At 32.8% G+C, this 243793-nt stretch overlaps 5 protein-coding genes and 1 long non-coding RNA gene across 7 annotated transcripts; 3 read left to right on the top strand and 3 right to left on the bottom strand.

Moving 5' to 3' along the window:
• Positions 1 to 3114: 3114 nt before the first annotated feature.
• LOC140442805 (uncharacterized) lies at positions 3115 to 3757 on the top strand. The gene is made up of 2 exons (XR_011951148.1): positions 3115 to 3211; positions 3487 to 3757. It is a non-coding gene; the product is annotated as an uncharacterized lncRNA (long non-coding RNA).
• Positions 3758 to 4765: 1008 nt separating this feature from the next.
• LOC140443803 (uncharacterized) lies at positions 4766 to 129655 on the top strand. The gene is given in 9 exon segments (XM_072535259.1): positions 4766 to 4952; positions 51739 to 51877; positions 95571 to 95800; positions 95802 to 95896; positions 96478 to 96939; positions 104109 to 105731; positions 110500 to 111409; positions 119906 to 120032; positions 121658 to 129655. Coding segments are annotated over 8 exon segments (3609 nt in total). The 5' UTR covers positions 4766 to 4952; positions 51739 to 51766; the 3' UTR covers positions 121709 to 129655.
• Positions 129656 to 139941: 10286 nt separating this feature from the next.
• On the bottom strand, positions 139942 to 145892 carry LOC140443802 (THAP domain-containing protein 1 A-like). The gene is made up of 5 exons (XM_072535258.1): positions 145657 to 145892; positions 145154 to 145334; positions 144620 to 144881; positions 141051 to 141221; positions 139942 to 140164 (listed from the first exon to the last, which is right to left on the bottom strand). Exons 1-4 carry the CDS (start codon positions 145731 to 145733, stop codon positions 141217 to 141219), a joined length of 525 nt encoding a protein of 174 aa, XP_072391359.1. The 5' UTR covers positions 145734 to 145892; the 3' UTR covers positions 139942 to 140164; positions 141051 to 141216.
• A 3814-nt stretch (positions 145893 to 149706) lies between these two features.
• Positions 149707 to 163111, bottom strand: LOC140443801 (putative lipid scramblase CLPTM1). The gene is made up of 3 exons (XM_072535257.1): positions 162836 to 163111; positions 156701 to 157185; positions 149707 to 151046 (listed from the first exon to the last, which is right to left on the bottom strand). The coding sequence occupies exons 1-3, from the start codon at positions 162911 to 162913 to the stop codon at positions 149822 to 149824; spliced, it is 1788 nt and encodes a 595-aa protein (XP_072391358.1). The 5' UTR covers positions 162914 to 163111; the 3' UTR covers positions 149707 to 149821.
• Positions 163112 to 164015: 904 nt separating this feature from the next.
• On the top strand, positions 164016 to 199341 carry dos (daughter of sevenless). 2 transcript variants are annotated; one of them, XM_072535255.1, is made up of 8 exons: positions 164016 to 164372; positions 170704 to 171007; positions 173961 to 174133; positions 177617 to 177905; positions 178852 to 179041; positions 182765 to 182987; positions 191473 to 191736; positions 192011 to 199341. In XM_072535255.1, exons 1-8 carry the CDS (start codon positions 164295 to 164297, stop codon positions 192359 to 192361), a joined length of 1872 nt encoding a protein of 623 aa, XP_072391356.1. In that variant the 5' UTR covers positions 164016 to 164294; the 3' UTR covers positions 192362 to 199341. The 2 variants fall into 2 exon arrangements, with proteins under 2 accessions (XP_072391356.1, XP_072391357.1); XM_072535256.1 differs by lacking the exon at positions 164016 to 164372 and adding an exon at positions 164422 to 164546.
• A 5764-nt stretch (positions 199342 to 205105) lies between these two features.
• Positions 205106 to 222354, bottom strand: LOC140442804 (uncharacterized). Its single transcript, XM_072533779.1, has 7 exons — positions 222166 to 222354; positions 216235 to 216384; positions 215349 to 215479; positions 213384 to 213636; positions 211976 to 212134; positions 207027 to 207212; positions 205106 to 205280 (listed from the first exon to the last, which is right to left on the bottom strand). Exons 1-7 carry the CDS (start codon positions 222323 to 222325, stop codon positions 205156 to 205158), a joined length of 1164 nt encoding a protein of 387 aa, XP_072389880.1. The 5' UTR covers positions 222326 to 222354; the 3' UTR covers positions 205106 to 205155.
• Positions 222355 to 243793: the final 21439 nt, after the last annotated feature.

The raw sequence follows: 243793 nt of genomic DNA, 5'->3' as shown, positions 1-243793 counted from the left end.
AATTTGATTGAGCTGAAATAGGTTATGAAATGCAAAAGTATCAACTAAAGTATCAGTAGCAGTGTTACTATTATTACTAAAGACACCTCTTTCATCATGGTACCATTCGCTGTTTGGCAGATTGTAGTCTCCTGTTAGAATGAACTTGTGTTCAGGAAAATTGTTACAGACAGATTCTACACTAATACAATGATTCTCATAGCATATTAAGGCTGAATTAGGCGGAAGATAAACTGTACCAAGTATATAGCATTGATTCAGAGTGCAAACTTCGACAAACAGTTCCTCCAAGTGAGCATGTGGTAATAGAATAGACCTCGATGAGTAACATTTTTTAACTGCAATAAGGACACCCCCTCCAATTACTTTAACACTAGTTAATGGAGAGCGGTCCTTTCGATATATATTAAAATCTAAAAGTCCCAATTCGTCACTACTGATACCATCACACAACCACGACTCAGTAAATATAAGCACATCATAGTCAGTTGTAGCAGCACTTTCTTCAAGAGCACCAAGCTTAGTTCTAATTCCTCTAACATTCTGATAATATACTGTTAGTTCATTAGACACAATGTGGGAGGTACCCCTGGAATTCAGTTTTTTTTCTGGATTACTATTTTTGGTACGCCACGAATGTACCTAATGGTAAGATTTTCTTCACCTTTTGAAACCCTATCTGCCAAATTAGTACGAAGTTCACTAAGGTATTTTCTCTGTAGATAGGTGGAATCGGAGCTAATCTTAATATTGGATGCAGCAAGTTTATTTTTATTTTTTAAAATTGATAGTGCTACATTCTTATTTTCAAGGACTACTTTAAGTGGACGTGACATATTATTCTTGATATTACCAAGTCTAATGACTTTTTTAACTTGAATATTGGGATTGATCACGCTTAAAGTTTGTTTAACTTTCTTCATATCTTCTTCAATTCTTGCTGGTGCTGTGCTAGAGTTGGTTTCATGGAGGTTATAAATAATAATATTATTTTCACGGAATTTACGTTCCGAATGCACGTTTACGTGTTTAAATAATATATTTAATATATATGTATATATTATTGTATTTGTATATTTATCGTACTGTGAAAGTCCATACGCTAAATAAAAAAAAAATAAAAAAAAATAAAAATACGTCTCGTCTCGTTAGTCCAAAGAACCTTGACTCTAGCATGTTTAAATGATCAACCGTCTTTCTATTTCTATGGGAAAAGTAGGTTTAAACCTGCCCAGTCGTTTTTCGCCTGTTTTTAAATTTTTATTTTTTTTTGCGAGGCATGCCTTCTTAGGGTCGCTTGAGGTATATTGAATATATTTGATGCCTTGAGCCACCCCATTTCACACTTATTAACAGCTTCTATTGCCTTTACCATAGAATCTGTATCCCATGATTGCCTATTGGTCGTTCTTGCGTAATTTTGCGGCGTAATCTGTAAAAAAGAGAAATGTTATCCATTTGTAAGGCACATTATTTTTATCTATGTACGATCGGGTAAAATGACATACTATGCCATTGTGCCCTCTACACCCCTATGTCATTTTACTCCACATGAACTTAATTTAAAGAAATACAATTTTTGACAAAACACTAACTTATTTACTAAATTTGAAATAGGAAAACAATAAAACAATAATCCTCATAATTTATGATAAATATTTAAACTTACCGGTTTATCGTACGTAAAACATATAGAAGATTTTAATATTTTGCGCCAAAAACTTTTCGATGCCAAAAATAAAATAGTCGAACGTGCTCCCACTCTGACCGATGAAGCGGAACTGACTGGTACCCACGCCACAATTAGATATTCGTTTCTGAGCACTCCTGAACAACGAATTCGGTATATACAAGCACTATGTCATTATACCCTACTATGTCATTTTGTACACCCTTCCCCTAGTAGATCAAGTCAGAGGAAAGATGATAATATTGGGATACTTTAACGCTTGAATAGGCAATCAAGTAATACCCAGAATTAAGCAAAGACATAACGAGAATGTTAAAAACGGAAATGGAGAACTGATGATAAACTTCTTCACGAATAACGAACTTAGAATAAAGAACACATTTTTTGATCACAAAGACCAACACAAGTACATAGATGATGTAGGTATCGACCATGGCCTAGTATTATGTAAAATAAGAACCATCATAAAATACTTCACTTCCCAAGAGAACGGCGTCAACACAAACAAAAATTAGAGTTGAAGGACTAAATAAGGAATCCACGGAATACTTACAAAGAAAAATATTATCAGAGAAGATTCCTGGGAATGAAATATTAGAAAACGATAACATCTAGGAAAGCTGTGAAAAACTCCAAAATACCATAATTAACGCAGCAAACAGAATCACTTGGAAAGTAAACGAACGAACGAACAAGAACTTATCAAATAAGAAAACCCCATGGTTTAGAGAGGAAATGACGACAAAATCTGAAAAAAAGAGGAAAGCCTTTTTACAATACAGAACACAACAGGCATTCAACCACTATAAATGAGTCAGAAATTAAACAAATACTTTTAGTCAGATAAATAAAAAGGGAACACTGGTAGAGCTTCTCTACACAGATGGAACACGACTTCTACGGAAAACAAAATAAAATATGGAAAATGGTGAGAGGACAAATAAAAGAGATAAATGAACTAATAAAATGGACAGATTCGAATGTAGATATGAGGATCGAATCATTTGTAATGCCCCTCTGTCCACTTCTTCTCGATCGACGATAGTAAATACAATAAAACGTTGAAGTTTGAAGTTGAACTCGTGAATTAAAATGGCGATTAACAATCTCGAACATTAACGCACTCGCTTCTCTCGGGCGTTAATATATCTCAATTGTTAATCGCCCTTATTAATACACTTGTTGGTTAAATAACTATTACATAATTATTTTATTTTAATTTGTTTAATAATTTATCAATTCCTTAACCTTCAGTTTTTTTTTACTATTTTTTCTTCAAAAAATAGTTGGCGTCCTCTCTCTTCCTGTCCGGTAGTCTAAATATTCTGTTCTACTTTGAAAGAAGAACTAATTCCATCATAGACATATGCTCTATGGAATCTGTGCTATACTTCATTGTAGTCTCTTTTGTCTCAAGTCCCCACTATATCAGTCGATCAACTTTTCTAATGTGGTGGGATAATTTTTGTGTGCAGTTGAAATTTATAAAAGAAGAAAATATGAAATAAGGGTCATTTTATGGTCTGTAGAAATCTCTTTGGGATGAGTACTTTCATTGTAACCGATATTTTATAATTCTGACAGTATTTTCAATATTCATAACCTCACTTCTTCAAATGCCACGTTTTCGATTTTATACATATAGAAATCTTAAAAAACTTAACTAATTTTAATAATAATTCTATTTCACTTTGTCCTTGCCATTTGCCATTTGTTTAATTGTGATTTTGTAAAATACTTGGTAAGGAAGTTAGCCCCCTTTGATGTCTCTCAATACACCCTGTGTTATATTTCAGTTTATGGGATAGTTTATTGAATAAAACTAATTTCTGCTTCTCCTTTCGTGAGAAAAAACATCGTAGACAATGGATTAACCACGTATAAAACCAACTAACTAAGACTGTAGCTGTCTTCAAGACCACTCAAATGGCAAACAACTAAGACCTACCCACATAATCTGGAGGCAACAAGTATCATTTCATTTTATTGTAAAGCTATAGGCATGGTTTGCTTGTGCAAACTATATATCATTATTTTGTTTAATGCTAAATAAATATGATTAGTTAATTCACTGTTTTATTTGTTACCAACTGAATTTTCATTGTTTAATTCATAGTTTAAGACAAGACGGATTCACACTTGAGCGACTGAGGTAGGCGAAGCATAGACGATTAGCTCCATAGTTGATTGAAGTATTATTTTATAATAGTATTTCAATTCTCTTTGGTAGTCTTATCGTTACATATTGGCACCCAACGCCTGTTTACAGGTTGAAGGATGCCATATCGTTACAAAACAATAGGGAGAAATAAAATTATTAGGAAAGAAATGACTGGCAGAATTTACAAAACAGTCATCAGATCGATAATTAAATAGCAGCAGAAACACGACCTGACACCGAGAGGATAGAAAGAATGGTACAAATAGGAGAGATGAAAACTCTTAAAATAATTATTGGTAGGACACTACGGGACAGAGGTACAAGTACAGATATACGACGTAGATGCAAGGTGGAGAACATCAAGGACTGGTTAAGAAATAGAAAAGTAGAATGGAATCATATAAGACGAATGACAACAAATAGAGTAGTAAAGACGGCAAGAGACGGTTCCCCAATAGTAAGACGATCAGTAGTAAGACCACGAAAACGATGGAACAACTTACTATAGGTACATTGAAAAACAGAAGAAGTCATGACTACAAAAAGAAGAAGAAGATTCGCATTTATAGTGCTCTAGGCTTTATCTAGTTTAATTTTTTTTATAAAATAATTTAGGGTAAATTTTCAAAAAAAATAATTTTTAGTCAAGAAAAATAATCTCTGAATACCCCGTAAATAGCTAGCCAAATTTTTACTCCCCATATTGTAATGTAATGGAAAATATGGGTATTTGATAGAAACAAATTCTAACCGCACGCACATTAACTCACCTTTAAAATGACAGCATTTATCAGACCGCTTTTAAAAATATTTTCCGTTTTTCCACGTCTCTGTACGCGGATCCGCCCTTACTCCCCACTCCTCGCGCTTTTCAGGGGTCAGAAAATCGACACATTTTCTGTCTCCGGCGCGGGAGTACTACGAACTACGCTACACCACTACGGCAGCTTTCTCGCTCGTAGTTATGTAGAAAAACCTTTTTTAGTTTATTTTCATGCCTTTTACTGCAACAGAATCTGTAAATAATTATGTAATTTTAAAGAAAATGTGATATAAGTTTTTCACCCACTTATTATCTACTTAGGATTTCAGGATTTCCAGGTAAATTTTTTTAGAGTTTTTGTTTTTTGGTGTTGGATGTTTCGGGATATTTGAAGCTGACAAGTATTTAGTACAATTGGCTATGTTTTAGAGGTTTTATTTAACAATATCGATTTTATGAGAAATGCACCCTTTCAGTAAAAGTCGCTGACCTAAATGGAAATTGAATAAACTAAGGGTGTAGTAAAGGTGTGTTTACCTGCAACCTTATTTAGATATTAATTTTTAAAATTAAACTAAATTTACTTATATCGTGATAAAAACTACTAACTTCGGATTTATATTTGGAAATAACGTTCCTATATAATACTGGCACATTGTTAAGTTTGTTTATTCAATATTTCCCTTCAAAAATAGGAGTTTATATATTAATAAGGTCGATGATTTTCTATTAATAGTACGGATGATTTGGAGTAAATTGTATATATCGCTATGTTTATTTCACCAGTTTACAACCAAATTGTAACAAATTTTTATAGTTTATTATCCTATAATAGAGGTCAATAAACAGCAATGTGGTAGCTCATCCGTAATTATATAGAGTTGACATGTCTTAGTTTATTTTTCGTTTATTAGTACAGGCATTTTTTTGTACAGAAATCGTTTAGGAAAACTGATTTTTATTATTGAATGCGCAACCTCAAATATATATACCTATAGTAATTTTATGACGTCATATTTAACGGTTAAGTGACGTCATTGATTTTTTAATGAAAAGCGTGGAATAAATTCGCGCTAAATAATTGGGTGTATTAACCAAATCAATTAACACATATATATATATAAACATAGATATATAATCGTTCCTCTTCTACCGTTAGGTGTCGAGGGAGGTGATTCTAGCTTTTGATGAATTTTCTCCATTCTTTTATTCTTTTTGCCAATTGTGTTACTTCTTGCCAAGATCTGCCCTCATTTTGCAATATCTCTGCTAAGTCTCTGTTCCACTTTGTTATTGGTATATCTCTTCTGTTTTTCACTATTGGTTTAGCTTCCCACACTCTTTTTACTTATCTGTTATTGTTGATTCGTGTTATAGGTCCGAGCTATACTATTTTTTTCTCATTTATTGTGTCAAGTAACGATTTAATTTTTATTCTGTTTCTTACTTCTTCACTTTTGAGTCTATCTGTCCTTCTTGCTCCTGTCGTTATTGTGTCGTATTTCATTTCTGCTGCTTGTATCCTCTGGTGTCTTCGGTTTAAGATATGTTTTCTGCTCCATATGTCAGCGTTGGACTATACAGTGTGTCAATTTTAAAACTTACAATGGGCTATATCTCACGAACAAAAGCTGATGTTTGAAACCGTTTCTAGGATAGTAAGGGGGAACTAAAATGACATGAAAGAGAACTCACCCCCATCAACCCCCTAGACCCCACCCACCACAATCAAAAAAGTTTAAATTGCAAACCGCTACTTGTAATACATGATCGAAAAGATTAAAAATGCTACCCAATGGTATAAATAATAATTATACAGGGTAAAGCAATAATTGTGACACTTTAGCTTAAATGGAAAATTTAATGAAGTTTTTGTTGCTTCTGTTGATGACCCTGTATAATTATTGTTTAATAATTATACAGGGTGTTAATATCAGCCGGCCTACTATGACTTTTGTTTTTGTAATGCTATCTCCCAGACTATTATTTTTAATGATAAGTGCCAGTCGGAATTTTTTTTTTGTTAAATAAAAACTTAATTTGCCGTTTTTGCAAAACAAGTTGAAAACATCTGTTTTTTGGGTTCTGTCAGATTCAATAATTTTTGATTTATTTGAGAATTTTAAATGTCATTAGTTTTCGTCATTGGTACGATGAGTACTGTCATTCAGCTGTAGTTATCACGATGGTTTACAGTATACCTGAATGCGTGGAGATCATTTTCATATTTGCCTCCCAGAACCAGTGTTACAGCTCAAATATTTCATGAAAGGCATCCAGACAAAAATGTAAGTCACGTGTATATGTCCGCGATTTAGTTGAAAAGTTTAGAGAAACGGGATCAGTGCAAAATAAAAAAAGGGATGCCTCAAGGTTACTGAATGAAGCATCCTAAATTAAGGTCCTTGGAAATTTTGCAATAGAGTCTACTGCATCAACACGTCAAGTATCTGCAATGACAGGACTTTCACATGAGTCGGTTAGAAAGGTGTCGAAATCTACCATAGCTATCCAGAGTGTTATATTGTATTCGTTTGATTTTTCAATTAGTGTTTTTATTACTTATATATGATCTATGGTGCTATAACCTCTTCCAAATCCTGTCTGCTCCCGAGGCTGATAACTATCCAGTTGGTTTGTTAGTTGCAATTTAATTATTTTTACAAACAGCTTATACAAGACTGACAACATACTAATGGGTCTATAGTTTTCTAATTTATATTTATTTCCCATTTTAAATCTCAGTATTATAAGAGCATTTAACCAAGCTGTAGGTACTTCACTTATTTCTATACATTTATTTATTAAAAACGATTTTTAACATTTTTATGATATTTTGTCAGCCATACTTATTATTCTATTATTTCTGTCATTTCTCCTTCTTTGTCCATTTCCGTCTGTAACTCCTCCTTATATCTGATGTTTATTGTTCCTTTCCATGGTTTATTTATTTTAATTATTTCCTCGTATTTCTGTTTGTCTTTTGTGTTTTTTATTTCTATTTCTTTGCTGGTACATGTAGTTTACAGTAGGTAGTGATTACTACCTATTTCATAGCTTCTTCGCATCCGTACGTCTCTTATCCAGCTCCTCTTTGTTTTTTGAAATTTAGTATACTACATAATTGATTGATAATTCCTTGATATAACTTTCCTTGTAATCTTATGTTTTTTTTTGTATTAGAAATGTGTATTCAAGATCATTATGATTGGCTATCTCCTGTACATCAGTATTATCGACTTATATTGGCAACCTTTTCATCCTTTGACATGTTTTACATCCTCTTTTTTGAATATTAATCGCAATAATTCTTCTTTTTACCCCTTTTTAACGTTAAAATTTTATTTTAATTTTGCTTGATATCGCTTACGATGAGTTAGATTTCGCAGCTCACATGTTTGGAATGAATTATTTATTATTGTTAAACTCACCTGTTTTGTGTGTTGAGTTCCTGGACTATAGAGCTTTATTTGCAATCGAATACAAATTGATATTTATTTTATATATATTATTTACGTTAATTACCTGATTGTTTTAATTTAATATCTTGTTCGGTTATAGTTTTTTATGCAAGGAATGGCGAGAAGGTACAGTCTACTTCAAGAGTTTAAAGACTTTCTCTTGCCATTCCTTTTCGCAACAAGAAAATGCACTAACCACGCTATATTTTAAATAGAATTTATTTTCTTTTTGTATAAACTATTAATAATGTAATTAGTTAATCAGTCATGAAGATCCTTATTCGGATATATCTTTTCTCTTCCAGTTCGTTCTTTAGTGAGCAGCTTAAATCCTTCTTGACTGGGCATATTGATTTAATTTTCTCAGTTTTTAATGTATCCAGCTCTTTCTATCATGAGAATCTGCACCTTGAAAGTTTCTTATTTCTATTGCATCGTTTAGTTAATCTCTAAACGATCTTTGACGTCTTAAGCTGGGTACAGACATGCTCCGAATACCGACTCGAAAATCATCGCGGACGGCGATGCGATCAACAGGCTGTTCGAGACGTTGGTACACGAACTGATCGCCGCTTCGTATGTTGTATCTACATTTTGTCATTTCATCAGTAATTGCGTTAAATCCGTATCTGCAAAATAAACGTTGCTACAGCAGACTATATTGTTATGCATTATTGATCAGATCAGATCAGATAATAAAATAAAAAATACTCGTGAAAGGAGATGGTGGCAAACAATGCCAGTAATTTTTTTATTTTTCCTTTTTCTCACCGTAATCCAGATAAAAGATTGGTCATTTTTTTTCATTCATCCGCTGTTATTCCCATTTTCGCGACAATCTCCTTCCATGCCTCGTTTCTTTTTATTTTATTATAATATCTGGGATTTTTTATAGCCCATAACATCTCTTTTTCTCGATAATTTTTTGACTAGAATTAAACTATTCTACTTGGCTCATTCCATCGAATTCGAAAAAATTCGCAAACTAGTCCAGAGCTGAGTTCAAGGCATACGGCGTGGCGTTCGCATTTCCTTTTATGCAAAGGCTGTTACCATAAACCAGTGGGACGCTAGAATGTCACTTCTTTGACGTGTCGAAGTACAGTACGCGGCTACATGACACCGTTTACACTTAAGAACGCGACGTGGTTCGACACGGTATTAGGAGCATGTTTTTACCCGGCTTATACTGACCGAATATATCATAAACTGGACATAGACGTTAATGATACACAATTTAGTTTTCGCAAAGGCCTAGGAACGCGTGAAGCTCTTTTTTCACTTAATATACTGATAAAAAGATGCTTGGACGTCAATCAAGATATATACGTATGTTTTATTGACTATAATAAAGCATTCGATAAAGTACGACATAAACAATTAATGAATGTCATGAAATCAAAGAAGATTGACTACAACGACCTCAGGATCATATCAAATTTATACTATAAACAACGAGCAAAAGTACGTGTTAACGAAAAGCTGTCAGAAGAAATTGAAATAAGATGTGGAGTGAGACAGGGATGCGTATTGTCGCCAATTCTTTTAATGCCTACTCCGAAGAGATCCTGAAAAACGCTCTTTAGGTTGAAACAGCTGGAATAAAGGTAAATGGAGTTCCCATTAACAACATTAGATATGCGGACGACACTGTGATTGAGCCGAAAATATTGAAGATCTTCAGAGACTGGTGACCAGATTAGCGGAGTATGGAAAAGAGTGTGGTCTAACAATGAATTTCAAGAAGACGAAATTTATGAGAATATCGAAAACTCAAAGAAATAACGAGAATCTTCTAATAAACGGAACCAACGTCGAATAAGTAGACAAATATGCATATCTGGGAACAATGATTAACTCCACAAATGATTACATTCAGGAGATCAAAATCAAAATCAGAATAGAAAAGACTAGAGCAAATTTCAACAAAATAAGAAGAGTGCTATGAAAAAGAAATTTAAAATTGGAACTAAGAGTTAGGTTGGCGAGGTGCTATGTTTTTTCGACTTTATTTTATGGAATAGAATCTTGAACTTTGTATGCGACATCAATGAAAAAATTGGAATCATTCGAGCTGTGGGTGTATAGAAGAATTCTGAAAATATCGTGGACAGAACACGTCACAAACAAAGAGGTTCTGAGAAGGATGAATAAAGAAATAGAAATTTTAAATATAATTAAAACAAGAAAATTGGAATATCTCGAACATATTACACGTGGAGAGAAATACACCTTGCTCCAACTGATTATGCAGGGAGAGATCCAAGGAAAGAGAAGCATAGGGAGGCGTAGAATGTCATGGCTGTGCAACCTGAGGAGTGGTGCGGATGTACATCAAATGAACTTTTCAGAGCAGCCGTCTCAAAAGTCCGAATAGCCATGATGGTTGCCGACCTCCGCCGCGGAGATGGCACTTGAAGAAGAAGATACTGACTCCCCTCTTCCAACGTATCCTGATCGAGCTAGACTTTTTCTTTCAGCATTAATTTAGTAATTATCATATGTTTCTTAGTCTCTACTTATTTGTTCTGTTTCGTCTAGTGATACCACAAAATTTCCTTGAAAGTTCTATCTGTATTGAAATTTTTCTCTGTGTTCCTGTGTGTTCTCATTTTTGTATTTATAGTATTGTTTTGTTTTATAACACTTAGTTCAGTTTTCTTGTACAATTTTGTATTTTTCTTAGTATATTATTTATATATTCCTCAGTTGTTCCTATGTTTGTTATTATAAATAGTTTATACTTAAATTTAACTGTTTTTTAAATTCCTCTTCTTTCGTCTATCACCATATTGTTGCTTTCAGTTGTTACGAATTCATTTTTTTTGTTTATCTCCATTCTATTTTCTGTGTAATTCTGTTCTAATTTTCTTATAATCTTGTCATAATAATGGTCAGTGAATGTCGAATATCGAATATCTTTCTGTTCGTATGGTAGTTTCAGTTAGAAATTCTGCGAATATTTTGAACAAAGTTAGAAATGTACACACATGTCCAAAAGTTTGGAATACGTACAATGGTGGTTTTAAAATTGTTATTAATATTCATTCTAGAGCGTTTTTAAATGAAAATGATAAAAAATTTGAATCGTTTTTGTATGATTTTGATCACATTCTGATAAACATACGCTGATTAGCGTATTTACACATTTTTTCAGTTTTTGTTTAAATTTGAATTGAGCCGTTTAAAAATGCTTAGAAACGTGATATCTCATTTTGACATATATAGAGTAATTTCTTTGTTACAAAAGGGCTTTAGTCAAAGTTATAACGCGAATATTGTTGATGCTACTCAGAGTGCTGTATCGAAAATTAAAAAAAAAAATCCAAGTTACAAATGACGTCAAGGATCATCCCAGAATTGGTAAAAGTCGATGTACAACAGCAGCACAAGACCGGCAAATACCATTGATAGCTCGTACAAATCGTCTGGAATCTACAAGTGGTATATCCAGAGAAATTTCTAGGCTTCAAAGACTGAATATTTCACGGCAAACAATAACAAGCAGACTAAATGCAATAAATTTATATCGTAGAAGACCGCTACGTGTTTCTAAACTAACCTACCAACACAAAATAGTATGGTTGCAATGGGCTAGAGATATGGTGCATCATGGTCCTAACTGGAATAACGTGATGTTCTCTGATGAGTCAAAAATTGGCTTGGTATCGGATTTGCGAACATCACTGGTTTGGAGGGCCCCAGGACGACAAACCCGACTAGAAACAGCCCAACCGCATGTCCCATTTGAAGGTGGCAGTATTATGGTTTGGGGTGGTATTATGAGTGGTAAATGGACGCCACTGCTAGTTCTATAGAGAAGAGTCACTGGTGCTGTGTACATCGAGGAAGTTTTAAATCCTATCATATGTTTATTGCAAGGGGCAGTAGGTGATGAATTTGTGTTTATGCATGACAACGCACCTCCTCATCGAACAGCAGCAGTACAAAATTTTCTGGAAGAAAAAGAAATATCTACATTACAGTGGCCTTCGAATTCCCCCGACATGAACGTTATTGAACATGCTTAGGACATTCTCAAAACACGTATCAAGAAGCGAAACAATCCCCCTATTACACTTCGAGAACTAAAAGATGCTGCCCGTGAAGAAGGGGAGAGAATTCCGCAAGACCAGCTCGACCAGTTAATCGGCAGCATGCCAAATGCCCCATGCCCCATGCCTACAGGCTAGGGATGGGAAAAACCTACCGGTTTTAACAGAAAACTGGTTTTTTTACTTCGCAATAACCGGTTTTATCGGTTGTTTTTTTGTCCCGATTATAACCGGTTTTTTATTTTTAAAGTAAAAACCGGTTATTAGGTTTTTACGGTGATTAGGATTAGGTTAGGTATTATTTTGGATCAAAATCATAATTATTATTCTCAAGTAATTATTCCAAACACAACCATAATTTAAATTTTATTTTATTTTATAAATACAGAAGCAAACTGAAAGTGCAAACTTCTAACCTATTGGATTAAAAAAACCGAAAACCGGTTTTTGGAAAAACCGGTTTTTTTGGCCGGTTATAACCGCCAGGTTAAACTGTAAGCAAAAAAAAACGGTATAACCGAAAACCGGTGTTTTGTCAAAAACCGCCATCCCTACTACAGGCATGCATACAGGCCAATTGAGGAATTACTAATTATTAGTTTTATTAAAAATTATTTTTTTCTATACTAATTTACTTTTAAATGTAAGTTGTACATTGTAAGTTTTTCACTCCAAGAGAATAAATAATTTTTTTGCATATCGTTTATCTGGTTTTGAGATTTATTTAGTATTGTTGAGAATTAAAACAAAATGATGTTTAATTATTCAGAAGAGTTTATATATAAACATCAATAAAAAGATGAAATATTCCAATGTTCCAAACTTTTGGACATATGTGTATAAGACCATTGCAGGAATCTCTTTTTTTAATAATGCAAAGTCGCCGCATTCACCAACAGGTTATTAGCAGTGTTACTCAGTAAACAAAGCTTAACAATAAGTTTTAGTTGAAAATAAATATTGATTGACGTAATTTAATAGGTTTTTTCTGGACAGTTTTCTCCTAATAGAGCTGGTAGAGTGTTTGGTTGATTGTTTATTAAACTTTCCCTTTGATAATGTAGACACTCAATTAACAAACGGATGATGGTAAGAGGCGTAGCACATAGGTCGAACAAGGGGCGTTCACTGCCCGAAGGTAGGTATTAGTATGTGATCTTAGTGTTTCCTACATGTAGGCGCGTTAAAACTGTTTGAATAACCTGTTTTCCACTGTCGTGTATCTGGTTTTAGTAATCTTAGCTTAGATTGCGACATAAACCATCTGCGCTGCTACCGACTAATCACTTTTTGTTTAAAAAAACGTTTAGAGATCTTTAGGTACACTCTCGCGCACTAATTCAGTTTCCCCACTTGCTGCAGTATCACGAGCATTTTTGTCTGCCTCTTTATTGCCGATAATTCCTTCATACGATGGGATTCATCTAAATTTATGAGTTATGTTGTTTTTTTGGGTAATTTTTTGTTCAGATTTTATTATTTTCTCTAAAGGATGTTTGAGATACATATGCTGCATTGCCAGAAAAGAGCTGAGTCGGTCGGTGAGAAACAGAGTTTTTGATATTTATTTATTTATTTATTTCACAACAAACACATTTTACAGAAAAAAATGTAATTACAAGTATGCATTTCACACGCACACATATAAAAATATATATAAAGACGCACACATATACACGGAGTATCTATGCCAGATATACCCACCAAAATATAGTGGTTGAAGTAGGCAGAAAGCTAAATTTAATGGCGTTGGTGTTGAAGATATCTATGTTGCTATGTTTTAGAATTATATTGCACTGCCTCATCATGATGTTTATGGGCGAGAAATCTGTCTCATAAATACAAAACAGCCCTCTACGACTTAACCTTAAGTTAATCTTAGGTACAAAGAACTTTATGTAGTTAATGAAGAATAAATCTTTATATTTTAAGTTATTCAGGTCAACATATACAAACAACATTGCTTGCATTCTCCGTGTCTGTTCCAGTGTGACAAATTTAAAAGTTTTACAACATACTTCTGTAAGACACCAAGTAAGGATAAGAGTTATATTTCCTAACATAAAGATATCTTAAAAATCTTTTTTGTTCCTTTTCAAGTAACTCTATATTTGCTTCTGTATGAAATGCCCAAACTGCATAAGCATACTCGAGGTGTGGTTTAACCAAGGAGTTATGCTATTTGTCATCTTAAAATGTTTTGTGTTTCTAATTAAAAATCATAATTTCCTAAAAGCCTTATTAGTAGTGATGTGATAATGTTCATCGAAGTGCAAGTTTTGTTGAAAATTCACACCAAGATCATTACACACTGATTTTCTTGGCAATTCTCTATTATTTATATCGTAATTCATTTTTATAAGGTTCCTGTTACTTGTGAATGCCATCACTGAACACTTGTCAACATTTAGATCCATTACATTTATCTGAAACCAATTAGATACTGCATTTAAGTCTAGTTGTAATACTTGGCAATCACATTGATTTTCTTCAACTCTAAACATCTTAAAATCATCTGCATACCTTAAGCAAGACGGAAACTTGAGACATCTACAAAGATCATTTATAAAGCAAGCAAATAAGAGTGGTCCTAGGTTGCTATCCTGAGAAACTCCTGACATTACCGAATATGCCTCTGAGAAAGAATTACTAACTTTAACTTTTTGGCTTCTATCTGTTAGATATGTATGCAGAAACATTACTGCATTAATTGAAAGGCCGAATAAGCCCAGTTTTTCAAACCCTATCAAATGCTTTTGCACAATCAGTGAAGATTACATCCATTTGCCTTTTAGTGTTTATGGTATCTGCAGCAGATTTTGTGAATATACATAAGTTTGTAATTGTTGATCTTAGAAATCTAATTATGACATATTTAAGAGGTCTGCATGTTTGAGGGAGATGCAATGATAATCTGTAGTAGTATAGCCAAGCGATGGAAAAATCTTTCAATATTCCATGGTACTAGAGTGCAATGTAAAAAATAAAGCTACTAACAAGTGCTGGTTTGTGATTAGTGTGATACATTACTTAGTAATTCACAAATCCACCTCTCCAAGATAAGCAAATATTTTTTTATTCAAGTTATTTTATTTTAAATAGGGACGGATTTGTTTTAACATGTGAGTGAGACGTAGCAAATCAGAAGTGAAGTCCTGGGTCGAGATTATAGAATTAGATAAGTTGGCAGTGTTGTCTAGTAGGAGAGTTAATTGATCATTCTTCAGTGCAAAAGATGGTTCGCGATTATTGATGAAGGTTTTCCGAATGCGTGTCTTCAAGATTAGTTCTCTTTGGCTTTAGAGTTCTTGCGGATTATGGTGTTACAAATGGGCTTTTTTGAAGTAAAGTGTCAGTATTGGAAGAGATGACTTAATTTATAGAGCGTTGTAAATGCGTTTCCTTATTTTCGGTTACTTTATAGCTTTTAAAGCCTTTAGCCTTTATACTTCACACCTCAGAAATGGGGAATGCAGTAGCCGTAGTACAAATCTGCCCGTATGCTGAATCAGTTGTAGAGCGGCTGTCTGGTGATTTTCTGATTGAGCACCATTTAGATTGAGGATGGTGTGCATAGATGTTTATGATGAGTGTGTGTCATATTCAATCAACAAAGTTAATCACAGATCTGAAGCACTTAATTATGTCATGTTCTTAATTGATCCACGCATGTTTATTTGGTTATAACTTATTCATAACTAACTTATGGGTATGAAGCCTTACTTTGAAGCCGTATATATTTCTAAAGCCCCGACAATTGCAAGTCTTCCACTCTAACTTGAAGTTGGAAATAATTAGAAAAAATAATTACTATGCAATAGCAACGTCAACTAAAAGTACATAAGAAAATACATTTTTGCATAAGAGATTAAAATTTACATAATAATAACAAAACTCAATGTGGAAATTTTTTTTAATCTAAAATGCTCTTTTGTTATTGTAAATAAAACACTATATACACTATACACTATATTTATTAGATTTTTAAAATTTATTCAGCATCTTTCACTACATTACACTTTAGAATTGACTATATTTGATTATTTTTAACACTTAAAGTTTAAGATCTATTATCTTTATTTAATTCTTCTACGTCACTTTTATATCTTTATTTACGACTATCACTTTCGTCCAAGTTAATTTTATACTATTGGTTTATTCAGAACAGTCTGTCTCAAACTATTGTGTTTAAATTCATGTTTTTTTCTGAGAACGTTTTCTTTTATTTCATCTCAAACCAACTCAAATATACTCATGTATAAATAATATCAAATCAATCGCAATACATTTTTTATTTAAAAATTTGTCTATTTAGTTCTTTTGCGTATTAGTTTGTATGTTTATTGCTTCGTTTTTGGTAGTAACCACAACACGTTTTAGTTGTAAATTGCAAAATCAGTTTTTCCAAAATTCATTTTTTGTAGTTCTTATAATTGATATCTACTAATAGTTGTTTATCTACATTGTTTGAGTTCCAGTTAATATAAGCAGTAGGAACAAACTGATTTTCTTCTCTTGAATCAACTAGGATAAGACGTGAGTAAGGTAAGTAATTTTATTACGTTTACTATAAAATAATAGTGATAAAAAAAAGCTGCAATAAATGGCGAAGGCGCAAGGAAATTAAAGTTAAGGACAATAGATATCTAGAAAATATAAAGTGAAAAATCAAGATTTTATATTTTCCTATGTTGGATTTTATTGTAGTTTATATTAATCTTTTAATATCACAGTAATACATATGTGGTGCAGAAGTCTGTGTGGAAGAAAGCCCCATTTGATGATGGCAATAACCCTGAATCCTCAAGAAATCAAATAGACTATAATATACTTGTAAATGAGCGTTTCCGAAATGCCGTCAAAAAAGTCACTACATTTCCTGGAGCTGATATTGGATCTGATCATCAACCACTTGTAGTAGATATTAAACTAAGGCTAAAACGAATTCAGCGACAAAAACCAAAAACCAATGTACTTAACTTTGACGATATAAACATAAAACATAACATTAAAAAAGAATTTAACAATAGAATAAAAAACATCGGAGAACAACTAGAAGATCCAGAAGAACTATGGAGTGAATTTAAAAACCAAGTTAACGAAATCTCCACAAACAATGATTATAGAAAAAACTTAATCAAGAAAAATAAGTGGATGACAGACTACATCTTGAAATTAATGGAACAACTTCGACTGATAAAATCTAATGAAACAGAATATAGATACCCGCAGAGAAGACTAAAAAAAGGGATCAAATTAGCCAAAGAAAAATGGATGAGAGAAAGGTGCGACTAAATGGAGGATGTAATAACTAAACACGACTTATTTAATATGCACAAAAAACTAAAAGAAATGAGTAACATATTTAAAAAACGAGTTCCCTCTGTACTCGTTGACAGTAATAACAAAATTATTGTAAATGAGCACGAAATAAGAAAATAATGGCAGCTGTATATATCAGAGTTGTTTGAAGATGACAGGAATAATATTGCTGAATTCTACCAAAACTGTACTGACGGCTCAGAAATTATGAAATGCGAGGTAGAACACGCTATAAATAATGCTAAAATTAGAAAAGCTTGTGGTCCAGATGATATACCAACTGAGTTGGTGAAACTAATAGAGGATGATAACATAAAAGTAGTAGTAAGACTTTTTAATTCAATATATAACACCGGAGTGATTCCCACAGATTGGCTCAAATCCATCTTTGTCGAAATCCCTAAAAAACATAATGCAAGAAAATGCTCAGAATATCGTAGCTCAGAGTATGGCTCATTAGGATTAATTAGCCTAATGAGCCATACTCTTAAAATTTTCCTAAGAATACTGCACAACAGAATTAAACGCAAATGCGAAGAAGATCTCGAAGATACCCAATTTGGTTTTAGAAATGCTATGGGAACCAGGGAGGCACTTTTTGCTCTTAACATCTTATTGCAAAAATGCCGTGACCAAAGGAAAGATGTATTTGCATGTTTCGTGGACTTCAAAAAGGCGTTCGATAAAGTACAGCATATAAAATTAATGCAAATACTGAAAAATATCGGAATAGATGACAAGGATATTCGTGTCATTAAAAATTTGTATTGGAATCAAACTGCTATCGTAAAAATTGGAGATAAATACACCGATGAAATCTCCATACAACGAGGAGCCAGACAAGGTTGCATTTTATCGCCAACATTGTTCAATATTTACTCGGACCAGTTATTTAAAAAGGCACTTGAGGGACAACCATATGGAATAAAAATCAACGGGGAACTACTTAATGTGATTAGATATGCAGACGATACAGTAATTCTGTCAGATAATATTGAAGGTCTCCAAATTCTGCTTGATCGTATTCACCAGGTTGGAGAGGAAATATAAACTCAAACAAACCAAATTTTTAGTGTTTAGTCGTGACCCACATCCCGATGCAAAGCTTCAATTAAAAGGAGTCCAAGTTGAGAAAGTTTACAAAATGAGCTATTTGGGAACTGTGATAACGGACCAACTAGATACAGACATAGAAATAAAACGTAGAATAGCAATGACTAAAACTACTTTTATGAAAATGAAGTCATTTCTTTGCAATAATCATCTCAGTTTAGAACTAAGACAAAGAATGGTTAAATGCTATGTTTGGTCCGTACTTTTGTATAGTGCAGAAGCATGGACGCTAAAAGTATCGATCATAAACAAAATTGAAGCATTGGAAATGTAGGTTCATAGACGAATGCTGAAGATACCTTGGACAGCAAGGAAAACTAATGAAGAAGTACTAAGGAGCGTCAACAATGAGATAGAACTGCTAAAGACTGTTAAACATCGAAAAATGTCTTATCTGGGACATATAGTAAGGGGAAGTCGATATAAAATATTATAACTGATCCTTAAAGGTAAAATAGAGGGCCGTAGAGGTGTAGGAAGAAAACAAGTTTCTTGGTTAAAAAACATTCATGAATGGGCACAGATAACAAATGCAGGACAATTATTCCATATTGCAGAACATCGAGAAGCCTTCGCAATGGTGATCGCTAACGTCGGATAATTCTGATACGGCACGAGAAAAAGAAGAAGGTGCAGAAGTAAAAGTGTTAACTTAATGAGCCTTAAAACGCAATTGTAAGTTCAAATCCGGTCGGACATGAAAATTGTTTATTAAAAAGTTGTCTTTGAAACAACTTTTCGCCCAACCGATAAATTAAAAAAAAATCCTTAATTTGAAATATAATATTTGGTGGAAAGTTGTTTCAAAGAGAAAATTATGAACGTTATAGAACGGAACTACCTTTAGAAGACATTGATATCTTCTGCAGTGCATTTTCATTGCTTAAAAAATAACATAAGAAAATAAAAATGTAATGGGTTGCTTATATTAAACTTTAAATTTAATAGTTTAATATGCTTATAATTTAACATGTTGTGAAACAAGTATAGTTTTAAATATTTTAATAATGATGACAATGACAAGTGCAGAAATTGAAAGATATTTCTCTACTTAAAAATGTCAGAAGAAAGACTGACGGCGATCTACTACTATGAACTACTATATCTGCGTGACCGCAGTATCACTGGTAAGTACCGGTCGCACAAAGACAACTTTTTTGTAAATAATTTTCATCTCCGACCGGATTTGAACTCACAATTGAGTTTTTAGGCTCAGTAAGTTAGCACTCTTACTTCTGCACCACCCAGGCATTATTATAATAATAAAAGATTAATATAAACTACAATAAAAACCCACATAGGAAAATATAAAATCTTCATTTTTCACTTTATATTTTTTAGATCTCCATCGTTCCTAACTTTCATGTCTTGCGCCTTCGCCATTTATTGTAGTTTTTTATCCTTAACGTAACGTAATAAAATCACTTCTTTACTCACGTCTTGTCCCGGTAGATTCAGGAGACAAAAGTCAGTTTTTTCCTACTGCTTATATTAAATGAAACTCAAACAATATAGCTAGGTAAACAACTATTAGTAGATATAAATAATTATAAGAACTACAAAAAATTAATTTTGGAAAAACTAGAGTTTCAAAATATTAATTAATTTAACAGCAAATAAAAATTTACAATATTTTTTAATTCCTTATAAATATGGATATTAATATCGAGGATTTTCTCTTCGAGCTAGAATAACAGCAGTCATCCTATCTGACAAACGGAATCACAACAGCAATCTCGTTTTGCAGTATTTGTTCCCACTCGTTTTCCAGTGCCCGTTCTATCGCTACTACAATTTTAAACTCGCAACAATTTTGCATAAACTACTCTTCTTAGGTTGTCCCACAAATGCTCTATGGTCTTAAGGTCTGGACTTCTAGAAGGCTAGGTTAGGACGCGAATACCAACATCTTTAAAATATTGCATTGTTGTCATGGCTGTGTCGGCTATAATGCGGCCAAGCATTATCCTGCATTAGGATAACACTTTCATATACAAAATATGTATAAGGTATCATGTCCGGTTTGTTCTTCCAGACATTCCCTAATGTAACTATTAGCATTAAGGTCACCTCCCCCTACAATAACAATATCTGTATGCGATGTCTTCCCATACCAATATATGTCCACTACCAAACTGTACTCTTTTACCACACTTTTTGGCGACTATTAGATAAATGTCTCGTAAAACAAGACTTGTCTGTAATCAGCTTTCCAATCTTCCATATCCCAATCTGCATGAGAACGAGAGAATTCCAAGCGTTATCTTCGATGAGCTTCATCCAATTAAGGGCCTATAGAAGGTACACAAGATAATAAATTTTGTTGGATTAATCTTCTGCTGACGGTATTAGCTGAAACTTTGGTACCACGAACATCTGCCAGTGTCCTATTCTAGTCAAAGTTGCTTAGAATAAAATAAAACACAGTCCAAATAGAAAATATCGTCTTTGCTTTATTATATCTTACCGAGTAGTTAAATACTTGCAGCATAATTTTCTACATAATTTGTAAGAACACATATATTATACTGGAGAATACCAGAAAAAGTTAGTAGAGAATGTAGGAAAGGCAGGAATACCCAGTTAAATAGGCCTAAAAAGAAGGTATCTCCAAAAAACGAAAGGGAGATGAAGTTGTATGCAGTGAAGCGTCAAAAAATCAAAGTAAATACTGCTCAAACTGTATCTGAAGTTTTTTAATACAGACCACAGAATTATATTGATTTTGTGCTAGTTTTTCATCATCATCATCATCACTGGCTCGACAACCCTTTTTGGGTCCTGGCCTGTTCCAGGATTCTTCTCCATTCTGATCTGTTTCGTGCTTTTTTCTCCAGTTTTTTATTTTTAAGGTTGTTATATCATTTTCTATTTGTTCTAAGTATCTCAGCTTAGGTCTTCCTCTTGTTCTTTTTCCTACTGGCATCTATTTGAATATTTTGTTTGGTATTTCGCGGTATCCTGGTATATTTTGTATAGTTCAGCGTTGTATCTTCTTCGCCATATTCCGTTTTCCTTTGTGCCCTTATATATGTGTGGCAAGATTTTTCTTTCGAAGGTGGCTAACAACGTTTCCTCCCTTTTAGTGAGTGTCCAGGTTTCTGAGCCGTATGTGAGTACCGGTCTTATTAGGGTTTTATACATTTGGCATTTTGTTTTTCTTGCGACGTTATCTGATCTTAGTTGCGTAATTAAGCCATGGTAACACTTATTTGCAATAAATATTCGCCTCTTCACTTCCACCGTAACGTTATTATCAGACGTGACCAGGGATCCCAAGTATATAAAGCTTTTTACCCCCTCAATGCTTTTTTTTTCATAATTTGTAAAATTAATTTTCAGTCGTGTAAAAAAGAAGGTCTTGGTTTTAATATCAAAGTTTACTGTGAAAATTGTGCGGCTGGTTATTTCTATCTTATATCTTATAGTGAGAGAGTCCTTACCTACGGACGTCGGTAGGTCATCTCACACCCCAGGAATGGAACTCAACCTATCCTCACCTAAATAAAAATAATTTTAATGTAAAATATATTAATCGGTGTATATTATTAAGATTAAAATATACGAGATCCCTTCCTGGTGTGTGAGATGACCTACCGACGTCCACCACATAAAATAGAGTCCTGACTGGTACTCTCAATTCTTCAAAAAATGTACCTGTACATACGGAATACATTTTTTTGCATTTGCTGCACCAAAAACTATGGTTTAATTTATATCCATTTTTCTGTCTTACTACACATAGACGTCGACATTGTCTAACTTTACATTTAAATTGTTCTCTAAGTAATTCAATATTTTGTAAATATTGAATTAGTTCAGTATCGCTTTTGTGTTATATTATTTATATCAATAATAGAATTCACTTCCATTTTTCAGGAATAAAAGCAAAACATAAATTAAAATTGTTTTGACAATTTATAAATTTCATCTAGAGATATTTTGATTTGTTTAAATACTTATCATTGAAAATATTTAAAAACTGGAACAAACCTATCACAAAAATTGGCAACCTCGCACAGTCGCTGTCAAACTTCAATGCAAAAAATCATAACAAATCAAACAGGTTATATGAGCAAAATTTATTATTTTGTTGATATCAACCACTATTTCATTATAATCCAATGTTCTAATAAAAATTACTAAATATTATACACTAATATGATGTAATTAAAAGGTTAGTAGTGATATATAAGTTTGTTTTATAAAAATATTTCGCAAATTAGCTTGGCTAATAAGTGCACTGGCACCAGAAATGAAATTACATATGCAATTTTCTTTATCATAAAAATAAAATTTAATTATAAAAAGCTGCTTTTTATATAAAAATATACATCATTTCAGCGATCCAATAATAAAAGACATCCATCCATTGTAGTGCTTAAAATCTTCTAAATAAGAATACTGACCTAACTTCTACCTGTAGGTAGTCAATTGTTCCGCTATCTATATTGATTTTTAATTAAAGCTAAGCCTGGATTGCTCTAAAATTGGATAAGATTAAACTTGTTGACACTGATTATCGGGTGTCAAATTTTAATTAAATGCTACAAAAACATCAGTAAATTGTATTGTAAGAGAACAAACAGTATATGATTTTTATATATATTTTTTTTAGAATTAATTTTCAATTCTTAGTCAAATAATTGCATTAAATTTTATTTGTGACAATGATTAGATAATATTTAAAAAAAGACAACATTTAAACGTTTTTTAATTTAATAGCAATTTTACCAATCTTGTCACTCTTCTTTTGTGAATTTCTTTAGCCATAAAATGTGTGGCTTTCATAAGCATACACGCCGGTCAATATAAACATTTAAAATAAAAAAATTCCCGGAAAGCCAAATATTGGTAGAGAGCTGGGATTTACCCATCGAGCAAAAAGACAAAAGAGGGAATCTAATCGTTATGAAAAGGCGACCAAAAAAGTGGCCTCTGATGGCAGACATATCCGGAAATGCGAATGCGCCAAATTTAAATTTTCCGACACTTATTAACAGTAGCTATAAAATAGTTTTCAGAATGTGTCTTAGACGAGAAAATTTTATTTAAATATTAACGATAACAGTCTAAAATGTGAGACAATTGTTAAAAAACTTCAATATAAATAAGATTTTATGTGACAGTTGGGACACATAATAACATAACCCAACTAAATTTGATTTCTTAAACAAGGAAAGACTTTGTTTCCTTGTTTAATTTGGCCTCTCAAGATGGCACTTCCTGTCTAACAATATTTTTGCCCCCACTACGTTTACATTCCCTCTTTTGTCTTTTTGCTCGATGGATTTACCATTACAAATAAAGTTTTTAAAATCCCCACCGATCGTATGTGTGCTACAAAAGTTATTCGAGGTTAAAGGTCAAAATTTCAGGTTTTTTGGATGTTTCTTGAAAACAGTAAGTTTTATCAAAAAAAACCTTACATCTTAAAATTCTCTACAAAAATAGTCTTAATGATTTTTTTCCTAAGACATACCATTCCTAACATATCGCGATTCTAAAGGCGCGTACACATCTGGCGAACGCATGTAACCGAAGACTTGTGACCAAACGTTTTCGGTAAATGTGTACGCCCCAACAAACGATAGCAAACGAATGTGTTTGCATTCGCTAGAGTTCGCTCACTGGGCGGTACATCAAAAGAAAATTGAAGAACGAATTCTTTTGGCTCTGTTCAGCGTGTACGCTTCCGAGTGAAAGTGTCGAACGTCGTCGCGATTTTGTTTTGATTTTTTAATTTGGAATAATGGAGTGGGCTAATTCTTCTTGTTTAAAATTTATTGGTTTATATCGAAAGCGGGAAGTTTTATGGAAACTTGTGCATTACAATAACCTTTCTGTTGGGGGTATCGCTTCTCTAAGCTTTGTGTCTTCGTTCGAGATTTTTACTAATAAATAGATTATTTGTTTTAAAAATGTTATTGAAATTTAATACTTTCGATTAGTAAACAACTCTAGTTGTTATTAGGTGATATAATGACATTTTCTGCAGCTTAGTCATGTCTTCATTTGTATTTGATTTCTCTGTACATAATCTTATAAAAACAGACCAGTGACATACCGATGTAATGTCAATACCTTTACATATACTTTTAATGTAAATAAGGAGCAAGTTAGAAAAGTTTTGTCCAATTCTTCGTTATGGTTTTGAAACTATATTTTTTTAGCATTTTGTCTTTAAAAATTATATTCTGGAAATTAAATACAATTATAAAATAAACTATGTATTTAGCGTTTCCGCTGAGAAGAAATGAAAGCGAATTCTATTACCGTTAAAATTAAAAATACAAAAATACAAATAAAAATCATCAAAATAAGGCTAAAAATAAAAAAAATTGAAATACTTTGAATTTGACCAAAATTTTCTCCGTTGCGTTTTTTTGCGTCCAAGTGTATTAGTTATTTAAGATTCCTTTAATATATTTTACTAATATAACTGCTAACAGCTTATTATATTACGAGCAAATTTCAGTCTATTCATAAATCTAACAAAATTTCACGAGACGAAATAATAATCCTTGGATCGTTACTTATTTATATACGTACGTTTGCTTTTAACCGAATATAGACTATCTTCTGATCTATTTAGGACATGAAAATGATTCAGTGCTAGCGATATCTAGGTTAAATACATTAGGGCATATACTTCGCTTTTTGAAGTGACTTTAATAAAAGTATAGAGTCAATAATTTCGTTTGCATTTAATTTTTCAATAGAGAAAGATGATTGTACACTACGAAATAACCATAAACAATATTATATATTATTTGTAATTAAAATATATATATATATATATATATATATATATATATACATATATATAGTGTGTCCGTAAAGTATGGAATAAATTCGATACTTCCTAAATGAAAAGCCTTTTTAAAAAAATCTAAACCACGTCGATTTTTAAATTTTACAATAAAATAAAATTTCATTATACAAGGTGATACATATTACAGTGATGACGTCATCGGCTCTTTTTTTTAAATACAACACCCTGTATGTTAGGATATTTTTAGATCAATAAAAATGAGCTGATTTCAAAAAAGTATAATACTCGGGTAAAAGTATAATAATGAATATAATTTGAAAGATATGCGCTAAGAAAATAAATTATTTATTATCAATTGCAAAAAGTAGCCTACTTCTAGTTTTTGGTAAACTGTAATTATTTTTAGTAACGTTCAATAACAATTAAGTAGTACAATAATTGTATTAATTCGTGAATGTTCTGTATTTTTGCTTAGAATTAATTTTAAGCAGAAATGAATTTGAGTGTAAAGCAAAAAATTTAAATACTCATGATAATTGGGTATGTAGACAAATCGCGAACTCAGATGGAAGTGTGTAATTTATTTAATGATAAATATCCAGAAACACCCATCACGCAGTCAACAGTAAGTAAGATTGAAAATAAATTTCGAGAAACTGGTACGGTTGAAAATGCACGCAAATCAGGTCGTCCCTCTGTAAATTTTTAACCCCTCTTTTTAAATGTAACACCCTGTATTTAAGGACATTTTAAGATCGATAAAAATGAGCTGATTCCAAAAAAGTATAATACTGGGGGTCTAACGGATTTAATTTGAAAGATATGCGCTTAGAAAATTAATTTTTATTCATTTATAATATTAATAAATTATAAATAAATTATAATAAATAACTTGAAAGTAATCCAGTAATTAATACATGACTTAATCTTAAATGTTCGAATTGGTAGCCCTTGTTGTATTTGACAGTAACCCAAACGTTGTACAAATTCTTGTAGAATCTTGTTTATGCTTTCTTAAGAAATATTGTTTATTTCTTTACGAAATCTTGTTTTTAACTCTCCAATATTTGCAGGTTTCGTTTTATAAACAACATTCTCTAAATGACCCCACATAAAATAATCCAAAACGATTGAGGTCTGGCGACCTCGCTGGCCATTCAATATGTCCACGTCTTCCAATCCATCTGTTCGGAAAAATTTCGTTTAGGTACCTTCGAACATCTAAAGCATAATGCGGAGACGCACCATCCTGTTGAAACCATAAACTTTTATCAAAACCTCCAAGATTAATTGTACTGGGTAATAAATTAACTAAAATAGGTACGAGATACCCACTTTAAACCCGTACCCGTTTAAATTACCTTCGAAATAGTAGGGTCCAATGATTTTATTTCTTACAATGCCAGCCCATACGTTTACAAGTTTTTTTGCCCAGTATCTACAATTCTGACGGTTGACCTCGTCATTGAATTTGAATGTAGCCTCATCAGAAAAAATAATATTTTGAACCAAGAGAGGGTTTCGGTGGCTGTTATCCATCATTATTTCGCAAAATTGTATTCTTTTATCTGGATCATCCTCGTTTAATTCCTGTACAACTGTGCATTTTACTTACTTTTACGTACTTTGTGTACCGTTGTTTTGCAAACGTCGAGATCACTAAAGTGTACGCATCTTCTTCAAAAGCAAGTAGAACATCTAATGTTGTAACATAATTTACAGAGGGACGACCTGATTTGCGTGCATTTTCAACCGTACCAGTTTCTCGAAATTTATTTTCAATCTTACTTACTGTTGACTGCGTGATGGGTATTTCTGGACATTTATTATTAAATAAATTACATACTTTCAACTGAGTTCGCGATTTGTCTCCATACCCAATCATCATGGGTATTTAAATTTTTTGCTTTACACTCAAATTCATTTCTACTTAAAATTAATTCTAAGCAATAATATAAAACATTCACGAATTAATACAATTATTTTACTACTTAATTGTTATTGAACGTTACTAAAAATAAATACAGTTTACCAAAAACTAGAAGTAGGCTACTTTTTTGCAATTGATAATAAATAATTTATTTTCTAAGCGCTTATCTTTCAAATTATATCCATTAGACCCGAGTATTATACTTTTTTAAAATCAGCTCATTTTTATCGATCTAAAAATATTCTTAAATACAGGGTGTTCCATTTAAAAAAAGAGCCGATGACGTCATCACTGTAATGTGTATCACCTTGTATAATGAAATTTTATTGTAAAATGTAGAACATTAAATTTAAAAATCGACGTGTTTTGGATTTTTTTAAAAATTTTCATTTAGGAAATATCGAAGTATCGAATGATTATATATATATATTATATATATATTATTGTGATATTTAAAGTCTTGGTGCGCCAAGCAATAATTAGCTAATTAATTTTTTTGATTAATTAAAATTATTTAAATGATATGATTATGACTCTATCACAATTTTTAATTCTTTTATCTCAGGGTTAAATTCGTGCTTCAATATCTATGCTATTACATGTGAAAGGTAAGGTCCAGAGAATACCGGAATAATAAAAAACACATATGATCTAACACTATATATTGAAATAAAAATAATGAAATAATTCACACTCAAAAGTTTTCAATAAACAAATCTCATATAAGGATTCTCAAAATTTTGTTCTCCGTACGTGAACAATCAAAATTAATGGTACAAACAATATTAATTGAAAACTCAAAATCCCAAACTATTCTAACTCTCCTAATCAAAATATTTATATCCTTTCTAAATTACGTGTAAAAATTGTGTTATCAATAAAAGAAAAAAACTGCAGAAAACAAAAATATCTCTCTCTGATGATGAGTGGTCCAAATCCTTGTTCCTTGTAGACTGTATTATCTCCTCTCAACCGCTCCCTATGTAATCAGCAATCTTACAACAGATTGTTGCAAGTATATCGTCCTTAATGATCTCCTTCAAAAGCAACAATCATTCAAATTATGATAGCCTTTCTCCTCTCGATAAACTGAATCTGGAATGACTCTTGGAATATCTTCTCTTTACGATAAACTGAATCTCTCGTTGGCCTGAACAGTGACTCTTGGAATATAAGTAGGAAAATATGACTTACAATATTTTGCTGCTTCAGCTTCTGTCAGATACACTAACTCCACAAAAACTCACTAACATTCAACACTACTGCTTGCTACTCTTGGGAACCACCAGAGAACAATCACTGTTCGTCTTACAGACTTGGAAAACCAACTGATTATCTTTTCTCTCTCCTCAATCTCGCTAAACTTTTTCCTACATACTTATCCCACCTTTTTCAATCTCCGCCAATCAAAACTCGTCACAATTCCCCCATTTTTTCATTTCGATAACAAACAAATTTTTACCTATAATTATAAAATTTCCTAAAACTTATTTACAAATAATATTTTCTATAATTCTTAAAAACTAACAAAAACCTCTTTCTAAAATCTCTTCTATTTGTCTCTAATCACTGCATTAATGTATTTTGGAAAACCCCGTTCAATTGTCTTTGGATTTCACTTAAAATTATGCGGGTCACTCAAGTATAACAAAGAAATAATTTATGCAAAGCTTACATTTTGTTTAGTACAGGTAATCCAAGAATTTAATAACTTTCCTTCTTCGAAATGTTTGTTGGATATTATCCTACTTATCTGAATTATTTTAATGTTTTTGAACTTTGAAATATTTTTAAACAAACCAATATTTTTCTCGATTTTACATATCATAACAATATATATATATATATATATATATATATATATATATATATATATATATATATATATATATATATATAAAAGAAAAGAGAAATACGTGTTGACTCGTTTGGAAAAAATATAAATATGTTTGGATGGATTGAAGTCAATAAAAAGGGGCTATTAGATAACTATTCTTTACTCCCAAACTTTCAATTTTGTGTTCACTGTTCGTTGCAAGATATTTCGGATTAAATCTTCTATTGTTGATAGGTATAGTTGTATACAGGGTCGTACTTATATACTGATACATTTTAGTGAAACAATACAACAAAAAATTATTTTAAACTTAACTATCGTCTACATTTAAATCAGTATCACTAGCATCGCTATCGTTTATATCTATAACTACTCTATTTATAATGTTTTGTAACTGTAAGTATTTTTCTTCTAGTTTTTTGACATGCTCTATACATTTTTCCAATTATCTGCTGTAATATTATTATATTCGGTTTTAATTAAATCTACAACAGTTGAAAATGATTTAGGTGAAATATTATTTTTCCTCACATTACTTTTTAATTGAGACCCCAACAATTCTATTGGATTCAGTACACAATAGTAAGAAGATAATCTTAATACTTTATGGCCATCACTTACACTCTTAGCAGAGAGTAACAAAGCATCTTCTACCCATCCTGATTCTTCCCCACAATGTAAAATACAAATTCTCTTCTCTCTAGAAGGAGGAACATTGGTGACGCAATTTTTACTACCATCGGTCCAACATTTTTTAACTATATCGTGGGTGTCGAACCAAGTTTCATCCAAATAATACAAGTTCTTCCCTTCACTCCTAAAGGACTAGACTATCCAAATAATCGAACCTCCACTTTATTTAACGGCTGGATTCCATAATTGCCTGCCATTTATTCACTGTTTTAAACATAAAACCATTAGATTTTAAAAACCTCCAAAAAGTAGTTTTATGACACTCGGGGATTATTTCTTTGTTTCTTAATTCACTCAAAAGTTTATTTAAAGTTGGTAAGTTATTCACTGAATACATATGATATATTGTTTCCCGTATAGCTGATAAATGAAAATTCGGTAATACTCGATGGGCACCAGAATCCGTTCTTTTTTTTTGCAACACTGAACCGTCTTTTATAAGTTCGTACACAGTGAATCGTGGCACTTGTGTCAAAAAAACCGTGTTTTTGATCGCTTCTTATTTAACCATATTCGAAAGAAGAGCTAAGAAAAATATGTAATTTTACTTTTTAAGAAATTCTGCTCGGAATTCTGTGATATTTATGAATTAATTAATCGGTAAATATGATTAACCTTCCTAATACTGGGTGGGGAGAATTATCGCCCCAGGTCTAATGTTTTTATTAATATCTGTAATTAAGTTTAATCAATCGCTTTAACGGTTTAGGACATTGGTAGTTGATGTATTCATAGCACAAATAAGTAGTAAAAGCCAAAATACCGTGAACAGAAAAATAAATATTTTCGTCGGATTTCGCGGAAATGTGTGTAGGGCGAGAATTCGCCCCACGTAGTATTGAGTGTTTTCATGTTCTATAAATCTGATTTTATCAGTTTAGACGAAAGTTTTGGAAAATGGTTACTAATGACGGTACTAATTACTTGCCATGGTGTGCAGTCACATTCTTTACATATTAGCAGTTGATTGTAATGTGTTTCCTTTATCTTTGAAAATCGATTATTACTATTACACAGTGGCAACTTTTATAATTCCCCTATTAACATATTTTTATGTTATTTTTTTATGCTATAACAATATTAAGTACCTTTAAACTTTGGATAGAATTTAAAATTGAACCTAATGTAACGAAAAACTAAGGGTGACTATTTATTACAGCATTAAGGGAGTACAGTCATTTAGTGCTTAATACTGGCCTAGTCTCTTAATGTGGGGAATTCCATCCGAATTATCTTGCAACGGATAGTACAATTATTTTCAAGAACTAAAATAAATATACAAAATATCTGATAAAGTGAAACAATTATTGCAAAAAAGTAGTAACTTATCAAATAAAATTAGGTTTGTTAACAAAATTTTGCTACTACACATACTTAAAAAACATTATTAAAAAAATCCTTGGTCTAATAAATGTTTCTCTTTCTTTTTTGAATTCTTTTAGAAAGGTTATCTTGGAAAAACTATTTAAAATAAAAAAAATGAATTTTAATAAATTATAAATAAATTAGAATAGCAAGCAATAGAAAATTACAAATAACCCTCAATGTCATAAATCCCAACTTCTAGTTTGTATTTGAATTTATTTTTGTTATTTGTATATTCCCGTATTTTAACCCTTAGTTGCCGGATAATAAAAATAATACAAAATTTTTTAATTTTTTGATGAAATATGTTCAAAAATACATTCAAAAAGAAGTATAATTTTTTTCAAAATTTTTCAAAACCTTTTAGGCAAAAAAACAGATGCGGTACTTTAATTTAATTTATTTTATTATATTGCTAAAATTATAATTTTGTTAAATATTCTTTTTTATTTAATAATAAAAAAGAAGGTTAATTTATTATTCACAGACACCTGAAAAAATGTAAGAAGTATATGAAAAATTAAATTAAAAATGTGATATTTTGTTGATTTTATAAATGAATTATAATTTAAAAAGTATCTCATTTTCAAGGATTTTTTATGATTTTTCAATAAAATTGTGTTAGTTTTCCATATAATTTACCGGTCTTCATCTTTAGTATTTAAAATCAAATCATCATCATCAGCCCATAGTCGTCCACTGTTGAACATAGGCCTCCTCGAAAAACCTCCATTCAGATCTATCTTGCGCTGCTGCAATTAAGTTGGTACAAATCCTCTTTATGTCGTCAGTCCATCTTGTGGGTGGTCTTCCCGGGTTTCGTCTATCCGCTCTCGGTCTCCACTCCAAGATTTTTTTGTTCCACCTATTATCCTTCATTCTAGCGACGTGTCCTGCCCACTTCCATTTAATTTTGGCCATGTGTTTTATAATGTCTTCTAAAGCACTTTTTCTACGGATTTCTTCGTTTCTTACCCTATTTCGCAACGTTATGCCTAACAAAGATCTTTCCATTCTACGTTGCGTCATTTGTAGTTTTCGTGTAGATGTCCTTGTTAGGGTAAGTGTCTCTGCGCCATATGTAAGGACACGCATGACACACTGATTAAAGGCTCTTCTTTTTAAGCTGATAGTTATATCACATTTAAAAATATCACGCAGTCTTCCATATACTGCCCATCCCAGTGTTATTCTTCTTAGCAGCTCAGCAGTTTGATTATCTCTGCTAATTTTTACCGTATATCCAAGGTATATGTAGCTGTCAAAAATTTCAATTTTGACGTCTTCTACCCTTAAAGGATGTCTCAGAACTAAATTAGTCATCATTTTTGTCTTTTGGTAGTTAATACTTAGACCTACTTTACGTGCTGCATCGCTAAGTTCATTCAACATATCACTGGCAGCCTTTAGATCATCTGAAATCAGAACAATATCATCTGCGAATCGTAGATGACTAAGCATCTCACCATCAATATTTGTTCCTTTACTTTCCCATTCCAGTGACTTCAAAGCATGTTCAAGTACAGTAACGAACAACTTAGGCGACATAGTATCTCCCTGTCAATTACCTCTCCTGATACGTATCTTATTGGTAAGACCGTGCAGATTTATAGTTGTTGTAGCATTTCTGTATATATTTTCTATAATATTAGTGTACCTATGATCAATTCGACACTCTTCCAATGCCTTTAGAAGTGCGAGTAGTTCGATAGTATCAAACGCTTTATGGAAGTCTATAAATGTTAGAACTAGAGGTCTATTGTATTCAACTGATTTTTCAATCAAGACTTTTATGCACTGTAGGTGCTTTTTATGCAGAAGAATTGTAATGGAGTTATTCCAAGCTATAGGAATTTTTTGACTATACAAGCAGAGATTAAAGAGGTCTCATATTTTTTTCAGAAGAGAAGTTCCGCCAAGTTTTATAGCTTCTGTAACTATTCCATCATCTCCTGGCGCCTTGTTGTTTTTCATTTTTTTGAGTGCATATTGTATCTCATTTTGAGTAATTTCTGGAATGTCCTCAGATCCCTGGTTTTGAACCTTTTGTCTACTGTCTTCATTTACGTTATTGTTAATTTGGTTTGTGTATAATATAGTGTAGAATTCTTCGACTATTTCAAGTATTTTCTGTCTGTCTGTTGTTACTTCACCCTCTTTGTTCCTAAGCTGGAAAATTTCTTTTCTATTTGTCGCCATTTTTCGTCTCATTACCTTCATGTTCCTGTTTTGCTCTATAGTGTGTACGATTTTTTCATGTTTAAATTTCCTAATATTTCTTCCCACAGCTTTTGATATGTTTTTATTGAGTGCCCGAATGGTTTGTGGGTCAATGTCCCTTTCACTTTGTGAAATCAAATAGCGATCTTTTATTGTTTATATATTGTTCATAAGTAAAAACTGACGTTTAATCATTTGCATATTTTGTTTGGTACGTATTGTTAGTACCAAATTTATCAAAAGCAGTTGTTTGATACCTGTATCAAAGAATGTCAGGAAAAAAGCTTTTAATTTGCTAATTTCATTGGTCTATATGTATGTAGAGATAATTTATAATTTAATTTTTTTTAATATTTATTAAGTAACGTCAATGTTAACATTACAAAGCAAATCAGAATAATAACAACAGCTACAACCAATCGTTATTTTGATAGTGGTTTAATATTCACGAGTATGTTAAATATATAAACCAAGCCAGTAAAACCACTCATGTCTGACCTACTTCCTAGTTATTATCACTTGCAGTCAATCCCAACTATCACCAAGTTGAGACCCTATTCTAAGTTACATTAAATTTTACTGGCATTTCTCTTTAATACTATTACTAAATAATGTGTTCAAAGCCTGCTCAAACTAGAATAGCTTATATTTTGGATCTTAATTATCGTGTTAACCAGGATATTATTTGTGTTTACAATAATCTACTATGCAAAATAATTGTTCTTGTAAAAATGATAAACCTTATTGTACTTGATTATCAGTGATATCGGTGAATATTAACGCTACAAACATATTTTTGTTTCATTTGCATTTTTGTTTTGTTTTTGTAATAAAAAAAATTTGTCTGATTTATCTACACAAATGGAAAGTTTGTATTTCTTTATTCTCAGATCATATTTACTTAACATTCAATCCACCCGTTTTATAATTTGCTATGTTTTTTCAGATTTTACGTAATTCATATTTTCTATTTTAATTAATATATTTTATACCGAATACTTGTTCTTTCTATCGTTAGGATACAAAGTCAATTAAACACACTGAGTACTTTAGTGCAAATACCTATAATGGAGCAAGAAATATATAAATACTAACGGAAATAACTACAGTGGAAATCGTTTATTACATCCTTGAAGTCACTTTATCGCTTTTATAACCGATAGCCTATGTATCCGCTTTTCAAAAATTAAAACACACCAGGAAATGTATGACACACTACCACATGTAATGAAAACATATTACATATTATCTGTGGGCATATATTTGTAATGAAGACAAATAATTATTACACAAAAAAAAAATATTTAAACTAATTTCCGTTTTATTTTTGGACATTCTTATTTTAAAAATAATCCTTAATAGATTTTTGTGTCCTTACTATGTACTTAATTAACAGTAATGCTTTTTCCAAAGAAAAAATATTTCTCTTAGTTTTATCTCCTACATCCACTGCCGTATCTGACAAAGAAAGAAATGTAGAAACTACTTTCAATGCTAATTATAAATGTTCTTTTGAAAAACACTTTTTTAAAAAGCACAAACACTCAAAATAAACTTTGGTTGCCGGAGTGGATGTTTGAACTGAGATTGGAACTGGTTCTGTGGGTAGAATTGCCTAGCCTGTTGCTGTCATTGCGGAGGTGCAAAATTTGGCTGTAGATAGAATAGTTTTTGGATGGGTACTTGATGAGTTGGTCTTTGTGGTCGACGTTCTTGGTAATTTTCGTTCATTCCTGATGTTGTGGATTGAGTTATCTAATTTTTTTGAAGATATCGTACATTGTTTTCTTCTTGTACACTTCCCGTCATATAAAACTGGTACACTTTTTTTTCCCAATGTAAGCCTGGGTTCAGACTGGATACAGTGGTTCGTGAATTAGTTCACTGTTGCCATCACAGATAACGGAATTGCACTAAATCTAATTAAAAAAAATAAAGTTATTATTAGATAAGTATTATTTTTATCATTAACAACAAAAAACCGTATTTAATAAATTTAATAACCAGAGATAGGGTTCAGCTAATATCCAAAATATTTGAAGGATCCTTAAACCTAGATTATTGCCTACCGAACACGAACTGTATTTTATATAAATAAGTTTAGTCACAGGCCAACTACCAAGATTTATTTATTATTTATTATATGAACGATAACATTAACAAAAACTAACATTATACTTTATCCTACGTAGATTATAAAGTGACAGTTACAATCCAATACCTCACTGTAATGTTTTATTATAATAATTTAAAGTTATGTGTAGATTGATTTTATCTATCACTATATTTGAATTGAAATATTTTCATAAATTATAATAAAACACAAATCAAGGTATGAGTACTTAATTGAGATAATGAAAAATTACAAAATTAATATGAGAATTTTTTAGGATGCATGTTTAAACAAATTTAATGTGACTGACTGATCGAGAATGCTCGATGTTTTAGTTTTTAGAATACTCAAAACGCGGTCTATCACACATAATTTTTAGCTGATTTCATATAATATTTTCGTTGAACTGGCAACAGAGCCCTAGAAATTAGAATGACACATGTGACAAGATCAACTTACACAACTTGAAAAACATGATTTTCGGTAATAAGAGTTGTACCAGTTTTTTATGACGCGAACGGTACATATTGTATTGCTGTTGCAATGGTCCGAAATATTCGCTGCTGATAGGCGGTACCTTCTTATTGAATTCGCGTGATCAAATATACTGGATTCTAGCAGTCATTGTACTATAACTCGCTGCACAAGCCTCGCTTAAGGTAGGCACAAGTACTACTTCTTTCTCATCATTCACGTGTTCTTCTTTTGCGTCAGATTTAACCATTACATTTGCTGTAAATAAAAACATCAGTCATTCGTAGTTTGGTTAAGAAAAAATTATTAATAGACGTACCTGCTGCCATCATTGGATTGCTGTTAATATCTTGACCTGATTTTATGCTTGCCGTGTACAAGTCCTTGTTGACGCCTTGAAATTTATCCAATGTTTTCGAAGAAATCCTCAAATCGAGAGTGTCTGCCCATTCAATAAAAAAATCAACATTTTCTTGCTTGTTCAATTGTAAATTTTCTCTCCTTCACTCTATATGTGTACAGCAATTGGCAATTGCAGCAGCAGCATCCAAGATGTTTACCTTTGATTGTGGAATGCCAAGTTCATGGCCTTGAATTGATTTTAAAACAATGTATTGTCAATAATTTGTCTTCAATAATTGTATTACTTTTTTGTCCATTAGCTGGAGAATAGCTGTAGTGTTCGTAGGCATAAAAACTAACCTAATGGCATTTAATTTCATGGCATCATGAACTGTGTAATTGTCCACAAAGAGTAAAATCTTCTTTTCTTCAGTTTCAATTGTTTATCACAATTTTTTAACTTTTCCTGTAAACAAACAACTCTTTCGTCATCCATGCTTTAGTGTTGCTTTTGTAGTCAAATGGTAAACGTTTACATTCTTGAGGTACCAAGGCTTTGAATACTTGACAATTACAAAAAGTTTTCTTTTTTCTGTCCCAGTCATGTTTACTGCAACTATTACTGTGATTCTCTTCTTTGATAATATTCTGCCGCTGCACTTTCCTCCTTTGAATTTCATCGTCCTGTCTGGTGTGACTTTAAAAAATAGGCCGTCTCATCGGCGTTAAAGATTTCATCGTCTGTGTACCCTTTTATTATCATCCCAGGAAATTCTGTTTGTATCCAAGAATAGGGCACGTCTTTTGAAATGGATTGTCTATATATTTTTCGAAGAACGATGCTGTGTCTTTTTCTAAACCGTTGAATTCAAGACGAAGAGGTTTGATTTTCTTTTCCCATCAAGCAGCAAATGCATTTGGTTTTCTATGCAGAATAAGCCCGTTTATTGGAATATTGAGGGTTCTCTGCTATTGAAACCACTCTAAAAGTGCATTTTTAGTTGCAAAATGTATGTTTATTCTATCCCTTTTGCTAGCTGAACAACCTTTATTAAACGATTTTTCTAATTTTCCTCGATTTTTTAAAGTGACTTACGACAAGGTCTTTACAAATCTCTCAAACCACTTGCACTGTTGTACACTAAAAAGAGTAACATCCAGTTCTACCAACGCGATTTAAGTGAAAATTTGATCTTAAGAAATAATTTTCACTTAAGTCCGTTGAGTTTCGTTCCACCAACTAAAAATATTTACTTAAGTATAAATATTTTTGCTTAAGTTTATTTAAGTCACCTACTATGACGACTTAAGCAAAAATTTTAACTTGCATTGAAATTCATCTTCTGTCATGTATTGACACATAAGTGAGGTTAAATTTTTTCTGTTGATTCTCCTTCTTCTTCTTCTTTTTTTTGGCTTTTATTCTACTGAATAATCAGCCAGTACATTTGTTTTGTTAATGTTTGGGCCACTGTCGTGAGTCTCAGAATATAGCTCATGCTCTATTATTAATTATCAGTGAATATAGACATTTTATCTACATATCTACATTTTATTTATGTTTTCTATTTTCTTATAGTTGGTTTAAATGTTAATATTGGATAGGTTATTATTAAGGTTATAATTTTATATGGTTGATCTGTAGGAATCTGAGAAGAATTTTGATAATTTTAGGGTTAATCTTGCATAGAAGCATTGGTATGTTAATTGGAGTTTTAATATTAAAATGATATTAATTTTGATCAGCTCCTGATCGACATCATAATCTTTTATTTTGTTTATTGGGCATTCCCAAAATATGTGTTCTAGTGTATCCATTTGTCCCATCGAGTTAGAATCTATGGAGAGGGCATCACGTGATTAAAAACGACCTCACTTCGGCCATATTGTTTTGCCACTTTTGACAGATCGTATATGTTTATTTACGTTTGTTATTTTTCGAATATTTTTAGTTTTATAATACTTTTATAGAAACTGTAATAACATATTGTGATAGTGCATAATAATGGTTTCTTGTTCTCAAAGTAGTTGCAGTGGCAGAAGCAATGTTAATAAAAAATCTTCAGGAATAACGTTCTACAGGTTAGAATACAAATATGTAAACAAAGTAATGGCCCGTACTTCAGAGAATAAATTAATAGTATTTGACTGTATTAATTTATCTTTATGTATAATATATCGTGTTTTTAGTGTTTACCGCGGGATAAATAAATCATAGTTTATTAAAAATGTATTGCACTTTTTTAGATTATGATTAAATCTTCTGAATAATTAGTCATATTTTTATAGTAGTTTTAATATTATTGAGTCCGGCCATGATCCCACCGCCATATTGATATCACAGTTAGCCACGCCTACCTACGCCGTTTTTAGTACATACGTTAATATGCTCATAGCTTCTCTATAGATTCTAACTCGATGATTTGCCCACATTCACAGTATGGGTTATCGCGTACTCCGCGTATGTACTCCTGTCAGGCAATGACCAGTCCTCATTCTAATAATGGTAGTAATATGCCGCCTATCTATATATGGGATTATGTCAAACCATGGTTTATTAGGAAAAAAATTTTGTATGTTGTTATACCACTTGCCTTTATATTGAAAAGAATTTAACCAATTATTTTGATGCATAGAACATATTTTATTTTTTAATAATGGCATGATATCCAAGTTACTTAATCGAGTTTAAGCAGGAATATTTAATTCAGCCCCAATCTTTGCCAGTTTTTCTGTTGATCGTCGATGTTAGGTTAACTCGCATTTTTTCGGTCTAATTTGATTTTTTATTTTTATATTCTTATTTAATCTATAGTATAGTATATCGTAATATAGTAACCTATTGTATAAAAGTAGTATATAGTATATAATAGTTTATATTGTATATATAGCGTACGTAGATGTTTTTGTGTTGATAGGATTTTTATTTTTATATATTTTTTTTGTTGTAAATTCCACCGAAGTGTATAGTTTATCGTGTATATATAGAATATAGTGTGTACTATAGTTTAAACTATTATATTTATTTTACACTAGCCACAAAATAAAATATCAAAATACACAAGAACACAGGTCACCATTTACATTTACAATAAATATTGAAATGACATTGAATTGAATTAAACACAGCATCAAAAATGACACAAATGTTCTTCTTTTTCTTCTTTTTTTGTTGTTTCTGCATTAATAACGAGTCAACAATTTAAGAATTTCTGATAATTTTGTAGAGTTGGTATTTCTGTCAACTTAAGTTTTTTCTTGGTTAAGTTTAGTAAAAACTTGTATGGTGAAACGCAAATTACAACTAGAATTTTTTTTGACTAACTAACGTTCATAAGCAGAAATTTTTCAAGACTGCGAATAGATTTCGTAAAAAGAGAATCTGCTCAAATTGTAAGCAAGGAGGAAGCGATTGGTGACTAATGTTTTTGAAAAACGGCACGTGGCTGCCGTTGCTACCGATAAGTTTGCTTCTGTGGCGTATTTTAGACATGCGATGCAGTTTACGAAGGATAGGGCCATGCAAACTAAATGATAGTTTTTTGACAACGTAAAAAACTGTAATAACTTTGACAGTTGCCCCGGGAATTGATGATATTTCTTACTCAATGATAAAACATCTCCCTCTAAAAGCCAAAAAAATCCTCCTAAATATATACAATGAATGTCTTAAAGGAGAACCCTTACCTAGCGATTGGAAAAAATTTAATATTCTTAACATCTTAAAACCCTTAAAGGACCCACTTCTTCCAACTAGTTTTAGACCAATTGTTTTATCCTCTTGCATACTAAAAACTTTAGAAATCATTTTAAAAAATAGATTAGATTGGTTTTTAGAACATAATCTCGTTTTCAAAAATACTCAAGCAGGTTTCAGAAGAGGTAGAGGAACTGCCAACAATTTAGCCCTCCTTCATACCTTCATTTCAGAAGCCTTTGAATCTTCCCATTCAGTCCTTGCCGTCTTCATTGATATTAAATCAGCATATGATAATGTGAATATATATAAACTTTACAATAAATTGCAAAATTTAAATGTCCCTTGTCCTATAATTAATATTATTTTTAAAATTTTGCAAAACAGGCTTTTATATACTAGATCCAATAACGGTGACTTTTTGGGCCCGTCTGTAGTAACTAAAGGTTTACTTCAGGGTTCACCTTTAAGCACAATTTTATTTAATATATACATATTGGATCTATTTTCCATTCTTCCTGAAGATATAAATATTAATGGGTATGCTGATGATTTGGTTTTATATGTTAAAGGATCAGTTATCCAACAAATGGTTAATAAAGTCAATATGGCATTGTACAATGTACAAGAATGGTTGTTAGAACATGATCTATCTCTTTCTATAGACAAATGTGAAGCTGTATGGTTTTCGAAGGGAAAACGCAAAAATTTTACCCCAGAAATCAAACTTAGTAACACAATTATACCATTAAAAGATCGAGTTAAATTTTTAAGCATAATTTTTTAAAATCATCTCAAGTGGGACAAACATGTTGATAATATATTAGTTAAAACAAAGAAAAATATTAATATTTTACGTGCAATTTGTAGAGTGTGGTGGGGGGCAGACCCTAGGACTCTTTTAATAGTCTTTAATGCTTTAATAAGATCTCACTTAGACTATGGTTCATTCTTATTCAGACCTATATCTCAGAAATGTATTAATAAACTTAAAACAATATTTTTTGAAGTGCTAAGAATTTCTTTAGGTTGTATGAAATCTACCCCTCACTTGGCTTTGCTAGCAGAATCGGCGCAATATGATTTAAAACATAGAAGTTTAATATTAGCTACTAAATTTTTAAGTAAGATCGTTAATATCAAAAACCATCCTTTGATTTTGTCCCTTGTTAACTTACGGAATAAACTTATAATCAAACCTAATTTTTATAATGAAGATAACTGTCCTTACTTAGTTTTAACACTAGAATACTTTTTTCCATATTTTAACAAAATATATAAAGGTAATAATTTTCCATGATATGAGATGGATTTTGATACATTAGTCAGTCCAGTAAAAACACTAAATTGCGAAATAACAAAGAATGAATATATGATTAGAGAAAAATTTGCAATATTTACTGAAAAATATATCAATGATTTCACGTTCATTTACACGGATGCCTCAAAAAATTGTAATAAAGTAGGTTTTGGCATTTATATTCCTAGTATCAATTATAAATTTTCATCCAGATTACCTGATGAACTGTGCATATGCAAAGCAGAAAACATGGCTATATACCAAGCAGTTAATTTATCCATTAATAGACAGATCAATAAAGTTATTATATTTTCTGAATCTCTTAGTGCAATTTCTAAAATTATTAATAGCAATATTTCTGCTTCGGTAGATTATTGGTGCCTTAAAACAAAAAATCTTATTACATCTGCAAATAGAAACGGATTTGAAATACTTATCTCATGGATACCGGGTCATTGCGATATACCGGGCAACCTACAAGCTGACACACTGGCCAAAATAGGGAGAGATCTTAATGTTCCTTTAAATATGAAATTAGATTCTCAAGACGTGTTACCCATAATTAAGAATAAAATTAAAAACAAATTGAAAAACACTTGGAAAACTTTAATTAGCAAAAAATCGTATCAGTATTACAGAGTACAAAATATTTTTCCTAATAAGACATGGTTTCAAAACTTTTCATATAAAGATAGGAGACACATTACAACTATTATAAGAATGCGGACCGGTCATTGTTTAACAAGTCAACATCTTTTCAAACTGAATTTGGTGGACAACCCTTACTGTGAGTGTGGCCTAATAGAGAACCTAAATCATATATTTTTTGAATGCCCGATAAGGATCATTCCGAGTTTTGACCTATACACAAAATTCATTTATATGAATTATAATTCACCAATTACTATATATTCTATATTAAATAAACTTACTGAAGAATCAGTCAGCATTTTGATAAAATTCCTTTCAATTAATAAATTAAATTTGTAATCGACAATGCTTAATACTTTTTGTAGTGTTTACTAACATAACCTATTAATTAACTATTAATGAATTTTTTTTTCCTACAAAATTATTTGGCACAGGCACAAGTAAGTGGCCTCGAGTTGGTTTAGAGCCAGACTTTATCGGGGTCACCAGCAAATTGAGCTGGCGTATCACCATGACGTGAAAGCCATAGAAACAAAAGAAGAAGAAGAAGAACTTTGACAGTAATTTTGACAATCCATAATCGGTTTTTTTACTAAAAATTATTCCAAGAGATTTGTTGTTTTTTAATGAACGTAGAAAAAGATTATTTAAAAGAGTTTTTAAGACATTTATTTGATAAATAGTAAAAATAATTTTATTTATGTTATATAAAGCGATCATGTTACGACTATTTGTACTAACGATTACAGCTTCAAAATCCCGAAAACATTTCGATATATCTGAACCTCACAGTAATATCCCCTACATAATCTCGGCAAACAAATAAACCGATCAAATATGTTTTTAATATATCCAATAAATCCAATTATTAGATAGGTACTATGTCACAATAAATTAAAATTTACAACTATGTAAAGCTTATGATTTTATGTTTGTATATATTAAATCATTAAGTCATTAAAAATAAACGGTATGTAAATAAAAGAGATTAATTGAATAACACTTTAAAATATACAGGGTGGGGCAGATAAATGGCCAATTAGAAATATCTCGAAAACTAAACGTAGGGACTTATTAAACTCATACAGATTTATCGTTTACAGTTTAAAATTGGCTTTTTCATTATACAGGGTACTGTCAAAATTGGCATTAAACCGGCATTCTAAATTTTCGCCTAATTCCTTTTTTTTCAAATGGGAAACCCTGTATGTGATTCAGTATTTTAGAAAAATACGTTTCTCATTATCGATCTGTATTAGTGTTCTCTATACCCATCTCTTGCAGTTTTCAAATAATTTAACTGTATACATTTTTGTCACAAAAATGTTATTTATCAAGTAGCCTATGGAATATTCTGACAAATTTTCTGACAAATTCTTGACAGTTTTAATAATAATTTGTCTGATTTTCTTGACAAAACAATAATGGCTCATTTAGGATATATAAATGATGGTTTTTTAAATTTAATTATAATTTAATTATACTTATAGAACAATTCACAGAATTTAAAAAAAAAACATCATTAGACCCCTTATTCGTATAGACTAGCTAAACATTTACATCCTGGATTTTGTAAGAAGTGTATAATTTTGTGAATGGGTTTTAATAAAATGCCAAGAAGATCAAGGTTAAATATATCAAAAAAAAATCGGTTGCCTGTAAAGTCGGTTTTACGGGCGAAGATTTTACGTGACAACGTCTTTTTCTCGGTAGAATATTTATTGATATGAATATTATTAAATTGCACAATAGGAACAAGGAATTGAATGAAAATAAGAATTGCACAAATTTTAACTATAGAAATATATTTTGTTTACTAAAACATTGTACGTGTAAACTTAAACTTAACTAATTTCTATTTGAGTGATTTTGTTGAGGATAGGACGATGATAGGAGAAATATGAAATGAAAGGAAGTGTTTCTGCTGTAATGTGTCTTGAACGCCAAGAACGCTCGAGAAAGACAGAGACCAGTGATGTTCCGTGGAGCTTATCCAATATCGGGAGATGCCTTCGGAGATTTCGGTAGATCATATGCAATGACGTAAATATATATATATATATATATATATATATATATATATATATATATATATATATATATATATATATATATATATATATATATTATAATACAGTGCGTCCAATTAAGTGAACACCATAATGGATTTTTTTTGGAGCACCGGCTTACAATATTTGAGAAGTCGGCACATTGCTTGATGAAATATTTAGCGATAGATGGATAGCTAATAAAGGTCCGTTACTCTGGCCACCAAGATATCCACAATTGTCACCGTTAGATTACTATATTTGGGAATATGTTAAAAACGGTGTTCTCTGAACCTGTCACTACTAACGAAGATATAATAAATAAAGTTCTTCACGAACGAAATAGATGGAGAATCAATATCAAGAACTACTAATGAAAATCTGAATAAAAGAGTTCATAAATGTTTGGTAGTTGATGGCCAACATTTTGAACATTAATTACGTTAATAAGCTAATGCCTATTTTCTTTGATAGCATCTTTTTAATTGTTTAATGTTTAACTTACAATATGAAAGTTGTAAATTAACACAACATAGTATATTGTTGTAAAAACAACCTATTTTTAATATTGTAATCGTAATATAGTTATTTTATCAACTTGTGCGCTCAGCTCGTCAGCTCTCGTGTTAATATGTTTGCGACCCTCTCCCTCATAATCTCTCTTCACCCCGCGTTACATAACTTAGGACAGTGCGAATTTGCCTCTCGGCAAATAAAGACGGGGTGTGTTGTCGAAAAGTGCGTGAGTCATAGATGCGCTAACGGGAACCGGTGTTTCGTGTTAAACATACCTATACCAAGTTTGTTTCTCTCAATACTCTGTATCTCTGTTACTGCCTCCTAGCACTGTAAAGCTAACGATATGTGTATAACTCTTTTATTCTCAGAATTACGATAATTATCAATGTAGAATCAGCCCTTAAGTTCACTATAAATTAATCGAAAGAAAAATACGTCCTAAGTGGTTTATTGCTTCAGTGATCCTTAATAAATATTTTGAAGCAATTAGGTGTTCAACTACGCCTCTCTAAAATGTGGAAAGTTTGGTAATAAATTTATCCTCTCCGCCATATATAAAAAAACAAATTTTTTGTGATAAAAGTGTATAAATTTAATTTATTTGAAAACTGCAAGAGATAGGTATAAAGAATACTAATACAGATCGATAGTGAGAAACGTGTGCTTCTAAAATAATAAATTACATACAGGGTGTCCCAATTGAGAAAACGGAATTAGGCAAAAATTTAGGATGCCGGATTTATGCTAATATTGACAACACCCTGTATAATTAAAAAAACAATTTTATACTTTAAACGATAAAGCGGTATGTGGTTAATACGTTCCTAAGAAATTTAATTATTTATTTATTATATATCAGAGGATATTGAACTTTATATACATGGTAAAAAATTGTAATATTTATATAAAAGCCATTACAACTCAAAAACGGTTCACAATAGGTATAGGGAAGTATAAAAATGTTTAGAATAACAAGAATGTTTCTAAAATTAAAAAATATACAGGGTGTCCTATTAAAAAAATGAAGTTATAAGCAACTAATTGGCTGTTTATCTGCCGCATCCTGTATATTGCGTAACAAAATAATATACACCTAATGATTTATAATTTGATTTGCATTACAATACCCAATTTTATAATTAGTTTAATTAACATAAAATTTTTAAACATGTAGGCAATAACAGTGTTGCTGTTTTTTTGTTCTCTGTTTGTTTGTTTTTGTTTTCTTTGCCAATCAATGTTGCGTAGGCCGGTTCTTTAATTTATTTTTTTATTATTTAAGCATACATGAACCTAAAGTTTGATGATTGATAAGAAACCAGACAATAATATTCTTCTTCAATTATGCACTGGCTCTAAATCATATGCTTATTATATTATATATTATGTTTGTGCTTTTTGCTTTCTCCAATACCTCTTCTGATTGCGCCGTCTTTGATAGCTTTGGAAACTGTTGCACGGAAGATTTCTGCGGATGAAGGGTCAATCCATTTTCTCAGGTCTTTCAGCCTTGAGTTGGGGCATCTTAATACTGATCTTTTGCCCTGTTTCATTTTGATTCGGAATATTTCATATCATTCACCTCTTAACACATCACTATCTAAAGGTGAGTGTTTTGTGAAAATTTCAATTTTTCAGTCTTCTTGGTTTAGGGGTTAGTTGATTTAAGACACAAATATTCAATGGGGGCAAGCTGATACAAGGGTCCGGGGCACATTGATACAGTCTAATATCTTGTTCTTTTTATGAAATATGGTGCGAATTCATACTAGGAGAAGCGATCAAGGAAGAATCCCAATTGAGAACTACGAGAATGTCTATGAAGCCGTCAAAGTCCAAACAATGTCTCTGCGGGAAGCAGCTATGACCTTCGAGATCGACAAAATGACTTTGCTTAAATTTATAAGAAAAAACGACGAATCCGACGGCCAAAAGATTACAATGGGATCTGCTAATCCAAGATAGGTTTTCCTAGATCAATTAGTCTGAACTTGAAGAGTACATAATACATTCATCGAAAATTTATTATGGACTCACTCCACAAAAAATTTAAATATTAGCTTATGAACTTGCTATGGCTAATAAGAATGGCATTGGTGTACCTGATATATCGGTTAACCATAAAATGGCTACAAAGGACTGGTTATTTGTGAAAAGACACGATCGACTATCAATTAAGGAGCCTGAAACTTCGAGCCTTAACCGTGTAACCAGCTTTAATAAAATCAATGTTGCTCTATTTTTTGATAATTTGAAATGCGTTTTGGAAAAGTACAAATTTAAAAACAAGGGTATATGAAATGTCGATAACACTGGTGTATAAACAGTACAGAGGCCAAGAAAGTTGTAATAGAAAAAGGAATACGTCAAGTAGAGAAAGCTATCTCAGCGGAGAGAGGGCAAATGGTTACTATATTCTTGGCTGTCAGCGCCATAGGAAATTCGGTTCCTCCGATGTTCGTTTCGAGTGTTTGTTTTTCGAGTATTTTTTAAAGACTTTTTTATCAACAACGGACCACCAGGCTGCATCGAAACTTTCTACTCATCGATATGGATTACTTCCGAATCATTTTTAAGGTGTACTAAACATTTTGACAACAAGACCATGTGAGATCTGCAAAAGACCATCCTTGTTTATTAGCTTTGGACAACGATGAATTCCATATTTCTATTAAAGTGCTCTAAACTTTTGTATAGAAAATGGTGTCGTCATGTTGTCCTTATTCCTGGATATTACTGGTATAGTGAAATTGGCATTGCCCAAAGCAATAAATCCTACGAATATTATTTCTGGATTTCAAACCACAGGAATCGCGCCCTACACAGAGACGTGTTTACTAATGCTGACTTCTTCTCAAGCTCAGTTACAGATAGAGAGATAACTTTTCAAGACAGCGCTGTCGAAACTAAACAGGTGTCCACCTGTCCACGGTGAGTCCTTAACAAATTTGTCCCTATAAAAAAGCTAGAGAGAGAAAAAATAATAGAAAAAAGAAAACCTTGAAATCTGCGGTTCTTACAAGCACTCCAGTAAAAGAAAGACTAGAAAAAGAAGCCAAAAATTGCTGCAATAAAAAAATGAAAAAAAAAGATTAAATAAAATGATCAAGAGCGGCACAAAGGTGAAGATGATAAAAACAATAATTTCAAAGAAACATATCAATATTGATTCTGAGCCTGAAGAAAAAGATGATACATTGTGTCTCATATGTTTGGAGCCTTACTTAAAATCCAAACCTAGTAAAGACTAGATACAGTGTATGTCGTGTAAAAAATGGGCCCACATTGAATGTGGCAAAGACAGTAAAATGTATACTTCTATTAATTGTACCTCTGAATTAGCGATTCAGACTAAGTTTTGAACAGAAACCTCATAATTTGTGTAAATAACATCAATAATATATTTTACTTTTCGCTTTTGTACTTATTTTTGTTAAGAGTTTTTACTCCATGAATAACTTTTTCTTTGGTTATTCATGGACCTTTCTCATTTATTCGATTACCTGTGCATGCTGGAGCGTAAGGTCTATTGTTTTCATTGTGTCTAACTTTACTAAGTGACATAGAAATCCGAACACCCCGTTTAAAAGATTTTATTTTAATAAAATTTTGTATAAGTACTTAATGAAGTATAATAAGTAAATTATTAAAATTTCAAAATGATTGCATTGCTTTAAAGCCCTTTTACTTTTAATAATGTGTGGATGCACCCCGATGTGTTACGCATTCTCCAACGCGCCTAGGCATGCTTCTGATCAGGTGGTCAATGTCCTCTTGTGGTATCTCATTCCAGGCAACCACCAACTCCTGTCGAAGTGCTTGTAGAGTCTGAGGAGGACGTTGCAAATTGAGCAATTGAGGGATAAGTCGGGAGATCTTGGTGGCCATGCTAATAATGTGACATCATTATGTTGAAAGAAGTCTATTGTGACTCTTGCAACATGTGGTCGGGCATTATCTTGTTGGAAAGTTGGATTTGCCAGGGTGTCAAGATAGAGTAAAAGGTGGGATTCTAGAACTTCTTGGATATAACGCTGCGCGTTCATGTTACCTCTGATGAAGATTAAAGGTGACTTGGAACCATAAGCTATAGCACCCCAAACCATAACTCCAACAGTGTGATGAACATGTCTTTCAACAAAAAACTGTGGATTCCTTCTTTCACCACGTCGCCTTCTAACCCTCGCTCGACCATCGTGCATACCTAAACAAAATCGAGACTCGTCACTAAAGACAATGCTGTTCCATTCCTGATTCCAGAGTGACCGTTCTCTGCACCACTGAAGGTGATTATGGCGGTGTTCTGGAGTTAAAGGGAGGACCCAGTGTGGTCGGTATAAAATCAGGCCAAAACTTCTTATTCGTCGGTAAACACTTCGCATGCCAATAGGTCTTCCGTGTTCTGCAAACCATTCATTTGCAATGGAGCTGGTAGTGGAGAACATCGAGCAAAAAGACAAAAGAGGGAATCTAATCGTTATGAAAAGGCGACCAAAAAAGTGGCCTCTGATGGCGGACATATCCGGAAATGCGAATGCGCCAAATTTAAATTTTCCGACACTTATTAACAGTAGCTATAAAATAGTTTTCAGAATGTGTCTTAGACGAGAAAATTTTAATTAAATATTAACAATAACAGTCTAAAATGTGAAACAATTGTTAAAAAACTTCAATATAAATAAGATTTTATGTAACAGTTGGGACACATAATAACATAACCCAACTAAATTTGATTTCTTAAACAAGGAAAGACTCTCTTTCCTTTTTTAATTTGGCCTCTCAAGATGGCACTTCCTGTCTAACAATATTTTTGCCCCCACTACCTTTACATTCCCTCTTTTGTCTTTTTGCTCGATGGTGGAGAAACGGTTTCTTAAGGCCAATAATCTTAGGCGGCGATCTTCACTGTCTGTTGTTCTACGACGGCGTCCAGTGCCCCTTGCTCTTTGCGTACGGCCTTCTTGAACTTCCCGAAAAGAAAGTCCAGCTTCCCGAAGTCCCATTATACGGCCCCTATCAAACTCACTAAGTTGACGAAATCGTACAGGTCTCCGTACTCTAGGCATCGTAACCAATCGTAAAGAATGTCAAGAACCACAATCCGCCAAATTTGGATCTTTACTGCGACTGAAATATTCATTTTGAGATTGTTAGTGAATTTAAAAACAAAAAGTATAAAAACCGGAATCTCCAACTGATAAGGCTAAAAACTTTATCACTTGTTTGTTTCAGTAAGATAAATAAATTACACCAAATTTTATTGAAATAAAATCATTTGAACTGGGTGTTCGGATTTCTATGTCACTCAGTATAGATATAATCTTTAACAAAAATTTGTAAACAAATTTATTAAGGTATTTGTGAAAGATTTAGGAGAACATTTATTTTGACAAGTTAAAAATTGTATTCTTTTTTCCAAACCCATTAGTCCAGTCGTCAGATAGTTAACCCCTAAAAATCATACGAACAATCTGAATTTTGCAGAGAATATTAATTTTGGGACTCCAAAAAAGATGCAAAAAAGCTTAACACTTTTACCCCCGGCCGTCCCCCTAAAATCCCCCTCAGAGGGAAGTAAAAACATGAAAAAATCGATTTACCAAGAATCTGTACACCGTAGAAAAAAAATGTTTCAAATAAATAATGTAGCTGAGATAATTCTAAACAAAAATGGTTATAAGCATTTTTTGTATACAATGAACGGTTCTCTTAGAAACAGCGCTTGAAGCGATCGTTGATTTTGCATGTCAGTTATGCTCGCGAAATCAATATTCAATCAAATTTGTATTAGCTGGACGGTAAAAATTCGATATCTTTTGATCCAAATGTCCTATCGACAAGAATCAAGATGCATTTTAAATGCAAAGAGTGCAGCTTTCGTATGCAGTTTTTGTATTTTGCCGAGAATAAACTCAGTTTTTATAAAGGTGTTAAATAAATTAACGTGGCGCGAATTTTGCCATTTTTTACGATTCTCGTGAGATCAATACAATTGATCACTTTCATTGACCAGTTGTAGTAAACTTTTCACATGAAACTTCAATTTTGAGTTGTGGTAACAAATATGAAGCATTTGAAATATGAATAAAAAACGCAGAATCTAATGTTTTACATTACAAACGATCACACGTCACGGAAAATGCATTCAAGAAGACTGTTTTCGGTGTATATTATTGTAGTAGTTTTGTTCTTTTAAAAAACGTACTAGTGTAATTGAAAAAAAAAGTTTTAAATATTTTAGATTGTTTGTTGTGTGAAAGTTTAAATCCAACGTTTTTTAAGCATATTTCAAATGCCTCACATTTGTTGTTAAAAAGCAAAACTAAAATTTCATGCTATAGCTTTTAAAGGTTAGGCTCTAGTATCTAATCAAAACTTCATAGTGGCCAGTCACTGAAAGGGATAGATTGTATTGTGAGAATCATAAAAAATGGCAAAAATCGCGCCACGTTTATTTATTTAACACCTGCATAAAATCTGAGTATTTGCGGCAAAATACAAAATCTGCTTACAAAAGCTAAATTCTTTACCTTTAAAACGCATCTTGACTTTTGGCAATAGGTCACTTGAATCAAAGGATATCGAATTTTTACCGTCGAGCTGATACAAATTTTATTGAACATTGATTTCGCGCGCGTAACTAACATGCAAAATCGACGGTCGCTATAAGCGTTGTTTCTAAGAGAACTGTTCATTCTACATAAAAAATGCTTATAAACATTTTTGTTTAAAATTATCTCAGCTACATTTTTTATTCGAAACGGTTTTTTCTACGGTGTACAGATTCTGTGTAAATCGATTTTTTGCGTTTTTACCCCCCTGCGAGGCGGGTTTTAGGGGAAAGCCCGGGGGTAAAAGTGGTAAACTTTTTTGCGTCTTTTTTGGGGTCCCAAAATTAATATTCTAGGCAAAATTCAGCTTATTCGTATGATTTTTAGAGGTTCAGTGGCATTTTCGTCTCTGACGACTGGAGTATATAAGTTATACAGGATATGCAAATTTGAATATAAAGGTAATCATTAATGTCAAGATTATGTTTATGGAGTTATTGCTTTGCTTTAAATCATCTAAAAATAGTAATATTTACTTTTTCTTACTAAAATTGAACTTGTCTGTGGTTTATAAATGAATTATTTGTTGATATTGTATTTAGTTGATATTAAAGTAGCTAGTATTTATGTTCACCCCTTTTTCTTGCTTGCCGTGCAGTACGTAAACACCCAGTAGTATTCGAGGTATGTCGATGCCGACGTCTGCAAGTGGGACGTCGTCGTCCCGACGTCAGAAGCGCATGGGACCTGCCCCTTTCGCCTCCTTCGAGGATCTCTCAGACGAGGTGAGATCTCGTGTACGTATCACACCTTCTTTAGTCTTTCTATTCTTTCACTTTATATCTATTATGCATATGTCTATATAAATTATAACTGCAACTTTGTAAAATATTCTTATCAAAACTAAAAAACTAAGCGTCTATTTATGTTCACAAAAAAATATTAGAAAAGTCCCGGTAGATATACGTATATGTATCAATATAAAACTAAAAGCAAAAAATATTAACATTCATAGTATTGTCTTTATATATATATATATATATATATATATATATATATATATATATATATATATATATATATATATATATATATATATATATATATCAGTTTTAGAACGTCTTTCGACGTTGTCCGATGCCCAAGTCCCACGTTCTTCTATCGTCCCATTGGCTATCTCTAAGATCCCTTGTACTCGTCGCCTTGGTTACCCCTTCTTTCCATGTCTTTTTAGGTCTTTCTCGTTTTTTACGGTTTGGTGGTACCCACTGCATAATCTTTTTGGGCAATCTTGTTTCTTCCATTTTTTGAACATGACCACACCAAATTAACTGTTTCCTCTCAATATCTGTTGTTAAGTAACCGTCTACTCCAATTCGTCGTCTTATTTCCTCATTTCGAACTCTTTCCCTGCGGGATATACCTAACAATCTTCTAAACACATCCATTTCTACAGCTTCTAATTTTTTTCTGCTCGGCTGCTTTTAATTAGTGTTTCATATATATTGTATTTTCGCTTTATTCCTATTTCGGAGACCCAAAGTATTCCATTTAGGCAGCCAATTGTTCTTCCAGCTTGTGTTACTCTTTTCTTTATTTTCTTATCGTCTTTTCCCGTTCTATCAAAGATTACTCCCAGGTACGTGTATTCACTACAGGATGCAATTTCTTCATTATTCTCCAGTTCAATATTGGATAACTCAACTCCTATGGGTAGGTATTTAGTTTTTTCCACATTAATTTCCAAGCCCCACTGTTCATACTCCTCCTTTAGTTTCCTTGCCATATACTCTAGATCGTCTTTATCATTAGCTATGATGACTTGGTCATCAGCAAATTGTAAGGTATATAAACAAACTTCTCCGAGGTCTATACCCATACCGTGACATTTACGTTTCCACATTTAGTGCTTTTGCATCATATATCTTGAACAACGTTGGTGAAATACAGCATCCTTGGCGCAGACCCTTGGTAACGATGAACTTTTTAGATAGTCTTTTGCCAATTTTTACTTGTGATGTAGAATTTTCATATAGATTTTTTAAAGCTTTGATCAGAGTGTAGCTAATGTTAGTTTCTTGCAGTGATTTCCACAATTTAATCACAGGAACGCTGTCGTATGCTTTACGGAGGTCAACAAACATGAGATGGGTCTCTTGATTGGTTGCTAATTAGTATTGTCTCTAATAATAAGTATTGTCTTTATATTTAGTTAATTCAGTATAGATTTATTTGTCCTTTGGGAAACTCATAGTATCATTAGCATTTTTCTTCTTTACGTGCCATCTCCGCGACGGAGGTTGGCAATCATCAATTTCATAATTTCTTCAGAGTATGGATTAAATAGTAGTGGTGTCAATACACACCTATGTCGCACTTCTCTTTTAATTTCGAACTCTTCTGATGTGTATTCATTAATGCGTATGTGTGCCTGCTGTTTATAATATAGATTTGTTCTAATTTGAAGGTCATTGTATTGTAATTGTTTTGCTTTGAGGATGCCCATTAGCTCATTGTGGCAGACTTTATCGAAAGCCTTGTTGTAATCTATAAAACAGATGTAAATATCTTGGTTCACATCCAAGCATCTCTGGATTAGTACGTTGAATGGGCAAGGGCACCTACGCCTCTACGGAATCCAAATTGGGTTTCTTCAATATCCATATCAAGTATTTGGCAAATTATTATTATTAGCATTCTTCAAATCTCCAAATCCAAATATTGGAGGCATTAGCCTCCAATATTTCATCTCAAATGCATGTATAATTTTTTATCTTTCTCCATAACATAAGAGTCCAGCATTCGGATACAGAAGTGAAAACTGGAAAAACTGGCCAGTCTCATTTTTGTGTCGATCGTTATTTTATGCCTTTTTTATTATTTTTTTTTTATTTTGTGATAGAGTTTTTTGCAATTGCTGACAATCCCCTTGTTAGTTATTAAAAAGCCCAGATATAGAAATTTATCTATAACAGCGATATTGTTTACTTACGTTTAGATGATTTTTAATGTTGTTAGCTCTGTTACTTATCACGATCCTTGTTTTGTCTCTCTTTATTTTAAGACCCATCGTTAAACATATTTCTACAATCCGTTGTAGCATGTGAATCAGTTCAACTTCTGAGCTAGCGAAGATGGTTGTATCATCGATATGTCTCAGATTGCACATCCCCTTCTCGCTGTCGTCACCGTTCCAGCCTTCAGTAGCTTTCCGCATTATCCATGCACCATGTGTTGATTAAAATTGGGCTTAGTATACAGCTTTGTCTCACATCCTTAGTGACCTTGAAACTTTCAGTTAGTTCCGCAGCTGCTCTCACTCTGACATAATTGTTATTGTATAAACTTTTAATCAAGCCATTTACCTGTCTGCCACACTCTTTGGAAATTTTGATGTATTATCATCGCTCCAATATCATCTAGGGCCCAAATTATTTTGGTAGGCAGTCGCTTTATGACTTTTTTATCATATGATTGCTGCTTTACCTCAGTTTTGAGTACGTCAGGTTCTGTCTCAAAACTGGTATCCTCTTGTTGTGGTAGGGTGTCAGGGTGGGAAAAAAAGCAATAAATACTCGCTTGTGAATATTGTTTGATACAGCTTTTTGTTTATCGATAATTTTTGTTATTATTTAAAACATTGCAGTATTATCTATCGATAAAATTTACTATAAAATTTTTTCGATGTTGCCTTGATACATATTAGTTTTATATCAATATATAACATTCAAACAATGTTAATATTAAATAATGTTATAATAATTTTTTATAAACATAATAGCCCAGTCTGGTTATACAAAAATCATCGATTTCACGGCAAAATGTTTCGCAGATATCTGAAGCTTTTAAGACATAGGTGGGGGTTACTAGATGACGAATAGATAAAAAGATACTCCTATTTTTACCTTGCGTTTTTTTTAAACAATAATTTATGGTCAGAATTTGATTTTTTATCTATAAGTTTTTTCCCTTATAATTTAAATAAACAATATTTATACCATTTTTTTATGTCAAGAATATCTTTGTTTTCCCGTTTTTTCAATTAAAATTGATAAATAATTTACGGAGATATTTGCAAAAAAGCAGTTTTTTTGCACTAATTTATAAATTTAATTAATTTTTTTATTAACAAAATAAAATGTTATTAATACATTTCAACATTGAGGAATTACTGTCCTTTAAATTTGTGCGAAATTTCCCCCCGATCGGTCAAATAGTTTAAAAGTTATTTAATTTGTTTATCCCTGAGGCTAATTTTTTAAACTATTGAGCTTGCCCTATGCATGATGCTAGACACATTCAGCAAATTTCATGGGATTCTTTAAGACTTACACCATCTCAGAAGTTAAATGCATATTGAGGTTTCATCGAAATTATTTACAAAAAAATAAACGTTTGAAAAAGGGGTATGTTTTTTACTTATAAACAATTGTAATTACTTCTATATTTTTTAAGCTACAGACTTGTACGTACAACCATTAGATAGCTGGTAAAAAAACTCACATTTAACAAAAAAAATTAATCTTCTATAAACAATAGGAACAAAGTTAGCGACAATTTTTTTGTTAATTATATCTCTATTGTTTATAAACATTAAGAAGTAAAATTTGCACAAATTTTGAATGAAAATCTAAACTTTATATTGAATTTTATAGCTATAAAATTCATCCAATTTTTCGAAACTTAAAACCTTTCGAAACGAAGTTACTTTCGAAAGATCGACATAGGAAAGTGGAGGGGAAACTGTTTTAGCTCCTCGCTGCAAAATTTAATATTATGGTTACGGATTTATCATTCAAAAGCTTCAACAGTTCTGTAGGAATTTCATCAGGTCCATTTGCTTTTCCATTTTTAGCGTTTCTTATTGCGTATTCTACTTCTTCTTACAATATGTCTGGCAGAGTTGCATTGATTATCTGAGTTAAGTTGTTTCTATCGTCTTCAAATAATTCATTCAGGTATTCTGTCCATCTTTTTATTTTATTCTCTACTTTGTCTTTAAGTTTACCTATTTGGCATTTCTTTATGCTTCCTGTTATCTCTTTTACTTTTTTGTGCATATTGAACGCATCGTACTTTTTCTCATAGGTTGCCATTTCTGAACATTGTTCTTTAATCCACTCCTCTTTGGCTTCTTTTATTCTCTTTTTATGTGTTTATTTATTTCTTTGTATTTGTCTGGGTAATTCTTCATCTTTGTTTTTTGTTCCATCAAGTCTAGTATATCTTGTGTCATCCACCCCTTATTCTTTGTTGTTGTATTTGTAAGATGTTTCTTTCCTGCTGTTTGTATAGCTGTATTTATGTACTTTAATTTTTGGTTAACCTTGTTTGTATCGTTAATTTGTTGCTGCACTGAACGGAGGTTTTCATTTATTTCTTCTCCTGTTTCTTGTCGTATACTTATTTTTGTTTCTAAGTTTATTTAAATCTAGTGCCTTTCTGTGTGGTCTTCTAATCTTTTTTGGTCTCGCCTCTATCACAGTAACTACCGGGTTATGATCTGAGCCTATATCAGCTCCTGGGTACGTCTTAGTACATTTAACAGCATTATGATACCTCCTTGCTATCATAATGTAGTCTATTTGATTTCTCACTATTTTTTCTTTGGTATGTTGTGGAGATGTCCATGTATATAACCGTCGAGGAGGTAATTTGAAAAAGGTATTTGTTATTACGAAATCTTCACTTTGGCAAAATTAAATCAATCGATCTCCTCTGTCATTTCTGTTTCCAAGCCCATATTTTCCTACTTGTTCTCCTACCTTACCTTGACCCACCTTGGCATTAAGATCGCCCATTAATATGTTAATGTATGGAAAGACTGACTTAATAAGTGTAGACAAACAACCTGCACCAAAAAGGTTCAGACCTGACAGTGAAGTCGAATAAATGAACCAAATTTTAACTTTTACACCAATGTATGTAAAGAAAATAAAAAAAGTAAAGTTCAATAAACATTGCAAAATTTAATAAGGCAAGTGATGAAAAAATCGACTTATTTTATCAAAGCAATAAGGCAGATTAGATTAATATTGTATATCATATTTGTAAGAAAAATAGAATAAAAATCAATATGGTTAATTATAAAAATACAAATAATTATAATTAATACAAGGAATATAATAATATAATGTGTAAAAAATTACCTGAAATTTAATTTATAAAATATATAAGTATTATTACATCATTGATATAAAATGAAAAAACATATGTTGATTTTCCGGGATTTTCCGAGATTTATGGGGGGTGAAAATTATGTCATCATTATTAATACTGCGACAGACTATTCGAGCAAATTAAAAAAAAGTAAGTATTTAGGGTGAATTTCAAACGGACTCAATTTTCCGAGTTTTCCCATATTTTCCGGCCAGTGAAAACCATGTTGTTATTCATATTTCGACGAGCTACCCCAGAATAAAAAAAGAGGCTTGCAGCTGCAAAGGAAGCCGATATAATATAAATTTTTCCTACATGTTGCAATTTGAAGTTTCGATGCCAAAAAAAAACGGAGCTGAAACAGATATCCTCTCCACTTTCCTATGTCGATCTTTCGGAAGTACCGTCGTTTCGAAAAATTAGATAAATTTTATAGCTATAAGTTAAGATTTTCATTCAAAATTTGTGCAAATTTTACTTATTAATGTTTATAAACAATGGAGATATGGTTTTTTTAAAAATAGTCACTAACTTCGTTCCTATTGGTCATAGAAGGTTTTTTATTTTTTAATGTCAGCTTTTTTACCAGCTATCCAATGGTTGTACGTACAAGTCTGTAGCTTGAAAAATATAGAAGTTATTACAATTGTTTATAAGTAAAAAACATACCCCTTTTTCAAACGTTTATTTTGTAAATAATTTCGATGAAAACTCAATATGCATTTAACATCTAAGATAGTCTAAGTCTTAAAGAATCCTATGAAATTTACTGAATGTGTCTAGCATCATGCATAGGGCAAGCTCAATAGTTTAAATAATTAGCCTCAGGGATAAACAAATTAAATAACTTATAAAATATTTGACTGATCGGGGGGAAATTTCGCACAAATCTAAAAGATGGTAATTCCTTGATGGTTAAATGTATTAATACCATTTTATTTTGTTAATAAAAAAATTAATAAAATTTATAAATTAGTGCAAAAAAACTGCTTTTTTGCAAATATCTCTGTAAATTATTTATCAATTTTAATTAAAAAAACGGGAAAATAAAGATATTCTTGACATAAAAAAATGACATAAATATTGTTTATTTAAAATATAAGAGAAAAAATTTATAGACAAAAAATCAAATTGTGACCATAAATTATTGCTTAAAAAAAACTCAAGGTAAAACTAGGAGTATCTTTTCATCTATTCATCATCTAGTATCCCCCACCTATGTCTTAAAAGCTTCAGATATCTGCGAAACATTTTTCCACCTTTTTTTTAACCAGACTGGGCTATAACAATTTTAATAATTACAAACATTTGTTTTAAAACAAGTTGCAGTTAGTTAATTAGTATTATGTTACGAGTAGTAAACACAGAATATAATTCAATGTTTTGTATAACTTTTAATTAGAACTAATAAGCTGGCGGCACTCACCCCTAAAATAACACATGCTTCTAATGTTTGAATTTATTTTTCTTATGTTTTCAGGTCGCTGAAAAAAATTCTGGAATTATTGTTGCTTTAAAATTGGGTAAACATTGTCAAAAAATATCTTATAAGAAAATATTTAAAAATAAGTTTTTATTATTTTTTAGAAATTGTCTTAGGAAATCGTTTATATTTCTTTTTAAAATTCGACAGAATATTATATAGAGTACTTTAAATTAAAGACAGTTTCTTGTTAAGGGACGAATTTTCAAAGATTTTTTGGCATTGATACCTTTTCAAGACTTCTGCGCGTCTTTATTTATCATTGAAAAAAGGATTAGTCGCTTTAGGGATCTGTCGAAAAGCAGACCATAATGGAAAATTTCTATAGGAGTCTATTTTTTGCTGGAATCACTTCAGGGTATATCTTGTATCAATAATCATAATATGCACCGGTCGCAAATCTTATGCTTATTTTTTTATTTAACAAAATCTGAAAAAAATCAATAAGTTTTGCTGTTTGCGTCCTTATTTTCGCCAATAACTCGAGATTAACTTTGCAAGCCCCAAAAAACATGATATTGGGAGCAACAAGATTTTGCCATCAAATTATACACAAAGGATCATGGAAATCACCTGACGACGAAACCGTTAACCAGATAGATAATATCCTAATAGATACAAGGCATTTTTCCGACCTCATGGATGTCAGAAGCTACAGAGGTCCAAACATAGATAGTGACCACTTTCTTGTAATGGTAAAAATTAGAGGAAGAATTTCAAACCTTATAAAGGATAAACATATGAAACAAGACAGAATTAATGTTGATAATTTGCGCATGGACAACAGTGCATAGCGTACGCCGATGATGTGGTGATACTAGCGAGAACAAAAAAACATTTAGAAAAAGTCTTCCAGAAATTTGAAGAATAAGCGAAAAGATACGGATTAATAATAGACCAAACAAAAACGTAATATATGGAAATGAGAGGAGATATAACAAATAATAACAAATATATCAAAATGAAAGGAGCAGAGACTGTCTATAATTTTAAAAAAGTGTCAGAATTTGAATACATAGTAACCATAACGAACACGAGAAAAGAAGAAAAACAGATAGACAAAAGATTAATAAAAGGAAGCAGAGCAATAGGGTCACTAAATTCATTACTGAAAGCAAAAAATGTGTCAAGAACCGCTAAACTGCGAGTCTACGAGACAGTATCAGAACCCAGAGTGATGTATGCCTGTGAAACGTGGATTATGAACCAGCAGGAAGAAAAGAAAGTAGAGATCTGGGAAAGAAAGGTGCTCAGAAAAATCTTCGGAGGAATGAAGGCGGCAGAGGATATTTGGAGACGACGAACGAATAAAGAAATAATGAGGATGTATGAAAAACCAGTAATTACGGCAAGAATACGAGCCCAAAGAGCTAGAAGGCTTGGTCACATTATACAAATGCCAGAGAATCAAAATGTTAAAATAATACTGAACTTGTGAAAAATGCCATTTCGAGGAAGAGTCACTCAAATGGATAATTTAATAAATAAGAAATCAGATGTTGAGCATCTGAGTGAGATTTATGCTTATTTATTACACATTGAAAAGCAAACATTATAAACAGACACACATAACTAATAAATAATTAATATAACACAAAATGTAATTTCAAAATTTTTCAACTAAAACAAACCTTTACAGTAAATCTCAATAAAAAAAAAACTACTACATCAACGACATGGAACTAATTATCTTCTGGCATAAGTCAATCAGTAACATTTGATATTTGGTATTTCTGGTACTTAACCTTAATGACAGTCACTCAACTAATTGTTTTTGTGTTTGTTTTGTTTTTACTTTGCATTGTGTTTGTACTTACATTTTAATTGTTAAAGTAAATTATACAACTAAATGTTACATGTAGAATATAGCTGCAACCCACATTGTATCCACAAACCATTAGTTGATGTTATTAAAAAATCGGACTGTCGTTAACCTCAATCAAGTAAGATATAAATAACAAACAACTACTAAATTGTATTTTACCATATTTTAAATAATTGTAGCTCTCATCTGATGATATATATATATATATATATATATATATATATATATATATATATATATATATATATATATATATATATATATATTGTTATGATGTATTTGTTTGTTTGAATGATGAGCAATGAGTATTTTTAATAATATAATATATAGGGTTTTTATCGCGGTTCTCAAAGAATTAGCTTGTAAGTACTTTTTTAAATTATCTTTATTATAACTATTATGAAACACACATATATATCTAACCTAGCCAATGTAAATTTAAAATAAACTATCTTTAAATTGATATTCTTATAAAACTAATTAAATTCTATAGACAATGTAAAATTTAAACAAACTATCTTCAAAATTGAAATTGTTATGACACTAACTAAATTATATTAACAAAATTTTTTACCTTTCTTTCACTGAATGCCTAAATGAACTGTTTTCCACTATATAGATTCTAATCATCACTGAATGTCTTCGTACTTCGGTTATCCTTGTTTTTGTGAAATTACTTTTTCCAATTATCAGCTTCTACCAATTTAAGATATAGTTTTCTTCACCAGCATTTATACACCACCAAGCAAACCAGCAAACACCATTTATATTTATTCTTCTTTTCAATATACCAATATCCAATTATTATAAGTTGATTTATACTAATCTCCAATCATAATATAATTTTAATTCCTTCCAATGTCCATCCAATATTCTTCTAATATACTTTTATAATCTTCAATAATTATTTGTGTATAATTATAAATGTGCATTAAATATATGCATAATTTTTAATCTTCATTTAACTCACTATATTAAACAATTTGACTATTTGTAACTGATTCACTGACTCCAACTAACTTTCATATTTCTTACTAAAGTTTTCTGACTGACTTCTTGAAAATTCTGAACAATTTACTTCACTAACTAAATGTGTCTACTAACTTTCATAATAAACTGGCCTGACTTCTGACTAAAAACTCCATCTTGAATCCAAATCACGGGTATTTATATCTTTTTGGATATTCTAGAATCATCTGGTAAGAGATCATGTTCCAATTTGTTCTATTAAATACATGTCTGAATTTTCTGGAACAAACCATTTCGCAAACATGGCCATCTCCGGTGATCCAGAGAATTCCATTCTTTTCTATTAATAATTTTGTTGACATTTAGGCTTTTCAGATCAGAATAAACATTTAAATCATTAAATATATATATAAATTAAACATTTTAAACTAACATTATTATTATAACCCCACTTATATTCGTATTATGATTAATTTCTATCTGTCAATTTACTGTATAGTTGGTTGCCTATGCACATGGCTCACTTAAATATATCTACAAAATCATAACTACTAAAATACAACTTTTTACAATTATTATATGCTAATTTCTTAAAATGCCCTCACATAAATATATTTTTATTAAATTCTCTAGTATTTAACTTCTTAAAATAACCAAATACTTGTTATATCTAAAATTATCTAGTATATAACTTATAAATTAATTTTTTAAACAATATCATTTCAATATATATATATATATATATATATATATATATATATATATATATATATATATATATATATATATATATATATATATATAATGTGCGCATTGAAACCGTTGCAAGGAAGTATAGGAGACAACTGGATGAGGAAATAGAGATCCTGAAAGCGGGAGAAAATGTAGAGGAATTGTGGACAAAATGTAGAAATATAATAACTGAGAGGCATCAAAAATATTGGGAAAAACCAAACCAGTTAGACAAAATGAATGGTTTGACAAGAAGTGCCAACTAAGAAATCAAAACGAAACTCGAAAGTTCTACAGAAATGTAAACAAAATGAGTAAAGAGTTAAAGCCAAGAATAGGAAGCTGTATATAATGTATATATATATATATATATATATATATATATATATATATATATATATATATATATATATATATATGCCAAAAAGTATAGGAGACAACTGGATGAGGAAATAGAGATCCTGAAAGCGGGAGAAAATGTAGAGGAATTGTGGACAAAATATAGAAATATAATAACTGAGAAGGCATCGGAAATATTGGAAAAAACCAAACCAGTTAGACAAAATGAATGGTTTGACAAGAAGTGCCAACTAAGAAATCAAAACGAAACTCGAAAGTTCTACAGAAATGTAAACAAAATTAGTAAAGAGTTTAAGCCAAGAATAGGAAGCTGAAAGGAAATATCCTAAGTCATACTGCATCGATCTAGAAACGAAAGGTTGAATTTTTTGACGCAAAATTTAACGGCCATTATATCTAAGAAGCAGATAACACCGTAGCAGATTGAAATGATTGGAATCTATTGAACCCAAACGAAAGACTACCTACCACTAAAGAGGCTTTCCAAGCCATTTAAAAGCTTAAAAATAATAAATCATCCGGAACTGATCAAATTTGTAGTGAGCTCTACAAGAATGATGGCGATGCCCTGCTACAAGGTCTGCATAAACTTTTACTTTTTGTCTGGCAAAATGAGACCATGCCCTGTGAATGGTCTCAAGGCATGATATGTCCGTTATATAAAAAAGGCGATCAACTCCAGTGTGACAACTACAGAGGTATAACCCTGTTAACAACTTCTTACAAAATACTAGCAAATATTCTCTACGAAAGGCTACAATTTTACACAGTTGGCATAGTAGGAAAATACCAGGCAGAATTTACTCCAGAAAAATCAGCAATTGGCCAGATTCATTTAATAAGACAGATCCTCAAGAAAACATTAGAATTTAATATTGAAACCCATCATCTATTCGTCGACTTCAATGCCGAATACGACAGTGTCAAGAAAACAATAATATACCAATGACTGCTTGAGTTTGCTATACCAAAAACACTTATCCGATTAACCAGAATGACAATATCTAACTTAAAAGCCAGCATTAGGATACAGGTAGAAAATTCTCGATCCTTTGAGATAAAGGATGGGCTGGATGAGACACAGAGAAGGTGATGTCCTGGATTGCCTCCTGTTTAACACTTTTACCTACAACCTTATTTTTGTTATTGCTTTAGAAAACTCTACTTGTATTTTAATTTTTTTAAAGAAATGTGATGAAAATTTAACTTAAATATAAACATCAAAGAGATTAACATGAAAAACCATTAAAAAAACTCTTAAATTTTTTTTCTTTTATTGCTAATTTTGACAGTGGCCCCCAATTTTAGACTAAATATAATTCCAGTTTCGTGTTCAGCAACATAAAAAAACAGTAAAAATCACACGCCATGGTCTCACTTTGTTATTTCTAAGCTACTTTTTGGGGAGATTCTCGCCTCGCATCTACATTCGTTGTCTTTCGCATAAAAATATACTCTTACAATATTCTGTGTTTAATACTTACATGAAATATAAGCATAAAAAGAGACGGTCTAGTTTTTTGATACAAATTACATTAAAAACAGACTATCGAAACAAAACATACAATTTATAAATAAATAGTGGAAATATTTCAACATATGAACAACTTTTTATGCTGATGCAGAAGAAAATTATTTGTTCCAAGTTGTTTATTGAATTAGGTCGCCCAATTTTCATATTTTTTTATCTACAAAATTACGGAATATTAAAACAATCAAATCAATTCTTTCTTTCTTTCTCCCCTTCCTTTTACCCTAACAGGGTGTCGGATTTGGGCTAGCTATTTTAATTTCCATTTACCCACCTCTTCCATTCTTTTCTGTTTCCTGCCATTATTTTCAATTCCTCGAGTGATTTTTGTTTAAGTTTCCCCGCCTCTACTACTTGCTGTATCCATTTTTTTCTTGGTCTGCCTCTTTTTCTTTTTCCGATGTTTTTTGCTTCATAAATTTTTCTTGTTATTCTATTGGATTGCATCCTCATCAGATGCCCATACCAGTTCATTTGTCTCTTTGCTATTTTGTTCATTATCGGTTCCTGGTTGGCCATTCTCCTAATAGTCTCGTTGCTTAATCTATCCCATTTTGTCTTTCCAACTATCCTTCTTAGATGTCTCATCTCCATTGCGTTTATCCTGCTCTTATGTTTTTCCAGAATTGTCCAGTTTTCACTTGCATAGAGCACAGTCGGTATCACTATTGTGTTATATATTTTTATTCTTGTTTCTCGTGCAAGTTCTCTTTTTCCCATTATTGGGACTAACGCATAATATAACTTGTTTGATTTCTTCGCTCTATTTGTTATTTCCCAGTCTATTTTTCCATCATTAGTTATTATACTTCCCAGGTATTCGTAAGTTGTTACTATTTCCAATTCTGAGTTTTTACATTTTATCTTTATTTGATTATCTTCCTTATCTCCTTTGCCGCTGATTATCATTATCTTACTTTTTTCCTCGTTTACCTCTAAATGTTCTTCTTCTTCTTCTAGAAAAGTTCTTCTATTTGTTCTTCTATTTGTTCTACCCATATATCCATTAGTTTCTGCATTTTATTCTCGGAATCTGCTATTAGTACTATGTCGTCTGCATACATTAAGGACTCTATTGTTACCGGTTGTATTCTGCGGTAACCTATTATTGTCTGTAGTTGATTAGTTCTGACTCTAGTGTTTCTTATCAATTCGTTCATTACTATTATGAATAGCAAAGGGCTGAGACTATCTCCTTGTTTAATACCTCTCTTCCAATTAAATGCTTCCGATCTTTCCCCTGTTATTTGTACCCTTCCTTTTACCTCTTTGTAAGTACTTTCTATAATTTGTATCAATGCATTAGGTACGTTAATTTTCCTCAAGCATTTCCCTATAATATGTCTTTCTATCGTGTCAAATGCTGCTCTTAGGTCTATGAATGCTAATACTAGTTTTTTCCCCGTATCTATGCTTCTTTCTATTAGGTTTCTAATGATATATATGTTGTCATTTGTCTGTCTTCCCGGTCTAAATGCCATTTGTTCTTCTCCCAATACCATTTCTACTTCTTGTCTCAGTCTCTTCTCTATTATTTTCGTATATATTTTAAAGCACACCGATGACAGACATATTGCCCTATAGTTGTCGCAGTTTACATGTTCTCCTTTTTTGTATATTGGCACGATGATATTGCTCTGCCAGTCTTTAGGGATTGTTTGTTTTTCCCACGCCTCTTTATATATTTTCCAAAGCCAGTTTATTCCTTCTTCTCCCATGTATTTTACCATTTCCGGTTCAATTTCATCATCTTCACCTGCCTTGCCTATTTTTATATTTGATAATCCTTCTATTACTTCTTCTCTACTTATTTGCTCTGGCTCTGTGTTTTCTTCGCCTTCATTGATTATATTGTCTTTCTTTATCACTTCGGTATCAAATTTTTTCTCATAATATTCTTTCCATACCCTAGCTATTTGTTCTGGGCTTATTTGTATTTGGTTTGAAGTATCTCTTACTGCGTTTATTTCCTTTCGTTTTCCCTGCCTTATGTGTCGTATTGTCGTCCAAAAGTTTCTATTATTTGTTATATATTCTTCCTGAAGTTCTTCTCCAAATTCTTTCCATGTTTTTGTTTTTGCTTGTGTGACTGTCTTTTTTGCCAATCGTCTCTGCCTATAGTATTTTTCTTTATCTTCTTCTAATCCCGTTTCGAGGTATTTTTTCCATGCTATTTTCTTCTTTTTTATATCTGTCTTCACTTCTTTATTCCACCACCTTGTCCTTTTTAACTGTTTATTATATTTTTTGATTCCACACACTTCAGTTGCTGTTGTCTTTAATACTTCACTGTATGTATTCCATCTTTCTTCCATTGTCCATGTTTCTTTTTGGCGCTCTATTTATCTCAGTCTTTTGTTAGTTTCCTCCGTGTAAAATTCTCGCACACTTTTTATCTTTAGTTTGTTTACATTTACTTTCTTGTACTCTTTTCTTTCCACTTCCTCCATTTTTTCATCCTCCAGTTTTGCAGTGACCATCCTGTGTTGTGTAGACAGTTCGGGTTCCTTTTCCGTTAAGATGTTTTTTATATTTTGTTCTAGGTTTCTCTTATAGACTATATAGCCGATTAAGCTTTTCGCATTTCTCTCTTCAGCCACAAATGTATATTTGTCGTTAATGGTTTGTTCACTGAATGTGTTTCCTATTATCAGGTCATTGGTTTGGCAGAATTCTAGCATTTTAATTCCATTTCTATTTAATGTTTCTTCCCCATATTTTCCAATGCATCCTAATCCCCTGTTAATATCCTTACCTACTCTTGAATTCCAATCGCCTAAGATTACTATTTTTTCTCTTGTCTCTCTTAATTTGTCTAATGCGTTTTGGAGTTCGTTGTAGAATTCTATCATTATCTCTTCTTCATTACCTTCTGTTGGTCCGTATATTTGTATTATTCCTATCTTGTCTTTTAGTTCTATTTGGGCTGTGATTATTCTAGATGATACTGCTTCGTAGTTTGTTATTCTTGATTCTATTCTTTTATTAACTATTATACCGACTCCTTCTTTTGCTCTGTGACTCTGTGGTACTCCGGAATAATATAGACTATATTTCTCATTGATATTGATGTGTCCTTTCCCTATCTTTTTTGTCTCGCTTATTCCCATTATTTGTACGTTCATTTTTTCCATTTCTTCCGTAGCTTCTATTTCCTTGCCGGTCAGAGATGTCACATTCCATGTCGCTATTCCTATATGATTTGTCTTGTTAAGATGTATTTCCTTATTTCTGTATTCTTCTTCTCCATTATTGGTGTTAACGTTGATTTCATGCTTCCTGGTTTTTGTATTAACATTATATCCGTTATTTATTGTATTACCGTTTTTATTTTTAATGCTAATATTTAATGTTTCCCTACCTTCATTACTAATGCTATGCCCATTTTTGATATTCCCCCTAACTATAATATTATCACGCCTAATACCCATATTCCTATCACAAGTCATATTTCTAATGGTATACTTATCATTTACATTTCTAATCCTATTCCTATTACTACTTAAAACTAAACATATCATCATTGTCAAATCAAATCAATTTATTTTTGATTAGTAAAAATTCATATAGGAAGTCTTGTTTTTGTTAAAACTATCTCTTGTAAATATATCAGTATGCGTTTAAACCATTGATTATCTTGTCCCTATTTGTCCTATGTAAAATTTTGCCCAATCTCCAAAAGTAAATGTATAAAGACAACTGAGCCCGACTTACAAACTGTAAGTCGAAGAAACATAACTTCCTGAATAACTAGAGGATGAAATCGAAAAATCTTCGTTCCTCCTCAAGAACGGCGGTTGGAAACCATCCTGAAACTCCAGGCAATATGGAGGATGATGCATTCGTACGACATGCTGTGCTTAAATACCTTGCAGCACTTCTTGTGATTCTAATGTAATTTCTACGTTAGTGTAAAATTGATTTCCATGCAGTTAAGAATCTTTGGGCATCACCTGTTGTATTTAAATGTTTTTCAATTTCTATTACTTTTCTGATTACATTCTTGGTCCTATTTTCAATGTTACCTAGTATCATTGTTTTATTTAAGTTGTTTATGTCATTTGTTTATGACATGTTGTGCAAGGATAACGTCTTTCTTTTTCTTTTGATGACCTTTTAATGTTCTTTTGGTCTAACCTGTATTCTTCGATCGATCTGTCCGATGTACGATTTATCGCAGTCCTCACAAGGGTCCTTGTATACTCCTTGATTTTTTAATGCAATTTTTGATTTTGCGGATGGTAATATGGTTTAGATTTTCCTGTCGGTTTTAAATATAGTCTCCATTTAGTTTTTCCTTAAAACTCTGCTGATTTTATCTGTAGTGCCCTTTATATAGAGCAGGATAGTTAAATAAAACGTATCAAACAGATTCTGTTCTCTTTTTATGTTTATAAAACTAATCTCTATTTATCTGTATTGTTTGTTGGAGATTTTTTTAACAGAAAATTTAAAAAATTCTAGATAAAGGAAACAGAAAAGGGAAAGTATCAGTAAAAATTAATAATTTCTAAAATACAAATACTGATTACAAAAATAATAAATGAACACATTTTAATTTATATTTTATGCAGTTGGTTAAACGATGCATTTAAAAGATTAATAGTTTACAGGTTGAAAGCGCTCTCTATAATAAGATTAGGATTTATGTTCTCATACATTATAATATTTATAATACAATTTCTCTAAAATGTTTGGTTAAAGTGTCGTCACTAATATGGGACTATGATACAAACATTTTAGTGCTGAAGAAGTAAGAACTGATTTTAAATAGTTTTGACTTTCTGATTTTTCAAAAATATCTTTCTTTTTTCTTGCTAATATTGTGATAGGAAAAAAATATTGTTTTAACTTCTATAAATTTTGCTTTATTACTTGCCAAAATAAAAACAAACAAAACTATTATAAAGCTATTTATTTATGTACAAAAATAAGAAGAAAACACATAGTAACACACAAAAAATGCAAAATTTGTTGTTTATAACCAAAGAATTTTCCTTTTAATGACTTTTTAGCTTGTTAATGTCCAGAACAATATCTCCGAAGGCTACAACAATACTCGGCGATCATATGGTAATTCCATCTTCTTTAATAACGTTTCCATGCGTTTAATCTTTCTCTGTGGAGGTAGTAAGTGTAGGTAGTAAACTTTAATGGTCCTGTTACAACCAAGAATATTAGACTTAGAAATCATATTTTCTACTAATCTAGTTTAATTTTTTACTATTTTCAAAAAAAATTTATATTATTTCAACAAAAGAACATAAGGGAACTAACAAGGGTAAAAGGAGCATCGTGGAGAAGCCATTGCAATGAGATAAATTAGGCTGCAAAAATGTTAAGGCTCCATAATTTTCTTTAAAAGAGCACTCAGATAAATATAGACTTACTCCAGACTATAGTCAAGTTAGTACACTCTGAATGGTATCTTCTTCTCTTCTTATAGTGCCATATCCCTACGGAACGTCGGCGACTACCATGCTTACAATATTTTTATACTGATCTCGGTCTTGCGCTACGTGTAGCAATTGGTCCGCTGTCAAACCTGTCCACTGCCGCAAATTCATCAACCAAGAGAGTTTCTTCCGTCCTATCCATTTCTTTCCTTCGATTTTACCGTTGAGAATTAGCCGAAGGAACTCATATCTTGGTCCTGTGATTATATGTCCAAGATATTCTAGTTTTCGCCTCTTAATAATATTTAATAGAGTTCGTTGATGTCCCATTCTTCGAAGAACTTCTTCGTTTCTAGTTCTGCTAGTCCATGGAATTTTTAGTATCCTTCGATACAGCCACATCTCAAACGCCTCGATTTTATTCATGATATCGGCGTTTAAAGTCCAAGTTTCACATCCATACAAAAGTACAGACCACACGTAACATCTTGTGAACTTTTCACGGATTTCCAAATTTAATGAGTTATTGGATAATAGAGGCTTGAATTTTTGAAATGAGTTTCTTGCCTGTTCAATTCTACATCGAATTTCGAAGCATGGATCTAGATTTTGGGTAATCCAACATCCAAGGTATTTGAATCTCTGAACTCTCTGCAGCGGTTGTTGGTTTAATATCAGTTGGGGTGCTCCGATATCCACTTTACTGGTTACCATGTATTTAGTTTTATCGATATTTATCGACAGTCCCCAATTTGTGCATTCCATGTCAACTCTATTGATTAGCTCCTACAGATCGTCGATGTTTTCAGCTAGAATCACAGTATCGTCGGCGTACCGTATATTGTTAATTATTTCTCCTCTTATGATAATTCCTTTTTGATCTTTTAAAGCTTCCCTAAATAGATTCTCAGAATACACGTTAAAGAGGGTGGGAGATAGTATACAGCCTTGTCTTACGCCTTGTTCAATACTGATTGGCTTTGATTCTCTGTTGTTGGTATTAATAATGGCTGTTTGGTTCCAGTAAAGTTTGGCAATAAGTTTGATGTCTTTCTCATCTAATTGGATGCTCTGCAAGGCGGTAATTAGTCTGGTATGCTGAACGCGATCAAATGTCTTTTCAAAATCAGTGAAGCACATATATACGGGTTTTCTTACCTTCCAACATCGTTGAAGGAGTGTTTGCATAGAAAATAGTGCTTCTCTAGTTCCTAGGCATCTCCGGAACCCGAACTGCTCTTGACTAATTATTTCTTCGCACTTGTTGTTAATTCGGTTTAGAAGAATATGCAACAGTATTTTAACGGCATGGCTCATTAAACTAATGAGTCTACAATCGCTACATTTCTTAACGTTTGGTTTCTTAGGTAGAGGAATAAAGATCGATTTTAGCCAGTCCGATGGAATTTCACTGGTATCATATATTTGATTGAAAAGTACAGTGAGTTCTTTTTTGTTTCTTTTCTGAATGGTATAGAGACCCTGAAATAATATTTTAGGGTGCACTTTCCTGAGCCTAAAACAAAAACGATCACTAGACATATATCAGCAGACTGGACTGGATACTATGACTTGTAGTTCTAGGAAAAACTGTCGTGAAGCAAAAGAAGTGGTAAATAAGGACAAACTCAAACGGGCATTGATATACTCATTTTAATCATACTAATTGCCGAATCCGGACAGGATTTATTTAATACTTTTACATAAGAGAAATGACCTCCTGTACAAAAAATTATGTGTGACACTATGGGCTCACTCAGGAGTGGGGAACATACCAAAAACATTAAGGGTCAGAGGGTGCTTTTATACACAAACCCGGCCCGAATACACCAGTACATCTGGAAAAAAATCATTGATTTCATGTAAAAATCTTATACAGATCTTTGAAGGTTCTAAAAGGTATATAAGAGGTGCTGATGAAAAATCAGTGAAGACGTACAGGTGAGTTTGCTTTGCTTTTACACTATGGGCCAAAATTAACCGACCACCTTAAAAATGGGAAATTTTTGATATCTTATATCTCCTAAATCTGTTGTCTGATTTAAGTAATTTTTTTAATATGTTAGCCTTATTCCTTGACAATATCGTTATAATAATATGGTTGCTAAACAGGTAAATTTTCATTGTATACCGGGTGTACGAATTAAACTGCGTTTTTTTCTTAAAGTTTGCATCACCCTGTGGGCTATTCTAGCATTTATTAAATATTGAAATTAAAGCCTAACTATAGCCTTATGTTTTATCAACATTTTGTTTTTTGATCATTTGCTTATATTGGATAATACAAAATTTAGGTAGTTTAACAACTTGCCATGTTTTCATTAATACAGACGATTTAACACACCAGCAAAATTAACCCTACCACCTTTATTATTGTTTTGTTTACATTACCTGTGACAGTTTGTTTCCTAAATTTGTGTCATCGAAGGATTTTTGACATATAGTCGTTGTACGACATTGCTGCAAATGTTTCCGTGTTAATAACAATTCTTGAACAATTTGTAATTAAAATTAAATTTGTAATTAAAATTAACAAATAAAATTGTATTTTTATATCATTATGAGCGAATATTGTTTAAGTTGAAATTTTAGTGCTTATTTATTGTTTGTGATTTTAAAAATGCCACTCGTTCCAACTGATGCTGCTAAGGCAGTGGCTTTAGTTGATGCTGGTTACAGTCAACGTCATATCGCTGGTATACTCGATGTACCCAGAACTACGGTACAAGATGACATCAGACGAATTCGGGAGACAGGATCGTACAACAGCAGGCCAGGTCAAGTCCGAAAACGATGCACTTCAGTTCGAGATGCCCGCTTCATTGTTACTAAAGTATTGAGAAATCGCTTTTGCACCACTGCTGAAGCTTGTAGGTCTCTTTTTTGAGGTGAGAAACGTTAGTGTGAGTAGACAAACGATTAGAAGAAGACTGTCAGAAATAAACATGATGGCTTTTCGTCCAGCTTGCGCACCACAACTGCTCCCACAACACCATAGGGCTAGACTTCATTTTGCGCGAGAATGTGCTAACTGGACTATGGCAGAATGGAAGAATATACCTACTGTTCTCAGATGAGAGCAGAATAGCCCTAAAAGGTGCAGATGGATGCCAACATGTCTATAGGCGTCAAAATGAAAGGTTTGCTGCATGCGCTATAACCGAAACAGTGGTTTACCGAGGAGGGTTAATAATGATTTGGGGAGGTATTTATTATCATTTTGGGATACTGATCTTGTTGTGTTCGATAGAGGCAGTGTGAATGTCCAAGTATACGAGCAAGAAGTTCTCAAAGACCATGTCATGCCTTTTGCACCATTCATTGGTGATAACTTCAGACTAATGCATGACAAGGCACGTTGCCATAAAGCAAGATCTAATCGTGAGTACCTTAATGAGGTCGGGATTCAAGTTCTACCATGGCCAACACACAGTCCCGACCTTAACCCAATTGAGCATATCTGGGACAACCTCAAAAGACGGGTAAGAGCAAGAGTACCAGCCCCTGCATCATTTGAAGAGCTAAAGACAGCTGCAGTAGAAAAGTGGCACAATATCCCCCAATCTGATATCCAGGATATCATGAATGGATTGCCAAACCCGCTCCAAGAAGTCCCAAGGGCTACAGGCGGGAACACTCATTATTGATACCCAATTTTTTTCAATTAGACTTTGATTTTCAAAATATTGTTAATTTTAATTTTCTTCGAAGTTTTTATTCATTGGATTTTTACTGTAACAAATGACTTTGTGTTCAAAAAGATTATTTTTTCTCTTCCGCGGAGATAAAAATTGATGAAAAACATGGCCAGTTGTTAAACTACCTAACTTTTGTATTATCCAACATAAGCGAATGAATCAAAAAACAAACTATTGAGAAAGAATGAGGCTATAGTCACGATTTAATTTCAGTATTCTACAAATGCTGGAATATTCCACAGGGTGATGCAAACTTTAAGAAAAAAACACAGTTTGATTCGTACACCCGGTATACAATAAAAATTTACCTGTATAGCAACAAAATTAATATAAAGATATTGTCAAGGAATAAGACTATATCATATTAAAAAAATCACTTAAATCGGACAACAGGTTTAGGAGATATAAGAAATCAAAATTTACCCATTTTTAAGGTTGCCGGTTAATTTTGGCCCAGAGTGTATTTTAAACAGTATTAAAAAGTGAAAAAGTCATGTTTTTGCCTATAAAACGTTTTTATGGAGTTTAGAAAAAAACGGTTTAAATAAAAATTTTAGATCTTAAAATGTTCTTCAATTTGCGAGATTCTAAATTACAATACATAAAGAATTCAGCAAGACAGTTGCAAAAAACCCTAAATTTTGTAGTAATTTATAAATGTTAATAACTTTGTTTTTCGCATAATGTCATGTAATATAACTATTTAAAATTATGGTAGTTAATGAGTTATTAAAGTGTACTAAATTTCAAATAGATCGACCGAATAGTTTATAAGTTATTCAATTTGCTTCTATAGTGTATTTTTATGTATGAGAGAGTAATAAAACAATAAATTATGTATGCAAATCCCTACACTGTTGATACGGGTGACTCAATGAAAAACAGATATTTGTCAACAAGTTTACAGAAGTATATAGGAAAACAATTTTAAATTGAGTATGACCACCAGGTATAAAGGTTGGAGCAGAATAGAATACAATAGTTGTGAGGTTTACTAATCCCTAAATAAGGTTGCCAGTGTCGGAGTGATGGAGGTTAACAGGTACTAATGAATTTGCAAGAAATGGAAGATGTTTATTTTATTGGTTATATATAACCAATAAAAGTTTAATAAGTACCTACCTATTTGCAAAATAAAGTTTAATTCTTTAGATAAAATAAACCGTTTTATTTTATCTATTTGCAAAATAAAATTTAATTCTTTGCCTATTTGCAAAATAAAGTTTAATTCTTTAGATAAAATAAAACGTTTTATTTTATCTGAAATGAGTGCATTCCACGAAGTAAGGGTTTCAACAATCAAACATTTAATTCTTTAATTCCAGGAATCTACGACAGTAATTGACTAGATAATTACCTTCTAAACTTATTTCACAGAAAATGTGATAGTGGGTTTTTCCATTTTGTATATAGGAAGGTCCAAGTGGCGTATTCAAAATTCTTAACAGTTCACTAAAAGTAGGTACTTCAGTTGCAAGGTGCAGTTTATTGTGTATACTAGTGTTATGGAAAATTTGGAAGTGCCGTGTAAACGCCGAAAAATTGGTCCTCTAACAGTTAATGAAAAAACATTAATATTTAATTGTTTTAAATCATTTACAGACAAACGTTTATGTGAAAGTGTTGATGAGACCGTTGAGTTAGTTAGCAGTACACTTGGTGTTGGGAAATCTACGATTTACAGAGTTATTAAAGAAGAGAAATGTGGTAGTTTTCAAATGCCACGTAATGCTCCAGGGAAACCAAAATTTCAAATAGAATCATTTTAAAGAAGGACTTCGACGGAAAGTGCATGAATTCTTCTTTAGACAAGAATTTCCAACATTGGATAAAGTTCTTGTCTCAGTTCGAGATGATAAGGATTACCCAGAAATGAGTCGAAGTACGTTATGGAAACTTTTAAAAGAAATAGGCTTCCGCTGGAAAAAGAATCCCAGAAAGTCTATTTTATTAGAAAGAAGCGATATTGTCATATGGAGAAGACATTTTCTAAGAACCATAAAGGAAATGAGAAACCAAAAAAGAAAAATATTTTATCTTGATGAAACATGGATCAACGAGAGTCATACACCAAATAAATTTTGGCAGGATGAAACTGTTACAAGTCAAAGGCACGCTTTTGTAAATAACTTATCTACTGGTTTAAACCCACCATCAGGAAAGGGACGCAGGCTGATAATAGTACACATTGGCAGTTCAGACGGTTTTGTTGAAGGTGGTTTATTAACTTTTGAATCAACTCGTACCGGTGACTACCATGAAGACATGAACGCTGATGTCTTTCAAGAATGGTTCGAACAAATGATAGATCTTCTTCCTAAGAACTGTGTAATAGTAATGGATAATGCAAGTTATCACTCCAGACTTATAGAAGGACTGCCCACAACCAAGTGGTTAAAAAAAGACTTGCAGAATTGGCTGAGTTCAAAAAATATTACGTACCATCCCGGATCTATAAGAAAGGAACTTTATTCGTTGTGTGCCCTTCATAAAGAAAAATTTAAAAAATACGAAATTGATGAAATTGCCAAAAATCGTGGAATGACAGTACTTAGATCCCCACCATATCATTGTGAATTAAACCCGATTGAACTGGTATGGGCACAGATAAAGAGTGAAGTTTCAAGAAAAAATACCACTTTTAAAATTCATGATGTAAAACCTGAAAACTGGGAAAAGGCAGTAAATCACACTATTAAAGAAGAGGAAAAAATGTGGAAGCTGGACAATATTACTGATAAAATGATCGAGCCAGTTATTATAAATCTTGGTTCTGAAAGTTCATCTTCTGAATCTGATTTGGATTTGTAACAAGTAGCTGTAAGTTTTATATTAATATTTTTATTCATCTATTTAACATACCTTAGACGGTTTTAAAAACTCTTTTTCTCTTTTTCTTTTGTTTACATACACATAACACTTTATAACACTGAAATAATTCATTTATTTTTTACAATTATTCAAAGTAATTTTTCAATTAATCTTGAGCACGCCCATGGAGTGGTCGGAGCTACCAGTTAAAATTATGCTAATTACTCTCTCGTTCATAAAAATAAACTATAACAGAGAGCGATAATTTAAACAACTGTTCTTGCCCAATTACTCACTCTAGAGTGTCTAGAGGCATTTTGTAAGACAAACATTGCAACATTTTATTAAATTTGTTATTAGAAAACAGTTTGAAAAAGGATTAAATTTTTTGCTTATAAACAATTATAATAACTTTGACATTTTTTATGGCATACGCTTGTTATAGGCTCAATAAAAATCTGGTAAAAAAGTACACTTTCCAAAAGAAAACAAAACCTTCTATGACCAATAGGAAATAAGATAGCATTTTATTTTAAATCGTGCTTCCATTATTTTTGTGACATTAAGAGCGTAGAATTGCACAAATTATAAACGAAAATCTAAATTTTATTATCCATTTTATAGATGGTCTCTACCGAGAAAAATTAAAAAGTTATAACACGTTAAAATGATGGTACTCGTAAAATATCGTCCCTCAAAAGTAAAGAGGTGAACTAAAAAAATATTATTTATTCTTATTAGCTACTTATCTTCATTAAATGTACTTATAATAAAATAAATTATTTTGTTATAAAAACTATAAAATTAAATAAAAGAAATAAACATTAACATTAATAAATTCAGTTTTATCCCAGTTAAACTGGCAATCTATTTTTCTTAATCACTCTGATCTATCGTCAATATGGGACTCTTTTCTTCATACTGCTATTACATCAATTTCTGATCATACAACCGAACGGCAGCTATACAGAAATTGACTAAAACCTTGGATTAACCTCTCAGCTACCCATTTAATTCGACATAAGCGAAAGCTTTGGCAAAGATATAAACTAACTGATTTCCTTGATGATTTTCTCGCCCACCGTAATTTTTCTAACCGAGTCAAACAATCTTTTCTAAAGCTAACAACAGAATTTGAAGAATCTATCATTGCAAGTGGTAATAGTAAAAAAGTTTATCGGTGCATTCGTACATCTTTATCTTCTAAAGTCTCCATACCAATACTTCAAAAAGCTGATGGGTATTTATGTTCTTCGAATAACGAATCTTCGGAAAGTTTATCGTTATTCTTTTCTCAGTTTTTACAGATGAACCTAACGATACCATTCCTCAAATAATGTGCCCACGTTTGTCTAAAACTCTTGACAATATATCTTTCACACAGGATGAAATTAAACATCATTTAAGGAAACTACGAAATAACTTATCACCTGGATTAGACGGACTCACCTCCTTTTTCCTCAAACAATGAGCAGAATCTGTAGCCCTATATCTCTCATAATGTATACTTCTCTAATCCAGGTTCTCTACCCTCGTCCTGGAAATTGGCTTCGGTTGCTCCTATATTCAAGAAAGAAAATAAACTTTTTCCTGGTTCCTATTGTCGGCAAGGTCATGGAATCCATTATTTCGGAAGCTATGTCTGAGTTTCTTGTTCAAGAAAATGTCATTCCTCACCAACAGCATGGCTTTATGAAAGGTCGTTCAACGATCACAAACTTACTTCATTGTGTAAATTATTGGTCATTATCTTAAAACAATCGCAATCCTGTCGATGTAGTCTACTTAGACTTCTCCAAAGCTTTCAACCGTGTTCCAAAACGTCGACTACTAGCTAAATTGGATCACTATGGTATCCGCGGAAAGTTAAACATTTGGATCAGGATCAGTACTTGGACCGCTATTTTTTTTGTGTCTACACTAGTGATCTTCCGCTCGTTGTATCCAGTAAGGTTTCCATTTACGCTGATGACACGAAATTATATGTGAATCCAACTATTAACCAACATGTTCTTCAACAAGAACTTGACGCAATATAACATATCCCTTAAACTCGGTAACCTCCCACAACAATCTCGGAGTGAATATTAATAGTGACTTAAATTGTTCTGATCACATAGTTTCGGTGTGTAAACGTGCAAACTCGAAACTGTTTTTTTGATCCGTAAATGTTTTTTACGTATATCTCTAACCTCTGTTAGTAAACTTTACTCAATATACGTTAGACCTATTCTTAAGTTTGCCAGACCAGTGTGGAATCCAGATCTCAGTCGCGATAAAATCATATTTGAAAGTGTTCAGCGTAAAGCCACAAGACTGATATATGGCCGAATAAGACCTAACTATGAAGATAGACTATCCATGGCTCATCTTTCGACATTCGAGCAGCGACTTCTTCGAGGTTACCTAATTATGTCCTTCCGTATTTTTTGGGACATTTCCGTATTAAACATAATTTGGGGAACCTAAACACCATATTCACTTTAAATCAAGACGAAAGATTAATAGGCCATCGATACAAATTAAAAACGGAACAAAATACTGCAAGGTCCAGGGTGAACTTCTTGCCAAGTAGAATCTTTAATATCTGCAACAATTTGGATCAAGACACCATATCGGCAACTAGTGTTAACATATTTAAAAATAAACTCGATAGCGCTTTATTTCAGTTATAGGATTGTGTTATTTTCGGACAGCATTATTTATTTATTTATTGTTTCACAATTCAATTTTTGTATGATATATTTAATTGTTTAACTTTACTTAACTTTATAATTGGTATTAGTTTTATAAGGATATTTTTTATTTTTTTTTTTTTTTTCGAGAGAGAGAGCTCGCTCCTCTGCCCCTATTTGTTATATAATAATAATAATAATAACATTATATATTTATATAAATAATATACACTTATCAATAAAATTTAAATATTTCTTACTAAATAATAATAAAATTCAATAACTTTTTTATGAAAAAAATTGAAATAATATATTTTTCCGAGTTTTTTCGAGAGGTAAAAATAGCACAATTCTTATTATTTTGTCGAGTTACCCCAGTTTAAAAAAAAAATGAAGGTACTACGTGCGATAGAAGCCAAGATATTGCAAATTTTGCCAGCGCGTTACAATTTAAAGTCCCAATCTAAAAAAACTAATACAACACACGCCAGGTACGGTTGAATGGGTTAACCTGGTACAGTTTTTAAAAATTTCTACCCTCAGAGAAAAAAAAAATCTAAAAAAACGGAGCTCGACAGTTCTTCCACCCCCCACTTTTCCGTGGCGATATTTTAACGGTTTATAATTTTTTACTCCTTCACTGCATATGTCATCTATAAGTTTATATATCTATAACCAACTTTTGTATTTTTATTTTTAAACTCACATTACTCGATCGTGTTCCAACGACCGACCGTCAAAACGTCAGGAGGCTGTATCAACATAACCACATTTTTGTAATATTATTTTACCGGGCTTTTTGTAGAAAATTAAATTATGAATAGAATTAGCAGCGATAATTCTACTGATAAATTGTTTATCACTTATTTATGTGAAGACGTCTTTGTAGGCGTAGGACAGTTTGGGTGCGTGACATTTTTTTAAAAAGACACCAACAAGGAGAATTATTTGTGTTATATCCCATTCTATTAAATTTCAAAATTATTATCGCATAAGCAAGCCCAAATAATATAGGTTAATTACAAATTTTGAAATGTCAATGGTTAATGTCATTGCTTAGAGCAGTATAAATGAATGCGAAATGTTCCATATTCATCGGCCAACGATCAAAAATTCCAACAAGTCCGAATTTCAAACGGATAGTTTACCAGTCTGACTCTGCGCATACATTTTCATAGACTCGTAATGTTGGTCGATCGTGGACGATCGGTCTGGTCGAGCAGTCTGATTCATCCCTTAATGCTTATAAGCTAAAAGGTCAGCCCTTTTTAAACTGTTTTTTAATAAAAAAAATTAATAAAATGTTGAAATTTTTTTATTATACCCTAAATTGAAGCTTTAAAGAATCGATTACAATTTACAAAATACCTGTAGAGTCACTGTTTGGGCAAGTAAAATTGGTTAAATAATGGCTTTTCGGGATAAAATAAATTGAATAACTTGTAATTTTGCTATTTGCTTAATCTGGATGATATTTAGCACACTTTAATAAGTCATTAATTGTCATAATTTTAAGTAGCTATATTACATGTCGTTATGCAAGAAACAAAGTTATTAACATTTATAAATTACTGCAAAAATAATGGTTTTTTGACTTATCTCGGTCAATTGTTTATGTATTTTAATTTGGAGGCTCTAAAAATTACATAACTTTTTATGATCTACAACTTTTATTGAACCATTTTAATCCAAAATGTATAAGAAACGTTTGCTATGCAAAAAATATTTTTCTTATTTTTTAAGTTTAAAAAAAAAACAAAGCAGAACCAGTTGTACGTCTTCACGGATTTCTGATCAGCTACCCTTCAAATATCTGTATAAGATTTTTACGTGATACATGAGGGGTAGCTGATGACAATTATGTGAAGACGTATTACTAATTCTGTTTTGTTTTTTATTAAACAATCGTAAAAAGTGAAAAAAAAACTAGTTTTTGTGTAAAAAACGTTTCTTATACGTTTTAAAGAAAAATGGTTTAAATAAAAGTTATAGATCATAAAAAGATCTTTTGAATTGGCCGAGATAATTTCAATAAACCCTTATTTTGCAGTAATTTGTAAATGTTAATAACTTTGTTTTTTACATAATGACATGTAATATAGCTATTAAAAATTGTGGCATTTAATGAATTATTAAAGTGTGCTAAATTTAAAACGGATCGACCAAATAGCTTATAAGTTATTCAATTTGTTTATCCTGGAGAGCGATTATTTAAACAACTATCCTTGCCCAAACAGTCACTCTAGAGGTATTTTGTAAATCGCAATTGATTCTTTGATGCTTTGCTTTTCTTCTTTACATTTTATCTCCGCGACGGAGCTTAGCAATCATCATGGCTATTCTGATCTTAGATCTTGCCGCTGTGAATAGTTCGATTGATGTGCCTCCGTATCATTCCCTCAAGTTATGCAACCATGAAATTCTTCTCCTTCCTACACTTCTCTTGCCCTGGATTTTCCCTTGCATAATTAATTGAAGTATGTTGTATCTTTCATTACGCAGCTATTACGTTATCTTACATGCCCCAGGTATTGCAGCTTTCGTGTCTTGATGGTTTCCAATATTTCCATTCTTTTGTGGACTCTTCTCATGACTGCGTTGTTTCTTACATGCTCGGTCCATGATATCTTCAGGATTCTTCTATACACCCTAAGTTCAAATGCTTTCAACTGTTTAGTAGTCGGCGCGTTAAGTGTCCATTCTTCTAACCCGTAAAACAGAGTCAAGAAAATATAACATCTTGCCAGCCTAACTCCCAAGTCTAATTTCACTTCTCTTGCACAAAGTACCTTTCTCATTTTATTGAAGTTTGTTCGTGCTTTCTCTATTCGAACTTTGATTTCTTTGAAGTAGTCGTTTGTGTGATTAGTTATTGTGACAAGATAATTGTAGTTTTAAACTTGTTCTAAAGTTTTACCGTTAATTGTCAGGCTTTCATCATTATTTGGGTTTTTGATATACTCATAAATTTAGTTTTCTTGATGTTTATTGATAATCCATATTCTTCTCCATGCTCAACTATCTTGTTCATTGGCTTTTGGAGGTTTTGGGGGTTGTCTGCTATTATGATAGTATCGTCCGCATATCTAATGTGGTTAACTGACCTTTATTACTGCTGTTTCTCCCTCACGAGCTCTTTTCATAATTTCTTCAGAGTATGGATTGAATAGTAGTGGTATCAATACACACCCCTGTCGCACTCCTCTTTTAATTTCGAACTCTTCTGGTGTATATTCATTAATGCGTATGTGTGCCTGCTGTTTATAATATAGATTTGTTCTAATTCGAAGGTCATTGTATTGTAATTGTTTTGCTTTGAGGACGTCCATTAGCTCTTTGTGGCGGACTTTATCGAAAGCCGTGATGTAATTTATGAAACAGACGTACATATCTTGGTTCAGATCCAAGCATCTCTGGATTAGTACGTTAAATGCACAGAGAGCTTCACGGGTACCTACGCCTCTACGGAATCCGAATTGGGTTTCTTCAATATCCATATCAAGTATTTGGTAAATGCGTTTATGGATGATATTTAAAAACATTTTAAGTGTGAGACATCAGGCTTATGGTGCGGTGGTCGGTGCATTCCCTAGCATTTTTTTAAGAGACAAAAAAATGTTGAGGTTAACCATTCATTTGGTATGTCACCCGACTGATAAATTTCATTAAAAAGCTTTTAAGAGGCAGTTAATGTGACCCCGGGCTTTTTTCGTTTCTGGTGTTCTTTAGTGCATACAATATTTCTTCCTTTGTAATTTCTATACTTGTTTCTCTGTCCTCGAAAGATATGTCTTGTAGGTTTCCTCTTTCGTCGTCGAAGAGCTCTTCCATATATTCTTTCCATCGTTTTAGCTTTTTGTCAGTCGTTATCATAGTATATCCATTTTTATCTAAAAGAGTTGTGTTGTGGTTTCTTTTTTGCAGCCCTGCCAATTCTTTAACCTTTTTATGTAGAATGAATAGGTCGTATTTATTCTGAAGATCTTCTATTTTTTTACATTTTTCCTCATAGTAAGTTTGTTTTGCCTCTCGTATCATTTTTCTGATTTCATTCTTATTGGTTTTGTAATTATTGTGACTGTCTTTGTTCTTGGCTTGTCTTCTTTGGTCCATCCTGCCAAGTATCTCGTCGGCCATCCAGTTGTCTTTCTTTCTTATCGGTTATTTTAATATCTCTTTGCATGGAACGAGGAGGTAGTTTTTTAATGTTTCATATTGTTGGTTTATCTCGTAGGTGTTAGTATCTAATTTATCAAAGCTTTCGTATATTTTCTGTTGGAGTTTGTTTTTTATATCAGCTTCTTTCAGTTTTCTAACATCTAACTTTGAAGTTATTTGGGATTTTCTAATACGTTTAAGCTTAAGCGTGACATTAGCGATTAGTGGGTTATAGTCTGATGTGACATCTGCTCCTGGATATGTTTTAACTGATTTGATGATGTTACGATATCTCTCTTTAATCATTATATAATCGATTTGGTTTCTTACCACCTTTTCCGGTTTGCTTTTGCGCTTTGCTTTTAAGACATGTTAAAAAAATCTTTCGATTTTATTAAATTGGTAAAAAAAACAGTTTGAAAAAGGGATGTTTTAGCTTATAAATATTTATAAGAACTAGATTTTTTTAATAAAATACACTTGTATGTAGCTTCAATTAAAAGTTGGTAAAAAAATAACTTTAATACTTTTATAATTCATTAACTGCCACACTTTTAAATAGTTATATTACATTTGTTATTAACATTTATAAATTACTACAAAAATAAGTGTTTTTTATAATTATCTCGGTTAATTGTTTATATATTTTATTTTAAATTTGTCAAAATTAAGAACTTTTTATGATCTACTTCTTTTATTAGAAACACTTTTCTCTAGAATGAATAATAAACTTTTTATAGGCAAAAAACTATGTTTTTCGCTTTTTAAGATTTAAAAAAAAAATCAGCTGTAGGTCTTCACGGATTTTTCATTAGTTATCACTTATATACCTTTTGGAACCTTCAGATATCTGTATAAGATTTTTTCAGCTTTGTTTTTCATTGACTGCGGTATAAGACCGATAAGTCTGCTCGATAGATACATTAGAGATGGTGTTTTGGTTGAAAGTTCGATACACCAGAAAGAGTATGCGTATCAAATACGGCTCTCTATAACAACGGCATTGCACCATCCCGTACAGATGGAGTACGTTCTGGAAAACCAAGAGATAATGTTTGGTACATATTTCGCTATAAAGGAAGCATTCGACAACATCTATAAGGCAATCAGAGGGACGATGTCTAAAAGAAATAGACGAAACAAGCTGCAGATGGATAGACTGCGTGCTGATGAGCTGTGTGATATATGCAATATTATTAAGGAATACAGTGTCAGTACAGTAGCCAAAGGATATTTGTTGTTTTTGCTCATGCTAATTTTTAGAAAACAGCCTCATTTTTGAGCGAGCATTCTTCCTAAATGTTACTTAAACTTCAACGTTTTGATGATAAGGTCGGATACTGTTGGAGTAGACCTCGTATATTCAATTTTGAATATTTTGTATGGCATACGTTATAACTATTCTATACAATAGAATATTTTTCCGGTATAAACAAAAGCAGCAAATAAGAGTATAATATTCTGTACTCTCTTATTTTTATTTTTATAATGGCAAATGACCAGCAGTGCTAAATCTTGTTCTGAAACCAACTTGTCCTATTGATTTATACTCATAATATTTTATCGTTAGTCTGGTGGTTATTATTTTAGTAAGTGATTGATAGACAACATTGACAAATATCATTGAGCGATAGTTATTTATGAATTCTCTATGTCAACAGTAGTTTCTTAAAATATATATTCAAGAAGTTCTCAGAAAAGTTACTTTAAAACTCTATAGAATGGTAAAAGAAGTAGAATATAATATATACCTTCACAAACTTTGGTTTACAGATAAATAAGTTCTCTTGTAGTAATGAATGATACATAACTTTTAAGTAACAAAATATTTAAAAAATATGCAAGAGGAAGTGCTAAAATGTATATTAGTATAACAAACTTAAATATCTACGTCTAAAGAACACTTTGAAAGATATGTTTCTTGAAAATATTAGATTATATTTAAAAATATTTAAAACTGCGTAATAATTAATATACTTACTGAATGCAAATTAAACGAAAAATTGTTTATGAGCATTAGACATAGACAAACATAATGAACGGTCAGAAAAGAAGTTTGTATAGATATTGTCAAAAAGGAAAAGTTTACTCGCCTTAACTATCGTATAGATGTGCCACAAGGAGACTCTCTACAACACTTTTTAATACAGTACTAAAGTTCATTCGTTTACCAAATTCCCATCAGTAAACATGAGCACGTGTTGATATTCGCCGTCTCATTCGTCAAGAGGCTATTAAATATAATTTATTACCTTAAGCGAGACAGATTCTCATGTTACAGATCCCAACTTGCCATAATTTTAAATTCAAATTGTATCGTGTTGATTTTTAAGTTAATATATTGTGTTATATTTATGTTATAGTTGTTGTTAAGTTATTTACTGGTCGTGTTATTTTTTAGAGTTTAGTTTAATTGTGATATAATGATTAAATTTCAAGAAATTCTTACACTAACAGTTTCAAAAGTAAATATTTTTAAAAATCATATGATACATAGGTCGTACATCAGTACGACCCTGTTTGGGTTACACATAATGTGGCTTAAAAATAATTAAAAATTAAATATTTAAGTACACACTAATTACTTTTCCAAACACACATTATTAAAAAAACATAAAGTACATTATTGTAGAATAATAAACTGTAGAGTAGCAATGTTCAAAGAAAAATTCAAAATAAAATCACGACAAACAAATACAGATAAATTATTTTCATTTTCTTATTCTTTTAAATATATTGTTTACATTATGTTCTTTTGTACAAATATTCTTGATTTCTATATCTGTATATTTACATACATATTTGTTGTACATACACCGCATTTTAAAGGTAATTTCACCAATCCTTCTTATTTGTTTTATATTTTTATATAAAAAGACACTATTACAAAAATTTGTGTCAATAAATATCGCATAAAAACTATTAAAACTCATGCTTATTTTGTGATTTAATGGCTATTACCAGTAAATATTATTAATATTTGAATTATATATCAATTTCAATTTAAACAATATTAAATATAAATGTGTATTCATATCTACCAGTAATAAAAAACAGAATACGCGAAAGGATAATGAAGTATTTAAGTGCAAGAAAAAAGGCTTGAAGTGCTGAAACATTCTAACCAGCTCTGTGCAGAAATGAGAAAAAACGCGTATCACAATTTAAATTTATAAAAAGAGCCTTCAAAATAGGTAAAAACTCTAAAAATCTCATCTAAAGAGAAGACTACAGTCTTATACTCCAAATATAGACCAGGCAGTATCTTTTCTTCCTAAAACACCTTCATTTGAGTAAATCGTATAATATATGATCCTATTTTCTTGCTTTAATTGCTTCGAAATAGTATTACATAGAAATGATAATTTCACTACGCGGACACTTCAAAATGTGGGCTAAATTTTTTATTACACTTCTTTATTATTTTCTCCCTTTTCTCATTTTCTTTGCTAGATCCCGGCAGCTAGGCATTTTAGAAGAAAATTTTAAAGCCAAAAAAGTTTTGCCAATAAATTTTCAAAAGAGATAATTGATTGCAAATTGAAAAAATAATAATTATTGCAAAATTAGCAAATCCATAAAAAAAATTCAAAAATCAATGTTTTTTCAATAATCTTTTTCAGCTATTTAAAAGTCACATAGAAACTTCAAAATTTGTCCAAAAGATCTTTTTAATATAAAAAAACACTACACAATTTCATCACAATCGATTAAGTGGGTAGTTTTTGCAAAATAATTTCAATTTCTACAATTCAAAATTATGCAGAGCCAACAAAAAAAGGGCAAACAAAAAACACTTCATTGTTTACATATAAAAGGGTATTCAAAGCTTTCAAAACATAATTCGAGTCATTAAAATCTGTTGAATAGGAGAGCTTAGAGAATTTTTTACAAAACTATACAATTTTTTAGTTAATAAACAAATTTAATAACTTTTCGATTTTCAATTACAATCTTCTTCTTTGCGTGCCATCTCCGACGAAGATTAGCAATTATCACTGATATTCTAACTTTTGACACTACAGCCCTAAAGAGTTCAGTTGAGCTGCATCCAAACCATTCTCTGCGGTTTCTCAGCCAGGGCATTCTTCTTCTACCTATGCTGCGCTTTCCTTGAATCTTTCCCTTTAGCAAATTAGGTTTTAGGAATTCATATCTGTCACCACGTGTTATCATCATCATCATCATCAATCAGCCCTGAGTTGTCCATTGTTGAACATAGGCCTCCTCTAGACTTTTCCATCTGCTTCTGTTCTGCGCCTCTGCTATACAATTGGTCACGATTCTTTTGAGGTCGTCGGTCCATCGCGTTGGGGGTCTTCCTCGGCTTCGCTTGTCAGCCCGTGGTCTCCACTCAAGTAATTTTTTTGTCCAACTGTCGTCTTTCATTCTTGCAACATGTCCTGCCCATCTCCATTTTTGCCTTGTAATATGTTCGATAATGTCTTCCACTCCGGTTCGTCTACGAACTTCCTCGTTTCTTATTCTATTTCTTAAGCTTATTCCAAGCATTGATCTCTCCATCTTTCGTTGTGTCCTTCTCAATTTTTCGGCTGATGTTTTTGTGAGAGTTAAGGTTTCTGCTCCGTATGTGAGGACTGGTAGAACGCACTGGTTAAAAGCTTTTCTTTTTAAATGGATCGGTATATGTTACCGTGTTATATGACCCAGATATTGTAGTTTTCTTATTTTGATGGAATCCAATATCTCCCTGCTGTTTTCCATTCTTCTTAGTACTTCTTCATTGGTTATTCTGTCTGTCCAGGGGATTCTCAGCATGCTTCGATATGTCCACATTTCAAATGCTAACAAATTTATTGAGGCATTGTTTATTTAAAGTCCATGTCTTCACACCATACAAAAGAACAGAAAATACATAACACTTTCGCTCGCTTTCTAAGATTTAGGGCTGAGGTCTCTACAACATAGTATTTGTTTCATATCATTGAATGCACTTCTGGCCTTTTCTATTTAACTCTAATTTCTTTGGTATAATCGTTTGTTTCGTTAATGTTTGCCCCTAAATAGTTATAATTCTGAACTGTTTTATCGTCTTATTATTTACGTGTAGGTTGATGTATCTAATATTGTTCTTTGATATAACCATGAATTTTTTTGACCATGAACCTTATCTAAAATTCTTTGTAGATCTGTAATATTTTCTGCTATTAGTATTGTATCAACAGCATATCTAATTTCACTTATGGGTAAACCATTTATTTTTATGCCTGCTACTTCATCTTTTAATGCTTTTTTGAATATTTCCTCTGAGTATGCATTTAACAGTGATAGCGACAAGACACAGCCCTGTCTAACACATTTTTTGATTTTTATTTTATTAGTTTTAAAATTATTTATTCTTATGACAGCTTCTTGTTCATAATACAGATTATTTATTATTTTTATATCCCGTGTGTCGATGTTCTTTGTTCTCAGTAGTTTTATTAACGGATTATGTTTCACTGTATCGAATGCCTAGTTATAATCTAGGAAGCAGACATAGATGTCCTGGTTTACATTTAAACATCTCTCTATTAGCACATTTACTGCATATAATGCTTCTCTGATTCCTTGCGCATTTCTAAATCCGAACTGAGTTTGTCCAATGTCTTGCTCTAACTTTTTATATATTCTACGATGAATAATCTTTAGGAATACTTTTAGTATGTGGCACATTAGACTGATGGTAAGGTGATCGCAACATTGTCTGGCGTTTTTCTTTTTCGGTATAGTCACGAATGTTGATAAAAGCCATTCTTTAGGTAATATACCTGTTTTGTATATGATATTAAATAATTCGACAATAACATGTATATTGCAGTCGGCGATAAGTTGCAATATTTCTGTCTGTATGTCGTCTGGTCCTACTGCTTTCCCAGTTTTCATTTCTCTAATTGTGTTTTACATCACTTTCTGTTATTTCTGCTCCAGTTTCTTCAACGAAATATTCGTTATCAATTACAATACAATCTATCTATATGAAAGGCTTGGAAGACACGTCACGCAGTTTTTCCGGGATAATTCCTAGCGCTACCTAGTATAAAAACCTGAACTGTCAACTTCCATTTCAATAATATTTTATAAATATATATAATTAAAGCTTTATAGTTAGAACAGTTCGTCGGATCGTGACATATGATACATCATTGGAAAGGAGAGGGGGTAGCTAATATGTTGAGACAGAAAAAACACACATAACGGCATTGCTAAAAGGCATTACATCATATATCCGCTGTTTTTGATCCAATTGGAGCACGTGATACGTTAATTCTAACATGAGACATAGCAAATGAAAGGGAAGGATAGAAAGAATATATTATGATAAAAAAAAACAAACATGTCGACTACCAAAACGATACTATACAGTATATTGATTATTAATGAACTTATAGCGACATACGAGATCTCTTAGGGCACTATGGATAAAAATAGATTTACTATAATACAAATTTTGATTTATTGACTTAAAGAAGGCCTCTGATTGAGTATAAAATAAACAACTAACCGAATCCTAGCATATGACACATCAAATCAAACGACGTGAGACGTATATTATATAATGTATATACCATGCCATCAAAATATATATATACTGAAGAGCATAAAATTAATTTCACCGCGTAATTTGAATTTATTTTAGAAATTATTATTCATTTTTAACTATATTCGGTTGTAACATGGTTTACTAGTAGATTGCTTAAAAAAATGTTGTTGCTATTTCATATTCGTGTGAGATAAAAAGGATCCCTTACGCTAATTCCTAAAAACCATTATCAGCATAGTTTTTATTTCTGCGGTTTTAACGTCAATTGTAAATTGTTTGTGTAGTGTTGTCACTGTCTGTGTATTGAAATCGGCACAAGTTCTGTTGTGGCGGCAAGAATTGCGGTAGCGTTAGAAGATGGCCAGGGTCAGCGTAAAACGGCTAGAAACGTTGGCGTAAGTCTCTTAAGTGCGTAACGAGTATGGCGACGGTACGAAGAGACCGGTCTGCTTACTCGAAGACCTAGTTCAGGGCGAGGCAGAATTACAACAGCTAGAGATGACGGCTTTGTTGTTTTTAGTTGAAACTAACAAAATTCAGTTGGCGCCGATAGAAGACATCATGAGTCGTACTGTTAGGACTCGGCAGGTTTTTTTGAAAGTCCATGGTCACAGATTCCATCATGATTGTATTCATGGAACGTTTTCGTTAATTTTTTTTATATATAAAAAAGCTCACCTCTCTTAAGATGCATCTCTCTTTCTATCTGTTTTGTTTGCTCATTATGACTTGTTTCTCCTTTCTCAGTGGTAATTTTAAGCTTCTCCTCAAGCGCTAAAATTTGTGATTTAAAGGAATCACATGCAACACAAGAGTTCTTACGTGGATAACCAAAGGAAAGGTTGAAGTTGTTCTCAAAAATCCCACGAAATGATTCATACGAAATTTTATGTTCTGGATAGTTAGTTAAGTACGTGGTATGTATGTAGCTTTGAAATATTTAACTCAGCAGGAAGGTAAATTTTGTTGGTGTCTTTTAAAGAATAGTGTGATTTTCTCCCTTTAAGAGATTTTAAATTAGTAAATACGTTTTGTTTGGTTTCTTGTGAAAGGTTGTGGGGTCTTGTTGAATGTTTTCCACGACAGTCAGTGGGAGATTTACCAGCACTAAGCAGAGCACCCCTTATGTACCTAACCTTATCCTCACTAATACCATGAAGCGACATGAACGCTTTTAAGCAGACCTGAAAACACTACATACAACATTTTCTTTTAACAAATGAACTCTATATGGAAATGAAGCTGCGTTATATCTAGGATCTGCATTTCGAGGTCATCTTTGAACTATAGGCAACACAATAATAATATGCCCACTCAAATAAGAGTTCTGCTTTTCTCTATCTCCCAGCAGATTATACTCTCGAATGATTCGTTTTCATCCCTCTTCTGGTATATTCTTAAAGTATTTAAGTCTTTTGCACAAACAATGCGGCCCAAGCTCGTGAGACACTGCTCGCAAATCTCTCATAACATTCCTAACTCGACTTGTTGTTTTTCGTTTCTTACTCATTGGTTTTCTGAAAGAGTCATCAGTTTCACTGCAACTGTCTGAGTAGTCACTTTCCATTATTCTTAAACACAGGTACACAAAAAAACTGTCAAATAACACGCTCTCGACAATACAAAGAAACAGCTTTGTTGCTGAACAACAACTAACAGACTGACAAGTATACAACACAAATCCCGGTAACGAATTATTGCAATATTATTTGACTCACGGGGTTCTTCCATACACGCGCATTTACTGACGGGGTTTACTGACCCAGTGCCGCATATTTTCTAACGTGGATTTTAGTAGATCGACGGTGTTTTGTACAAAAGCTAATAAATGTTTAAAAACTATTCGTTTGAAGCCACTGGATAGCGTCATCAGCCCATTTCTTGAAAAAATTGACTAACGGGGTTTTTCCCCTGTGCCCTTTAAATCTTTTTAAAACTTAAATAACTTTTTTCCAAAATTTAAATTGCAAAATTATTTTGCGAAAACTACTTATAGGATTGTGCTGAAATTTTGTGTAGTGTTTTTTCATATTAAAAAGATTTTTTGGGTAAATTTTGAAGGATCTATGTGGCTTTTAAATATATGAAAAATATTATTAAAAAAACATAATTATTGATTATTGATTCTTGAACCCTTTTTTAATGGTTTTATTATTTGGAAATGATATGGAAATAAATAATGGAAATAATAATAATTATTTTTTCAACTTTCAATCAATTCTATCTTATAGGAAATTTGATTGCAAAACTTTTTTATGCCTACAATTTTTTTCTGAAATGCATAGTTGTCGAGATATAGCAACGAGAAAAAGAAAAAAAAATTGAATTTTTTAAAAAAATTTCACAAATTGTTTAATGCTTTTGAAGTGTCTGCATAGTAAAATTATCATTTCTACTAATATGTCGAAGCGATTAAAGCAAAAATAGAATCATATACAATTTACCCAACCTAAAACAGATACCGAGTGGTCTGATACAAAAACGGGACGAGCAGTAAAATACCGAAATAAAATAAATCCAATATGATAAGATAAACATACAATATATCCAATACCAAATAGTACATAAAGAAAAGAATTTTAGATTCGAGACAAGCTTTGAGGAGTAAGATTAAGTAGGCCACAATAATTAATAGGTATGTATAATATCCACGTATATGTAATATACGTCCATATGTACTATGTAATATATATACGTATATGTATTATGTATAGTGTCCAAGAGCAAACAAAATAAATAGAGGCAGACCTTAAACCAGATGGACTGATTACATTAAGCGAATGGCTGGTCACGAATGGATGCAAAAAACAACAAACAGAAATGATTGGACACACCTAAGGAAGCCTTTTATCCAACGATGGATGAAATAGCTGCTGACGATGATGATGATAATATCCACAGCTATCTGGGCCAAAATTAACCGGCCACCTTAAAATGGGCAATTTTTGATGTTCTATATCTTCTAAACCTGTTGTCCGATTTAAGTGATTTTCTTAATATGTTATAGCCTTATTCCTTGACAATATCGTTGTAATAATATGGTTGCTAAACAGGTGAATTTTTATTGTATACCAAGTGTACGAATTAAACTGTGTTTTTTTCTTTTAAAGTTTGCATCACCCTGTGGAATATTCTAGCATTTATAAAATATTGAAATTAAAACCTAACTATAGCCTTATGTTTTCTCAATATTTTGTTTTTTGATTCATTCGCTTATGTTGGATAATACAAAATTTAGGTAGTTTAACAACTAGCCATGTTTTTCATCAATACAGACGATTTAACTCACCAGCAAAATTTACCCCAGCACATTTATGTGTCATCGAAGGATTTTTGATATATAGTCATTGTACGACATTGTTGCAAATCTGTTTTCGTGTTAATAACAATTCTTGAACAACTTGTAATTAAAATTAAATTTGTAATTAAAATTAACAATTAAAATTGTAATTTTATATCATTGTGAGCGAATATTGTTTAAGTTGAAATTTAGTGCTTATTTATTGTTTGTGATTTTAAAAATGCCACTCGTTCCAACTGATGCTGCTAGGGCAGTGGCTTTAGTTAATACTGGTTACAGTCAAACGTCATATCGCTGGTATACTCGATGTACCCAGAACTACGGTACAGATGCCATCAGACGAATTCTCGAGACAGGATCGTATAACCGCAGGCCAGGTCAAGGCAGAAAACGATGCACTTCAATTCGAGATGATCGCTTCATTGTCACTAAAGTGTTGAGGAATCGTTTTTGCACCGCTTCTGAAGCTCGTAGGTATCTTCTTGAGGTGAGAAACGTTAGTGTGCGTAGACAAACGATTAGAAGAAGACTTTGCAAAGCGTTTGTGCTCTCCAATTTAAGAAACTGGCAGGACCCTGGTCTACCTGACCTTTCGGCTACACGACCGATTAGAAGAAGACTGTCAGAAATAAATTTGAGGGCTTTTCATCCAGCTCGCGCACCACAACTGCTCCCACAACACCGTAGGGCTAGACTTCATTTTGCGCGAGAATATGCTAACTGGACTAGGGCGGAATGGAAGAATATACTGTTCTCAGATGAGAGCAGAATAGCCCTAAAAGGTCCAGATGGACGCCAACGTGTCTATAGACGTCAAATGAAAGGTTTGCTGCATGCGCTATAACCGCAACAGTGGCTTATCGAGGAGGGTCAATAATGTTTTGGGAAGGTATTTATTACGAAGCGCGTACTGATCTTGTTGTATTCGGTAGAGGCAGTGTGAATGCCCAAGTATACGTGCAAGAAGTTCTCCAAGACAATGTCATACCTTTTGCACCATTCATTGGTGGTAACTTTAGACTAATGCATGACAATGCACGTTGCCATACAGCAAGATCTACCCGTGAGTACTTTAATGAGGTCGAAATTCAAGTTCTACCATGGCCAGCACACAGTCCCGATCTTAACCCAATTGAGCATATCTGGGACAATCTCAAAAAACGGGTAAGAGCAAGAGTACCAGCCCCTGCATCCTTTGAAGAGCTAAAGACAGCTGCGGTAGAGGAGTGGCACAATATCCCCCAATCTGATATCCAGGATATCATGAATGGATTGCCAAACCGGCTCCAAGAAGTCCTAAGGGCTAGAGGCGGCAACACCCATTATTGGTACACCAATTTTTTTCAATTAGACTTTGATTTCCAAAATATTGTTAATTTGAATTTTCTTCGAAGATTTTATTCATTGGATTTTTGCTATAACAAATGACTTTTTTTCAAAAAGATTATTTTTTCTCTTCCGCGGAGATAAAAATTGATAAAAAACATGTCTAGTTGTTAAAACACCTAACTTTTATACAACATAAGCGAATCGATTAAAAAACAAAATGTTGAAAAAGCATGAGGCCATAGTTACGATTTAATTTCAGTATTCTACAAATGCTAGAATATTCCACAGGGTGATGCAAACTTTAAGAGAAAAACACAGTTTTATTCGTACACCCGTATACAATGAAAATTTATCTTTTTAGCAACAATATTATTATAAAGATATTGTCAAGGAATAAGGCTATAACATATTAAAAAAATCACTTAAATCGGACAACAGGTTTAGGAGATATTAGAAATCAAAATTTACCCATTTTTAAGGTTGCCGGTTAATTTTGGCTCAGAATGTATTAATAATAATCAAATCGAAAGTTAATTTATTTATTAGATATTACACAGTTATAAGTAAGATTTATTTAAAAATTCCTTTATAAAAAGTATAATATTAATATTATACCTAAAATTTATAAAGGAATTTTTTGTGATACATGGTACACAGCCAACTGCAGGAATTTAGTATCCTTGTGGACAGTTATATGTATTTTAAACAACCACGTGCGATCTGTATTTAACCTGAATAATTAACTAAATAATAATATCTGAATTAATAGAAGAAGAGTAAAATGGACCGATCATGTTAAATGACAAAAAATAGAGTAGTAAAGACGGCGAGAGACGGTTCCTCAATCGGAAGACGATCAGTGGGAAATACCACGAAAAGAATAGAACGAGAACTTACTGAAGGCACACTGAAAAACAGACAAATACATGTCTATATAAAAAGAAGAAGAAGAAGAAATAAAGACTTTTAATTTAAAGAGTGGAAATATTGAATTAAAAAAGTAATGATATATTTCTTGGAACGTTAGAAAATATCTCAGCCTTAATACTACAGTTTTAGTAATTTAGCTATTTATATTCGGCTACTATTTTGTACCACTCTTCAGGTAACTGTGATGCCAAAGTTAACACTAGCCACTTGCTTTAGAACATGATGCTATATTTGTCACCTCTTCAAAGGTCAGTCAAAAAAATTTTTCAACCAGTAAAATAAAACTTTGCGGAACCTATGAGATATAAACAAAACATATGATTTAACGAAAGAAAATGTAGAAGTTCGTAACTTGCCCTTTTAAACATGTATTCAAAGACTAACGTCATTTCACAGGAACACCCATCTTTTCATACAAGTCACACATGCGCTGGTGATTTACATCAAACAAATTGCCCCAAATAGGTATAGTTTTTAACTTAGTGCTCCCGCTAATTGCAGATCCAGCTAGTTAAAAACAACCAGCTCCCCCAAAACTTGCACAATAATATCTCCAATCAATATTATGGCAATCAATTTTGTATCGTAGCTTGAAAGTCCCGAAGACAAGAACGTGGCCGGTTCCGTGGTCCGATTACCGGGTATAAGAGAGGATCTGACACCCACTACTCCAGCCATGACTGATAGATCGCCGTCGCCAGCAATTCCACATAAGGGGATAAGCCTCATAGGGTCCAGCGCCACACCGATTCCAAGCCATCCTACGGTAAAGAAGAATAACATTAAGCCACCGACCACACCTCGAATTGACATTTCGAGGGGCCAGCAGCTCTTCACATCATGATAGTAAGGATAGCAGTCCTGAAAGGGAAATTTATGATACCCATGATCCTAATAGTGCCAAATTGGGATTAGGTAATACAATTTTATTTTTATATTAATAATTCAAGTATATTAATGTCTGAAACAATCATGTTTCTCCTAAGTATTCGTATGTATTAATAAATTACACTGGAAAACACGTTTTGTCCCATGTATTATTTTTACTATTTCTTGTGAATTTTGATGAGCAGAATTCATGTTCATGTTTATGTTTATTAAACACGATTTTTAACTATTACATTATTGGTGATCCGTCATATTCTATGAGCTCGTTCGATGTTTCCGCGGATCCTTTCTGTTTTTTAATTTCATTAGAACTTCTTCCTCTGATCTTTCTGTTAGTTGCGTTAATTCGTTTAATGTTATTTGCGGTGTTTCAGAAGTTCTTTTTATGTCTTTTATAAATTTTCTTTATTATAAAACTTATTAAAACTATTTAGACTTGAGAATCTACAGAACCTTTTTTAAACTAAATTTTGAAAAAAATCAAACCTCAAAAGTACTTTAAATATTCTAATTTTCCGTTTAAACAGTTTTCTAGTTAATGTTTAAAAAAATTTTAAATTACCTTTACTAACGTGTTTATTTTATCGATCTATTTTTTATAAATTTAGGTTTTAAAGAAGATGGTGCACTAGATTTGCGATCGTCTACGGAAGAATTGGACTTTCAAGATATGTCAGTGGAAAGGAGAAGAAGCAGCAAAGGAAGACCTCAATCTCCATCCATTCTAGAAGAGCCGGTAACAGCCAGAAAAGATTCTCAATGTTCGGATATTGTTCTTTTGTCGATATCAGGTCGAACATCGAGATTATCGAGCATAGGCAGCCAAGGTTCTAATCAAAGTCGTTTATCTAATGCCAGTCATATTTCAATGTTATCTGGACAGTCGGGCTTATCCAGATGTTCTTCTCCGCATAAGATGCTTTTAGAAACGTCTTTTTGTGGTACAAAAAACGCAAACGAGGTTACTAAAGTAGATGAGGATCACACAGGGACCAAAGTTGAAACCGAAGTTATGGAAAAAATTTTACTTTCTAGAAAACATGATCCAACAGCTGCAATTTTAGCTGAAGGTCAGTTATATCTTTATTATTTTATACATTTGTTGGTTTTGTAGATTTATTAATCGCTAGGCTTTTGTTAACAAAAAACGACCATTTTTTTACAATGTTTCATAGCTTATAGTCCGTCAAATTTTGACAGATGGATTTATCTGTTATCCTAGGTTCGATTGGACACCGGTCTGTTATAAGAAAAGCGGTCAACGAGATAGCGTATTTATTGAGGTGCGTAGACACTACTGGACGTTCATCCGTCTTCTATAAATCGATTATCGTTTACTGCGTACTCGAAGCCGACTTTAATGCGGTAGAAAATCTTATACATGTTAACGTGAATTTTTAAGCATATACTTGTACATCCTTGCAACCTTACTAACAGATATCTTTGTATACTGTATGTATACGAAGCTGCCTATTTACTGGGGGTTCATTATTTCAGGCGTTGCGGATAGTAAGGGCAAACTCAACGAAAGCAAGTTTCGAGAATTTTGGGTTTAAAAAAATTACAAAAGGCGACTTCAACAGAAGGTGGACAACATTATGATTTTGTACTTATTTAATATTTACTTACGTATGATAGTGTACTCTGTAACTTTTTGGTAGTTCTTATGGCGGGCTACAGACGGAGCTGTGGATCGCACAGAGTTGTGAAAAAATTATTGTAACGACAGTAGCGACCACCCATTACATGGAGCTAAATGCAGTCCCATGCGTGTTTATTAATAAAATAAACTAAAATAAAATTAAAATAAAATACAATCGAATGAAATTCGAAAAAATTATTAAATTGGATCGATTATCGAGTTGAATCGATTAAATTAAGTATCAATCAATTATCGAATCGAATCGATTATCGAATCAAATCGAATCGAATTAAATATCGAATCAATTATCGAATAGAATCGAATCAAATCAATTATTAATCGAATTATTGAATCAAATTAAGTCAAATCAAATATCGAATCGAATCAAATATATGTTTGATATATCTTTCTTTAGGTTTGATATGTTTGGACCTCGGTAGCTTCTGACATCCATGAGGTCGGAAGAATCACTTGTATCTATTAGGATGTAATCTATTTGGTTAACGGTTTCGTTATCAGATGATTTCCATGTTCCTTTGTGTATCATTTTATGCGGAAATCTTGTTCCTCCTACTATCATGTTTTTGGTGCTTGCAAAGTTTATTAGTCCTCAATCCGTTATCATTTGACTCTTCATGTAAGCTCTCACATCCTATAGTTGGCTGGAAAAATTGCTCTTTGTCAATTTTTGCAAAGGTCCCAGCAATTATTTTCACGCCGTGACGTGGACATCGATCATATTCTTTGTCCTCATCTTCATTTTCTTCCATGGGTACGTGTACACTAAGTAAGCTATAGTTAAGAGCATAGGTGCAAAATTTCGGGCTAATGCTTTTTAAATGCATTCATTTTTTTCGAATCCTGAGAAAATTAACAAATATTTTTGAAAAATTTAAACGCAGAATGAAAGAATACATTATTACTGAGGGCTAAAAGTCCCTGAAAACTTCTATAATATTTATTTTAATAAGTTAGAGGGGTCAAAAAAAGAGAAAATTTAGTGTGATTTTTAATTTCAAATATTTCATTCAAAAAACTTTTTGTTTATTCTTAGGGACTTTCGGCCCTCGGTAATAATATAATGTCTTATTATGCGTTTAAATTTTTCAAAAATATTTGTTAGTTTTCTCAGGATTCGAAAAAAATAAATGCATTTAAAAAGCATTGGCCCGAAATTTTGCGCCTACGCTCTTAAAGAAAAACAGCCTATAGACGTTATAAAACAAATCATAATCTTCACAATCTAATTGAATACAAAAAAATTGATGCTTAGCAAAGAAAATTTTTAAAATTAAAAAAAATAAAGTTGGATAAATTACTGCGAAAGCCTTAACTCCCCCACTCCAATCAGCGAGGTGTGGAAGAAAGTACATAGCTAGAAAAACCGAAAGCAGTCCAATAAACTTCAGACAGTCGTAAACAGACGGTCGCGGAAACTGAAGAAAATAAGGAGAACGATTTGCCCAATGCAATATTTTCGACAGAATAACCTATCGAGGAGGCTCAGTATGGTTTCGGCCCGTATAAGTTACTATGCCCGTAATGACTTAGTTCTTATGGATGGGGGTTCTATGAAAGGAGCATGGTTTATAACAACCATTTTCGATGAGCTTGTAGTACCTTTTGCGCCATTCGTAGGACCTAATTTTATTTTTATTGACGATAACGTACGTCTCGACCTTGCAAGAATCGTCAATGAATACTTAAAAGTAGTTCTCAGATCCTCAAACCTCAATCCAATTGAACATCTATGAGAGTTTGGCTACAATCTGCCTAACTTCCCCCCCCCCCCCCCCACAATAATTTTCTTTATCAACAAAGCTACATTTATTTTTATAAATAAAATAACTTTTTCTCATAAACTGTGTTTCTTACATTTGATGTTCTTATTTAAATACAGGGTGTTTCAAAAAGGTATGTCATAAATTAAATCACGCATTCCGGGGACAAAAATAAATTGATTGAATCTAACTTACCTTAGTACAAAAGGGTACACAAAAAAAGTTACAGCCCTTTGAAGTTACAAAATAAAAATTGTTTTTTTTTCATTATCTCCTAAACTACTTGACATTTTGTAATAAAAATGGACACGTTACTTTCTTGTTCTAAAAGCATTTTTCATAAAAAAAAGACAATAAAATCTAAACGCACAGAAAAGTTTTAAGGGGGGTGTGCAGCCCTAAATTCCCCCAATCTTTTGAGTACGTTTAAATTAAATGAATTTTGTGGCATCATTAGTTTAACACATTATTTTAAAAAAAAATTTCACAAAACAGTTTTTATTAAGTTACGGCTATTTTCATTAACCTTTAAAAAATTACGTGCTACTAAATAAATGGCTTAAATGAATTACAAAGTACAAAAAATGTCTATAACCTCTATAAATATGATATTACAATAAATGTTGAAAATGACCCCCATTTTCTTCAATACACATTCGGCATCGTTTTAATAAGGAAAACCGAATGCGCTGAAAAATCATATTTTTCTGACGAAATAGATTAGCAGCTTCAATTATTCTAACCCTCAATTGTTGTTCGTCCTCTATTGTTGCAGAATACACTTTCTCTTTCATAAACCCCCAAAAGCAAAAGTCCATGGGGTTAAGACCTGGACTTCTGGGTGGCCAAGAAATAGGTGCATCACGACCTCTTCCAATCCACCATCCATGATACTGCCTGCAAAGGTATTCCAGGACTTCATTACTGTAATGCGGTGGAGCGCCATCTTGTAGAAACCACATGTAACACTCACATTCCAAACACTCTTGTAAATCGTTTACCAAGAACTGCAAATAATTATCACCATTTAAATTGTTGGAAAGAAATACTGGACCTATTAGATTGTTATCCACAATTCCTGCCAAAACATTAACTTTGAAAGTCCTTTGGCGATGAGTCGTTTTTTTGGCGTGAGGATTTTCGTCGGCCCAAATGTGCTCGTTATGATGGTTTGTTATTTCATTTCTACTGAAGGTAGCCTCGTCGGTAAACAAAATATTTCTAATAAAATTAACATTTCGAGTGTTTTCCATTAACAACCAATCGCAAAATCCAATCCTTTTAGTATAATCTTCAACCAATAACTCTTGAACCTTTGTTAAGTGATAGGGTTTAAGCAGCTGATCCTTCAAACGCCTCCAAACCCTTACGTGCGGAACGTAGTTTAGTTGAGCAGCTATTACCCTTGTACTTGTTCCAGGGACTTCTTCAATGATTTCTAAAATGTCTTCATCAGTTGCATCGATTATTGGACGACCACTATTGCCAGCAACTTGCAGTTGGAATGTACCCGTTTCCCGTAAACGACGATCAATGGTCAGAAATAATCGTCTATCGGGTGTATTTCGATTGGGGTATTTTACTGCATAACGCCTTGCGGCTGCTGCACTATTTCCTTGACATTCACCTACGATATTCCCGATAGTTTATTGAAATCATAATTTAATCTGATCCAACTTACCCAAAGTTGAATGCATATCTGCCATTTCCTGGTTAATCTTATTCACATAATAATTGATAGCTTCAAATTATTGACTATTATTGATAGAACTGTTTGTAATTATTGTATCCGTAGAAACTAATTGTAATTTTATGTCCAACTAGGAAAAAACTAGTTTTTCGAGAAAGTCATAAGAGGCAAAAAAGTTTTAAAAATAATATGTTAAACTAATGATGCCACAAAATTCATTTGATTTGAACGTACTCAAAAGTTTGGGGGGATTTAGGGCTGCATACCCCCTTAAAGTTTTTCTGTGCGCTTAGATTTTGTTGTTTCTTTTGTATGAAAAATGCTTTCAGAACAAAAAAGTAACGTGTTCACTTTTATTACAAAATGTCACGTACTTTAGTAGATAATGCAAAAAACAATTTTTATTTTGTAACTTCAAAGGGCTGTAACTTTTTTTGTGTACCATTTTGTACTAAGCTAAGTTGGATTCAATCTAAGTGTGTATGTATAAAATAATAAAAATTAAAAATTGTATGAAAATTCCATAAAAAAATCACAATAAAATAAATAATAAAAAACAAAAAGGTATATCGAAGGTATAATAAAATTGTGACGAATGTTTTGCCTACCACATAGGGTATTATTATGAGGGATTGAAAAGTGGGAACAGAAATTATTGAGGTAGAGATAGGGCAAGCAAAACAAATCGAAACTTATGCGAACGGTCACTCAGGGTTTATTTGAGAGCTGGGTCGTGGATAAGTGAATGGCAAGGGGGTTAGATTGGGGCAACTACAAAAATGAAACAAAGGGGTACTTACATGGGTCTCCTGGAAAAAACAAAACACAAGAAGGTCCTCTAGCTATTTAAAATGGGACGCCGCTTTGAGAAAACTTCCTGCTAGATGAAAGAAAAAGGCTCTTCCTTCCTAAAAAACACAAGAAAAAGTGTTAGAATCTTTTTTAAAATAAATAGACAAAATGGTTTTGGGAAAAAAATTAAACATTTATTGTTGTCTCACCACAAACAGTTACAAATATAGATGGTAATACAAAAAAATACTATATAATTAGTTACAAAGATAAATATCAAAAATAACAAAGAAAAAACACTATGTCCTATCCATTTACAAACTCTAGAAGTTGGAGATATTACAATAAATTATTACAAATAAAAAAAATATCTTTAAGTGCATAAATAGAGCATCATAAAATGTCTTTATGCATAAAGTTCAACCTTTTTTTTTTAATAAAAACAAAGTCTCAAATATGATTAGATGTTTACCAGATGTCAAAAATAGTGCTAGCTGTCGGATGTCAATATTAAATTTTAAAACAGAACAAATAATATGACAGCTATGGCCACACCCTACGTTTATAATTTTGATTATTACAATTTCTTAAATTTTACTGAAAGCAATTATTATTAGAAAAAAATTTCTATTTTTACTGTAAAAGTTCAAACAAAAAAGTTACCTGGATTGCACTAAAACTGCTGGGGGTGAAAACTAGACTTACACTCTCTGCCACACGAAAAAAATTCATCTCCATACTGTGAAAAAGTATTCTGAAACGACTTCTTAGGACAAAGCAAATTGAGGTTGAAATTGGGACACTGGACGCAAATTTTAGACTCAGCTTCTTAAAAAACTGGAACAGGTACAACTGGATACAATGGCAACATGTGGGTACTTTTCAAAATTGTTGTACACGCCGTTTTACAAATATCTCAGATGAGAGACGGCTTACAAATAAAAAACAGTGATTACTCGTTCAAAATTGACAGATTACATTGAGTAAAAATCACTTTTTTTCAACAAATTTGCCGGTTTTTTCCGACTCAACTAAACACGTCTGCTTTCAATGGCCAAAATCTCAAACCTCAATAACTGCACATAAAACTTCACCACTGCTATAATACTATAATATACATTTTCTCATGAAAAAAGGCGAAAAACACAAAACATTACAAATTTGAAAGAAAATTCGGACTTTAATAAAACTAAACACGCCTTTAAAGGCGGCCGGCCTTACCGAGAGTGCTGTAATTATCTTTGAAATTCATTTGCACAACTTGGTATAAACGAAACATATAAACGTGAATATTTATTTGAAACGCAGAATATTAAGCGGTTTCGATCAAAAGAAAATACCAAAGAAATACGTGTCCGTGATATATTAACCCTTTGTTCAACGGAATAAGATTTCTTAGAAATTTTGGAAAAAAGAGTACAAATATGATTTAAGGGATGTGTAAATAGTATAAAATAATTTTTTCAAATTTTTTGAACAACCCCTTATAAGGAGTGGGGAGCCGGGACCTATAAGACCCGTCAGGGACGAGAGTGATGGTAACTTATACAACTACACAATGTTACATACTTGTTCAGTGATATTATGGTATTTGGTAAAATAATTTTTTTTATGATTAACACATAGATATACCGAATAGTTTGAACATTTTGAATATGGTCGTGACTCTATTGCAACAGACGAACATTGTTCGCATCTACCTCTTTTTGGGGTAAAAATTGGCCAGTGCACTCCACGGTTGCCCAGTTGTTTTGGATCTTACCCAGTCGTTCCTCTTTTTATCTGACAGTTGTATACCTAACATTGCTCTTTCCATTGTTCTTTCTGTTGTGGCTAGTTTATTCATGTTTGCCTTGGTTAGGGTCCAGGTTTGACATCCATATGTCATGATAGGAAGGATGCATTGGTTGAACACTTTGCTCCTCAAGTACTGGGGTATTTTGCTGTTCTTAAGTATCCAACTAAGTTTTCCAAATCCTGCCCATGCTAGTCTTGCTCTTCTAGTAATTTCCGCACTTTGGTTCTCTTTGCCAAGTCTCAGGATTTGGCCTAGGTAGATATATTCCTGGATTTGTTCTATCTCACTGCCATTTATAGTTATACGTCTGGGGTCATCTGTGTTTGTCATTATTTTTTTGGTTTTTTACACACACTTAATTCTTAGAATATAATGTGTCAGTAAATTTGTTGCATGCAACAAAATATAAACTAACTTATCACAAATAGCCAAAGCCATTATAAAATCAATATGAAATACGGTGTAAACAGGTATATTACAATCTTGTAAAATTGAACTGAATGAAGTAACAAATAAAGCTTAACCTTTTTTTTTAGGAATTTCAGTAGAAATGGCACAACCTCTAGTTCCAAAAACTCAACCTGAGAAGCCAGCCAGGAAGCGAGAAATCAAAGAAGACAGTAAAAGTGAGATAACCATAACAGTTGACAAACCAAGTTCCGAAAGCAATAATACAAATTCTGAAATAAAAAGCCGGTTTGTCTCTCAAAGTGGTGTCGAATATTTTTACATTCCCCTTAAAGGACCATTGCCTCCAGATCTTCCTACACCTCAAACTGGTCCTATACTAAAGGGAAAACCTAAACTGAGAGAAGTTAAATCTGCTAATTACCAGTCAAAAACCGCAACCACCAGTAAATCCAAAGTACCTGAAGCAAAGCCGAGATGTAAATCGGCAACTCCTACCCCTTCCCCATCTATTACAAAGAGAGAAGAAGAACCAAAGTATATCCGAATAAAACTAAAACCAGAGAAATGTTATTCTGAGGAATCACCAACAGGAGATATTCACAAACCAGATTTTTTAGATCTAGACAAAATTGAAAGTGTCTCGACTTTTAGTGAACCTCCAAAAGTTGATAAAACTATAAAATACGTTAAAGAAAGTGATAAATTGTTTTCTGCAGCTACCAACGGCAGTCCAAAAATTTCCACTGGAGTTATTGATGCTCCAGTAGAAAGTGTTACTCCTTCTCCTTCCGTTTCGAGAAGATCATCTTTTGCCTCTTTATTTAAAAGTAAAGAAGCGGTTATAAGTCCCGAATCTCCTTCTGTACCTGGCAGTAGTCGAAGAAAAAATCATATATCCGGTATATTAAAAGAAGCTGGTGACAATTTACGCACCAGAAGCAGAAGTAGATCCAAAAGTCGAGATAGAGAAAGTCATAAATCGTCCCTTTCCACAGCACCATCTTCCACTGAGAGTATTGATAGTAAATCGAAGCATAAGTCTGTTCTATCACTATTTAAATCAGGTAAAAAAGATAAAGTTAAGTCTGAATCTGAAACTAGCTCACAAGAAACAGTCCGTAGTAGTGAAGGCATAGGTAAACTAGAATTCAAATTTAACGAGTCAAAACCAACTCATTATGAAAATCCATTAGAGTGTGCTACTGTACGTATACCACTTCATTCTCCTACGTATTATGATAATAGATCTATTAATGACTGGAAAACTTCAAGCCAAGATTCCCAAGAAACTGTCATCGAGAATCCTAACAGAAGTGTTGACGTTGTTCCAGAAAAAATTTCTCAACCAGAAGAAGCTGTAGAAAAAAAGCAACCACTTGCTAAGGCCACCAGTAAACCTAGTCGTCAAAGTAGTACCAGTAGTGAAAATGTGGTTTTTTCAACGAACTTAGGAGGTGAAAACGAGATATTTACAACAAAACTACCCAAGAATTTACCCAAAGACAAACAACCCTCAGAAAACGTTAAGGTAGAAATTAACGGAATCCTAGAGATGAAATCAGAAACTACAGAGGTTGCAGATTCACATCATATTAGTAGGGAATCGTCTAAAGAAATAATATCTACAAGACTGCAAGATGTAAATAAATCACAAAAACTCAAAAGTATCAGTAGCTTAAAAGAAGTAGAACAAAAACACACAGAAATTGAGACTGCTGTAGATAAAAGAATATCACAAGTATCCATAGGTATGTATAAATATTTATAATTAATATATTTGTTATAATCTAATTCAGAGACATATTTTAACGATATAGATATCTGTCATTTATCAACCTAATTCCTTTCAGTAACAAAGCTTTAATTTTAAATAGGGAATATACCATGGGAATGATTTTTTTTTTTTCATATTAACTCGATTGCTGAAAAGAAGTATCAGTTTATTGAAAGTGTTATTCTTCTTCTTAGAAACTACTTAACGCCTATGTTTTGCTAATGTCAATTTCAATTTTTTCCCGTCGCATTAAAAGCTACAATAAAACGAAATTTGCAACATTATTAAGAAATCCACAAGGAAAATGAAATTCCTGTAGTTTGCTATATACCATGAATCACAAAAGTTTTTTTTTAAATCCTTTATAAAAGGTATACACTGTGTCCGTAAAGTATGGAACAAATTCTTTTTTAGCTAAACAGACCATTTATAAGAGGCTACATCTGCGCGTCATCAAGACGGAAAACGCGTTTCAAGATTGCAGCTTTAATTTTGAATATTTTGTAGCGATATTTGGTACACATATACATAATATAATAGAGAATGGCGGTACAGAGCCCAATTTGAGAAATATGTTAGTATGTGGAAATTACTCTATAAATAAATAAAATATTACAAAAACGAGTCCGCCATTAAGAAAAACAAAAAAATACACTTTCTTTAAATAAACTTTTTTATCCCATGCCTAGATTTTGTGTCACATTGGAATTACTAAAATCGGTTATCTGTAACTAGAAATCGAACGTCGATTTTTTATTTTAATTTACCATATTTTAAAATAATATTCTAATATACAGGGTGAATTGCTTTCGAGTAATGACGTCACCGTCATTTTTTTTAAATAGAACACCCCCATTTTGTCTCAATTTTCGGATTATTCTAGCTGAGCTGATTCCAAAAATGTATCACATGTTGATTCAAATTGGTACAGGGTGGACAAAAATACAATAGTTTTGTGTGTGTTGATAAAGTAACGCGTTAGTTAAATTAACAATATTATCAAAAATACTTATTGTCTAGCGGACAGAATATGATGAAATACATAACTTTATAAATGTTCTAACTGCAGCCCTTACTGTATTTGACAGTTACCCAAACGTTGTACAAATTCTTGTTGAACCTTGTTTATTGTGTCTTGAGAAATATTCTTTATTGCTGTCCGAATTCTCTGTTGTAATTCTTGAATATTTGCTGGTTTCGTTTGATACACAACATTCTTCAGATGGCCCCACATAAAATAATCCAAAGGATTGAAATCTGGTGACCTCGCTGGCCATTCAATAGGTCCACGTCTACAAATCCACCTGTTCGGAAAAATTTCATCTAGGTTCCTTCTAACATCTACAGCATAATGTGGAGGTGCACCATCCTGTTGAAACCATAAACTTTCATCAAAACCTCCAGGATTACGTCTGCTGGGATACAAATTACGTAAAGTAGGTACGAGATACCCCCTTAAAAACTCAAGGTACATTGCCCCGTTTAAATTACCTTCGAAAAAGTAGGGTCCGATGATTCGATTTCTTACAATTGCAGCCCATACATTTACCTTTTGCGAGTATTGTGTATGATGCTCACGCATCCAGTGGGGGTTTTCTTTTGCCCAGTATCTACAATTCTGATGGATAACCTCGCCATTTAACGTGAAAGTGGCCTCATCAGAAAAAATAATGTTTTGTACCAAGAGAGCAAAATTGCATTCTTCTATCGGGATCATCTTCGTTTAATTCCTGCACAAGTTTGATTTTATAAGGATGCCATTTTTCAAGCTTTAATAGTTTGTGTACCGTTGTTTTGCTAACACCGATATCGGGACTAACTTTACGCACAGAAGTGTGCGCATCTTCTTTACAACCAAGTAAAACATCTAATGCTGTATCAGAATATGCAGAGGGACGACCTGATTTCCCTGCATTTTCAACCGAAGTTTCTCGAAACTTCTTTTCAATCTTACTGACTGTTGAACGCGTTATAGGTCTTTCTGGATATTTATCATTAAACAAATTGCACACTTCCATCTGAGTTCGCGATCTGTCTCCATACTCAATCATCATAAGTATTTCAATTCTTTGCTTTACACGTAACTCCATTTCTACTTCAAATTAAATCTAAGCAATAATTAAAATATTCACAAATACCAAAAATATTGTAGTACTAAACTGTCACTGAACATCAATAAATTACTAAACAAATAATGACATTTAACAAAAACATAGCATACTATGTTTCATTTAAATTGATAAGAAATAATTTCTTTCATATTCTGTCCGCTAGACAATAAGTATTTTTGATATTGTTAATTTAACTAACGCGTTACTTTATGAGCACACACAAAACTATTATATTTTTGTCCACCCTGTACTAATTTGAATCAACATGTGATACATTTTTGGAATCAGCTCAGCTAGAGTAATCCGAAAATTGAGACAAAATGGGGGTGTTCTATTTAAAAAAAATGACGGTGACGTCATTACTCGAAAGTACTTCACCCTGTATATTAGAATATTATTTTCTTCTTCTTAGAGTGCCATATCCCTACGGAACGTCGGCGACTACCATGCTTATAATATTTTTATATTGATCTCGGTCTTGCGCTACGTGTAGCAATTGGTCCGCTGTCAAACCTGTCCACTGCCGCAAATTCCTCAACCAAGAGAGTTTCTTCCGTCCTATCCATTTCTTTCCTTCGATTTTACCGTTGAGAATTAACCGAAGGAACTCATATCTTGGTCCTCTGATTATATGTCCAAGATATTCTAGTTTACGCCTCTTAATAATATTTAATAGAGTTCGTTGATGTCCCATTCTTCGAAGAACTTCTTCGTTTCTGGTTCTGCTAGTCCATGGAATTTTAAGTATCCTTAGATACAACCACATCTCAAACGCCTCGATTTTATTCATGATATCGGCGTTTAAAGTCCAAGTTTCACATCCATACAAAAGTACAGACCACACGTAACATCTTGTAAACTTTTCACGGATTTCCAAATTTAATGAGTTATTGGATAATAGAGGCTTGAATTTTTGAAATGAGTTTCTTGCCTGTTCAATTCTACATCGAATTTCGAAGGATGGATCTAGATTTTGGGTAATCCAACATCCAAGGTATTTGAATCTCTGAACTCTCTGCAGCGGTTGTTGGTTTAATATCAGTTGGGTAGAGCGATTGGCTTTGATTCTCTGTTGTTGGTATTAATAATGGCTGTTTGGTTTCAGTAAAGTTTGGCAATAAGTTTGATGTCTTTCTCATCTAGTTGGATGCTCTGCAAGGCGGTAATTAGTCTGGTATGCTGAACGCGATCAAATGCCTTTTCAAAATCAATGAAGCCCATATATACGGGTTTTCTTACCTCCCAACATCGTTGAAGGAGTGTTTGCATAGAAAATAGTGCTTCTCTAGTTCCAATATTATTTTAAAATACGGTAAATTAAAATCAAAAATCGACGTGTTTTAGGATTATTGCTTAGAATGGTCTATTTAGCTAAAAAAGAATTTGTTCCATACTTTACGGACACAGTGTACCTATAATTAAAAAGACCGTTTCAGGTTACATCATAGAGTGTTTTCGGACTAACAAGTCTATCGTCAGTCTATTATTACCAGGTGTATATGAGTCAAACCACTAAATATCTGTAAGCCTAAAGTCTAAGAGCCTAAATCTGTGTGTCTAAAGACCATATTGTTTTGTATTTTTTCCAAATAATTTGAATATTCTCAGTTATCATGAATGTGTTGCTTGTGTGAGTCCATTTCAAAAGGTAAAAGAAATAATAAATTAGACTTACTCACAATCAATTTAATTTAACTATCAGACGACCGGTTTCGTTTTCTACAATATGCAAAGCATCTTCAGGTTACGATACAAAGGTTAATTAAATGCTGAAAATAATAAACCCATATTAGGGTGTTGTCTAATAAAGGTAAAACAAAGATAGGTGATATAAATTACAGTAATTATGCCAATATTACATGTCTGTGGTTTTTAAAAATGAATAAAATGTTTAAGCAGACAAGGTAAGACCTACAAATTGGTGAAATAGTCTATTAAACTGTAATGAATTCATTACAGTTTAATAGACTATTTCACCAATTTGTGGGTCTTACCTTGTCTGCTTAAACATTTTATTCATTTTTAAAAACCACAGACATGTAATATTGGCATGATTACTGTAATTTATATCACCTATCTTTGTTTTACCTTTATTAGACAACACCCTAATATGGGTTTATTATTTTCAGCATTTAATTAACCTTTGTATCGTGACCTGAAGATGCTTTGCATATTGTAGAAAGCGAAACCGGTCGTCTGATAGTTAAATTAAATTGATTGTGAGTAAGTCTAATTTATTATTTCTTTTACATTCTCAGTTATTTTCTCTTTGTCCTTACTACTAGTATTACATCATCGTTAAACGCCAGTACCTAGTTTCTGTTACGACATATCATTTCTTTCGTACGTATTTCGCTTCTCCTCATTATTGTCTCGATACGTATCATTTTTACTAACCTATAATAAGAAAATGTTTCTTGTACATATTCTTTTTTATTTTATACACTTCTTATGATTTTGTACCTACTTAGGAAGCAGTAGAAATCTGTTAGGAAAGTATCGAGGAACTTGACTGCAGTCAACAAAAAGTACCTATGACAGTTTACAAGATAGTTAATAATAGATTATGTCAAATAACTTTATTTATGTCAGTTTATATTATATTTTTAATTTGTGACCTTGATTTTGTAGGTGCAATGAGCTCTGTCAGCTCGGTAGTAAGCTCAACAGCGGATGATCACAATTCATCCGAATCTGAACATGAGACAGAAGATTCTTCTGTCAAGAGTAAACGAGATGTCGACTTAAAACTTGATCTTGATGTCTCAGAGCCCGAACGAAAAGCCATAGTTCTGCAGCAAGACTCGTTTGAAGATGAACTACCTTACATTCCAACTACACTGCCACAGGAAAGATCTGCTGCAATACCAATAGTTCCAATAAAGCAACGATCGACTTTTGAGATTAAGACTTGCCCCATAGAAAGGCCAAGGTCTACCACACCTATTAATCCTAGTTGTTTAGATGAATACTGTGAAGAAGTAATGGGTTCCTTTAATATCGAAAGTGTAACAAAAACTATAGAAAAGCTTAAAATATCACTACCAAGAAATGAATCTTTTGACAAAACGAGTAAGGTTAAATCTCCAAGAAAAAAGGATTCAAATACAAATTGGTTTGAATTTGCTGAAAAGGGTATAACAAGATCAACTCCAAGCGAGACTCCACCTCCTCTGCCACCTAAAGGAATTCAAAAGAGCTGGATTAACTTCGAAGATATTCCGGAAAAAAGAAAAACTCCAAAAAGGATACAAACTCTTCCTTCGAGGAGTTATATTGAAGTACCAGAAAGCGTGTTACAAGAAAGTGTCGTGTACAATTACGTTAATCCTGATGAATGTAAATGCGAATGTCACGAGATGAACGCTAAAGACAAAGAAAGACGAACAAAGGAATCCCAAGAAGCAGTTCAGGAACAAGTTCAAGAAGATGAACTTCCACTACTGGAAGATGAAAATCCAGAAGAAGATAAAACTGCTCCGGATTGTTCAGATAGGATTAAGCTTGATGTCGCTGTTTCAGATTGTAGAAGTATTATTAGGTAAGTGCCAATTATCTCAATACAGTTTATTATTACTATTAATATTCGGCATCTTAAACTTGAAATTTATTTCGTGAAAATCGGTACTTTAAAAGTAAAAAATTAATTTGTATCTAACGTTACTTTTCAGATACAAACTCTTAAAATATTTCCATATTTTTATATCTCCTACCTTAGTGAATTTGAATTCTTTTTTTCTTTTGTTTTTTTGTTCATTGGGTTTTAGTTATTTTATATCCTTTTATAGGTCGTAGATGCTTCACTTAAATAAGTAAGTCTTCATATTTCTGAACGCATTGTTATTAGTCAATAGTATCTCGTTTGATTTAAAACTTTAATTTATCTCAGCACTATCATTATTATTTAAATTTTTCTCCATTTAATGATACATACATCATATCACTAATTTTTTATTAGTAGTATTGTTTCTTTATTAACTGAAAGGAATGTGCATTTACATTTTTTAGAGGTTTATTATTAGGATTGCTTCCAAAAGTGCTTTCCCAAAATATCTTATCGAATTTATTATCGCATTATGTAGACTAATTTATAAGCACTCCCAAGAAATTAATGCACCAACTTTTAACGAATTTTTTTTATTTTTGAAAACTTTATCACTAGAATAAACTTCATAAAAGATTTAATAATTTAGAAAATAGTGTGCGATTTAAGAGTTTAAGAATAGTGTACGAACACCTCAAAATTGTAACACCGCGTTTGTACCGCTTACAAACCTACAACTAAACTACGGTAAGAGGTTTGTCTTACATTTGAAACTGTATAGGTAATTTTAATCTGTAAATAAAACATTAATACAATAAATGTTCAATAGAAAAATATGGAAAGCGGAAACAACTTGAATCTTTCTGGCGCAAAAGGAAACAAGAAAAGCAGGAAAGGCAAATTAAAATTTTGAAAGGTATACCCAACAAAATGACAGCATTTTTTACAACGGATGGAAATCAAGAACACGACACTACAATTATTTCCCAACCCGGTCCTAGTTCTAGTGCTACTAGTGATAAATAGATTAATATTCGACCACATAAACCTTAACGGTACCTTTACAAATGGTAACTAAAACAGGACAATGACAAATAATTTTTTTTAATTCTTTTTAGATCCAAAACAGGATTTACTTAATTTTTAAGATCCAGCACTTTGGCAAGATTGCCATAATTATGCAGATATTATTCTAGAAAAATGGGTCGAACAGAATCTTATAGATATGGACTTTTCAATGTCAAAAGAAAATTTCGGCGAACAAAACAGGTATGTCAGTAAGCAAATATTTTATAAAAAACTGGTTAATGGAGAAGTGGTTCGCTGCGATTGGGCAATTTACTCCGAGAGCACTGGCAATATATTTTGTCTTTATTGTGTCTTATTTGAAAAAAAACCAATTTAAAACAGGATTTTCATTATGGAATAAAAGTAAGGAAAGATTTGACGAATATGAAAGATCCAATGATCATATAGATAATCTGAAAATGTATACGACTCGCTTATTAAAGCAAGGAAAAGTTGATGTAGAACTCGAAAAGGAAATTAGCACTGCGATAGAATATTGGGTTAAAGTACTAGAAAGAATCATAAGTGTAATAAAGTTTCTGGCTACCAGGGAATTGGGATATTAATAAACGAGCAAATTTAGGTAAGTGCAAAACGTCGTATTTATCAAAAGATATGTATATGAAACGAATTACTGAATATTTTGTCCAATCGAGTCATTGATGAAATTGTTAGGCAAATAAAGGCAAACAAATACAATTCTACAAGTGTAGATTCAACACCTGATATGACACACCATGACCAACTTACAGTGATTTTGAGATATTGTAACAATAAAGAGAATCCCGTGGAAAGATTCGTGGTATTTTATAAAAACAATGGGCATAGCTCACAAGAACTTAAGGATTGGGATGTTAAAGTCTTTGAAATTAGATATTAAGAACTGTAGAGGCCAGTCTTACAACAATGCCAGTAATATGAGTGTCAAGTTTACTGGTTTGGAAGCACATGTTAAAGTTTACAATGATTTAGCTCTCTTTGTGTCGTGTGCTGCTCACTCTTTAAATTTGGTTGTCCAAAATGCAGCAAATTGTTGTTTGGAAGCAACATCTTTTTTATGTTGGGACAAGCTATCTACAATTTTTTCTCCGTGTCTACATACAGGTGGGAGTTATTGTCTCGTGCAATAAAGGAGTCGCCTGAGTCGGGGCAGACACTGTTACCTAAGAGTGAATACAACCCGTTGGTATTCTGGTTTTAATGCCGCAAAAGCATTAAAAATAAATTGCGGTTTGATTAAAACATGTTTGATTAAAATGTCAACGGATATAAATGAGAAAAATGTAGTAAGTGTTAAGCAGCTTCTTTATCGGGAAAACTTGATTTGTTGAAAAACGGAATAAATTTATCATTCTGGCTTTACATTTTACAAAGGGTCAATGAGGTGAATAAAGCAGTACAAAAGAAAAATATAGATTAAGCAAAACCGCTCATCTGTTATCATCTTTAGCAGATTACTTTGATTTCCTACGTGATCGATTTGATCACTACGAGTCGTTAGGAATGTTGTTAACAGGGAACGAAAATTATGTTGTGAAGAGAATTATCAAAAATTGTTTCAGGAGAAAAGGATTTGGAGGCAAGTTTAATCCAAAATGAAAAAACGAGAAAACAATATTGTTTTTATAATAGACAATCTTAAGTCGGAGATTATTCGCCGATCTGATAGTTATAAATATTGTTCAAGAGCATTTGAATTTTTATTTAAACTAAAAACTACAGAAGATGAAGATATTTTCAGATCAGCAACCGAAGAATGTGTTCATTTAAAGCATTTGTTAACATCTTTTCCCCAATTAAAAATAGACACTCCTTTAGAATTGGTACAGGTTTTATACTAAAATAAATTAATATCTTCATTTCCAAACGTTAATATTTGCCTTTGTATTTTTTTCTCCATAATGGTCGCAAATGCAAGTGGCGAACGCTCTCTTTCGACACTAAAAAGGATAAAGACCTACTTAAGAAATGCAATTCTCCAAGAAAGTTTAAACTCCTTAAAGTCCATTTCCATCATATTGATAGCACATTATGTATGCAAATCCCTAAACTGTTGATACGGGTGACTCAATGAAAAATAGATATTTGTCAACAAGTTTACAGAAGTATATAGGAAAACAATTTTAAATTGAGTATGACCACCAGGTATAAAGGTTGAAGCAGAATAGAATACAACAGTTTTGAGGGTTACTAATCCCTACATAAAGTTGCCAGTATCGGAGTGATGGAGATTAACAGGTACTAATGAATTTGCAAGAAATGTAAGATGTTTATTTTATTGGTTATATATATAAAATAATTTGTGGCCGTAACAGTGGCCGATTTGTAAAAAAAATGAATATTATTTTAATCAAATTCCATTTCAGATTCACTGCTTTCTTCAGAATCTAAGGAATCTTCAACTCCAATGTTAATTATTACCGGTTCCAGCATTGCATCAGTCATATTATCCAAATTCCACATTTTATTTTCTTCCTTTTGAGCATGACTAACAGCATTTTTCCAATTTTCTGGAGTTACTTTTGATAAGGAATGTTCTAATAATTGTTGTAAGTCTTCTAATTTAAAAGTTTTGTTGTTGCGTCCGACTTCACCCTTTACTTGAGACCATATATTTTCTATCGGATTCAGATCACAGTGGTATGGTAAACGTAAAATAATTACATCACGGTTTAATGCCATTTCATCAATTATATATTTTTTATAAGCTGCTTTATGTTGCCTTACAATAGGTAATAATTCCTTTTTTGTCGAATTCTCCTTGTACTCAATTGCGTGTTTATCCAACCGTTCGATCTCTCCTTTTTTCCATGCCGTTGTTGGCAATTTTTCTGCTGGTCTTGAATGGCAACTAGCATTATGCATGACTATGACAGAATTTTTTGGAATTAAATCAAACATTTGCTCAAAATATTCTTCAAAAACGTCAGCAGTCATTTCCTCGTGGTAATCTTTGGTTGCTTTTGAGGCAAAACTTAATAATCCACCATTGACAAAACCGTATTCGTTTCCAATATGGGTTATTATGAGTCTGCGTCCTTTTCCAACGGGAATATTGTTTATTCCAGTAGATACACCTTCGATGAATGCCTGACGGGAACTTTTCACATTTGTATCAACCCATAGATATGGTACAGTATGACCTTCATTTAGCCAAGTCTCGTCCAAATAAAAAATTGTCGACACCAAAAACGTAGGTAGGTAAGACATGAACAATGTACATCTACAAACTAAATGGAAGATGCAAACAATGTCTAATTTATATTATTGGCATAAGCTGTAATGTGGCATAAAAACTACTTAAACTATCATTAGTGAAGCCTTATCAATAATTCCAGGTAATCGTTCAAAGAAGGTATTCTTTTTGTGTCAGGCGATAACTTGTGTAGAAAACAATAATCACCTTTAAATTACTGTTTACATTAATTTATTTCGTGAAACATTGAATTCTCTCGTTAATCACCCGTGTATAATTAACAATAATCGTGTGGCATATATACTGACGTTTTTTACGCACAAAAAAGGTATAGTGAGATTAGTGGACACTTATTTTACAGAAGATTTTTTAAAAGATAATGAATTGTTGACGGCATCTTAAAATATTAATTTTTTGTATTTATTTCAAAACAAGTATAGGGTGACGCCTATGGTTTTTTGACCTGTTGAGGATTTGCATACATAATGTGCTATCAATATGATGGAAAAGAACTATAGCAATTTTATCCATTAACGAGGACCTGCTAAATGAATTAAATATAAATTATATTGAAAACTTCGCTTCAGTAAAAGCAAGAAAACAAGCTTTTCAATAGTAAAGGTATTTGATTACCTACCTCATGTTACCTGTTTGAATGTTATTAGGTACATTTTTATTTTGCATTTTGAAGTTCACCATTAATTTTTTCTTGTATTTTGTTTATTATTCATTTAAGTTTGAAACCAAAAAAAGAAATATTGTTGAGCCTGGGCGCGGCATCCGTATCAGCACCGGGTGGTAGACTGTGTTAAACCGGCACTGACTCCACATCTTATGCGTCACTGATATCGGTGTGGAACAAAAACGCACGCATAAGGTACCAAGAAAAAGAGACAGAACCCCAAGAAACCTCACCAACGCAGTTATTAGGTCATACAAGTTAGCAGATAAGAAAATAGCACAGAAATACAAAAGTTATGTAAATAATAGTCTACAAAAGCACTTAAACCAGAACTATGGCTTAGAAGAAACTTGGCAAAAACTTAAAGAATCCCTCCTAGATGGGGGCAAGCAAATCTGCGGAATAGCTAAAATCAATAAAAACAGACAATGTACGAATTGGTGGAGTAATGAAATAAAAGAAGAGGTCAAATCCAAGAAGTTAGCGTGGAAGAAATATCTAGGGAACCAGAATGCAGAAAGCTATCAAAAATATAAGCAACAGAGGGCAAAAGTAAAAGACATGGTGATTAAAGCAAAAAAGAAAAGCTGGAAGGATTTTGGGAATAAGCTGGAGAAGGACTACCACACTAACCAAAAACTATTTTACAAAACTCTGAGAAGCCTAAGAACAGAGAACAGACAACAAACTCCAAAACAAATTAAAAACAAAGATGGCCACATCCTCTGCGAGAACGAAAATATTATGAACAGGTGGAGAGAATATTTCGAAGACCTTCTGACTCAAAAAGACTATAATAATCAAATAGACAACACTAAAGAAAACTCATATGAGAACCCAAACCAAAACGAAATAACAATAGAAGAAATAAGAGAAATAATACTCAGGCTCAAAAGAGGAAAGGCAGCTGGCTATGATAAGATAACTGGGGAAATGCTAAAAAATATGGGAGAAAATGGAAATGAAATGCTTAGAAAAGTTTGTAATAAAGCATGGAATGAGAACAAGATCCCAAAAGACTGGGAAGTGGGCGTTATTCTACCCATTTTCAAAAAAGGTGACAGACGAGAATGCAGCAACTACAGAGGTATAACTCTCCTGAGTATCCCTTCCAAAGTTTACGAACGAGTACTGGAGAAAAGACTACTACAAGAAGTAGACCATAAGCTGGAGCAGTCACAGAGCGGTTTCAGGAAGGGAAGAAGCATCCTAGACCATGTTTTTACACTCAAGCATCTAATACAAAATGCACGAAATACAAGCACGGAACTATACCAAGCCTTCATAGACCTCGAAAAAGCATTTGATAGAACCCCGCGAACCGAAATAGACAAAAGCCAAAGAAACAGAGAAGTAGACAGCAAACTCAGAAAAGCTATTATGAGCCTATACAAGAACACAAGAAACAGAGTAAGAACAGATAATATGGAATCAGAAGAGTTTAGAGTCAATGATGGCTTACGACAAGGAGGTGTACTAGGCCCCATCCTGTTCAATATTGTACTAGATGATGTAATGAAGGAAACTAGAGAAGAAACATCGAGAATATTTGTTGGACATAGAAACCTGGAAATGATACAGATAGCGGAGTGCGCATTTGCAGATGACCTCGTCGTATTTGGAAGAAACGAGGACGCACTTAAAAGAAACCTCCAGATATGGAGAGATAAACTCGAAAAACGTAACCTGAGAATTAATGAAAGTAAAACCAAGGTCATGGTATGTGGGAAAACAGACCAACATACAAACATTAAAATCAATAACTATACTTTAGAACAAGTCGAAACGTTTAAATACCTGGGAGTGCAACTAGAGAGTAGGGGTACACAAGAAGCAGAGATAAACAATCGAATAGCAAACGCTTCCCGGATATACCACGCAATTAAGAGCACATTCCTATCGAAAAAGAAGTATCCCAAAAAGCAAAGATAGCTATCTACAACACAGTTTTTGTACCTATCTTAACATTTGGATGTGAAAGCTGGACGCTCTCCACCAGACTAAAAAATAAACTGCAAAGTATTTCAATGAAGTATCTAAGAAGAGTACTAGGGGTGACTAGAATGGACAGGATACGGAACGTTGAAATAAGAGAACGCCTTAAAGTCCAATCAATAGAGAAGAAAATCGAAAAAGCCCAACTTAGATGGTACGGCCACATGGTAAGGATGGATAAAAAAGCCAAGTGAAACAAGTGTGGGAAGCGAGAAGAACCTTGAAAAGACCGAGGGGCAGACCCATGAAGACCTGGGACGATGAAATTGCCACCATCCTAGACAGGAGAGGAGTCACCATGGAGCAAGCTAAGAAATTGGCAAGCAACAAGAAGAATTGGAGGAAGTTTGTATATGAAACCTAAAAAGAGACTTTACACCGAACACCTTAGGGTAGAAGGGTTTTTGATTATATATATATATATATATATATATATATATATATATATATATATATATATATATATATATATATATATATGTTCGGAAAGATTTCCGCGGTTAGTACAATTAAACTTAGAGCTAAGATTAATATTATTATAAAAATTAATATTAAACTCACCAGTCTTCCGGGTTGAACCGCGTCGATATCCATTTTGCCGAGCTTTTGACATCCTCTCTGATGTCTTCTTCAGGGCTTCCGAGGTCTCAGTCTCCCGAGCCCCCAGACACTACTACACTCACTAGTCACTTCTAGTTCACTCACTAGTTCACTACTGAACTAGTGAACTAGTGAGTGAACTAGAAGTGACTAGTGAGTGTAGTAGTGTCTGGGGGCTCGGGGGACTGAGACCTCGGAAGCCCTGAAGAAGACATCAGAGAGGATGTCGAAAGCTCGGCAAAATGGATATCGACGCGGTTCAACCCGGAAGACTGGTGAGTTTAATATTAATTTTTATAATAATATTAATCTTAGCTCTAAGTTTAATATATATATATATATATATATATATATATATATATATATATATATATATATATATATATATATATGTATATATATATACATATATATAAATATATATATTCATTTAAGTTTGAAACCAAAAAAAGAAATATTGTTGAGCCTGGGCGCGGCATCCGTATCAGCACCGGGTGGTAGACTGTGTTAAACCGGCACTGACTCCACATCTTATGCGTGACTGATCTAATCGCCAGCGTGGTTCGTCTAATTAAGTCATCTACATAATTAGAGAAGTTTAGTTTACAATATATACAAAATTTTTGACATATCCTCATAAGAAGAAGTCTAATGGAGTCAAATCAGGAGATCGTGCTGGCCATTCCATCAATCCTTGCCTCCCTGTCCGCCGATTTGGAAATATTCGGTGTTTTTTAACGCGCTCCCATTTATTTTTTATCGAATTTATTACATTCGGCTTTTCCACTCTATAGATTATATTATTATTATATAGTTATAAATTATTTATATACCTTGGGTGCGTTAATATTTTGGAGCAGTGAGCTTTAGATAGTGTACTAGCATTTTTACAAAAAAAAAATAGAAAAGCATTAAACGTAGTATTTGTAGACTAAACAATTGCATCTTTCAGTGATTCTTCAGTGGACCTCAGCACAAGTATTGATCCACACGAAGCTAGTGGAACCGAACCTACCCTGCGTACGCCATTCACAAGTGATTTAGGATTATCCAGTAATAGATCTAGCGTTGTGTCCCAGGTAAAAACGATTTAAAATAATTTAATAATATAGAAATAAACTATAAAATATAATTTTTTATTTAGAATAATATTACTGTATGTATTCGTCTTTAGATGCAAATGAAAGTTTATTAAGAACTTATGGAAATTATGACCCAGACTCATCATAATTATTATTATCAACTACTCGTCTTCCAGTTTGGTCCGTGCATTGAGTGGATGACCTATGTTTGGATAGATCTTAATAATTTTTAAAACTTGCCTGTTCAGAACCGGGTAGGTTGTTGGTTACGGTAACTCAAGTTCTCAACGTATAACAGACAAAAAAAATAACTGCCGGGGGAAGATTAACGCACAGTAGATTTTAGATAAAAAGTTGATTTGGTCTCGTGGACTTTGCCACATTGCGCCATCAAAGAGTAGTGCCACACTGCGCCATCACAATAAAATGTATCATTTTCATTGTATATATATAATGTCGGTTTACAACGTTCTTCGACGTCTTCCAATTTCCAATCTCCATCTCATTCTATCGTTCCATAGATCGTTCTCCAGTTCTCTTTCTCTGATTTCTTTATCAACTCCTTCTCTCCAACTTCTTCTAGGCCTTCCTAGGGAAGGCCTAGGGGCCTAGGGAATTTGTCTTGGTATTCTATTCTCCGGCATTCTCCTTACGTGTCCGTACCATCTGAGTTGTGTCGTTTTGATGTCATCAACAATATTATGTGTAACCCCATGATTTCTCGGACTCTCTCGTTTGTTATTCTGTCGCGTCTGGAGAGTCCCGCCGAGCGGCGCCAGAAGTCCATTTCTGTTGCTCTAAGCATTTTCTCTGTTCTGTCTTTTAGGAGCTACACTTCGCATCCATATGTTGTGGTATTTTTTATTATGGTGTTGTATATTCTTCTTTTATTTTCTTTAAAGATGTTTTTATCCCACAGTACGCTGTTCAGTAAGGCTATGCCTTTCCTTCCCTGTGTATTTCGTTCCTTAATGGCTGCATCTAATTTTCCGTCCTGATTGATCTTTACAGGTATTTGTAGTCATCACATAGTTTAATCTCTTAAGATTATGTTGATCTCCTCCGATACTCATGTACTCAGTTTTTTCCATATTCACCTCCAAGCCTCACTCTGTAAACTCTTCTAATAGTTTTCGCATCATGTAACTAAGGTCTTCAGAGTCCTGTGCGTTGATGACCTGGTCATCCGCAAAGCACAGAGTGTACAAAGTTAAGTCTATTAGTGGTATGCCCATATTCGTACATTTTTTCTTCCATTTGTTGAGTGCTGCTTCGAGGTATATTTTGAATAATGTTGGGGATCTACAGCATCCTTGTCTTAGTCCTTTAGTCACTTTGAATCCCTGTGTTATCAGATTTCCATCATTTCCATTGACCTGTCACTATGGAATTTCGATCGTAGGAGCCTAATATTCAAAACCTTTAATATGAAATTTTGAGTTTTGGCAACAAATATAAGTATTTGAAATATGTATGCCTAAAAAACGCTGAATTTAAAACTCCTTTACGATTGCACAATTTTGCTTTAAAATGTCTGTTTTATTTAAATATAAAACTTTTTTGCAAATTGTTTATTAATTTTATTATGAACAATATTACTTATTTATTATATTTTTTTGCAGGACGATCACCAATCTCCTGATTCGCCAAATGCCTTTCCAAAAATTTCTTAAATTTAGTAGTACTCCACCATATTTGAAGATATTTTTCTGTGGTCGTTTTTATTTACCTATAGAACAAGAAATATGTCGTCAGTACTTCGTCATGAATTCGAACAATTATTGTTACGAAGTGTTAGATGCCCTAGATTGGAACTAAGTTTCAAATTAAGTCGGATTTAATTCATTTTAAGAGTTATTTTACGAGTAACCATACTTCTAATACACTTAAATAAATATATCAGTCTAATTTAATATTATATGTATATCTACATCTCAAAAACATTGGAGAATTTACATAATAGTATTTTTTGATATAGGTTTAAAAAACTAAAATAAATGTAGAATTAAAGATGTAAATATTTTATCAAAAAATTCCAGTTAACTACTACTTGTTAAAATATATATATTTGGAAGTTGTAGAAATGAATAGACAACAAGACACACATCTTAAAAAGCGTTGGTCTCCACCTTACAACCATAAACGTCATATGCTGACGCACGTCGCCGATTTAATAATATAATGGATTTACGCGGCCAAAATTATTTTACAACATATTTCTACTAAAACTTAAACAAATCAAAGAAAAATATTGTTTTTTTTTAATATGGCATGTATTTTTCATTAAAAAAACCAAATTCAAAATTTAAAATGAACAAAAAATATACAGGTTTTTATTTATATGGTACACCGGAGTAACTGGAACCACTAAAATTAAAAATTTAAGTTCAAACATGCAAGGAAAAATATAATTATGTATCAAGTTCAACCGATCACGTGCTATTGTAATATACGGAACAGAAGCAGCCTAAAATTTGCTTTCATCTTTTAAAGAATTTCGAAGACAGCCGACTTCAACTTCGTTAGCAAAACATTGCATGACTTTTGCAACGTAATGACGAAACATATTAATATTACCGACAAGTGGAATTTTGATAAGAAGAAAATCATCTGGAACTGCATTCCGATTAATTTCTTCCTCTCTAGGAAGAGTTGGGCCATTCAAAATCAGCTGCGGACTCTGAATCAGAAAGTTCAATATTTTCTTCATCACTACTAGTGTCCCAAGTTATTGACAATAATTTCTTCTTAGGTTTTTTTATTGGCTTCTATTGGTTAAAGGAATGGATGCCATTTTTGATGATATAATTGAAATCTTTTAAAAGCCGTAGGTTCAAATTTATCTGCTAAGATTACCTGAACGCAAAAGGGATAAACTCTGGCTTTGTGAAATCTACTTAAAATAATTGCTTCATCTTACTCTTGCCAAACTTCAAAAATTGTGGTAGCAAATAAAGATTTGGGCATTTTTACTCCATTGTTTTTTCGTTCTTACTGCATTACATGTTCGTCATTTTTTGGATTTAATGGTTTAAATACCGCTAGGTCCATGGGTTGAAGAAAATCACTAGTATGAAGCGGTAGTTATAGTATAATTATTTTCTCTTGCACAGCTATTTTTATCAGGCTAATTGTTACATGTAAAGAGTATCCATCATCGATGAGAACTATTGGTCTATCTTTTGAAATAGCATTTAAAAAGGTTTGTTGAAAATAATTTTAAAATGCATCGCCTTCCATCCATTAATTTGATGTAATAGCATAGGACATTCTAGAGTATTAACCCTTAGTTTCTGGTAGCCAGAACCCTCAGAGATTTTTACCTTTAAAAGTAAGTAGTGGAGACCATTTTTGGCCCCCAGCATTAACATTAAATAAAACAGAAAAATTTTCTTTTTATCTGGTTCTGCAGTATAGGTCGCGGCATATTATTGTGCACGTATAGTTTCCGGCACGTAGCGTTTCCTGTCCAGCAGTGAACGATGAAGAAAGAAAAACTATAGTAAAAAAAGGTTTGAAGTACATCCAATGCTAAGAGAAAGGAAGAAGGAAGATGAATACTGGACTTTATACAAAGAATTAATTGATGACGATGAAAAATATTATGGATATTTTAGAATGAATAGGATTCAGTTTGAAACAAAATGCTACATTTAACGAAGCCATACATATCAAACCAAAAAAGTATTTTTAAAAAGAAGAGGTATCACTTCCGTAAAAAAGTCCTAATTGTTTATCACTTCCGTGATTAATTGTCACAAAGCAATAAAAACACATGCATAAATGACAAAATAGCCTCAAAAATTATTTTTTTAAATAAACTGTATCAAAATCAAACAAATACCTAAATAAACAACGAGGGGAAAACGACGGACATCTAATTCACATTATCATACGTTACGTAGCCGTTGGCATCAGCAAAATATTGTTTTCGAATATACTGAACGGAAACGTTAGATGTCTGATACGATACGTTCCGGACAGTGTGAGTTTAAAACCATTTAAATTATATTTTTCGGAAAGTAAACGCTACGTGCTGGAAACGCAACGTGCATGATAATATGCCACGACCTTAACTCTGTGTGCCGCTTTTCTTTTTTCTCCAACTACTTTTACTCTGCTCGGATGAAGGCAGAAGCTTGTCTCGATGATGTTATAAATTCGTTCAAGTGGAATATCTAAAGTAAATTATTTTAACATACTAAAGTAATCATCAATCACAAAGGAAACCATACTTCTTTTTCGAGCATCATCGACTGCTTGCTGCTTTTTCTGCGAAAGTCCGTATCGACGTTTAAATTTTGCAAAATGTACATCCTCAGATACTGAATCCTTGGAAGGAGTTTTTAAATAATTTTTTTAACGTACTGTCCAATAGCTAACAGAAGTTTCTTTTTTGAAAGACCAATCCCCATGTTTCCATGTTCTTCACTTTAGCTAAAATTTTGGACTCAATTTCTCTAGATATAGCTGTAGGCCTTCCCTAGTATCACTTTAAACGCTCCTTTTTCCATGAACTCTTTTATGTAAAGTATAACAGCAAACTTTATAAGGCCAAACAAATCCTAAGTGGCTCGACAATCCGTTGTGGATCTTGGCCTACTCACAAATAAGTCGCCACTCCTGTCGATTCCTGGTAACTTCTCTCCATCTTCTGACCCTTAGAATATGTAGGTCTTCTTCCACGTCTTCAATCTATCTCCTTCGTGGTCATACTCTACTTCTTGTGCCCACTGGTTTTGAAAATGATAATCTCTTCGTGTATTCGTGATCTGAGATCCTAGCAATGTGTCCAGCCCATCCAAGTCTAGCCCATCTAAGTCTCTGCTTAAATGGACTGTGACTTCTGTTTGCTATTGCTATGCGTCTTTTTATTTCGTCGCTTGTCGTGTTGATTGCGTTTACTAGCGATCCAAGATATGTGAATTCTTTGACTTGCTCAAAGGTATGTCTCTCATACTTCTGCCCACTATAACTATATCGTCAGCGAATGCGAGAATTTTATATATACATATATATATATTATATATATATATATATATATATATATATATATATATATATATATATATATATATATATATATATATATGTATAATAAGTAAGTTCCAAAAAAATAAATCTTTTGGTAACGAGGATATCGGTCAAAGGAGAAATAATAAAAGGTAATCACAGTTCCATTCCTATATTTGAAGACGATTCACTTATTTTATTTACAAGCTTCATCAGTTCAATCTAAAAGAATACAAAGGTGGTAGGTAAGAATATAAAAAAACATGGAAAAATAACTTACGAATGGTGAGTGAAGAAAGTTAAGGTGTAATTCAAACACACCATTCTCTTAGTATCCGGGGTCAAAATATTAAAGTTGAAATATTAGCTTAAATATTCATATGTAGTCGAATTCATGTATAACCACAAGAAAAAGATTACTTTAAAGGTGAAAAAAAAATGGATAAAAACTACTGCGAAGCACTAGGAAAACCCGTCACATTGTACGTAAAAAAACTGATTAGCAGTAAAGTGTAGAGATAAAAACAAAAGATTTTACAAAACACATTGGCACATTTATTCTAACAAAGTTAACGTTTAAAAAACATCTTATACTTCACTTTAGGGCGCATCTCAAATTCACAAATTCCAGTCGGAAAACAAAGTCAAGTAACTTGGGTAATTTATAACAAATTTTTTTATTATCAGTTAGACAACAGAGGATTTCTTCTAACGCCATTGATAAGCGTTGTCGATAACTTTTTGTAAAGTACTTTTATGCAATCTGTGGATGGGTAGCATTGTTTTTTTCTTCAACAATAGGTCGTAGCATAGATAAAATTCATTTGTATTTCTAATAATGTCATATTGTTGCTTAGTTAAATCGGCTTCAACAAGCATTGCTAGGGCTTGCAAAGGTGTAAGAGCAGTGTCTTCTTTATCTAATTTCTTATCTGCACGAATTGGAGAGTGTGTGATCTCTTTTAGTATTTTTGAAGCATTCATTCATCATCAAGCAAAGAACGTATTCCTTCTGTTTTTCTTCTTTTCGTCCTTTCACTGGAGTCTTCTAACCATTTGCGGTGGGCCTTTAACTATTTCCCTTTCATCGCCATTTTAAAATATGCAAATCTTTGCTTTAAACTTTAAATTATCAGGTGTCACCATAACAGATCAATAAGTGATTTTCCAAATATTTCAGTTTGTCATCTACATTAGGTAAATCTTGTAGATTTATTTAGTAATAAAGATATTTACGGGCCACTATTTTTATACCAGAGGCACCAGATGTAGCTGAAACAAAGAAAATCGTAACTTATTAGAATTAAAGCAATTAAGTATTTTTTTTGTGACGTCATCCAATATAGTACAATTAACAAAAACCTAGATTAGATCAGTATCTGGAGCTATCTGCAGCTGAATTTGACGTCGTTAATTAGCCAAATATATGCAGTGTACTAAATATTAAACAGTATTCCCCGAGAGAAGACAAGAATATAACTAAATGTCTTATTAACATAAAAATTCAAGAGAAATGTCAAAACTGCTTACTTTTCATTTTCTAAAAATAGTATAAAATGACAGTAAACATTCTGTAAATATTTCAAGAAAGATTAATTCTAATATCCTGAATTATTCGACTACATCGTAATCACTTTAAAAAATAAAGTGAATATCATAAAATATCAAAATTTTTAAAAAGTTGACTACTGAGTCTAGAGAACAAAACGTCACTGACAGTTATGGAGAGAGGATAGTAAGTTTTTGTTAACACAAACCATCATTTGCCTGTAATATGCTTCTTGAATTTTTAACGCCACTTTTGAAATTTGACTTTTGGTAGGCTAATTATTTGAAATCAACGCATGCGGCACCGCATATAGAATAACTCCATACGTCGCGTATGTATCTATGTTTTATATAATAAATAATGAATACGGTCTCTTAAGGTAAGCGCGCACTTGTCCAGACCGGCCCGCCACGAAACGCATCACGACGATCTACAATTTAATATCTTTGAATCTGTGCTCACTTTATGGAAACAAAATCGAAACGCGCCGAAAACTCTGAATGAAATATTTTCTATTCTATTCTGGAGTAAATATATTTTATAGTAGGTATATTTTGATATATTTATGTCTCATTCTAAAGTATTGATATAATTTGTCTTGATGATCGATTAAATCAGGAAATAAAGTAACAAATTCACTCTCCGTGTTTCGCTTTTTACAATTTTCATGTATCCATTTAATATGCTTCCTTTTCAGAAGTTTATTTTGTTGTTCCTCTTCCTCGCGCAATAAACTAACAATAATAATTTTTAGATTCATCTTCCATTAAATATAAGGCATTAGTGCGCGTTAAGGCATTTAATAACGGGCTGTAGCAGTGTGTTCATTTGCCGACCGATTCGGTCAAATGCGCGCTTACCTTTATTATACGCCAAACGCAGCGTGCAACTGCTGTACGCGACTACGACGTTGAACGCAGCGTTTTTAGTTGTTTTCGAGCATTGTGTACGACTGTAAACAGTTCTATCTTAGTATACCACAAGATGCTGCAGCACCAACATCATCCAATAATTCGGGTGGTATGACAGTATCGACCCATTATGCTGCAAGTTCAGTAACTTTCGATGAATCAATTCCTTTTACACCATAGACTCAGTATGTTTCAACTACGATGTCATCAACTGATGATTCGAATTTTACATGTGTATAACTTGTTTTGTAATATGAAATTAAATAACGAAAAATACTAAATATATTACCTTACTCTTACACCTAACTTTTTTGCAGGAAAAATGAGATTTCAGTATCTTTTTGATCGTTGGCTGGTTATATCGTTTTTAATTAATTTCAGCACACGTGTAAATTGTTCCTTTAACACCAGAAAATATTCAGTAAATTTGGTATCGTTATTGCAAAAGTGGTACAGTCGTAGGTTAAAATAATCTTCTATATTTCTGTTTACAAATAACTCGTGCTTTTTTCGTCTATTTTTCTTTAGTGATAATCGTATTAAGTAATTGTCATACTCATTCTATTTGACTAACGGAAGAGTTAATACTGTTTCATTATCCATTTTTGAACAAAACAAATTGAAATATCGCACTCGACTAAAGCTAAGTATCCATCATAGAAAAATTGCCAACGCATGTTGGTGACGTGTATCTGTCGGTCGTAACATTGATGTGTATACCCAACAGATTACCTTTGGTTTCAACCCCCAGGTTTTACCTACAACTCGTCTGCACTTTCAGAAAAGTCGCGTATCTCTGTTGGTTATATTGTTAATATGAGCGCTACAATTGAGTTTCGAATCCAGGGTTTCCCCTAGATACGAGACTTCAGAGAGGTGCTCTTTCAGACATCAATTCTCAATGTAATGAAGGGTATATCGCATCCGGTCCGCAACAGTACTGGGAAATTCTCCCGTAGTTATTTAGTTACTATTAGAATATCGTTTGGTAAACTCGGCCCCCAGATTTCTTGGCTACTAAGCACATGAATCAGGCAATCAACTACTATTTTTGTTAATGTTGGTGACAATATTCCTCCTAGAGGGCACACACTTAGTTGCCCTCAGGTTTATAGCACCTTCATACGTATCTGTGGATATTAATCTGCTCTGAAGAATCTGAATAATCCACTTGCATGTTGTGTTGTTAATTTTCTTCTTCATCAGCACACTATTCATCATATACACTATAAGGAATAGAAGTAGGTATTATCAAATGAACCTTCGATGTGTAAAAATGCAGCAAGAGCAACTTCTTTCTGGTGTGAACTCAGTGGGTTTTTATTAAGATTTTTTTTCTTGATGTATTCATTCAAGATTTTTTCTATAGTTTTCAATATGAATGAAGTCAGACTCACTGGTCTATATAATTTTGCTAAGTTATAATTTTTCTGGTTTAGGAATAAATGCCACCCTCACTCTTCTCCAAGCTTTGGGAATGTACCCCACAGCTTGGTTAATTCTAAATATTTGGATTAGTGGACTAGGGTATTATATATTTAATCCAAAATCGTAAAAATTAATACTTATTTTAAGATATTTTAATCTGACACTTAAAAAAACCAAAACCATCTTCATAGCACAAATTTATTATATTTTATATATTTGACGAAAATATTTATGATTGATATTTTTAAGGTAAAGTTAATACTAAGTTTAAAAAATATATATACGTCATTTTCCACAAGAAAACTAACTTTTATCAGAATAGAATAGGAATATTAATACATATGTCTATTGAATAATTTTACAACATAGACTTAATATACCGTGAAGTATTGTCCACCGATAAGACTTAAAGGTGCCACTTATATAAATGAATTAAATCCCACTTAATAATCTACAAAATAAACAATCGAGCTAACCGACATCAGATCGCCTTTGTATATATGTGTAAGTAGAATTAGAAAAATTTTTGATTAAAAATCAGTTATATAGGGTACGAAATAAAGTTAGAAACCTACATTGTTATCATTGCAACTTATTGTTACCTTTATAAAGTTAAATTCTACATTGTTATAATTCTTAACTTTTTCTTTATGTTTTTGAATAAAATCTTTCATATGTTTACATTATTCAGAGAATTAATAAAATATTTCTGTCGATTTTATCCTGTGTTTTTTTTTTAACCAATACGGTGCGCTAAAATCTGGAATAACTGTTATACATTCTTATTAACTTTATTTATTTATATTATCCAATTTATATATCCAATTTATTTACCTGTGGGAGTTTTTATATTTATATTTCATTATATTATATTAAATTTATTATATTGTATTATATTTATTATTATATTATATTTTATTAGTAATATTCCAGATTTAGCCATACGGCTCACACTCCCTCTAAGGGGAAAATTCACTCATTCCACATACCTACGATATCAAAAGGATTGAGCTCTGGTGGAACTCTTTCCGTGTTATCGAGACCTAGGTGACTTGGTACGCTGGAGTATCACCCAAAAATTTTCGTACACATCTGGACGTTGAGAGTAATACAGCTTTCTGCATGGTCTTGTAGAGATGTTCATTCAGACCTAACTTTTTATGTTTTCTATTAGGTTCTTCGGAATGACTCCAGTAGTAGAAAGAATAATAGGTATTATCTGGGTACTTTCTATTCTTTACTGTCTTTGTATTTGAATTTCCAGATCCCTGTACGTGGCGATCTTTTCATTCTGTTTAACACGAAGATTATTGTTGTTGGGTATCGCCACATCAATTAGTGTTGTTTGTCTCTTAAGTTTATTAACTAGTATGAGATCTGCTCTATTATGTGCCACTGTTTGGTCTGTGAGCACAGTGCGGTTTCAGTATAGCTTGTAGTTGTCATTCTCAAGTATACTTTCAGGAACGTATTGATAATATGGGAGATGGTTTGTTTGGAGAAGTCCCAGTTTGATTTCCACCTCTTGATGAAGGATCTTTCCTACTTTTGAATGGTTTCTTGAGCTTGACATCCATATCGGCATTTATCATTTTGGACCCGAGGGTCTTTGACGATATATTTCAGGTAATTTTTGGTTGATATAACCTGATCCTGAATGGCGAGTAATGAACCTTCTGTTTCAGGGAACATTTTTCCTGATGTCAGCCAATAGTTCGGCGCTATATTGTCGACATGGTCTTGACTGACCTCATTAGGATGTTGCCCGTGTAAAGGTTGACCCATCCAGGTGCGCATTTTTTCGTCCTTAGTAAGATGGTTTATGCGCATTTCTGGTTCCCTGAGTTTGATCGGTGTTGTATCATCTACTGCATAAATCGCGCGATGTATAGTAGATTCTCAGCCTGCACCTAAAAATAAGTCATTAAATTAGTAATTTGTTTTTCTAGTTGCTCACTTATATCCATAAGTCCTAGATATACACTATATAGTATATCTAGGTCATGTTATCAAACTAGGAAAACCAAATCAAGATGCTGAAATTAAAAGAAGAACACAACTGGCATGGGGCGCTTTCGGCAAATTAGCATATATCTTGAAAAACACCTCCATTCCTGTAAACTTAAAGAAAAAGGTGTATAACACATGCATTCTACCAGTTTGTACTTACGGCTTGGAGACAGTAGCCCTTACCAAAAAATCTGCTAAAAAATTAGAAACAACGCAAAGAGCAATGGAACGAATCATGCTCATAGTTTTAAATGATCCATATACAATAGATAATTAAGCTTTGCCACAACAGTAGTGTTATTTTTTATACTAAAACCTGTGTTAGTTAAGTTCAGTAGCTGGGGGATGGTTCATCGCTAGACAAAACCACAGTGGGCTCAACGAATCTGCTTGAAATAGGCCCCGGTTGATTGCAATATTTTTAGTTTCAATATTGTTTTCACCAGGTATTTGGAGGTGAATTTTTGTCTTCCAATCTGACATTATATGTTTTAAAAAGGTATATATTTTTAATATATTTATAAGCCATTCATGAGGCACTGAATCAAACGCTTTTTTGTAGTCGATGAAAGCAGTAAACAGATTCCTTTTTTTGCTATATGCTTGGTTAGAAATGACAGAGTCGATGATAAGTTGTTCTTTGCAGCCTATCGAACCCTAAGTGTACCCTTTCTGTTTAGGCTCTATGATACTGTTTAGAGCACAGTGTTGGTAGATACGCCGGGCTACACAGGATGTGACCAATTTATACAGAATTGGAAGACAAGTAATTGGGCGATACTTGGTTGGATCTTGGGTGGAATTTTTATCTTTTGATATTAAATAAGTTGTTCCCTGGGTTAGGAAAGATGGTATTTCCTGTGGATTAGAAATACTGTGATTAATAAATGCTGATAAGCACTCATGAATACTCCAGAACTTCTTCAGTAGTGAAAGGTTCGTAGGGAGCAGTAACGTAGTGTTGACAGTTGTGCGCCATATCTTCGATCCATCCAGCATTGGTGTTAAGAGCAGTTGGTGTGGAAAGTCGATTTCCCCAAAACTCATGGATTTCTTCTTGGGTTGGGTACGATTTATGGACACTTTCTGCAGTAGAAGTAAGTTTCCGTTAGAACGCCTTCTCGGCATTCTTAAAAAGCGTATTGTCGGATTTTCGTTTGTTACTAATTTTGTATCTCCTTAGTCGGCCTGGGTAAACGGAAAGTTTTTGTTTTAATGTATCCAGGCATTGTTGTGCTGTGTTGTTTTCTGGATTATATTGTGAGTGTATTGCGGTGGTTAGCATTATTACTTCAGCTCTTCTGATTACTTTTCTACTTGTTTTTCTCGAACATATGACTCCGTGATTTGACCAATGTCCCTACGTAATGATTCAATTTTCCTTAGCAGCCGTTTTTCCCAAGGTGCACCTCTGTTATCTGTCCTTTTGATATTAGTACCTTGTCGTGTTCTGATCTTAATGCCCATAACATTAGCAATTGATGTTGCTGCTCAGTAAATCAGCATATGCAAATATTCTAATGTATGAGCTTTCACGATATAATTGGGTAGGACTTCAGTGTTCATAATTTGTAACAGCGCGCCTAGTTTCTTACAAGAGTTTATTTTTGGTAGCGGTTGTCTTCTACCAAAACAAAATTTTATTTTTTGTTAATATAATTGTCAAAAATGAAAATTGTAAGTTAGCATTCATGACATTGAGGCTTATTTGTAATTGATCGCTATTCTAACTTATTTATAAATTCCCTACTCCCTGGGGAGTAGGCAGATTGAGACCTCAGTGCCGAGAGACAGTTCTTGCAATATAGAACACGATACTGGTACGTCTCGAGTGAGGGGAGTAGGCAGATTGAGACCCCGAACTCGAACCGAACCGTATCCCTCTTGATAATGGCTCCAAAATGGGTGCCGAAACGTCGAGTTTTAAATTCTCAACGCGGTTCTTCCCGAGAACTCAGTAATTTTCATATATATATATATATATATATATATATATATATATATATATATATATATATATATATATATATATATATATATATATATATATAATATATATAATATTTGTTTGGTCTGAATTTGACATTTTATTACAAGTAAACAACTTATGCTTTGTTAATAAGTTAATAGGTGGCGTTAGGAGCAAACATAATAATTTATTGAATTTGGTTAATATATAAAAAACTAATAATAAAATTACTTTATTTAATCTTAAATATATTATTTAAATTTTAAAATTACAGAGAATATAGTATGAAGCTCCGCGCTAGTCTGCAGCACCGCCTACTGTTCCACTTTTTTTTTATTTCATTGGGCAGGTGTTGTTTGGTTACCAACGGTCTTGTTGGTGTTGACTGCTAAGATGCCTCTTGTATTATTTTAGTAAATTGTTCAAAAGCTTCATCTACATCGCCGTTACTTTCAGAGGTATTTTTGTATCCAATTTGTTATTTTTTATAATATTCCGAAATACTTACCAGTTCGTGAATTTATTACCTAGGAATGATAGATGATCCTAGGAATGATAATAAGAAAGTGGTGGGGTGACAATTCAAAACAAGATTGTACCGTTCGAAGTTCGGGTGTAATTCTCTTAGTGACACAGAAATCGACCAAGTCTGGAATTCTATTGGGATCGGTTGGCCAGTATGTAGGTTCACCTGCATATGATGCTTAGCAGGTTCACCTGCTATCATATCTTCTCGTTTATTCCCATGCACCTCTTCATGACCCAGCACCCATATTAAATACACTGTGTCGTATTTGTCAGGTTGCAATTCCTCATCAGTTTTAATTTGGTAAGTTCGCTATCTGTATAAATGTTGATTATCTTTGCTTTGCGGTCTCCATTTAGGATCTTAAGGACAAGGTCAAGTAAATTTTGTATCCAAGGAAAATATTAGATTTTTTTCTGCCGATGATTATTTAGTCAAACAATTTGCCAAATGTTCTTTTATTTATTTAAAGGGGTTTTTGCTTTTTACAAAGTTAATTTGTAATTTACAAATACAATATAAAATATAATACAAATAACACACAACAATATTAATATTAATTAAAAACAATTGTCATATATTGTAACGAATAACTTGATTTTATATTTCCCGAAATAATATTACAATAAGTTTTGTGGTTCTTCTAAGTTATAATTTTAAAAAATTTACATTTTTTGAGTACAAAGTACTTCTTTGAGAAAACTGCTTACTACTACAAATTTCACATTTATAAGTTTTTTCCCAGTGTGAATCCTCATATGATTACTTAAAATACATTTGAAGGTTAACACTTATCACAAATTTCACATTTATAAGGTTTTTCACCTGTGTGAATTCTCATATGTTCTTTTAACCAACTTTTATTAGTAAACAGCTTAATACAAATTTCACATTTATAAGGTGTTTCACCTGTGTGAATTATCATATGCTTAGTTAAATTATCTTTTATGGAAAAAGACTTATCACAAATTTTACATTGGTAAGGTCTTTCACCAATGTGAACTCTCATATAATTATTATTCAAAGTATTTTTTGTAATAAACAACTTGGAAAAAATGTCAGATATATAAGGTCTTTCACTGGTGTGAATTCTCACATGCTTACTTAAATTACTTTTTATATTTTACATATGTTCATTTATCCACTTTAAATAGTAAACATCTTACTACAAATTTCACATTTCTAAGGTCTCTCACCAACATGAATTCTCATATGTTCCTTTAAAAAACTTTGACTATACAGCGTTCCACGTTAAGAAAATAACATTGCGGAGATAGGGCCATGTATTTCTTATGGACGATAGAAGTTTTTCGGAAATATCGTTTTTCGGTAAGAATATCATATACCATGAATCATAGAAATCAGTAGAAAATATTACTTAGTTAAATCATGCAATTTGCCGGCTATTAAAGATTTAAAAGCAAATAAATGGACCGCTTGGAATGCATATATCTAATTACTAATTGCAACTTAAAATAATACGGTGTGCGTATGTCAGCGATTTTGTCATTCTCTGAGATTACATAATGATAATAAGACTTTGTGCTTTGTGGTTCTTCAGTTGTTATTCTGACTTTACAGTTAAATGTTAATTGAAAATGGAAAATCGAAAAATATATCGACAATCTAGTAATCCGCATGCCTGAGAGTTTTGGCAACACTGATCTCCATAAGCCTAATGTTATTTTCTTAACTTGGAACGCTCAATAGTAACCAGCTTACTACAAATTTCACATTTATAAGGTGTTTCCACAGTGTGAATTATCATATGTCTAGTTAAATAAACTTTTGTGGCAAAAGATCACAAATTTCACATTTATAATATCTTTCCTCAGTATCAATTCTCATATGATTACTTAAATTACCTTTTATGATAAAACACTTATCACAAATTTCACATTTGTAAGGTCTTTTACTGCTGCGCCTTTTGCTGCAAGAAGTCATCCCAATAGAAGAGTATATTCAATGTTTGTTAGATGCCTTTTTAATCATGCTACTGTGAAAGCCCATCGTCATAGATTTAATTTAAGTAAAACAGAACTTTGCGATTGTCATGGTAACACTGACAATATCAATCATTGGATGTTCGGGTGCATATATAATGATGCTGCTATTAAGTATCTATTGGAAAATCTGATAAAAGAACAAATACCTCTTCCTCAGTGTCAATCTTCTATTTTATATATCTCTGGTCATAATATTAGGCTTAACCAAAATTTTTGGGAATACTTAAACAGGACTAAAAGAAAAATTTAGGATGCAGTGTGTAATGTAAATGTATAAATCCAGCTTTGTTCTCTCAGTCTACCCTATGTTATATATTTACCTCCTAGCCGTTGCCTGTTTTGTGTTGTAATAAAGTCGTTATGAAAGACACCTTAGCGTGAAAAGTATCCCTATATTATGTAATCCCTTGTTGGTTCTAAATATTCACTTTAAGTTAGTTACGGCCTTGAATGTAACGAATGAACGTATGGTTTCTTGTCAATCTACTTATTCTTGTGATACTGATGTTTACATCATATTATTAATTTACCTCTAGGCGAAGTACTATTTTATTAACAAATGCAATAGGTCAATACATCATTCACAAGTTCAAGTAGTCAAATACATTATCGTGACTGAATGGATCAAGTTATCCAAAGCCATTAATTAAACAAAAAAAAAGGTTTTTACTGGTGTGAATTCTTACATGCTTATTTAATTTATTTATAAGGTCTTTCCCCAGTACGAATTTCTCATATTATGTTCTTTTAACTAACTTTTATTAGTAAACAGCTTACTACAAATTTCACATTTTTAAGATGTTTCACCAGTGTAAATTATCATATGCCTAGTTAAAGTACTTCTTCTTCTTGTAGTTCCTTCTCCTATCGGGAGTTGGCTATCATCACAGCTATTCGTACCTTATTGGCGGCTGCTCTAAAAAGATCTACTGAGCTGCAACTATACCACTCTCTTAGGTTTCTCAGCCAGGAAATTCTTCGTTAAAGTACCTTTTGTGGCAAAAGACTTATCACAAATTTCACATTTATAAGATCTTTCCTTAGTATGAATTCTCATATGATTACTTAAATTACCTTTTATGGTTATCACAAATTTTACATTTTTAAGGTCTTTCAATGGTATGAATTCTCACATGCTTATTTAAATTACTTTTTAGGTTAAATGACTTATCACAAATTTCACATTTATAAAGTTTTTCCCCAGTATGAATTATAATATGTTCTTTTAGCCACTTTTATTAGTAATCACCTTACTACAAATTTCGCATTTATAAGGTCTCTCACCAGTATGAATTCTCATATGTCCCTTTAACAAACTTTGATTAGTAACCAGCTTACTACAAATTTCACATTGTTAAGGTGTTTCGCCAGTGTGAGTTATCATATGCCTAGTTAAATTACCTTTTACGGCAAAAAACTTATCACAAATTTTACATTTATAAGATCTTTCTCCGGTATGAATTCTCATATGATTACTTAAATTGCCTTTTATGGTAAAACACTTATCACAAATTTCACATTTGTAAGGTCTTTCACTGGTATGAATTCTCACATGCTTATTTAAATTACTTTTTAGGTTAAATGACTTACCACAAATTTCACATTTATAAGGTTTTTCCCGAGTATGAATTATCACATGTTCTTTTAGCCCATTTTTATTAGTAAACACCTTACTACAAATTTCGCATTTATAAGGTCTCTCACCAGTATGAATTCTCATATGTTCCTTTAGCAAACTTTGATTAGTAACTAGCTTACTACAAATTTCACATTTATAAGGTGTTTCACCAGTGTGAATTATCATATGCCTGGTGAAAATACCTTTTGTGGCAAAAAACTTATCACAAATTTCACATTTATAAAATCTTTCCTCAGTATGAATTCTCATATCGTCGGGCTAGTACTTATTTGTTCCATATGCCAAATTCTCATTTTGAGATATTTACATTTAAATATTTTGGTAATATTTACTCGTTTATTTTAAAACTCAGGAAAATGACGTTAATTCTAAAAAAAAAATATTTAAAATGGTGTGCTGGATTATGCCTTCAAATTTTTACTGACTCCTTTTAAATTTGAAAAAAAAAATAAAAACCTTTGCTTATGGAACAAAAAGTAAAATTAGAACAGAAATTTGCACATTTGTTCCATATGCAATGAAGTACAAAACTAATTATTTTATAACGTTTTAAGTAAAATATTTTAGTTTGCGTTTCTATATATCTTATGTATCATTCTACAGTTAGATCACAGTTTATTACATTATTTCTAATCTTATATTACCTACTCATAACGTAATTGAAACAAATAATTGAAGTTGGAAGAAATAAAATAATTTATTTAGTGAAGAAAATATTGTTCTGTACAATATTTTGTCAACCTCAGGCATGTAGGCAAAAATAGACACGATATGCTTTATTTTTTTAGCGTCGACTGTAGATTTTTCGGTAATAACCTTTACCATGAAAAAGTTAATAATAATATTATTATGATCGTTTTTGCCCTGTTTTTTAGCAGAGCCGCGTGTCTCATGTTTATTAAGTCTAATAAAAGTAACATTGTCATTTTTATTAAAATTACATTTAAAACTAATATGCAAGGGGTCATCTTTTTTATAGTTAATTTGTTTAACTTTAGCAAAAGGCAGATCTTTAAAATTTAGAGTTTGGCTTACTATTTGAAAATTTAAAAAATCTTTTTTTTTTAGTTGCGACACCTTGAGAGGTGCTTTACCGGGGGATATATTTACGAGGTGTCTTAAGAGTGAAACAGGGCTGTATATTTTCCTATGTTTTAAATACTTTTCTATTTTACTGTGAACAGAGTCGATTTCTTGAATTAAACTATGTATGTCCGGGCTCTGAAAATTTTTGTTCAACTGTATTAATGCGATTATTGATATGAAAGAAATACTTTATAGCTAAGGCCATGTGTGAATTGCGGTTTTGGGGGACACAAGAATCTGACCAAGCCTGAAATGGCTTCATGCCATAGAGCACAGTAGGTATAAAACAGCAGTAGACTAGTCAAATTTGTAGGCGTTTCTATCAAAGTCTCTTTCTATTTTTCCTTCGATTTTATTTTTTATGTGAAAATCATATTGTTTTTTATTTTCTTTAGTTTTATTTTCAATTAATTTGTATTTCTCGCAGATATCATATCTATCCTTTTTTGGTAGAAGAAAACCAAAATTATATTCTCTTGTAAAAATTTCTCTATACTTATGTGATTTAACAGGAAAATTACTGAAGTCACTTTCTAGGTATAGTCGATACATTTTTTTAATAGAGAGACACGGATCTAAATACAATCTAATACGATCTGATCGACAGTAGTGAGACTATATATGGGGGAACGACTCAATATGTTTTCGTACCCCATCTAGAGCTTTTAATGGTAAGACTTTCTTTACGTATTTTGTGTTTAGAGTAGTTAAAAAAAATTCCCTACATACTCTAATTTGCTTATTTAAACGAATTTTAATATTAAAACGAATTTTGTTTCTGGCATTCCGAAATATTTTCTGTTTTCACATACCTTCGTTTTGGTGATTTTTTTTTTAAATTTTGAATAAAATGCGCCTTTTTGGCTATCACTTAGTTGTCAAAAGTTTTTAAATATAACCTCCTACCCATTCATAGGTACAAGTTTTCAAACACTTGGATTGACATTGCCTTGGAGCATGGTCAACTTCTTTTTCGTCCTTATATTGAAGCACATGTTCTCGCTGAAATTTTTTCAAATTTCTAGTCCAGTTCTCAGGATTCCTCAATCGCTTTTTTGTTTTTTAGAAGTCTTCATGCTGCTTGCTTGGACATCTTGATTTTCCATGTTATTTTCTGCTGAGCTTTCTTCTGTACATTTTTCGGCACATTCTGATACCATTTTTGTAGAACTCTCTGTATTTTGTCTGTTTCCATCAGAAGAAGTTGAACTTAAATCACTGTTATACTTTTATTTTATGTTATCCGTTTTATACTTTTATTTATCACATCCAGTCGCCACCATACAAGAAGTAAGACACGTTAACCTCAACTCACTGCATATAACACTGGCATGGCACAAACAAGCACCGAAGCATTGAATGCGCGTGTGAAATACTGGCTTCCTATTGGCCTTTGCATATAGAACACTTAAGCACTGAAATAACCCATAAAATAATCATATGGCACAAAGTTACAACGGTATTACAGAACAGTCTTGGCTGTTAGAGTTATGAGGGCCAAATTATATACATTATTATGTTGGCAATGTTTCATTACAACTTCTAACCCGAAAAAGTAGAAAATGTGGTATGGAACAAATAAGCACTAACCCGACGATATGAGTACTTAAATTACCTTTTATGGTAAAATACTTATCACAAATTTCACATTTGTAAGGTATTTCACCAGTGTGAACTCTCATATGACTATTTAAAATACTTTTTACATTAAACAACTTGTCACAAATTTCACATTTATAATGTCTTTCCCCAGAATGAATTCTCATATGTTGTTTAAAGCCACTTTTATTAGTAAACACCTTAGTACACATTTCACATTTATAAGGTCTCTCACCAGTATGAACTGTCAATGTTTATTTACAGAAATTTTTTGAGAAAATTGTTTAAAGCAAATTTCACATTTGTGTTGTCTTGCTTTAATATTACGATTTGAATATCTCTTGGGAGCATCTGTTTTTGTAGTTTTCGTTGAAGTCTCCTTCATCTCAGCCTCTAAAATAAAATCCAAATTACAATTTATGTCAAATAAATGGTATATGAAGTATACAATGAGGACTTTTACTTTACACAACCGAGGTTTAAAATTTGAAATAGGCAAATGTAGTGTATAGAACACCATAAAGATGGTACTGAAGAAGAAATGCTTTATTGTGATCACTGTGAGCGCCAGTTCACAAAGATACTTATTGCTCTGGTCTTTTCTCCTTAGAGAAGGGTTATGGAATTGAAGAAGAACCATATTCTTATCATTTTTGTGCCAAGAATGTAAATCTGGCATGAAACTTGTTCCAAAACTGTCCAAATGAATTGAAGAACTGCAAAATAACGTTAATGATATTCTAGCAAGCGTTTTTAGGGTTGTACTGCAACAATCTGTGATTAAGAGATATCTGAAAGCTACTTGTCTCAAAATATTTTGAACAAATTCATGTTAAAATAAAGAACAAATGGATAAAAAACTACTAAATTAGATGTTAAACTATTTTGAACTATTTTATAAAGATAGGACGTGAGGTTGCATAGTAGATAAAACAACGGGGGTCAGTTGGACCCCAATTTCTCATTTTGTAAGCATATCTTATAAAATAATAATTGTAAATCTACATAAATATTTTAAACAACATGGAATTTTTTAACGCATAAATATGTATACAAATTTCACGTATGTATACAAATTTTGAAAAAAAAGTGTTATTAATATTGCAGAAAGCATAACTACATATATATTCTCTTTAAACATATGTTTATAAATAAATAACATCTTTAGCTTAAAGTTTATAAATTCAACAGAAGTTTTGTTATAATGACCTAATTTTGTAGATACAATTTTTAGATTTTTCCGTTTATTTTATTATATTATTATTTTAAATGTACTAACCATTTTTCAAATTAATTTTATCTTCTCTCCGACAAGCATTTATCCACCCTTTTAATAAATCTTCATTTGCAGGAAATCTGTAGTATTTCACATCCATACCTTTTGTATTTTTGTTTGAATTTTTACAAGTAGCCACAGCACAGTCCGGCATTATAGTCTATCTAACTTAACCTAAAATTGCACAGTATTAGATAAGTACTAATAAACAACAATTTGTAACTAAAATAATCCAGAATTACTTTAATCGATAACAGCTTAATATTTTAAAACTGCCTCAATGTAATCACTTTCAACGCCACCAAGTATTGAACGAGATGGTTATCTGAATTATATACCTTTTATAAAGGATTTTTAAATATATTTTCAAAGAGTTTTTAAATAGAAAACGTAAATGTTTAGTACATCCATCGGAGAAAAAAAGCGAACTTATGAAAATAAAATATTGGAAGAACTTGAGGCACTAAAAAAGGAAAATCAAACAAGAAAATTCTATAAAAATCTAACAAAAGCAAGAAAAGAATTTAAACCAAGGATCGGACTATGTAAGGATAAGGAGGGGCATATACTCAATACAAAAGAAGAAGTATTTAAAAGGTGGGTGGAACACTATAAAGAACTACTTACTAGTAGGAGATCCAAATCAACCACCCCCAGGAGCAAACAACAATACACCATTGGAGCCTCCATTAATTTAGGAAGTACGGGATGCAATAAAACACCTAAAAAATAGTAAATCTCCAGGAAGTGATGGTATATCCGCGGAACTTATTAAATGTGGAGGTGCTACTCTGACTAATCCCCTGAATAACCCTCCTTAATACCGCATACAAAATATTTTCGAGGATTTTATATGGTCGCCTGAGTGAATATTCAGAGGAGCTTCTTGGCGAATATCAAAGTGGTTTTAGGCCTGGTCGATCAACAACAGACCAGATCTTTGTGCTAAGGCAAATACTGGAAAAAACCAATGAATTCAATATCGACACATACCATCTTTTCGTAGATTTTAAATCGGCCTATGATAGTGTCCTAAGAAATAAATTGTATGAAGCCATGGATGAATTCCACATTCCCGATAAACTGATAAGATTGGTTAAGGCTACAATGCGTAAAGTTGTTTGCAAAGTCGAAATACAGGGCGAACAATCACAGGCATTTGAAACGCATGTTAAGCTGTAACAGGGTGATGCGCTGGCGTGTCTCCTTTTCAACATAGCTCTGGAAAAGGCGGTCGGGGATGCCCAAATAGACAACAGAGGAAGCATTTTTAATAAATCGTCCCAAATTTTGGCATATGCAGATGATGTTGATCTAGTTGCCCGCACAACACGCAAGCTAGAAGAAATGTATACCACCTTGTCAAACGCCTCAAAAAATATGGGCCTGCAAGTAAATGAAGATAAAACTAAGATAATGGCATCAACACCCAACAGTAGAGCCAGAAACATCGGCCACCAATTCACGGTTGATAATTCTACCTTCGAAGTGGTGGACAAATTCACATACTTAGGCTCCCTGATCACCAAGGAGAACGTCATGACGGAAGAAATCAAATCAGAAAATCAAATTGATACTCGACTCAATCAAGGAGAAAAAATTGGCATGGTTCAGACATCTAAACCGGATGGACAATAATAGACAAGTAAAAAGAGTGTGGGCGTCAAACCAATAGGGAAGAACAGAAGAGGAAGACCCATTAAAAATGGAACAGTAACATCTCGCATATACTGCAGAGTAAGGGTAAGACTTAGCAGGAAGCAACACAGATAGCATCCAATAGAAGGAATGGAGAAAGTTCGTTAGAGCTAGGACACCTCAGAAGACTGTAAAATATTGTAATTTAATTAATTGTATTATAAACGGCTTAACACCGAAAGGTACAAATGGGTCTACTGATAAGTAAGTAAGTATATATATACAGGTTTTGACTTATTTGCTCTGTACAAAAAAATTAAAAACAGTTAGTTTCTAGTTTGATTTAATGGTAAGTTAAGTAAATTGATATATTTAAAGAAGATACACAAGCAGTATAAATTATTTGGAAGAAGAAATGATAACTTCAGATCTCCTTATTTAAATAATAAATGTAAACAAGGCTCCTCTCAATGAATTATAGACTATTTGAATAATATTGGGAATGGAATTCTATCTGATCCTAAACACTTTTGGAAATATATAAATAACAAATGAAAAAGTTACAATCTGCCCTCTAGTATGTTATATGGTGATATTATAGGTAAAGCATATAGATGCATATGCGTCTATATTCTTTGGTATAGGTAATAACAGTCAAGGCATATTTAATTTATTTGGTAATTTTTTCTCAACTACATATTTTAATTCTAAAACTAATCAGATCCCAATTTTTAACTATAAGCAAAGGGTCAATGTGAATAATTGGATGTATTGAGGTATCGAGACATAATTGATAATGTTTTAAAGATACTTATATGCTTAAAGAAGCTTATAATACTCAAGCATTATACTTTTATTAGTAGTAGTATAGTATCGGTATATTTCCTGATTTTTTTTTAACTAGTTTTTTAACATCAATTTTTAAGTCTGGTAATAAAAATAATATTGAAAATTATCTGTTTGTAACCAGTCAGTATTACCCAAATTATTTGAGTATCTTGTAAATAATTTTTTTCACTGGATTGTAAAGATTTAATTGATATTCAATAACATGGCTTTTCTAAAGGTAAGTCTACATGAACCATCTTAGTAATGTTTACTAATTTTATTGCTAATGCAGTTGAACATAAAGGTCAGGTTGACTCTATCCTACACAGACCTCTAAAGCCTTTGATCAAGTTTCAATGTGATCAAACATAACCTGCTTATTGCTTAATTGCAAGGCTATGAATTTGGATGTAAAATATTTAAGTAGATAATTAATTATGTGTCTGGTAGATGACAGTATGTAAAATATGGACATTATTTGTCTCAGCAAGTGTCTGTCACCTCAGGTGTCTCATATTAGGTCTCTTTTATTTAATATATTTGTTAACGATATATCATTAGTCGTTAAAAGTAGTCAGTTTCTAATGTTCCACATGCAGCCTACAGTTTAAACATTTTGCCTTGAAATGGGATGGAAAATAAACAACAATGTAAGCCAGTAACAAATGTATTTGTTTTGTTGAGTTACGAAAATTAAACAGCCACTGCCTGTTGTTGAAGTCAAAATTTGACCAATGTAGCAAACAATTTAGGAGACAGTGGGGACTGATTTCAGTAGAGTATAAGATAAACTTACAACTTCTTGGCAGATAAAAACAGAGATAAACGTTATAACTTAAGAGGGAGTTTGTATTATCCCAGCAAACTTCAATTAACTTGATTAAAAATGTTTAAACATTAATTTACGCAATTTTAGACATTCAACCATGAATCAAATCACCTAACATACAGATCACCTACATTGTGATGAACTAAAGAAATGCAAAAAGTAAGATATACATAATTATAATATCTGTTATGTCTAAATTTTGCTCTTAAATTTGGTTTCACTCTGCTATATCCCCATCAGCTAGATCCCTAAAGATATAAAAAAATGAATTTCTTACCCATACTATACTCTTCCAGTTCTTTTTTTATTTCAACCTTAATTTCATTAGTTAAATCATCTAATATATTGTTTTCTATTTTAATACCATCTGAAAAATCCTCATGTAAGACATATTCCTGTCCATTACTGCTTTTCAAGTGGTTTTCCTCTACTTCAGATTGAACTTTTATATTATATTCCTTTAGAGAATCCGTTTCATCTTTAATACAGGTTGATATTTGTTCGTTTCTATAATCTTTCATATCTTCCTTACATTCCATCTTGAATTAAAATATAATAATTATAGTGTAGTAATTATAATAATATAATAACAAAGAATTTAGAAGCGCATTTTTATATATTCTTTGATTATACAATAACAATGAACAAAATGAAATGAACATAGATCATAGATAACCCATACAAATACAAATACCAACAAATACAAATACACAGAGTATACAATTACCATAGAGTTAGAATTAATTTTAATTAATAAGAGTTATTATTAAACCTAATTAATAACTACTATTAAGTAGGTTTAGCATATTACCTGTGTGATATAAGCTATTGGAACAGCAGTGTCTTTCAAACGAGTAGAAGAAAGTGAAGTTCTATCAATATCTTTTTCTAAAAAATGTTTTGAACATAAAACACTATATTTAGTTGGTTTCCATTTTCCTCTGTTAACAAATTTGATCCATATGTCGCGTCTTTCAGGATCTTTTGGAAACCTAAAAATACAATTATATGCATCACTAAGTATTAATAACAAATTTTTATTTTAAATAAAAAACATGATTATTGAACTAAAAAATATTATAAAAAGCTTACAAATTGTTTATTAGTAGCTTTATATTCTGTGTATTCATTACTTATATTTTATTGGAAGTGGATGTTTTAATTGCTACTTTGGAAACTTTTACAAATATTCAATAATGACTGAAAAATTAATGGAGAAACTTTTCTAAGTTACTGTAAGATTTTTTATGAATACTATTAATTTATTCTCTGAAGTACAGGCCATTACTTTGTTTTATATATTTGTATACTAACCTGTGGAAGGATATTCCTGAAGATTTTTTATCAATATTGCTTCTGCTACTGCAACTACGTTGAGAACAAGAACCCATTATTATACCAAAGAATTTATACTCTATCAAAACAACAAACGTAAACAAACATATACGATCCGTCAAAACAATCTAACAAAATGGCCGAAGTGAGGTCGTTTTTAGTCACATGATCTCACATGATGCCCTCTCCATAGATTCTAAAGGCGGAGTCCCACATATCAGATTTCCGACGACACGATGATCCGAAAGTGTTCTCATTGGTCAGAATCGAATCAGAATGTTTTCGCGCCGAATTTCATCCGAAATTTTTAACTACGCTTCCGCATGGGATAAAGATAAAATTATTTTAACTTTTTCCGATAAAACGGATGTTTTGTAACCTAATTGTATTCCAATAGTTCTGTAGGTACATTCAATTTATTGAAACATGAATTTTAATCGAAGAAAAATAAGCTATGGTCGTAAAGTTAATAAAACGCTATTATTATGTGTGCTTCTTTTAATTCGCAAAAAAAAACAAAACGTACAATTCGACAAAGAAAATATTGGATTAGTTAAATATTTAAGTAAAAAAAGTCACAAGGGGCTTTTAATAATCTATTGATTGCACTCTTGCAGGAAATTAAGCTAAACGATGTTGACAAATATTGCAATTACCTTAGAATGTCTAATTGCACATTTCATAAGTTTCTAAGTCTACATAGTTTCTTCTACGTTATCCATAATAAACTAAATAATTGAAAGCAGGAGAAGGGATTATTTCCCATGCGGAAATAATCCCTTCTGCTGTTTTACTACGCAAAAGTGGTAAAACAGCAATTACCAGCCAAACATCCAAACAATAAACAAAAAATTGACACTTGGCAGTTTATAGTTTATACGGATTTTAATCGCGCATACCAATTTATCAAACATCTAAGACAGGGATACAAACCGAAGACTAGCCTCTGCAAAAATAAGAAGGGTAAAATCATTAGCGATATGGACGAAATTAAGAGAACCTGGATGACATATTTTAAGGAATTACTAAACAAATGGACACAACCACCATTACAACAACAGAGGCAGCAGCAGGCACAGCAGGAGGTACAACAACAAGAACTGGGAAAAGATGGAGAAGGAAATGAATTAACTAGACCCCAACGCTAAAGGAGGTCCAGACGGCAATCCACATACAAAAAAGCCATAAAGCACCGGGAATAGATAAAATACCGGCAGAACTACTCAAGCTACGAGAGATATGGATAGAAGAAGAAATCCCCCAACAATGGAAGAAAAGTATAATCTGCCCTATTCATAAAAAAGGAGACAAACTGTTTTTGACACAATGAGCAGAACAGTGAATGCAGCGGAAGAAACCTACGTTGAGTTGAAACAGAGTGCAGAAGCAGTAGGGCTAGCAATAAATACAAGTAAAACAAAACTACCCATACAAACCAGATCAAATAGACCGGCGCAACAACACATTATTGACGATATAGAACATGTGAATAGATTCACATACCTAGGAATGGATTTGGTCGCAAGCAATGAAGAAGAACCGGAAATAAATAGAAGGCTTATGCTGGCAAATAAAGCCTATTTCGCGATGGGACACATATTCAAATCGCGAGACGTACACCGGAAAACAAAACTCCGGATATATAAAACAATAATCAGGCCCATAGTAAGTTATGGTTGTGAAACATGGGTAGTGACACAGAAATCTGCCAATGCATTAGATGTGTTTGAAAGAAAAATATTACGTAGGATACTGGGCCCAATAGGACGGCTGCCTTGGATATGACATGTAGAAAGAATGGAAGAAGGCGAAATACCAAACAAAATATACTTAGAACAAATAGAAAATGATATAACAACCTTAAAAATAAAAAACTGGAGAAAAAAAGCACGAAACAGATCAGAATGGAGAAGAATCCTGGAATAGGCCAAGACCCAAAAAGGGTTGTCGAGCCAGTGATGATGATGACTGGGCCCAATAAGTGAAAACAACAACTGGCGAATTAGGTATAATAGAGAAATATACGAGCCATATAGCGAACCAACTCTAGCACAATATACTAAACTGCAGATATTACGGTGGGCAGGGCACGTGGTCCGCATGAATGAGAATAGAATCCCCAGAAAATTACTAAATGCAGGAATGCAGGGAAAAGACCTGTTGGAAGACCTAAAAATAAATGGGAAGACGAAGTCGATGAGGAAGCCAGGAACTGCCTGGGAACGCGTTCATGGAAAAGAACAGCGGTAAATCGAGATGATTCGAGAAGCTTGTTGAAGGAGGCCACGGCCCGATTTGGGCTGTAGTGCCATTGGATGGATGGATTGCTAGAGTCAGCCTATATACGATGAAGTTACATAAAAAATATGTTAAAAAAATACTAGGATATTCGAATGATAGATTGCCAAAATTTCTTATGAAAGAAATGATGAGAGCAAGGTGTGGCTGGTGGAAAGATTGGATGAGCATGGTAGAAAAATCTGGTATTGACGTAAGGTGTGAATGGGAATGGAGGGATAGCTGGCCAAATATGATTTAGAATATGTTAGAAAAAACGAAGGAGATACAGCGTCTGGCTGAGAATAGGACACTCTAATCAAATTTTTGTGGGCACAATAAAGAACTGCTGGAAGAAGCAGTAAACATGCATTATCTACTGGAAATGGAAAATTTTGGGGACATTCGATGACTGTTCAAATTAAGATGTGGAGTTCTATATTTGAATGATCGGCCTGGCAGAAATGATGAAAGAAGGCTTTGCTCACTGTGTAACACGAAGGAAAGGTAAGATATGATACATTTTTTGGGAAAATGTTCAGTGTTGAGACAGATTAGGTTAAAGTGGTTGGGTATAACTGAACTTGGTAGAGTGAAAGTAGTTACTATGGTGAGACAGGGACAAGCTGAGTTAGCAGGTTATTGTAGGGAGGCATGGCCGTATAGGTATGAGTTAGTGAGTCTATTTAATTACTAAATCTATTAGTATGGTGTTATTTCAATAGGATGAAAATATTAAAATTAGCATTAATAATTTGTTTGCGTGTACAAGCTGTTCTCTTTTAATCTGTCTTGTCTATCTTGTTATTATTATTATTACATAAACAGCTTTCATTCCCTCTAAGGGACAAATTCAATCATTTCAAATGCAAGCTATACCTTACTGCTATACATTGTTATTATTGTTTAGTCTAGTGCGAAGTGTTACTCAGTAGGATATACGCATTTAGTTTATTACTATATAATTTATATGAATATTTACTTAATCTATTTTTTATTAATTTTAATGACCTTGTTATAAAGAATGAGCCTTGGTGTAATTTTTTGTATATTAGAGAATAATATTTGTTTGCCAACCCTCCTGATGGCATGTGCCAAGGAGAACAAATGTCGCTAAAAGAGAATATTGTATTGTATTTTTTTAATAAGAAATAAAAAGGCATTATTGATTGATTGAAGATAAAAAGACCTCCATATTTTAGACCCCTAAAATATGGAGAGATAGCTGACAGTCAACATCGAGAATACTGCTATATCAGAGCGGAAACAACAGGCCTTAAGGCCTAACATACAAAGAAAAACCTGCTAAATTCCCTAATAAGCATAAGAATGGTCGGATTATGGTTTAAATAAACATTGAATACAATCTAAATAGTTTGGAAAAATTCTCCTAATAATAAATCCACAGATATATCTCTTACTAACATAACGTTCCATTTTATGTGTTTCTTATTGAGCATTTTTTACTAAAAATCGCTTTATGAGATATACCACTTTTACAAATAGTTTTGTTTCAACCTTATTTTTAATGTATTTTTAATTAAAACCCATATGCATTATTAAAAGTCAATATTTTTATTCATGTCCGCCAACGCGTTAAATGATTCATTTATAAAACAGCTCCTCTTAGTCACAATATTTATTGGAATTATGTAATGCAATTATGAGATGATTAAAATGTATAAATAAATTGCTCACCGCATTTATTCGAAAGGTATTTATAAAGGTAAATAATAGTAAAAGATAAGAGTAAACTGTTTATCACATTTATTTTAAATATTTGCATTAGATACAATTAATTTAAACAACAGTTCTTTTAAGCCTAAAATAAGAAGACAAGTAGTACACGCTACTTTACACAAACAACCTATTTATCTTTCTTTGCTTCACTCACACTTTGGTCTGGATTCTCGGTAATACTCTTTTGGTTTTCTTCTTGTTCTGCCTTATAGCCGTACTCATTAACACGAGTCTTATCTACAGGATATATGTATCTTTGATATAGATATATCAAGAATATAATATCGTCTCTGAAACAACCAATCCTGTACATAGTTGGCATTTTAATAACGAAAGCAAACATATCATCTATAAAAGTATTCAAAAACTTGTAAGTTAACATTCTCCATGGTAAATGGGCTACTGATTTCAGTTTATAATTTATAAACAATTGGGGAGTCATCATTATAAAACCAAACGTTAACAAGTATCCATAGAGAAGATCTAATACAAAAGAGTACCAACCTTTATGTTCGAGATAAATAAGTGCGTACCCACTGTAGCACGCGAATAATGGAAAACAAACCCACGATAGGTATTTAAATGCTAGCTTATCATATACTTTTGTACTAGATTGGACATAAGAACTCTTATCTTTAAATGTTAATCTACCATTTTCGAATTTTATATCTACTACTTTCCATATCTTCCAAAATTCTATACCCAAACCTACTAAACAGGAAACTCGTATTAATGTGTTTGTTTCGTTGTCTAAAACGTACAACAAAACAACTAGAGATTGAAATACTCCAAAGAATACGGACCTAACAGACAAACCTTCTAAAGAATTTCTGTTGTTCCAAAATTGAATATCATTCTTAAAAGCAAGAAGTTCGAAAACAGAGTGAACTATCGACACCGCGATCGTGATACCTAAAAGATAAGGATTAGTATCCATCAAGGTTTCTTTAAGCGTATCTTGTTCTTCGTCGGACTGTGTTTGTTCATCACCCCAGACATTCCAACTCTGTCTCATATGTTGTGCGGCGTAGAGTTGCCATTTGAACAAGCTCAATGGCTGGAATATAATTTGAAGTGAATAAGAGTCATTTAAAGGTTTATAATCACGAGCCATGTTCCAAAAGTCGTTTGCAAATAACACTGGTTTATATTGCTTTCCATCATCTGTGAACCGGATGAACTGATCTAGAGGGACCGGCACTCCACCATAATTCCACAAAGTTTGATCAGTCACCAGATTTAATGTAAAGTTTGGATGCCAGTGGGATATTATTTTTCCATCTTCGACTATTTCCTTTTCAGTTTCACCGGTCAAGAGATTTTTTGTACCACTTGCTTTGAGCTTCTTATATCTGAAAAATAACAATCATATATTAAAAATTTTTAAATTTTACGTGTAAAAAAATCTTTATTTAATTAAACTTATAAAGGGTGTCCCTAGATTCACGCAAGAATTTTCCGCCATTTGTGCACAGTTCGAAAAACTCATACAAAATATGGTCGGAATATTGATTAAACTTCGTTATCTATGAAATGAGTAATTGAAAAATTCAGGGAGACTGGATCAGTTGGTGATGCTAAAACACTGTTCGTCCAAAAATATGCCGTTCAAATGTCAATATCGAAGCAGTGCGAGAGTGTGAGAGTCTTGGTGAAAGTCCAATAACATCCATTTGGCGCCGTGAACAAGAATTGCAAACATGCTTACTAAATTCAATTGATACAAGAACTGAAGTCTAATTCGTAAGAGAGTTCGTTGAATGGATTATTGAACATCAACAATTCAATTACTACATAAGACATTTTCTGCTCGTGTACTCTCTCTTGGTGATCAGAATGGACCCCCTAGATCGTGTAATTTAACAGCATTGGATTCCTTTTTATGGGATTGTTTAAAGTAAGAGGTCTATGCCAACAAGCCTACAACCACTTGTGTATTTAAGAAAGAAATTAAACGATGCATCAACGAAAATCAGCCATAGTTATGCAAATTGGTGATGGTACATTCCAACAAGAGTGCCAGCAAAGCGGTGAAAATCCATTTGCCTGATTTGTTATTCCATACATAACTCTTATCTTATGTACTTTATAATTCAATGAAAAAATTACAATCTAAAGTAAAAACTACAGTTTTTTCTATTCAAGAGTTTTCTATTCAATTCAAATCTTGAGTAAATTTTGGGACGCCCACTAAATCACGTCAACCACGGAGGATTATTAGGAAAGAAAAGCACGAAAATATTTCAAGTGTTGGCGAGTTTTAAGATCAACACGAATTCCATTAATTATTATAAACATAAAAAAGTGGTATTTAGATTTAATAAATAGTTTTTGAAAATACTTATATACAACATATTTGTATCAAAATTTCTAATGTAAAAAACTTGAGTCAAATATTCAAACAGATAATCGCTAGGGGCCAAATCTGGAGAATACGGTGGATGCTCCAACAATTCAAACTTTAATTCGTGTGCATTGTCCTGATGAAAAAGATTTTTTTTCTTCTACAAACCGGGTAATTTTCCTTCAGCTGGCCTAAAAGGTTACAATACTATTCAAAATTTATTGTTTTACCAGTTTGTAAGTAATCCACAAACAAAATTCCTTTTGCATCCCAAAAACTGATGCTAACGCCTTTATAGCCGATTTGTGGGCACGAGCTGGTTTTTAAGCCGAAGAACCAAATTCACACCACTATTTAGCATCTTGTTTTAATTCAGAATCATAGTGATAAACCCAAGTCTCTCCATAGTGATAAATTGTCGCCCAAAATCCATTTTATTCTTTCGAAAACGCTCTACAGGTTGCTGAGAAAGATGAATTCGAATGTGGTTTTGTTCCATTGTTAGCGAAACCCAAGACTTCAGTCAAAATATTTTTTACACTGCCCAATGAGATGTCTAGGGCTTCTACTAAATCTCTTTCAGTCACTCGACGATTTTCCAATAGGATATCCTGTATTTTTTCTACGATTTCTGGTATTGTTGCTGTTTTTGGACATCCTTGACGTGGATCGTCTTCAAGGTTTGTACAAACACAATTAAATTCAGCAACCCATCTTTCGAGTGTACTAATTGAAGGCGAAGAGTCATTAAACACTTTCAATACTCGTTCATAAATTTCCTTGGCTTTTAAACCTTCCAGAAATTAAAATTCAATGACTGCACGATACTTGATTTTTACATTGTAAAAAAATACTGTAAAGTCGATACTAAATTAAATGGCTTGGAAACAAAGAATGAATTGACAGATTCAAATGAAACTTCACGTTCATATAAAGAGTACAAACGTACCAACAAAATTTAGGCTACTAGCAACGCCCTCTCTAATGGAAGTGCAAAACTTCCGAACAGCCTGTTAACGTCAATATTTTTATATTACAAAATACAATCTAGACCTAAAACGGTACAAGTAAAATAAATTTCAACATATTACTCTTGTTTTACAAATATTATAAAATAACTATTGCGTTTCTAAATACAGTACATCTGTATTTATATTAAAGTATTTTCTGGATTACCTAATCTGTTCTGACAGAGTGTTTAAAGAACTTCCATTATCATTATTTAAACAGTAGAAAAGGACAAAATCATTAGCAGTGTTTTACTAATTATTAGCGAAACAATGGTTTATAAAACCTCAAAAAATTATATTGAACTCTACATTATAAAACTATTTCGTATTCAAATTAACATAATAACGAAATAAAATGGGCTGGTTAATGTACAGGGTGTTTCCAAAATAATCGGTGGTAATTGTTGTAGATAAAATATTGTACATTTTTGTATGTAACACTTTGATACATACAGTGTAAGTAAAAGTTTATGGTCGGTATAGTAGAATTTAACAGGATATCTAACACAGATATAAAATCATATTTTCAGCGAAAAGACAAAGACAACAATCATATTTCCCCTTGGTCTCCCCTCCACATTTTTAATAGACGCCCAGTGAGACGATTATTTCCGATTCAGCTTATAATACCTAAGAAACAGCGGCAAGGTTGCCTTATTACATATTTTAATTAAAACATTGAATTGATTCAAAAAATTGGCGATCGGTGGCGCGGTTATATTGTCATTCAAAACTGGATGATGATATTAAAAACAAAATGACACAAATACTGGTACAAAATTTCTTAAATCAATGAGAAATTTGCAGATTCGCATTATTATTTGACGAAATAGTAACCTAATTTCCAATAAAACAAGATAATTTTGGCAACATCGCCATTCATCCATCCTCTTCAATAGGATGATGAATAGGAGACAGGTTGAAGGGTATGCTAAGTTAATTGTTTAACAGTAATTTCAAATAAGCGAGTACATAAACAACCATATTGGCTATTATCGTTTATGTGTATATGTATTGAAGTGAAAGCAACTAACGAAGGATATATTTATTATAACTTGAAAAATAATACAAATAGATGCATTAATTGGACATGACTCATCTAAACGTACACCTGTATCGAGAGCTATATAAGAAGTCGACATGTATTTGTCTGATGATATATTACCCAGAAAAAATTCGAACGGAGATTGGAACTGTCCATTACAGTGGTGGAAAAACCATCGCCATGTATATCCTAACTTAACCACTATATTCATAAAATATTGTAATATTGTAGCAAAATCTGTTCCTTGTGAAGACATGTTCAAAATCTGGTTTAATTTTAAATAAAAGAAGAACACGGTTAACAACAAGTAAACTGGAAAAACTTATGTTTTTATATGTCAATTTAGACGATTCGCGATTTACTAATAACGTGTAATGTAAATGTAAGTACGATTTACTATTTGTATTATTTAATTTATTTTTCAAATTATAATAAATATATCCTTCATTAGTTTCTTTCACTTCAATACATATACACATAAACGATAATAGCCAATATATTTGTTTATGTACTCTCTTACTTGAAACTACTGTTAAACAATGAACTAGTTGAATAATTTAACGTTACTTGTTTACAAAAAACGGTTCAGTTGCGTTAACGATAAAAACGTCAACGACCCACCTCTACCCGTTACCACAATATTAAAATCAGTGTCCTTACTTTGACACAGCGACATTGCCAAATAATTTTGTATGAAGCTTTTTTATTGTGGCGTCATAATGCAGTTTATTATTTTTATTGGGAATAAGGCACAATGTGACTTTAAAATAAGCTTATTTTGATGTTTAGATTTCCAATTCGGAAATCGTACTTAAAATACGAAACATGAATAAATTTTATTTATATAAAACGATTTCCGAAGTGGAAATCAAAATGTTAAATTACTCTTATTGTAAAGTAAAATTGTGGCATATTCCCAATAAAAAACAGTAAGCTGCCATTTAAATCAATTCGCCCAAATTTGATTATCTTAGAACATTGTTCAAATGCTAAAAAGACAACAGGTCAAATAAAACCGATAAGTTTGGCAACGTTGAACTTCCCCTCTTTTATTAATTTCCAATAATGCATTTTCGAAGATATAAAGGGCGGACCTAATATACCTCTCTCTTTTTAAACAGGTGACTCTCACTCTATCTCACGTAAGGTCCATACCGACCATAAACTTTTACCTATACTGTTGTTACGATAGATAATGACGCATCATATGACTCAAAACTGTAAACATATTTATTACTAATATCCTTATTCATTCGAGTATTTTCTAGTAAGAAGATCCACGGGTCTCCCTCGGCTAAAAAACCAGTAAGGCGTGACCTTCCAGTCTTTTCGCCAAGGGTCAGGAAGGTCAACATCCTTCGACGAGATTCTAGATTAACGGTGCTTTATATATAAAGACGAAAGTTTTTGAATAACAGTTAGTTTTTGAACATGAATTCGAGTTTTTAGATCGAGATATAATTGTACACGGAAATAAATATAAATAAATATTGTGATAAATTAGTGAATATTTTAATAAAGACTTTAATAAATTTGTAAGTGTTATAAATAGAACCTTTGATAATAAATAAAGACAATAAATTAGTGTCGTACGGCCGTAGAGTCCTCCTGGTTTTCAGGGGTTTCTGGACGATCTAAGAAGAGGATCTCAAGTTTCGAGAGTCCATCTTCGTATTTAAGGAGTTGATTGAGATACCGGCCGCTACGGGCAAGAAGTTCCGCCGAGCCTTTGTGGTAGGTGAGGAGACACCGGCAATCAGAATTCTCTAACAGTTCGAGCTTTCTTACAGACAAAATATTCTTACACTGAATTAATATGAATTAGAATTCTGATGCGTGGTGTATAACTCAAGTTCCACAAAGATGTCGGCCTTCTCGCTTCGTGTAGCCGCGTTCCCTCTCCTCGAGAGAGGTACAAGAATGCCGGCAATGTCGACTCTTCCTGCTGCCAGTCGCTTCGTATAACTACCTTTTTGTTAACAGTAATTCATATAGTTACTATTTACATAAGGTTTTGGAGACGAAGTGGTATTGCAGCTCAACCTGATCGGAAAAGCAATTACAAGTCCCCGTCGGGGCTTTTATTCGCTCTTTACCGTGACAGGCCCAAATAACGCTGTGGTCAGTTCGACACGATTTGAGATAGTTATAAGACCAATGTCTTTTCTATCTCAGAAAGTCGTGTTCTACTGTCAGGAAGCGTTTTGTAGTCGACACGCCGGTTCTCGTACACTTGATGATTTAATTTCTAAATTGGATAACCATTATTAGGTATTATTCTTCAATTTTTTGGACGTCTTCGACGATAGCAGCATATTGGTTAATTAATAAAACTCAAAGGTAGCTTGGTAGCGCACCGAACCAACAAGGTCTTACGGGGCTAGTAGTGTATGACGACTGGATCCCGTTTGAAAGATGTGCTGCTCTTTTATACACATCGTGTTTGAGAATTTTCAGCACACTTCCGCCGAGAGGCCAATGACAGCGCAGTTAACAACGAGCGCTGTGGTTGGCCGGCCAAAGTAACAATCTTTGTCGTGATTGGTTACCTTGGCGACATTAGATTAATAAAAATATAACACTGTATACAGAAAATATAATACATACCTATTTAATTGCTTCATGACTGATGACATTTGATTTTTTGCAAAATTTTTAGCTTCGGGATCAGGACTGTATCCAGACCTGACTAGATATGCATGTATGAATAAGGAACCATTATTTTTCATATGTGCAGTGATTGGGACTTCTTTTTCTATTGTATACGATCCATCTTTATCCTTTCCTGATGTCCAGTCTCCATATTTGAGCCCTTCTTTGTACCAGAACACATTGGTAGGACTATAATTATCCATTGTTTCATTTTCTGATAAATAAATATACAGATTCATTATTGTGCCATCTGGAAATATGTTTCTGGCTGCAGTTTGTGGCATTTTTACTCCTTGATCATTTGTTGGCTTTTGGGGTTGCGGACTTTTAAAGAATGAGAATATAAAATACATGATCATTGCTCTTATTATGAGAGATTTAACTACAGCCAGAAATGACTCCATTTTTGTTGGCGCTCTTAGTTGAGCAGCTTCATTTTGCTGAAACAACAAAAACTAAAATCAGAAATTTTCTTTGAATCAATATTTGACTGTTATATTATAAAGGCAGTTTGCTATATCATGTGAGAATATTGTATACTAAAAATATTTAAACTAAAGAAACAGATATTATATAAGGGATAAATTGCAAGTAAATAACTACACATCTATATGGCAATTATGGTAGAAAATGGTAAATTATATAGTATAAAAACAAAATTAAATTTGATACTATATATTTATTATTACTCCAGTAAATGACTGTTTTGGAGTGTAATTTTCCTTGTCACGACGGATTTGCTTGAAAATTTGGATTTAGGTTCCTCTTGCCCTCCACTTTACTTTTGGACTTGGACCCAGGGTTGCTTTTACTTGGGGAGTAATGAGGTAATGGCGGTCTTGCAGGTAGGACCTTAGGATTTGGAAGTAATTGTTGGGAAGGGATTCTTTGATTTTGTATAAAACGCCATTATGCCAGACTTTTTCAAATGCCTGGGAGATGTCTAAGAAGATTCCGGAGTAATATTTTCTGTTCCAGCGATTGGCGTATTTGTTGGTAAACCCTGTGAATTTTTTCAGTGGTAGCATGCTGTGGCCTAAAGCCAAACGGTGATGAGGTATTATTTGTCTGTCAATTAAATTTTACTCTATTCTGGATAACAGCAGTTATAGACATAATAGGGAGCAGGCTTATAGGTCTGTAGGACTTTATTTCCTCCAAGGATTTTCCGGGTTTTGGAATTAATATTATTTGGGTTAATTTCCAAACTAGAGGAAAATGTCCTGTTCTTAATATGGCATTATACAGTTGTGTAAGATAAAGTGTAGGGCTTTTCTTGGTAATTTCTTTAAGATTCTTAAGATAATTAATTTATACCCTGAGACTGTTTGGGGTTTAATTTAGTGTGAATAATATTAGTGACTTCTTTCAATGTAAATTTTTTTAGAGAAGTTTAAAGTTAATAGAGAGATTCTAGATACATTTGGATTTCATTATCTATATTGATACATTCATCTACAAGAAAAGGCAGGAAAACTGTTTTAGGATGTTCAGCGAAAATTTCGGCTTTCTCTTTATTTATTATTGCCCATGCGCCATCTTTAGTGTGGATTGGAGGGTTGAAGAATTGGAGAAAGAGTCTGAGATAATGTAAACCATTGTTTTTGTGGTTATTTAATAATAATAATAATAAAAAAAAGGATAGGAATATAAATATGTAAAATCTCTTGTTTTTAAGTTTATTGAAGTTTTAGTAACTTCAATAAACTACCAAACCTTATTAAATATTCTCCAAATATTTTTATTTTTAAAAAAGAATGCATTGACTATATTAAGTTTATTAAATTATTTTAATTTATATGACACATATGTTATGTAAAATTCATTGATTTTTATTTAAGGATTATACTGGTATTGCATAATTTTATTAATTCTATGTGGTGTCTGTAATGTTTCTAATGTTTTATTATTAACGTCGATATTATGTATTATGTCAACATCCTTATAATGTATTACTTGTAGCAAATGTAAAACATTAGGGTTTCCTAGTTCAAAAATTTCTTCCATTCATTACATTTAAAAATTGCACTATTTCTGAAATTCCAAATTATTTCAGCTTTGGCTAAGATTACAACACCTTGGTCAATATTTAATTTGATATTACAAAAGAAAACGACAGACTATTTAAATACATAAAGGTATGTTTAAAAACAGTTACCAAAACACTCAAAAAAAAAATTCCAAAATTTGAAAAGGAACGAACTGTTAGCCCAAAAAATATACAATAAATAGAATAAAAAGACTATAAACAATGCTTTATATAAAGTACATGACAAAAAAGAAGTAACTGTACAATAGACAATCTAAGCTCTGAAGTCAAAATGGGCGGTGCTTAGCAAACCTTTCCAAACATTTCTAATTCATGTGTATTTGTTCCATCAGAAGTTGAAAATATGGTTTTTTTTAATTGTTTGAAGAGTACATAAGTACTTTTTAGTCATGAACATTCATTCTATGCAAATGGTATTATTTGTTGTTAGCGAATTTGTGGGGTAAGAATATCAAAGTATTAAGATATTTACAAAGTCTTATAATAGGCTATCAACAAGTCCTCATAGACACTTCGTCTCAGTACTAGCAACCTCCAGTGGAGTCTTACATTGCCATGTTATCTATTCCTGTTGTAACTTAAACATCTTAGTTTATTAAGTTAAATAATGTAACTCAAAGTTAGTTTCACAACATTTAAAGGGTTTTTACCCATGTATTTAGAGGCTTAAAATATGTACATCCAGATAGCATTGATGATGGAATATTAATTCCGAAAATGTTCTGTGAAGTAGCCCAATAGGGTTTTTTTAATATCCATACCTTTTATAAAGGATTTTTTGAAATAATTTTATTGTGATAAATGGTATACAGCCAGCTACACGAATTTAGTTTCCTTGTGAATATTAATTTACATATTTTTTAACTTCGTAAATAAATTCAATGATTTATTGATTTATTTTGAAATAACTCTGATAAAAACAACAACAAAATACCTTGAACACAAGGTATCTTGTATTATTTTAGGTTTATTTAAAAATATTATTTTTAAAATTTCATCTTTTCAAAAAGTCTTCTGGAATATTTTAGTCAACTACCCACTACTGGCATTATTATAATAAAATTTTATATACTATTGCACACTAATTATGTAAAAATAGAGAATTTAATAGGTCTTTGATATGCAGACAAAATTGAACATACTGATCAATCGAAAAATTCATTACTTTGATAGAACAGGACCAAAAAAATTTTCTATTATTCCTCACCCTAAAATACAGTATAGTCAGATTTGGTTACCCATATTGAATGGTGATAAAAAAGAGAAAATTTCAAGTTTGACGTTAAGAGCAAATTAAATGCGAAGCCAAATACTTATCATGCATGCATTTCTCCAAATTTCATGTAAAAAATATGACGGATATGATTTAACATTCTTATTAATGTATGCTATTCTTCTTCCAAAAAATGTTTCCAAAAGAGAATTAAATTTAAAAATGTAGACAAGAAAATAAAAGGGAAAGAAAGAAGAAGAAAAAGATCAGTTCAAAGAAATTCTCCAAGAAACATTAGGAAATGTAAACAGTCAGAAAGAAACTATATTGACGCGAGACCTCAATGCACAAACTGAAAGAAAGGATAGTAATAAAATGGTTGTATATGTTGATAGTAACAAAATATGGAGAAATTGAATGAACATGTTAGAAGACTGATTGACCTAGCTGACCATATATTCAATACCAATAAATATACATATACAAAACCAGCTCACAATTAAAAATCAATAATAGACTGTAAATGTTAGAAAAGCGTCAATGATCAAGGTCAAAGACAAGAGACTATATACAGGAGCCACCTGTGGATCAGACCACCATTTGGTGAGATCAAGAATATACATAATAAATAACGATAACAACAGTTTAATAAAACAGTATGTAATGAGGGTGAAAACATGATACATCTGAAAACGAAATAAGAAAGACACGAAAAAGGATGAAAAATAACGGAGCAACTGGCCCTGGAGACATACCTAGAGAACTGTTAAAACACGCCCCTTAGACTTAATACAAGAATTAAAACAAATATTTAACAAATACAATGTTTTAAACTTCAGAGACTTTGATGGGCTGGTCATGTAGTGAGAATGGAGACTGAAAGACTGACAAAAAGAGCCCTAAATGGTAAAATGCAGGTCAAACGACCAAAAGGAAAGCCACAGAAAAGGTGGGACGATGAAGTGGCAGCAGACACGCAAAATTTGCTAGATGTGAGAACCTGGAGAAGATCGGCACAGGACCAGCTAGGTTGGAGGCATAGTTTGGAGATGGCCAAGGCTCGATTTGGGCTGTAGCACCATTGGAGAGAAAGAGATTTAACATATGCTCATTAGATGGAAAAATACTAAAATGTGCTACTTGAGAAACAAAAAAGACCCTCATAATTATAGGGGAATATGTGTCACACATTCTGTGGGTAAGTTGTATGGGAAAATAATTAAAGAAAGGATGGAGGAACGCCTGTGGACTTCAGAAGAACAGAGTGCATTTTGTCACAGGCACTAATGTAATGATAATAATATATTTTATACAAAAGAGCTCATAGAAAAAACAATAGTGTTCAACACTGAATTGCCCATTGTATTTGTGGACCTCCAAAAGGCCTATAATAGCGTCCCAGTCAAAAACCTGTAGAAATCAATGGAAAATCTAGGAGTAGATATCAGCTACATAAATCCCATAAAATCACAATATCAATGAATGTAGAATAAAAGTTGAACAAAACTACTAAGAATTGTTTAAAGTTGATAAAGGTCCTTGATAAGGATGGTGCTTATCATCAATGTTATTTAAACTTTATATAGATGAAACACTAAAAAAAATGAAATTAGATATGTGGACAGATAGGAGTAAAAATTGACTACAACTATATCCATACCCTTTTGTTTGCTGTTGATTAAATAATTTTAGCAGAAGACAAAGATGACATTCTCTACATGATGGAAAATGCTGCAAGAAGACTTTAGAAGATGGGGTTTGGAAATTAATTATGATAAAACGCAATACATGGTCATTGTATACACCACAGAAGAACTGGAGGTAAATAAGTACTTCAGAACTTTTGAGAAATACTTAAAATTGACCAAACAGCGGATAAATGATATTGTTTCAGAGTTTTATTATATTCTTGACAAATAATTCACCTGCATATGTAATGCAGGTATCCAGAATATTAAATTTAAGCTAAAGCTAAGAAAGCAAATTCTATAGACTCTGTTTATTTAGAACTCATGACTTTATGTATATGGGCAATTTATTATTTTTATTTTTACATGTTATTTACTGAGAACTAATTATCAGTCTTAACATTTAAAGATTTAATTTTCTTAATACAATATTATAAATTCGTTAAAGTGCAGAGACTTAGATGGGCTGGACACATTGCTAGGATGTCAGATCACGAATACACGAAGAGATTAACATTTTCAAAACCAGAGGGCACAAGAAGCAGAGGACGACCACGAATGAGATGGATTGATGATGTGGAAGAAGACCTACAGATTGTAGGGGTTAGAAGATGGAGGGAAGTTGCCAGGAATCGACAGGAGTGACGACTTCTTTGTGAGCAGGCCAAGATCCACAACGGATTGTCGAGCCACTTATGATGATGAATACAATATTATCATATGAAATTTAAAAGCACCATAAAATGTAGTAGTATTCAGAGAACACTAATTCTTTAATAATTGAAATGCATTTCACTTGGCATATATGTACTTTTCTGAAATTAATTTTGGACAATACTTCTAATTCACATCATTCTCAGCAATAGCTCAACAACTAGTTCAAGGGCAATATTAAACCTTCAGACATTTTAAAATAGAATTTTTATCAAAAATTTAAATTTTATATACCCCTATATAATTTAATTACTACCTATTTTTATTTCATTAATACATACACAGTTCATAAATAGTTTAAAACTCTGTCTGGTGTTATATACATATTATAAACTATTGTAGTTTCAGCTTTTTACTTAAAAGTAGTTTAAGTATATGTAATAAAACTACACGACCACAATACTCGATTTATAAGAGATACTTACTGCAACTCCAGGTTCTTCATTGCTTGCTGTTAAATCACCAGGAGGAGCCCCATTAACCTCTTTCTGAGCTGCACTCATTATAATTATATTAAAGTAAAACTTTACACTAATATCATGTCACAATGATAATATATGACGGTTTGGACTTTTTAAAAGTATATCAATAACGTGAGTCAGTAAAAAATGTAACTAAATTGGTTAGTAGATAATTTAAGAACTTTGGATTTTTTGGGGATTTGTAATGACAGTGACAGATAAGAAGGAAGACAAGTGGCCATGATGACAATTTGGATCAGGGTCTCAGGTCACCCACGTCATTCATACTTCGTAGGTACGTTCGTTGTATTGCACTCGAACTGCTATTACAAATTCTTAAAATCCTTTACCATTTTTTTAAGAAAAAAAAAATAAATATTTTTATAAACAGACCTTTCATTCCTAATGGAATGTTCCTAATGGAATTGGAGTAGATCTTGTTATAAAATTTCGGTTAGGAAGTCTAATGTTCGGTGGTCTAATATCATTAAAATCCTAAATTTGTCTTTTTCAGGTAAATGATTCATTGTGTCTTTTAATCCTTAGTCCACTGGTCAGACAGAGATTCATTGGTTCAGTGGCATTTTCGTCTCTTACTACTGTGGTATTTCGGTAAACACCAGTATTAATAGTTTATTCAAACATCAAAGTTGTTATTGTTACAGGCATGGCTGTGTTAATGTATTATTTTAATTTGTACGGATATAATATAAATTAACCTGTTCGAAATTCAAATATATAGCTTATTATATTTCCAGAAAACGGAAAATCTGGCAACAATTTAATACTGTCATAAGATCATTTAAAATTCACCCTGTATATATAAATTTTTATTAAGGAAATTGTAAACAATTTGTAAATTATGTAAAGTTTGTTTATGGATATGCCATCCAATTTAAGTGGCTAAAATCCAAAAAACACCACATTTTAAATTACAATATTTTAAATTTTACAGCAAATACCACAGCTTCAGCTTAGCACAGAATAAAGATATTTCTGTGGTCTAAGGCTAGTTCACAGAATCATCTTGTAATTGCGTGCCACAGAACACGGAGAAAGACATGTATCATGTATTTAGTATGACAATTATTTGACTGTTGTTTGTTGAATTCATTAAACTTTGATTTCTGATATTTTCAAATAAGAAGAAGACAAAAATAAAATAGATTAATAGATACCGATGAAAATGGCAGCTGGCCAAACGAAAACGATTAAAAAACATAACTAATAACATTTTATCTTTTATTTTTGCTAGTAACGTTTATACGAATACGACCAAGAACGACCTCAGACATTAGTGAACGTCTTTGATTAAAGGGAAAGTGTAATATTTTGACAAGTGATAATGCTTATTATTAGTCATCAATTGATGATTAAAAGGTAACGAGGACAATACCAATACGTGAAGTTATTTTTGTAAAAGATGGCCAAGAATCCACAAGAAGTGGTGTTTGAAGGCTGGCTGACAAAATCACCACCAACAAAACGAATCTGGAGGGCTGTAAGTAATACTACTTTTGACATTTCAATTAGCACACCTTGTTTGTATTGTTTATCTAAAAATTAATGATTCATACTTTAAGATAATGAGTCTATTTACTATATTGTTGTACAGTTTCCAATAACAAGTATATCTTGAAAGGTAGTGAACAAAAACTGTTGTATGTAGATACAGGTAAGAGTTGAATTGTTAGTCCTACACATCTTAAAAACACTTTTTATAAGATATTGGTATTTTCAATGTTATTGTTGTCATTTAAGTTTATATTGCATCTTCATTGTATTTAAAAATTAATCATCACTCTGACTATAATTTATATTTTAATTAACTCTAATAGATATCAAGAGGTATTTCAATTATGGCACAGGATAAATCACATAAGTACCTTAATTAAAATTTAACCTTTATGTATAAATCAGGAACTAAGAAATTTGCAATTGCAGAATTACTTAGATCAGTATTCGTTAACAAGTATTTATGATACATACTATTGATTATATCACAAAACAAGCGCATCATAGAAACAAAGAAAAGGTATGAAAACATTAATGATATAGTTTAAAATGTGTAATCATAATTGTCTTTATAGGAATTTGAAAAAAAAAATAACATCTTTTATTTAGATGAATAATCTCACCTAGACAAACAATCTGATATTTTATACTGTCTTTATTTAACTTACCTGGATCATCACAATAAAATATTTTCCTTAAAATTCCATTACAAATTTTAGTTTATGAACAATATGGTTTTCCCAGTCTACATTGTTTGGTGGTAACATGCTGTGACTATTCTGTCAGTGTCCTGTTAACAATAGTAACAAAATACTATTTCATTCTAGTGTGCAATAATTTTTATATGATTAGTTGAAGTTAATACAGATTCTTTAATTGGCTACTTTGCACTTTCAGGTTCTTATCAACTAGTGTATTTAGTGTTAAATGGATGTTTATATAACTAGAGTCTCTTTTCTTAATGCATAACTCATGTTTAGGTTAATAACCTGTCTAATCTGTAATAGCTACGTTTTTGAGATACCATTTGCATCATAAAAAATTAGTACCATATGTGTCATAAAAAACTGGTACAACTCTTATAACCGAAAATTATGTTTTTTAAGTTGTGTAAGTTTATCTTGTCACATAATATGTCATTCTAATTTCTAGGGCAATGTTGCCAGTGTTCAACGAAAATATTGTATCAAATCACCTAAAAGGCGGGCAACAGACACATTATAAAATTACATGCATTCCAATGTTTCCTGTGCCAATACCCTACTTTTAAAGATCCTTTAAACATTTTGGGCATTTTCTTCCTTTCTCTGGTTATTAAATTTGTCAGATACAGTTTTTTGTTGTTAATAATAATAATAATAATACCTATATAAAAACTTTAAACCTTTTTTGGAATGTTCTTTTTTTCAAAAATTATTTTGTTTTGTGACACAGATAGCATACTGGTCTTTCCTTGGTTTATATATACTTACAATCAGATTTTTTAATTTTTTATAGAATTTTTTTGGCTTCACTAGGAATTCCACCAGATTGAGTCTCCTTTTTGTAAATGTCATACACTTCGCTAATGTATTGGTACAGCAGCTCCAAATATAGTTTTTTGCAGGATTTTCAACAATTATAATAGATTCTTGAATTTATTGAACTGAACTCTTTTGTTATTCTCAAATTCACTTTCATTATGGTTTTCTTTGTTATTTCCTGCCTTCTCTTCTGTCTTCTGAAATCAGGACTGTATGTACATAGTACTTTATATGATTTTTCTTTATTGTTTATAAGTCAATAAATATATATAATAACAGATTGATTACAGCTGTCGCCGCTTCTCCGCCCCCAATTTCCATCTTTTTCAGTCATGTGCAGTTGCCTCTTCTCCTTGGTCGTCGTCTCTTTTCAGAGAAGAGAGTTTAAGGCACGGGTTGCTGCTCTGCCCTTGTTTATTCTTTCCCTGATTTCATCTGCGCTATTTCCCTTCTTGTTGAAAATGACCCCCAAATATTTGCAGGATTGCACGCCTTCGATTTTGTCATCTTCTAAGACTAGATCACATATTTCATCTGTTCCCACTGAGAGATATTCACATTTTGTCATATTCATGTTTAGACCTGCCACCTCATATTCTTCTTGCAGTTTTCTTACCATATAACTAAGATCGTAGCTGTCTTCGGCAATTACTACCTGGTCATCCGCAAAAAAAGTGTATATAGCATGTTTTCTTCCACTGTTATTCCCATGTTTCTACATTTTTTTACTCATTTCGCTAAGGATCTGTCCAAATAGATTTTAAATAAGGTGGGTGACAGACAGCAGCCTTGTCTTAGTCCCTTTGTTGTTTGAAAAGGAGAGGTGATTTCTTGTCCCATTTTAATTCTTGCAAAGTGTTGTTCGTAGTATTTTTGAGTGGCGTTAATTAGAATTGGGTTTATTTTTAAGTTACCCATATCTATCCATAGTTGGGAGATCGGTACACTGTCATATGCTTTTTCCAAATCTATTAAAACTATATGGGTTTCTCTATTTCTCTGCACTAGTCAAAAAGTATTTTCCAAAAATGATTAAAAATTGTAAGTCTCACCATTGTTTCTTATCCTTTACTTGATTTACAGTTGTGATGAGTTTATGAGTAAATTTGTTGAAAGTCGGTTACACAATGATAGTTCTGATTGTAAAATTAAAATAAATTGATATAGAACTTTTAGATGTGATTGTGATACTAGTTATAAGTCAAGAGGAGGCAGTATTTTGATTGTTGTTAAAGTACATTAAGGGAACTGTACTCAAACCTTTGTACAAATCTGTTGAACAACTTTTTCTTTTATGTTCATCATATTCGGAGACTTCAATCTTCCTGAAGCTTCATGGGATAACAATGAATCAGGTGTCCTGGTGAATGGCCCTTAAGGTTCACATGCATTGTACTTAGCTGAGTTTTATGGTTTCTTGAATTTTTTCCAAATGTTTAATATTCCAGATAAAAGAAATGTGTTTTTAGACTTAATATTTACAAATGTTTGTGATTTATAAGGAGCAAAAGCTTTAGATACGATTTTTAAAAATAGTTATCATGACATAAGTTATACTTACAATATTAGTTTATGTGAATGTCGAGGTAAGTCATTAGAATATACTGAATTTTATCATGATTTTGTAAACACAAACTATGAAGGTCTCAATAACTATCTTTCAATGATACTTTGGGAAGACCATTTGAATTTGTCAAATGTTGCTTTAACAGTATTTTTTAACATACTTGTATCATTATCATTGTTTGTACCAGTGAAAAGATTTAGAACTTCTAGTTATCCAAAATGGTTTAAGTCAATTAAGTAATTAAGAGGATTATGTGATTTTCTCAGGACTTAAAAGATTGTGTAAAGATTTATCAAATCAATGTTATAACACATATCTGAATCTGAATCAAATAAATCATAATTTATACAGTAATCCTAAGTACTTTTGGCAGTTTGTAATCAATAGTAAGAGATCATCAAATTATTTACCAGACGGTATATATTATAGTAATGTTATAGTAATAAATGGATAACATATTGCAAACTCTGGATGATCAATTAAACTTTTATTGTAAATAGCACTGATCTTTTCAGAATAAATCAATGGTAACAAATTTAGTACCCTTTGAATAAAAAATATTAAACACATTGGAGAATAAAAGTGAGATGGATACTATTTATACTGACTTCTCCAAGGCATTTGACAGAGTAGATTATAATATCCTATTAGAAAAATTAAATGACTTTGGCTTCAGTCACCAATCCTTACAGTGGCTGAACAGCTTTTTAAGAGACTGCACACAACAAGTGAGAATAGGTTGTTTTAATTCAGATATAATTCGTGTGACATCAGGAGTAGCCTAAGGATAGGATCCCACTCTTCACCTTTGTTATTTGATATGTTTGTGAAAGATATATCAGAATGTTTAAAAATTTCGATTTCCTGATGTTTGTAGATGATTTAAAATTATTTAAATCCATAGATTCAAATGATGATATAACTTTAATTCAAGCAGATTTAGACCAGTTGAGTATTTGGTGAGAGTTTGCATTTGAATGTTGCTAAATGGTGCTATATAAGTTTTTAGAGATATTAAAAAATATGATATTTCTTATACCATTAATGATAATGTACACATTTGATGAACAGTTCTGTTTTGTACAACATATAAATAATGTAATAATTTTTTTTTTTTAATAATGTAATAGTATATTCAATAAAATCTTTAGGCTTGATCATTCGCAACTGTCTGAGACTATCTATTTGGGCCTTAAGAACAGTTTATTATGCTTTGGTTTTACATATCTAAAGTGGAATGTGCATCTGTTGTATGGTCTCCACAATACCAAGTTCAGTCTATTACATTGGAGAGATTGCATAACAAATTTTAAGATATTATGCATATAAATTAAACATTATTAATCATGATTAAACAGATATTTTAAAAACACTTAACATACATTTATTAAAGAAACTACTAGATAACTCTGATTTAATAGTTGTGTTTAAATTAATAAAAGGTTTAATTTGTTGTTCTGAACTTCTCCAATCTATTAGTTTATATGTTCCCTCCAGAAGTCTCATATATGTTGATCTGTTTTATATACCTTTTCACCATACAAATTATGGTATGTATTTGCCCTTTGAACCAACACTGAAAATTATAAATAGGAACAATTTAAAAATATTCAGTGTCTTGTAGGCTTCATTTAAAAATCAGATAAAAAGAGCTTGAAAAGTTATAGATACTTTTTTGTTTATTTTAATTAATTTTGTTTCATGTATAAGTAATATTTTGTTTTATTTATAATTGAGATTTTGGTTTCACTTAGTTTGTAAACAATTGCAGAGATTTATTTTTACATTTTTTGTTGACATATATTTTTTTTGTAATGGGAGTAATCCCGTATATTAATAAATAAATAATTTTTTCTCTGAGGTCGGCCAAACTCATACTCCCAAGTAACCATTTCCTGCAACCTTCATCTTTTTAATACCAAGGTAGCTCTCTTCCTTTTTCCTTTTATGATTTTGAATAAACCTGTGTCAGGATTTACTACCTATTATCTCACTTACATTACTACCTAATATCTAACTTACTTCTGTCACTAGCAATGTCAAAATCACAATGATTAACAAATAACTATAAATCACAGTCTTTATCTTTTTCATTACTCTCTTCTTTTGTTGTATTCATTGGATCCCCTGGAGTGACATCCTGAATTTGAATATAACTGTTTCTTTCTTCTGTTGATTTCTGTGAGTAAGGAACCAGATTTATGTATTAATTGTCCCAGATATATATACTCATCTGCTACATCATTGTACATGGTTTTTGTTTTTGTCAAGTCTGCAGATTCTTGCACTCTCTGTCCTCCTGGCTTGATCGCGAGAGATACCCATTTCAGCCTATTTGGGCCTATGGAGAATGAGGGCCATGATTTGAGTGTGTCTTTCATGTTATGGGTGGCGAGGTGTACCTTACCATGCTGCCTCAGTGCAGGTTGGTAAGGGTTCGCTGATGTATTCTGATTGTAAGGCTTTGAAACCCGCCTTTCACTCTCCTCCTTCTTCTATATAACATACTCCCATAATATGCCATCTTCTTTGTGTGCCGTGTTTGTATTCAAGCGTTGGCTATCGTCATATTGACAAGCTGATGAAATGATTCTCGGTTGGCAGCTAGATGAAACAGTTCCTCGACCGTTCGACCTGTCCATTGTCTAATGTTACGCAGCCAGGACAGTTGTTTTCTTCCGACCCAACGTTTTCCTTCGATTTTGCCCTGAATGAATAACCGGAGTAAGCGATATTTAGGTCCTCTCATTATATGACCGAAGTATTGGACCTTTCTTATTTTGATGATGTTGATCAATTCTCGCTCTTTGTGCACGGTCTCTAGCACGCGTTCGTTTGCATAATATGCCATATGTTGCCCATATTACACGACCTATGTCTTTCACTATGTAATTCGTCACTATCAGGTAGGCATTTACTGGAGATTTTAATGGTTTGCTCTTACCAGCAACAGAACAACCCCTCCGATACCTATACCAACATTTAAATTAACAACATTAAATATGAAAATTACTAATTTCTGAACGGAAATTTATCTGAATATATATATATATATATATATATATATATATATATATATATATATATATATATATATATATACATATATATATTTATATATGTATAAATGTAAGTGAAAAATTTATTACTTACTGACTCATTGACTTAACTAATAAATTACACAGCCCAGCATATTATACTTTATAATGTTAATTTTGTAATTTTAGAGGTGGAGAAGAAGGTGGTTTTTACTGACACATTCTGGAGAGCTACCTGGTCAATATATTCTCACATATTACACTGATAGAAATTGTAGGAAGCTTAAAGGAGTCATCAATTTAGATCAGTGTGAACAAGTCGACTTAGGGCTAAAATTAGATGAAAGAAAATTAAAATTTGATCACGTTTTTGATATAAAAACACCAACTCGTACTTACTACTTAGCGGCCGATACAGATAATGAAATGAGGTCCTGGGTGACATGTATCTGTAAAGTATGTGGCTTAAAATCTACAAGTGAAGAAGAAGAGGGTAAGTTAACATATAACCATATTTTTTATTTATTTTTTGACTTATTAGAGTGCCAATGTATTCTTGGTATTGCTGTTTATGTCCTCGCCACTCCAGTTTATTCTATATTGGGGTTTTATTTTCTGGATTTTTTGAGGTTTATCATAACTTTAATAGCAGCGTATTATCAAACTTCTATGTTTTGTTGATCATAATATAATCTATTTGGTGTCCAATTGGTTGTTTTTCAGTGTTTTGGGGCGATTTTAAGGTGCTCCCTTTGGAAGCTTGAACCATTTCTTAGTCATGATTCCTTTTTTCTTGGCAAAACTGAATAATAAGAGATCCACGATCATGTTTGCCTTTCGGTCTCTGATAACGTTCATTTTGTTCTTTTTTCATAAAAATTTTTTAATTCATTATTTGATTTGTCTGAGGTTGGCACATAAACTTAACGAAGATTTTAAAAGTATTGCAACACCATATTGTCTAGTCCTCTGTCCCTGAGTAATAGCAGCGGTTTTTGTTTAGCTGTTTGTAGGCATTTTTATCTTTCTACCTTACTTCACTCATGACCAGTACATCCCATTTTATTCTGTCCAATTTCTCCACAAAATTTACAAATTTTCTGGACTGATTTGATCTCCTGAAATCCCATGTAGCGACTTTAATTATCCTCCAGGAGATTCTTAGCACCCCTTGGCCATTTAATACCTGCAGGATACTAGGTATAGTATCCTGCAGGATACTCATATTTTATCTTGCCATAACTTTCTTGAGACATTAATGTGATTACTGGTTTCTCACTTGCCTTTTGCACCTTATGCTGTTGATATATCTGTTTTAGATTTATTCACCCGTCTTTAAGACTCTAGAATCATCTTATCCTCAGAACAAGAGAGTGCCCTACGTCATTATGGATGACGTGGAATGTCTATTTAGGCATCTGCTAAATTTATCGATTTAAGTGCTGTTCGTCTTCTAATACGAGCAGATGCAGATTGGGATTTTTGCTTTGCTGAGATCAAATGCGTTTCCTGAAACTATCCGGTACTTTTAGAACACCAAACGACAAATATAACCAGTTAACACGTTTAGTGCTTATGACAAGCTTTTTTTGTATAGGCGTGCATGACGCACTGGTGGATCATATACCCTATCAGATATAATTTTTAGTTGTACGCTAGCACTTGTAGTGTGTGTATCGTAGGCGTGATAGCACTCGTGGTAAGGTGTGTATGTCTCAAAATATAAATTGGGATATTAATTAATTACTGGATAAAGATGGTACTTACCGGAAGACTCAATTAGAGGAATCAAGTTACTCAATTATTTTAAGAACAAAGTGGAAAATATTTATTATCTAAAAAAAAGGAGTTATCACTTTATGAATAAATGTTGCTTTGGAGCTGCACACTTGTTTTCTGACAATACTTGAAAAATAAAAGACACAGATACGGTATAACATTATAAATGCTCACAGAATCGCAAGGTGAGATGAGTTTGGTGGTACTGGACATACTGAAAAAGTTGTTATGCACCTAATGAGAAATTACCTAAATTCAGGGCATACCGTGTTCATGGATAATTTCTACAATAGCTTTGTTTTAGCAAAGCAACTACTAGAAACACAAACTTACTGCACAGGTACCCTAGGACAGGAAGAAAGGAAAGTCCCAGGATGTCGAATCTGCAAAATTGGACAAAGGTAATACAACAGCTGCCTACAAGGATGGTATAATGATCGGTAAATGGAGTCATAAGAGGAATGTGTTGTATTATATTGACAGAGTTGGAAAACAACATTATTGACATAGAAAACAGAAAAGGAGTAACAAAGAAAATGCCTTTACCTATCGCAGACTACAATCGACATACGACCAGTATAGACTGCATGGAGCAAATGGTAGCACATTACCTGAGTGTCCGAAAAATACTTAGATGTTATAAAAAATTAGGCTTTCATATAATACAGCTACTAATGTACAATTCTTTTATTTTGTATAATAAACATTCCCAAAAACGGCTGTTCTATTACGATTATCATAGTTCTCGAAAAACTTCTTCCTGAAAGGGGTACTACTAAACCTAATATTGTAAAACACACTACACAGCATCTGATAAGAGATAATTGAAACAAGGAATTCAGACGGAATAATTATGCGAAAATGATGCAAAATTTGTTGGAGCAAAAAAATAAAGAAATACTCTACTTCCCATTGTACTTAATGTGCTGATCACCCAGGTTTCTGTACTGGGAAATACTTCGAAGACTGTCACAAGAATTAATGTTTGTAAAAATAAACAAGGCTTTTGTAAAAATTATGTTTTTGCTTATATAATATGCAGGTACGTTTTATTTTCTGTTCCAACTATTGTTTTTGAATCCAAACCAAACTGTTTTTTTTTATTTAAATATTTTATCAAGTATCATTTAACTTTTTTTCTTCTATGTTCATAAATATTATTTAATCCTCTTAGTTTTTTATATTACGAACAACTCTATATGCAATAATAAAATATTATGTATGACGCACTGATGCGCCATACGCACACTAGATCAATATTACGTATGTCGTGCTCATGACGCACGGGTGCGTCACACAAAAATTACTCAATTGTTTGTTTAATTTTGACATTTAACTCTTATAAGACACGTTGGCAACGATGCAGAGCAAAAACTTCAAAAAAATATGTATCATGCCGGCAGCAATGTTACTAATACCTATATAATAGCACTTAAAGTGTTAAATGGTCAAATACACGAGTTGACTGAAAAAACTGTGTGCAACAGACTTTTTAACTTGGATTCATAATATATTGTAAATATAAAAGCAAGTTTCAGAGTTGGCTTAGAGTTAATACTTGACGTTATTTACATATTGATTTTTTTAGTTGTACATTTAGTGATATAATAAAAATGAATAGCTTTAAAATGATAAATGCAAGTATTTAGTTACATGTTTTTTTTAAGGACAAATGACAGATCCATGTCCTTATGTGGAAGTTACTGAAGAACCTAGTGAGAAGAGAATTACGTTATTGAATAATTTTAATGATACACCACCAGTATCTCCTGTTAGTACTAGTCCATACATTCCTATTTCGGAGTGTATTACTGGAAAATCGCCTATATTTGATCCTAAGGTAAGCTTATGAAGAGTATGAAAATTTTTGCTGTGTAATAAACAACATTTATATCTTTATACATAAAAAATCTCGTTTTACGATGTTCATTTACGCTAATCTCCGAAACGACAACCGATTTGAATGAAATTTTGTGATAGTGTAATTTTTCGTCCAATTTAAAAGATAGGGTTATTTTTTATCTCGATAAATGACCCTTTTTATAGCAAAATTATTGTAATTTCTTTTAAGCTACATAGATGGCGGTAAATGTTCTACAGTTTTACTTAAATCTAGTTTGGTTAAATATTTGATGTATGGTATATATAATTTTATTAAAGGTGTTCCACACGTTTAAGGTACAAACAACAGTTTCTACATAGTATTTTATATATTATTAATAACAATACGCAAATTTCTTCTAATTCTATTTTTTACACTGTTACATCACCTTATTTATATTATCAAAAAAACAAATTAACGAAACAGATTTATTGTGCACCAATTAGCGCCTAATTGAATTTTAATTAACAGGTAGAATCTAGAATAGTATATACAGTGAGTGGCCAAATTATTAGGGACATTAAGATGGTTTCTTAATTTTCTAGTTTAACTTAATTTTTTTAGCAAGGTATTAGCTTTAAGGCTTGCATCTATTTTTTGTATAAAAGAGTGTGGTATTAAGGTCACAAAAACAATGAGTTCTTTTAGTAAAACCATTTATATTTTTCGCAAAAAAAATTGTTACATAAAATCACCAATTTTAATATTTAGTGATGCCACCCTTTGCTGCAATTGCACAGCTTCTATTTACACGTCGGGGCATGCTCTGAATACAAACTTATGCATTGTGTTTTAATTTTGGGTTATGATGCCATTCTTTAATAAGAGCTTCAATCAACTGCCGCTTCGTTGTAATAACATATTTGGCGATCTCCCGTTTGGTTAACTCCCACATACTCTCTATGGGCTTCATGTCGGGTGAGTTTCTCGGCCAGGGCAGAACTGCAATATTTTCTTTGGGACAGAAATGCAGCCACACTTCTAGCTTTGTGGCACGGTGCACAATCGTGCATAAAAATGTAATTTTTTTGATCAGGAAGCTGTAACAATCACTGGCAAAATTTCTGGCTGACCAGCTACAACCATATGCGGAGGAAGCGGATTCTTACGTCAAGAACGCAAGCCACTTTATCGACCGTATCAAGGACGTTATTCTGGAACCTGAACACTTATTAGTGAGCTTTGATGTAATCTCATTATTCACCAATGTCCCAGTAGAAAAATCATTAGAAATTATACGTAGAAAATATCCAATACCACAGGATACACTAAACTTGACGAGGCATTGCTTAAACAACACCTACTTCGCGTTAGGCTTTCACGGCCATCGTCTAACTTGTTAAACTGTTTGTTCGGGCTGTTAGGCCGTTGTCTTCTGAGATTAGTTCTTGACGTTTCGCCAGCACTAGGGGTTGGCATCTTCTGGAGATGTTACTGCTTCGCTAGTAACCTGAAACTGACGAAGCGTTGTACTACGGAGTCAAAATTTTTATGCAAGATATGGAATCAAAAGCAATAGAAACAGCAGAGCATAAACCCAAACTGTGGCTTAGGTATGTTGACGACACATTTATATCTGGATGCATGGAGAAGAGAAACTTAATGAATTCCTACAACACATTAACAATATCCATCCAAAAATACAGTTTACCATGGAACGGGAGAATAACCAACAACTGCCATTCCTAGATGTGTTAGTTATTAAGAAAGAAGAGGGAAGCATAGGACATACAGTATACCGAAAACTAACCAATACTGACAGGTACTTACACGCAGACTCACATCATCATCCTGCACAATTAAATTCGGTAATAAAAACCTTAATAACAAGATCTGAGAAACTGGCAGATGAAGACCATAAGAACGAAGAAATGCACAAAGAAAAACAAAATAGAAACTATTTTTAAAACCGACAGAAAAATCGCAACCATATTACCATCAGCAAAAACAAAAGTTGCATTGGAAAATCAAGGCGTATACAGAATCCCGTGTGAAGAGTGCGATAAATCGTGCATCGGACAAACAAATCGAAGGATACAGGTTAGACGCGAAGAACATCGAAAGAAAGGAGAAAACTTCATCCCTAGCAAAACATGTCGTAAACATAGGACACAAAATAGACTTAAATGGAACAACAATGCTAGCCAACATCGAAAATAAGGCCAAACGTGTAATCAGGTGAGCCATAAAGATCGAAAAACATCCGAAAAATTTAAACACCAGTGATGATGCTCAAAGACTCCCAAATACGTGGAAACCAATTCTGCAGAAAAACGTAGAAATTAAAATAGCGAAGAAGGCCACACCCACTCTGCGCACAGGACCAATCACAAGAAGCACTACAAGATATTTAAACTTAGCGTGCAGCGACCGAGAAATCAGTTCGCCTGGAACATCAAGAAGAAGCAGAACTAATCTGACTTGACAATGGCAAGTGTGACCTTGCCGAAACGTCGCCAAAACAATGGTTTTTAAATATATATTTTATTTAAAGTGGGCATTTCATTCTTGAAAAAGAATCTGTCGTCCAGATGTTTTAACTCTTTTATCATATGTTGCAAGGATAGAAGGTCCACCGGCAATATTTTTAGGACATCTTACTGTTCCAGTCTGCTTATATTCCTTAAATGTTCTGAAAATAGTTGAATTCGCAACACCTAAAATTAGCACATTACTTTAGTAAGTCTTGATTTTAACAATAACTATTCTAGAAAACTAACCTGTTACCTGTTTTATTTTTGCTACCATGGCTGTTATTTTCATTCCAGGATTATCAATTTTTATTTGTTTGTACATGTTTATAATGCATTGTTTTTCATTTGATGATAAATGACCCAAATCTACTCGGCGTTTTTTAGGTGGAGAAGGATAATTACCATTATTACTTGGCATTGAATCTATATTGTTATCTTAATAACACTAATACGTCGCTAAATAGTTCTGAAAAGAACTGTTTTTTATGTAAATGCAAACGAAAAATATAAAAATTAAAGGAATAACACAGAAAATACAAAAAATCGTCGATATAAATTTTGAATTTTAAAATTTCATAAATGTCATTAATGTCAAAATGTCATAATTTAGTGGAGTAAACTTGCCTACCTGTTTGACCAATTACAAACAAGCATTACAGCGAGGTAAATTTGAATTACTCCTCCTGGTTAAAAAAACAAACCATAGTACAAAACCATACTATTTAAGTTTAAGTTTAAGGTTAAGTTTTTTGGTAGTTGTTTAATCTGTTAATTTTAATATATCCCAACACTTTGACGATGGAAAAATTCAATTAAAAAAAGATTCAATTTATTTACAAAACGTTTATCATCATCATTTCCATATTCGTTTATTTATCATAATTTTTTTAATAATATGTATATGATTTAAAATTCTGTACATCTTGTTTTGTCAGCATTATCTCTATTTTGTCATTTTCTGTTTTAGGATTTTAAGACATTGCTACAGTATAACATGAAAAACACAATATTTAAATCTGATCCAATAACGCACACCAACGAAAGCTATGAACTTCCACAAAGAAACTATTTAAATTGCCTAAACGTTCAAGAGGATCCTAGATTTTATGACTGTCCAAGGAAGCTGGGACCTCCAGCGCCAATCCAAAAAGTTGAATCAGAGAATGAAAAAAATCATTCGCCCCTACAAAGTCCTACAGATTCTGATAGTGTTTTTAATGATGAAGACTGGCCACACAACTCGTCTTCTGATTTAAGTAAGTGTATAGTTTTTTGGTGTATATAGGTTCTTTAATTTCTCTCAGTCGCTACTATCAAAATTTGCAATAGAATGTTTTCGGTTCCTAAGTAGATATTTACTATTTCAGAACAACTATTTCGGTTGTTCTTAAGGAATGAGACATATAGTGAAGAATCTAGTGATCTAATATGGGATCTAATCATCGTGATGTATTACTGATAGGAGTCATCATAGTGACCCGGATCCAGTGAATAATAACTTAATCTCAAAATGATACAAATGGTACAAGTTACCATCAAAAACGCAAAAGCAAAAATGGATATATGGTAATTATGAAAAAAAAAATGTACTGAAGAACCTGGAGAGGATAAATTTATTATCAAACTTTCCACATTTTAGAGAGGCGTAATTGAACCCTGATTGCTCCAAAATATTTTAGAACCACTGAAGCAATAAAACACTGAAGTTGCTTTTTTCCTTCGATTTATTGATACTGAACTTGGGCTGATTCAATACATTGATAATTATCGCAATTCTGATAGTGACAAAAAGAGTTATACAAGTATCATTAGCTGTACTGTGCTAGGAGGAGTAAAAAAGATACAGAGTATTCAGAGAAACAAAACTGGTATACGATGTAACACAAAAAACCGGTTCTACACGTTGACGCATCTACAACTCACGCACTTTTTACGGGAGCGCCAATACACACGATCTTAACATGCTGGAAGGTCTATAACGCGGTTTGGTGAGAGATAATATGCGGGAGCCGGTCGCAGATACATTAACACGCGAGCTGAGCGCTCAAGTTGTTAAAATATAAGCATAAATAAGCAACATAAGAAACTTGTTTTTTATTTTGTTGTATTTTTTATGATCTTATTCATCTATTTATGTATTATGTTTTCCTTGATTCTTTTATTTGTGATAATATGAAATTAACTTGAATTTAATTTTTTTAGATACATCTAAAAATACAAGAAAGTCAGAAAGTTCCGATGATGGAGAGAATCTCGTAGCAACTAAAAAATTTACTAAATCAAATACTAATAATGGAATTACTACTGCAGCTGCGCCTCCACCTAGGCCACCAAAACCAGCACATATCGCACCACTTCCATGTTACCTTAATCTAACGCCTACTAAAACAATGTGAGTAATAATTACTTCTGTATGAATCTAATCTGAAAATACTACTCCATAGTTTTATATTATTTAATATTACCTATGATTAATATAGATATAAAAGGAAACAATTGTTATTTGGGCACTACAATTTTATTCAAGTCTCTGAAATCAATGCACAATCTTGACTTTGTATTTTCATCTCTTTTATAAGCTAATGTAACTGGGACTGCAAAAGGACTGTAAGATTCTTCTATTAGATTCTTGTCTAGTAGCAATGCAATTTGTTTCTCAATCTCCTTTCTATCAACAACTGTGGTTCGATATGGCCTTTTGCTGTAATATTTCTCTTCTAATAAATCAATGTGTGCTCCATAATCCTTCACTGTCCCTACTCATATTTGTCTTTTGCAAAGACAGATTTGTTTTCACATATTAATTCATTTATTGGTCACAATCTAAATGGTCTACATGAATTTTAAAATTTGTCTCTTCAAAGTGTTCATTGAAATTTATTAAATATTTATTTCTCATTTCATATGAACTATTAATTTCATTTGTTTCCTTAGAATCAAATTTTATTTGTTGATTATTGTCTCTTATTTTCTTATAAATTTCACAATTTTTTGAAAAATTTGTTTCAATTTCCGTAGTAAAATCCTTCTGAATAGGCACTTTTTGACTTATTTGCAAGTTTTCATTTTACCACAAATAGAATTTTTTATACAGTCTAAACCAATTAAAAAATTGTAATCAAAATTATCTTTTTCAATCACAAAGACTGCCGTCTCTTTTTCTATATCAAAAATTTTTACATGTAATTTTACCATACCACTGGTTTTTTAATGCCATTAATAGTTTTTAAATTAGTATTCTTAGGATCAATTGAATTATTGTTATTTATTTTTAATAACTTTTAATTTATTAATGAAACGTTTGAACCTGAGTCATATACTCCATATATATACAAGGATTTCCACAGTTTTCACTGTATTCCTTCACTCAACCGTTTTCTCCAATTTTTCCTGTTTAGCCAGTCCCCTTCCTGTAGGTTTCTTCTACTCATTGCTTCGTCCACCTCATCTCTGAAAGATCTTCGGGGTCTGCCTCTCTTTCTTCTTCCTATCGGGCTCCACTCTGTTATTCTATTTATCCACCGATTTTGGTCTGCTCTTCTGACCTGTCCGTACCATGTTAATCTCTTCTGTTCGATGTAGTCTATTATGTCGGAGTTCATTTCCATTCTCCTCTTAATCTCCATGTTATTTATTCTGTCTCTTCTTGTTACTCTGCAGCTTCTCCTTAGGAATTCCATCTCTGTTGCTCTTATTTTGTTTTTGGTTTTCTTATTTATTGTCCAATTTTCACACCCATAAGTGAGGATACTTCTTGTCATGGTATTATATATTTTTTTCTTTGTTTTCATATACTCCAAAAAGCTCAATATTTTTATTCAACACTAATTTTATTTTTATTAATGGCAGTATCAATAGTTTTTTGGATTATCATTTTGTAGTTCACATTCTAACTCTGAATTATTGATAAGTTTAATTTGATCACCCTTATTAGTTTGATTATCCTTTGGTTTAAACCAACAACTTGATTCAAGGTGGTAGCTTGTTCCTTTTTCAGTTTTTCACAGATGGTACATTTATGCTTTTGCTCTCTGTACAATCTTTGTTTGTTTCTAATTTGTTTTTCTTCAACATTTCTTTTATAATGTAAGAATAATTTTTCACTTTCTTTATTTGCAAAATGTTCAGTCTTGTTCAATTCACTGAAAAGGTGAGTAGTTGAAGTCAGTGAATCTTTATCAAGTCTGTTCATGATGTTTTCTGGTAAACCTAACACAATCAGGTTTATTAGTGTGTTATTGTTAATTAACTTATTAACTTCTAATAATATTCTTCCTTTGTTTGTGGCATATTCTAATAGAGAACCAGCTTAATATTTGAATGTAAAAGCATATTTTATTTGGTACCAACCTTTTTTTTTTTTCATAAATATCACAAAAGTTTGTTTTCCAAGTTTTCCAATCCGATTGAACTCTATATTTAATTAACATACTACCATGCCAATCTAAACATTGTTTTTCAAGTAGATGTCTCAAACTTTCTATTTTATCTTTATCATTTAAAATTTCAAACCTTTCACATTATTTTTCAAATTCTTCCATCCATTGTCTAACATTTGGCATTTTAATGGAGAATTTTTCAATTAAAAATTTTTTGTTAGCCACATTTGGAATGTTTGGTAAATCTTCATGGCTAACAGCAGCTGGTTGTATTTTATCTTCTAAATACTGATCACCAAATTGTAAATTTTCACCTTCATCCAAATAAATCTTTCTTATTTCATCATCTATTGGGATCCATACATTTCGTTTTTGACCTCGTTTTTTCAATGAGTTTTTTACTTTTGTAAATATACTGGATATACTTATATGTATGTATGTTTATTTACCTGCTTAAATTCGTCTTGAATATGAAAAATACGACCATCTGGAGTCTCAATTGAGGCAATACAGATTTCATTTGATTTACTGTCTCATGATCCTAGCATTATGAATTGGAATCTCAATTTTTCCATGACCAAAAATGTCGTTTTATAAGGTTCCTTTTGATGATTAGTAACACAACTGAGTTTCTGAAATTAAAGATATATTAAAACATGTTCTATTTACATTATTTACACACAATTTTACCTAATCCTTTTACAGGATTTTAGTCTTTCTTTTTCGTTTATTGACAGACCTATTTGTTTAGCATGTGATTTAAGTTCCGTATACGTATTCTCACCTATTGCTTTGGTTTTGCTCATGATATTTATGTCACCTTCATATGCGCCAGTTACTGATTTATTGTTAAGTGTGTTGTTTCTACCTTCTGATGATTTTTTACTAAATACCTGTGCTAAATTAAACAATGTTGGTGCCAGCCCATCACCCTGTTTTAATCCTAGTGTTAATTAAAATTGGTCTGTCATCTCATATTGTATCTCTACCTGAGACACGTGTTTAATATCGTCATTCAAATGAGCCTAACTAATTTAGAGGGTACTTAATATCTTGTATAAGTGTGCCCTGTATATTGGGTCATAAGCCTGTTTTTAAAGTCGACAAAAATATTATGGACATCTTGTCAACATTATGTGTATAGCATTGAAATTGTATCGAAATAAAAAGTAAAAGGAAGGGAGGACTATGAGGTCCGAAGTGTTTACTTCCGGTTTTTAAGAACACTAACAAAACATTTACTCAAAAACTACGATAGCTAGCATACAGTGTTATAACCTATTTCACGTCCTTCTTCAGTATCCAAGTTGTTCAGGATATGGACTTAAAATCAATCAGTGTCTTCCCGCACAAATTACAATGCTGCCAGGGCGTAATCCTCTTTATTTTTGTACAAAGTTAAACAAATGAACTATAACTAGAGCAATTTTGATCGCGGATTTATCATCTACGTGATAAAATCCCCCAATATATAATGGGAGAAGGAGGGGGATATGTAATAATAATCGCCGAACTTGATGTTGGGTAAGGTACTATTTTGGTACACAATTTTTTTTTAGTTTATTAGTAGTTAAGTTAATATCGACATACTTTTAAAATTTGCCTTTTATAGCAACTTTTTAACTTTATGTTACCATTCGTTACCATTTTTGTTTTTTAGTGTTCGTCTTTTTTCAGATTTTTTTTTCTTATTTTTGCCATTTTTTTTAATTCTAATATAATTTTTATTCCTACAGCAAGGACGCAGAAAGTGAGAATGTAAAAAGCGAAACTCCGAATGTAAAAAGCGAACAGCCTAAGTTGACAGATGATATGTACGACTTTCCTAGATCGCATCACATAGAAACGGATGCTACCTTAAAACGAAGACACTGTTATAATAATGCTGCGCCTGTGCCTTGCCCTGAGGGTACTATTTTTAGATACGATATTTCTCCAAAACCTACTACAAGCACAACGGTAAGTTAATTTTTTAATGTCAAGTTAGTCATTATTTATTATCTTTAATAGGAATTAATCACAATTTCAGCTGAAAGTTTCAGACAAAATTCGCCGCTATACAAAGGTGTGCTATGCAGGTGGATTCAAAACTTGTGTGGGACTCTTTGAGTGCCTTCTCCTAAGTTGAAAGTCGGAATAGAGTGACAGTAGCCTGGGTCACAGGGCACAAAGCCTACTTAGGCAACGAGAAAGTAATAAACCGGTCCGAGAAAGCGTTTATGCGCCATTAATGGGTACAGAGCATTGCTTTGTGGTTGTGAACTCACACAAAACAGAAGCCATTGATAAATGGGTGTAAGTCTTTAAAACGGTGAAAAAATGATTGTGTTGACTCACAATCGAATGACTGTGAGGGTGATAGTGGGCCTTCTGACACTGTAGGCTCAATAAGTATTTGAATCATATGTGCTTATTGGAAAAGGCCTATCGGCTCTATCTAGAAGAAGATGAAACCAGCCTTCACATCTTATGTCAGTGTGAAGACCTCACAAGACTGGGGTATCTAGAACTCAGAGAGAAAAAACCAAAAGTGTTAAAGTCTATATGAAAGGACCCCTCTAGTTGTAATCTATAAATCTTCGTTATTGCCTGGCTTGTACCATGCGCTGGAATAAGTTACCCTCCCACTATTAACTTACTTATTTTTAGTACGTAAGCAAAACGCTCGGACAGGTCGATCTGGTCAAAAAACTTACCTAATGATCTTTCGTTGCATAGCAACTAAATTGTTTTTTGACAGCTATCATAAATAAATAGTATTAATAACTTTAGTTTTGTTGCTTTTTTAAATGAAATGCGACATGATCACAATGTGTGGTGAATTTCGCCGGAATTACCGTGAATCGGTAAGAATTTTTAATGAACGCTTTCCTGACCGTCTAATAGACAGGCACTACTTTAAGTCAGTTGTAGCAAATTTTTTGAGACTAGTAGTGTTCAAAATAAGAACTGTCTACTTCTACTAAAACTGTTGCTCACGTTTTTGAAGTAGATCAGAAAACAATTTTGTTTTGTGTCAATTTGCTCTAGAAAGAATGAAAAAATTGCTGAGTTATACTTAACAGAAAGAATAAATAATGTTCAATCGTGCACAAACCTTCAAGAATGAAGATATAGTTACCATTTTCATCGCTCAACTCACTTATCACCTCCTCTAAGGCCAGCTTTAGCTGCCTTTACGTCAAAAATTTCGGCATATTTTACATAAAATAAATCAGAAACTCGCACTCGAAGTCGATCAGATGAAGACTTTGAAGAAGAAGTTTTAGGGTACGTCTAGACAAAACCTCTTTATGTACTTCCCCGAACATTATTTTCGTACTTTTGTTGACATTTTACACTTGAGGAAGCCTCTTGTTGAGAGGAAGGTCATGTAGGTCAAGCATTTTAATTTTATTATAAATTTTGAAATATATTTAATAAAAAGTGAATACCAAAATTTTGAAAATGATAATATGTGTATGACATTTTGATTTTTGGAAATTTCATAACATGTAACAAAATTCGAGTTTTTTAGAGGTCTCCCTAAAAAGTACAAATGAAGAACTTACTTTATCTATGATCTAATCACATTTATTTGACATTCTATCAATGATATACAGTGTAGGTAAAACTTTATGGTCGGTATGGTAAAATTTAACAGGATATCTAACGCAGATATAAAATCATATTTTCAGCGAACAGACAAAGATAACAATCATATTTCCCCTTGGTCTCCCCTCCATATTTCTTATTGCTGCCCATTGCCCAGTAGTAAGACGATTAGTTCCGATTAGTTTCGATTAGTTCCGATTAGTTCCGATCTGAGATCTCTGGTTCCGATCCTAAGAAACTAGAGGTGGGTCGTTGACATTTTTATCGGAACCGTTTTTCGTAAACTGTAACTAGTTGATTGTTTATCAGTAGTTTCAAATAAACTAGTACACAAAAAACATATTGTGTTTACAAATAATACAAATAGTACTTACATTTACATGACACATTATTAAATCGCGAATCGTCTAAATTGACATTTAAAAACATACGTTTTTCCACTTTTCTTGTTTCTTCTTTTGTTTAAAATTAAACCAGATTTTGAACATGTGTTCACAATGAACAGATTTTGTTACAATACTACAATATTTTATGAATATAGTGGTTAAGTTAGGATATACATGGCGATGGTTTTTCCACCACTGTAATGGACAGTTCCAATCACCGTTCAAAATTTTTTGTTGGTAATATCAGACAAATACATGTCGACTTCTTTTATATCTCTAGATACAGGTGTATGTTTAGATGAGTCATGTCTAATAAATTCATCAAAAATACACCATGGACTTAAGTCATCTTTATCAGTTTCTTTTTCTTGTACTGGTTGATTTTCACTAGTACAATCTTCTTTTTCTTTTTTTATAGAAGTAACCAGCTTCTTAACTCTTTCTTTTGTTTTTTATAACTAGGTATTCTGATTAATGAATGAGTTTCGATTTACGATTGATCTGCATTTTCGATTTCAAATCTTTATTGATAGTTCGTCAAAGGATTTATTTATTATAAATATTCAATTATGAATTATTTTTCTTAGTCAAAATTATTGACCTAGTATAAGAATAATATTTTATTTTCAAAAAATGCGCATTTGTAGAAGATGCAGCTTTCATGGTCCACTTTCTGAATATTGCAATGATTGAAACTTCTGACGCATTTCTGTCCGTTTCGACTACTTCTACTACAAGTACTGACATACTGCCACCGCGACCCAAGCGTCAAAAGGTGATGGATACTTCCATTAATAAAAATATTAGTTTAGAACAAAAGAAACACATAGATATGGATTTAATAAACCTATGCAAAGACTCGTTTCATCCGTTTTTCATAGTTGAAGAACGATCTTTTAAAAAGTTTGCAGGGTGGATTCCTGGATATAAACCACCAACAAGAAAAACTTGTTCATTACGTCAGGCTCATTACTTCAGGAATGTTATACCAAAACTAAACAAAATATTAGATCACAAGTTGTTAAAGAAGTAGAAAATATCTGTATTACTACTGACCTTTGGACATATGGAGTAACTGAGTTACATCGCATTAACAGGACAATATTTAACCGAAAATTTAGAATTTAACGATTTTATTAGGCTGCTGCCATTTTTCTGGAAACCATAATTCAGAAAAGATCGCTTTTGAAATTAGTGAAATTATTTCACTAATTTCAAATTTCAGTTTCTAAAAAAACACATTTCAAAAAAAGTACCTTATCTTTTGAAAGGCTTTTAAAGTATCAATTACAACATAACAAAGTTCCCAAATGGCCAATCCAAGACGTGGAAACTAGGTAGAACTTCACCTATTACATGTTAAAAAGAATGACCGAGTTAGAAGAGGCAATCCGTTCCACTTTTGTATTAGTTAATACAGACTTAGACTTGGACCAAATCTAAATAATGAAGACTGGATTATTTGTTTTCAATTTTCCCAAATTTTACGGCCTTAAGAAATAACAAGTACAATGAGTGGCCAAAAATACTTGAAGGGTAATTCAGTGATTGTTATGGTACGCTGCCTTCAAGAATCTTGCAATAAAATTTTAGCAAACGGTAACCTTACATCCATAGTATCCGACGTAGTACAATTACTAATATCGGGTTTAGCAAAAAGTATTGTAAATGTGAACACATGTTCAAAATCTGGTTTTAATTTTAAATAAAAGAAGAACACGGTTAACAAGAAGTAAAGTAGAAAAACTTACGTTTTTAAATGTCAATTTAGACGATTCGCGATTTAATAATAACGTGTAATGTAAATGTAAGTACGATTTACTATTTGTATTGTTTAGTTTATTTTTCAAGTTATAATAAATATATCCTTGATTAGTTTCTTTCACTTCAATAAATATACACATAAACGATAATAGCCATTATGTTTGTTTATGTAGGTACTCTCTTACTTGAAACTACTGTTAAACAATCATAGTTATTGTTTACGAAAATTGCTTTAGTTGCGTTAAGAGCGTAGGCGCAAAATTTCAGGACAATGCTTTTTAAATGTATTCATTTTTTTCGAATCCTGAGAAAACTAACATATTTTTGAAAAATTTAAACGCAGAATGAAAGGTGACATTATTGCCGAGGGCCGAAATAAACAAAAAGTTTTTTTGAATGAGATACTTAAAATTCAAAATCACACTAAATTTTCTCTTTTTTCGCCCCTGTAACTTATTAAAATAAACATTATAGAAGTTTTCAGAGACTTTCGGCCCTCGGTAATAATGTATTCTTTCATTCTGCGTTTAAATTTTTCAAAAATATTTATTAGTTTTCTCAGGATTCGAAAAAAAAAAGAATGCCCACCTCTACTCATTCGTTACCTGTGTTCTACTTTGATTCGGTGCTTTGACTACGCGACATGAGACGTTGCCAAATAATTTCGTATGAAGGTTTTTTATTGTGGTTTGATATTTCAATTTATTATTTTTATTGCGAATAAGGCACAACGTGACTTTAAAATAAGCTTATTTTGATGTTTAGATTTCCAATTCGGAAATCGTACTTAAAATACGAAACATTAATAAATTTTATTTACATAAAACGATTTCCGAAGTGGAAATCAAAATGTTAAATTAAACTTATTGAAAAGAAAAATTGTGGCAAATTTAAAATAAAAAACAGTAAGCTGCCATTTAAATCAATTCGCCCAAATTTGATTATCTTAGAATGTTGTTAAAATGCTAAAAAGACAACAGGTCAAATAAAACCAATAAGTTTGGCAATGTTGAACTTCTCCTCTTTTCTTAGTTCCACTAATGCTATTTCGACGATATAATGGGCTGACCTAATATACCTCTCTCTTTTTAAATAGGTGTTTCTCACTCCATCTCACGTAAGATACATACCGACCATAAACTTTTACCTACACTGTATGTGCGTAGTTCATGTTCAAATTGAATTCATTTTTGATAAAAGAATAATTTGTGCTGTGTTGAGCAAATGCATCAACCGCCGTAAATGTATTAAGTGAGTTTATTTTTAATCCATTTGCATCTACTAAAAATGTAGCTAACTTTTGCGAAGTAGATCACAAAACACGTCAAAATGTGATACAGTGATTTTATGCTTAGTAATTTTATGTTGTGTTACTTTGAATTAAAACAACTAATGCAAAAAAATATTATCTATTATAGAGCTTCCAAAAAATAATTGTTTTATGCAAACTGGCAACGTGTTGTAAAATTTGCCTACTTCTGTATGGTACAGGGCTGCAACAAACATTGTAGCGGGTACGTTCTATGAAATGTAGATCTCTATGAGTTTGCCGGTGGTCGTCTCAGTCGCTTTTCAAACGTTGACTTGTGTACATTGCAAAGTGCAGTAAGTGAATATTTTATAAATGGATACTTCATCAGTGAAGACGGCCCAGGTAATTACATTATTACGAGAGAGCTATAGTCAAAAGACTGTCGCTGGTGGCCTACTTATGACGCAGTCTAAAGTCCAAAGGGCTTACCGTCGATACCAGGAGACCGGTAGCTACAGTCGACGACCAGGTTGGGATCGGCAACGTGTAACGACAGAGAGGGATGATCGATTCATTGTACTGAGTGCCTTTCGGAATCGGCACGCGACATGAATTGAGCTTCAATAATCCTTGAGGAATGTACGAGGTGTCACTGTCACTGAGTGGACAGTTGGGAGAAGACTTAAGGCTGGCACTTTGACTCCCAGACGAGCTAATACAAGGCCCAAATTGAACGCCGTCAGAAACAAGCTGGACTTCAGTTTGCCCGAGAACACCTCAATTGGGACCTTTGCCAATGAAGCAGAGTTTTATTCTCTGTTGAGGGTCAAATGTGCTTGTATAACACTGACAAGACGACGCGTTTATCGGAGGCACGTAAAACGATTTGCTCAGTGCTGCAGTGTCGAAACAGTGAGCTATGGAGATGGTTCGTTTATGTTTTGATGTGGTATATCTTTAGAAGGAAAAACAGAGCTTGTGTCCGTGTCCTGTGGTGATCGCGGAGGGGGTTTGACAGCGGATCTTTACATTACGGATATTCTCCAAGACCATGTTCTTTCCTACGCCTGCTACGTAGGCGACTGCTTCATGCTAATGCATGATAACACAGCGCGGATTACAAAATATTACCTGGCCAACACTAATATAACAACAATGGACTGGCCTCCATTGAGTCCGGATATGAATCCCATCGAGCACCTATGGAATGAACTTAAACGCAGGGTTTGTAATCCAGCACCAGCGACAGTGGCGGAGCTAAAAACTGCATTATAGGAAGAGTGGAAAGCGATTCCTTAGGAATCAGTCAGAAACTTAATAAAGACCTTAAGAGATCGCATATCGGAAAGTGTAATATAACTCAGAGGAGAAAATACTCAGTAATAATTTTGATTTTTTATGGTAATTTACTTTTATATTCATTACATAATGACTTTCATTCATAACATGTTTTCTTACATACAAACATTAAGTTATCTTTATTATGTTCTTTACTTACTAACTTTATAAATATTGGTCTCATTGCAATAAAAATTACTTCTGTTCACGAAATTTTACTTTTAATTTTACATTATATATGGATATACACTGGCCAAACAGCATAGTGAAGAAATATAACTTATTTTACTTGTGAGTCGATTTTTGCTAACAATTGTAGTTTATTTCGGGAAGGTCGCAAGAATTTCCCCAGCAACTAAATTTTTGGGTAGATATACTAGGTAACTAGATTGTAGGATGTGATATTATCTAAACAGTTTTTCAGCAAAATTGATTGGTCGACGTGTGTTGCGTTCTGCACATACGATGACCTTTTCCCCCTTTCGGATTGGGTATGTATATTAAAATAAAAGAAATGAAATGAAACCAGTGGACTGTATAAAACTCTATTTTAACACGAAGTAAAAGCAATCATAAATATACATAACCCAAATTACAATTATAAAAAAAGAAGGATATAAACTTAAAAGAAGAAGAATATATGTAGTACAAACTTAAATATTAATCAATACGTAACGACACACAAAAAGAGAACCATAAACAAAACAAAACTGTCGATTGTATATATACCACGTTATAGATAGAAATAATATACAAAAAATAAAAATATGAATATATATATATATGTCATATAAAAACAAATTAATGAACTCAATTCAAACTATAATCGGGAATGACATATTACAAAAAATAAGAATAGAGTAAATACTACACAAAACAAAAGCAAAATGTCCAATTGACAACGTTTAATGTTCTGAATAAAGTTCAAAAGTTCAAAATCGCTACACAATATGTAATAATTGGGCACCAAATAAACGTACTTAGCCCATGCAGCAACAAAATTATGGTGTATTGTAGCTTACCCCATAAATCATAGCACCAACCGCTATTACCAACGACGTCTTCATCGACGTACACCAGGAACCACAAAATTCCTAATGCAACTTTTCTGCATCAAACGACTTTCTCGGTCAAAGGACCGATGCCAAGTGTCTTAAGGTACTCTTAACCCAAACGCACACACATGTGTGGTTTGAGAGATAAAACTCGACTCCCTTACATGACCGCAATGAAGTGTCTCGACGCGCTGATCTTAACTTCAAAAACACATATCCTTATCTGGCATATGGAACTCGCCCTTGTTATCTCGCAGATGGCTCGTCTTGGAATGTTTAGCCCTTAAAACTGCTGTGCCCTTGTACACGCAAATCTCGTTTAAATATACTACGGGGAGAATCAAAACTAACAAAAAAAAGTCTGTTCATATTATATAAATATTTATATATCGTTGCGAAACTGCAACAACGTGGATATATAGAGTATCCCCAAGATATACTGTCTTTTAATTTTTGTTCTAATGGGTTACTTAAAAGTTAAAAAGTTTACTAGATGCAACTAGATACAGTTAACCATCTGCGTCAAATAAACCAGACCATCATCAGTGAAAACTTGAGGACTAGCTTAATAATCCATCACAAAACAGTAGAAGTGTTAAATTTACATTTTAAAGGTTGAAAAATCTAAAAATAATGCGACATAATATCGTGCGGGATTTAACCAAAACGGAACTCGAAACATACCCACTTATGGGTCTGGCAGTAGTCACCAGCCGACTTCAGCTAACAACTATCAGTTGGCTGATGACTATATTCAATCATTAATCTAGTTGAAATAATATATAATGTAATAAATATCAAATATCTTAAATAACTTAAAACGAAACCTTTTTAACAAAAATCTATTGAATTATTTCAAAACTCTTCCTCGCAAACGTTAAAGTTGTTGCCTGAAGGATTATGATGCAATATTCGAAATTTTATGTCGTAGTGTACTATAATTATTTGTAAAAATCGACCTATTAGAGCGTTTTACTTGTGTAAAATTATTCACATCAATTATTTAAATAGTACACGTATTTATTAGTCACAATAAAGCATTGTCTATTTTTCAGGTCTTTCGATACGATCTCGAAGAAGGTCAAGATGAACCTCCCTCTCCAGCCCATTCTCATTCTTCGTCCGCGCCTGCCTACTCTAATTTACCTAGTCCTTCTTTAAGTGTAACACAACTAATGCCTCCGCCGATGGTTAATAGGGAGCTGAAACCAAAAAGAAAATTATCCGACTCACATTCGATTTGTTCTAATCCCGAACCACCTTCACCGAGAAGCGCACCTTCTGTCGATCGAAAATTAAAACCGCCAACACCCTTGCAGGTTAGAATACTATATTATATATTCACTTTTTATTTTAAAATCTTTTATTCTGAAACTCTTATCACTTTACTAATATATTTATTTTAAATTTATACTGTAATAATACGAATGGTAAAATATATGTGATACTTTTGATCGTGATTTGAAATAATTTTCAAATGAAAACGGCTGCGTATCAGGTTTTTGAAGTAAACATACCGGAACATTTAAAAGAATAGTGTTAAATTTTATTAAACGAATTGTATACCTTATAAAATACTCTTATTTCTTACAGGAGGCTCACATGAGAAAACATTTTAACACAGAAGAAGACCAGCGTAAAATTCGAGCAGCACCAAGTCCAACACCACCAAATCTAGGTCGTTCTCATGACAGTCTACTTTCCCAAACAGAGGGTGAACAAGTCTATCATTACCTCTCGGGCAAAATGCAGTACCTGGACCTAGATCTTGAGGGAACCAGTAGTTCAAGTTTTACCGGCAATAGTACAAAAACGACTCCTGCCAAACAACAGGAAGATACCGTATATAAAAAAGTCGATTTTATGAAAACACAAGCATTTAATATCACCAGAAATATTTTAGAAAAGGAACGACAAGAACCTGTAACGTTCGTGAAAAAATGAAAAGAAACTATATTGATTTGTATTGTTTAAACTTCTGTATGTGCAATTGTTGATTAGTGCCTGATGCACAAACACAAATATTTGCCTAATGTCTTTCTCAAAGTTGGGGCTACAGATTCAACTTCTTATATAACGACAAACATAATATTTTGTTGGAAATTAAGATATAGTCGATTTTTATTCTTTAGAGCACAGCTGAGATTAAACCTTCATGTACGAGCAATTATTGTACTACTGCATAATTTACTGTTGCCTATCGTTTTTATGTTTTATTATATAAAAAACTTATATAACTATAGCTAAGTTCTTAATTGGTGATTATTAACTCGATTTTTTGAGATTTTATTCGAAGGATTAATTAAGCGAAAATACATATTTTCGAAAACACGAAACATTTAGTACTTCTCAATAACCAAAAATTCAATATAGCTATAACAGTCGTTATACTTAAGTCGTAACATAATACATGGTTTATTATACTTATAGCCCAGGGGAAATAAGCTTTTTCGTGCCACTGATCCGGCCAGGCAAACGACAGTTGTTTTGAGTAGAATGGACCTCTATAACAAGAACATATAAATATGTTTCTTGCAGTCGATTTTTGGACTTTATTAGTTAGGTATTAACAAATTAATGTCAAACACGGTAAATATTCCCCCATCAGCAAAAAGTGAAGTGAAAAAATACAGGCTTTCTATGTATGAAAAAATAATTTTCTTGCAGCAATGGTTAAAAAGTTGTCCTTTATTTTATTGTTTATATTGCTTGTTTATAGGCCAAAATAATTGTTTATAAACCAAAAAATAAAAATGTTTTTGAAAAATTATTTTGCAATATTTGAAATTGCTTTTCTTCATTTTTTTTTAATGATATTAATAGAATAAATAAATAAATTACTATAACTATATAATTTTATGACTTGCAAAATAATTCTCTTGCAAAACAATTTATATATATATGTATATATATATATATATATATATATATATATATATATATATATATTATAAGGTTCTTGAACTCCTAAGTGGAGCATAGAGCTTCAGTGAAAGCGCGCCATCGGGTTCTGTTTTGCGCTAAGGCCTTCACCTCATTCCAAGACTTTCCTTGGCCTCTTATCTCGCAAAACAATTTAATTCGGGATAAACAAATTAAATAACTTAAACTATTTGACCTATCGGTTTAAAATTGTGTACATATCTTAAGCACTACAAGACTCAACATTCCTTGTAATATGAAGGTTATAAGTTTATTTTTTTAAAAGTAATTAACATTTATAAAAAAACCCGAGATTTTTGACTTATCTTGGAACTTTCTAAGCAACAAATAAGGATAGAAACATTTGAAAAACGGTATTTTTTCAAAAAACGCTATGAAATACGGAAGGTTTTCATATGACTTATAAGTTTATTACTCTCAAATTTGTTTCAAACGCTTCCCTTTTTTGATGATAGACGAAAAAGGCGAAAATTTACTGTTTTTTGACATTAATTTGTTAATAACTAATCAAATTTAAAAAATCGATAGCAGGAAACATGTTCTTGTTATAGAGGTCCATGCTATTCAATACAACTATCGTTTGCCTGGCTGGTTTAGTGTCACAAACAGGGTACCTTTTTGCTTATTTCCCTGCCCTATTAATACTATAATGAATAGTTTCTAAAAGTATAAATATATGCTTCTAAATAAATGTACAAAACAATAAACTAAATATATATATTTATACAGCGACGCATAAAAAAAATAAGAAGAAGAAAAATTATTCTTAAAAGTAAATACTAAATAAATTATGCAGAAACGTACTAAAATTTTTGTAAAGAAAAGTAGAGTAAATAACAACTATAATAAATAGAAAGCTTATTTATAAGAAATATTTTTGAAGGAACCAAACACTTGTCCCAGGTCATGAGTAATTAAACTGCTACTAACTCTTAATCCGCTTAATCCTTCTCTCCCTCCCTATTCATATATTTCGCCATCTCTCACTTTTCCTTATCTTCCTACTTCCTCCTGGGCACCTTGTCTCCGGTTGAGTAGCCTTTCTTTCTATTTCTTTCTCTAGAGCATCTCTGAACTTATCTCCATCGATCCGAGAATCTAAGAATCTCCTCCACCAGTTACGTGACTGATTGCATCCTACCTCCTAGGTTTTTTAAACAGTTCTCCTGTCAGTTATCCATCTATCGCATACCAATAGAGTGTGAGTGTCCGATATTTCACTTTACAAGCATTTGTCACTTTTTGCCTTTCCGAATCTGTAACGATATGCTCTGAAACAACCATGTACTGTGAGCATATGCATGAGGAAGTACTCTAAACGCCAATGCCCGCAGTCTATCGATCTTCTCACATTACGAATCAGCGACTTTGTCCACTGCGCCACCCTCCTCATCTCGTTCCATTTATCTTGCCACACCATAGTGGACCTTTTCCTCCCTTCCTTTTTTGAACATTCTCTTGCTATGTCTTTATTTCTTCTGTAAAGTCTTCCTCTTTCCTCCAGTAGCACGTATATTGTAATACACCCGGTGATAACACCCAACGCTTCGTCAGACACTGTTCTGTATGCAACTGCCATCATCAACAAACTCGTCCTATCTGCTCGGGAGAGGTGCCTTCTGTAGGCCTTTGTTAAAACAGTCATGCCCCAGACAGGTGCCGCGTAGAAGACGAACCATTTGAGCCTATTCCTTGATTTCCCTCCAAATACCGAGCACTTCCCGAAGAACGAATTACATGGTTCCGTTTCATAGCCTTACAGTCAGTAGAACCTTTCTTTATCATTTCTCGCAGGTCGATTATGCAAATATAACACTGCACGTTCTTAATTTAAACAGCCAACGAATACTCCCGAACGTTTCCAACTTCAATAATTTAGGCTCACTGTCCCTACCCTCAGTTTTTTGTAACAAATATTTGATTCCAGTTTGGACTGAGCATGAGATAATCTTTTTCTTTCCTCATTATATAATTGTATCTATGTTACTCTCAAATTATATAAGGATATCCTCTAGCCATCAGGTTTTCACTCCTCGATCAGTAAATGGCAACATATTGCATATTAACTTAAGAGTTATGTTATCTTCAATGAGATGACAGATAAAAGAAACCAATCATCAGTCGCTTCAGCTATGTCGACATCTAGAAATCTTTTCGCCACTGAAAAATGAAAACATGCAAAAATTCCATGGACAAAACCCTTCTATTCGCCAACGTCTGAAATGATGCCATAAAAGTCTTAAAGAAGCGGGTGGTTCTACTTTTCAAACTATTACTATGAATATCACGACTAGTCAGAAATTAGATGCGGTAAAAGTGTACCACTCATTAAACAATATTTAAAACCTGCAAAAAAGTTTCAGGATCGTTAAGTTAAAATTTTTAGTAGGCTCTGAAAAGTCTAGTTAAGGAGAACAAAAAGCTGGAGAAACAACTAAACCCAGCACAAATTGCTGCCGCTGCAAAATCCGTAAAGAACGCGATAAAGACCAAAAAACCGCAACAAATATAGAAAAAAAAAGCGACTAAGACGAAGAAAATTGAAAAGAAACCAGCGTTTAAAACACTACAGCATCTTTCGAAGGAAATCCAGCTTCCTCAAAGGCCCAAATAAAAACACCAACTAAAGCCAGGAAGTCAAACAACGGCAAATGCTACGAAAAAACCAAATGCACTTAAGCCAAAAACTGCCAAAGCTGCAGCAAGTTCATTGAAAAGTAAAAAAGCTGTCGCTAAAAAGCAATAGCAATTGGATTAATATCTCCGGAATATTAAAAGCAAAAAGAAACCCCTCACATATTTTCCCATGCTTATCCAATTCTTCCAACACCTAGCTCTCATCATTACTTTTAATAAGAATTTTGGCAACCTATCCTAATCATATGCTATCCTATCCTAAATTCCTTCATATATTTTATATTTGTTTGTGGAATTTTATTATATATATATATATATATATATATATATATATATATATATATATATATATATATATATATATATATATATATTCACTTTATCAATATAAACAGTATATCAATAGAGCAGTATATCGGAGGAGAAAATTTTTTATATACATTATTTTGACTTTCTATCTAATCTTACTCAAAAAGACCCAACACGTGTGCCCCATACTTAAAATTGCTCTTACCACCGCTTTATACACTGTTGCTTTACTCTACTTACTATGGATTTATGAACAGTTGCGGAATATATAGGAGATGTCACAGATGTGTATGGAAAAACTCTAGCTATTGGATGCTAAGCTATGCTTTAAGAGTTAGGCCAACGACTTGATTATCGCTAATGTTCACTAACCAAGGATGTCGAGGTCACTATAGGGATGTGGCTTACTTAACGGATCTGGAGAGCAATATTTTCTATTTAATCAGTCGAATAAATCCTTGATCTGGAGAGTACAATGTGAGTGTTTTACTTCTTGTACGTTTAAACTCATATCTCTTAGGAGCTTCTACTGGTTTGTAGGGTGTTTTTGACGTTCGGTCTCGTGGTTCCTCTCGATGGTTCAGCTACCTGTCCTTTGCACACTTAAACTAATAATATTGTATTTACATATGTTATTTTATATACTTATATGCCCCGTTGAAAAATTCTGTCAAAAGTGGAGAAGGATTTTTTCTTGTGTCATGTGAGATTGAATCGGTTTCTGGATTTGTCATCTGGGATGCCCAGCGGATCTATAAGCAAAGCAAAATTTATTAGTCTTAGTCATTTCATTTTGTCGTGGAGTTTATATGTAATCAAGTCTCAGATATATATTAAGTAACTACCTGTACGTGTATGTCATGATCTGTTAGCGAGAATACTAATTATCTTAGGCAGTGTTCAGTGGGACATATATTTTTTCCGTCCAAAATCGTTTATAGCTTATTGTAGATGAATGAGAAGTTATTATTATGTACCAAAAGTTCCTGCATCTGCTAGGCAAAAAATCGATTCGTACGTGGAATTTATTTATATACCTAAATTTCTAATTTGAACGTGTTTTCTTTTAATGAACAAAAAAATATTTCCTCATTTTTGCCCAAATCTACTCGTCGGTCTATTTTGCTTTTACGCAGCTAGGTGGTTGCAATCGTACACGTCACTAGCGATATTTAGTCGTAGGTATGTTAATGCCATTATTCACACTCCTATTTTCATTGTACAATGTAGAAAGATAGTGTTGCTTGCCCAAACCACACATGTGCATATGCCGTTACGAGCTTCATAACTACTACCGATATTAATTCGCGGTAGAGTATATACTTTGCATGTTAACGACTTGAAAATTTAAAATTTGTCATTTTTTTGACAGTGCAGAAAAAACTAATGCTTCTTCTTGCCCACGCCATTCAATGCAATGGCGAAATTAAGTCACGATAGCGTACATATTCTTCCACTCAGACACAAAGGCGTTCAGATGTTTCAGAGGGGCGAAAAAACAAAACTTGTCCCCTGTTCTAGTGTTTTGAGAAAACCGTTCCTAACATAATAGTATATTGTGCAGCAAGTACTAACTTATAAGATAAAGTCCAAGAGATTAAATCCCAACGTCTAAGATGAGCTGGCCATGTCCATAGACTCCCTAATAACCGCCTTGCCAAGTTAATATGGGAGGAAGCCCCCACAGCAAGAAGGCCCTTAGGACGTCCACGAATGCGATGGAGAGACAATAGATGGTCAGATCTAAGAACAATGGGGCTACCCACTGACTCAACTATTATGGACGACCGTTCAAGATGGAAGCAAGTTGTGCAGTCAGCCAAAACCCACCCCGGGTTGTAGTGCTACGAGAAGAAGAAGAAGTCCTAACTAATTTTTGAAAAATTTATACCTTTCTTCTCCGACGTCGTCTTTTTGAAGACAGTTACTAGCTAAGTCTGTTTTTGCAAACATCTTTTAGATAATGCCTGGTTGTTTGTTGTCTTCTTGAAACTTCTTTTTGATTGTTGTGTGATTTGCGGTTTCTTCATTAACTTTGAAACAGTCCTTTCCAAATTTCTTGTAAGTCTAAATTACAATCTTTTTTGTATCTTCTCTCATTCTTTACTAGCATTTCTGAAAGATTCATTAATTATTTTTTATTTTTTTATGGAGAATTCTGGGGTATTTGGTGTTCTTCACCAGCTTCACTGCTGTGCACAGGTACTTATGCCCCTTTTCGTGAATGGCTGTACAGGTTTCAATATGATCACACAAACAGACCTATCTTAAGATATTCTTGTTTCAGAAACATAAAACACCTGAAATTTAAGATGCTTGCAAATATTTTAATGTTCTATCTCGTTACCTTCAACAAGGCGAATCTAGAGAAGGCATATCTCAAAAACTGGCTTTTGAAATATCCTTTTGTCTGTAGAGGGACGATATGTTCCTCATCTTCAATGACGATATCATAAAATTTATTTACAGACATATAATCAAATTTATAGGAAAACATTGTATAAATATTATTTCTGTTTAATATACCTAATAAAAGGAGTTGATCTGTAGTCTTGACCTATTTATATTTTTATATAATGGCCTTATGATGCATCTATGCACAATTTAATCCAAAATTTTACATGGCTGGATTAAATTACCGCATTTTTCCAAATGAATTCTAATAGAACTTTAAATCACAAAAAAAAACACTTGGTACAAAAAAAGTTAACTGTATCTATCAATTAATCATATAAAACTATTTCGTATTTTTTTAAAGTAAGTTCGAAACTTAAGACCAAAAATTGCCTTATTAATCATTTTTATATTTTTATAGCTATGTTGCTGAGTCTTAACCTTTTTAAGTACTTTTAAAAGAAAGCTTTAAAATTTCAGTGAGTGGCCATTTATTGATTTATGTGAAATCATATCAGTCGAACTATTACTAATATTTTTTATTCTTTATACGATTGTATTGTTAGTGGTTAGTCCTTTTATAAAAAATTTTAATTATGTTATACATATGTTGTATACAAATATATATCATGCTATTTTCATGCGTTGTATTATTTTCCTTAATATCCCTACATGCATTAGATAAGAAGTAAGTATACACAAGGAGAAGTACTAGCGTGTAAACTTATCAACTCTGTCAAACATTACAGCCCTAAAAAAATACCCCAGTCAATATAATTTAGATAATACATTGATAGACAGTAAGTCTTAATTTCCATTAACGGCTTGGAAAGTGTGGACAGGAATAAAAACATTTTATCATGTCTGTTTTTTAGCGTATGTTATTTCTTTTTTATTTTGAAATATGCGTATCGACTACTAAACCACAGAATAAATAAAGTCAGAATGCCCACTCTCAGATGCCGCTTTTGAAGTTTGTCAGCACGCGATCGCCATATTTTAAACGGAAACAGACTCACTCGGATTGAGAAATTTGTGACAAGCTACGAGAGAGCTGTAATTTAAATTTTTAGAGATTAATCATCATCATATAACGGGGGTCCTACGGCAATTGCCGCTTCCCGCATTTAAGTCTCCATCTTTTCCTATCTCTCCAATCTCCCTCTTCTAAGCCTCTAGATTGCATTGTTTTTGTAATTTCTCTTCTCCAGGAATTTGGTGGTCTTGCCCTTTTCCTTCTTTCTGGCGGAACATACATTATGGCTTTCTTTGGCCACCGCTCCTCCTCCATTCTCATCACGTGACCATACCATTGTAATTGCCTTCCTTGTATTCTATCTGAAAGAGTATCTCTAATTCCTGTACGGTTTCGTATTTCCTCATTCCTGATTCTTTCCATTCTCGATACTCGACATGACCTAAGATAATCCATTTCCACAACGTCTACTTTATCTCGTTCATTCTTTGTCATCGTCCAACATTCGGCACCATATGTGGTAATTGGTTCTACAATTGCTCTGTATACCCGAAGTTTGGTATGCATCTTTATTTTATTAGACCACAGTAATGAATTCAGTATTCGTATGTATTTTTCCCTTGGGTTATTCGGTTTTGTACATCTATCTTAACTCTGCCATCTGCTGATATGATGCTTCCTAGATATTTATACTGGTTGCAGCCTTTTATGACTGCATTTTCAAGCCTCAGATCTGTATTTCCTCCAATTTTTAAATATTCTGTTTTGCTTATGTTTACAGTAAGCCCCCATTTGGCATATTCCTCAAATAATTTTCGATTCATATAATTTATATCTTCCTCATCGGTTGCAACCACCACCTGATCATCTGCAAACAACAATGTATACAGAGTTTCTTGTCCCACTTCGATGCCCATAAATCTACATTTATTTCTCCAATTCCTCAATGCTTCTTGGACGTATATTTTAAAGAGTGTCGGTGACAAACAGCATCCTTGCTTTAGGCCTTTAGTGACTTTAAATTCATTTGAATTAGAGATTAATAATTTAGTAAATTTGAAATAATTTAATCTATTCTTCAACTAAAAGTACGAATAAAATAGTGCATATTATGTCTATGGTTGCCGTAAATAAATTAAACCGGGTTACAACAGCACTGGTTCCGTTTAAAACATGGATGATTCCGTCTGCGCGTACTTATCTTGACAAGCAGAGTGGGCATTCTGATTATTTATTATTCTGTGACTAAAGGTCATTGACATGCCGCAGTTCACATTTTCTTACAATAGGTAATTCTTTTAAATTGAATACATTTTTCTTACATTAAATTATATTTTTAAAAAGTTTTTATGATTGCTACTAGTTGAGCCGGCGAATTTCGTGCATTATAATTAATAAATGTGCTGTTAAATGTATGCCATAGTTATATAAACTTTTTTATATTAAGCTCAATAAAAGTTCAAAAAAGAGCTTATTCCAGAGACCTACTTAGTGGGCTCTGAAGGACAGAGATAGCAATATAGCGCATGTCCATAATTAATTCAGATATACTTGTCAGTTTACGTCAACTTTGACTATGTTCAGATATACTTTTTTAATCATCGATAAGAACTGACAGCTTCAGCCATAATGATTTTTGGTATTTTATATATCACTTCCACAAATATATTGGCCTGTAGTGTTAATTCAAAAAAGTTATGTAACTTTAAAAACAACCTTGCACATTTATATTTAAATGGGAATAAGCCAAGCCCTTTGGTATTAGGTTGTTGTCTCTACATCTTCGTAAAAATTTGATTGAATTTTGACAATGTGCCAGTTTCTTGTATAGAATTTCCAATCTCCGAAATATTTAAATGGCTTATTCCCATTTAAATATAAATTAATTTAAAATGCCACAAGAAAATAGCTTCAGAACCTTGCACATGTCTCAGTGTGTACCACCCCTGGTACACATTGAGACATGTTACTAGTACACAGTGAGACACATAATATGTTCCATAGTTCGATAATAAAAATAAAAAAATAATAGTCAATATAACTTCGTAAAATATTTATATATTTCCCAAGAAAACGTAAGAGCAGGTGTCTGAAATGAATACTAATTAGCGAAGGTCTAGATGACCAAAATTTATTTCAAATTTATTGTAAGATGCTCTCAGCCTCTTGTTATTGCGAAATGGCTTTGGATTTGAAAGAACAAATCTGAGCTCTTCTTTCTCCACGAAAGCAATATCAGGAATAGTGGGAAATACGAAACACAAGGCACCTATTTTGTTGGTTTTGCGCATAAAATTGACTTCTACTTCTGAATTCTTGTACGATAGAACAAGTCCCACACAAAATATATTTTTGGGCTTTTCTTTGAATCTCACTAAAACATAGTCACCCTCTACATGGTCACAATTGCAGATAGCGCTATAATCGCCAAAAAAAAAATATAAGTATGGTACAATTTTTATGGTACCTACTGAATATAGTTTTTGACGTAGAATCTACAATAAAAAATGGGGGTGTCAATTGAAGATTTTAAACTTAATAAATTAAGTTGTTTATAAATGCATCGTTGGAAAATAATTTGAAATCTGTTTCTGAACCATTCCTAGTTTCAAGTACAAGCCTTGTGGAGTTATGGTAAAATATCACTTTAGCATTCCATCACAAACAAGCTGATAGTTCACATAAATATAAATTGTATTAATCCTTAAATACATGATTTTTTTATTGATGTCAAATATAAAAAAAAGGCCTTTAGCGGAAGGTTAGAAATGATGAAAAAATAATAAAAAAAATTAAGATTAATTTTAAACATTTGTTTTTGACAACAGGTTTTTTGCCAAAATGCTACATTATACATACAAGGTCAAGTTAGGATATAAAATATACATTGTTAATTTACATGAAAATTATAAAAACAATTATTTTTATTGAAACACAGTGCCACACCACATTTCTGACATTTTGTATGTGTAAACCCCTTACAATTGGAATATTTACACCGACCGTTGTTTGTTATCTTCTATAGTCGGCCAGTGTCCATATTGGTCCCTCCTAATACCTCTGGGGGGAATGTACTGAGCTGCTCCTCTCTTTTTCTTGTCTTAGATGTCAGCGTCCAATGTACTTGTTCTCCCTCTTTTGGCTGTGGTTGTGCTAATCTTGCACAGACACTCTGCAAGTTCTGTGCGAAAAGTTGCTTGTGTTAAAAGCTTTACCTGTGGGTTCTTAGCAACCGTCGCTCTTTTATAGAGTATCCAGGAATTGGCAACTGTGAAATCAAGTAAGTGATAAAATAGCCGGAAGTACCATTTCCTACTTTTTACAGAAATTGTGCACCTCCCAATATGACTGTCCATGAGATCAACCCTTCCCATATAGCGGTTATATTCTTTAATTACAAAGGGGCAGTTTACTTCGCTAGATTTTTTCACAGTCTTATCAAAGCGTTTTTTTGTATATAGGAGATACCTATACCTGCAAAAGTGGAAAGCAAGACTACATTTTTATTATCTTTCCACATTTTAGATGAGATATCTACGCCGCGCGCCGTCAACCGTTGCAGTATATTCATGACTGTCAACAACTCTGACACATAGAGAACAAAAAGAAAAAATCCTATGATTAAAAAGTAATTAGGTGTAGGTACTTAATAAGTCATAAGAGTGTTTCATTAACATCCCGGCCAATTTTCTGACTGCAACCCTAATAAACTGTGTTGTTTGTTTATATTGACAGTCACTAATATCCAGTAATTCTTGTATATATATATATATATATATATATATATATATATATATATATATATATATATATATATATCCCAACAGTTTTTATACATCCAAAAATTTAATTAAATATGTTTAAAATGTCTATTAGGCTGCGACAGAAGTTGTATTTTTGTCTGGCCGCTAATTGACAATCAAAAAGTTCATATTCTACTGAAGTAGTGGAATTTTAGTACTGACACAAAGATTGTAACATAGATTACATACAAATTTATATTCAAGACCAAGTTGCTCTTTGTCGGAGAGAGGTGGGCGTGGTTCTTTCAAACATATATAGAAACTGTGTATTATTTTAGAATTTATTACTGGGCACCACCCCCTTGTTATTCTCGAAGGGTCGAGAAGAAAAAAATAAGAATTTAGAGAAAGTTTTACAACACAACTATACTTTTATTTCTTAGTAATGAACAAAAAAACATTATTAAAAGATCTTACTTTAAAAGTTACGTCATTCCAGAAAGATATTAACATATCAACTTATGTTTACATTATTTGGTTACCATGAGAAGTGTTTATACAAAACTAATTTTAAAATCGTATAGGTAAACAAACGTTCTATATCGTGATGTTAAACTCAGAATGAATTTATGTATTATCCCAAATTTCGAAATTCGTTCACATTCAAAGAAATATAGTTATTTATTAATTAAGAATATCTATTATTTTAGATAAAAATAAAACACTTCACTATTTTTTTTAAGTTCATAAATATTCCTCGCTTGTTCAACAGAGAATAGAAATATGAAATTTGGTATAACCTGATTTATCCAACTGCTGGTGGTTAGGAAGAAAAGGATATGCTTTGTTTATTTTTACCCTCTAAGTATTTGATTGGATTAAACCATTTATTATGAGTCCTTTTATACCATTACTGGGCTGAGTTTAGAATATATTACTTCGAGTCAAATAAGCATATTCAACATCTCTAGCCTCACGGTAAGGGTCTAAAAATAAATATTTATCTGAAAATATAGAAAGGAAAAGGATTTTTTTTGGCTTACCTCTAATAAGAGACCACAAAAACAGAATCACGTCTTAACGGTTTGACGTTTTAACAGATAAAAGAAAGACGCTATCCGCTAAAAATCGAGACGACTGACAAGTTAATGAACGTTCTCATCTAACGGATATATTTGGAATTACAGTAGAATTCTTGAGTTAATTAAAGTACTTGGCAAATAGATGGCGGAAGGAATTTTATTTTAAAAAAATTTATCGAAATTATAATAAATTTTCTAAAACTTTTGAAACGGTTACAAGATGGATTGTTGGGCTTCATTAAATGTCTATCTGTAAGGTGTGTGTGTGTCCTATTCTGAATCTCGTAATGATATACTTGTCTTATATTTTCGTTACCAGTGGCAGAAAATGTTTGGTTGCAAAATGCTCTACTTGATGGTACTTCTTTTCCAGAGGTCATTCTAAAGGCACATTATTTTTTGTTCGATTGTTCTCTTTGTGCTAACGTATGATGGTATGATGATAACCACAACATTGTTACTATAATATCACTAGTTAGTTAGGGGTATCGTGATCGTGGTCGGTATCATAGACTAGTACCTATCCGCTTCCTTATTTTTTATACATTATATACATTCTTTTTGTAACATTTTAATAATCTGGTGATTATAAAAAATATAAGTTTTATATATTTTTATTTAAATTATTAATATAAAATACAAAGTATAACGATACTAAAAGAGGGTATTTGGGCAGGCTAGCTGTGTAAAAGAAAGAGAAAAGCCGGTATTGGCAACATCACCATCGGTCGCTTCAACTGCATTCGTTACTACATACATCACAAACGGTTTTAATGATGCTGTAACAAACAGAAAATAGTTAGAGCTCTGTATTTAAATAAAAGTCAAAGTTATTTTTCTACGATATATTTTAAACTATGCATCTCTCTGACTACATTATACTTATACCATACAAAACGAGAAATAAAAAGTAAGACAAAGTTCAAATAGAAAGATAGTGCATTATAGGTATAAAATAATATTTGTATACGTAGTTGTTATAACTTAAGGGATGTTAGATGATGGTATCTTTATCAATGTCTTCTCAGATAACTTGGGCTATTTAAAACCATTAATCAACCGCCAACCTTAACAGCCAGTAACATTCTATAAGAAAAAGCAGCATATAGCTAAAGCTATATAACGGAAGAACGAAATTAAAAAGGGATGCTATTAGAGACATTACTATTGTCGATCACGTGATTAACATGGAAGCCCTTAAAATAATGGAATAAAATGGGATAAAAACATGGAAGGAATTTTGTAAATCTTTTATGAGAAATGTACAGCGATACGGACAATTTTGGAATTATTTTGTACAGCAGTCAACAAAGTGCAAACTGCGATGATGGTCGAAAAAATCCGGATCGGCATCCTAAGGAGAGGAATGGTGCTAGTAACTTAGTATTAAGTTTTATTAGAAATATAAAATATATGACTTCTAGAGAACGTGAATATAAAAAAAACCCTCGCCTCGAAAGGCCGAAAGCCCGTTAGCTTTGGGAAAAACAACTTTACTAGAAAAAGCACGTTTAGCAAAAGTTCTGACCCTCCAGGTTCGTAGTCGAACTATCGGCGCCCAAAAATATAATCTATATATTTATATATATATATATATATATATATATATATATATATATATATATATATACATATATATATATATATATATATATATATATATATATATATATATATATATATTCATATATAAATATATAGATTTAGGTGAACCGCAAATTCAAAGCCTCTTGCTAGAGGCCTTTAACGACGCTAGAAGTATCCTTTTACTTCCACATGCATCTACGATTCACCTTTGAAAAATACTATCTTTTTCGCTGTTTATTTGGTCTATTTGGTCATTATAACCAAAATAACAGCCAGGTACGCTAGCAGCGATATATATACGAAATAACAAGAAGTCCAGAGACCTCTCTCTGATAGCAAATACTAGACTGCATTTCATTTCAGTTGAACTTCCACAAGTGTTTGTGATGATGAGTTGAATAACTCGAAACACGTGTAGAGCAATGGTGGAGTTCCGATTGAAATGAAATGCAATCTTTTACTTTCATTTAAACGTCTTTCTCTATGTAAAGAGCGAAAAAGATAGTACTTTTCAAAGGTGAATCGTAGATGCATGTCATACTTCTAGCGTCGTTAAAGGCCTCTAGCAAGAGGCTTTGAATTTGCGGTTCACCTAAATTGCTATCAGAGAGAGGTCTCTGGACTTCTCGTTATTTCGTATACCTATATATATATATATATATATATATATATATATATATATATATATATATATATATATATATATATATATATATATATATATATATATATATAGGTATATATTGCTCCAAAAAAATTAACGCACTATATATTCATTTGTAAAAAACGAAAGTGATGGCAGCAATAGTCAACAACAGGCCAGAAATATTGACGTAGTTTAACATTAAAACCAGTCAAATTAGATGGTATATACAGGCTATAGACAGTAGTCATCGATGCCATAAAATAAACGCAGAGTAATAGTTTTGTTGACTTACATTGAACTGTATTAAAAGAGGTTCCACAAAATCGATCTGTATTGGTTAACGTTCCATTTGGGTAACTGGGGTTTGGAATAATTATAAAATCTGTCAGACAATTGCCGTTCGTTAAGGCATCAAAACCTTGTCCTGGAACACCTGAAACGATAAAGCCGTTGGCTGCCCACTGAATTGAGCAAAATCCTAAAAAAAAAGTAAAAATAGTTTTGTCAGTATACAGATGACGACATTGTTTTGTTGACCATAGAAATTAAGATTTATTGCAATCCCATCTCTAGAGTATATTTATTATAATGATCTAAAACTAATTTTTTGGTTATTTTTAAGCCTTAATAGCAATACAAATAAATAAGTAAGTACATAAGTAATATGCTTTATTGTCACTGAAAATTGTACAAATTATATGGACAAAGCTTATAACAATAAGACAAGAAAGAAGAAAAAAATCAGAGTAAGAATTGTTTGTACTTTTAAATAAAAAAAAACAATAAAATTCTTCCAAACTTAAACATAAAAAATACTACCCAATTAAGAACCTACAAACTTCGTAAAATGTACCTAACAAAAAATAAAAATTAGGAAAGCAGATTAATGAATTAAGGGCTCAAATATTCCCCCTCCTTGTGCTAAACAGTAACCAAATTTGTTATACAGATTTCTCCTCATATTTTGGAGTAGACCTGGTGTAATGCTTGCAGAGAAATGAAGTATTTTTGGGCTTAATTCGACTAGATTTGTGGCCTTGCAAACTGATGGCTTTAAATGTTTTCTTTGAGAAAACCCAAAAAAAGAAATCGTTAGGCGCTAAGTCACAGGATCTAGCGGGCCATTTAATTGTAACACGTGTACTTATCAGTCGATCAGGAAACGTTTGATTGAGGAAGTCAATAGTTGCTCTAGAGTTGCGAGCCGAACACCCATCGTTGGAAATAAATCTCCTGAAAATTAACGGGAAGGCGTCGAACTGCCGGAATGATCTCATTCTATAAAAGTTGTAAATATTTTTGCCCGTTTATTATTATATAATTAATATATTAGTAGATTATATACCACTCTATTTTTGATAAAAGACTCATGAGCAACTCTCTATCTTCCTGACGACGTTTCTCTTCAACTCTGTGGCGCACCCAGGGGGGGGGGTTTGGGGGTTAAAACCCCCCCCAGGGCATATAAAGTAAACAATATATAAAGAATAGTAGGAAAATGTAACTTGTCTTTCACACATAATATAAAAAATCCAAAACGCTGATTGAATAATTAAACTACCACTTTAAATATGTAGAACACAATAATTATTGTATCATTGTATAAATACCCAATAATTATTACACAATAATTAATAATATTTTTCATTATATTTAGATATCGATACCTAATATTAGGCTTATAAAAAAGTAGACAGAACGAGTCTGTTGCGAGTAGCATGCACCTACAGGACTGTATCTGCGGCGGCCTTGTGGACTATCACGGGTTGTGTTCCTCTACATGTGTTAGCAGTAGAAAAGAGACATCCCTATGGGAGAAGAAAGCATTTGACAACAGCTATAAAAAAAAGAAGAAAGGGAAAGATAAATGGAAAGATGGCAAGAAGAGTGGAACAACAAGGAAGATGTTGCTCAGTGGGCAAAGATGCTGCTCCCGCGCCTAAGGGACTGGGTAGATTGTCTGTTTTAGGTTGTATTTTCATAGGTTCAGAAAGACAGATACAGATAAATGCCTATACTGCGAATATTTCTACATTGTTACTCACACAATGCTGGAGTGTACTAGATGTACAGTGGAGAGAAACAGAATGTATAAAGAAATAGGTATGAACCGTGTGACTGTAAGAGAGATGATCGTGAAGATGACGGGAAATACGGAGGGATGGAATAGTGTTCACAATTACATCCGAACAGTCATTAAAACGAAAGAAGAAGAAGAGAAACACTAACCGAGCTAAGGACAGAGATAAGATCCAATTACCATTTTAATGGGAATAAGTCGCAATTGAAGGTTAAAATAAGTTTATTGACGTTTGAATTTTTGATCTTTGATCTTGCACTGATATTTTGTTTATACTCCAATAATTAACAGAAAAAAGAATAGTGGCTAGAATAAAACTCGACATTAGTCCATACCTTTTAGGAATAATCACAGAAGTATACAGGGATAACACTACTTACCTAAAAATCGGATATAGACTGTCAGAGCCAATAAAAGTAACTAAAGGACTAAAACAAGGATGCAGTATGTCACCCTTACTGTTTAATTTATATATTGAGGCAGCCCTCCAAAATTGGAAAAACACCTGCCAGGGAATGGGAATCCCCATAGAAAATGACGTACTGTTCTCCCTGAACTTTGCGTATGACCAAGTCATCCTAGCTCAAGATTCTTATGATCTAGAATTTATGATAAAGCGTCTATAAAGAAAATATTTAAAATGTGGGTTATTACAAGTCAGCATGAAGAAAACAGAATATTTACTTAGTTATCAATTCAGATGCAAGGTTTGAAGTGTTGATAGACGAGGACGTGGAAATCAAACAAGTGGAAAATTTTAAATATTTAGGCCCACTCATTGCTAAGAACGGCTTGGAAGAAACCGAAATTAAACACGAATTAATCAAGGACGTAAAATTGTAGGATGTCTGAACTCCTTATGGTGGGATCACATTTCCAAAAGGAACAAAAAAAGAATAGGGCAAACCATGGTTGAATCAGTTCTTTGTTATGGCTCTGAAGTATGGACAATTAATGCAGACCTAAAGAGAAGATTGTTGGCAGTTGAAATGGATTATTTGAGAAGTGCTAGAATATCAAGGCAGGAAAGGAAGACCAACGAATCTATAAGAAATAACATGAATTCTACAGAAACGGTCAATGACAGAATAAAAAGAAGAGGTTCAAAATGGTTTGGACATCTATTGAGAATGCCTGACGAACGTTGGCCCCAAAAACTTCACAAATGGAAGCCCCCTGGAAGAAGAAAAAGAGGTAGACCTCGACGCTCATGGAATGAAAGAATTAGAAGAGCGATGGAATCGAGAGGTTTGGAGGAGAAGCATGCCTTGGACCGGGAGGATTGGCGGAGGAGAACGGGAATACGGCGATAGCCGTCTCCAAAATGTATTGTATTTACAAGTCCTACGCGGCCCCAGTCTGGAGTGAGGCGGTAGAAATACCAACTTACAAGAGGCTCATGGTACGCGTGGACAGAACTAGTCTGCTGCGGGTAGCATGTGCCTACAGAACTGTGTCAGCTGCCGCTTTGTGGGTTATCACCGGCTGTGTTCATTTACATATGCTGGCAGGTGAAAGGACAAGGATTCACAATCGTAGGGGGCGGAACATTGGAGAGCGAGAAATGAATGAGATAAGACTGGCCGAGAGATTAGTTTCAATTGGTCAGTGGCAACAGGAGTGGGAGGCAACACGTGATGTGGCGGAGTGGACGAAGTCCACTAATCCCGAACCTTCGAAGCTGGGTGGACTGTGAGCATAGGCAGCTGGATTATTATCTAACGCAAATGCTTACAGGCCATGGCTGCTTCCGCAGCTACCTTTTCAGGTTTAGGAGGGCTCAGTCCGATCAGTGCCTTTACTGTGGTTTTTCGGATACTGTGACACACACGATATTGGAGTGCGAGCGTTGGGCGGATGAAAGAGAGAAGTTTGTAAGAGAGTGTAACTGTAGAATGTTTGAATTGAACATTTGAATGTCTAAATTCCTTGGGCATCTCGCCCTGGCACAGCTTCGCTAGGGTATTAGGAACCCAATACTACCTGGGTGAGTCACAGGTGTCTGTATGTAGATTTTCCTTCTTCTCTTTAAAGATGTAAAAAAAAGATACGAGAAGGGAGTGTTCCAAAAATGTCGTCAGCCTTTCGGAGTACGGTACGTGCGACAGTCAACTCTGCGTACAAGTAAGAGAGGGTGGTTTTAGTTGGTAGACAGGATAATAGATACCTGAATCTTTGGCACAGCTATCTTTAGTACTTTAAATTAAACTAAAACCCAAATTTTAGGGACTCAAAATAGAGGTAGCATAAAAAATTTCAAACCCCCCCCCCTAAGACAAATTCTGGGTGCGCCACTGCTTCAACTTCTTTTTTTTTCTGACTACGTTTCTCTTCACGTTTTTCGACGTTTTTCTTTTTTTTTTCTTGCAGTTTTTCACCAGCCTCTTTTTCCTCTAGAGAACGTTGTTCCATTGCGGCAATCATATCGAATTTCCTCCATCTTGGTCTCGTTTCTTGTTTTCACCATATAAATTCTGGATAATATCTTCTTTCACTTAATCGCGGTTCTGACACCAATTGTTACGTTTTTCTGTGGGTTCAAGGATTAAGTGAAGTATACGTAGTTAAACTAATTTTATATAAATACGCAAATACAAAAAAACAACTAACTCGCTAGTATAAATAACAAATTATGTCTCATTAATATTTATCGTATATTACTTTACAAGATAAAAACTTCGCCAATCCCATTAAGACTAAACTTCAAACGATGAATTAGTGCCTTAAACAATTAGATCGTAAAGTCAGCACTTTTATCGAAATTCCAGAAAGATATTGCGAATAAACCATTAATAGAAGCCCCGGTAGAATTTTCGAGATATTACAGAACCGTAATTACAGTCACATAACAATACAATATGGAAATATCAAGACGAAATCTTTAGTGGTGGCAAAAGATCTCAAACGATGCAAAACTAATTAATGACGAAATATGATATTTAATGTTATAACTCACTAACTAACAAAAAAAGTCTATTTATATTTCAAATAAAAAATTATAAAGGTAAGAGTGTAGCAAGAACGAACAGTTTCATATAATAAGAATATTATAAAAAAAGAAAGATACAATAAACAATCCGACACATGATCCGATGTTGACAACCTTATTTTTTGGGAAGACGAAAAGATAAATTCAACAATATATCACGTAAAGTACTTACCAGGAAGCATATTTACACAGACCCCATAATTTTGGTTTACTAACTGTCTTGTACCAGGAAGACCTGTAGTAGCATCTATTACATTGCTGCCAACGCCATAATTAAAACTATTTACAGTTCCTGTTGTTGTGTTAAAAAACTGTAGACAACCCGATGGCGCTAAAATGAACAAAAAATAGATTTATATTGTAAATAATACCGTAACGCAAAAATAACTTTTCAACTTATTAATGAATTTGGATTTTAATTTGAAGAAACATTTGAAGAGAGATTTTAATTTAAGAGACGTATCATATCATATGTTACTGAATTATTCAATTCATAACTCAATTAATTAGCATGTCAACTTCAACTAAGGTACCTTAAGGTAATATCGGCAAACTAAGGCTTGGAAATTTTTTGTTGGATAGTGGGTGATATTAAAAAAGATGTCAGCTCTTGAGCTATTCAATGAACTACTTGAAATTACTTAGAAACTACTAAAATAATAATATAAAAAAAATAATAAAATAATAAAATATTAAAATAATAATATAATACTTGGGTATTTTTACACATTTACTGGACAATGTAAAAAAAAGTCATCTTTGGCGATATTTCCAATCCTTGTTGGCCATATCTCCAACCTATTATTTCGAATTGTTGTTTGTAATTTGGTTTTCGAAGATAAGCTAAACTATCTTAAAAATCTGAATGCATCATTTTATTCCATAGAAAACAAAGTATAAATCACTGAAATCAAATAATATTACTCACCAATGACGCTGCTCCAATCTAATAAACACCCAAGATGTAAAATAATTATAAACGGTACTCCTTCTACACCTAACACTGATACTCAACCGTCTTAAACACCGCTGGCGAATCTCAGGTCAGGTCAATGCAAACATGATCACATGATTTATAATACTATGAGGAATATCCATGTTGCTATTTATTATTTAGCAAACATACTTTCTGAGAAATGACGAGTTGGCGATATTACCAAACTGGCGTTATTACCTGCACATACCTTAGTTAAAACAAAAAATTTGGCTGCATCCATATGAAGAGCCAGGGGAAAACGAATGCAATCCGAAATCAGGTTTTAATGCTATAATGTAGTTTAGTACTGTCTATATCGATTTCACTAAACGAAAAAGAAAAATTACTATCGCTACAATTCCTGCAGTCCTTTGTAATTCAATAAACCAGAATCGCCCCAAGGGGAAACATTGCATACTATTACTAAGAGCGGCGAAGAATAGGGAAAATTTTGCTATAGCAATCGTAAACCTCCAGTAATTGAGTGCACCAGAAGAAGAATAATAATGGTAAACTTGATTGACGATTTTTAAATATGATTGATTTCGTGTAAATTTTAGCGCTTTTGGATTATATTTTTATAAATATTTAATATATCATTTACCTCTTGTTGGACATCCGCAAGCAATTTGTGTTACCAAGAAGTTCCAAGTACGGCCCACGTTACTAGCTGCTGTGGTTACAGTTAGTACGATACTATTATTTCCATTAAAATCTACATAAATGTGCTGACCAGTATTATCACCACATATAATAGGAACAAGTCCAGCTCCGCCCGTAACAAAAAATGCATCAGTAGCACAATTTCCTGTTGCATCAGGTTGGGCTAATATGAATCCAAGGAAGTCAATTCGGACCTAGAAGATAGAATAATGTATACAATATATTTTTTAAATGGCATAGACATTAGTCATTCAGCCATTTGTAATAGATTCTCGAATCAGATTGTAACGATAATATTTTGCCTACCATAGGGTAAGATTTTGGGGGTAGAAGATTGGGGAATAGAAACTATGGGGGTGGAGATAGGGTAAGCAAAATAAACGCTACTTGTGCGAACGGCACTCAGGGTTTGTTAGGAGAGCTGGGGTCGTGGATAATTAAAAAATATCAAGGGGTTTGGATTGGGGCAACTACAAAAATATGAAACAAACGGTCATGAATCTCTTGGGACAAAATAAAAAGAAACAGGAAACACCTCTAGTAATTTATAAAGAGCGCCACTTCAAGGTTTCTAATTATAACTATTACAACAACTAGGTGTAACTTGAGATATAATTATTAAACATAAAAAAACATATCTTTTCCAAATGAAACTCAAAAAAAAGGGTTAGTTAAAAAAAGAATAAACAAAATGTTAAGAAACAAAATTTAACATTTATTTTTGTGTCACCACAAACAGTTACAAAATAGACAGTGAAAAAATAATACAACAATAGTCGCAAAATACAAAAATACAAAAAAGACTTACATGTTTCATCTGTTTACAAATTCCAGAAGTTGGAGATACTATTATAAACTTACATAATTTACCGCACAGAGATTAACCTTTTTTTAAAAATAAAACAAACTAAAATCAAAAATAATAAAACGAGCTGTCGTGAGTTAACATTAAATAAAATAAAAAAAAACTGAACAAATAAATTGACAGCTAAAGTCAAACCCTAAAATTTTACAATTTATTAATTATTACAAATCTTTTTTGTTATGAAAGCAAACTCTTATTATTAAAAAAATGTCTGCCTTTACTTTAAAATTTGAAAGTTACTTGGATTTCACAAAAATTACACTTGCGCTGTAAACTGGACTTCTTAAAAACTCAACAATGGCTGGGAATCTCTGACACACGAACAAAAATGAAAATGGGTCACTGGAACACAAACCTTGGAAACTAAACTGGACTTGGCTTCTTAAAAACAGGAAAAGGTACAACTGGATACAATGGCAACATTTCAAAACTCACTTAAAACTGTAACTGAACCAATAAACTGCTACTATATTTTACATATTTTTCATAAAAAAAGACGGACAACGAAGAAAATTTGGACATAACGCTGAAGACCACCGCTCTTCACAGCGGCTCCAACGAAAGTGACGAAATTATCTTAAAAAATTGATCGCATAAGTTGATAAGTAAGTAAATAAGTAAATTCTTAATTTGAAAACGCAATATCGGGCGGTTTGAACAAAGAAATATCGAAGAAATTTGCGCCTGTGACATAAACAAACAATAAAATGATTTATTATCGACGGCGGCGACCTAAAAAGAACGAAAGATTATTTGGGTTTTAAATTGAAGGATACGAACTAAGAAACATTGAAAAAATTATTCGTTATTATAATGTACACACTAAGTACGAACGTACGGTAAGGTATTCTTGCTTGCTTTGCACAGAACTTAATGGTAGTTATACCTAATTAAACTGCTCTCCAATTTGTAATTGGCCACACATATCACAGGTCATAGATAGACGCCCACCAAAAACAGACTCCTTTAAAGATGTACCTCTTCGAGCATTACAAATGTTACCTTAAAAATGAATCTCCTATAACTAAAAAATAGTTTTACCTGGCATGTATCTGCTGTTGCTCTATTTATTGTCATTGTACAACGAGTAGATGCAGTAACTGGAGCTGGATAATTGTTATTTGTAAAGTAAGTGGCATTTAATGCAGAGGTTCCACCGCAAGTTCTGGTAACTGAAAATAACATAAATAATAATTGATAATATACTAGCTGTAGCTACAACTCCAGTTCTTATGTACTGAAATGTGTAATCTTATTTTAAAATGATATGCCCGTGTGGTATGTGAGTCACTTAAGAAGAATGCACCCACAGAATCTATTTGTCGTAGAAGGCGACTAACAGGAGCAGCTGACCGCTGTGGACGATAAATATTAAGCAAGAGAAATTAAACTTTTTTTCTACTTTAAAGGACAAAAAAAACTGAAACCGAATTAAAATTATTCTGCACATTATATTTGAAGCAATATTTGGTTAAAACATCTCATTTTAGGTGGTAAAAGAATATAATAATTTGTCTAGACTAAAAGTGGTAATTATTTGAGTTTGCCGACGGACGATAGATAGATGGAATCAATTTTATGAGCCGGGCAACTTATTTTTTGGTGTAGATATCGTTCTAAATTTTTATGATGTTGTAAGTGAAGTGTTGTCATATTCGAGAACATCTGTAATAGACTATATTTGTGCATATTATAAGCGATTCATTAATAATAATCTAAGAAGTTTCTTATCTAATATAATAAATAAGAAATCAAATGAAATGAACGTGGACACGCAGATCAGTTAAAACAAACAGTTCTCTCCCTTTTTACGTAGCTTTTTTCTATTTTGGTCTAAACAAATTTTGTCGTCTAAAGCTGTTTATTAATATCTATTGCATGTATTTTGATACAATATTATATAATGTAATAAATAAAGGATACTTACTAACACAACAAACGCCTATATTATTAGCGCAAGTACCTGAAGGTGTACCAGTTAGATCCATACATTGCCTTCTTCTAAGGCAAGTTCCTATTACCATGCTGCCGCTGGTACAAGGATTATTTGCAAATCTTACTAATCCAACCCCGAAAACTGCAAAGATATATATTTATATTTTTTTTACACGGTAACAAGAAATAAGTACTCACATAACAATTTTATATTTTTAGTAGATTCATAGAACATTACTTTTCAGAAAAAGTATCTGTTAAGAACATGTGTAATTACCATTGAAAATGTGCAGAGCAGATGCTAAGTATATACCTAACAGACATTACAATACTTAAACCTTCTATTTATATACTTAGAATGTCCTACTGCACATATTTTCAGTATATGGCTAGAATATACTTTTAGAATATTCCAAGGCAGTGCTATAAACCTTCTATTTATATACTTAGAATGTACTACCGCACATATTTTCAGTATACGGCTTTTAAAAACATAGCATGAATAATCTGAACCTGTAATTGTTTATAATTGATCAATTATAAACATTTACAGGTTGATATCATGTATAACTTTTATTTTAGAATTTTTCGAAAACGATTTTCTGATTGGAAAGAATATGACAAGAAGAAAAAAATCCAATAAGATGGTAGGGAGGAAGGATCCATCTCGTAGTCAACTTTGCAATGATGTATTATTCGAATATTTAGTTCTACAGGGTTAATCAAAATTATGTACCTATTTAATTAAGTAAAACGGAATTACAATAAATATTCATTCACTAAACTAAATTAAGGACCGCCGCTGCGAATAATACAAAGTTGTGAAAAAAGAAATACATTTATTGATAACAATAATGCAAAAAAGTTTAAAACTTTTACCCTCGGGCCTTCTCGTAAAACGGAAAAAATCGTTATTTCTGAGAGAACTTTTCATTCTACAGAAAAACTGCTAGTTAACATTTGTGTTCAAAATCATCTCAGCTACATTTTTTATTTAAAATATTTTTTTCGATGGCGTACAGATTCTTGGTAAATCGATTTTTTTTTTGAGTTTTTACCCCTCTACGTGGGGGTTTTAGGGGAAAGCCCGGAGGTAAAAGTGGTAAACTTTTTTGCATCTTTTTTGGGGTCCCAAAATTAATATTCTCGGCACAATTCGGCTTGTTCGTATAATTTTTAGTTGTCAACTCTCTGACGACTGGACTAAAAGTATAGGAAAAAATCTTTTTATTCGTCGTAATACTTCTACAACAGTACTTGCAGAGAAAATCGATTCTTTTTTATTCCAAATATACAACATTTATGAAATGAAAAAGAAAAAGTTTTATGTTTCGTGAAAAAGAAATAGGACAGTAGTGAGACTGATAACGAATAGGATAATTATGATCTACCCTAGTCTTAAACCTCTAGAAAATGAAAGAGGGTGTGCTCGAAAAACACAATATAGATTTCAGAATAACAAAAGAAAACAAAAATATGGAGTGCTAAAAATACAAAAAATTCCTTCCAGAAAAACAAAAATAATAATCTATAACACAGTAATTAGACACGCTGGACTCACTGGTTTTCTCCCTGGACACTCAGATATCATTCCTAGATAAATTCCTTTGTAATTCCAAATCTACAATGTTAGTGAAATGAAAAAGAAAAGGTTTATGTTTTGTGCAAAATAAATAGGACAACAACAGAACTGATGACTAATAGGAAAATTATGGATTAGCCTATTAGTATATTTGCATGCCATATTAGATTTAATAGCAGTGAATGAGAGAATATAATGTAAACTAAGAATAAAAACAAAATTCTTTAACCTTTAACATTGCCCAACAGAAGAACATAGCATGAAAATAAATGAAGATTTTTACGAACAGCTAGAGGAAGTATACTACAGCTCACCGAGAAATGACATCAAGATCCTACTAGAAGCTAAAATCGGCAAAGAGGAACTTTTTTCTGAAACTATTGTTAAACATTCAGTCCATCAAAACAGCAAAGAAAATGGAGAATTACTTTTTAACTTTTCCAGTAGAAAAACATGATTATAAGCTCGAATTTTTTTCCACACCGCGACACACTCAAACCGACATGCATTATGCCTGGTGGAACAACCGCCAATCAAATTGATCATATCTTGATAGACAAAAGAGCGACAACAAACATACAAGATGTGATAAGCCGAATAGGAGCATGCTAGAAGAATTCAGAAAAACAGGACAGAAAGATAGAAACAAACAGAATAACTAGATATACAAAAATTGAGATAAGATATCAAACAAAACTATGAGACAAAAATAACATAAACACTGACAAATACAGGCAGTCTTGGCACCGAAGAAAATTGGGAAACATTTAAAACAAAAGTAATTGACGCAGCAAGAAAGATCATAGGCAAAAAAAGAATGGTTCAATGACGAGTGGAAAAAGGCCATACAGAAAAGAAATAAAGAACACAAGAAATAATGTAAAGAAGAACCAAAGAAAGTAGAGCAACCTACGAAGATGCAAGGCGAAGGGCCGATAAAACATGCCGAACAAAGAAAAGAAAATACGAAAACGGTAATATACAGAACATGAAAGAAAATCAACAAAGCAACGATATAAGGGAAGCGTATAGATATCTATAATCGGTTCACAATTTGTCACTACAAGTAGCTCACTATAAGTTTAACCCTAATTAGAGGACTGAAATACAGAGAGGATAGGTAATACGATATAATAGTAAAAACCAACCTGAAACTGACATTTTAAGATATTTTCGACTAACCCACCTTGTATCTGAAGGAATACAATATAGCAGTCAACCTTATAATCCGATTACGAAGGTATTTTGAATGGTTACAGATGACCGACCAGTGTCGTAGAGTATATGATTGAAACATTTATTTGAACTAAATAAATATATTTTTTAAATTGTACTTATGTAAATTGTATTTTTGTTTTAATAAAACGTCTTTATTTTATTCAAAAATAAAAAGTTTCTTGCCATTTGTAAAAGATACATTTATTTAATTAAGGGGAAAGGCGCCAAATGTCGCCTGGCAAAATTTTCAATGTGTTTTAAATGTGACAATGTGACAATTTAAATCCATTATTTTCGAATCCGGAGAAAACTAATAGATACATATTTTTGAAAAATTTAAACTCAGAATGAAAGATTACATTATTACTGAGGGCAGAAAGTCCCTGAAAACTTCTACAATGTTTATTTTAATATGTTATGTAACAGGGGTGAAAATAAAAGAGAAAATATAGTATAATTTTTAATTGAAAATATTGCATGCAAAAGAAACTTTTTATTTATTCTAATAAATATTTCATTCTGCCTTTAAATTTTTCAAAAATGCTTTTTAGTTTTCTCAGGATTTGAAAAAAATGGATACATTTAAAACACATTGAACATTTTGACAGGCGACATTTTGCGCCTTTCCCCTTTTTTACCTTACGATTACAACTACTATTACTTACCTTATATAATTACGATTCTGAATAGAAAACTATTCAAATTCAAAATAAATAGGATCAACTTCGGAATCCGAGTCGTCTTGACGGTTAATAATTAGCGTTTGTGTCTCTACGGTCGCATCAATTATGTTATCAAGATCCCACATTTTTGTTCTTCTATTACATGTCTTACTGCGTCTTTCCAGTTTGGTTCTGTAATATGTTGTAAAGACTCGTATAACAATTCACGTACAGCTTGTATTTTATATGACGTATTTTTTCTAGCCACATAACTTTTCATTTGTGCCCAAATGAGTTCAATTGGATTTATTTCGCAGTGCTAGGGTGGAAGTCTAAGGACTGTGATGTTTCGCCTTTCCGCCATTTTGTCAACTACGTATTTCTTGAACTTAGATTTGTGTTGCCGGGCAATTTTTAAAATTTCTGCTTTTACCATTCCATCTTCGTAAGGCAGATACTTATTCCGCAGCCAGTCAAGAATATCCTGTTTCTTCCACGCAGTCGTTGGAAGTCGTGAATGATAAGGTGCATTATCTAATACTATAATTGAATTTGGTGGTATGTGTTTAATCATCTGCTCAAAATACTCTTCGAAAATATCAGCTGTCATCTCCTCGTGATAGTCTTTTTTGCTTTTGGACTGAAATTCCAACAAACCATGCTTAACAAATCCTTCTTCACTGCCAATGTGAGAAATTATTAATCTACTGCCTTTACCAGAAGGTGGGGAGATACCAGTAGACCAACCTTCCATAAAGGCTTGCCTGGAGCTTAATATATTTTTATCTGACCAAATTTTTTTTAGAGTATGATTTGAGTTTACCCACGTTTCATCCTGGTAGAAGATTGGCCTTCCTTCAGCCCGGAATTTTCGTATGGATCTTAGATAATTTCTTCTCCAACATATTATCTCCTCCCGATCAATCAAAAGTGATTTTCGGTCTGATTTCTCCCACCGGAAATTTAATTCTTTTAAAACTTGCCACAATTTAGTTCGTCCGATATGAGGCAAATCCGGGTCGTCTCTAACTTCTTGTAAAATTTTGTTCAGGTTTGGTATTTCTTTTTTGAAAAAAAAAAATCCATGAGTTTTCCTTTGAATACCATTTTTGGCAAATTCATCAATTTCAATAGGCTTTTTCCCTCTCTTTAAGTGTTCGTTTGTGTTTGGGTTAGCTTTACCGTGTTTTTTTCTTTCTGATAGGAACCTATATATAGTTGACTCCCCTACGCCAGTCATGTTGGCACAACTTTCGACTATGTTGCAAACAGTGTTTGTGGGATTCTGAGAAACCAGAGCATCGTGAACATTCAGGACAATAGTCTTCTCTCTTGGTGAATAGACAGACTTACTGACTGTACGCAACAGTACCGGTGTAAAACTTGATGATGTTGATGATAAAGCCATCATAAACAATCCAACAAAACGAGCACGAGCGAAAGGTATATAATTCGCAAAAGTAATATTCGAGACGCTAATTACTGCCGTAGACGCGGAAACACCGACGAGCCGTAAATTACATGCGATAAAAAACGTACTAAACAAACAGTATTGAAACATTATATTATTATTTAATGAATAAACACCTCAGGAACGCCTATGATGATACACATTTTACGACCGTTTTATGACTTTGAGGCACATTTCGTGCTCTCAACAATTTGTGAACGGAGAATAGTTACAAAATAACTCAGTTTTTGAGGAAATTTATGTTATAACAAAATAAACGTCTTTAAGTTATTGAAGTCATTTTTTTTTAAATATAAACAAATATCAGTGTCTAATTTTGCAAAACAAATTGGGGTCAGTGTGACCCCAACTCATCATACACGTAACAAAAAATGGACCTCACCAGTTACGAGTTAATATTGAGGTCCTAGGTAGAATGGACAAGAAATTCGAGATCACTAACACAGTCAAAGAGCGCAAATTAGAATATCTTGGCCATGTTATGAGAAATGAACAGAGATATGGCTTATTGCAACTCATTCTTCAGGGCAACGTATTTGGAAAGAGAGCACCAGGAAGAAGAAAAATATCTTGGCTTCAAAACCTAAGGAAGTGGTTCAATACGTCTATAACCGGACTACTCCGAATAGCTGCAAGTAAAGATAGGATAGCTATGCTGATCGCCAATATTCGGAACGGAGAGGCACCGTAATAAGAAGAAGAGAGAATGCTAAAATTAGTCCTGCAATCGTCCTATGTAAAACACTGGGTTTAAATAACAGAAGAAATGGAAGACCAGTCTTATAATTTAGAAATGCAACTTTTAAGCCCTATGTCTCCAAGGTCTGTTGAACTAATTAAATAACTAAATATTTACCAAAGTAAGGACATAAAAATACATCTGGAAATGAAGACAAAGTAACAAAAACGTAAGTAACATTATTTCGTAAGAAAAAATAACTTTTAGATCGATTGAAAATATACGATTATAATAAATAATTATGTACTTACATTTTCCACTTCTTTCACTATTATTATATGGATGAATTAAATTCGTCCCAAAATCTTCCCAGTCCTCAGAAATTTCGTTTTCAGAAATAATTTGACTTCCAGAAACAACATTTCCTTGTATAGTTAAATAAATCAGCAAAGTTGATACAAAAGAATGCATTTTGATTGTACACTGACTTACTTTGGATATTTACTAGAATAGTAAATATAGTTTCATGAAATAGATACAAATTAACTGTTAAATAAATATTCCATTTTATAACAGTTATGTTTGCATTTGGCTTATTTACACCTTTCGCACTTTCGAAGAACTAATTCAGATGATTTAAAAATTTAGTACAGTTAATATATATCACGATTAACCGATTAACCGCCAAGGTATGAAATATGTAAATTTTTTATAAAAATAATATAAGGGTTAGTTATTTATGGTGTTTTAAAGACAAAACTGGATATAATTTTTTTTAAGGTTACAGGGTGTTCTAAAAAAATAATGTTGCGTTTTCGCATCAATGGCGGAATCTGTTAAGAAATTAATGAAATACACTTTTATGGATTATGAGATTTATTTCAAAATTAAAGATACAAAAGTAGTAAAACTAAATAAAATATTTGTAAAAAAACTATAAAACCTAATATTACAATTTATGGAAGCTGTCAAAACATGTAGAGTGTAAATGTACATTGCACTTCTGACACATATATATAGTTTGGTTTTTACATTGTCTGCATCTTTTTCTTGACTTTTCAGGGTGGCGTATTACGATGTGGTTCACTTTGTCAGTTTTCATTTCTTTCGGTATTTCTGACTTTGTTGGCCTTCCTCGTCCTTTGTATTTAGAAGCTGATGTACCCTCATCGTCCCTGGCTGATAATGAATTACTTTCTTCTGATTTTATTAGCGCCATAACAATATAAGAGCGAAACTCTAATTGTGATATTGTAGAGTCATTTGCCAATTTATAAATTTTCCATGCATTGACGATTGTACTGTCTATAGTATTTATAAAAAGAGGCCACCAACATTTCTTTCCTCTTACTCTTATACGATAATTGGCTATGCCGTTATCGTGTAAATCAACACCCCCCATATTTTTGTTGTATTCTTTTATTAGAAATGGCTGGTCTACACTTACTTCTTTTCGTTGTTTTCTATCATACCGTTTTACTTGCTGAATTGGATTTATTGGTATATTATTTGACATCATAATAACGATTGAATTATCATTCCATTTAACTACACAAATTTTGGATTTTAAATCATATCTAAAATCGAAAGCACCTCTGCCCCCTTTTTTTAAATCATTTGAGCTATCTAAAGGACACTTTTGGATTCTGTTTTCCCGCACAGTTCCTGTGGCGTATATATTATTTTCAGTAAGATATTGAAATAGTTTAAAAGACGAAAAAAAATTGTCAAAAAATATTCTGTGTTGAGAAGGAAATTCAAGAACTTTTAATAGATCTATAACAACATCTGCTCCCAGTCCCATATCACTTTTATGTTCTCGTGCTCCAGCGTATGGACTAAACTGAAACAAATATCCATCTTGAGAACAAAGACACCAAATTTTAAAACCGAAGCGAACAGGCTTCCCTTTGATGAACATTTTAGCGGAGTGTCTACCAAAATAAGGAACCATTTCCTCATCGACTGATAAATTTTGTGAAAATACACCAAACTGCAGATTTCATTTGTTTATTTTGTCAAATAATGGGCGCAATTTAGCAAACTTATCTTGCTTGTCAAGTTGAGCATTATCACATACATGTATATATTTTTTTATATTGCGAAACTTATTTCGACTCATGCAATTTTTAATTAATGGTACTCCCTTGTCCTCATCTCTGCTCCAATACATCTCCATTTGTGGCAACGTGTGATATCCTGACAAGATCAAAATAGCAATAAATTTCTTTAAATCAGATACTGTCATTGAAAAATCATGTCGATTGTTGTCCTTGGCATATTTTAAAGTGTATTTTAAAATCATGTCTAATAATTCCTCGTCAAAAAAATTATAAAATACTTCAACTGGTGATTTACCGTAAAGCATGTCCTTTATACGTTGTTTTTAAATGTGCTCCTGCGATTCCGGAAAATTACTGTATACGGGGTCCCTTTTGCTCCAGTTTGGATTATATTGAACAGATTTTGCCCTCTTTGAAGTAGCCTAGCTTGTAGAAAGTTCATTATAATTATCTTCAAATTCATTTGTGTTGTCCTCAGCCATCAATGCGAATGTCCCAGCAGTGTCTTGAGGCTTATCATGGCCTATAAGTAATAAAAAAATAAAAATCACATAACAGTATCTTATATAATTATACCGTATAATACCTTCCAATAAATCGTCATCTATTTCCTCTTCATCAGTAAGCTCATCGACATCTGGTGGTATTATAACAGCATCAATTTCGGTCTCATTTTGAATTTCTTCAATAGCAGCTTCCAATTCTTGAATAGTAAGAGGTCTATTCCGATCATAATTATCTTTCTACTTATTTTTGCCAGAACTCATTATATATGTTTTATCCGCAACAATACAGAGAAACACAATTATTGCTGTATATGCTTATACTTAAACGCTCTAGACAAGACTGAACTAGTCAAATACGGTTACACTTGATTTGTCACGTAGCGTAGGCGGTATTACCTAGAGACAGCACATTCCGCCGTTGATGCGAAAACGCAACAATAAGTTTGAATGCATGTAACTTTTTCTTGATAAAATTATTTAGTTTTTTTGTATGGTTATTGCTAAATCTGTAGTTTATGCTTTATAAAAATCATATAAACCATTATATTATAAGCAAAGTGAAAATTCTACAAGAAGATTATATAGTCATGACGAATCATGTAAAAAACTGCTGAAGAAATTAATTTATAATAGATAAACAATTAATTATATTTGTTCTATAAAATATATTTCAATATCATCAAGCCTTTAGGAATTAAAACATATAAAGAATTTTCTAAAAACAAAATATTTAGTTGTATAAAAAAAATTCCTTTTAAAATGTTGCGTTTTCGCATCAACGGCGCTTAATGGGTTAATTTTGAGATATAAATATTTACTGAATTATTTCTATAATATTCAGGCCATTCTAGTGTAATTAACAACCATAAATTGTTAACATATAATTAAGAGAAATAAGCAAAATTTAACTATATTTAGAACGCAGTAGGCAGATGTTTGGCGAGTTTTTCGCTAATTTATACCTATAATAAGAAAACCTTCCTTAAAACTAGGTAAGCGAAAACGGACAACCATAGAAGCAGAAAAATGGCACAAGTACTTCGAAGAAATATATTGTTACGATAAAAATCCTGGCCTAAAAATAACTGTAAAATATATGATGACTAATATTCTGTTTTGTTGTAGAAATTTCGCCGGAGGTTCTAGATTCAAATTATGGTGAATTCTCCAACTAGATGTTTCTCGATTTTTCGATGCAAGACAATGCGATCTTTCGATGCTGTTCTAGTATATCAGGATTTCGTATATAAATACAACATTTTTATATGGAGGGACAGTTAATACTCAAGACCCGCGCTCGCGAATTTGTACGTACGGATATAATAAATTATTGTCAGATAAGTTAATATAAATAAAGAAATAAATTAAATCCGTAAGTGTTATAAATATTGAACCTTTTAATAAATTCACAACAAATGGTGTCAGAGTGAGATCGAACATAAATTAGACTTATAATAATAATACAAGTGAATACGTAAAATAAATTGTGAAAATGGCTACGATTTATGAGCTCACAGTGACGAATTTAAGAAGACATCTCGAAGACAGAGAATTAGCTTCTACCGGAAAAAAGGCTGAGTTAGTCCAACGACTAAAGAACGCTTTGCTAGAAGAAGGACTAGATCCAGAAACTTATATATTTGAAGACAAGCATGATGCTGTTCTCTCGTCGATTTCGAAAGTTTCTTCTGATGTAGCCAAAGTTTCTGGTGATGTAGCCAAAGTTTCCGGCGACATCGCATCATTGGAGAACAAAGTATCCGGCGACATCGCTTCTTTAGAAAGCAAAGTTTCTAACGAGATTTCTTCTCTGGAAAGCAAAGTTTCTGCTAACATCTCTAAAGTCACTTCAGAGATATCTGCTCTTGACGATAGAGTGTCTTCGTTAAAAAACCAAGTTGCTGCCGATATGTTGGCCTTCGAAGAAAAGATATGGAAAGAGATGGAAAGGAAGATGGAGGAAACAGGGACAGCAGAGAGAGGTAACAATCCGATTACAGTGGAGATAAAAGAAGACGAGACGAAATGTAAGTTGGAGACACGGCCGAAATTTGAAGGAAGTGGAGGTTCTATTCATGTTAAAGTCCCAACTTTCGATGGAAAATCGTCATGGAACAACTACATGAAACAGTTCGAATCAGCCGCAAGAGCAAATGGATGGTCTGAAAAAGAAAAGGCGGTAAACCTGACTATCGCTCTTCGAGGAGATGCCTTAGATGTGCTTCAGACCATAGCCGTAGAGGAGACCGATGATTTCGAACAACTGAAGAAGAGGTTAAATATGCGATATGGCCACGAACATTTGGAGCATGTATATCAGTCGCAGCTTAAAAATCGTAGACAGAAGAAAGATGAGGCTCTTCAAGAATATGAGGTAGATATTGCCAGATTAGTACGATATGCTTATCCAACAGCTCCCGAAGACATGATGGAAAAATTGGCCGTTCAAACGTTTATTGATGGTCTTCGTGATCATGAAATGCAGAGAACACTGCGATTAGCTCGTCACAAAACGCTGGTTGATGTCTTATCCGCCGCCCTCGAATACGAGTCAGCTACGCAGGCCTCTGGCGGGTACAGTAAAGTTAGGACTGTAAAAGAGGAAGGAGACGAAGATAAACTTGACCAGCTCTTTAATTTGATGAAAAGCATGACATGCAAGAAAAAGAAGACCATAAAATCAAGAAACTCACCATCAGGAAAACCAGAACGAGTCAACCTTAGGGAGGCAGCTTCGACCCGGAACTCTTCCAAAGACCCTCTCATACTAATAGCTTCTTTGAAATGTCGTGAAGATAGTATATATGTAGATGGAGACATAAATGGTAAAAAGCATACGTTGTTGGTGGATACCGGAGCGACCAGAACCATTATACGCCCGACAGTTATAAACAGCCGAAAGAAACTGTTACCAACGAGGTTGCGACTTCGGACCGCTACAGGTGAAAATGCCAACATTCATGGAGAAATCCAGGTACAATTGGGAGTTGGAGCAGAAAAGTTCGTCCATACTGTTATAGTTGCTGACATCGAAGAGGATGTTATATTAGGAATGGACGTAATGAATATGCATGGATTCCAATTGGATTTTAAGAATAAGGTAATCAAGGTTGGCAACGAGGAGGTATTTCTTCATCCACATAATGACAACACCGTGCAAGCAGCCATTACAGAAGATACAGTCGTGCCTGCGAGAAGCGAAACGATCATAGTAGCGCGACTACAGGGAATTGTAGACGAAGGGACACCTGTTATGATGGAGCCTTGGAACCACGACGATGAGGTTGGCCGTGGAATCATAATTGGAAAGGAATTGGTGACTTCGGCTAAAGAAATTCCTGTGAGACTTATCAATGTCAACGACTACCCAGTGACCATCAAGAAAGAGACAAAGGTAGGAACTTGTGTACCTGTGACATCCATAATCCGTCAGGCGACAACATCTGATAATTCCAACGACAAATTCGACCAAATGGTTGCAGTTGCAGGACAGTCTCTAAATCAGATGGAGAAAAGGAAATTAAGGGAATTTCTTCGGCAGTATCGTGATATTTTCGTACCGAAAGGAGGAAAGACGGGAAGAACTACCGTTGTCAAGCATAAAATTGATACTGGTAATGCTAAGCCAATTCGTCAAACAGCTCGACGATTACCACAGGCGAAAAGAGAGGAAGCTGAAACGATTGTTCAGGAAATGAAGAAAGACGGGGTGATAGAACCTTCTACGAGCCCATGGGTCTCTCCGGTGGTCCTGGTTAAGAAGAAAGACGGAACGACAAGGTTCTGTGTGGATTACCGTTTGCTGAACAACGTTACCAAGAAAGATAGTTATCCTCTGCCTCGGATCGATGACACATTGGACACATTGGCTGGAAGTAAATTGTTTTCTACTTTGGATTTGAAGTCTGGATACTGGCAGGTAGAAATGGACCCAGTAGATAAAGAAAAGACGGCCTTCACCACAGGATCTGGATTGTGGCAATTCAACGTTATGCCATTTGGACTCTGTAATGCTCCTGCGACATTTGAGAGGCTTATGGAAAATGTGTTGAGAGGGTTATCTTGGAAAACATGCCTGGTTTATTTGGATGACATAATCGTCTTGGGGGAGACATTCGAAGAACATCTGAAGAATTTAGAAAACGTTTTTAATCGACTTAAAGCTGCCCAATTGATGTTAAACCCCAAGAAGTGCCAGCTATTTCAAGGTAAAGTCAATTATCTGGGTCATATAGTCAGTAAAGAAGGAGTGGCCGTGGATAAGGGAAAAATCGATTCCATTAAGGAATGGCCAAAACCAACTGACAAACATCAAGTGAGAAGTTTTCTTGGACTATGTACTTACTACCGGAGGTTTATTAAGAAGTTTGCAGATATCGCTAAGCCATTAACGCGACTTACGGAGGAAGCAAGAGATTACCGCTGGGATACAGACTGCCAAAATGCCTTTGAGACCTTGAAAAAGCATTTAATAACAGCACCAATTTTAGGGTATCCACTGCCAGAAGGAGAGTTCATCTTAGATACAGATGCAAGTAATGTGGGAATTGGAGGAGTGCTGTCTCAGATTCAAGGAGGACAGGAACGAGTCCTCGGATATTTTAGTAAAGTTCTTTCAAAACCTGAGCGGAATTATTGCGTCACGAGAAGAGAACTTCTGGCAGTAGTGAAATCAGTAGAGCACTTCTATCAATACCTCTATGGAAGAAAGTTTCTAATCCGAACCGACCATGCCGCCCTTAAGTGGTTGATGCAGTTTAAGAATCCAGAGGGTCAGATAGCCAGGTGGATCGAACGACTCCAAGAATACGATTTTAAGATTGAGCACCGGGCCGGAGTTAGCCACAGAAACGCTGATTCTCTTTCCAGAAGGCCATGCTCAGCAGAGTGTTTCCACTGCAACAAAACGGAATCCAAGGAAGCAGCAGTGCTAAGAACGACGATTGTCAACGACGACTGGACGCCTACTAAGATCAGGGAAGAACAAGAGAGAGATCCAGTTATACAGAAAATCCGAAAATGGAAAGAGGAAAACCGTCGACCACCTTGGCAGGAAATATCAAACCTATGCTCAGTAGTTAAGACGTATTGGGCCCAGTGGGACTCATTTATCATCGAAGATGGCTTGCTCAAACGAGTCCTGGAAAATGATGACGGTTCAGAGAAGAGAAGACAGTTGGTGATCCCAAAGAGCAGAATAGCCGAAGTACTTCGTCAGTTACACGACAGTCCATCGGGAGGGCATTTTGGTGTAAGGAAAACCCTTCAGCGAATTCGGGAACGGTTTTATTGGATGAACAGTTCCGACGATGTAAAAGACTGGTGTAAGAAATGTACTATTTGTGCCACGAGTAACGGGCCTTACCGAAAAAGGAGAGCTCCTATGAGACAATATAATGTTGGAAGCCCGTTTGAAAGAATAGCTTTGGACATCGCTGGGCCATTTCCAGAAAGTGAAAATGGGGGCAAGTACATGCTGGTAGTAATGGATTACTTCACTAAGTGGGTCGAGATTTACGCACTTCCAGACCAGAAGGCCGCCACCGTTGCAGATAAGTTGATCCAAGAATATATCAGCCGATTTGGAGTGCCTTTGGAGATCCATAGTGACCAAGGCAGGAACTTCGAAAGCGATCTATTCCAAGGAATATGTGATAGACTAGGCATGAAGAAAACAAGAACTACAGCATATCATCCGCAATCTGATGGTATGGTAGAACGGATGAATAGGACAGTTGGCAAATATTTGACAAAGATGGTGTCCGATCATCAGCGAGACTGGGACCAATACCTTCCGTTCTTCACAATGGCCTACAGATCTGCTGTTAACGAATCAACAGGCCAGACACCAGCGAAAGTCCTATTCGGACGCGAAATGCGACTACCTTGTGATCTAGAGTTTGGGTGTCGACCTGGAGAAGATGTAGCAGGTGAAGATTATGTGATGGAATTACGAAGAAGAATGGACGATGTACATGAGTTGGTCCGTTCCCACCTTCAGATCGCTAGCGACCGAATGAAGAAACGGTACGATACACAAGCCGAAAAGGGTTGCTTTAAGAAGAACGACAAAGTATGGCTGTATAATCCCAAGAAGCGAAAAGGTTGTTCTCCCAAATTGCAGCAGTTTTGGGAAGGTCCATACCTCATTATGGAGAAGATCAACGATGTCATCTACCGAATAAGCAAGATTCCGAAGGGAAAGCCGATGATAGTACACCATAACCGGCTGGCGTCTTTCGAAGGTGACCACGACGTAGATGAAGAAGTGGAAGTAAACCAAGTCCACGATGTGTCTGACCTCACGTTTGAGGAATTCATGGGTGCCTATGGAGGTACCGGTAAAGCGAGACATGGTGTTACCACTGAAGAAAAGCAAGATCTACTCGCGCTCCCCGATGACTACTCGCTGGCCCTCACCATCCCGGCCAGTATCAAAGACGCACCAGGGTTGGCATCCGTCTTTCGAAGGAAGTTTGGTCGAGTTGCAGAACTTCAATGCCAGGTGCCAGCTCCCGGTAAAACCTTGAAACTCCAAGATGCATCACGTTACCTTTTCTACCTGGTAACAAAAGACACTGCCCGTGACCAACCTACCTACCGAGATGTATGGGAAGCCTTACTTCAATTGAGAGAGCACGTACTAGAGTCCGACGTGCAAAAGTTAGCCATGCCAAAGTTGGAGTGCCGCCAATTAGATTGGAGGGTTATCCGAAATATGGTGGAGGAGATCTTCAAAGACACCGAAGTCCAGGTGTTAGTCTGTTGCAATCCGCATAGTTACTGGTGCGGAGAGAAAACCGTCCCTTGTCATTTTTATACAACTGGAAGTTGTAAAAGAGGGTCCAGTTGCCGATACCAGCATACAGTTCCGGTTCCAGTCCCGACAAGGTTCCAGGAGGAACCATCTTTTAAGAGGGGGGCAATGTTACGATAAAAATCCTGGCCTAAAAATAACTGTAAAATATATGATGACTAATATTCTGTTTTGTTGTAGAAATTTCGCCGGAGGTTCTAGATTCAAATTATGGTGAATTCTCCAACTAGATGTTTCTCGATTTTTCGATGCAAGACAATGCGATCTTTCGATGCTGTTCTAGTATATCAGGATTTCGTATATAAATACAACATTTTTATATGGAGGGACAGTTAATACTCAAGACCCGCGCTCGCGAATTTGTACGTACGGATATAATAAATTATTGTCAGATAAGTTAATATAAATAAAGAAATAAATTAAATCCGTAAGTGTTATAAATATTGAACCTTTTAATAAATTCACAACAATATCAAGAAACATATAGAGAAGAAGAAAGAGAAGCAATGACGAATGCAGAACAAGATGATAAACAAGAAGAATTGACCTATACAGATGTGAAAGAAAAATATGCAAACTTAAAAAGGGGAAAACAGCGAGAGAAGACAGAATATGTGCAGAACTTATAAAATACGGTGGGGAGTCACTATACAGACAGATTTATGAACTAATACAGAATATATGGAGATGTCGAGACTGATAAAGAGAGTAGAAACCGAAAGCAACAAGTGTGGGCTCAAGATTAATAATCAGAAAACAAAAATCATGATTGTGGACCACGCGAATATCCTCCAAACAACAGGCGCCCTAAATCAATTCGAGAAAGTAGACGAGTTCACGTATCTAGGATCTTCCTTAAGCAATGCAGCCTCCTCCCATACGGAAATTCGCAGAAGAATAGGGATGGCCAAGAACGCGATGAGTCGACTGTCAAAAATATGGAAGGACCGCTCTTTATCCAAAAAACTCAAAATGAGACTGGTACGGACACTCATTTTTTCAATCTTCAGTTACGGTGCCGAAACATGGACAATAAAATCAGAGGATAGAAAAAGGATTGACGCATTCGAAATGTGGTGCTGGAGACGAATGCTACGCGTCTCGTGGACGGAGCACAGATCCAATCAGTCGATTCTCGAAGAGCTAAACATTCAGACCAGACTCTCCTCTCAGTGTCTTGCAAATGTTTTAAAGTTTTTTGGCCACATTGCGAGAAGAGACAATGACAACTTAGAAAGACTAATTGTATGCGGAAACGTAGAAGGACGTAGAGGCAGAGGACGCTCACCTATCCGATGGTCAGATCAAGTACAGAAAGCCACTGGAGAGACGTTTTCCGAGTCCATGAGAGCAGCCCAAAATCGCAAGAGATGGAGAGAATTGACAGCCCGCATTGTAGGAAATCACGATCCTCAGCAATGAGGAAACGACAAGAGAGAGAGAGAGAGACAGAATATATAGAGCAAAGAAATAATGCATGAAGAATGGAACAATGGAATTATAGTGACAATCCCAAAACAAGGAGACCAGGGAATATGCAAAAACTACCAAGCAATTAATTTACTAAATGTGACATTTACAGTAATGACTGGTATAATTAGAGCCAGACTAACAAAATATACAGAACAAATCATAGGAGATTACCAGTATGGTTTTAAAAAAAGAAGATCCACGATAGACGCTGTACATACACTAAAACAAGTGATACATACGAGTACGACGGAGAAACACGTATACTTTCTCCAGACTTTAAACAGGCGTTTGACAAACTAAACAGAACAAAAATGATCCAATACTTACAAAAGAGTAATTACCTCGTTATAAGCCCATCTCGTTATATCAAACAACAATAATACTGTGCATACAGATGAATATGTAGTTTTCTAAAACATTAACTTCCTATATTGAAGCCATTCGGAGCAATATAAGATGTTAAATATGTTTGAATGGCATTTTTGAAAAAAAGTTTTTTACTTTTTATTGGTAATAATATACGTTAAAATAAAAAATCTGTATTCTGTAAATCTGCATAAAGCGTATTTTCAAGGCTAACATAAACTATTGTTCCTACAATTGGAAGTAGTCTGTCATTTTTGACTGCTTTAAATTGTCCAGTATTCTTTCATATTTTCTAAAGATGTGAAACAGGTGTATGCTTCTTTATTTGCGTTTTGTTTTTGGATAAAGTTTCTTACAACGTTTAAAGCACTTTCCACATCTTGTCTATTAGGACCTTCTTATTATTAGGTGCAAATGGTCAACCCCCTACAATGACACTTCTGAATCATAAATTGTAAATTTCCGAAGAAGTTTATTGTGGGCGGCAGTTAAAAAGGGTATTTATTTATATAAAAAAACACGTTTTTCGATCTTGTTTTCTCTCGTTATAACCAAATTTGCCTCGCTATAGAGGGTTATAGTTCAATAGAAATTTCACGGGACATTTAATGTACAGTGAGGGACAAGATCTATGCGAAATTTTAAAAACCGACCTACTGGTAATCCGATATTAATACCTGTAATTAATAATTGTAACACAGACCCCCAGAGAGACATTTACAGAGTTGTACTAATCTGTATCCAACATTCAAATAAAATTATCGGAGAAAGTGTTAAATTTCGAATTATTAATTTGTGTACTTAAATGTTTTTACCAATTGATCGAAAAACTGACTATTTTTAAAGTAAACTACTACCGCATAATATAGTATTTAGAAAAATTTACCTTCACCTTTTTTCAAAATTAAGACTGGCAAAATAAAATATTTTTTCAGTTACGAAAATAAAAATTTTCTTTTGGTGGATTTACAAGTTTTTTTATTAACCGTGCTAAGTTCGTCAATGAACACTTAATATTAATATATTATACAGTGAGGTCCTACAGTAGCGGATAAATGTAATTTCTACGTAATTATAAATTTCATCCTTCCTACTCTGTTTGGTTGGAATTTTTTTAATGCATCTGGAGTGATATGATGCATTGTCCACAACAATCAAGCTATTTTCTTTTAAATTTGGGACTAATGTATTCTCAAACCACGATTCAAAAAGCGTCCCTTCGATGTCTTGGTGGTAGTCTAGAGAATTGTCTTTAATACTTTTGGAACTTAACAATAACGCATCGTTCACCCATCCATGTTGTCCTACGCAATGTAATATGCAAATTCGCTTGCCTCTAGAATGGGGTACATCTATTTGGCATTTTCTTGTACCGTTTGTCCAGGCTTTATCTATCGTTTCGTGAGAATCAAACCAAGTCTCGTCCAGATAATAAATTTCTCGACACTCACTGCGATATTGTGAAATTTTTTCGATATATTCATTCCTCCATTTTATTAGGCGGCTACTTTCCATCATGGTTTGTCTCTTATTGACAGTTTCATATTTAAAACCATTTTTGGTCAAAAATCTTCCCAAAGTCTTTATGGAACAATAATCAGCAATATGTTTTTCTTTTAATTTTGCCACGATATTGTTTAGGTTAGGCATAAATTTAGCTGCATACAGATTACATATTGTCTCACTAATAGGTTCCAAGAGGTGAGGTTGAATTTTTTTAGAGCTTCCCAAATCCTTTCTTGTTGTTCTACTTTTCAAACCTGTCCTTATTAAACGGTACACTGTTGCACAAGAAATTTTTATTAAAACCGCTGTTTGCTTAATAGCTTCATATTTGCTAATTTTTTTAGAAAGTCCATCAAATACATCTAACACCATATTTTGCTCCTGTTTTCCTGTTTCAAGAACTGTTTTCACCAGTTTTAGCTTTCTACTGAAATATTTAGGCATCGAATGTCGCTGTGGACCGAGCGCCGGCGACTGGTATATCACTGACGGTTTTTTCTAGAATACCATTTACCAGCCGTCTGAGAGCATCTATAGGGTCAGATTTTTAATCTAGGAAGAAGGACAAATTGAAACTTGTTTTATTTAAGATTATTAACGACGAAATAGTAAGAAAATGCCTAAAATAAGGTTATACAAAATCAGAGAAGTATGTTTTAGAAACAAGCAACAATATTGTTATGCAATAGTTCTAACACCACTTCAATTAAACCACCAAATACTTCATCATATAATTTCTAATATTCAAACATAACAAAATACAAAAAAAGAAAATCACCAGGAGAGGACAGAATACCGAATGAACTCCTAAAGTACAGAGAACCAGATCTGTCCAAACAACTATTAAAACTAATCCAAAAAATAATAGAACAAAACAGAATTCCTATAGAATGGAGATCAAGCATCCTAATACCTCTCTTCAAAAGGGGAGACAAATCGGACCCGGAAAATTACAGAGGAATTAATTTATTAAATCCAACACTAAAATTAACAACCAAAGTGATAACAAATAAATTGAATGAAATTATAACACTAGTAGAAGAATAACAAGGTTTTAGGTCAGGAAGATCATGCAACGAAGCTATATTTATAATGAGGCAAGTGCAAGAGAAATCATTAGAATACAACAAACCGGCATATCTATATTTCATGTTGTCATGTTGAATAATCAAAACGATCGAAAATATCTACCAAAACAACACAATAAAAGTAAAAGTAGAAGAAGAATTAACCGACCCTATTGATGCTGGCAATGGGGTAAGACAGAGAGATTCTCTGAGTCCTCTATTGTTCAACCTGATTATGGATGAAATAATAACAAAAGTAAGAACTAAAAAAGGATAACAAATGGGAGAAAAACAACTTAAAATAATCTGCTTTGCAGACGACGCAGTACTACTCTCTAAAAGTGAAGTTGATTTACAACGTATGCTGCACCAATTTAATATAACCGCCAGAAAATTTGACATATTAATTTCCCCAAAAAAGATAAAATGCATGGTTACAACAGCAAATTTACTAAGATGTAAATTGGAGCGGGGAGGTCAAATTAATAATAGAACAAGTGATAGAGTTTAAATATCTAGGCATCACATTATCTAGCTACAAAAAGCTTGAAACCGAAGTGGAAGATCAAGTAAATAGAGCAAACAGAGCCGCAGGCTGCCTAAATGAAACAGTATGGAGAAATAAAAATATCGGGAAAGAAACGAAAGGCAGAATTTACAAAACAGTCATCAGACCAATAATGACAAACGCGGCAGAAACAAGACCTGACACAAAGAGGACAAAAAGGATGTTAGAAACAGCAGACATAAAAACACTTAAAAAAATTGATGGTAAGACACTATGTGACAGAGCTAGAAGTACAGATATACGACGTAGATACAAGGTGGAGAACACCACAAACTGGGTAAGAAATAGAAGAGTAGAATTAAACAATCATATAAGCCGAATGACAACAAATAGAGTACTAAAAACAAACTGAAACTTGTTTTATTTAATATTATTAACGACGAAATAAAAAGAAATGCCTTAAATAAGGTATAAATTTCCAATTATCAAACATAATAAAACACAAAACTTTTCCATGTATTATGTCCAAGGTGACAACATGATGATGCAAAAAATAATACCAAAGATATACATCAAATTAAATTAAAATTAGATCTGAAAAATTAACAAACAAGAAAAGAAATTCAGTTATATAGAAGACTCAGTTATATAGAGGAAATAATTTAATCAAAATTTCTTGATCTTATCACTGAAACTTTTTTCTAGAATAAAATTTACCAGCTGTCTGTGAATATCTATAGGGGCAGAGTTTTAATCTAGGAAGAAAGACAAATTAAAACTTGTTTTATAATGCCTAAAATAAGGTAATACAAAGTCAGAGAAGTGTGTATTAGTAATAAACAACGAAAACGATATGCAATAACTCTTAAAACACTTCATCAAAACCAACAAGTACTTTAACATAATACCTAATTTCCCATAATCAAACATAATAGAATACAAAGCCTTTTAACTTCCCTATATTATTATATTTAACGTGACAACGTAATTAAAATACAACGAACGACACTAGAAAATATATATCAAAGATATGAGGTAAAAGCAGATTTGAGAAATAACTCACAAGGAAAGACATTCTAATTTAATACAAGCATTACATTCGATATATTTAAAATTACTTCTTTATCGTTTTTGTTATGTGGTGAATGTTGCTATGGACCGAGCACTGCTGACTGATTTTTATTCCAGAATAAGTACTATTTACCGAGGATATCAAAAACCCAAAATAATGGTGAAAGCCTGACAATTACGGTAGTGCTTTAGAACAAGTTGAAAACTACCACTATCTTGGCACAATAATTAATCACACAAACGATTACTCCAAAGAAATCAAAGTTCGAATAGAGAAAGCACGTACAAACTTCAATAAAATGAGAAAGGTACTTTGTGCAAGAGAACTAAAATTGGAATTGAGAGTTAGGCTGGCAAGGTGCTATATTTTCTCGACTCTGCTTTATGGGATAGAAGCATGGACACTTAACGCGTTGACTGCTAAAAAGTTGGAAGCATTTGAAATGTGGGTGTATAGAAGAATCCTGAAGATATCATGGACCGAGCATGTAACAAACAACGAAGTCATGAGAAGAATCAACAAAAGAATGGAAGTATTGGAAACCATCAAGACACGAAAGCTGCTGTACCTGGGGCATGTTATGCGTAATGAGAGATACAACCTACTTCAATTGATTATACAAGGGAAAATCCAGGGCAAGAGATGTGTAGGAAGAAGAAGAATCACATGGTTGCGTAACTTGAGGGAATGGTACGGATGCACATCAATTGAACTATTCAGAGCAGCAGCATCTAAGATCAGAATGGCCATGATGATTGCCAACGTCCGTCGCGGTGATGGCACGTGAAGAAGAAGACCAAAGCCGTACACAAACATGTATTTAGGGAGACATCTATATTTTAATTTGGCAAAGGAAGATAAGTTAAACCTTATTATAGGAAATAAGCCGTAAAAAGAAGGATATCCAATAGAAAGATGGAGAATAATAGAAATCTTTTGTAAATACGTATTTCTGACTCATTGCCAACTAATAACAACTGAGACAAATTAATAAAAAGGATGAATGATTAAGTATATATTTTTAAAAAATAAAAAGGACTTAATGGCAAAACTTGTTCAGAAAGGATTTATAAAATTTATTAAAAAGATGCTAGGCAACCGCAAATACGTATTTACTAAGATTATGCAGGTGTTTTCAGTTGTTTTTCAGCTAGATCTTCATTATTCATGTTCATTGGTCCTTTTTAACTAAACTGTGAAATAAGTTTTCCGTTGCTGTACAGGTTTTGCAAGTGCTGTACAAGTGTTGACTCCACAATCAATGAGGACTCTTATCCTACAATAAATGGAACCTATCTATAAAGTTTTAAAATTAGAGGATATTGTTTGAAAAAAAAAATGTGTAAAAATACGAGTGAGAACGAAGAAGAAGAAGACATGATGATACTAAAATTAATAGGGTTCTTTCGTACACCAAATAGAACCTACATGATAAGTTTTAAGAAAGATTTAAAAATACGTTAGAGAATGAAGGAAAAGGAAAAGAAGATAAGTCGATTCCAAAATCAAAAGATCATTCTTACACCATTGAAAACTTACATGCCAAGTTTTAGAACTCCAGAAGTTTGCTTTCAACAAAATTAATAGGACTTAGAAAATTAAGAAGAAAAAAAACTATGTTAAACCAAAATTAATAAAAAGACTTTGAGAAAAATTTAAGCCAAATTTGCTAGGGTTCCAATATGCTTATACCAATAGAAACGCACGTACCAAGTTTTAAATACCTAGGATTTTCGTACAAAACACAAAACAATCTGAGAAGAAGAAGAAAATAAATCAGTTTATTTATGTTTAATACATTATTTATATTACATTACAATAATCCAACTAACTTTCTTTTCAATATTTAGTTTAATACACAAACTGACCTATAAAGTATAATAATATTAAAAGTTTTTAAAAACTCAGCTGAAAAAAATTTCTGGAAAAATCTCCACTGGAATTTCTTACCTGTCAGCGAATGGCCACTAACTGAGGGGCTCCTGGAAGGTGCCTTTATATTCTTGATTTGCATGCTGGATTTATACCGGTTAGTTCTGGTTCGGTTTTGGATTATTTTGTCTAAAGGATATGGGTAATGGAGGTGATTAGAATGGACATACAGGTAGAGAAGGAGCGGGAATAGAAATGGTTGATGAAGGTTTGGGGATGGAAATAAGAAATGATAAACGAAATAGTGTGATTGACTTCGCAGTGGCATGGGATTTGGCTGTCATTAACGTTCTTTATCACGTTCTTTATGAAGACTGAAGACCAATATATTACCTATAGTGGCGGGGGAGAAAGTGAGATAGATTTTGTGCTGTGTAGAGGAAGTCAGATAAAAGACGTTACCAACTGTAAAGACATAAGGATGAGTGTGTAGCTAGTCAACATCGACTGTCGATAGTGAATGCGGGGATAAAGGTAAGATGGACAGGAAAGCAAGTAGGATACCAGAAGTAAAGTGGTGGAAGTTAAAAGATAAGAGTTGAGTCTTTAAGAGTAGAGTGCTGGAAGAGTTTGAGAAAAAAAGTAAATGACTGGTAAGAAGCCAACGGTAAATTTGTGGTGCGAGAGGAAGAGGAAGTACTAGATTAAACATCTGGTAAAGGGCCTCCTAGAGACAAATAAACTTGGTGGTGAACATTGCAACAGCAGGTTAGAGAGAAGAAAGAAGCTAGAAAGGGGTATGACAGAACTTAAATAAAGGAAGATAAGGATATATACAGGTAGCAAAGCGCGCTATTGCTACTACTAAGGAAAGATAGTCTGCACAGCTGTATGAAGAGTTTCAGACACCCGAGGGAATTGCTAAAATAAGGGACAAGTCATCAAAGGACTTGACCTTCGTGAGGCAGATTAAGAGTGCAGATGGAAGAGTGTTAAGAAGCGATGTTGAAATAAAGCAAATCCGGTATGAGTACTTTAGAAAGTTGCTAAATGAAGAAAACCAGAGAAGAGACGGAGGATGCGGGTTCCCAAATGTGAATGTAATACCAGGGATAGCGAGACATGAAGTTATTGAGGGGTTAAATAGGATGAAAAATGGTAAGGCAGTGCGACCTGATGAAATACTTGTGGAGGTTTGAAAGGCTCTTGGAGAGGAAGGGGTTGATATTTTGTAGCAAATGATGAATAGGATATATGAAGAAGAAAGGATGTCCAATACATGGAGAGAGGGTATGATGTTATAATTGTATAAAGATAAAGGAAACATTTAGGACTGTAAGAACTATATAGTTAATGTCGCATATAATGAAAATCTGGAAGAACACTGTAAAGTGAAGGTTAAGGAGAGAGACATCCATAGGAGAAGAACAGTTTGGGTATGTGCCAGGAAGGAGGACAACGGATGCCTTGTTTGCTTTGAGACAGTTGATAGAGAAATACGGCGAGAAGAAAAGAGAGCTATATTTGGTATTTATAGATCTTGGGAAGGCATACAATACAGTTCTTAGACAAGAGCTATGAAGATGTATGGGTGAGAAATGGGTTCCCGAGAAGCCACGGTTGGTTTGCATTAAGGCTCTTTACTAAGTCCTACCTGTTTAATCTTTTTATGAATGTACTGACAGAAAAAGTAGGGGAGAGAGCTTGTTGATCAATGCACTTTGCTGATGATATCGTGTTAGTAGAGAAGATCAAGGAAATGTTGGAGGGGAAGTTGGGGTGTTGGAGAAGTGCTATTGAAGAGGGAGAACTACGGGCTGGTTGGTTTAACTGGAAGCGAATGAGCGAGGTACTTTGTGATATAAAAATCGGGGAATAGCTGAAAGGAAAGATATACAAGAGTGTGGTGAGACCTACGTAGGTGTAGGTTTAAAAGATTCAGGAAAATAAGATGGAGGTAGCTGAAATAAAATTATTACGGAGGATATTGAGTAAGACTAGAAAGGGCAGGATCAGGAACCACTTAATTGAGGAAACAGCCAAGGTGTGTCTACAGTTTTAAAAAATACTCAAGAAAAAGGATGTGGTCATGTCAGACGTAGAGATGAAAACTATGTGGGATGAACGATAGAGCTGCTAAAAGTTGATGGAAGGAGAGGTAGAGAAAAACCGAGGAGAATATGAAAGGACTGTGGTAGAGGACTTGAGAGAGAAACATTTAGGTGAATAAGAACCGGTAGATAGAAATGAGTGGCGACGAAGAGTAAGGAACAGCGAGCCCTGGAAATAAAAAAAGCTGAAGAAGAAGAAGGATAGGGGTGGTAAAGCCTTGTTTTAGGCTACATTCCTCTTCTCGGAGGTTTTCTGTATGTTTGGGATGATTTTCTGTTAATGAATTAAGACCGGCGTAGGAGTTGAGGTGGGAGATTGATGGAGCTTAACGTTGTGCAATGAGTTTGGGAAACCACAGAAAACCAATCCTCCTATGTCCTTGTGTAAATTAAATTGACTATGAAGGAGTTATGTAGTTTTGTCGATGGCTAGTGGGGTTAATTATCGATTTTATGTCCAAAGTGAGTTCGTATGAGGAAATTTGTCTAGGTTAGTGACTGTATGTGTGTGTTTATATGTTGTGGGTGCACTTTTCTGGCTGGCATTTGTGTGAATATGCTGAGTATGTGCCGCAATAGTTTGAACCGGATGGTGCATCTGCCATTTATATGATTTGTGATTTTGTCCGCAGTTTGGGGAGATAGTGGCTCTTTGTTGGTATTCAGTGTTGTAACGTTCGCTTTGGCAGCATCTAGAACAATAATTTAAGCGCAGAGGGATGACGTTATTCGATCCAGGGATCTCACAACGTATAATTTTCAGTGTTTCAGTGCTTCTGAAAATTATTGTTCTGAGTTCTCGAAGACTTAAACAAAGTGTACAGGGATGTTATTTTAGCTGACAATTTAAATGTTAGGGAAGTGGCCTTATGATTGATGGTCTTCTATATTTTTTTTGTGAAAAATTTTTGTTAACGCCTGTCATGACGAGATGGAGGTTTGATTGGATTTTGGTTGTGACTTTTGTGGAGTGTTATTGAAATATATGGTGCCAATAGTGATTATCACGATATTGTTTCTTAGTTTTGTCTGGAATTTGTGGATATTTAGGGTTTAAGGTTTAGGTTCATGCGTTGAGGGGTGCTGTTTTGTCTAATGAATAGACTTTTAAGTGGGCTATGTTATTGGGAAGAAGTTCGTTTGATTTTAAAATATTGTTGAGAAGTGTTTTGTTGGCAAATGTTTGGTGGGATGTATTCTATAAGGTATTTGCTTGGGTTGTGTTGTCTTGTGTTTTTTTGTTGCTTGTGTGTGATAGTTGTAGGGGATGGTTCGGATCGATTGTTTCAGTTGATTGTTGTGTAGATTGAGTTGTATGTGTTTCGTTTTGTGTTTTTTGATTGTAAGGTTGGGGATAAAGGTTCAATAGGTATTGTTTCTGTCGCAGGTTTATGTTGTGTGTAACTGTAATATTAATGTACATACTGTAATATGGGATACAAGGTATAAGGGGTGATGTGTTGATTTTGGATTTGGTTGTAAGTGTGGCGGATTTGTAAGGAGAGTTGACTGTAAGTGACTTGAATTTTGATAGATGGGTAGATTTTGAGTTTTAAATACATAATCGGTTGAATCTGTGTTAATTTCGGAATTATTAACGAATGTGTGCGTTTAGATTTGTTTATGTGATGTTTTCTGGTACTGTACGGAGGGGCGGGATGGGTGTTTTTGGTTGGATCTGTTTGTGATGGTTAGGTATTTGGCTCCGGGTAAAACTTTAGAGGTTTGACATTAATGGGGTTCGTTGTGTAAAGGTAGGCTATCTTATTCAACTTGTTCACGTAGACTGCAAAGAAATTGTTTTCGTCTTCTAACATATCCGAAACGATTGGGATTAGTGTGGTTTGACTGCAGAATTTGGTTAGGGATGTGGTTTATCGTGTATTTTGTATCGTGTGAGTGTGTTGCATCGAGTGATACAAGGGGCTCTTCGTTCTAGTAATCATAATAGTTCCGTATACTCGCCGCAGCTTCCCTGAGTTCCTCAGTTATTTGAATCGGGCGTCCATCTATATTAATGGAACTCGGAACAACCGGGATGAGCGTAAGCATACCGACTGGTTATTAATCTCCTCTAATTTGTATGAGTTCTAAGTTGAGATCTTTTGAGGGTTTGGAACATAAAGTTGTTTGTGTATTGTGTCATTTGTTTGATGTCATATTTTAAGGAGCTGCCTGAGTTTAAGGTGTCTAAGAAAATTTGTAGTTGGTTGTAATACTCTGTGATTTATGGAGTGACTATGAATGATGAGTTTTGATGTGTATTTTAATGTGTGTAGTGTCTTTGTTGTGTGTAGTTAGGAATTTGTGTGTTGTATGTCGTGTCAGTGTTTTGAATGTCAGTTGATGTGTAAGTTTTTTGAATTTCAGATCTGAAATGGTCCAGACTATGACCTGGAGGATGGTAATTATTGTGTTGTGTGTTTGTGGTTGCGTGATATGTAAACGGAGGTACCTCGAATTGTGAGGCATATTTCGGGTAGATGGAGTTTTTTTATTAGAAGATGGCTATTTTTAAGTAAAAACTTCTTTAGCGATGTTGAACACTTTTTTGATGGGAAACAAATCATTAAATACG

The sequence above is a fragment of the Diabrotica undecimpunctata genome, chromosome 6 (genome assembly GCF_040954645.1).
Source record: "Diabrotica undecimpunctata isolate CICGRU chromosome 6, icDiaUnde3, whole genome shotgun sequence".
NCBI classification, from domain to species: Eukaryota; Metazoa; Arthropoda; class Insecta; order Coleoptera; family Chrysomelidae; genus Diabrotica; species Diabrotica undecimpunctata.
This window is presented reverse-complemented; position numbering and strand designations above follow the sequence as displayed.

What these genes read in the sequence shown, in the direction of transcription:
- LOC140443801 (XM_072535257.1), bottom strand. Translation starts at nt 162,913, where the DNA reads ATGAGTGCAGCTCAGAAAGAGGTTAATGGGGCTCCTCCTGGTGATTTA. An exon ending in ATGAAGAACCTGGAGTTGCA is followed by an intron (nt 157,186 to 162,835) that starts GTAAGTATCTCT and finishes TTGTTGTTTCAG; the next exon opens with CAAAATGAAGCTGCTCAACT. An exon ending in GTCATGAAGCAATTAAATAG is followed by an intron (nt 151,047 to 156,700) that starts GTATGTATTATA and finishes GTTATTTTTCAG; the next exon opens with ATATAAGAAGCTCAAAGCAA.
- dos (XM_072535255.1), top strand. Translation starts at nt 164,295, where the DNA reads ATGGCCAAGAATCCACAAGAAGTGGTGTTTGAAGGCTGGCTGACAAAA. An exon ending in CAACTCGTCTTCTGATTTAA is followed by an intron (nt 177,906 to 178,851) that starts GTAAGTGTATAG and finishes TAATTTTTTTAG; the next exon opens with ATACATCTAAAAATACAAGA. An exon ending in CTAACGCCTACTAAAACAAT is followed by an intron (nt 179,042 to 182,764) that starts GTGAGTAATAAT and finishes TTATTCCTACAG; the next exon opens with CAAGGACGCAGAAAGTGAGA.
- LOC140442804 (XM_072533779.1), bottom strand. Translation starts at nt 222,325, where the DNA reads ATGCATTCTTTTGTATCAACTTTGCTGATTTATTTAACTATACAAGGA. An exon ending in TAGTGAAAGAAGTGGAAAAT is followed by an intron (nt 216,385 to 222,165) that starts GTAAGTACATAA and finishes ATATCTTTGCAG; the next exon opens with TTTTCGGGGTTGGATTAGTA. An exon ending in TTGCGGATGTCCAACAAGAG is followed by an intron (nt 212,135 to 213,383) that starts GTAAATGATATA and finishes TGTTCATTTTAG; the next exon opens with CGCCATCGGGTTGTCTACAG.
- LOC140443802 (XM_072535258.1), bottom strand. Translation starts at nt 145,733, where the DNA reads ATGGGTTCTTGTTCTCAACGTAGTTGCAGTAGCAGAAGCAATATTGAT. An exon ending in TCAGGAATATCCTTCCACAG is followed by an intron (nt 145,335 to 145,656) that starts GTTAGTATACAA and finishes TTGTATTTTTAG; the next exon opens with GTTTCCAAAAGATCCTGAAA. An exon ending in CAATAGCTTATATCACACAG is followed by an intron (nt 144,882 to 145,153) that starts GTAATATGCTAA and finishes TTTTAATTCAAG; the next exon opens with ATGGAATGTAAGGAAGATAT.